The sequence below is a fragment of the Barbus barbus genome (genome assembly GCF_936440315.1).
Source record: "Barbus barbus genome assembly, chromosome: 39".
Taxonomy (NCBI): domain Eukaryota; kingdom Metazoa; phylum Chordata; class Actinopteri; order Cypriniformes; family Cyprinidae; genus Barbus; species Barbus barbus.
The window spans coordinates 15,521,431-15,776,557 of NC_136717.1; the positions used below are offsets into that span (position 1 = coordinate 15,521,431).

Below are 255,127 nucleotides of genomic sequence, written 5' to 3' on the forward strand. Positions count from 1 at the left end.
CTTACACTGTAAGTTGATGAGTTGATTTATCCATGTTTTAATATGCCTCTTGTCATAGAGTGGAAGCTGAGGCTTTTTAGGTTGTATCTGACCCAGTTCGTTTGTTGGCTTTCATGGCTGCAATCCACTGTGTTTTCCACCAACTGGCAACCCAGTGTGTCAAGATACTACTGGGTAAATTGGCAGTGGGTGGAATCACACAGACCAAAACAAAAACAGAACGCACTTTTCAACATAGAATAACCGGCTATAGCAGGGGTGTCAAACTCAATTCCTGGAGGGCCAGAGTGCTGCAGAGTTTAGATGCAACCCTAATTAAACACACCTGATCCAACTAATCTAGTCCTTCAAGCTTAATTGAAAACTGCATAGTATGTGTGTTGGAGTAGGGCTGGAACAAAACTCTCTCCAGGAATTGATTTTGACACCCCTGGGCTATAGAATTGTTTTTTGAAGAAACAAGTATGTAAACTTACCATGTTTCCTAAATGTCTGCAAACATATTATGGTAATTTTATGCTTTAGTACAGTCAAAAAATTACATACAGCACCTTTAACCTTTGTACAGATAGTAAGAATAATTGTACGTATAATTCACACAGTGACGACTGAGCACTTTATTTTACATTTAATTTTTCATTCTGTTATATAAACAGATTTTATACTTGAAAACTTATATTCATACTTGAAATTGATTTATATGTATTTGTCCCTGTAACGGGGCGAACAAGACGTGAGACGTGCGGATTCAAATGCAAGCTTTTATTTACAGGCATGGTCAATAACAGGCAGGGTCGAACAAACAGCAAACGGGTATAGAGAGGGGAAGGAAAAGGAAGTCCGTGGATTATGTAGGGTGTGTGATCAGTGCAATCAGGTGTGTGTGTTGTCAGTGCAATGGATGATGGGAATTGTAGTCTGAGGTGGCGTGCAACAGCTAGCGTGGTACAAGAGTCCATGTGGTGAGCGAGTGACCTCTGGTGGCGAGTTAACGGAAGTTCATAGACCAGATTCATGACAGTCCCATTGTTTGGAATTTGCTTCTTTGTTCTTGTTTTCCTGATTTTTTTGTCTTCAATAAACTTCTTACGTAAATTAGTTGAATTAGTTTTAGTTTTTGCTGTGATATTAAAATTGGTATAGATAGGCCTAATTGTTCAATTTCAATGGTACATTAGGGACCAGACTTCATGCTGCAAGTCAAATGTTTGGCTACGTAAACCTATAAGATCAGAGTTGATCCAAAAACTCTTGTGTTGTTGATTCTGTTTATTCATGCATCATTGTTAGCACAAATATTATCAAAACGGCACTGTAATTTCGGCAATTTTAAAAGTTTTGGATACAGCGCTTAACATTTTGTACCGCCAGTTTGACTGTGTTTGTGCTTTAACCAGAGAACAGCTTGACTAAGCGGTATGTGAGGAGACCGCATGCACCCGCTGGCCTCCATTTGTAATTTATCAAATTGATTTTTGAAGCATTTTTCTCCAGCCATTAACACCCAAATCCACACATGCTAATATTATGCTAATAGTATGTTAATTGAGAGGGGAGCTGCTAAGCAGGCCTGCTGTCAGGAGCTCTTGTGAAAACTGGGTGGGGTCACTCACAAGCTGCAAAACGAGCCGCAACACAAATAAACAAATCTCTAAAAGCTTACGGGAGCAGCGCTGCATGTTAACGCACAAAGGAGGGGGGGCAGTCGGCCACTCATCAGAATAAACAAATATGTGATTAAAAGCAAGGCTGTAGTCCTGGATATCTTTCGACCATGTCACTGGATAAGAGGTGATTCACACGGAATGTGTTTTTGCATTTAAAAACAAGAGACGCATGGCAGTGCAATGACAAAACCTAGATATAGAGATGCATTTTTAAAGTTGAACTACTTTTAACTTGAGTGCAGCACTTTTAGAATGGTGTTTCAAGTGCAAGACATGAGTGCAACAGTCTGTTGTCCATCTACCACATGCTTACTAAGAAAAACAACAGAAAAGCAGAGAAATTAAAAATGTGAGGCTACGTCTACATTAATCCGGATACATTTGAAAATGGTGTTTTTGTTTCAAAATGCTCACCGTCCACACTAGCCTTTTCAAGCGTATTCCAAATGTTTCCCATTCACACTGAAATATCAGAAAACGTTAAATTAGCCTTAGTGTGCATGTGTAAAACCTCATAAAAAGCTCATTGTGATGATACAGGTGGAACAAAATATCCCACCATTCACTGGCATCCAGGTCACACTCACTCACTATTATATAGTGTGTGAAGTGAAGTGACATTCAGCCAAGTATGGTGACCCATACTCGGAATTCGTGCTCTGCATTTAACCCATCCAACGTGCACACACACAGCAGTGAACACACACACCTGTGAACATACACCCGGAGCAGTGGGCAGCCATTTTATGCTGCAGCGCCCGGGGAGCAGTTGGGGGTTCTGTGCCTTGCTCAAGGGCACCTCAGTCGTGGTATTGAGGGTGGAGAGAGCGCTGGACATTCACTCCCCCCACCTACAATTCCTGCCGGCCGGAGACTCGAACCCGCAACCTTCGGATTACAAGTCCGACTCTCTAACCATTAGGCCACGACTTCCCCTATATATATATATATATATATGTATGTTTGATCCAAAATGAAACTGCACGCAGGACAGTAATTGTGAGTAAATTTCCTGTCATCTTTGCAATACTGTAATATGAAGAGTGTACAAAGTAACATCTATAGAAACAGTGTGAAAGTAGGCACAATACCGGTAAACATAGATAACTATTAGTACAATGGGCGTCACATGATGATTAAACAACATGCATCATCATTTTCAAAACCGTATTAAGTCCACACTACGCAAAATGCAGACATGCGAAAATGGGGTTTTCAATCCACTTTGGAGAGCGCTTTAAATAAGCTCAGTTTTCCTTGACAAAAACACACTCTTAGTGTGAACGGAAAGCCAAAACGAAGAGAAAAATATGCGTTTTCAAACAAATACATATTAGCAGTGTTGGGAGTAATGCATAACAAGTAACGTGAGTTACATAATCAAATTTTTTCAAGTAACTAGTAAAGTAACGCATTACTTTAAAATCAAAAATAAAATATCTGAGTTACTTTTTCAAATAGTTACTTAAGTAACTTAAAGTATCTTCAGTTACTTTGTTTTTCAATTTATTTATTGACACCTTTCCTGTCCCCGTGTTGAGAGAAATTGGGAGTGAGTGCCGAGGCATTTTCTTCAGCCTGAGGCTTATTAATTTCTCTCTTGATGTGAAAGAGCCTTTACAGTTGCCTAAAATTAATTATTTTTTGTTATTAAAAATAAATAAGCAAGCCCATCCAAGTTGACAAAAAGTAATGCAAAAGTAAGAATGCATTGCTTTCCATAAAAAGTAACACAATTAGTTACTTTTTATGAAGTAACACAATATTTTAAAGCATTTTTAAAAGTGACTTAAAAGTGGCCTAACACTGCATATTAGTGTGGATATTAGTGGAAAAAGGGTTTGCTTTTAAAAAGTTAAATGCAGTGTAATGCGCAAGTTAATGCACAAGACACTACAAAAAGATGTAAGCGAGTGTGTATTTACATAGAAAACATTAGAAAACAGCATAGTGGGATGCAAAAACATGTTCTGTGTAAAACTTAACCTGCATGGACCATATAGACACAAGATGTGTTGCGTCCCAATTCCTAAATAGTAAATTAGAATGTAGAATTAGAATTTGTGTGCCCCAAATTGTAGTAGTGAAATGAGTATCCCAAAGAAACCCGGATGGTCTGTTATAGTGTTATAATATTACTCGCTATCCATTACCCTTTGGAGGAGGATTCTGTTCAGCACTGCAAACAACAATAAAACAAGTTATAAAACTACAAACATGGCAGACTTGCAAGACCCACAGTTCAGTAGAGAGGTTAAGATAAAGGGGTTTGAGTGAATATTAATCAATATCTTAACCTAACTTAAATATTCATTTAATCTGCAACAGCACTGTGAACTTTTAAAGACACACTTGGACATTGCCTTTTATTTATGCATTATGCAAAAACATGAGGAGAGTCTTTCACATGAAGGACCCCCCTACAGGTATATCGTGATATATAGGCGTGATACTTTTCAATATGGAAGGAAATTTTTTTAATGTAAATTAAATTAACTTGAATGTGTAGTGTAAATAGGAGAACGCCGACTGTGACAAGATAATTGACAGGCCAGTTTATGGTCACAAAACCTGCCTATTCTTCTGCTATACACTCATACTATACACAAAATTGTGTACATTTACATTACAAAAAGAGTAGGCTACATTTAATTTAGGGCATAATACAAGGAGAACCTGCTTTTGTTTTACAGACCTAGTGAGTTCTCCGTTTTAGTTCTACATATGCTTTCCAAGGTTGTTGGGGTTTTTTTTTTGATTGAGGACTAAAACAAAAGAGCATGATAAGTAATGACTAATGTATAATGTAGTTCTGAAGCATTACGTATTCAGCTCAGCTTCATCTGTATAGTGCATCTCATAATGACCATCTCCAGCAAGAGAGCCACACCTGCAGCTTAATGAGGTCTATAACACCCCCAGGAGAAATATGAGTTAGCATTCCCATGACTTTCATTGGCAGGACTGCACTGTTTTCGAATTAACCAATTTCACACGAGCAAAGTTTTTCAGAAAATTGGCACAGCTGTGATTTGACCGATGCCTCGTGCCATTCTGCGCAATAATACAACCACGTTAGACCAACAACACTTTTTTCGTGTAAATTTACTTTTAAAATTCATTAAACAAGGAGCTAATATTGAGTAACTTACGTTTGCCATTGCGAAATTAGGTTCAAACGGCACATTCAGCCATTACGCACCTTCGAGCACCGTGCAGTAGTGGCGCTTCATTCCTGAATCAGGAATGAATGAATGGTTTGAGTGAGTAATTCAGTGACTCGCTCATACAGACAGTCACTTATCGCCACCTACTGGCAAAATAATAAAATCTACAGAAAGCTAAAGTGCTGTTAAACAATGTTGGGCAAAACAAAATCTGCTGAACTGATTTGTATAAATTCTTGTTTTATTTAGTCAGAATACACTGCTAATTTTGAAAGGCAGTGCAGCTCTGTCCTGTACCTCCATATGCCCCCTTGTCTCCAAATGCCCACTGCTGACCTCTTCAGGAAGTGGAACTGTCACGCTAGAAAAGCACCTCCTTTCCCCTCTCAGACTTGTTTTTGCCCTTTCACTGACAGTGCACTGGAGCGCATCTTTAATTTGCCCTGGTCGCCATTTGCCCTGTGCTCGAAGACTTTTGAGTTAGTTTTTTTTTCTGGCAAATATTTGTTTTTGATTTGCCAGAATGAGAGAGGCCCCACTGGCATGTTCTGGGGCAGCATTGCTCATGCCCTCAGTGCGGTGACCGCTATTGCCAGCTGTTGACTTTGTAGCTGAAATTTGTTTAATATTCACTTTTCTTCATGCGCTGTGGCCCTGTTCAGAAGCAAAGTGTTACAGCCTCAAAGCCTTATGATTGAATAAAGGGATTCTGATTCATGTGATTTATAATAATTCTTATTAATAATGGTGCATTTTCTGAACACAGACCTGATACTAAAATTAACATTTTTAGGATGGCTTTTTTTTTGAGGAACCCCTTTCCTGAAACATAAAGGAATATATATTTTCATGTGTATTTTAAGATCCATCAGTAGTGTCAAAAACAGCATGTTGTTTCTAAAGGTAAATACTTAGCTTTTATATTGTCTTTGCACTGAAGTGAAAGCTAATTATTTAAATATTATTTGGAAAATTAATTAAACAAATTTCACTCGAGTAGTTTATCTCGGTATAAACCAGCAGAGATATGTTTTAATTCTAAATTATTTGTAACGAAACTATATGCAGGTTTTTATTTCTCAGTGTATAAACACTTTATTATAATTAAAATAAAAAATCTCAGAATTTCCAACCAGTCTTTAGAAAGCAGAAAAATGAAACTGTAATACAATCAAATTCAAGTGTGCTAAAAATTTAATTAACTTTGACAGACCAAAATACCTTTTTTATTTTTTTTAAAGTCAATGTGAATTGTAGTTAAAAACCCATTTTACGCCTATGGTGTACTTAAGTGTGAAACAGAAAATTGAATGAGGAAAAAAAAGATTAAGGGTAAGATTTATTAATTATCGGTTTTGATTCAGATTTAGATGATTTTGAAAAGGGTGCTAGAATATAACCAGACCAAATGCAAAATGATGCTCAATGAATCCTATTTGGCAACTGATTAGCATTATCCGATAGCCTATGTGGAGGTCAGAAGTGTTCATAATAAATCTAGGAACATGCATAAAGAAAGTAAATAGGATCAATTTTGATTTAATGTTGGATTGAACATCTAAAACCATTGCATGTCTCTGCTGCAATTACGACTGATTCTGAGTTAGAGCATCTGGCGTGGAGAATAACTCCATCAGGGATGAAAGGGTAGGTGTTTTTACAGCCCCGCTAACATTATTTGCATGAGGGACACATTAGTGGCCTTTGCCATGAATAGTAGGATAGAGTGAGATGAGAAGGGTCAGATGAGACATCAGAGACCACGAGATCGACAGGATTTGCGCCACTGTCCGGGGATTACAGTGCATTGAGCACACACAGTATTCTGACTGACGGGGATTTAACCGTGGCCAGATAAATCCCAGGGTTGTGTAATGGTCGCGCGCTGAGCGTTGTTCGCGCAGAGCGGGCCTGTCGAACAGATGTGGGGTCATCCTGCGGTGTCTGTTAGTCCTGCGGTTAGTCCTTTAATAAGAGCAAGGGGACACTGCTCACCACAAACTACAGGCCTGTAAACTGTGCCTGACTGCCTGGGAGTTCGCCTCAGTACACACAGACATGGGGAATGTTAGTTTTGTCTCGAATATTATTTGATATCTCAAGAGAATTTGGTAAATAAAGCGTGAAAAGGAGAACAGTCTGTTTTATTTTTAAGCTGATGGACAGAGAGAGCAGATCCTCGCATGGTTGAAGTATTTCTGCATGTTTCCTCGGCTTATGGATTATGATGTTTCCAAAGAAATCTCTTTGAAGCCAAAAACACAAGTCAAACCTGCTATTTTTCTCAGTTTTGACAAGAAATGGGATTCCGATGAGAACATCCTGAGCATTCGTGTGATTTGAAAGATGTGTCCGAGGAGCCGAGCCAGACTCCAGCTCTGATAAAAGATCACAGGTCACATGAAATCAGCTTGAAGAATTTGGAAAGGAGAAATATGTTGAATGGTCTTACATGGAAGAAAGAGGATGGTGTGCAGACATCATGTCATGTTTGTCTTTGCAGAGACCAGACACTTGAAGTTTTTATTCATTTCAATCCCATAAACCCATCAAATACAATGGAAATATATAAAAGAACATTCAATTTGATATGTAGGGGTGGTCAACATGAAATATCACGTAGTGACAGTCCTGTCATGTCAAATTTTTAAAAATGGTTAAAAAAAAAAATAAAAAAAAATTCCCCCACGTTTACATTTAGATTGTGCTGTCATCTAACACTAACTTAATTTTACTCTTTAGCCAATCTTAAAATTAATCTCCATTTTGTGTACTATTTATAACTTTATAATGTTGTAATGACTAAATTAACTTGTAGGATTTATATATATATATATTTTAGTTTATTTTAACATTTATTAATTTATTTATACAAAATAGTATAGAAGTTTTATTATAAGTCATTTATTACTTATCAGCCCTAACATGAAAATAATTATTAGCTTCAGCCATATTTCTCAAGTCAATAATCCTAGTGTATACTTCATTGTAAACCTATTCTAAACATAATTTTAGTTGTACTATTAAAAAAAAATAAGCTAAAAAAGAATTCAAAATGTTTTTTAAAGTTTCCTTTATGTATATGTGTATGAATTGTAACCTAAAATGTTGATGTTGAAAATAAGTCAACTACACATGAAGAAATGAGCAGTACTTTTAATATTAAAAATACTCTTTCTGTCTCGCATACACATTGTCCACACACACAGCTCTTTTGAAAGTAGAAATACATTAAAATTCTCTAGACAAGCATAATTGGTGTGTCTGAAATATTGCAAATAACAGTAATTATCAGATATTACTTGTTCCGTGGAAACAGCCACCGTGTCATTTTCTGTTTTGATTGCCGTGGTCAGATGTCTGCAAAAAGTTTCCGCCGCTCAATTTACAATGCAACATTAGAACATCTTTGTTTTGAGGATGTATTTATGTTGGAGTTGAACTCTTTCACGTTCTAATGGGATTTTCTTTCTTTCTTTCTTTATTTCTTTCAAAGAAATGAAAGAAAACAAACAGAAGTCAGTGGTCTTTTTTTCCGGAATCTTAGTTTTGTTGATTTTCAACCCTTTAAAGTCCTCTGATATCCGGAAGTGTTTACAGTCTAATTATTGTCTGTGTTCAGCTCCCCTCTAGAGCTCCCAGCTGTGGAGCGGCTCGAGATGAAAAACATACGTGGGGATTGAGAGAATGAGAGAATTAATGGAGAGAACGGGGGGAGAGGATGGATGTGTGTTGACAGTTGGAATGTCTCTGGTTCCGCAGGTCATGCAGAGATTCTGTCCCCTGAAAGTGATCCAGATGCTCTGGGCTTTGACTTGAGACCAAGAGGCGTCTCTTTCTCTCACTCACTCACTCACTCACTCACACACACACACACACACACACACACACACACACACACACACAACCTGTGTGCCATAGGTTACGGGGCTGAATACACACGAGGGAGGGGTGGCAGAGGACCCTTGCGCACTGGGGATCCCCTTTTGCCAAAGACACAGGGGTAAGCAAAGGAATGCCCCCACCGTGTCGGGATAACATTATGTTGCTGTTTCAAATGGAAAGCAGTTCGAGACTGTTTCTGATAAGGGCAGAAATTCACCCTTGTCTTCATAATTAAAGTGTCTGAATCTTAATAATGCAGACAAAATCATATGTCCTCGAACTGAAACCAGCAAATCAAACGTTCAGCATCTGCAGGGAAAGTTAGAGAAACAGGAAATTCCAGAATTTAGTGACTCTTTTGTCTAATTTCTTTCAAATTTTCTAATATTTAAGATGCACAGTTGGGTCTAAATATGCTTCTTTTTCGCATCTCTAAGTACATTGCATGGCGATATATGTATATGCATGCATGTTGCATATGACACCGGATTGTTTTGCATTTGTGTGGATGGGCCGTCTTTGTGTTCCCTCCATCTGCATTTCTCCCACTGCAAATCTGCATCGCTGACATTTGCGAGAGATTTGAAGTGCGTCGCAAAGGTTGTCAAGGGATTAATCTCGTATCATGCTGTGGTGCAGAAAAACGGCCCCTTCCAAGAATTAAACACAATTTACCCATCAAGCCTCCTTATTCTCCACCGCAGACAAGCATAAATAATATCTCTGCGGTCCAGATTCGCTAATTTACCAGCTTAAGCATCTCCTAAATGTTATTAGGGAAGCTGCGGAGCTTCACAGACCTCCTTCCGGCAGTGATTTGTTATCCGGGTGTGCTGTGCATATGAGTGTGAGAGAGATAGAGGAGCGTACCTGACACCTTCACCAAGCAGCCTGTAACCTCAGGGCCATGTACCCTGTGCTTGGCATCCACTTTCCTCTTCATCGTCCAACACATGATTGTCTCCGTCTCTGGCTGCTGAAGTATCTGTATTCATTACATGCCTCTCGCGTTAGTGTAATTTCATGTGCAGAGCTTAGTTCATTTGTTTGAAGTTTGTCTGACGCATTAAACTTGTACATTTTGTAATGTTTGCACACAACTGTGTACACTAAGATTCATTGAGTGAGCTGCCTACAGAGGCAGCGTCGTAAGTCAATATGGACGTGTTCCTGAAGGCAGGTCCAAAAGTTAACTTACATTTATGGATTTGGAGGATGCTTTTATAAACATCTTACATTGCATTCATGGTATACATTTATATAATTCCTCTGCATTGCTAGTACCATGCTTTACTGTTTGAGGAATGTTACGCTAACTTTTAAGATGCTATATTTACACCAAATTCTAAAGCAGCAGAAGTAAACAATTCCAGAACAGTGAAGTGAGAGAAATGCTGCTTGTAAACTTAGATGTTTTGAAAAGTCTCAAAAGGATCGGTATTGTGTAACTAAAAGTAAATTATTTTACCTAATGTTTACATATTTTTATGCTACTGAGGTTTTAGAAACATGTTAAAATCAGATTCTATTGAAATCAACCAACTAATCAAAAATAAGAAATGTTTCAATAAGAAATCAAACCTATAACATTTTAACAAACTAATAGAAGCAATAACATTTTTATTTTCATTTCATTCTTTTATTCTCAGTATCAATTTGTTATCTTAGCAACATGCTAACATCAAACTTTACTGAAAACAATCGCAATCCAAAATTAATACAGATATATTACATTAAAAAAATTAAAACACATTAGTTTGCTACTTGTAAAAACTGACTGTTTTAGCTGATATTTGTTTGAACTCTTTTATTAATTTATTAATTCATTAATTTTTTTTTTTTTTTATGATTATTAGAGTACTAAACTGTTCTCTTCACAAGATACTAAAAGCAAACTCTACTGAAATCAACTGAGGGTCAAGTTAATTGTTCAATTGTTCAAAAGCATCAAAAAGGTCAGATTAAAATATTATTTTACCCAATATTTCACAATTTGTATGTAACTAATGAAAGCCATTGCAAGTCCAGCTGATTTTGAAATAGGTCACTATAAAATGAACTATTTTATTTGTACTGACATTTTTTTTGTACTGTTTAATGTTATTATTCTATTAGCTTAGCAACATGTTAACATCTAATACTAACAACTAATCGCTAATACTTGAGTCAAGATCTGTTCAATTACAAAAAGTGCCATTAAAAAATGTCCAGTGTAATTAAAAACAGATTATTGCTTATTAGAGTATCAAGCTGTTACTTAGCAACATCAAACTCTATAACAATCAGCTGAGTCGAGTCTCCAGTGCAGAGCGCTATTTATGTGCATGGAGTTTGCTATCTAGAGCATTTCTTATTATCAGTAAATATGAGCTTTCATTTAAAGGTAAAGGTTAATAGGTAAAGGGTTTTGGAGAAAAGAAAATAGGTTTTTGGAACAGAGCCCTATTCTCCCTCTTAGACACATGGCCATCTTTGCATGTGTACACAAACTGTCTAGATCTCACATGTTTATCAGGGTGCAACAGAGTGCATCCCTTGAGCAAAAAACCCGTTATTATTCTGACAGTCCTGATTGGAGGTCATGCTGGCAGGCTGGCTTCTCTAGCAGGTTAGCAGTGGAGAGCTTAGCTTCACCTGCCAGCCTGTGTTAAAGAGGTGAAGACGTTTCCACTGACTGGCTTAGTGTCATACACGCAGGGCCTGTCTGTGTGTGTGTGTGTGCGCGCTGGAGCCCTGTGGGGGTTTCCCCACACCGTCCATCCCTGTGTGAGGGAGGTGGAGCCGGGTGTCAAGCGCTGTCAGAGCACCTCACTGCACCTGGAGCGAGAGATATGTGAGATATTTTTCAATTCTTAGCCAATCACTGTGTTTAGATGTTCAAGAATGGGTGGAGCTTGTCTTGACTGACAGAAGTACACATGCTTCACCTGAGCCAATGGACTCTCAGGAATCTGTTTTGATGGTTTAATTAGTGGTGCTTGGTGAGATATCATCACCCTGCTAATAAGCCCAGACAAATCTAAGTAAGCAGTCTCATAAAATGAGCATCACATTGAAGATTCAAACACAAACATGTAATGTTTTGTCTTAAAAAGAAAAAAGGAAAGGGGATTTTTAAGGTGCACATTTACTGTTTGAGCCCACCTTTCTTCCAAATATGTCCAGAAAGAACCTTTTAGTGAACCGTTCTTAAAATAATTTTTTTTTAAAAGAATATTTTAAATCTAAAGCCTTTTTTCAGCTAAAGAAACATTTGATCAATGGAAAGGTTCCATTGATTTTAAATATTATTCATGGAACAATGTAAAGAACATTTATTTTTAAGAGTGTAGATTATTTTACTCTATTTTGTTGAATTAAAATGTGTTCTGAGCACAATGAATTTGTAAAAGCTTTTTAATATGAGGTTTACTGTGTTCTTAGCGGGCTTAACAGGAACAATAGAGGTCAATAAGACGATCGTAATAAGCTCACTCAACAAAAACGTAATATTTCTGGATTATAATTACAGACAGAGCGTTACGAAAATCTTATTTTGCCTCAAGATAGCTCTTTAATAGTGTACTTTAATGTGAATATCAACAGTTTTTTTTTTTTTTACTTTTGTTGTATTGCATCAATATTTGTTACTGTCACTCAGGCAGTGCTCTATATGCTTGCTACAGATATAAAATCATCAGTCTTTTAAAATGCATATTATTGCTTTAAAATACCAAATAAATAATAAATATATATATATATATATATATAAATACGCAGCCAATTTTGTTAAATGTGAGTTTATGGGCATTTCGATTATTGGCTTTCAAGGCTTGTTTTACGTTTCATTGAAGGACATTCATTTCCAAAGTCTGTTTTCTTCCATCATTCTTATTTTACAAACTCTTCTAGATCTGGTGTGTTTCATATGTGGTCCACGTAGCCCATAAATCTCCTCTTATGTGAGAGACTAAAAACATTATGCATAAGCTAGCGTTCAAGGTCAGGCAACATGGTGGCTAGTCAACTTCAATCCACTCTCGGTTGAGATCACACATACCTGCGATCTGTTCGGGTCTCTGTTTCAAGTCACCCACAGTGCTTACCGTCCTGCAGACTGGTGACCCTGGTGAGGTCATCGACTGACTCCAGCTGTAAGGTTAAATTACACTTGTTAACATCTTTCATCTCGACTTCTGGACAAACTTCATTTTTGACAGCCAAATGATCGGTGAATTGCTCCGTATCAAACAGACAAGGTTCCCACATGTATGAGATCATCCCGCACCGTGTCTTTTCTTGATTCTGCTCAGTGTTGATGTGCCTGACGTTAATACAGTGAATTGGTACTCGAAATAGGATTCCGGGCAAAGGCTCAATACTTAGATAAAAGGCGTTGTTTTTAGAGTTTTTTTTTTTTCCCCTTTTGGGGAAAATCACACGCAGGAGACAGGTGAAAAGTGACTTTGACGCTTGCTCACGCGTGCACGCGCACACACGCAAACAGAGTGGATCGTTGCGTCTCGCGCCCACGCAGGCCTAGTTATTCCCCTCGCCAAGTCACAGGGTGCCGGCGGGGTTCGAGGTGACAGCACGGCATCAATATCACGCGCTGCCGACGCCTCCTTGCTCTCTCTGGCAATGTGCACCTCGCCAACCTTTCTCTCTCTCTCTCTCACACACACAGACATACACACTCACTTTCATTCCTCTCACCTTCAGTGCTGAGCGCTCACCATCTGCAGCGCTGCTAACACCCAGCCACTGCCAAAGCACAGGCCCCCGCACGGCCTAGTCACACACACACACACAACATACGTGCAGTGCAAAGGCATGAACTGTCACATCCTCACACACTTAAGCACAGAACATGAGGGCTTTTTCCCTACTAGTCTGAGACCACATCAGTCAACTGACCGACTGATGGATACTGCACATCACATGGATGAAATCGCAGTTTCGTTCAAATTGGCTGGTCTTGTGTTACTTTGAGTAGAAGCACACAAGTGGTATTAGTCCACCTGATACGAAATATTATAAAGAATCAGGATAAAGAATCAGGTTGATGCAATGAATAGTTTTGAGGAAGAATTGGCAAAGTTTGCAAGGTTAGTGGCATCAAAGTTTATTCAAAACTATCAACTAGCACAACTGTATATTCCGATTTTTTTTGGAGTAGAGGATGTGAAATCGCTACTTCTTAGTCATTAACTATAAGTCTTTTTATAAGACTTTATTTTATTATGTATGTAGTTGTTATATTTGAAATAAGCCATCTTCTAATTTAAAATGGGATGTAAAAACAAAACAATCTTTGGTTGGTTGCTTTATATGTCAATCAGATTATCTTTTGCTGTCTGAGTGAGCGGTTCTTGACCTTAGACTTAATGCTGGTAGTCAAATGTCTGGCTATGCAAACTAATTCCTTACAAACTCTAATCCAGAGAGGGGGAAAAAAGCCGAGCACATACCAGAGAAGAAGATTCTTTCGGTGGAGAGAGCGAAAGCGCATGTATGACCAAAGCGGAATGTTTTAGCTCTTACAACAGAAAAAAAAGCCCCACAGGTTTATTTAATTATCTCTCAGTAATCGAGGTCCCAGGTGATCGTTCCCGAGAGGACAGCATGAGGGCTTGATGATATTACACACTGAATTACGCTCTGAGTGCGATATTACTGTGAGAAATTTCACGTCTTCCAGGCTAAACGTCTTGTTGTGGAGTGTCTTAATTCATTTACCGCTGTTTGCTGCCTCGGTGCCCCTGAGCAGAGGTGAATTAATGGTGGTCATTTCTCGCCCTTCCTCATTCCATTAAATGGACACGGGCGCTCGCAGGCACCCGTCGAAGAAGAAAAAACTCCTTCTCACACAGGCCTTGAAGAGAGGAGCCCATGAAATGTGTAGTGGAGTTTAATGACTTATAATGAGATTCATAAAACATGGCTGAAATTGCTTGAAAAAGCGGCGGGAGAAAAAACGGTAACGAAACGCGTTGACAGCAAGCAGGCTTGACATTTGGCCTTGTGTAATTAGGAATGTGCCAGCCTCCCTTCCCTCTAAATCTGGGCTCTAAATCATTATTCTCCACGGTGTTGACTTTGTCATGTTTCTGCGCTTAAGCTTTACCATTTCTGTAAATATTGCAGCCAAAATTACATTACAGTTTTTTTCTACCCCTTAATTGCTTGCCCTCCAAACACAATCTGCTTTGGCAGTACATAAGATGGTATAGGAGTTAACGGAGGCTGGAAGCTGGCATGCAAGCTGCACGCGCTCAGAAGAGGCCTGCTAAGAAGAGGAGATGAAGAGTTAAGAAGCTGGAGACAGCTGATCACACACACAAGCTGTAGAGCAGCAGGCAGATGCCATCGGAACATGGCTGTCTGTCAGCAAAACTGGCAGTACAGAGCAGCCGAGAGAGAAAAAGAGAGAGAAAAAAAGCTGAAACGTCGAGGGAAAGATGGAGTGCGGGTGATGGGAAGACTCGAGCGGAGACTGTAGGACCGAGCGGAGAGATAAAAATACCAATATATAGGAAAACAAGGGAAGATGTGTCAATGGAGGGAAGTGACAGGGCACAGAGTCACTTTGGAGTGTGTGACAAAACTGTGCATGAAGGCAAAATAGCTCAAGAATTACCGTTTTACTCCGTAATTGATCTGACAGTGTCCTCAACGTATTTAGACACTGAATATAAAACCAAGTAAATTGTAAAGAAAGTAAAACATTCGCAAAAGAAGTTTGTAAGGTTTCAGTTTATAAAACAATAGATTATTTTTAACGTTGGGGGGGCAAACTTGCAAAAATCTGCAATTAAGTGAATAGAGTAAAACTCCAGCATCATTTCTTTGCAGATTCCACTTGTTTTCTTCTTTTATTTGTAATGTTTTTAATTCAATGACATTTCATGCATGTTAAGTGTCCAAATCTCCAAACTAAGGTCAGTGCTGTCAAAACAATTAACATAGCGATTGAAACTGACTCTTAATTTGCCTAAACAGTTCAGTTTCACTGTTTAATGAAGTACATTCTTTTCACATAACACATTTCTTTTGATGTGGGTCAGATTCGGGTGTGTTTTGTTTTGAGAGCACTGCCGTTAATTTAGAAGTGCGTAAAAGCACCTGAGGAAATCTGTATGAGAGAAACAAGTGGAAGACTGCAAAAATAGCTTATGCCTCGTGTCAAATATATACAAAACAGAAAAGAGAGCAATTTTAACTGTAGGGCCCCCATAGACATTGAAAAGGACAATATTCAGATCAGTGGAAATCATTAGTTTCTCAGAGCCCAATTCTTTAAAAAATTGAATCTTTGTTTAGGCTGCATTCTTGAACAGTTGTAAACATAGAAAAAGGAAAAAATAGAGAAATTTACAGAGTATAGGCTGATAGAAAAAAATCTGAATCGATTATTAGGCTATTAGTTTGTTTGTTTTTTGACTGTTTATTTATTTATACATTCATTCTTATCAAAATCAAAAGATTTTATAGGCCTACCGTGAGGTCCAAATCTGAGAAAATCCGGATTCATTCATTCATAAATTCATTAAGGTCTCTTTATTAATTTTTTTTTTAAATATGTATTTTTACATTTTTTTTAAACCCTGTTTTCGGAAACTGCTTTCCTACAGTGATAATGTCTTTCCATTATTGTCATGAAACTGCTCTCACCGTTGCTCAACTTCAGTTCCCTCATCATATCCCTTCATTTGATGCGCGCTCTGAACCACACACTTTCCCCAACTTTCTTTGAGAGGCTGTTGAAAGGGATGTCATCGGGGTGGAGAATCTGTGATTGTTTTGCGAGGGGTGGACGTAGAGTTCTTCCTCATCAGTTTTTGGGAAGGGTTCCTCTCAGCGTCGCGCTAAGCTGCTAGCTCTCGGACTCTAATCCCTTCAGCCAGTGGGGAGCGATGACACTCCGTAAATACCAATAACAAATAATGAGGCATTGCTTTATCTGCATGATGGGAGCCGAGTTAATCTGTGGACCACTCTTGACACTCAATTAAAAGTGAAGAATGTGTCCCTCTCCGAGTTTCGGAGGAGTTCGAGGGTGGGCCGCGCTCGCAGACACGCTTGCTTAATACATGGAGATGAGAAGTTCGGTGACATGTTGGGACCTCAAGAGCCTTTGGCTGCCTTGTTTAGCTTAGTGCCGCGGACTTGATACGAACAGACAGAGAGGAGTCGAGATAAGAACCTTAAATTCAGTCTAGTTGAAGCATAACAGGACAGCTGAAAACTGTGTCAGGTGAACACTATAACGGAGTATGAAATAAAAATTCAGTCAAGTCAGAACCTAAATTACACAAGGGAATAATTCACAGTCAGTTTCTATATTATGAAATAAACGTTCAGTCAAGTCATAACATAAATTACATAAGGGAATGTTTCTCAGTCAGTTTCTGTATAGGCATTAGGCAATAGAGGGGTATGTTGTCACAATAGAGTCCGCCATGAAACAGCCTGTTATAAGCACAAATGCAAACTGTAAGAGAATTATGAAACAAAATTCATTTTTTAGCCAACAAATTTAGTAATTAATACATTTTAGAATTAATTACAATAACATTAAAAAATACATGTAAGAACTTGACAATTATGAGGAAAACTAGAAAAGTGAAATACATCATGAAGATAGATAGGCTATATATAGGCTAGTTTAAATCAGTTGTTCTCTACCAGGGGGCCCAGGGCCCACTAGTGGGCCTCAGGCAAACATCCAATAAGATGACTATAAATGGTTTGAGAAAAAAACAAACAAACAAACATTAAAATAAGCTAAGATAACTGAAAATCAAGATACTTCTTATTTAATTCAACGCCTCAACAACTGTTTTGTTTTTTTTCTTTGAACCATCTGGATATATAAAGAATTTTAAATTTTAATTTTTAAAAGACCAGTCATGTACATTATTACAATCTTGGCATTTTTAATACATTTTATTAATATACATGTTTAGTTATTCTGATCTCCAAAATATTTTGGCATGCATCCAGTAAATCATAAACAACTGGAAAAGTCATGGGGGCTTCAAACTTTGTTGTGGACAGTGAGGGGCCTTGGAGTCAAAAAAGGTTAAGAAGCACTGGCTTTTATGTGTGTTTTATGAGTCGTGTCCCATTTTGAAATTGCAGGATGAGGTCAGAGGGGACTATGTGCCATACTGCATGATCATCTGGACGGAATACTGCAAGGATGGGATTCTATCACACAACAGGCCCAGGTAAGACCCACAAATGAAACACTAACCACCCCTGTGCCTTTTACTTTATTTGTACAGTATATTCATGCTCACCATCTCCTGAACCAAACATGATAAGACAGAAAAGGTGATGTCTACCCCTATGTTTTGATGGTCAAGGATTGCAACGATACCATATACAGCAACATAAACTATTCAGGTGAAGAGCAGCACAGTATTACAGCATTTACAAAAGTCCATATTATGGCTATTCATTTTTTTATTTCTTTGATAATTCATATTTTATTCAATAGTACAGTAAAATGTTGTTTTAATTCATTTTTAATTCGTTACATTTATGTAGCGCTTTTCTGGGTACTCAAAGCGCTTTACATGGAAGGGGGAATCTCAATCTCAACTACCACTAATGTGCAGCATCCACCTGGATGACGTGACAGCAGCCATATTGCGCCAGAATGCCCACCACACACCAGCTAAATCATATTTTATTCAATAGTACAATAAAAGATTGTTTTCAAGAATACAATAATTTATTTCAGTGATATAAAAAAATATAATCTCAAGTAAGTGTATTTTTCCTTACCTCTCAGGTAGAGTAAGGTAGGCGGTAGTATGTTTCCAATACATTCTTGTTCTCTTTCAACAATGCTCTAACATCACACGCAGATGGCAACGCAGTCTTGCTAAACTGTGTCCTATCTGCACCTCTTCTGCTGCACCTCTGTCATTTTCTGTGGGTCTCTGGAATTGTCAGTCAGCTGTCAACAAACTTCATTCTGGCCATTGCTTCTCAGTCTACTCTTAGTATCTTGGGCTTGACTGAGACCTGGATTCGTCCAGAAGATTCCACAACCCCTGCTGTTCTCTCTAACAACTTCCCTTTCTCTGCTGTTATGCTATTATGGTAACAGCTCCTGTTAAACTCCATATTGTAATGATTTATCGCCTTCCTGGTCATATATAATCCTTTATAGAGCTGGGTGGTCTGCTGTCCTCATTCTCTGTGGATGGCTGTCCACTTGTCATCTTTGCTGACTTAGAAATGCATCTTGAGAAGCCTTACACTTCCACTTCCACTCCTAGCTTCATTCGATCTCAAATGGCTTACCACCACAAGCACTAACAAATCAGGCAACCAGCTTGACTTAATTTACACATGCAACTCTATCACAGACAATATTTGGTAAAACCTCTAGACATCTCTGCTCATTTCTTTATTACATTTAACCTACATATTACTACCTGTGTGCCAACAATTCCTCTACCATTTACTTTTAGGCAAAACCTACGCTCCCTTTCACCCTTCCATCTTTCCTCTGTAGTGTCATCCTCTCTTCCCTCACCCACCCATTTCTCATTTCTGGATGTAAATACAGCAACTGACACTTTATGATCCACTTTAACTTCATTGAGCAAGTGAGGCAAAGCAAACGCACACCTATAGAGGTGCAAGTTGAAGGACAAAATATGATCTAATTGAAAGAGAACAACTGCACATTCACTTAAGCATAGGCTATTTATTATGCTTAAGTGAGTGTGCAGTTGTTCTCTTTCAGTTAGTCCACTTTAACTTCATGTCAAGACAGGCCAGTGCATACTACCCCTTCTAACCTAAAATGTTGCCCCATGTATCATCATCTTTACTGTATTTTTGATGAGCAGTCTTTTGGGTGGCTCACCAATGTAATAGATTTCTCTAATATAAAAAATTAAGTAGGCTTGACCAAAATTTTTGTGGGGAGAAGAATTTATTGAAGATGGTAGTGTAGCAGTTCTTCAATGGCGATGTTAGCATGTCTTCCTTCAAACAATCTTAACCCTTGTATGAATCCAAGCTTCTCCCAAAGTTCTGACTGTGGGATATAATTGTATACCTGAAAAGGGCTAGAAACAATACTGTTAGGACCTTCCTGCTGGAGATCCTGCAATCTACAAGATGTTCCTGAGGAATGCTGTTCCTTTGTTATTCTAATGGAATGGACCATTTGATTCACATCTTTATAGATACAGTTACATTATTTCTTTCACAGAATGACCAACTGAACTTTTAACTAATCAGGTTTCAGCAGCGGCCGTTCAACTGAGACTGCTTTGCTGTCGGTCACTGTAGCCCTGCAGTTAGAGAACGCTGCTTCCAAATCATCAGTTCTTATTCTGCTGGATCTATCTGCCACTTTTGACACTGTGAATCATCAGATTCTCCTGTCTACCATCACTGGATCTGCACTCCACTGGTTTGAATCCTATCTCACAGGTAGGTCAGGGTTCCCTGGGGAGGAGAGGTATCCAAAGAACATCAGCTGGCCACAGGGTTTCCTTGGGGATCAGTTCTTCACCATATACACTACATCACTATAATGGGACCCATTATACAAGCATATGGTTTCTCCTACCAAATTCTACCATTGATGACACACAGCTCTATCATTCATTTCTTGGTTGGACTATTGCAATGCTCTTCTAGCTGGACCTCCATCATGCGCAAACAAACCTTGGCAAATGTTTCAGAATGCAGTGGCACGACTGGTCTTCCATGAGCCCAAAAGGGCCCACTTCACACCTCTCTTTATCTCCCTGCACTGGCTACCAGTTGCGGCTCGCATCAAGTTCAAGACATGATGTTTGCGTACAGAAAAGCCACAGGTTCAGCACCCTCCTACTTCCTCCTCACTCTTATGAATCCACATCCCACCAGAAGCCTGAGATCTGTAAGTACGTGATGCCTTGTGGTAACATCACAGAGAGGCATTTTCGTTCACCTTTCCTGGTTGGTGAAATGATCATCCAACACTTGCAGTAATTAACAGAACACCCGACACGTTATCTGACAGCAACACTAATTTGATCCTATATCCGACCCATTTGACATAAAAACTGGGACCCGAACCACACCTCCATTAAATCTCCTACATGAGGTAGAAAAAACTCATTTATTAAAACTTTTATTCAAATTGTGAATAGATTAAATACAGAAAGCAAGCAAAGAGCGCTCACTTTAATATAATCACTACAGCTGGCAATTAGTGGCAGCGTGATTGGCTACATTGCTCAGTGTGTACTGGACCAAGTCTTGGTTATTGGACCCGCAACCTGCGTGTGCTTGTCACCGTCTGGCCCGCACCACACCATACACATAAATATTATTCCACTCGTTACATCAAATATTAGCGATCCACCTGTGTGTACCCTCCCGCATGCAGGACTCTGGCTTCCCCCTTGAGGACAACGTAATAGACAACTCTGTCCCCAAAGAGTGATTGTAAATTAAGTTTACATGAAATATGTCTGAAATTTCATTCTGTATCTTCTGAGATTTCATTGTAATCCTTCTCATAAAGTCACTAAATTTACCATTAACTGTTTTAATGGTAAACCATTAACCTGATTGTATTTGCCGTCTGTGTGTGATGTTAGAGCATTGTTGAGAGAGAAAAAGAATGTATTGGAAACACCTGGCTCTGCCTGAGAGGTAAGGAAAAATACACTTACCTGAATTTTTTTTTTATATAGGGCTATCTCTGAAATATATGATAGTATTCTTGAAAACAATCTTTTAATGTATTATTGAATAAAATATTAGTTAATTATCAAAGAAAGAAAATTTTTTAGCCATAATATGGACTTTTGTAAATACTGTAATACTGTGATGTTCACTGCTGATTTCACCATTAACTCTTCAGCTTAGCAGTTTATGTTGCTTTATATGGTATCATTGTAATCCTTTATCATCAAAACATAGGGGTAGAGATCACATTTTCTGTCTTATCATGTTTGGTTCAGGAGATATGACACAAAATACATCATTTGGTTATGGCGGAAATTAAAATGGTCGCCATTGTAACCACAAGGTGTTTTTGCTATGGCTCCATTTCTGAAAATGTTTAGGGCCGCAAACTATACAAGTGTACCAAATTTCATGCTTTTATGAAAAAGTGAACATTATTTTCACATATCACCTGGACTATTCCCTGCTTTTAATATCTGAAGAATTAATGCAACAGGACACAGATGATCACTTAGAAAGACCTGTGAGGGAACTGTTCCAATACTTATGCTCACATCAGATAGGGGTATGAAACTCTAAAAGTGCTGAACTTCTTAGCTGCTAAAACATCTGTGTGTTGAATCACCCAATAATAAAACGTGACATTCTGTAGTTTTGTCTCATATTCATCTTTTAATCATATTTGTAAATGTCTTGACTCCACAGCCAACAGAGCAATTGTCTTTACTGTTACAATACTCATGGAGGGCACTGTATGTATACCGTTCTTTGGATCATTTCAAATCATGCTGAAGAACATCATCATCAGGTTTCACACAATTACTGCTGTCATTAAAGTAAAAGAGGGACAAACCAAATGCTGTATTATAAAATTTGTTTTCAATTAAACTTTTCTCTCTGAATGCTATAGTGATATAGAAAGTGCAATTCATAGTTATTAATTTTTGCATTATCTTAAACAAAACAAAATAGTTTTTTTCACTAATATTATATTTCTGAGCATGCGTTTTATTGGCTTGAGATAACTTCACCGGAACAGCATGCTGACGTCAATGTAGACCATACATTCATACAGTGGGTCACATGATCCTGGTAACTCTTGAGTCCATTGATCTGGAAGAGATGGGGTAGCAGTTTGTGTGTGAGAGTGTGTCGTGTGGGCAGGGGGGTAAACACTATGGTGTGGTCCATCAGCACGGGGCCACACAGAGCCAACGTTCTGCAGTCCATTTCCCTCCACTCACAGAGGAAATACACTGGGCTTTGTTTATGCTTCAGGGGCCTCCACTGTTGAAAAATGTGAGAACGGCAGAGAGGAGGAGGGAGACAGAACTTATCTTCTACTTTCCATGACGATTTAGCGGTTTTTACGAAAGAAGACACCTCAATCCCAGCAGATGGTTGTTGCGAGCCGTGTGTTCTTAACAATCTGTAATTCCCCCCGTTTAAAGATGTTCTGTGGTCACCCACTCTGCCCTCAGGACTGTATCTGCCCTCACATTATTAAAGTCTGCATAGAGAACAGTCTGGCATTGCTGGCCCGATATAAATGTTTTGACATCGGCACCGCGCCGCCCTCTCACCAGACGCAATCACGCCGGTTTACCTTCCAAAACACAACGCCATCTATTTATTTATTTTTTATTTATCCTGCAAAATGGATTTTTTTTTGTCTCTCACTCTTAAACCCTCCATTCTTCTCCCCCAAAGAGGTGCCTCTGTTCGCTGCAGATAAATAGGAATTCCAAACTCCAACGCTTCATTTGTCATGGTATGAAATCCAAGAGTGGAATCTAGAAATAGCTCCAGCAATGTTAATGTGCAGTGCCTGAGGCCTGATAACATGTAGGAGGTTTTTAGTGATATTTGCCTCTTGCATATTTTGTTCCGGGATTTTTTTTTTTTTCTTTTCTTTTTCTTTTTTTTTTTTTTTAAGAAAGAGAAGGGAAAAAAACAAGATCCGCACTTTTTTTTGCTGCAAATATTGCGAAGTGATATTCCTTTTTCCTCCACACTGGCTGAGCCCATTATTTGGCTATGACATTACAGTTTTAATTGAATTGAATGCAATTTACTCTTTAAGAAAACTTTTAATTAAACACCATATGGACAGATCGTGGGGAGAAGTGGCCTCCACAAAGTTCCCTGAGGGAAATTTCCGGTATAATTAAGAATATGAACTGTAATTACACTCTGGGATTTAATGAAACTTGCAATGCAAATAGGGCTATGTATAACCAGCATTCATCTGACATAATGACTGAAGTTTGGAGATGCATCTAGTGAAACCTCATTCCCCTGAGCCAACTTTGTGAAAAATTTGAGTGTATTGTGGGGGTGGGGACCCGAAAGACCAGCCACATGAGAGCTCACATGACCTTACCGAGACTAATGGCGAACCCTGGATCACTGAAACATTTTGTAAATGATTTGCAACATGTCCCAGACTCCGAGTTTGAAAATCGTGGGATGACGCCTCGGATTCAATTGAAATGTTGACCGCAAAACAACCTCAGTTATTTTTAAAATGAAATGTGCCAATCGCTCGTGGAAGGTTATCAAGCAGTCACCTGTTTTCTTTTGACCGCTTGCCCATCTTTTCACACCACATTACTGCGGAGAGCACTTATTTTCGGCTCTGCAGAGATGCAAACTGCATTATATTTAAAAAAGGGTTGTTGGTCTAATGGAGCTTTGTTACTCTTTATTAAATATTTTATTGTAATGGCTGCAGACCCAATTCTCCACTCTCCACACATTGAGTTTTTGACCTTTATGAATAAAGTTCAAACCAATTTTTTAAATAATTTCCCACATTTTAAAACAATAGTAAAGTCGATGAAAATAAGAAACAAAACAAATGAAAGTATGTTACATTTACATTTATTCATTTAGCTGACGCTTTTATCCAAAGCGACTTACAACTGCTATATATGTCAGAGGTCGCACGCCTCTGGAGCAACTAGGGGTTAAGTGTCTTGCTCAGGGACACATTGGTGTCTCACAGTGGATTCGAACCCGGGTCTCTCACACCAAAGGCACGTGTCTTATCCACTGCGCCATCACCACCTGTATGTTGAATTATAATGTGATAAAGATTTAAAAAATATTATTATTATTATTATGAAGAGTTTATTTGCAAAAACAGAGTTTTTTTATTTTCAAAAATCATGTTTTTTTTACGTTATCATGTTTCTATTGTGTTTTGTGTTAGTATTTTTTAGCTATTTTAATCCAAGTACTGCAGTTTGATTGAGATGAATTGAAATGCACATTGAAAAATCCTTTTTGAAAATGGTTAAAAACAGAGTTATCTGTTTTTGCAAACGAACTCTTCATGTGTGAGCCACTGAAGGACTGCACATATGCTGGACACTTGCCTTTCCTTCTGTCCTATAAATATGTTATAACGTAATTACTAAAAAAATAGTAGTTTTGCAAATAGATTCATACTTCATATTTATCTATATACTAATACTTAATTCAAACTAATTAATATTTCATATTTATTTACAAGCTAATCCCAGCTATTTAAGCATAAAGGTAATGTGAAACATAAACCCTGTCAAGTTAATCCAAATTTTTTGACTGGTAGTGTATATTTACTTATATACAGTATAAAGTACATATATAATTAATATAATAATCATATAAATAGATACATTTTATAGCTAAAAAAAAATAAATTGATCTTAATGAAAAAGCATTTGATATGGAAACATTCCCTTTGAGCAAATGTTACTGCAGATTGTTTCCAAATATTTGCACTGAGACATCGAAAGAAAGAAATCAACACTGAGCACAAACCATCTCTGTGCGTGCAGCATGAGTCCCTTCTGTGCTTGTTTACTCTGTGATCCTGATGCATCTCACAGGGGTCACGGGGGTGAGGGAGGACATCGCCTAATTACCAATAAAAGCTGAGGTAAAATGTCTTCTGTTGCACAGATTCAAAGTCTGGGGTGAAAGCAGAGAGGAGAAATAAATAGCCGGGTAAAGATGTTAAAAGCCTGGTACACAAAAGAATTTGCAGCGGGAGCTCCATGAAAGCCAGGGAGACAGTAAATATGAGAGCTGGGATGACAAGAAACAAAGGCAAGGAATAGAAAGAAAGAAAGAAAGAATAAAGCTGGGAGCTGTATAAAAGACAGGAAACAGTGTTTTCAGCACAACAAACTCATTTACAGATAGCCTAAGACTTGAAAACAATTATCAGCCATCTTTCCTATCTCTATAGCTCCGTCTCTGGCTTTGTGAGGGTCCTTTGTTTTTCTCAAGGACATATTAATTATTTTAGATCAGCCTGATTTTCATGCTCGGAATAAAGCTCCTCTTTGTGTCGTCTAAGATTGGTCAGCCTTTTATGTTTTCCTTGCGTATGTATGAAGGCTGGAGAGACACATTTCAAAGTTGTCGAAGAGTGTTTGTTCTAATGTAGGTTCATTAAAGCTTATATGTCCCTTATGTGCGTCAAATGCGCTTTTTTACGTTCAAACCAAAAAACTCTACTTCAGTAATACAGGAATAGGCTTTCCTGCATTTTTAAAGTGTGTTCTAAGCCGAAAAACAACAACAAAAAAGATTGAAAGAGTGCTAAAGTGGCTCTTGTGTATTTATGCCTAAAGCAGAAACACTTTGACATCCCAAGAGTTAAATCAGATTGCTAAAAAGACTGTTAAAAGACTTCGGATTAGGTGATATCGCTCTCGCTCACTCCACAAACCTCTCTAAAGAAACCTTTATATTTGCCTATGAATAAAAAGAAAAGGCACATACACACACAGGCACCCAAAAAAACCTCTGCATTCCACATTTAATTGAGAAGAAAATTCTACAAACAGAGTCGGTCCAAAGTAAACGATTCAAAACCCCAAATCAGCCAATAAGGTGAAAAGCTTTAGTCTCCCTGGCGATGGCGTCTCCGCCCTCTTGTGCTGGGCACAGATGACCTATTGTCCCACTGACTCCCAAAGCACACAAGCCTTACTGTAACACCTCCGAAAAGCTTCGTCGCTTTCACCTACAGAGACTAAACACACTGCTGTAATAATACAACTGTGTTTCCTCGCTTAAAGAATGACTTCATTCTTCATTTAATGTGTTAAATACATGGAGGGAGGAAAATCTAAACATGTCGCCTAATTATATATTAGTATGAACAAATATAGGAATATAGGAAAAATAGGAAAGCCTATTCTGAATTACAGAAATGTTGTATGAATGATAGAAATATTATATCACAGTTTATTTACAATTCACAACCATTTAATTAAATGCAGAAATTATTAAAAACTGTTTGATTTATTATTTCAATTATAAAATGTATTGTAAATACAGATATTCAAAATGTGTTTACCCCATAATTATAAAAGCTCGGATAGTGTTTTAATTACCTCCAAAATAATAAATAAAATAAAAAACGATTTTATATCATAATGTGTGTTATTGTAAAATATATTCATATTTAATTACATGTATAATTTATTTTTGCACAATTTTAGTTTTTTATTGTCACTTAAATGGTCCTGTGGCTTAACAAATTAACGTTTACAAATATTTAATGCATTTTCTCAATTTTATGAGGTCTTAAAAACAGCATACAGACCAGATATAATCTGTACTAAACACTGCAGAACACCTTTATGTCAACTGCTTATATTTTTTACATTAAAATACAAATATTAATGTTATTTTTGCTCTATAATAATTATATTGAAGAAACTCACCTCAGTTCTACTGCGATCCAGCTGCTCATTTAAACATCACTAATAGGACATAAGGAATTGCAGATCTTGCAGTTACTATATCTAAAAGTTATATACCACAGAGCATTTTCATTATTTCACGTCTGCTTTAAGAGGCCCTTTTTCAGTCCAAATCAATCTGGACAGCACACTGCTACCATCTGTTGGCCATTTTTTTGTGGCACAGAGAAACATGTGACATCCATTACATTAATAGATTTATAACAATATAGTCTGCTTTCAAATAAAGTCACGTTTATAGCATTCTTTATCATCCAGTTTTACCCTACCTATTTGAGTGTGAAAGGTATGCTGATTTAAGGCAGAAAGATTCATCATCAACAAATAAAAAGCTTGCCCTTTACATACAGCAATACAAACGACTTCAGGCTTCTCTAGAGTTAAAAATACACAAACAGCAAAAAACTAAATGTTTTAAAATTGATGTTTTAAAATGTTCCAAATGTTTTAAAATTGAGCCTTAGTAAGATGCTGATGGGAAGCATGCATGATCATAATTAACGACCCACTGCATGACATTATTGACACCCCCTAGACCTGTCTCTGGTGACCTCTGACCCCAAAGGTAATGTTATTAGCAACATTAGAAACTATAGGTCAAACACATGATTCCTGGTGTTCAATCATGAATGCGAAGCATTTGCATGTGGAGTGTCGGGAGAAAATGGCATTGGTCTAATATTCTAGTGTGTATGGGTCAGATTTTGGCATCTTAGTGTGAACCAAATATCCCCTCGAGTAAAACAGTTCACATACATGAAATGAAATCACATACATGAAGGAAAATGACTGAATTAGCATACAAAATGTTGTCTTAATGAAAATATAATATTGCCAAAAAGGTTCTGTGAGGATTTGGGGGATAGAAAATATCATAAGCTCAGTATAAAAAAATAGAGGTCAATAGAAGGTCTCCAACATGATAGAAAAAAAGTGTGTGTGTGTGTGTGTGCATTTTCAGATAAAAAAAAAAAACTTTTAATAGTATATTTTACAAGAAAATACTATTTCAGTCTAATTCTAAATGTCGTGTAATATTTAGTGATTTGTTTAGGCTACTTGTCATTTCGGTGTAATTATTTGTGAAATTTACTAGAAATTTCTGAGTCAAACTAAATCACTGAAAACAAATTCCTTTGAAACTACTTTCGCTCAGAAATTGGTATTAAATTTCACCAATAATTTCAAAGAAATGTCAGGTGTTGAGTTACACGTGAAATAGTTTTAAATTAGAATGTCTGAAATAGACTTTTCTTGTAAAATATACTAAATTTTTGTTTAATTTACAATTCTCGAGAATCCTTTTTATTGTGAATAAGACAATAAAGAAAAAAGCAAGTCTGGTAATGTCATGGAAATGAAAAGACTAGGCCAAGTCAGTTGATCTGCATATATTTTGTTTGTAATGCTTTGGATATACTGTACAGTATAAAGCAAGTAAAACTTGAACTATTAATAACAACAGTAATTCTATCAACAGAGACCCCACAAAGTCATTTTATGTGGCCCACACAGGCAGCTTCCCATTGGCGACAGTGCTTAACTGAACACTCATTGTCAGAGGCTGATTTGCTGCTGCTTTGGGTTGTGACAATGGCGTTCACTCCATCATTTTTGTTCGACAGACAGCAGGCCTGTAACAACACTATCACAGTCAGGATTTGCTCAGTGAAAAGCAACGGCAGCAGCGGCAAGATTAGTTTTGGAGCCCTCTCGTAAGAGTTAAGTGCCGAGCGGCGCGGTGATACAAAGCCCGTTTGATCCTCGGGGATTGTGGGATGTAAAGCGTTTGAGTCTGTCAACCCCTTTGTCATGATAGCACATGTTTTTCTCCATCTTCTTAGTCTGCTCGCCCATCTATTGTTATTATCCGCTCTAGCAGCAGTTGCTGGCATTGTCATCGCTGTTAATCTGAGGGAATATCTTTAGCTTTCCACGTTACGAACAGATGTCGGTATTGTGCGAGAGTCGTTAATCTGATTCACAATCTTTAGCTCCTCAATTTGGGGCTTTGATCCAGGCCATTACGCCGCATATTGCATCTAGTCTTTGTTGTAAATCTGAGCTGGAATTGTTCCACATCTGTAGACAAACACTCCAGCGGCCTGCTGTTGCCAGATGTTTCTCCGCTGCAATCTTTCATTGTACAATAGCTTATTTAGTTGAATCGGATTTCAACAATGACTCCTCTATAAAGGGAACACAGCCTGGATAAGTCTAACACAGAGTGCTTTGATGAAAATAATTTGTCAAAATGCACCTGGATAGGATCAGCCCACATTCATTTAAAGGGATAGTTCAGCTGAAAATGGAATTTCAATTTATCATGATGTTGCATACATGCGTGACTATTTTGAAAATGTCTGTGTTTTTTTTTCTATACAATGAAAGGAAATGGGATCCAAAAATGTTTGTTTTCATTGTGTGGTCAAAATCAAAAACATTCTTCACAATATTGCTTTTTGTGTTGCACAGAAGAAATAAAGCAGACAAGAGGGTGACAATTATTTTTTTTTTTTGTGATATACTGTCCCTTTAAAGCATTTACACCTTATTGATGTTGCAGACTTGGTGTTGTAAAAGGCAAAATACTGCAGGCAAAACCATTGTTTTTCATCCACTTTCATTCATAATTTTGTGTTTTTGTGCTATTTTGATTCAAAACTTGACTGGTCTGCAGAAAGCCAAGTCCTAATCGCAGCTGACTCCTCTGGTGTGACTTTATATGCAGACCTTGAGCCAAAAACTCATCACCAATGACTTGTACATAAGGGTACAGTCATTTTAGACGCGTCCAAAACTGTTGCAACAGAGAAAACATAAATACATGAATTATGTTTCCATTTTTGTTGCCACAGTTTTGTTAGTGCCTTTTTCTGTTCTAAAGAAGGGGGTGTCCCGACACTTTTGCCTTATAGTGTCTATACAAGTGATTGGTGATGAGTTTTTGGCTCAAGGTCTGCATATAAAGTCACACCAGAGGAGTCAGCTGGGATTAGGACTTGGCTTTCTGCAGACCAGTCAAGTTCTTCCACACTGACTGAATCAATCATGTCTTTTTGAACCGTGCCTTATACACAGAGGCACTGACATGTTAGAATAGAAAAGGGTCCTGTCCAAACTGTTGCTATAAAATTAGAAGCACACAATTCCCTAGAATATCATTATATGCTTTAACATTAAGATTTGTTCTCATGGAAATTACTAAAGTAGTCAAACATGTTCATTAGAAGGGGGTGACCCAATACTTTTGGCAATGTAGTGTCGGTGTATATATATATATATATATATATATATACACACACATACACACACACACAGTGGTGTGAAAAAGTGTTGGCCCCCTTCCTGATTTAATTTTTTTTGCATGTTTGTCACACTTTAATGTTTCAGATGATCAAACATATTATATATCCAAAGTAAACACAACATGCAGTTTTTGAAAGAAGTTTTTTATTATGAAGGGAAAACAAAATCCAAACCCACATAGCCCTGAAAAAGTGCTTGCCCCCTAAACCTAATAACTGGTTGGGCCACCCTTAGCAGCAACAACTGCAATCAAGCGTTTGCGATAACTTGCAATGAGTCTGTTACAGCGCTGTGGAGGAATTTTGGCCCACTCATCTTGGCAGAATTGTTGTAATTCAGCCACATTGGAGGGTTTTCGAGCATGAACTGCCTTTTTAAGGTCATGCCACAGCATCTCAATAGGATTCAGGTCAGGACTTTGACTAGGCCACTCCAAAGTGTTCATTTTGTTATTCTTCAGCCATTCAGAGGTGGATTTGCTGGTGTGTTTTGGATTATTGTCCTGCTGCAGAACCCAAGTTTGCTAACACTTTTTCACACAGGGCCATGTGGGTTTGGATTTTGTTCTCCCTTCATAAAAAAAAAACTTCATTTAAAAACTGCATGTTGTGTTTACCTGTGTTATCTCTGATTAATATTTAAATTTGTTTGATGATCTGAAACATTAAAGTGTGACAAACATGCAAAAATATATCTATAGTTATCTATAGTTAAAGTTTTACTCTATTTACCTGTGGTGTCTTTCCCATCTTAATGATTTCCAGTGGACATGAATGCACACAATATGATTTCGCATTGACACACAGCCCTCTTTTGATGTGTATATACAAATGGTGCTAGCCATAAACAAAGTCTTCATTAATACCCTGGAAACATCAGATCAGCCTTGCAGCCTATTACAGTCATCTCATTGTGAAGATACACACATTAGCTATGACAAGAGCTTCCATTAAACAATGAAAACTAATGAGGTTACAGTGAAATAAAACTAGATCGAGCAAGCTGAGTACAATTACCCCAAATATAAATATCCCCCCATGTTTAAAGAGCCATTAATCAGATAAAAATAGACTGAAGAAGTCTTTTGTGATTAACGAGGTGAGACTTGTGCTAATTACCGTTTCCTCCGCTTGTAATTAGGTTGGCACATCTAATCAAGATGAATGAACGCCCTGACCCGCTGCACATTGTTTGTGGCTCACAAACCCAGCGGCTTTTACATCTTTATTCCTCAAACCATATTATCATGACCTTGTCTCTATGAGACACGCTCCCATAACTGCGTATTGCTTTATTACACCCTTCTGCGGTGTGTTAAAAGAGATGCTGTGAATGCGAGCTTTGTCTGGTCCGTTCTGCCTTCAGCTGCTTTTAAGCTTTTTCAGTCATTTAGTCCATGTCTACCACCTGTTGTGGAAAAAAGCAGAGGCATGAATAGATGTGTGCAGCATGCATGAGCCTTTTGTTCAGTGCATCTTGCTTTTAATGATGAAAACGTGTAGAGAAGTTTGTAGGGAACAAACCTTTAGGCGTATTATGTTTATGCTCGTATTATTGTTTGTAAATGAGGCACAAGAATTGTCCTAATATCTCGATATGTTTGCGTCTCGGCACTTGTAATTATTTCAGACAAGTGTTTGTAATTTGACCTTTGTAAAATGGAAATAAGTTGAGGCGTGAATACAGATATTGAATTTGGTAATTAATGCAGAGCTCTTGGTGGAAGTCGCTGGAGGGACCGGAACTAATTCAATTACAGTCTGAACTGGAGCGCCGTTATAATTATTTCTCTCTGAAACATTCTGTAGCATAAAATGCAGGCATGCTTTTTTTTTTCCCCATTCACTGCCGTTAACTACTTTTGTGAACAAAAAAATGGTGGCTTAATACGTTACTCATTGTAACATTGTGCTGCACTAAAAAAAATCCCAGTCCAAAATGACCAATATATTTTATAAATTGCTTGTAAATCTCTCATTATGCTATATTATAACCAAATCTTGGACTGTATGTTTTTGTGAACTAGTTTTCTTTCAATTAGCACAGCTTTTGTGTTTCCTTTGGGAACCGATTGATTGTAGGCCTGAGCTTATGCACCTTAGTTTTTGAGAGAATAAAAGCATTATTTGTAGATAATTTCTCTCAAAAACTGAGGTGCATAGACTCAGATCAATAAGGCCTACAATCAGTCAGTTCCAACCAGTCCTAATTGAAAGAAAACAAGCTGATAAAAGATCAAATCCTATATTTGGTAATAATATATATCATAATGAGAAATTTAGAAGCAATTTTGGTAACACTTTACTTTAAGCCTTTATCTATTATGCATTATAATGGGCTATTAAATGGTATTAATGCATTATAATTATTCATAATGTGCTTTGTAATACATTATATCTTGTCGTAAATAATTATAATTGAATTTAAAATGCATAGTGTAACAATGGTTACAATTATTCATGAGATTGTACAATGCATTACAAGATGCATTACAAGGCATAATTAATACAATAAAACTACTTTTATAAAGCATTTTACATAAAGGCTTTAAGTGCTACCGCAATTTTTTGACCAAAACACCACAAGTGTAGAGAAAAAAAAGTAAAAAAAAAACTCCTAAGCGAACTGTTTTAGTCCAATGCGATAGCATTAACTAGCATTTTCAGAAAAAAAGACAATCCTCTCAAGATCAAAATGACTTGACCACAACATATTGAGCTCTGCATGCACATATCACAGATCAAATAGGTAAATTGCATACAAATATTTTTCTTGACAGTCTCTTTTTTTTAAGCAGAATGGGAAATCAAGACAAGAAAATGGGGCAAATGTAATTTGTTTAATTTTATTTTTATTCAAAGAATTTGATACAGAATCTACAATGCAACACTTCAGGATTTCATCCCTAGATTATTATTAAATCTAACAGTTCTTCTTAGAAAAAGAATATCTCTGTTTAGTTATTGACAACAGACATTGTTTAATAATAAGCAAAGATTTTCTTTTACAGATTGTTTACAGTTGTACATATACACCTACACTAAAAACCGCCAGTAGATGCTTGCATGAGGCAGTTCTGTACATCTTATGTTCCCCAGAAGCACTTCATTGGTTGAAAGTTAGAACCACCCATCACTTTCGGGTTTATATAAATGCTAAAGAGTGCAAAGAAATCAGTTAATCTTCACAGACTGTTAAAAGAGAGAAATTACTGTTGTTTGATGAACATTTCTGGTGTAAAAGAAAGGGAAAAAATAAAATGTAGCATTCTGTGTGGTCTTTGACAGTTCGAAAACGTGATCAAGGTGCAAGCTTGACAGTTACAAAAGAACTGGCACAGAAAAAGTAACATACAAAAAAAACAACCAGAAATTCACAGTTTCTAGTATTTACAGAATTGTATATGGTTGTTTGTAGTATAGGCAAACTGACACAGGAAACTGAGGTAAATGAGAGTAGCCAGGCGGTCCGAAGGCAAGTCTCAGAGCTGAGGTTTACACCAAAAAAATCAAATCAAATCTTGGTCACACTTTATAATACATTGCTCATGTGTACTGAGCAGCATCAGAAACTAAGTGGAATTGATTTCAGTGGCATATTTTATCTTGTTCTCTAAGATATCTTTTATCAAATAATTTAAATGAATCAGTTGATTTAAATGGTAACTATGTTGTCTAAACACAAAATTAGATCAGCCTTAAAAAAATAAATAAAAAAAAAAACATTAAATAGTCAAAAGTTTGGGGTCAGTAAGATTTGCTGATATTTTTAAAAGAAGTCCCTTAATCTCACCGAGGCTGCATTCATTTGTTCAAAAATATGATTACAGTTTATACAGTACAAAATAACAGTTTTCAATTTTAATATGGCAAAGTTGAATTTTCAGCAGCCATTACTCCAGTCTTCAGTGTCACATGGTCCTTCAGAAATAAGTCTAATATAATAATTTGGTGCTCAGAAAACATTTCTTATTATTATTATTAATGTTAAACCTAGTTGTGATACTATGTGATTATTTTTGTGGAAACTGTGATACTTTTTCAGGACTCTTTGATGAATGAAAATAAAAAAAATGAATAAAAGTGCTTATTTCTTTAAGAAATAAATAAATAAAATCTAATTGACTCCAAACTTCTGACCAGTGGTATAACAGATTAAAAAAATACATATAATTTACACAAGGACATTATTTGCCCTTACCTTTAACATTTCTAGGGCATTTAGTCCATTTCTAAGTTCAGATTCATTTCTGACCCTGATTCCGAGTAAGATGTCTGATTAATAAACTACTATGCCATTACTGTGTAACTTGGTTACACATAAATAGTTTTTTCTATAGCAGTTAATTTAGTAACAGAGAGCCTGCAAAATAAAGCATTACCGAAAATCTCCCACCATGTGCACTTAAAACTAGTCATAAGGAGAAAGAGCGGCCCATCGCAAGGTGAAGTGAGGACTGATTTTGTTCTTAAAGCAATCAGAGTTTGTGCAAAAAGGCCTGTAATTTAGCTATGCGGACGGGGGTTACGAATACAAAAGCTTTAGTGCGTCCAGCAGGCGATACCATCGTTAAGGCTTCCAGGAAATACATCCATTACAAAAAATTCACCGATACCTCCCAGAAAAAGCATGAGCTCTCATGAGCGAACTCTTTGACAGTGCCATTTAAATAATTACAAAAACCACCGTTCGAAATGTAAATATTACCACCTGTTATTTCTACCGTGAAAAAATACACTGTGCATAATGTACAAGCAAAAAATGTCAGCACTTTGGTGTGGGCTTCAGATTAGCTACCGGCTCGTTGTAGCCACGGCTACTGTGCGTCTACTTTTTCCAAGCACCACGCTGAGAAAACAATGAGAAACTTTATGAATGCACTATACAGTGGTTGACAGTGACAGGACGGGGGAGGAATCGTCTGCCAGAAACGAACAACGAAGCTTCTATTGGTCCCTGAATTACACATCTTAACGCAGCTGTGCCAGGAACAACCCTCGTAGGAACAGACAGGCCCAAAGTTCACCGTTTAGACAGAATCAGTGACTATCCATACAGTAAAGCCTATATTATCTTACAGTACACTGATTTTTCCCATTAAAAGTTGTGTAAACAAGTAGGAATGACCTTTAGGATGATAGTTAATCACTGGGAACAGAACCAGTGGCCCTCCTCTCTGTCTTCAGATAATAATTGTTGTCAGAGGTTCCCTGTCCTTGGAGGATCGGTATCTGGGGAGCTTTTCTTAATTTGAGATTCTCCAGGGCTCGCTCTTCGCATACACTGGCAAGTCGAGGCTCTAGAGTAAGCCATCTATAGGAGTTGTTTGCTTCCTCAATTGGCAATTTCACTTCACTGAAAATGGACTAGGGCACTGGGGTGAGCCTCTCTCTCGACCGCCACATAAAAGCGAGGAGGAGGGCTTAGGTGCTTGGTTTTCTACAACGCTAAATCAGCATTGAGTTCAGAGGTGATTTGGGGCTTATCTAAAATGATGTGTTCAGACAAGTAAGTGCAGTGTTCAGTCTACAAACTGAAGAGGTCTCCAGCTAGTTCTTGTGTCCACCAGGGGGAGCCCTTCTCTGGAGTAGCGCAAGCCAAGTCCTGAGAGATTATTCTGGAAGGTGCAGTGAAGTCACCTCTGGTTTCATCTTGAAGTACTGTCTGAAACGGAGAACTGCATATCTGCAGAAGCAAATTTGGTGGCCAAGAATGAGAATACATCGTTGAAATCTTGATTATATGGATATGGATGTTGTTGTTGAAATGTGAAAACTTACCCCAAGAAGTCAAAGTCAATAGTGGAGTACTGAGCTTGGATCAATGCCCACAGTCCCCAAAAGAAATGAGATGCCTGGGGAGAACAAAAAACAAAGACCATGAGGAAAAATGAGGATCGCTTTACATTTTGATTTACTTTTTCACAGAGGAAGATTCTCTATTGATATTGTTTAGGGTATTGATATTCATATTGTATCCCAAAATCAAAAGAAAAAATTATATGTAAATATAATTATATTCATATTAGTGTTTTCATTGTTAAATAAGACTTGTAATTCTTTTAATTAATTAAAATTAAGCTGAAATAAAATGAAATAAGATCAATTTTATAAAATAAATATAAAATACATTAAAATATAAAATATCATCATAAAAACTTTAAAAAGATCAACTTTAAAAATAAATGCTAAAATGACTAAAACTGAAATAAAATAAATTAAAGCTAAATTAAAATTTAAAACTAATAAAAATGACAATAATGCATAAGCTTTAACTAAAACTTCAACTAAAATTAAAATGAAAACTGAAATTATAAAAACTATTTCAAAGTATTAATAAATACTATAATAGTACATAAAAATAACACTGAGTCATATGAATATGACATGAATATGTCTATGAATATGAAAGATACTTTAAGAAAGAGAAGTGTTTAGTACGTGAAAGGTTTTTATAAATAAGTACATAAATGACTTTTATGAAAATGTCTTTTAAATCCAGTACAACAAATACTAACTTAATGTATTAGTATTTCAAATGAACTATAAGTATATCATTTGTTCCCAAACTTCTCATTATATTAAGGAAAATTAGATTTGCTTGATTTGTTTAACTGATATAAAATATAATGTTTCAATACACAAATCTTAATGTGTTCATTTAATAAACACAAATTTTCTTTATTTTTTATTTTGATTTCAGGGCAAACAGGACTAAGAAATATTCCTGACAGGCGTAGTGAGATTCACCCTGACACTGGAGTTAACTGCGACAGATTGTATGTTGTATTGTTGCTTGGAAACATTTGACCCACGCCTTTCTAAGCAAAGACGGCTTCCTTTTAGGACCCATTAAAAGAGGAAAAAAGATAACTGCATGAAAGTTATTTGTGTTGATTCTGGATCACTGAGAGTGAAGTAAAAGCTTATAAAATGTGGCATTTATATAAAAGCCCTCTGATGAGAGTGAATCACTCCTGCCATCATGTGAGTAAAGAGCACGGGTTTGTTGGCCTATAATAAAGTCTCTATCCTCTGTGTTTTTCGCTCAACTGCACACAATAAATGTTTGCCTCTGCCAGAGTCAAGGGTCCCGATCTCCCTCAGACACAATCTCTGAGTAGATTCAGACCATCTTTTGTAAAACTCCATGTCTCCTGGCTTAGGCATGTGATGATGGTGTGCAAACATCAGGGTGCCATAATAAAGCAGAGCTTCAGTGGCCACCACACACCCACATCTTTACATAGTTAGAAATTAATTTAAAATGCACTACTGTTCAAAAACTTGTTTATAAATATTATTATTTTAATTTAAAATTACTGTATTCTATTTCAATAAAATATATACTACAACATTAAATACTCCTGTGATAATAAAGCTGTATTTTCAGCAGTCGTTACTCCAGTCTTCAGTGTCACAAGATCCTTCAGAAATCATTCTAATATACTGTTTTGGTGCTCAAGAAACATTTCTTATTATTACAATGTTGAAAACATATTTTTGTGAAACATTTTGATAAATAGAAATTCTTTAATGTCAATTTTGATAAAATGTATGCATCCTTGCTGTATAAAAGTATAAATTTTTATTTAAAAAAAAAAAACTTTTGAAAAGTGGTGTACAAAGCCAATAAATAAACAAATTTTGCAGTTTTATATTGATTTCCTCTTTGTAACTTTTTCGCAGCTGTATCCAATATTATTCAGAATTACCTTTGTTTGATATAATATCATCTAAATTATATAATATAGATATAAATGAATATCAGACTACAAAATTCTGATTATTAAAAGTATAAGACAGCAGCCTTAGATTTCTAGGAACCATACTATCTTAATCTGTTTATGGCAGGTTAGTGCATTAATATAGACACTTACTTAATCAGGATATGCTAATGTTCTGATTACTATTGTAAAAAAAAATATTACTATTCAGTTTTCTCTGGTTTTCAATTAAGGCAGCAGAAAAAGGAATGCAAAATGAAAGCAACAAATCACATTCATTACGCCTCACACTATGACATTCCTCTGGCATTTGTTTTAGCGTCTCTCAAGGTCCCTCTCAGGGACAGGAGAGAAAACAGAGCCTCCCACAGTTTTGTTCACCATTACTGAAAGACAGAGGTTGATTTTTATTTATTTTTCTTCCCCTGACAGAATCAAAAAATGTCTGCCCTGCTTTTAACACATCTATTGATCACAAAAGACTGAACAGCGAGAGTAAACCAGATATTAAATTAGTTTTCCTCTCCGAAGTAAATATAATTGTCAAAAAAGGGCGGGTGTGCTACTTGCTCATCAAAGAATGACCTGCGAACGCACACAAATACCCAGAGGTCCTCTCATTAGACGCTTGCAAAGATGGGCAGGATGTCAAGGCTCCTTCCCTGACAACTTGCGATCACTATTCATACCTTTGTCTCCACTTCAAGCGTCGCTCTAATGCAGATGATCGATCTGCTAAATAGTTAAACTGCTCACGATGTTCCAGTTTACTCTGTATAATGCTGCATGTCATTAAAGACCGTAATTACATTGAAAAAACAAAAGTCTGATGTTTAATTTGGCAGGGTGCAGCTGGATCAAAATGCGTCACGATTCCAGACCGTGGCAGATGAATCCAGTTTCAACTCACCAAGGCGAAGCGGTTGACTTGCACATACAGCACCTCCACTTCAGTGTTGGAGACCTGTGTGCCCTGTGATTTGTACTCCTTGTAGGCCTCCAGATAGGCCCGGAGCCACTGCAACTGGAGCTCTCGCCCAGGATACAGAGTGTAGTCCACTTCATTCAGACCTGTCAATCACAAGAACGCCACACGTAACCTGGTTAAGCAGGTCCTTTTCTCCTCTACACAATAGCTTAATTTGTGTTCGTATCGCATTACCTGCAAATTCATTGAAGTGATTCCCAATGTCAAAGGCTTGATAATTGTACCCAGCATATTCGTAGTCAATGAATTTGACATTTCCTGCAGGAGGGGAACAAATAGCATTTTGTTTAGAAAAGCTCACAGGCATCATCTTCTTAATAACCCTTGTTCTTTTTTACTGTAACAATCTATTGCCTGTATTAGCAAACCAACACTACATGGGCATTTTAAATGACTTATCAAATCACATCTGGGAAAAGGAGTAAGGATTTGCATTCTGGTGCAAGACAAAAAAGAATAAACAAATGACAAAGTGAACAAGACATGGAGACAGATTTCATGCACTTATAGCATGCATGTGGAAAAAACCGCATGTTATATTTAGGTGATTCTTCAATTAGGGTCACTTTGAAAAATGAAACTTTTTGAGATGCTTTCACTTAAAATAAGTTTTCACATCCTGTAATAATGACCTAATCATCCTTGTGCAATGGTAATGATTTTATTTCATGTGTTTGACAAACAGATGCACTAATTTAACTTTTGAAATGATAATGTTTCTGAATTCAAATTCTCAGATACTGACCATTTTAGCAGTGATGTCAAAAAAGCTACTCTCAGATCAAGATGCAACAATCTTTATAATATTTTTGATGTTCATTATATCCATGCTTATACCCCATCATGTATCATTTCAATCATAGCCAAATATGAACATTTTTAATTGTATCATTTAGGCAAAAAAAAGCACAAAATAAAATTCCCTTGATTTTATCACTTTTCAATAATTTATTATAAAGGTTTACGTGTAGGGGTACACGTTGATTCTATATTCTGGAAATAAGCAATTAAAACCACAATACATGCTTAAAGTTTTTTATTATAATAATAGTAATAATAATATAAAAATTATGATTATCTGTTATTAATTTAATACATTTATCTAATTGATGAATCACCATTTACATGACTCTAAGAAGAAAACTTGCAACTTTTTGCTTTATTTTATTTTTAAAAGAAAATGTTTATTTAAATTTTAATTTATTTATTTATTTGAGAATATTTCAACCGAAACCAAACAATGATTCCTGCTTGAATACAAATGGGCAAAGTTATTGCAAGTTTTCCAGGAAATCTTGTGACTGGTGAAAGAAAGAGCGCCTCGCGTAAACAGTCTTCTGCTCTACAGGAGGAAACACAACAGTAAAAGCCAAGAGAAAGTCAAATAAAAGAGAGAACAAAAAAAAAAGGATAAACAAGTCAGGTTAGACGAGTTTACAGCTTTAGAAAATACAAATAAATAAATACAAATTAAAAAACGGAGACGGCTGTACTGTAAAACCACAGGGCTGGAAGGACAGAGGAGTTAAAGAGAGAAAACGGGCAATGTTGCCATCTAGTGGCACATAGTCTGTATAGCAGTGGTCTAGCAAGCAATGACTACATCGGTCAGGTGATGTAGACAGTGTTGACTACAGAATACAAAGCCTTACTCCTCTCAGTCTACATATGTGTAATGCATTATTCAGTAATCACTGCCTAGTCTGTTATATGTAACATTATTGCACCTAAAGTGTGTTTGACTTTACGTTGCCTTGCATTCCCAGTGCTCTAGAGCTTATGGTGTGTAGAAAAAAAAAGTTTTGATTGAAATTGGACAGAAGTGTTGGTCTACAGAAAGAGACACGTGAGTTGGTTACCGGACCCGGTGGCGTCCTAGCGGGACACACTGAACACCTCCAGTCAGTGGCTATAGCCCTGTGCAGCAGATGAAGAGATTTGGGCAAACTCACATCTGTCACAGAACACACACAGCTTCACTGCAGAGAGGCCATTGGGCACCTCCCCCATTAAGAACAAACACGGCTCAAACTCTCATAAACGCACACCCCCACCACACAGCATTCCCATTGGTCCATTAGCCAGCCAATGAGGCTCCAAGTTACTGCTATGCAAACGCCACAGCAGCTTCCTGTGCAGGTCGAGCCTGTGAGACTCTCAAACTTGCTTGACTCCCTGAGTGTCAACAAAGGCAAGAAAACAAGTACGATCTCTGAAAGCTGGCCTATTGCGTAACACTCCCATTCTTGGTTTCTATAGGTCTCGTCAGGAAGGGGAGGGGGCCGAGTGAGCAGGGATGTCAAAAACATAAACATTTTACTTTGAAAACTTCCTCCCACCCCTTGGTCTGTGTGTTAAAAGCGAGTTGGAGGAAGTGGCTTGGCTCTTTTTTTCTCCTTCCTCTCTCTAAGTTCAAATACAAACAAGTGCCCAAGGTCGCAGCTGCCTCCAAACCCTGTTCTCCAAGCAGATTTCCATGACCCAATATCTAATCGCTCGTTGTGAATTATTTACTGCTTCAAGAACAGTTTTTAGGGGCAAGTGATACCTTTAGGGCAACCGATACGTGCTGGTGCTAATCAGTTTGACTATTGCTGCCACTTCAAAAAAACATGAGAGACAGGAACTACACATTCTCACACTACTGCTGTGGCAGAGCAGCCATTTTCTCATGCTCATACTTATCCAAGTGGGTCATTTCTGTTATGCTGATGATTTTAAGTGAACAGAATTTTAATTAATAATGTAAGTGTGCATGTGTCTTTATACATTTTTAAATAACTATAGTATAATATATACCAAAAATCTATATATCTAAATAATTCATATAACAAATATATAGTTCTTTATTCATTCTATTATTTATAAATATCATTTATTATATTACACTGTATTACTAAAATTTAAAAAATATCAAATGACTTACTTTATTCAAATTAAGATTTAAATTTCCTTCCTCTTATTTTCTTGAAAGCTGAAGTGCCTTAGCCTGATCTGGGCATATTTATGAACGTCTGATACTGAGTTTTATAGAAATACTTCCTTATTTCATAAATATATTTGCAGAGAGGAAAGAACTGAAAACGTTGTGCATAACAGGAATGACTCGAGTCACACTCGCATTCACTCTCCATCCTATGGGTCAGGTAGCGGCAGACAGTCGCCGGTCTGTACATCGTGAAGATAGTAAACAGCATCACAGCATTCAACAATATTCCCCAAAGCAAACACAAACACACATTTGCTTTTGATTTCAAAAAAACATACAACATTTTATGGAAACCAGTGGATTGTTCTGATGCCTTGATGAAATTGGATGAGATTGTAATTTTACTATCCTTTAGGAAAGGGCATCCATGCTATATTTCAGAGGTGAAAACACTAAATTTAAGCCTACCTTAGGCAGGGGGGGTTGGGGAAACATACGCTGTGGCTGAAGGAAGCTGGTGGGGTTTGTTGGACTCACCTTCCTGTTGGTTGTAGATGATGTTCTTACAGAGCAGATCGTTGTGACACAGAACGACTGGGGAACCCAGTTTAGAAAGGTTCTGCTGAAGCCAGATCATCTCGTTTCTAAGACACGCGCCGCTGGACACCTCACTGTTCAGCCTGGAAACACATGACACATGCATTCAGAAAACACAAACACGCTTTTGTGTTCCAGCGTGATTCAAATAAGGCACGCTATACAAAAACCTGCCTCACTCAAGATAAACATCTTAAAAAACAGTTTCTATAAATAGTAAACTAACCGCAGAGACACTGTACGGGCATGTCATTTGTTGTCAGCACAATAACTTTTGGTGCCTCTAAGGTGTAAAAAATAATCCAATTCTAATCCAACTCCAAAATTAATAGTTCAGGCATGTTTGAATTTGGACAAACACTCATGCAACCCGCACAGCAACATGGTAAAAAAAACAAAAAACATTCCACGTCCCAGTTTTGCATGTACAAGCACTCACATTTCCTTCAGACAACGTACAAATTTAGTTGCATCTGCAAACATTTGTCAATAGATACATATCTATTTCAGGGAACATAGTTGTATTGTAACATAGTTGTAACATGTCAACTATGTTCACATAAGGGAACATAGTTGTATTTGACACTGACTTGTTAATAAATAAGTCATTGCTATATTTGAATATAGATTGTCATCTTATATAAAGCACCTTGATAATCTATTTTTAAAGGATGATATATTATAAAAAGATTATTATTAAAGAGTATTTCTGCTAAAATCATTTGTAGAAGTAAAAAAAAAACAAGATAGACGTAGCTCTTAATGCATGTTGATGTCAGCTTGCATCTGTACAAACACATTTGTCTCTGCCACGATGAGTCATGTCATCTAACATTGTAACATTGGGAGGATTTTCAAACCACAATGTAAGCAAAGCATATTGGGAGAAAAAAACAAACAAACATGAGAGCTGTCATACATCTAAAGTCCCCGAAGTACTTTCTGTACGTCATAGCAAGTGAAGCTGAGATCTGAACCTCCTTGTATTGACAGCTTCAATATCGCCCACAGACATTATACCTAAAGAGTGTGTTAGTCTACATGTTCTGCTTTGCTTAAAAAAACGTCAAAACACAATTATACCTTATAAGGCTTTAAAAACACAATGTAATCCTGCCAATAAAATCTCACCTCTGGTCCTTCTCAGGGTCGTCAAAGTGTGCAGGAACAAGAGAAAAGAACTTGCTCATCTTCAGCCAGAGGTCTGATTGGGGCACCCAGCCGTTGTGGGCATGTATGGCATGGTACTTTGCCATCTGCCTCGCAATGTGCCTGTAAACAAATAAAAATGGCTTTTTTTAAGGTTTAGATTACATTTTCAGTGTGGCCCTACAGTGTGTAATATAAACCGTTCAAAAGTTTGGGATCGGTAAGACCTTTAAAACATTTTTGAAATTAGTCTCATATGCTCACCAAGGCTGCATTTATTTGATCAAAAATATAGTAAAAACTGTAATATTGTGAAATATTACTACACTGTTTTATAGTAGGACATATTTTCAATATAATTTATTCCTGCGATGGCATAGTTGAATTTTCAGTATCATTACTCCAGTATTCAAGTGCTGCTTCATGTGCTGGTTTTGTGCTCAAAAAACCTTTCTTATAATTATCAATGTGAAAAACAGCTGGAAAGTTCCAAAGAATTCATTTTTTTTTAAATATAGATGTCTTAGCTGTTCATTTTGCCCACTTTAATGCATCCTTGCTGAATAAAAGTATTCATTTTTTACCCCAAACTTTTAAACGGTAATGCATTTAAACGCCAACACTTTAGTCATCGCCCTGCTAACACAGTAGCCTTGTTCTTTCACAGCTGTCTGAGGCCCGACAAGCATTGGCGGGAGGCCTGGGTCAGCGTGCGAGAGAGAGAGAGAGAGAGAGTGCAATGCGTCATTCATGTCTTAAGGGATTACTGGGTAAGGTTTGGGGTTATGTGACAAATGTCTGGCTAGTTGGAGGTCAGCGCCAGTATCTCCATCTCCGTCAAGCCGTCCTGAATCAATTAGCTCAGTATTACAAAGGATGATTGGATTGGAACATGCAGATTCTCACCTGAAGATGGCAGGGCTGCGGATGTGCTCGGGCTCCAGGGCCACTCCCTGCAGGAACTCATAGCACAGGCCATTGTTGAAGGTGCAGTAGAGGCGTGGAGCACATCGGTGCGCCTGCAGGACACGGAAACTCTTCACTTCGTTCTCACGATCCACAAACAGTTCTGTCTTGTACCCATAGACCCGAACCAGGACCACGTCCTGCATGGACCCACCGACATGACAGCCAATCAGCTTGTTCGTGATGCCGTCGGTGAAAGACTGCAGAAAGAGGAAGAAAAAAAACAGAGGTCATTGATTTGAGCTCGCTCAGATGGTTTGAGGTTAACCTTTAGTGATGTTCATTAAAAAACTCTTTGTGAGATCAGCATCACATGCTTCGAGTTCCTTTTCTGTCTCTCAGCTGAAGAGAAACCTCTTATTTACATGTATACAAAAAAGATTGATCACCAAACCCGGTGTAACCAAAACGGTTAAATTACTTTTAGTTTATTTAGACTCAAAAAGTTGGTGTATTCAGGGTGACAGAGCTGAACAAATTTACATTGTCTACTAATGTAAAAATGGAGCGTGTTTGGGACGCCAAGCATTCCAGGCCACAATCATCGGTACTATCTGGGATTGACTGGTAGTGGGCGGAACATCAGGAATTTGATTTCTGCCAGCGTTAGAGTGGTCTGGCATGTGCTGAGCACTCAATTTTGTTTCAAAGTTGATGAAAACAACCCAATACATATCTAGTTTACCACCCACATGCGAGCGGCATGACACACCCCTACCAACTCTGTTTATACAAGGAAACACTGTTCCGCACCTTAGGCTAAACAGTGCTAGGTTTACAAGAATATTATGGCTTCCGACATGCGGGTTTACACTGTAATGGGGAAACGAGTTCATATGTGGTTTGTTTGTAACTTAAAGGGACAGTTCATCCCCAAATGAAAATTCTGTCATTATTTACTTATCTTCATGTCACTCTTTTTTTATCTGTGCAACACAAATGAAGATATTTTGAAGAACATCTCAGTTTTTTGTCGTTATGAGGTCCAATGTTGTTGGGATATTGTTCAGATTTCTTCAGCTGTGAAAATCATTGATAAAGTACCAATTACCTCATGGAAATTTCCACTCGGCCATCTCAATCAGAGGTCATTCGATTCAATGCCACAACTAAGCACTTGAAAAACTTGATTCAAGGTGTCTCCCCTGATGCACAACTAAAGAAAAGATTCCTATATTCGCACTTCTCAACAAAACAAAGGCAACAGAAACCTGAACCGTCACATTGAACATTGTTAACGCCGTGGTCAATAGTCAATTCATGCAGGTTCCTAATTAATGGAACTTACTTTGAACATGCTACGTTTCTAAGAAACTCCATGAAATGCTGCTTGTCCAGAAAGACTGAAAACTTCTAGAGGAATGAGTAGTCATGTGAGTCATGTTCTTGGAAAAGGCAATTCTGCGAAATGTCTTGTTCAATCATTAAGGCATTTTAGGCTTTGTGTATAGATGTCCTCCACTGTACTCTTGATTCCGCCCATCTCAGGTTAATAAATCATGTATGAACGCTCTGGGGTGAACAAAGCAGCGTAATGTCACCATCGTCTTTCTGCGTCAGCTGTAAGCACACACCTATTAGTGCTATAGTAACTTCACTGGATATCAAATGACATGACACTGACTGTCCAACGCAAATACTGACTTCCAGCCATTTTAGAAATTAGGAATGCTGTATGAGGCCCTAATGCAAGTAGAACATTTCCTCATACTTCATTCATCTGTCCTGTCAATCTCTCAGAACAGTGAATGACATCCACCCAGATTCCACATTACATAATTCTTAGCAAAGCATCAGTGAATGGTCATTCAAAAGTTTAAAAAGAATATCTTGTATACCTTTTCCGGTGCATTCAGGTCTTATAAACTGGTTCTAGTATCTGATAAATTCTAATAAAACTGGAACAGACACTATTAACTAGTAACTATTACTTACACCTTAGTAACTACGTACATACACCTATGACTAGTACAATTATAATAGATACCAACAACTGCTGTGATACAAGCTGGAAGTGAACAGTTCTCCATACACTGAATAAATTGGTAACCTTTAAATTAACTGGTTTTATTTGATATCACTGCAGGGCTCGCAAAATTTCTAAATCCCTGGTAGCCCTTCGGGCAGGTACTCGTCAGATTTTGGTAGCCCAAAAATTAATTTAACTAGCCCAAATAAAATAAAGACCATAAATGTCAATCAAAAACATTTTCAATACACAAATATCAACGAATATCAAGGAAAGAGTTTTATTTTACTATTTACAAGGTATCTGCAGAATTCTTAAAAATCTATTTAAGGCAATTTGAAAAATTATTTCTTATACCATTTGTTAGAGATTACACTTGCGGTCGGAGGCATAATAAGACCACGGCGACTGGAAATTCCAGTGGAGGTGAATTTATTGTACAGATAGTGTAGATCTCACAGCAAAAAAAACAAAAACAGTATTTACAAGTCTCTTTGTTGGACCTTAGCCACAACAACAGTTGCGTAGTTTGATTAACAAACTTCCAAGCACAAGCTTCTATTGCTTACTCCCTCCACACAAACCAACCTGACCCTCGACCACGACGACTGGCGACCCACATGTACAACTCCGGCAGCCATTTTATAGTCTAGGCCACACTCCGGGATATACCAATCTACAGGTAAGTTTACTTCCTTACATATGCACTTCTGATCACATTATGCACATAAAACAGCATCTATTCAAGTATACATTTCACAAATCCTAATATAAAAATACAACCTATGGATGAACAAATGTAAACCTTGTTTTAGGTACATTGGACTCCCCCCTCCCAGTGACGTCATACCCAAAATGGTTTCTCCCATGCTTAAATGCTTTGGGTTAAAAACAATTCAGGCTTGGTCCCTGGTGTATTACAAGCAAGTAAGTTATATTTGTTATACTGTGTAACTTAACTTTAAATAATCAAACGTGTGTATTGTAGTTATTTATAATGAAAATGAATGAACAATGTAGCGGCTAATGTTACCCAAAACATTGTGCATATATCCACTACACCTAATGAACAAAATACACATCGTACCCTCACATATCTTAAACACGTAACGTAATACACAATACATTCGAACACTCACAGACATTATACAGGTCCGTGTATACATGATATGAGTGCCGGCAAACAGACTATGTTAATGCTGCATGCAGTGTATGTGTGTGTGCCAGATATGGTGTACGTGCATACAGTTCATTCATCATCATGGGGTTGCTCCGTGACACCATTTAATGTATTTAAAACTGTTTAAGGCCTTAAAAACTCTTCAGTTTAGTTGTATCAAATTTAAGTGCCCGTGGGAGCAATGTTCCCTCTATTTTTTTTTCTTGCGGAGCAAAACTTTTCTCTATTGGGCGGACATTTCGGGCACCTGATCAAAAGCATTCTTTATACCAGACCTGTACAGCACGCACACAAAAAAGTGTGTAACTTTTAACTTTAATGTGCTATTTATATTTGATTTGACCCTTGATGTAACTAAATGATGTACATTTTAGGTTACCTGAGAAAATATTTTTACTGTACAATACACTGATCAATAATAAAAAATAAAGTTTCTTATGCTCATCAAGGCTGTATCTATTTGATAAAAAAATACTGAATATTATTTCACAAAATAATATTGTGAAATATTGAAATTTCAAATAAATGTTTTCTATTTTAATATACTTTAAAATGTAATTAATTCCTGTGAAGCAAAGCAGTATTTTCAGAGTCACATGATCCTTTAGAAATCATTCTAATATGCTGATTTTTAATCAATGTTGGAAACGGTTGTACTGCTTTTTTATTTTATTTTTTATACTGTATTTTTGGGACCTGTGATATTTTTTTTAAATCAAAAGAACAGTGTTTAGTCAAAATAGATATTTTGTGTTACAATATAAACTATTTAAAAGTTTGGGGTCAGAAATTGTTTTCTTTCTTTTTAAAGGTACTTTAAAAAAAGTTAAATAAGCTTTATTCAGCAAGGATGTGTTAAATGGATCAAATAGATAGTAAAGACTTCTATTGTTAGAACATATTTCTATTTTGAATAAATGTTGTTCTTTTAAACGTTTTATTAATCAAAGAATCAAAGAAAAAAGTAACAGGTTCCAAAAAAAATATGAAGCAGCACAACAGTTTCAACGCTGATAATAAATCATCATATTAGAATGATTTCTGAAGGATCATGGGACACTGAAGACTGGAGTAATGATGCTGAAAATTCAGCTTTGATCTCAGGTATAAATGCTATTTTATAGTATACTTATTGAAATAGGAAACCAATATTAGAAATTGCAATAATATTTCACTATATCACTGTTTTTTTTCTGTATTTTTTAAATGAATACAGGCTTGATGAGCAAGAGACTCAAAGTCAAAGACTCAAAAACAAGGTCAATTATTTGTCAGGTTTATAATAGAGCCCTAACATAACATATTATCAAAACAAACTATTTAAACTGGTAGAATAGAATAGAATACAAACCGAAGCAAAACTTAAGCTTAAATATAAAAAACGTGAACATATGAATTCTTCTATAGCGGTCTAAACATCATTATGAAGTACAGTTTGTTCAATAGTCTTGTGTGTGACTGTACATGTTTCAGTTTTGTTACCCATCCTTCACTATTTCCAGCACTTAATCAAGCCACTCTTCTTTAATGCATGAGGACGTTTTATTTCACATGTCATTGCGTTTGCGTTGTCTCTCGTGTTGAGCGCACCGCAAACATTGAAGTATTGAGTTTCTACAGTTTCTATCGTTCTCTTTCTATGGAACCTGTAAACCGCATTCACTGGTTCTAACTCTGTCGTGACATCAGCTCTACAGCGGTTTGCCCGAGCATTGCTATTCTTTCCCTTTTACTGCGGCATTCAATCAAATGGCTTCCCAACTCATTTGAGTGTGCGCGAGGCACATTATTTCTTCTGCGCGTCCGCGGTGGAAGAAGAGCGCGGTCGCGCGCGCGCTCAGCTTAGAGGGAACACTGCGTGGGAGCCCTGTATTTATTAAGGTAGCCCGTCGGGCAGGGCAGTGATACATTTTGGTAGCCCGACTGGAAAACACAATAGCCCCGGGACGTCGGGCTAGAGATTTTGCGAGCCCTGCACTGAATCAATACATAATTTAAACCAACAAAACTAAGTTTTACAGATTTAATCAGGTAGTAACAGACTTTAAAGTACCAATTACAGTTTACCACTTTTTACAGTGTAGAATTTAAAGGCAAAATTTGCAATTTGTCATCATATCTAATTGTCATAGCTAATTGTCATTATTAGGATTTATGGAATTAGTATTAGTATCTAATAAACAGGTATTAACTACTAATTGAAAAAGATACAAGTCACTTTTGGAATACTTAAGTAATTAATTAAATAGTAATAACATAAAAACAGACACTAATTCGTTTAAAGGAATAAATAAGCTAGAAAAATGCAACCGCCACCCACATTCTTCCCTTTGTAGTTTTACTTTGCATTTTACTGCTGCTGTAATTTTTTCACAATGGTACATTAAATACATTGTAGCATGCATGCATGCAAGAGCAATACATTTTTATGAATGAGAGTGTTACAACATGAGTGCTTTGACAGCTCGCATTGGCTGCTGTGCTGTGTGTCTGCTAGCGCCATGGTGCCGACGGGTCCATCTGGTGACGCAGCTCAGGATTTGAAGGCGCAACACGCCTAACTTCGCTTTCTGCATTATATAATGCGTCAAAACGAGCTGCTGTCAGTAAATGCTGACTTTCTGCATCAGGTAGGGTCGGCGTGCGACCACCCGAATCGTGCGCGAAGAGAAAAGAAATTACCTTCATTTTGACCTCAGAGGGTTTCCAGTGGGGTCTCAGCGTCTTGACGAGTTTCAGCGCTCCGGCTCTGTAATCGTGCTCATCTAGAGTCACGTCTAATTTAGGAACCTCAGGAGCGCCTTCTGGAACGTGAATGTAAGTGGCCATTGCTGTAAATGCTCGCGGCTGCTGCTCTGAGACGGGGAAGATTCAATGAATGCGATTAAGTAAAGCAGGGTGCGGATTTAAGCTCAGGTTCTGCACGGTCACGCCTCCAGTGGCGCTGTTCGATTCGCGAATCAACTGAACCGACTCTCAGAGCGTTTTGAAGGGACTGTTCTGTCCAGTGAGGATATTCTCTGATTAAACCTGTGTACATTTCTTACGTGGAACACAGAATAAAACTACAATGTCAAAAAAGATACAAAGACGTATTCCATATAAAAACTTGGGGAGTCTGAAAGTCTGGTTGTTGCAATAAATTTGGTGTCATTATCTTTGTGTGTGTGTGTTCAATGAGGAAAAAGTCATAGAAACAACATGAGCCTGAGTAACTGATTGATTATCCAATTTTATAGTGGATAATCCCCTCGAATCACTGAAACAGCACACGATTGTACACTGAAAATATAAACAGAAGTATTTAACGAAATATTTAACTTGAGCGATGATTTAAAAGACATCAGTGAATTGGTTTTTGAACCGGCTCGTTCAAGTGAACTATTCGAACGAACCGATTCGCTAAAGTGATTCGGACTTCAGAGCCATCAGATGATCCCACCCCTGTGCGTTAAGAGGCTGTCGCGGTGCATGCTGGTACTATATGACTCACACGCTGCTTTACATCTAGAGCTTTCAGGCAGCGTTTCTGTGTCACTAAGATAATACTCAGATAGAGAGGCTTTCATGTTTGCTTTTCTGTTTTCCACTCATGAAAATGTGTGCTTACTGTAGATGTTCATCTTGAATCATGATTTTCAGAGAGATGATAGTGTCTGTAACAACCTGTGATGACAATCACACACGTTACAGTGATTCTGAATATTTCAGATTGACTTTAAAATAAATGCGTTTCATTTATTGTCAATATATTATAAATAAACAAACTATAGAAATATGTAGGAAACTATTTAGGAAAGAATGATGGATTAATAGATGTCGAGTTATAGATATAATTCATTCAGCATGTTCTGTGAGTCTTTCCAGAAATTTCTCCCCTGCCTTTCTACGTGTCCCATAATGACCCTGGTATTTATCATGACATTACATCACAGAATATACTTCCGTTTGTCAGCATCATCATGTCTGTATGTAAAACATCCACCGCAACCTGTCTGAGTGTTATACATATTGTGACCACTGTATTAAAAAAAAAGCACCGTTCTAATTTTATCCTGTACATGTATTTCTTGCCTACAGGGGGCTCTTCGTGGCTCAAAACGTTTAGGTAACGCTTTACAGTAAGGCTGCACTAATATGCATTAATTCATGCTTAATTAATGCACAGATAATCATGAGTTAGTGTATAACTCATGAAGAACTAAACCATTTATTAATAATTACTGCGTCAGCAACTAATGAACATTCTATATGATTCATAGATTAAGTAATCAATAAATTGTTATTAGTTAAATGTGTCAAAGTATTAATTCCCTAATAACATATTGCATTAACTAATAGTGTACATTCATATGTTAATTATCACAATGGGTTGAAGCATGCTTGTCAACTTCCAGTTATATGCTTTAATTAATAATTTAGCTAAAGATTTGCAAAGGTATCTTCATGTTATGACTAATTCAAAATCCATAACAACAATTACTTAATTAGTTAACAGTTTTGTGCCTCAACAAGTAAAGTCATAACATAATGATACTTTTGTAAATCATTAGTTATTGATTAATGAAAGCAGACAACTGGAAGTTGAAAGGAATGGCTTCGACCCAATATGTTATTAGTAAATTAATACATTATGAACTAATAACAGTTGATTGATTACTTATTCTATGAATCATATAGAATGCTCATTAGTTGCTGATGCAGTAATCATTAATAAATGGTTTAGTTCTTCAGAGTTATACATTAATTCATGATTATCTGTGCATTAGTTAAGTATTATTTAATGCATAGTTGTGCACCCGTACTTTAAAGTGTTACTAACGTTTACTTGATAGATTAAAGGAAAATTGATTCATAGTCGTTATTATTAAATAATTATTTAATAATATTGATACACTTCCTCTTTATAATGCCATACAGCCTCATAATAATAACATTCTCGTCATTTTGAGTTCGTGTCACATAATACTGAACATATGTTCTCATATACACGATTATAAGCTTTTCTTATAGGCTTTTCTTCTTTTTTATATTACACCATAAACTTAAAACATTTTACAATACGTAAAATGTGTACAATACGTGTTAGCAAGCATTTGATGTGCATTTACATTTTATATGTACTAAAATAAATTAAATTAAATTATTTTTTTAATTACATGTTCACATTATCTTTCGAAAAAGGACGCTGCTCTCCACGTGACACGATTCCGACCAATCCCGTGGCGCCGCGGGCCGGAAATGATGGCCCGGTTTTCACACTAGTGCTTCCATTATGTTCCTGTAGCGTTAGCGAGGGCTCGAGTTTAGCTTACACACACTCACACACACTTCGTGTAGCTGGTGGCACAGCACTGTAGCTGGGAGTGCAGCTCTGAGCTCCACAATCCTCCCCGACACGTAATCTGGCCACAAAGTACTGGTGTGTGTCGTTGTTTTGCTGTCTTTGCAAGGTAATGCCTGATATCCTGGCTAACCAGGCTTGTGTTAGCTAGCACATCTGTTCTATTCTGTTAAATACCTTGTTTCTAAACATCTTGATTTTTTTTGTGTGTGTGTGTGTTTGAGTTAAATTCCATATGTGTCCTGTCATCTTTTTAGGTCTCCAGTGAGTATGGCTATGAGACAGACTCCTCTCACCTGCTCTGGTCACACCAGACCTGTTGTGGATCTGGCGTTCAGTGGAATAACTCCTTATGGATATTTCCTTATTAGCGCTTGTAAAGGTAGGTGTGTTCTTGAATCTTAGAACCAACCCTTGACAGTAAACCTGGTCTTCTTGTTTGGCATTGAGCATATAGAGTAATAATTTAAGTAAGTGACTGTTTATAGATTTATTGACTGTAAAATATATCTGAAAGTTAGTTTTGGTAATCCAAAATTGCAGATGGCAAACCTATGTTGCGCCAGGGAGACACAGGGGACTGGATTGGGACGTTCTTGGGTCACAAGGGTGCTGTCTGGGGTGCCACCTTGAACAAAGAAGCTACAAAAGCAGCTACAGCCGCAGCAGATTTTACAGCGTAAGTACAGCTAGTAACAAAATTAAATGGGGATAATTATCTTGGTGAAATGTTATTTTTCATTTTCAATTTATTTATTTTATTATGACAGAAAGGTATGGGACGCTGTCACTGGAGATGAGGTCCTTACCCTGGCGCACAAGCACATCGTGAAATCTGTGAACTTCACAGAGGTAATACTTGATGCATAGAGACAGGTGTTTACAACAACATTAAATCCGCATATTAGAATGATTTCTAAAGGATTGTGTTACACCGAAGAGTATTAGCTGCTGAAAATTCAGATTTGCCACTGCCAGAGTAAATTACATCTTAAGATATATTAAAATGGAAAGGTTGTTTTTTTATTTTAATAGTAAATTTCAATAGAATTTAGTTATTTTAAATTGTAATGTTTCATGATATTGATGTTCTTACTGTATTTATAATCAAATAAATGTAGCCTGAGCATCTAAAACATTTTTTTACAATTCTGACCCCAAAGTTTAGAAACATTAGTGTACTTAAGTTTGGAAATACTTAATTCTTATATGTGAAGGGAAATACTTTACTTTTAAATATATAACTCTTTCATGTCATTTAAAATTCAAGTATGTTGCGATATAAGGCTGAACAATGTTAAGATTAATTTTTTCATCTCTATAATTCAAACTATGCATGCAACTACCATTTGTTCACAGCATGAATTGTCATTTCAGTAATGTCACTTCATTTCACGTTTTTGAACACTATTAATTGGGCTGTGGTGTTTTGTTAAACGGAAAGTTTTTACCAGCTTATGTTGAATCAACAGGACAGTAACTGTCTCCTGACTGGAGGGAATGATAAAGTACTGCGCATCTATGATCTCGGCAAACCAGAAGCAGGTATGTAAAGTGACTTTGAATTTGTTTTGATTTCCAAAATCCAATTCCTTGTCATAATTGCTTAAAGCTAAAATGGCATGTAAGGCTAAATGGCATTTGTAATACAGAACCCCAGGAGATTGCAGGCCACACCTCTGTCATAAAGAAAGCTCTGTGGTGTAACAATGACCAACAGATTCTCTCGGCTGCTGATGACAAAACTATCAGGTGAGTGTCCAGAATGGTAACGGAGAAAGTCTTTGAATTTACAATAGATAGTTTGCCTTTATGCAGACTGATATTTTATAGTAAGTCTATATAAATGTATGTGTGTGAGATTCTGAGTTTGTGTTGTCTTTCATGTGTAGACTTTGGGACAGGAACACAAAGGAGGCAGTGAAGACTCTGTCGTTTGATGCCTCTGTCAGCAGCATGGAGTACATTCCTGATGGGGAGATCCTCGTCATCACATACGGGAGAACCATTGCTTTCTACAATGCCCACAGGTAGATGGCTACAAACTGCCATATAATGCAAATATTTCCTCAAGGTCTAATTAGGACAAAAACATGTTCTTAATGTATTGAGAACTGAATGTCAAACGGTTTCTGTTTGATTTTCTCAGTTTGGATCTGATTAAGGCTGTTGATGCCCCTGCTTCCATTCACTCTGCCTCACTGCATCCTGATAAAGACTTTTTTGTGGCTGGAGGAGATGACTTCAAACTTTATAAATATGACTACACCACCAAAGAGGAAATGGGTAGGAATTTAGTTGCTTAATGTAAATAACTGCATTATGTAAAAAGCTTATTAGATTGCTTCATTAATATATACTTATTTGTTCATGCTTGACATTGTTTGTCTCTCTTTCAGAGTCATATAAGGGTCACTTCGGGCCCATACACTGTGTGCGGTTTAGTCCTGATGGAGAGCTGTATGCCAGTGGCTCAGAGGATGGCACTCTGCGTCTGTGGCAGACAGCTGTAGGGAAAACATACGGACTGTGGAAATGTGTCTTGCCTGGTGAGTTTATATAGATATTGACAAGACAGTTAGCATGTAGGGCTGTACAAGTGGTTAAATTAAAACTGAAACAGCGACTGCAACTTAATTAAATATATGCATGCCACTACATTCTTTTACACAAACAGCTCATGATCCAGTGTTTAGTTTGCAGTAAATGCTACTCTGAGTTTGGGTTGCTTAAAACATGTATTTGGAAACGCATAATGCTCCAACCTTCTTTCCAAACGTGTAATGAGAACTTGAAGCGTTTAACTGACTGTTTGCAACAAAATACAAGTTTAAGGGATCTCTACAGGGTTTTCCACTCAAGTAAAACCTTGGTGAGAAGAAATTAAGACAGCCATAAATATTAGTATTGAAAATTTACAGCTGTAATAAAACTCTTCAGTAGTTTCAGTAGCAGTATCATCAATACTCCTATTTTTATTTAACAGTTTCTTATTTTTAGTGTTTTATTTTAAAATAAGTTTTTCTTATTACTAAATAAAATTTATTTATTATTTTATAGTCGTTGATATATCTATCTCACAAACTTTAATCACAATTTTTTTTTTTTATCTGAAAAATGGGAATTTGATTGCCCAAATCATGCAGCCCTATAGGATGCATGTATGCATGATTCAAAAAGATGTTGACTTAATTTCTGAAAGCCTATACATATATTATGAGTCTAATATGCATCTATCAATTAACCAGAAGAAAAGCTTGCAATATATGAAATTATTACAATGCCATATAAGCTCTAAGTCCAACAGAATTCCAGCACTGTTGTTAGATTTTGAAAGGCTTATGACAGATGTCACTGCTTTTACTTCAGCGATTAGCTCACAAGTGGCTTGTTTTGCCTCTCATTTGCAAGAAGAAATGCTCTTTCCGCTCTGCTGTCATACCTACAATATCTGGTACGATCCTGCCTGAACGAGAATGAATCAAATGCCTGCTGCTCATCAATAATTAAATTCTAAATCAATTATTTTATCAGTGAATTTTCTATTTGAAAGTGCCAGGTCAGGAATAGGCTTCATTGTATCGGATTCTGTACCCAACTCTAAAATCTCTCTGTCCCTTTCAGAGGAGCTGTCATCAGAGAACTCTGAAGCGCTGTACTGCCCTCCAGCAGAGATCAAGGCCTGAGTTGGGATAGAAAAAGGGAGACAACGAGGCAAAGGAGGAGAGGTCAGGGGACGGGATGGGTCAAGGAAACTACACCCCAGCAGAGTGCTGTGCCACCACCCTTCTTCACATGAGACAGACCGCTCTGCCGAGCGTGACTTTTGAGCGTGGAGACAAACCAACACACTTTGTGGAAATGAGCATCAGGAAACAGCGGTAGAGCTGAGAGCGCTAGTTCAAATGCTAATCCTCCAGCTGCCTGCTCTTTCTTTGATACCCATGATACACCAGTCAGCTCTTTCATAAGCGGTCGGTTTCTGCAGCACTGTGATCACTTTGGTTAAGATTATTCATTTTTTTATTTTTTGGTTTTACAACGTGTGCTTTCAGTACATTTTGTTTGTTAATGCAAGAGCTCAATCTTCAGTTTGATATCATCTCTCAGCGGAAGTGCTCCTGAGGAACGTGTTATTCAAATGTTTATCAATAGTGTGAATTTGTGGTAAATGTTTTCCATGACAGCCTGGGAAATACGTAAACATTTAAAGCTTAAAAGTGACTTAAGTTCTTTAATAATTTTGTCTTTGGTTGCAACATGTTGTATCATTTGGCCAATAAAATGATGACTGTTTTGAATGTTTTTGTGTTTTTTATTAATCGGATAATAGAAGTCTTAATTTCAAAACATTACAAATAATACTGCCATACTCTGCACTTTAATTGCCCATTAGTCCACCAGTAGAGGCCTTTAATTTCTAGTCTAATTTTAAAATATTTTTTCGTTGTTATTTATTTTACACTCGAAGGACTTTTTTTGAATTTGGTAAAATTAAGTGAATCTTTCATAAACAAGTGCTTCAACCCATCTATTTATCGCCTGTGATTTTTAAATAGTCTAACTACCAATCAGAGCGCTTCTTTCTGCGGAGCGCGTCCAATAGGGGTCTCTCTCCTAAGATGGTCACTGATCCCATAAAAGAAATCAGTCAGCCAGCGATAGTGTCCTGCTCAAGCCAACAGACATGTCGGATTTTCTGGAGGACCCGGCTGTGCTAACTAAAGATAAGCTTAAAAGTGCACTGCTGGCCCATAATGTGGCTCTGCCGAACGGCGAACAGAAGAAGGACGTATACGTGCAGCTGTACTTGAAAAATCTGACCGCGCAAAACAAAAAGAGCAGCGGCTCTCCAGATGTCTTCTCCAGCGACGAGGAACTGCCTCCAGCCCCCGTGGTCTCCAACAGAAGCCGCTCTGGCAGGGTGGGTTGCTTGATCTTCCTCGGTTTGGAAATGCTTGCTTTGTTTTGGCTGGTTATTTGATTTGCGTGTAAAATGAATCCAGTTGAGTTGAGTTTCGAATTGTATCTGGTGTATCAAGTCTTACATGTTCTAATGGCGTGCTTGTTTGCGTAAAATGACGAGGTTAGGGTTATCAGAGTAAATAAATGTCATAAGTGTCCCGTTTGCCAATGCCTCACAAATGAAAACTAACCGGCATGGCCAAAACTTGAACGAAGTTATTTTTGAGCTTAATCAATTGAGTTATGTTAACGTTAGATTACAAAACTGTTCGTATGGTCGTATTGGTCGAACTGGTCGTATTGAAAATGTGTATGAATTTTATCACACTCACGACATATAGTCGATTTTAATGAGTAGTATTAGATTAAAACATGCAGTAATAGCTACGTTTAGCCAAGGATTGACAATGTTTTTGCTATTTAATCACTTACATTATATTTAGGTTCTTAATGACTTCTAATGAGCTGAATCATAGCTGTAAGTAACGTTACCCTAACTTGGTCTCTTGGAATTACAATGAAAGGCATAAGTTAATCAAAACACATGTATGCTTAGTCTGAACAGCAAAATGTATTTCTTGCTTTATTTGAACGCTTATTGTAATATTATGTCTTGCAGAAATTTCAGGGATCACGTTCGTACGCAGTGCCTTGAAAGATTCATTTTTAGAACATGGGCTTGAAGCGAATTGTTCGAAAGAACCGATTCGAACGCTCCTTCCTATTACCGGGCGACAATTTCCCGCGTATATGCGTCGGTATGATTCATTGATTTAAATTTCAGTCAAGTGTTTAAAATCCACTTAAAATCATAAATGCATGATTTACAGTGATTATAACGTGTCGGAAATCTTACACTGCTATATGTTATCTCGGTTCCACATCTGTTTTAGCCGTCCATTCAAGTCACAGGAAACGTAAAAGCCCCAGCTTTATTAAGAACACTAAGGGGAAGATCCATACTGTGGAAATTCTTAGCTAGGATAGCATAGTAATTCAGAAAGTGTTGTTTTGCTATGCTTCTAAGTCTGGCGATGTTGCTCGTCCTTTGCATTTCAAGAATAATGCTGAAGTGATAACACCTGTTCTTAGAGACCCCCCCCCCCCCCTAATACCCATAGCCATTACAATACATAATAAGCACAGTGTGCTTATTGGTTATATCTTTTTCAATTTTTCTATCATGTATGAGGGTGTGTCTGTTGTTGGCATTATTTATACAGATTTCAGAGTGAATACTACAAGTTTCAAGTTAGTTTTGGTTATTCAGCCCTCCCTGTTTACCTCAAACCTCCTCTCAGACACCTACACAGAGACCTTTTATGTTTTAACAGAGATGATTGATGATAAAGCACCTCTCTATACGCCAGTGAATGAGGTAGTGTGGCCTGTCATCATTGTGGAATCTTCCTGAAGGAGTTTGTCTGTCATTAACCCCCCCTCCTCATCTGGTCTGCCAAAATGTTTTTTAGTAATAAACATGTAAGTGAGTATTTATCTGGTATAAAAGACTACTCTAAGCTCAGTTGGTAAACATCATTAAAACTGGGAATTTTCAGATTTTCATTTCAAATTTTAAGTCAGCTACTCTCTCGTCTCTCTCTCTCTCTCTCTCTCTCTCTCTCTCTCTCTCTCTCTGTCTGTCTCATGCATAAAGAGGTAGTTTGTACTGTAAACATTAAAATGTGTTTTTCTACTCGCTAAGCCTATAGTATTGTACAATTGGATGTGTATGTACTTGAATATAGGATTTATTTTTTATAATTTAATTATTTATTTTAATCTATTTGTTTATAAATGGATTGCATTTATAACCAACCTTTCATTTTAGTTTAATCCCATTTTACATTATATAATTTATTTATTTATGCTTTAAGCACTTTTTTCCCCCCTAGATTTTTCCAGAGATCACCTAGCACTCTTTTGTGGCCCCCTGGGGTCCACGGACCCCATTTTGATAACCGCTGACTTAAACAAATGATCGAATAGGAAGTCACAGGTCTAGGAGTTATAGGATAAAATGAGAGCTGCACAAGACTGTTTTCATAGTAGGTTTGGTCCCTTTATTGAGGAAATACTTTCTTGTGAAGAGGAATTTCTGCTTCAGCTGCCAGATGTGTGCGTGTTGTGTGTATTGCATTCCTCTTTAAAGTTGCTATCTCTCAGATAGTAATTTCCGAAACACGTGACGCACATCTTTCGCATGTTTATATCGGCATGCATAGTATACTTCACTGTTATTTTTTTGTAAATTGCATGAATTGTGGCCCATTTAGTTGTCTGATCTTATGTTCAAACTCTTCAATGCAAAAGTGTTTCGAGCAGATTAAGCTTTTTATGTTCCAATAAAACAGGTTTAGAAGCTGTGATTCAAAAGCCACAATTGGGTAAATTGTGTGGGTAACCAACAACATCATGCCTCATTATTGTAAATTTTCAGAGAGTTGACTTATGCCGAACCACGTGTGCTGACGGCATGACGGCCATTTAGTCCACAGACCCTGTTTTTCGTATGCTGAGTCTGACATTGCCAGAAACTTTATAGGCATGAGGGTGTTGTCTGTGGACTAAGGAAAGGTTTTTTCCCTCCATCCTGCTGGAATGCTGCGATTTATGATTTTTTTTTTTTTTTTTTTGGGGGGGGGAGTAGGCAGTGTTCCAGATCAGCCCCTGTGAAGGCCCCTGACTGAAGCTCATGCGCCTTCACGATCTCCTCCTGCCTCTCATAACACATTCTCTTCTCCTCCACTTCACTGTTTTCACAATTTCTCCTTGGTCACATGGTCGTGTTTGTTGAGCAGGGCTTGACTCCAGGGAATGTGGCTGGATTTGCATTGTTCGTGCTTTGTCCCACTCCAAAAGTCTGTGTTCTCAATGCCTCCAGTCCCTATCATCACTATCTCAGTGGTACTTTGCAGAAGCATTATTGATTTTTCATTTCACTGCCTAATTTAACGTCATTGGTTTATCCAAATTGACATTTACTCCTGCAGTTACATGCTAGGTATAGGTTTTCTTCATAGGGCTTGTTTTTAAACTCCACCCAGCTGTTTCTTATATAGGTAATAGTGTGTGTATATAGGGCTGGGGGGGGGGTGTAAAGAATGTACTTTTTCCTTTGACACAAGCTTGTGTTTTGGAGCAGGCAGGGCGCTATATTATTCTTTCACGTCTTGTTCCATTGTGTAATCAGGAGCCTGTCAGGCATGTTTAGACACCTGTTGCTTTAACAAGTTCAAATACTTTACCATGATGTCATTTTGACATGCGGTGCTAAAGCTTTGCAAAGTGCATGTGAATACTCAACTGCTATATTCACTAGGTAAAGATAACGTTACCTTTCTTCACAGAAAGCCACCAGGAAAACCGACAAAGTTCGTCCAGAGGATGTTGATGTCACTGATTTGAGCAACGAGGCTTTGAAGGGCCTGTTACTAAAGTATGGCCTTAATCCTGGGCCCATTATTGGTAAGCCGTTTTTGAGATTCAAACTCGCCACGAAGTGTAAATATTTGCAGATATTGTAACGTTTCAACAGTGGGCCACCAAAAAGTACTTGGAGACTTAAGCAATACTCCATTGTTTTATATAACAAAATCAAACCAAGTGGCATTTTATTTTAAAGATATATGGCATAACAAATACAACAAAGTTGTTAAATGATAAAAACGATACATATACAGTTAATTACTGTATATGTACAGTAACATATTACAGGTTGTCAAGTGCTGGTAGAAAATGGTTAATATATGTGAACCACATCTATTGAAATACCCCTCCCAAAAGATCTTATAAAAACCTCATGAAATGTAATATACACACAAAATGTCACAGAGCAAAACAACCACCCAAAAATGTTTTTGCTTCTGGAATAATCCAGTTGTCTTGTGCTATTATGCAAGGCTATCAGTAAATCAGCAGTTTCTCCAAGCATGCGGCTTTGCGCGTTTATCCAACTCTGGCCTGAATAGTCATAATGTCCTTAAATGGATGTTGGAAAGCTCTTCAGATAATGCAGCAGACTTTCTCACTGCTTGTTATGAATGGGACAGAACCCTTTGATGCCAAAGCAATTTTGATCTGAATCCGGCTCCAAATCAAACAATGCATTTCAGAAATATTGTGTCATGATCAGAAGAAATTGACTGATTTGGCATTAACCACTGTCTTCACAACAGCGTCCACTCGGAAGGTCTACGAGAAGAGGCTTCAGAAACTGTTGGATCAAGGTCCTCCTGAGACTGTGGCCCCTCCCTCAGAGACATCACAGACAGATGGCAGCCAGAATGGGAACACAAATTCAGAACAGTACAGTGACAAGGAGGAAGGTAATGGACAAACGGATCCCTTTAAAAGCACGTACTGATAGAAATACATCAGTTATTACTGATTAAAAATGCTCTTTTGATTGTTTGTCAGAAACTGTAGTTCCAGCCCCTGTGTTTGTGCCTGTGCCTGAACCGGAAGTAGAGGCCGAGTCGATTCCAGTTGTGGAGAGACCAATCAGGAGCAGAGGGAATGTGCCAGTGACTAGCAGAACACGCAGTGGCCAGCACAACAGGGTGAGGAAGAAACTTGTGCTTGCTCGTACTTTTCCTTCTCTTCTTTTGCTGCTTTTGCACATCTGCCAAAATGCATCTCTGTTAAATCAAATTGTTTAATCTGTTTACCTGCAACTAAGGAAATGTGCTGTTGTGTCTAGTAGTGGCTGAGTTATGTCAATATATAGGGATCAAAGTGGCAGATATACACTACTGTTCATATACAAGACTGGAGTAATGGCTGCTGAAAATTTAGTTTTTCCACTTCAGAAATACATTTACTTTTAAAATGTTTTTTTTTTTAAAAAACACACAAATGTTTAAAATTGTAATAATTTTATTGTTTTTAACTGTATTTTTTATCAAATAAATTCAGCCTTGATGAGGGTAAGAGGCTTCTTTCAAAAACATTAAAAAAAAATGTTTTACCAACCCTAAACTTTTGAACGGCAGTGTTAAATATATTAACTCAATATAAAATCAAAATCACATTTACTTTTACACAGACTCTTACTGTCAACATTTCATCATTGCACAATATTCCAAAACAAAGATAACGCGTTATTTGTGATATTAAATGAAGGCATAATAGCTTGGTTTTTCCCATGAATGACTTTTCCAGCATTGATTTAACATTCATTTAGTTGGGCTTAATTCTGGTATGGAATAGCTACTTTTCACAATTTAAAAATTTCCTCGTATATAAATTAATGTTTTGCCTTTTTCATTATTTTGTTGCGGTTTCATTCAGAAATGCATCTCATTAGAGTAGTAACGTGATTTGCGAATATCAGTGCACAGAAATTGTCCAATTCCTTTCACTTTGCACAATATTTGTTCAACATTTCATGAAAATATATGAAAGCCAGTTAGTTTTTGTCTGTAAATAAGTGTGGTGGTTGGTTTTTAAAATCGACACCCAGGCAAACTATAGCTTCTATTAAGCGAGTGCAGTTAGTTTAAGGCCGATTGTGTAATATCCGTAAATTAATCTGCCTGGCCAAAGTTGTGAGTATGTGGCAAATGAAGCAAAATCAGCTGGCTGAAGATATGTTCACATGATTTCTATTACAGCTAGCACTCCCACTATCTCATATCGCTTCGCTTTTTCATTTTAGCTTCAACTTGGCCCAGACTTTAATCCTCTCTTATCTTCTTATTCACCTTCCTCCAGATGTGCTTGGCTTTCCCATTCTTGTGTGACTTTACTCAGTTTTGCATCTCTATGTAGACTTGTTCAGGTCACTTGTAAACAAATAGCCAAGAGAATTCTCTCATTAAAGACTTCTTATTTTCAGTTGATCTTGATTCACATAAAAGCTGTTCAAGATTGTACAAGTACAATTGTTGCATCCCGTTGCAAAAGAAAAAATACAAACAGTTTCTTTTTTATTTTTCACGTTACGTCCCCACCTGCATATTTTCCCAGCATTATCTGTTCAGGGTTCAGTAGCACCACCTGGTGTAGAAGAGATCTGTCCTACTGCAGGTGGTCACATGACTGCTCTATATTTGAATGTTGTCCTACCTGCTGTCAATATCAGATAAGATCCATACTTCTGTATGGAATATTCTAGACCTTTTGTTGTGTGTGTAGGAGGATGAGGAGGAGGAAGATTTGCCGGTTTTGAACATTAAGAGAAAGTTGAAGAGATCTTCTCACAGGCTGGATCAGATGGTTCCTGCAAGCGACGACACTGTAACATAATCTGTGGTTATGATATGAATGTGCATCACCTAGTTTCTGGGTGTGGTGATAAAGTTAAAAAACACATTTTGGTTTGCACATTGGTGGACAGGGTTTGGTTGAGCTCATATTTGTTTCACAAATGAGCCAAGGCCATAATATATTTTGTTACTCAATGGTAAGCCAGGTCTGTATGCATGTGTGGTGTTTTCAGGAGAACTCTGAGCTCTCATCTGCAGAACACTACTCTGTTTCTCAAGACAGGAGAAGAACAAGACCTGTGGTAGGTGGCCATGACACTACCATATTGCCAACTGCCTAAATTATTATCCAGACCTCATGAACATGCTTTTATCTTGGCATTAAAGGCAGCAAGAAAAGAGCCCAGACCTTTGCTCACAGACAGGATGTCAAAGCTCTCATCTAAGACTGAATCTCTGAGACGACGCAGTGCACCAGTCCGCTCATTTCGGCCTGATTTGGATGAGGCTCCTGTCACTAATAAGGTGTCATTCTGCTTTAAATAAACAAAACCTTGTCTGAGACTTCAGTTTGACATGAAAGGCAAAACGATTGAAGTTCTCAATGAGTTTTTATCATTTACGCACCCTCAACTTATTCCAATCCAAACCTGTGTGAGTGAGTTTGTTCTGTTGAGCACAAAAGATAATATTTTGAAGAATATTGGTAACCAAACAGTTGCTGGAAACCATTGACTTCCATTTGGAAAAAAATTCAATGGCTACCAGCATTTGGTTACTAACATTCTTCAAAATATTATGTTTTGTGTTCAACAGAAAAAATATTCATACAGGTTTGGAACATGTCTCATTTTTATTTTATTTTTTTTGGGAAATCATGTCTCATAGGATTTTTCTGAGCCCTCAATAGTGAAGGAGGTCTCTGTTTCACTGGTGAGGATGAAAGCACCACCTTTGGTAGGTCCAGAAGAAATCTCACACATGAATATGAGCTGCATAATGTTGTAGGTCCACAGTGTTTCTTATGGTGTCATATTAAAGGCAGAACCAAAGGATCCCAAACCCTCAAAGCACTCCTCTATGTCTGCGACTGACTGGTCAGAATCACTAAAACGTCACAACTCTCCTTACCAGTCAACCTTATGCAGTTTACATAGCGCCACTCCCATTGACAAGGTGTCAACCTTTTAGAAATCTTCCACGTCTTTCAACTTGAAAATGAAAATGTCACGTTTAATAGAGTTGGTAATTGTTTTTTGTGTCACTCTTCTCTGTAGTTTGAGAATGCCGCTGAAATCACTTCTCCTCCAGTTAGACCATCCAATCAAGAGCCGCTAGTTTCCCTGCTTAACACTTTGTGTTGAGGTGATGATACACACATCCATATTTAGTTAATGCTTTTAGTCCTAAATCACCATTTTGTACTTTTGTCCATCTAGTCAGCCTCAAAATGCATATTTGTGCAACTTAAAGGATCATAATTGAAATCAGGGGGCAGTCGTGGCCTAGTGGATAGAGAGTTGGACTTGTAACCCGAAGGTTGTGGGTTCGAGTCTCAGGTCCGGCAGGGATTGTAGGTGGGGGAGTGAATAACCAACTCTCTCTCCACCCTCAATACCACGACTGAGGTGAGACCCTTGAGCAAGGCACCGAACCCCCAACTGCTCCCCGGGCGCCGCAGCGTTGGCTGCCCACTGCTCCGAGTGTATGTTCACTACTGAGTGTACACTTGGATGGGTTAAATGCAGAGCACACATTTCACTGCTGGTTATACTCTGTATAATTGTGTATGTGACAAATAAAAACTAATTATTATTATTATTAATTATGTTCATGATCTCAGGTGGATGGCAAGGGTATGCAGGACATGCTGAGCTGTAGATCTTCGAGCTGTGCTCCTGTGGTATGTCTCACGGCAATCCATACCCATTTTAAACATTCGTTTTAGTAGCTCATGAGGTTCTGTTTCTTCTCTGAAAGTGTAGGAAGTCAAATCTGTCACTGTATCGAAGCTTTCAAAGCCTAATTTGAGTCAAACCAAACCTTCCAAACCCTTGATAGACATGGTGAGCTGTCTTTCACCTTCCTGTGATGGAAAAAGAGAGGTTTTCCCATCAGACTCATTTTCATTTAGGGATTCTTCATCCCGTACGGCTTTAGAGGACTCTCTTCCTGTCTCGTATGACATTTCCCAGGTTTGCAGTTGATTCATTGTTGGATATTTGTTTTTGACATGGTAATATAATGTAATTTGTAATTTACATTGTTGGTTTGTCAGGAGAGCTTTGGCTCATCAAAGACCGAGTCCAAGACTAGACAGTCCAAAATCATTCCTTTCTTTTCCCAAATCACTTCTGTCCGAGGAATTGATAGCAGCCAAACGGGGACGCCAAAGACAACAACGGTAATTTCATGAGCTGTATGGTGTTTGGCTCCAAAGGTGTATAAAGGTGATGAGGAAACGTGGGATTCACAATCTTGGGATTCAAGAGTCACTTAGGTTATGCACGGCTGTAGTGTTATATAATATCTTTCTTTCTTTTGTTTTTAAAGTGAAAACTGACAACATGGAGTTTCCATATCGCAACACTTGTGGTGGTGTTATATCCTGCCCCAGTGTTCACGTCTTTGTGGCTTGATGTCTTTGTGCGCAGGTTGAAAAGGTGTCGGCTATTGATCAGACCCCAAGGACGGTAGAGAGAGATGTGCTTAAAGAGATCTTTCCCACTGAAAACCTCAACACTCCTACTGGAATCAGGTATGTAGGAAAGAGGTTTCTAGCATTCCCACTGATCAAACACCAGAGCCTTATGCATTAGGGTCGAACACTAATGAGGGTGTCCATGCCTTTAAAAATCTGGTTTAAAATGCCCCCTAAAGCTATACAATTTTAAAGAAACAGTAAATTTAATTATAAACAAAGTGTCAAATGGTGAAATAAGTAATGAACTATTCTCCTTAGACCTTGAATATATGTGAGTGCACAATTAATAATAATCTCAATCATTGTTTTGCTAAATGTATTCAAGGTAAAAAAAAATATATATATATATATATATTTATATTATTATTATTATTATTATTATTTGTACAAATATAATTTGTAACTCATGAATATCAATACATTTTTGGAGTCACTCCGTTTTTTTAGTTTTTTTTTATTACATTTTAACTTGAACCAAACTGATATTTTGACATTTCAAAATAATTTTTGTTTTTGTCTGCCTGTTTGCCACATTACATGACTTCCATTTGCTGGATACACAGTTTTCAGATATTTGCATATATATATATATATATATATATATATATATATATATATATATATATATATATATTTTATTTTTTTTTTATAATAAAAGATTGTGGCAAACAACTTCGTTTTTGTTTTTTGTTTTCAGACAGCTGTATCACCCTGATTTTTTTATTTTTTTTTATTTGTCTCCTAATAAATATCAAAAGTATTAACATGCTTATCATAAGAGGTTTATTCAAGTGATTGTGTGATTAAAACTGAGTTTTTATCATTCTTAAAATATATACACACAAACAACAGATAAGTTCCAATAAAAGATAAGTACCAAAAGATTGCAAATAAAGCTAGAACTATAAATGTTTTTGTTTTTTCAAACGTGCGTAAAATGGACAAAGTAAAATAATTTTTGTAAAAGTATTTGTATTTTGGTCTTAAGTCAAAAAAATCTTTTACAACAAGGTCAATTTCTTGAAGCAAAATTTTCCAAAATATTGAGACTTATTTTCAGAGAATTCATCTTAAATTAAATTTATTTTTCAAATGTATTTTTAGTGCCACCTGTCGCCGTCCAATCAGAGGAGCAGCTGGCCGGCCCCTGGTCGGTGACACATGGCTGGACGAATCCCGTCTCCGTCTTAAGGAGCTCAGAGAAACCAGCTCCTCCTCCACCTACACAGAGACCCGATCTGTTCCACGTGTGGCCGCCGTCCCTCTAACCGCTTCCAAGCCCGCGGCGCCCCCTGCTGTGAAGACCAGAGCGCGGCGCAACCTGCCGGTGTGGGTGCAGCTTCTGCTGCTCAGTGCGGTCGCTGGATTCCTGTTCTTCGTCTACCAGGCCATGGAGACTAATGAGGTTGGACTCTTCAAGCAGAGCGGAGCAGATGATCGCACCAGCAAATGAATGCGGATCGCCCCACTCTTTGCCCTCTTTATCGTACTCAGCCAGTCTGTCTCTTTGTTGACTCAGCAGCCATGGACTTTTACCTGCGATCTTTATAGATTCATACAAAGACAGATACCCAGAGCTTTTGCATTATATGTCTGCTCATGCTCTCTTCCAAATGAACCGGTTTAGGGGAATAAAACCTGGTTATAATTTTAAAACGGTGGCTTTTCTTGCCTTTGTATGTTGAGTGTTTGTTTGTTTGTTTGTTTTTTTCATTTGTATTTTATTTTACTGCATAATGTTGGTGCTGTCTGTGAATGGGAGTCCGAGTTGAAGTGCTGAAGGAGTTGGCTAAATACACTTGTTTTCTTTGTAAACTACATTTAGCATCTACTTGTGACAATATTTTGGCATTTATTTTCACATGTAGCTCTTTAAAGGTGCCGTATCCATCTTAACATTGATGCCCCTTGTAGTATTTATGTATGTTGTTGAAATACAAATATTTTCAATAAACTGTTTTGCAATGTAAGGTCATTTTAATATTTTTATAATTTTATTCATTTAATTTTTTTTTTATTTCAGGATCTTGGAGTTGCAAGTAATTTTCTAAAATGTCAATAAATTTGAACCGCCTAATAACATTAATTGAGAGTTTGCAAGAAGAACTAGACTCTAGTTTGAAAAAAAAGATTTTTAAATGTGTTTTCTCAGTTTTGGAAAATGTACTCTATAAATTGTCAATACTGAATTTTAAAACAGGAATTTGGGTTAATAAACATTGCAAGATCTTTATACTTCTGTTACATTAGTAGAACTGGACAATGAGTAAAACGTCCGCCATTATGCCCTTTACTCTGCTTTTAAGACTACGATACATTTACGAATCAATATTCTGAATATGTATTTATTTTACATTACAAGGTGCTGCGGATTTGTGAGGTAAAGCTTGGAAGGTTCAGGTACTTTTTATGTATATGACAGAATATGGTTTAATAAAGCAGTTTACCTCATTATAAATTTCAGTTTGGATTATTTTTTATAAGTGTGTGTATATGTTAAACCTAAATCTTCTTAACTTATTGTCTAAATGTTGAGAGAACGGGTTTGCTGCAGTACATTGCAGTTCTTCACAGAAACACGGAAAAGTCTGACCTCACTTTGATCTGGTATAGGTAAGGAGGATATAACTGTGCACGGCCCTGTGCTCTGATCCAGGAATAGACCATCTCATTGAGTTTAATCGCCTTACACTAGCCTCCGCTGTGCGTAATATGCTCACACACGCTACCATACGCTCAGGTTTGCAGTGAGACTCAACCATCAGTTATTACAATTTAGCTGGACACATTTGCACTAATAACACTCAATACACAGAGTAGTGTACTTGATTAATTGGTGGTGGGGGTTGGGTTTTTTTTTTTTTTTTTATGAATACTAGTGTGGCCCATAATTCCTCTTTCAAATGGATTGGTGTTCACTCAGTGTGATGACATCACAGAAGGTCAGGGTGATTTAGTCTGAGGTCATCTGATGTCTCAGATTTGCCTGCCGCTGATGCACCCAGGAGGCGCCGTTTCTTTACAACTGACAAGTGAGTGCACTTCTTCTTTCAACATGGATTTCTAAAATACTTGAATGAGAGAGAAATACTGTGTTTCTCAGCAATGTATGCAAAAAAGGGCTAACTTTTGTTTGATTTTAATTGTCACCTGTCTGTTTTGGCAGTAAACCCTGGTGGAAATGTTCCCAACCACCCTAACACAGCTGGCACGGTCGAATCCTTTCCAGGCTCCTCTTTTAACCATTCAACCAGATCAGCAACAAGAGAGCCTGCAGATAAAACGCAAACTTGCTGCAGCAGCTTATGATGGTAAGAATCTCCTGAATTGGAAATTTGGTAGCGAAAAATAGTAGACTAAAGTCCAAAATAGATTATTTTAAAAGTTTTGCTCATTTATTTTTTGCTTGCTTTGTTTGTACATATTTCAATATTTATTTAAATTTTATTTTGTCCTCATATGTTTTTTTTATTTGTTATTTTGCTAGTATTTTGGGGGGGGGGTATGTGTTGTAAGATTTTTGGAAAGGTTGCTGGTGTTGTGACAATGCTCAGTGGAATTACACTACTATATTTAAAGTGCACTCAGACTGTCAGATGTCCATTTGTAAAGAATTAACCTCCTCCACAAGGATTACACGTCTGGCTAATAGACTTTACCTTGTCATTATTGGCTGTTAATTCCTAGACGCTTTTTCTCAAGAAAATATTGCACTACTTGAACATGAAAGACACCTTTTTACTGTTAAAAGAACAGCTGACCCAAATATCTTTATATACTTCTTTCGCCCCTCTTTCCATGAGACACAAAGAGAGAAATTTTGGTGCTGATTGGTGTCATCTATCCAATTAAAATGAATGAGGACAAAACATGCAAAATATCCTGATTGTACTTCTAATGGTTTCTAAAGAATATATAGTGTCTTCTGCAGTCGTGCCATAGTATTGTGTGACAAACTCAATTTATTCAGTTATTTACTGTTAACCGCTGCAAACTGTTCATTGAATTAGTAAGTTGAACTCAAGAAAGGCATAATATCCGATTCATGACTAAATCATTCAGAATTTGTGAACTTTTTCAGACTCAAATGCACAATTCATTCTCAATTCATACAACGCTACATCTGTTATGAACTCTAATGATTGTGCCATTGAGAACTCTGTCTTATCACACACAGACAGTATTGATGTTTGTGATGTTAAATGTGTGTTTTTGTCCCTCAGATGCAGATGTGAGCTGTGAATATGGGTCAAATAAATATTACGCCCTCTGCGGTTTCGGTGGGGTTTTGAGCTGTGGTCTCACACACACAGCAGTCGTGCCCCTCGACCTCATTAAATGCCGCATACAGGTGTTTGTTTTACTTCTCTAATGTAACATTAAAACCATATGTGTCAAAACTAAAGAAATTACCAACTTGTTTTGACTGAGTTTGGAAAATGCATCATTTCTGTTTTCTTCCAGGTGGACCCGGTTAAGTACAAGTCCATCTTCAATGGCTTCTCAGTTACCCTGAGAGAGGATGGCTTTAGGGGTCTGGGCAAAGGGTGGGCTCCAACATTCATTGGTTACTCCATGCAAGGCCTTTGCAAGTTTGGGTTCTATGAAGTCTTTAAGGCCCTGTACAATGATATGCTTGGAGAGGTGAGTCTCTACTTTCGGGAGACAAAGAAGGTCTGAAAGACTGTCCCAGAATACGTATTTTGGCATATTTGTTTGTGATCACTGCTGTTGTTTGTTTTGGTCTGGTGAGCAGGAGAATGCTTATTTGTGGAGGACATCAGTTTATCTGGCTGCATCCGCCAGCGCTGAATTTTTTGCCGATATTGCACTGGCTCCTATGGAAGCGTGCAAAGTGCGCATCCAGACGCAGCCCGGCTATGCTAACACCCTGAGAGAGTGCGCCCCCAAAATGCATGCTGAGGAGGGGCTAAAAGCGTGAGTAGATACCTAACCCTCTGGTATTCCTCACTTGGGGGTCACACTTAAAATCCTCAGAGGTCTAAAGAGACCAAATAATTAATAAATAAATAATAGATTTTTTGTTTATGAAATTGTTTCAGTAATATTTTTTCTTTAATAAATATTTCATGGTACTAAACCATATTTACCTCTAAATTATACACCATTTATTTCTACATGAAATAATACAAAACAAATTTCATATTTTTTCCAATTAATACATAAAGTTAAAATGAAGCATAAGTATTTTTTGAATGTATATATATGGGGCTATATAGTGTATAATAAATAAATATTGTTTTATATAATCTATACATAGCTCTGTGTATGCCCTATTTGCTTATAAGTGTATTTTCAGATATAATTGTTTGTTTATTAGGTTTTGTGTTTGAATGTATATAGACATTCTCAAAGGCTGTCGGTGTATTTGTCTGTGCAGGTTCTATAAAGGTGTTTATCCCTTGTGGCTGAGGCAGATCCCCTACACCATGATGAAGTTTGCCTGTTTTGAGCGAACCGTGGAGACCCTGTACAAGTACATAGTACCAAAACCACGCACTGAGTGCTCCAAACCTGAGCAGCTGGTGGTGACCTTTGTTGCTGGTTATATCGGTAAGTTAACCTCAAAAGTGGTTAGGCCCTTAGAGACAAGTTTAGAAACATTTAGACATACCTTTTAGCATGATATGTCTTTGTAAAGAGTGCCAGCTCAAGTTTGCATCGATAGATATAGATACTGATAAGCTGTGCTGTATGTCTGTCCTCAGCTGGAGTGTTCTGTGCTGTGGTGTCCCATCCCGCTGACTCTGTGGTGTCTGTCCTGAATAAAGAGAGTGGCAGTTCAACTGTTGAGGTGGTGAAAAGGCTGGGACCCGTAGGTGAGTCACTGCATATGCATATATATAATACTGTTGATCAAATAACAAAGAACAAAACCTGAGGGCTTTGTTTTGCCATAATGTCCAGCATACTGTACATTATCTTGCTTATCACATGATCACTTACCAAATAAATACATTCATAAATAATTAAATACTGATTTGACTTGGAATCATTTTATTACGTAAGAAGAAAAGACTGTGGAGTGGCTAGCACAGCTAGGAGAAAACTGTAATTTATACAATTTAATGGCCATTATAAAATAATATTTCACCACAGAATATCACGACTGACCAAGCAAAAGTACATTAAAAAAGCAATTATTATACTTTGTCACCTTAAATATTTGTTGGTGAAATATGTTTTCTGTTGTCGTTCCTGTCGCATTAGTAACAGTTCAATAGGAGCTCTGTTCCAAGAAAACATTGGTACATGACCAAATGTAATCTGGAGTCCATTTGTGGATGATTTCAAATGAAAAAGTTTATTTTCCTGATATTTATTTTATGACAAACAATATTAAATGAGCAACTTTTAGACTGTTTCATAGCATATACCCTGTTAAACATTATCTTGTTAAATTAAAAAAAGATACAGATGTAAACTGTAGCATTTGCAATTTATGTCAAAAGACTTCCCTGTGGTAGATTTATTTATTTATTTATGTTTAGCATGTACTGTACTTGTTTTTATAATTCAACACACACACGTATAGATGCCCTCAAACAAAAAAACAAATCTTTTCAGATTGTTTAGGCATGTATCTTCAGCATGTCTTGTGTAATATTGTTAATTCCCCCATCAAATTGATTTATTTTTTTTATTTGTTAAAACACTTTTTATACATGGTTAATGTTATTATATTGCTCATAAAAATCATTAGACCTTGAAGCACCATTTCAATTGTTTGCAGAGAGATGTAATACTCTTTATTACCAAAAGAGGAGGCTGTTGCTCCTGGACTCGTTCCGATTAGATCAGCTCAGTATCATAGGGATCTCATTAGAAATGACAAATGACCAATTCATTTTGTTCTTTTATCTCAGATGATTAATTATTGGCATGTTTAAGGGTCATGAGATCTAAGGGGTAGATTAGCACTGCTTAGTAGCAGGTCTATATGTGTGTAATGTATGTTCATATGAGCAATGTTTTTCCCACAGGTGTGTGGAAGGGTCTTTTTGCTCGAATCATTATGATTGGCACACTGACCGCTCTACAGTGGTTCATCTACGACTCAGTGAAGGTGTACTTCCGTATGCCCCGTCCACCACCTCCTGAGATGCCCGAGTCCCTTAAGAAGAAAATGGGTCTCCTGGATTACTAGACTCCTTTCTTATCAACACTATCCTGAATAACTAAAGAAAGGCAAAGATTTTTCCACATTCACCACTTGCAAGGAACTCCACAGACGCTGGAGTGTTTATCAGTGATGAAAGCACTAAGGAATGATCACTAGGTTTCCCAGTGTCACTGTATGTCTTTATGAATATTAGAGTAAAATCAATCACACACTAAACATCTGGAGATTTTTATGTGACTCCTGTGTGTTTTGTCAAACCGTTTTGCTCTCAATATGTAACTAAACTAACTAAGACCACAAAGACTATTGGATTAATCTTATGGAAATAGAATTTCGAAAATAGAAAAAGTGTATTGTCATTATGTGTAGAATTATAAAAAAATTCTATAACTAGGTAATATTGGTGTGCACATATTTTATATATAGTTTAAATATGTAGGCTTATTTTTATACAATAGAACAGGGTTTAAGTGTTATCGTTAACTAAAACTAAAAAAGATTGTCAACTGAAATAAAGCTGAATTAAACCTAAAAAATGTTGCGGTGGCACCTGAAATAAAATACAAGTTTAAGATGAAATATTAGAATTACTGAAACTAAAACTGAAATACAAATTCAATTAAAATTGAGGCTAAATAGAAATATTGAAAAATACTAATAAAAACAAAAAAAGCATATAAAAAATAAACTATAATTTAAAATGAACTGAAAATGAAAACTAGAATATAAATGATTATATATTATATTATAAAAGCTAATTCAAAACATTAATAAACACTATAATAGTATATACATAATACTAAAAAAACTGTCAGATTGTAATAGAAATGCTAATGCCAAGATCAATTAAATAAAACTGTATAATTAAAAACACAAAACAATTACATGATCTTTTAAAACTATTAAATGTTAATTAAAAAAAATTAATTACATTAGAAGCTGTTATGACATTCATATTTTCTGAAAGGTTAGCATTATGTCAAGTAAATATTTTAGGTCATTCTGGTTCTGTTGACAAAGGACAATAAAGATGGAAACTCCTGCTCTGGAATATCATCTGAATACACTTTTAATTAGTTTCATTTATGAATGTTTTATAGCATTTTCTAGTCACATTCAGAGATGTGTCTCGATGGCTTTGAGTGGCCTGTAGGAGTGATGAACAGATCCTGTCTCATTGTGATGTCACAATGCCCTTGCGTTCTCTCTCCTCTTCTATTCTCATCAGCTTGATGTAAGCAACAGGAAAATAGTGACCCGTGACCTCAATACAGCTCTCAAAGAGAGATCCTATCAGAGGAACGCCAAGCAGAGAGGGGTCATTCACTTCGCAGAGTGTGTCTACATTGTGAGGGTGTATGAGTTTTTGAGAGGGAGGGATGGGGATAGTCTGTGTTTGTGTGCTCTATTGTTGTCATTATATCCCATTTGGTTTGTCTTGTTAATGTGGTTTGCAGTGGCAGAAACATGAAGTTGAATTCTGAGAAATGAACGCTCTGTGATTTGCTTCCTAGGCTGCTGATGCTGAGGGTCAAAGGTCATGGGAATCCGAGTTGCATTTCCCTGTAACCTTTTCGCCACAAATGCAATCACTCTGTAATGGCTCCACATGCACCTTCACCTCCCTAGTGAGTAATGCAGCATCAAGCCATCAGAAGTGTGTTAAAAGCACATGATTTCACTGTGCTTTTGGTATATAAATCATACAAGCTAGAATGAATAAATGAATCAAAACCCACATGAATTCAAAATACTGTTCGTGCAGCTGGCTATCTTTAGTAAACATGCATAGAGGGTTCAAGCAGCTGTTTGTGAACCAGGCACTGTGTCCCAATGTGCATACTATCCACTCTATCTGTCCTAAATAGTATTGAAAATGACTACTATCACAGAATTTAGGATGGATAGTATGAACATTGGGACGCAGGGAGGGTTATTATAGTTAACTCTTCATATTTGACAAAAATAAAGATTTGGTACTGTTTGTATACATTTATGGTAACACTTCACAATAATGTTCTATATTATAAGGTTCTATATGTGAGCCTGGAACACAAAATCAGTCTTAAGTGTCATTTTTTTTTTAAATTGAGATTTATACATAGCTGAATAAATAAGCTTTCCATTGATGTATGGTTTATTAGAATCGGACAATGTTTGAAAATCTGGATCTGAGGGTGCAACAAAATCGGATAGCAATGCAATTACTAATCAAAAATTATGGTAGAAAATTTACAAAATATCTTCATGGAACATGATCTTTACTTAATATTCTAATGATTTTTGGCATAAAAGAAAAATTGATCATTTTGACCCATACAATGTATTTTGGGCTATGGCTACAAACATACCCGTGCGACTTAAGACTGTTGTTGTGGTCCAGGGTCACATATATAACTATATTTAATGTATTAACTAGCAGTAACTAACAATGAGCAGTACATTTGTTACCGTATTTATTAATTGTTGTTAATGTTAAAATACAACTGTTCATTGTTAGTCCATGTTAGCTGACATCCATCAACTAAAATGAATAGCTACAATGTTTAATTTTCTAATAATGTACTAGTAAATGCTCCAGGTAACAAATGGAACCTTACTGTAAAGTGTTACCACATTTATAATATTTTGTAAGGCAATAAAGGCAAAAAGAAGCAAACAATCAATCAATCAAAAGAAGCAATCAAAACCTGTACAGCTTCACCAGTAAATACCATCCTCTATGTATTTGTGCATGTGAGTGTGAGCTAATGTGTCTGTCTCTCTCTATTGTCACAACCCTTGTCTCATAAAGCCTGAATGCAGTCCTCTCGGTGGGTCACATGGGTTCATTAATAACCAAAGGATTGGCAGCCGCTGTAATATTCCATGAGAGGGATTGAAGAGCCGAGGCATTGGAAAATGAATTACACACCTTATTAGTTTAATAAAGAAGAAGAATGTACATATGCACTATTTAGCCAATATAAAACTTCCATATCAATGTTTCATTTTTGCAGACTCTAGTCAGAACGGTCAGAACTCGCTATGGAAGAAATCCTATACATTTCTCATGTTCCAGCTGCCCTAGTTACCCTCAGACCCCCCCCCCCCCCCCCCCCCCTCTCTCTCTCTCTGCAGGCCAGTGATTGGTTACTGATTAAATGGGTGGTGGGTTTGTGCTCACTGATTGGTGGGAATAAATGAGGTGAATTTTAGCAATGAGGGACAAACCCCTGATGTACACAGTTATTGCACTGTTTGGACACTAAATACATTTATCAGCCAAGGCAATAGATAAATATTTAACTTAAATTTCTCAACTAGCATCTAATAACTAATTTCAGTGAGATGACAGGTTGTATTTGTTCTTTGGTATTTACAAAGTGCCATTTTTAGACTACAAAAATCTAAATTTAGCAGGATTGACACAATTTAGATAAACATCATGTGAGTCAAGCGTTCTTTGACAGCTTGATTGCCTTAAAGGAAAACACGTGAATATTCAGTTTTTATTTACTCACCCTTATGTGATTCCAAACTGTATGACTGACTTCACTCTGTGGAACACATGATGTACTTTTTCGAGAAATCACTCATTTTGGTAAAACAAGTTTGGATCGTCATGAGGGAGAGTAAATAGTAGAATCTTAAATTTCTTTGTTATTATAGTGGCACTGTTATAGTGGCTGCCAGGATGGCAAGACCTAGGGGGCACAAACAGTTATGTAATACACACAGCCTATTACACAATCTTTCCACAAAACCCAGCACTAACTAGACAGAAAGGTGTCCCATAATCCCCCAACACACACACACACACACACACACACACACACACATACACACTCTCTCACACACACACACACACACACACACACACACACACACTCTCACACACACACACACATACACACACACACACACACAGCTCCTTGTCTTCTCTCTTGCTCTTTTCTTTATCATCTTTCTCCATTTATTATATTTCAACTCCTTTTCCCTTGTTTAATGTACATATAGCTATACACACATTCTTCCTTTTAAGCAAATAAAGACAATGCCCTTAATGCTGCTCAAATGTCCCTGACTGATGAATGCTCTTATTGGACAAGCCAGTGGGAGGAACAGGAGCCTCATTGGTCCCCATATTTAGGAGAAAGTATTGTTTGATCATGAGAAGGCAAATGGCTGTTGCTGAGTTGCCATAACACAAACATTGATTCTATTTACATCTATCTATCTGGATCCAAGATGAAATAAAGCTATTTGACACTTGTTCTATCATGCTGTTATTTAGTTTTCAAAATTAGATCATGTTTTGTTTTATTTCAACCTTTGGTTTCTCATGATTTTACATAAAGTAGGCAAGCATTTTTTAATGTTTGAGTTACCACAAGTTTTACTTCTTTTGTTGCAGGCATCTGGATGTGTTTAGTAGGCAGCTCAAAACCTTTGCAGGTCATGGTTGCATAACACACATAACCCCGCCAGGCAGTTCCAGCGACTCCATTGGGCAACCAACATTACACATAATCAAATGAGAGCTCAATGCAATGTTTTCATTGTAACATTTAACTGCATCATGCTGACTGGGATACGACTCTAATAAGTGGAATATATTGCATTAATACAGATGCCATTAAGGTGCAAGGTCAGTGAAGAGGAAGTATTTTTATGATGACAATGAAATCCTTGACATAACTCTCCAAGGGGAAAGTGGGCCGTTCTGTCGTTCTCTTATTCCTCATATCAGTAAGGGCATCGCATGCACTTGTAACAGTAGGTCATACGCTCTCTGCGTAGCGCTGCACGCTCAAATCCTGCTCCTCCGCGAGTCACGCGCTCTCTCACCGGTGCTCAGCGTCTTTCACTGCCCTTCCTGCAGCTAAGGATACTTATTTAACATTCCTGCAACAAATGTAGGTATATGGTTTGAATGGCTGTTTTATTGCGTCGCATATGCCTCATCTAAATGAATTCTCTCGATTAGCATTGTGATAAACGAGCACCGTCGTCATGGTGCGATAAGCAATGTCATTGAAGAGTGGCGGATAAATGCGCGTTTAGTGATGAATGCGCCACACCTCGAGATTTAACGAAGTTAAAAACTTTAGTAAAGTAACAATCGTATTTCAAATCTAAATTGTTGGATGAGCAGCCAAGGACGCTTGTGTGGTGCATGCATGAACATGGAGGAATCCAGTGCACGCTGAACTTGAATTTGGCCTTGTTTAGGAAGCGCTGATGGAGGGAATGGAAACTGCGAATGTATGATTAACTCGAGACGCTTAAAATAAGAGCAGATCGATTACCATCATGATTTAACAATTTATTGTTTGTTTTCGAACGCAATCGCTGCATCTGAATCGTCAAGGACGTCATAAGGACAGTTGCGTCATGATAGTTTTATGAGCGCTAAATTTTTAAATACTTTTTCTGATTATTAATCTATGCTAATTTTCTGTTGTGTACACAATGGCAACAAGCATGTATTATTTTTGTATCTAAAAGGAGTAAATATTTATTCGAATTGTTTACAATATCTTTATTTTAGCTTGAAATATGTAAACAATTTTAATTTAATATGATTATATATCTATCATTTTTTGTTAAAATGAAATTATTTCCTCTCAACAATATCAGTAGCTTAAGATAGGTTCTCCATTCACTAATGGAGTTATGTTAATTAGCAGCAGCATTCCAAGATAAGGTTTGGAGATAAAAGCATTGTAGCTGTTATGGCCAGGGAGAATTGCACTCAGAGACATTTTATGGTAGCAATATCTAAAAAAAAATTCTAGATAATAATATCTAACATCTAACATAATCCTCATGAGCCCATTGAGGATTAGTGTCACACATGAACTGTGTTTCTGTCAGGTTTTGCATGCTCCTAAGCCTCTGCATCTGGTGGTGTTTCATCTAGGTTTGTCTAGTCAACTGTAATAAACTTGATTGGATGGAATTCTAAGAGCCTAAACACAAATTATGATGTTATTTGCATAATGCATTTAGAAGTCTCTTAGATGCTGCAAATTATTAATTATAGTTAGTTTTTATCAGTAGTAATTTTTTTTTTTTTTTTTTTCTCTTGGACATTGACTAACATGAACACAAATAAACATGCATGTGTAGAAACACTCCTTCAGTTTGTCTAGATTTAGCAAAGGGGGGCAGAGTGACCTGACTCCAGTGGCTAATTATATTACTGAGTGGGCCTCAGCTTGCAACTCAGGATATGGGTAATTTGCTCACTATGGAGTAATGGTTTACGCATTGAGGGTGACCTTATTACCTTGACCCAGCTTTGGTGCCTGACCATGTCGAGTTTAACTGCAACTTTTACACAGTTAATGTTTACCCCACAGATTCCTGTCAGTTTCTTTAATCTTTCCTATTATTTATCGTACGCTCCTAATAGTTTGCATTGTGAACATGATCTGCCCTGTTCTTCCAGCGGGATCATGGCCTCAGTAATGCAGAAGCTGATCACTCCTCTGGCCAGTGGCCCCGCTGAGCCCCCCAGGAACAAAGTCACAATTGTTGGCGTGGGACAGGTGGGCATGGCATGTGCCGTCAGCATCCTGCTCAGGGTAAGAGACCCTCATCTTTATCACCAAAGTGTTATTTTTAGCTTCTATAGTATTGAAATAAAGGTGCGGTCACATTTACCATTGCTTGGCAAAGTTTTACTGGCAAAATCCAGTCATTGCAAAAGGAATCAGTGTGATTGGGAGTTTCACTTGAGGGCAAAAATGTTCCCCATGCTGATTCAAACCGGTCATGTGAATACACTACCTTCACCTGTGGCCACACCTTTATAATGAAGTTGTGTCAGGTATTTCAAGTAATAATGTTTCGTATTGTCTTGTAGGAGCTTGCAGATGAACTGGCTTTGGTTGATGTTGTGGAGGATAGACTGAAGGGGGAGATGTTGGATCTGCAACATGGCAGCCTTTTCCTCAAGACCCCTAAGATTGTGGCTGATAAGGGTGGGATGCACTTTATTTTTGGGGGGGGGCTGACTGTTAAAAATCACATTGTTTTATCAGATTAAGTATATTAATATACTAAGACTAGATTTCTCCTGTGAAAATTCACAGAACAGTGGTAAATGTGGATTGTGCCTTATTTATTCAGTACAGGTATCCAAAGTTTTGGGTGGCAGTGTGTTTATTATGATTTTTATTTGGCTGACAGACTATTCTGTGACTGCAAACTCTCGTATCGTGGTGGTGACGGCCGGAGTGCGTCAGCAGGAGGGTGAGAGCAGACTGAACCTGGTGCAGAGGAACGTCAACATTTTCAAACACATCATCCCTCAAATTGTCAAATACAGTCCTGGCTGCACCCTCATCGTGGTGTCCAATCCAGGTGAGCAAGCACACACTCTTACAACGGGCTTAGTTTAATTAATTTCTTCATTTTGATGTACCACAACCACTGTGAATAAATGAAATTATCCAAACAAATCCAGCAGATTGCCTGTTAAAATAAGATTTTTAAATTAAGTTATCTGTATTTTTCCTAGTTATTGGCAAATAATATCTCAGCCAAAGATAGATTGTGAATTCTAATGAGACTTAAACACAAAATGGAACTCTAAATCTGTGTCCATTTCAGGTTCCTGTAGTGTATAAATAGTAACTGGTTGTCTCTCTGTTCATACAGTGGATGTTTTGACCTACGTAACCTGGAAGCTGAGCGGCCTGCCAAAGCACCGTGTCATCGGCAGCGGGACCAACCTGGACTCTGCTCGCTTCCGCTACATCATGGCCGAGAAACTGGGCATTCACTCCAGCAGCTTCAACGGCTATATCCTGGGAGAGCACGGAGACTCCAGCGGTGAGAGAGGGAGCTGAATGAAGAGGAAAATATGAGCTAAAATGGGTGTGGAGAGGATGAAGTGCGTGTAGAATGAGTATTAAAATGGATGAATGTGAACTGCTGCATGATGTGACATGGTTTCAATCATTCACAGCATATTTGATTTTTTATAAAATGCTGTTTTTGTGTTTAACAGTGCCTGTGTGGAGCGGAGCAAATGTTGCTGGAGTCAGCCTGCAGAAACTCAACCCTGACATTGGCACAGATAAAGACAGCGAGAACTGGAAGGAAGCTCACAAGATGGTTGTGGACAGGTAAATCATAATCCTTTGTCATAAGCTCTGTTATCTGACTGTTTGGAAATTAGGAATATAGATTTATACATTTTAGTTAGCCACAGTGCTGTTGAGAAGGTGAATTAAAAATAATTTTCATACAGAATTTTACTGTTCAAACCCATATGCTATCTGTTTTATTATTAGAATTATTAGGTTTTGTCAAGTTTATTTAATTTTTTACACACAAAACAGTTCAAAGTGAACATCTCCAAAAAGTAGCTAAGCTACATGTACTTTCTAATAGGTACTACATTTAGTTTTAAACTTACTTTGCAGCCATTAAAATGTTTGTTCAATGTAGTTTGAATGATATTTGGACTTGCTATATTCAACCTGATGTCACGGTCACGTGACCTACCAGCGTCAGTTGTCGCTTCACGATTATTCACAAATCTTCTCCTGTGGCCATATGAGATGTTAATCAAATGCGCACTTAAGAATTTCCATCTCTTCCAGGTGCTGTTCGTCTACTTTTATTCTAAATAATAAATTCAGAAGTATTACTTGTCTCATACTGTTTTGTTTTCTGCTTATTATATAGTAGGGAATTAGTGAAATTTAGATGCGGAGCTTGTAATCCAAATCTAAAGAAATGACACTTGCAAGGATTGGAAAAGCATGACAGGTGTAAATAATGACAAAGTAAATATCTATTGTTAATTAGTTACTGCTATCTTCTCTTAGTGCTTATGAAGTGATCAAGCTGAAGGGTTACACTAATTGGGCCATCGGCCTCAGTGTGGCTGACCTGACCGAGACCCTGGTGAAGAATCTGAACAGGGTCCACCCTGTCTCCACCATGGTGAAGGTGAGAGGAGTTAACACTCAGTTTAATGTCTTGGTAGAATCATGATCCTTCTTATCACAGAACTACACGGAATCAATTAATCAAGGTCCTTCGTTGTTGTTATTAGTGATCACTTCATGCGTTTCCTGTTGCATGGTCTGTAGGGCATGTATGGTATCGGCGAGGAGGTGTACCTCAGCCTGCCCTGTGTGCTGAACAGCAGCGGAGTGGGCAGCGTCATCAACATGACCCTGACCGATGAAGAAATTGCTCAGCTGAAGAAGAGCGCCGACACTCTGTGGGGTATCCAGAAAGACCTGAAGGACCTGTAGATCAACCGCTGGACACCACGCACTCCTTTCCTAAACGCTGTTCACACTCCCTCAGTATCTTTACACACTCTCTAACTCTGTCGGTCCTTTCTTCTCACTTGCTTTTGGACACGGTTGCTTTGAAGTATTTTTTTTTATTATTTCGGTGGTTAATGTAGGCATAATAATCCAAAATGTGGAATTTTTCTTCTTAAGAGAATGATCAAAGGGAAACCTCTTTGGTTCATCACATTTACACTTGTTAACTAGTCGCTCTGTGTGGGCAATAAAGAAAGAACCAACACCTCTCTTATCTAGACATAATTTAGTGAGATCATTAGGGAACGTTCTTGGGTCTTTCTGTTTAAGTCAAGAGGAGAAGGGACTGAAGTGAAATAGATACAAATGTATTCATTCTTCTGAATCATGTTGTGAGTGTGTATAAGATTAAGTTAATAAATTAACCCATTCAAATCTGTCTGTTGGCTGTTTTTGTGGTCTCCAAGTACTAATACAAATGCCTTTTTTTTTTTTTTTTTTTTAAGAACATATATTTTTAAAATAAGCCTTGTAGCCTACTGGATTTTCAACAATAAGTGTGCAAATTATACAAGGATTTTTAAAATGCATTATTAAATAGAATATATCCTACACCGGTATGTAAAAATTATTCTTAAGACACTCAACCTTTTCGTGTCAACTTACAAATATTAATTCTACCTCTCCCCCTAATTCGCACCCTGTCAACAATCATAAATGCATATGATTTACTTAAAGCCATCAAACAATATAAAACGTTTATTGCACAAATACAAGAACTCAGTGAAACAAGTGCGCCATAAAATTCCATGATTGAGAAATAAAAAAGCATAATAACAGGCAAAGCGTGCCTCAAATAATTACCCACAGTTTTCAATCAAGCAAACCGCATCCTTCCATCGGATAGAAGAGTGATTTTCAAGAAGTTTCTAATTGTTTTCTCAGGTAAAGCATCATTGGCAGCAGGTGCTTGTGTTTGGGTCTGTCAGTGTCAGTAGCTGTCGCTTCATTTCGCTTCCCAAAGCGCAGCCCAAACGGGTTGTAGTTGAATTTACTGCGTGTTAATCGATGTTTGCAAGAAATATGACTCGATTCGTCTTTTTCTTGGAAGAAAAAGCAAAGGCTTGCGTCGTCCGAAGTGCTGGGCTCGTCAAACTGCCTCCGCTCCATGGAGAGAGAGTGCTGCTTGGAGTCTGGAAAGTAAGATATCCTTTTCAGTACACTTTCTAACAAGCTTTCATTTGATTTATTTTCCATATATTTTGATTGCAAAGCATCATCCTTACCTGGAATGGGCTCATATGTGTCCATGTCAGTGAACGGTGCTGTCAAAGCTGTGGACTGACAGATCATTGCAGACATGAAGAGAATCAGTGCCTTGATTTTCATACTGCTGAATTGTAAAGCTTATGAAGCACAGCTGAGCTTTTCTCTCTTCAGTGAACAAACCCATTCTCTGCTGTCCTCCTTCAATATAAAGCTTGGCTGGTGACATCCTCTGACCTTATTTTACATGTATGACTGTCTGAGGCAAATAGGACCTCCCTGTAGCCTCATCCAGAGCATTTTAAATGTTAAAATGTAAGCTTTTTCCCTGGAAATCCTGTGGTAATTTGTACACTGAAATTCACTGCGATTATTCAAATTGCTGTTGAAGTTCTGCTGCAAAACCCACCAAAAACACATTATGTGTGGTTTTATACACATCACACATTTTAATTTGAGTTTTCTCTCATTCGGTGTCAGGGAAAACATATGAAAGTAAAATAAGGGCTTTCAGCAGGAAAACATGAATGAAGTCTCTGTAATGATGTACAATCATGGTCATTTTCAGTGCCTTGTGGAAAAATATAGTAAACTTTCATTGTCATCTTGCCATGGTAATAAGGTCATGCCTGGATATTATAACAACAAGAAAATATTCCTGGCATAATGTGACAACACATTATCTTACATGGTGTGAGTATGAATTATGCAAAAGTGCGATGGTTTTTGGTAAGAGCTTTTTACCCTCAGCCTTCGTTTTTTTATTTATTTTTATTATTTTTTTGTGATGCTAACACCCTGAATGTAAATAGCCTACATGCAAATTATTGAATGTGAAAATGTCATTTTTGATAGTGGTAGCCTGATAAACTTCTAAGGAAAAGTACAGGTCAGCAAAAAGTTTAACAGTAGTTTTAAGTTTTTACTTTACTTAGTTGAAATAGCCTACTGCAATGATGTCTTTTGAAAGGTAATAAAAAAAATTTTTTCTATAAAACATGCTCTATCAATCTATCTATCAGCATGTTTTTTTTTTTGGTTGTCTGTGGCATTTAAAAAAAATTGTAATTTGCTATAGAGCTTTATTCTTTTTGTATGAACTTTAATGGATCCCATTTAATGCAACGTAGACTCCGGACTGTCCTGTAAAAAACGTGTTTTCTCTATAAAAACAAATAACAAATGTTAAAAGTTAAACGTCAAACACGCGTAGACATGCGTCATAACTTGTGTATTTACTTTTTCTTTATTTTTCTCTTTATTTTTTTTATTTTTTAATAGAATACTGTTGTGAAAAAGGATATATCTATGATATGCTGTTTGTTTTATAGAAGCATTAGATGGACCAAAAGAGGAATATGCACTAGGTGTGTGTGCACGTGTCGGTCCCAGTCAGAGGAGTTCACGCGCAGCGGCCAAATCTTTCTCCTTGATGTCTGTGGACTTCAGACACGCGATCACAGTGTGCACATAAAGACTTCAGTAAAGGTTAGAGGAAGAGATAGAGCAACAGGTCACAGTGTGTCCAGGACCTCCAGGCGCTCCTTTAATTTGAAAAGAAAGTCTTTGTGGCTGTTTAGATGGTTTTAGCTTCTTTACTTTTACCACAATATTAGTAATTCGGCCCATTTCGCATTTGCAACAGCAGTTGACAGATAAAAACGGTTTGTGAGATGCGACTATCCAGATCTTTGTCAATAACGTCATTAAGTGGACTTCCATTATGGGAAGAGGAAAGTCTACCTGTGCAAGACCTCTTGCTTTTTGAGGTCTCGTGGGAAGTCACCAATAAGGGTAAGAATTTAACACTGTGTTTTCAGTGTGTTACATGTTTTAATTTATGTAATTTAGTTTTTTGTGCATAATTTCCAAATTTAAGCCATTTCGTCAAATTATGCAAATTGTATGAATATAATATATGATTGTATTTATGATACATGCTAGCTATTAGATTAACCTTTGCTAGACAAATGTACGGGCCATTTTATTACATAAATATTATAGTTAATATTCGAATTTACAACAAAAAAGTAATGTTCATTTTCCTATTGGGTTGTGGGCTATATTATGTAACTATACATGTTATATGGCTATTATGAATCTAAAGTGTGTGTGTGTGTGTGTGAGAGAGAAAAAAAAAGGGAGAAAGAAAGTTTTGTCAAAAGGTATGAAAATATATGATTGTATTTGATAAGCTAGGTGTGAGATTATCTTTTGCCAGAGAAATATATGTAGGCCATTTTATTCTAAAATTACTATGTACTTTTCCATCACCTTCATTTCCACCACATAATAATCATCTTTTAGATGTGCTGGAAATTACATCTAATGTAGTTTGTTCATGATGGCTCAGAAGGGAAATAACCTGTGACGCTGTCGCATATATAGTGCACAAATTGTAAGATTTCTAAAGGTCCATTACCAAAAGTACCCATAACTGAAGAATCACTTTAAAAATGTCAAATTCAATAATTTCTTATTACCAAGCTCATATTTTTATTGCATAACCTTAGCAAGAATCTAGTTGTGATTTTGACCCCTGAAAGTGCATTTGACCTCAAGACTGTTCACCCCATTATCAAAAAGCTTGAAAATAGTTCAACAAGACAGCTGTCATTTAGAAAAAATGTGTGCATGTGTGCAGAATTCATACACTCTTGTATCAGTGGGGCTGTATAGCAGGTTAAACATTAAGCTTCAGATCAATAGTCAGATTTTTGAGACCTAAATCTATTTTGGAAACGGTTCTAGTCTTTAAGTTCTAATTTAGCTAATCTTCTCTGTTTCTCATTTGTAAATGTTTTATTCCCTTCACAACTGTGCATCTGTCTTCAGTTGGGGGTATATACACTGTTATTCAGACTAAAGCAAAGATCACTGTGGACGAATGGGGAGAGAACTACATCATGATGGGACCCTACTACGAACACAACTTCAAGACCCAGGTGGAGAAATGTGAACCTCCAAATCAAGCCATCAAGGTCGCCATGGACTCTTTGATTAACAACGGTTGCCAGGTATTGCATACATGGTTATTGGTGATGTCCTTTCACATGGTCTGCATCTTATATGTAGACCTTGGTCCAGTTCGTTGAGGGTTGTAGTCCTTTGACCAATTAAAAAGATGCTTCTGGCATTGACATGTCTGCTGTATCAGTATCAGATGGTAGTATTAAAGAAAGAAAATAAATCAGATTTTATGCAACAGTGTATTTGATTATAAAAATTGTATTTATTTGTCTTGGTCTCATTTTGACCAGCAGGTGACACTACAATATAAATTTAGAGAGAAGTTTTTTTATCTATTTATTTATTAAGTATCTTTTATTTATTAATCCTTGGGACATGGTATATAACAACAGGACCTTTATTAGTATAGTTAAAAAAAAACACTAAAACAAATCAATTCATTTTGAATATATTTTTACACACACACACACACACACACACACACACACACACACACACACACATATATACATATACAGTAAATGTGTGTGTGTGTGTAAAAATATATTCAAAATGAATTGATTTGTTTGATATATGAATTGATATATGTATGTATAGAAATGATACTGAATAAAATAATAAAATATACTGCAAAATAAAATAAAAGATAATTAAAAATATTAGTCATTGAAATAAAAGGGACATCTTCACACCACCTACAGTTTTTATTAGTATTGTTTTTGGCCCTCACTTCCTCTGTACATGCAGGTGCACTTTGGCCGCTGGTTGATTGAGGGTAGTCCATACGTCATCCTCTTTGATATTGGGGCCGCTGCCTGGAACCTGGACCGCTGGAAGGGGGATCTGTGGAACGCGTGCAGCATCGGGCTGCCCTATCACGACAGGGAGGCCAACGACTCACTCATCTTTGGTTCTCTTGTGGCCTGGTTCTTCAAGGAGGTGAAGAGAGACCCTTTGTAAACGCCACACTAAAACCATCTGATTTTGCTTGCCTGGATTACACTGGATTATTTTTCTAGTTTCACCTTTACTTTTCTAGTCTATCCTAGATAAAATATGAATTGATGTAGTGTATGTTAACTTTGTGGGATAAAACATTGGGGTTTTATGGAGTAATGTGCTGATGATGTTTAACATGTCTGTCTCCCTCCGCAGTTAACAGACCAACTACAGGACAAGCCCAACGTAATTGCTCATTTCCACGAGTGGCAGGCTGGGACAGGACTTGTACTGAGCCGCTCCCGAAAGATTCCCTTGGCAACTGTTTTTACCACACATGCCACCCTACTGGGCCGGTACTTGTGTGCTGGTAATGCAGACTTCTATAACAACCTGGACAAGGTGAGGATTGTTTTGACACTGTAAACCAGCTGTTCTCAACCTGTTTGACTTGTTTGACTGTCCAACACAATCTTCAAAGGCCTGTACATATTATAACTAGTTCTTTTATATGTCTGGGATATACATGGGTGGCTTGTCCTGCAGGTGATACAGACTTAAATTATGTATACAGTGCCTATAAAAAGTCTTCATACCCCTTCATTTTTTTTCACGTTTTATGTTGCAGCCTTATGTTAAACTGTTTTGAATTACTTTTTTTCCACATTAATCTACACTCCATACACCATAATGACAAAGCAAAAACAGAATTTTCACAACTTCGTAAATTAATAAAAAATAAAAAAACGGAAACAAGTACATTGCATAAGTTTTCATACCCTTAACTCAGTACTTAGCTGAAGCACCTTTACAGCCTCAAGTCTTTTTGGGTATTATACGACAAGCTTTGCACATCAGCTTTGCATATCTACCATTCTTCTCCTCATGTCTTCACATCTCAAGCTCTGTCAGGTTGGATGGGGACATATGCACATTTTCAGGTTCCTCCAGAAATATTTGATTGCATTGAAGACCAGGCTGTGGCTGGGCCACTCAAGAACATTCACAGAGTTGTCTATAACCCCCTCTTGCTGTGTGATTAGGGTCATTGTACTGTTGGAAGGTGAACCTTCTGCCCAGTCTGAGGTTCTGAATGCGCTGGACTGGGTTTTCATTAATGCTATATCAATATTTTGGTGCATTGAGTTTTTCTTCTACTCTGATGAGTCCCTCAGTCCCTGCCACTGAAAAACAGCCCCACAGCATGAGGCTGCTACCAGTACACTTTACTTTTGGGATGGTACTCTGCAGGTGATGAGCAGAGCTGGTTTCCTTCAAACATGATGTTTGGAATTGAGATTCATCAAATCAGGGAATCTCGTTTCTCACAGTCTGAGGGTCCTTTAGGTGCTTTTTTGCAAATTCCAAGTGTGTTTTCATGTGTCTTCACTGAGAAGAGGATTGCATCTGGCCACACCAGCATAAAGCACAGATTGTTGGAGTGTTGCAGTGATGTTTGTCCTTCTGTAGGTTTCTCCTATCTCTACATATGATCATGGAGTTTAACTAGAGTGACCATCAGGTTCTTGGTCACCACTCTAACCAAAGCCCTTCTCCATCATTTGTTCAGTTTGGCCAGGAGGCCAACTCTAGGAAGAGTCCTGGTTGTTCCAAACTTCTTCCATTAAGGGTAACAGAGACTACATGCTTCTGTGAAACTTCAATGCAGCATAATTTTTTCCGAACTCTTCCCCAGATGTGTGGTTTGATGCAATCCTGTCTCTGAGCTGTACAGGCAGTTTGTTTGACCTCAGGGCTTGGTTTTTGCTCTGATATGTTAGACCTTTTATTAAGACGTGTGTGCCTTTCTAAATCATACCCATTCAATGGAAACAAGCCACAACACAATGGAAACAAATCGCTCCACAACGGAAACAAGCCACAACACAAGAAATTAGCACAACACAATGGAAACAAGCCACAACACAACGAAATTAGCACAACACAACGGAAACAAGCCACAACACAACGAAATTAGCGCAACACAACGGAAACAAGCCACAACACAAGAAATTAGCACAACGCAATGGAAACGAGCCACAACACAACGAAAGTAGCACAACAATGGAAACAAGCCACAACACACTGAAATTAGCACAACACAATGGAAACGAGTCCCAACACAACGAAATTAGCACAACGCAATGGAAACAAGCCACAACACACTGAAATTAGCACAACACAATGGAAACGAGCCCCAACACAACGAAATTAGCACAACGCAATGGAAACGAGCCCCAACACAATGAAATTAGCACAACACAATGGAAACAAGCCACAACACAACGAAATTAGCACAACACAATGGAAACAAATCGCACCACAACGGAAACAAGCCACAACATAAGAAATTAGCACAACACAACGAAATTAGCACAACACAACGAAAACAAGTTGCAACACAATGAAATTAGCGCAACACAATGGAAACAAGCCACAACACAATGAAATTAGCACAACACAACGGAAACAAGTTGCAACATAATGAAATTACCACAACGCAACGGAAACGAGCCACAACACAAGAAATTAGCACAACACAATGGAAACAAGTTGCAACTTAACGAAATTACCACAATGCAACGGAAACGAGCCACAACACAAGAAATTAACACAACACAACGAAATTAGCGCAACACAATGGAAACGAGCCCCAACACAACGAAATTAGCACAACACAATGGAAACGAGCCCCAACACAACGAAATTAGCACAACACAATGGAAACGAGCCCCAACACACTGAAATTAGCACAACACAATGGAAACGAGCCCCAACACAACAAAATTAGCACAACACAATGGAAACGAGCCCCAACACAACAAAATTAGCGCAACGCAATGGAAACGAGCCCCAACACAACGAAATTAGCACAACGGAATGGAAACGAGCCACAACACAAGGAAATTAGCACAACGCAATGGAAACGAGCCCCAACACAACGAAATTAGCACAACACAACGGAAACGAGCCACAACACAAGAAATTAGCACAACACAACGGAAACGAGCCACAACACAACGAAATTAGCACAACACAACGGAAACGAGCCACAACACAACGAAATTAGCACAACGCAATGGAAACGAGCCACAACACAACGGAAACGAGCCACAACACAATGGAAACGAGCCCCAACACAACGAAATTAGCACAACACAATGGAAACGAGCCACAACACAACAAAATTAGCACAACGCAATGGAAACGAGCCACAACACAACGGAAACGAGCCACAACACAACGGAAACGAGCCACAACACAAGAAATTAGCACAACACAACGGAAAAGAGCCACAACACAACGAAATTAGCACAACGCAATGGAAACGAGCCACAACACAACGAAATTAGCACAACGCAATGGAAACGAGCCACAACACAACGGAAACGAGCCACAACACAACGGAAACGAGCCACAACACAAGAAATTAGCACAACACAATGGAAACGAGCCACAACACACTGAAATTAGCACAACACAATGGAAACGAGCCCCAACACAACGAAATTAGCACAACGCAATGGAAACGAGCCACAACACACTGAAATTAGCACAACACAATGGAAACGAGCCCCAACACAACGAAATTAGCACAACGCAATGGAAACGAGCCCCAACACAATGAAATTAGCACAACACAATGGAAACAAGCCACAACACAACGAAATTAGCACAACACAATGGAAACAAATCGCACCACAACGGAAACAAGCCACAACATAAGAAATTAGCACAACACAACGAAATTAGCACAACACAACGAAAACAAGTTGCAACACAATGAAATTAGCGCAACACAATGGAAACAAGCCACAACACAATGAAATTAGCACAACACAACGGAAACAAGTTGCAACATAATGAAATTACCACAACGCAACGGAAACGAGCCACAACACAAGAAATTAGCACAACACAATGGAAACAAGTTGCAACTTAACAAAATTACCACAATGCAACGGAAACGAGCCACAACACAAGAAATTAACACAACACAACGAAATTAGCGCAACACAATGGAAACGAGCCCCAACACAACGAAATTAGCACAACACAATGGAAACGAGCCCCAACACAACGAAATTAGCACAACACAATGGAAACGAGCCCCAACACACTGAAATTAGCACAACACAATGGAAACGAGCCCCAACACAACAAAATTAGCACAACACAATGGAAACGAGCCACAACACAACAAAATTAGCACAACGCAATGGAAACGAGCCACAACACAACGGAAACGAGCCACAACACAACGGAAACGAGCCACAACACAAGAAATTAGCACAACACAACGGAAACGAGCCACAACACAACGAAATTAGCACAACGCAATGGAAACGAGCCACAACACAACAAAATTAGCACAACGCAATGGAAACGAGCCACAACACAACGGAAACGAGCCACAACACAACGGAAACGAGCCACAACACAAGAAATTAGCACAACACAATGGAAACGAGCCACAACACAAGAAATTAGCACAACACAACGGAAACGAGCCACAACACAACGAAATTAGCACAACACAACGGAAACGAGCCACAACACAACGAAATTAGCACAACGCAATGGAAACGAGCCACAACACAACGAAATTAGCACAACACAACGGAAACGAGCCACAACACAACAAAATTAGCACAACACAATGGAAACGAGCCACAACACAACGGAAACAAGCCACAACACAAGAAATTAGCACAACACAACGGAAGCGAGACAAATTTTGGTATGAATCCGATACCGAGTAAATGCAGGGCCAGTATCGCCGATACTTGTCATTTAAAAAACATAAATTTAAATGACCAACTACACTTAAAAAAATTTACAAAAACTAATGTTGATATGTCTAATATTACGTTCACCTTAAAGCTATGTGGCTATTCTTTGCCTTTCGAAAAGGACTTTGCAGGCAGAGAAGAAAATGAAAGCAATGCGCAGTTTCATGTTAAGTATTTTCCTCCCTTAGAAAAGAGTTATAAAGAAAAAAAATTAATAAATTGATAAATTGAGAACGTAATATTAAAAGACAAAACTCAGTAGCCTATACATCTTATTAATGTTGCAAACTAGATATACAAGTAAGCAGATGTGCCCAGAATATGAAAGCAATGCTCAAAGTTTTCACATTATGCATTTTCCTTCCATAGAAAACTATTATAATGAAAAGTTTAACATAAGTGGCTTATTGAATGAAGACCTATTAAACCACAACTTGTTTATTATTGAAAGTTTGTTTTGTACATACTGTAATATTTGTTTGTTATTATTGCAATAAAAAAGTGATATGAAAAGGCCAAATTCGGTATAGTTTATAAAAATATATACTATGTATGTACAGGTAAGCAGATGAACCCAGAACATGAATGCAACATGCTGAATTTAATTTCCTCTCATTGATAACCAATATAAAAACATTTAATATGGTGTAATGCAGGAAGACAGTAATAAAGACCAAATAAATAAAGAATATAAAGACTAAATTCAGTATACAGTTTGTTAATACAATATATGTGGCAAGCAGCTGAGCCCAGAATATATGCAAACATGCTAAATTACATGTTAAGCATTTTGTTCCCATAGAAAACCGTTATAATGAAAACATTTAAAGTGAAAGATTTCCTTCCTCGCCTTTTCATTTCTTTTGTAGCTCAGAGTTCTACCGTTCCACCTGTAGCCAAAAGTATCGGTTTGCGCTTGGAGCCTCTGAGTCACATGATGGCATGACAACAAAACACAGCATAGCAGGGGTGGAGCAGCAATGTTTGCCTACGAGATGTGAAAAAAGCATATACACCCACAGACATGTCTACACTTTGTTAAATGTATTAAGCAATGTATTAAGTGTATAGGAGAGAAACTTAACGTAAAGTATAGATCTTATCAGGCTAGTTTCAATCCGATACCAGTACAAATGTTGGTATAGATACTATCGATATTAGGATTGATCCGCCCACCCCTAATTAGCACAACACAACGGAAACGAGCCACAACAAAATTAGTCCTGTGTGTTGTGCACTACTGGGCCACCGTAGTCACAACACTATTTGAAGTGAAGTGACATTCAGCCAAGTATGGTGACCCATACTCGGAATTCGTGCTCTGCATTTAACCCATCCAACGTGCACACACACAGCAGTGAACACACACACACCGTGAACACACACCCGGAGCAGTGGGCAGCCATTTATGCTGCGGCACCAGGGGAGCAGTTGGGGGTTCGGTGCCTTGCTCGAGGGCACCTCAGTCGTGGTATTGAGGGTGGAGAGAGCGCTGGACATTCACTCCCCCCACCTACAATCCCTGCCGGCCCGAGACTCGAACCCGCAACCTTTGGATTACGAGTCCAACTCTCTAACCATTAGGCCACGACTTCCCTATTTATTTGGGTAAATAGGTTATTTATTCACATAGATTTTAACTTAATTTTGTAAAAAAAAAAGCACAATATTTGTCATTAACCTACAGTTTGCTTATTTATAGTAATCATGTTTGTATCGATTATCTAGTTTTATTAATATGTCAGTACTAGTAAGATCATGAAAATAGGCCCCCAATTTAAAGCTCTTGCCTGGGGCCCCACAAACCCACTGGCCAGCCCTGGGGATATATAGGTGTCCATATAGGTGTTGTCAGACCTCTGTTGTGTGTGTCTTGTGTTTCCACGTGCTCCCTGTGTTTCCATGCTCATATTTGGTTTGTTTCCTGTCCTCGGTTTATGTGATTAGTAGTTTATTCTGTTCCAGGTGTGTTGAGTTAATTATCCCTGGTATTTAAGTCCTGTCTGTGCTGTGAGATGCTGTCTGGTCTACTCGTTACCCCCGTTAAAAATATTTCTGAAATTTCTGAAATGTTATTGGGGTGGGGGAAAATAGGATTTAATTTATTTCTTGTTTAATTTCATGAATGGAAAAAAACATTATTAATAACTATAGTAATAGATTTATAATATTTACATTAATTATGTATTTGCTTATAATATTAATTAATTATTATATTAATCAACTAAGTATAACTTAAAGTCATCCTGCACCCCCTGGCTAAATTTTTTTTAAATACACAATTTTTTAAATTAAAAAATATATGTATTGATTTATTTGGCTTAAAATTTATTTAAAAGGGAAAAAAACATGTTGCAAAATATAACAATTCAAAAGACATAAGACATACAATACAACATCCCTCACATTTTCTGCTATTTAAAGTGTGTCCCACAGAAATCAGTCAAGTCGGTTAGTGTAGAGAACACTTATTAAAGGTGGAACTGAGCAGGTGTGAGTGCATGCAGTGATAATTGGGCCTGGTGTAGGGAGCATAAAGGTCATCGTGCCTGAAGGTTGCAGGGGTTGATTGAAGAATAATTGACAGCATCTTATGATTTACTGGCTGATGCGATTGCCTTTTGGCCCCACAGAGACTTCCTTCACCTGCTGATGAGGGGAAAGCTCTGAGACTTTTGATTTGTAAATTCTTATTTCCGTAAAGGTTGCAAAAATGAATTTTGGACTCTGCATAACATTAGTCCATAGTCTTCCCTTTTTAAACTGGTCATTTCCATCTCATTTAATTATCCATTTCATGCAGTTTAACGTAGACCAAGAGGCAGGGGAGAGACAGATCTACCATCGGTATTGTTTGGAGAGAGCAGCGGTACACTGCGCACATGTCTTCACCACCGTGTCCCAGATCACAGCTGTGGAGGCCAATCATATGCTCCATAGACAAGCTGGTATCCCCTACATTGCAAAGCACATCATCTGCTCTTATTGGCTTCTAAATATATTATGTTGAAAAGATCATGTTTGCATCTATGGTCCTTGCAGATGTCGTCACCCCAAATGGTCTGAATGTTAGGAAGTTCTCCGCCATGCATGAGTTCCAGAACCTGCACTCCATGAACAAAGCTAAGATCCAGGAGTTTATTAGAGGTCACTTCTACGGGTTAGAGCTCTTTTCTGTCTGCACAATAACACACTTGTGCAATTAAATTTTTTTTTTTTACTTGTTATAATTTTAAAAAGTCTCTTTTCATTGGCAGACATCTGGACTTCAATCTGGAAAAGACCTTATTCTTTTTCATCGCAGGACGATATGAGTTTTCTAATAAAGGAGCAGACCTGTTTCTTGAATCTCTGTCCAGATTAAACTACTTGCTAAGGGTACAGTATGAACAGTCACTGCTGAACTTTAGAAAACACTTATAGTTTCTTCACAAAATGTAATAATCTAGTAGCAGTCAAAGCAAAAAAAAATCATTTCTGATTGTTTGTTTGTGATCATGCCGACTGACAGGTTCATAAGAATGATGTTACAGTGGTTGTGTTTTTCATCATGCCTGCCAAAACCAACAACTTCAACGTGGAGTCTCTTAAAGGACAGGCTGTACGCAAGCAGCTGTGGTGCGTAACTTGAGTGTATAACCTTTGACCAGTTTCAGGGTATTAATGAAATAATATTATATATTATAGTTCTATATAAATGATGTATAAACATTATACATTTATATACAATTTTACCAATTACTTGCACTTTTTACTTATTTTTACTTGTGAGTGTTCACTTTGGATCTTGCTAGTCTATATCTTGGTAGCTAATAACACTTATACTGAATCAGCTTTCCCAAGCTATATTATTATTATTTCTTAGGCAATGAAAAGAAGCCTTGTTCCAGAAATGCCTCTTATTTTTAGATGGCTTTAGTGTGTAAGACTTCTCAAATATATCTTTCGTCTATCTCTCAGGGACACCGCTCAGTCAGTGAAGGAAAAGTTTGGGAAAAGGCTTTACGAGAGCTTGTTAAGGTTGGTGATTTCCTCATACAGAGCTGTCATAACAGGGCTCAAGTAGATGTGACAGTAAATGTTGTCAGTATATGCTAATTATCAGGAAGTGTGAACATCTGACATCATAAACTGGAGTGGGTGTGTAACCTTCAAGTGTTGTTATATTTCACAGCGTTATGCAGGTGTTGATGAGAGTAACAACAAGTTTTGTGATGTCAATGGGTCATTTCAGATAGGATCTCCTCTAATGAAGCTCTCCCGTGTTCACAGGGGTGAGATCCCAGACATGAGCAATATCCTGGACAGAGATGACTTCACAATCATGAAGAGGGCCATTTATGCAACACAGGTCAGACAAAGTGTTACACAATTCTTACAACATGAGAGGCCACATTTAAGTCAAGTCACCTTTATTTATGTAGCGCTTTTAACTGTATCGTTAACTGTATTGATTGTGTCAAAGCAGCTTAACAGTATCAAATAGGAAAATAATTAAAAAATTAACCAAACTGATGTTTAGAGTACACTTCTGCAAATAATTATCCAGTTTTGTATTAAAAAGGTGTGTTGTTTAGTTTAATTCTGGTATAATGCTCATGTTCACTACATAATAGCAAGTGTATTGCAAGTATGTGTGTGTCTGTGTGTGCCCACGTTTGATTTTTTTTAAAAGACATTTATTTTAATTTTGAAAATCTTGCACTGATGTTAACAGAGTTGATAACTGAAAAGGCCAAAAAATTTTTGTTTTGTTTTTTTTTTTAAGTAAAAATATTATTTGTTTTCCTATATTTAGTCATTGGTTATGGATGACTAAGAGTGCCACAAATAAAAAAGATACAATTTTCAATTTATTACTTTAAAATAGAAAAATAGAAAGAAAAAAAGTCCTTGCCACTTTTGAAATTGATAGACATATTTAAAACTGGTTAAATATGTGTTGTGTGAACTATGGTTATGTGTGAACTGTTCAAAGCAATTAAAAAAATAGATGCAGTCTTAAATGTTGTTTAGAATTGATTTAATTTAGTTAATAGTGGTTACATTAAACTACATTTTTAAGCCAATTAAGATTTCTTTAAGTCTTTATCTTTGTCATATTTGTATTTTTGAATTCATACATTAATTTTATTTATTTTTTTGTAATGAACACTAAATTGGATATTGACAATTGTGCATGGCAGCCAATCTTCTATTTTCATACATTTTGCATTAACACCATGCTCTCTTCTCACATGCTAATTAAAATTCTAACCAATTATTTATTTGATAAGTAGCTATGAAACAAGAAAGATAACGTAGTCAGCAGGTCATTATCACAAAATAAATCCCTATAGGATAAAACTGTACATTATTTCTTATGCACTAATCTTAACATACTCACTAGTTTTTATTTAATGTGTGAATTAAAATCTAGATATTATTTCCTCCCCTTTTTGACCTCCACTTAATTGTTGTGGTTATTGCAAACAAGGATATGATGGACATCTCAGAACTAATGAATAAGCGTTCTTGGGGGGGTTTCTTTCATTCATCCATGTTTTTTTATGAATGGTCTCTAATCAAAGGTCAGGCTTAGGTTATAGTGAATATCGACATACTACGCCTCTGTAAATCTGTGGTGGAATCCCCTGCATCACTCTGCTGGATTACTTGTTACAGAGCTTAGTGACGTATTTAACCACGTTTCCTGACTGTCTGCAGTCAATCGATTTGAATGTGTTACTGAGATTTATTCTACAGCGTTTTAATGGCAGTGTTATGAGCAACCAGTCAATATACAGCCACTCTGGTTAGATTTATCTGGGTATCAATATTTCGGGGAGAGATATTGATCTGTTAGCGCTGGTGTTTGTTTATAAGTAAGAAATTAGTCTAATATTTCTGGAGGGTTTAAATCCATTTACTTTTTTCCTGGGAATGACCCAGTCTCTGGAATTTAATAGCAAAAATAATGTATAGAAAGCATTAAAATGGTAGTAGAAACACAGAAGCAGAGCAGGCAGCCAATTTTGATATTAAAATTACGATTTTTTAAATGATTATTATTTAAAATAAATGGAATGGAACAACATTTTTATTTAATGACTGCTTATGGATTGCTGTTTTTATTTTCAGTACACTTCCTGTCAAATACTCTCACATGCAGTTGCATCCATGCATTTGTTCTCCATAGAGACACTCTCTTCCTCCAGTAACAACTCACAACATGCTGGACGACTCCACAGACCCGATCCTGAGCAACATCCGCCGTATCGGCCTCTTCAATGGACGCAATGACAGAGTGAAGGTGTGCAGTCATCTATATCTTATGCCAGTAGACTTTAATTAAAAGCAGCTAAAATGTAGGGCTCAATATTAAAGGGATAGTTCATCCAAAAATTGTGCCATTAATTACTCACCGTCATGTCATTCCAAACCTGTAAGACCCTCGTTCATCTTCAGAACACAAATTAAGATATTTTTGATGAAATCCGAGCGATTTCTGACCCTGTATAGACAACACAACTGACACGTTGAAGGCCCAGAAAGATAGTAAGGACATTCATCCATAATTTTATGAAGCTACGAGAATACTTTTTGTTTGCAACTTTATTCATCAATTTCTTATCGTCTGTGTCAGTCTTTGCCGTGTGTTCAGGAGAGTACCACACAGCAAGCATGTGGTACTGTTAACCCAGGGGTGGGCGTCCTTTTTCTGTGACACTATTATGCAAAAATTATTTATTTTAATTTTTACATTTTTTTTTTTTATCATTTAAATTTTTTATTTTTATTTCTCATGATTAATTATGTCTCAATTATTTTTATTCCAGATTGTGTTCCATCCCGAGTTCCTGTCGTCTACCAGCCCCTTGCTGCCCATGGACTATGAGGAGTTCGTGCGTGGCTGCCATCTGGGAGTGTTTCCATCCTACTATGAACCATGGGGCTACACTCCAGGTTTCACACAGAACACACAAACATGCACACACTTTCACATCCATTTTATGAGCTTTCACATTCTTACATCCAACATCTTACATTTCAATCAAAATTTGAGCCTGATTTGATTGATTATTTATTAATATGGGTCCATTTTCAAAGGTTTTTGGGAGGGAAAAAATAAAGAATAAAAAATTACCACACATTACCACGCTTAATATTTTGTCCTTTTGTGTATATATTGTATTTGTATTTCATACATGTTATTTAAAGTGTAGATTTTTTTTTATACATGGGATCGGTGTTGGGGAAAGTTACTTTTATATTGTAAAAGTACTCCATAAAAAGTAACTAATTACGTTACTTAGTTACTTGTTATGGTAAGTAATGTGCTATGTTACTTTTGTGTTACTTTTTAAATCTGGGCTGGGCTTGCTTGTTTGGTTTAATATAAAAAGTTATGTTTTTGGCAAATGTAAAAGCCCTTTCACACTAAATGCAAAATGAATAAGCCTCAGGCTGAAGGAAAAGTATATTCACATCTATACAGTAGAATGCAAGAGAAGAAAGTTTAACACTCTACGGAAATAAAAAAAAGAAGCATAAATGTTAGTTTATCTTCAGTACTTTTTGCTCATAGTTGAATTGGATCATCGATGGTCAGCAGCAAAGACATTGGTTAATAAAATGGGATTAAATACATAAAGCATATTTGTGTTATTTAAAATTGAATTATTCTGAGTTTCACATTTCATAGTTTTTATATTGAGGAATACTGAATCTGTTTTTTGCAAGTGAGATGAATTAATGCATGTTCACATTTAGTCTAGAACTACAATAACATCATGTTGCACAGCACACACAATGCCTCTGCGCTTACTCTCGTTTTTTCTCAACATGGGAACAGGAGACTTGCCAGTCAATAAGTAACTAGCATTACTTATGACTTTTTAATGTACAAGAACATTTAAATGAGTTACTTTACCCCGAACACTGCATGGGATCTCTGATCTCATATAATGATATCATTTTTTTGCACCAAATATTGCATTATATTACTCTCATCTTCTGTAATGTAATGTATTCAGGAGAGTGTACTGTCATGGGCATCCCCAGCGTGACCACCAATCTGTCTGGGTTTGGCTGTTTCATGGAGGAACATGTATCTGACCCCTCTGAATATGGTGAGTGAATAAGTCACTGCTTTCCAAAACTATCTGTACAGCTCAGTTTTTTATTTACAGTTATCAATACACTTCGTATTTGATATAACACACTGAATCTGGTACAGCTAGTTATGCTGTTGTATCTGCACATGTGTTGTAGGAATCTACATTGTGGACCGGCGGTTCCGTTCTGCGGACGAGTCGTGTAACCAGCTGACTCAGTTCATGTTTTCATTCTGCCAGCAGTCGCGTAGACAGCGAATAATCCAGCGCAACCGCACAGAGAGACTCTCTGACCTGCTGGACTGGAGATATCTCGGACGGGTGAGTATCATCTCAGCTGTTCATTCCGGTCTGATTCACTTTGTTCCATTGGTTAATATGGTGTCTCTCCGCTTAGTTCTACATGCACGCCCGACATCTGGCCCTCAGCAGATCCTTCCCTGGTAAATTCAAAATGGACCACCTTAACATCGCACCGGTGAGCCCTGCTAACACACTCACTCTCTCAGACACACATTAATGCCCTATCATGTCCTTCTATCACTGTCAAAGAGAGCATTATGGACTCCTGCACTCCAGCTAAGTGCTTAGTTTCATGACCCTAGAGGGCAAGGACATTATATAAAATACACTACTTTCCATTCATCATGAAGAAAGAATCATGTAAAAAAAACAAAAACAATTATGCATCACAACTGTTGATAATAATAATATATAATAAGCACATAAGCATATTAGAATGATTTCTGAAGGATCATGTGACACTGAAGACTGGAGTTATGATGCTGATAATTTAGCTTTACCATCATAGGAATAAATTACATTTTAAGTACATTAAAGCAAAACGGTTATTTTAAATTGTAGTACATACATTAAAATTGTAATAAATTAATAATTAAATGTATGAATTGCTTTAACTGTATTTTTGATCAAATCAGGTCCATCCAGAGCCCCTAATATGACATTTGCAGGTTTCTTTTATTCATGTTTGTTGCATGCATGGCAAGGACTTATATGATGTGTACTTGGGGCATCGTGGATTTGATTTTATTATTTCTTGAGGCTATAAGCAGCCCTGAAGGGCAAAGTAAAAAAAAAATCACCCTGAGACTTTTTGTGTTGCATTGTTGTTGTTGTCATACATAGCAGGAAAAAAAATACATAAGAACTTAACTAACTTATATAAAAATTCTCATATATACCTTGCCCTGAAAAATAAGTTTATATGACATTATTCATAGACATTACAGATCTTGAAATCATTGTCAGCATCACAAGTTAATGACGATGTGGCGCAAATACTTCATAGCCACTGTGTTCCACCTCATTTCATGCTATTCCGAGTGTTATTGAATGTATGTGTGACATTTAATACTCCAGTGATGAGGATGAACTGCTGTTGAGCTTCATTCTTGAGTTTAATTGACAGGATAACATTTACCTGCACAGGAAGATGACTTGATCTCCATTCGAACTCTGGTGATCCCCATAGACTCACCCACAGATGATCTACACATATGCTTTACTAAGATTACACACACACACACACACAGAAAATTAAAATGACAAATAAATCTGGCGTGTATATCAATTAAATGAAACAAGTCTGTAATGTAATTATGACTCATTTTCAATCACTTTTGATCACCATTAATTCAGAATCTGTAACCAAAACGTTTTGATTCCACAGACACAAGGCTTCCATTACCCCAGACCCACTTCCGTCCCTCCATCCCCATCGGCTTCCCTCCACTCCACCCCTCACCACAGCGATGAGGAAGATGACGACACCTATGACGAAGAGGAGGAAGCTGAGAGGGACAGGCAGAACATCAAGGCACCGTTCACTCTGGGTGCAGAGCCTGAGGGTAAGAGCAAACAACCGCTGGAAAATGGGAATTAAGATCTGCACCCTCCTGCTCCAGTAGTTCAGACTCTAGGACATATTTACACCCCCTGGCCTTTGAGAATGTGCTACATTTGTCTGACTACAGCTTTTGAATGGATTATCACCCAAGTGTGAATGGGAAGATATTTTTAACATAATGGTGTTTAATCACATTGAGAATCTGGGATTAAATAACCCATTTAAACTTGTAACTAATGAAAACTGAACCATGTGAACTCATTTGTACATATGATTCTTGCTTCCATTGAAACTCAGGATGCTCTTGAGCATCTCAAATCATGCTGGAGAATGAACATGCAGAGTTCATGCTGCTGTCATTAAAGCAAAAGTGGGACAAATCAAATACCAAGATAGAAAAATTTGTTAATTCTTCAGTTCAACTTTTAAATCATACTACAATACTGTCAACTTATCATGAAAGAGGTTGTATTCATTAAAAAATGCAAGTCTCTTTTGGATAGAAATTTGGTACCAAACACGCATCTTTTTAGTGTTTTAAACCAAATTTGGCATATTGGTGCCATATGAGGCTATAATAATTTGTGCTAATGTCGAAAAAGGCACCTTTACGTACATGCACTGCCTTGCGAAAGTATTCAGACCCTTTCCATTTTTTTCATGGTTTATGTTAAACTGCTTTAAATTACTTTTTTCCACATCATTCTACACTTGGAATTTACAACAAAGCACCTAAAGGAACCTCAGACTCTGAGAAACAAAATTCTCTGCTCTGATGAACCTCAATTCCAAGCATCATGTTTGAAGGAAGCCTGCAGAGTACCATCCTGAAAGTAAAGTGTGGTGATGTGCAAACTCAAAGCTTGTCGTATAATACCCCAAAATACTAGAGGCTGTAAAGGTGCTTCAGCTAAGTATTGAGTTAAGGGTATGAATACTTATGCAATGTACTTATTTCAGTTTTTTTATTTGTAATAAATTGACAAAGTTGTGACAATTCTGTTTTTGCTTTGTCATTATGATGTATGGAGTGTAGATTGATGTGGGGAAAAAAGTCATTTTAAACAGTTTAACATAAGCCTGCAACATAACGTGAAAAAAAATTAAGGGGTATGAATACTTTAGCAAGGCACTATATATATATATCTATCTATATCAAAGATAAGCAAAGTTCAGCCACAAAAAAAAATCCCATCTGTGTTTTATTAAAAACTCACACTCACAGTAGTGGTTATCAGTGCAAATTCAGTTTAATTCATTGAGAAAATGTTCACACATGTATTTTACAGACCAGTCAATTCACATGTTGATTTAACATGAGAAAATGAAAAGGGCAAAAAAATCTGTACAGTTAATTTTATATTACACAATTTCAATCATCATAAATAGTCTCTTTTCCAAGATGATATGTCTTGAAAAAACAACCCATTATTTCACCTAAAAGAAATAAAGAAATAAAAAGAAAAACAACCTTCCTATCAGTCTTTATTTCAATGATCAGTCCAAGTGGAATCATACAAACAATCTGGAGACACACAGAACTCTACATTACTCAAATCTAGCTGTTATAGTGTTGAACAGTGAGTAATGAACCTTCAGAGATGTCAAACACGGGCATCATTGTAGTAGAGGATGAACTTGAAAACATTAAATTCCACATGGCTCACAAAACTGGAAGTATTCAGATGAAAGAGTGAGTTGTCAGTGCTCTTTTAGCTGGTTTTAGTAAGGCTCACCCTCGTCTCTGGCTTGCTGGAGAACATTTAAGAGAAATGCAGCCGCTTTAGAGATGCTCAGGTCTTCTGTGTTTTGGCTGCGTGACTCTGTGGAGAAGAACAGTTTACATATTAATACTAATATTTATTTATAAGCTTACAATTATTATTACACTTTCTTCGTATTAAAGAAGTTGTATTATTACCACTTTAAAGTCTCAGCAAGCATAAATAACAGTTTAGAAAACAGAATTACTGTGAGATTTTTAAATAATTAATCATACCTAAGCGAATTGTGTCGTACAAGTCACCTTCATTTCTGTCTTCTGACACAAAGCGACGTCCCTCTATTATAAACAATAAAAGTTCATTCAAAATCGTACAGAAAAGTGATTGTACATGCAGTTTTAAACACAAATATGATTGAAAAACAGCAGTAACATACGTGTGCCCTTCAGATATAACATGGCTTGGGGCGTCCAATTCCGACGCTGAAAACTGCCCTTTAATTAAAAAAAAAGGATTATTTGCACTGTTTTATGTAGAACATCATTAAAAATAACAAAATAAATAGCTAATTACAATTTTAAAATTAAAATAGTGAAAATGTTAATAAAAATGACACATTATTTGCACTTTTATGTAGAACTTTGTTTTTTAATTATAAAAATGTAATGTTTTATATGTATAAAAATAAAAAACGTTTATAAAATAACATTTTCAGTGAAAACATTGTATTATAATAATTGTTTAAATTAAAATAGTAAATGTTTAAATAAATAATATTATATCATACCTTGGGCGCACTCCAGGAATGGGACACAAATGTTGCCAGAAGTAAAAGCGCAAGTGCGTAAGCCGCAAGAGTCCTTAAATCCTGAAAGTCATGTTCAAATATATCATATAATTTATCAAGAGCATTGTAATCAGCCTTGTATATCACTGTATATTAGCCTCTTTTCTCTTCATTGTTAGTTATGCACGAAAGTATCAATACAAGATTAAAATGACTAAATTTAAGCATGAATGTGGACTTACTTTCATAGTGTCAGATGTTCTCTTCAGCTGCTGAGTCTCAGAGGCAAGATCAAAAGTGAAGACTGTGAAGTCTGTCCTTGATATTTATAATCACCAGGGTGGGGGAATGTCGAATGAATTAGTCTTCAGCTATAGGTCAAGTCCCATTGATTCACAACAGGGCCGGACCACGAACCTTTCAGAGCGATTAGTTAACCCTTCCTTTAAAAATAATAAGGCTACTTTACTGCTATGACGTTTGAAGACACGATAGCAGGGCTGGGTACACTTACATCTGTAAGCTAGGATGCTTTTTAGATCTGCTGAAGGGAAATTTCCATTTGTGTGCACTTTTAATAGCTAACTAATGAAAAGAAGAGGACGGAAAGTATTGATATGTTTACACCTTCAGCAATGAAGCGTCTCAAATACACCAGCTAATCGTTTTTTATGAATGAACAGTGAGCGGCTGATGGGGTTTCCCTGCTGACACTACATATATAAATATCTGCTGGGCTCTGCCTACAAATTACTTGCAATTTATGTCTCTTCTAGAAGGGAATAATAATGGATAAGAAGCATACACCCTAAACGTGTATGGTCTCTGAAATAGATTACAAAACAACAAATCTTACCAGATTAAAACTACAGGTCCTTCTCAAAAAATTAGCATATTGTGATAAAGTTCATTATTTTCTGTAATGTACTGATAAACATTAGACTTTCATATATTTTAGATTCATTACAACACAACTGAAGTAGTTCAAGCCTTTTATTGTTTTAATATTGATGATTTTGGCTTACAGCTCATGAAAACCCAAAATTACTATCTCAAAAAATTAGCATATTTCATCCGACCAATAAAAGAAAAGCGTTTTTAATACAAAAAAAGTCAACCTTCGAATAATTATGTTCAGTTATTCAGTTATGCACTCAATACTTGGTCGGGAATCCTTTTGCAGAAATGACTGCTTCAATGCGGCGTGGCATGGAGGCAATCAGCCTGTGGCACTGCTGAGGTGTTATGGAGGCCCAGGATGCTTCGATAGCGGCCTTAAGCTCATCCAGAGTGTTGGGTCTTGCGTCTCTCAACTTTCTCTTCACAATATCCCACAGATTCTCTATGGGGTTCAGGTCAGGAGAGTTGGCAGGCCAATTGAGCACAGTAATACCATGGTCAGTAAACCATTTACCAGTGGTTTTGGCACTGTGAGCAGGTGCCAGGTCGTGCTGAAAAATGAAATCTTCATCTCCATAAAGCTTTTCAGCAGATGGAAGCATGAAGTGCTCCAAAATCTCCTGATAGCTAGCTGCATTGACCATGCCCTTGATAAAACACAGTGGACCAACACCAGCAGCTGACATGGCACCCCAGACCATCACTGACTGTGGGTACTTGACACTGGACTTCAGGCATTTTGGCATTTCCCTCTCCCCAGTCTTCCTCCAGACTCTGGCACCTTGATTTCTGAATGACATGCAAAATTTGCTTTCATCCGAAAAAAGTACTTTGGACCACTGAGCAACAGTCCAGTGCTGCTTCTCTGTTCAAAAGTGGCTTGACCTGGGGAATGCGGCACCTGTAGCCCATTTCCTGCACACGCCTGTACACGGTGGCTCTGGATATTTCTACTCCAGACTCAGTCCACTGCTTCCGCAGGTCCCCCAAGGTCTGGAATCGGTCCTTCTCCACAATCTTCCTCAGGGTCCGGTCACCTCTTCTCGTTGTGCTGCGTTTTCTGCCACACTTTTTCCTTCCCACAGACTTCCCACTGAGGTGCCTTGATACAGCACTCTGGGAACAGCCTATTCGCTCAGAAATTTCTCTCTGTGTCTTACCCTCTTGCTTGAGGGTGTCAATGATGGCCTTCTGGACAGCAGTCAGGTCGGCAGTCTTACCCATGATTGCGGTTTTGAGTAATGAACCAGGCTGGGAGTTTTTAAAAGCCTCAGGAATCTTTTGCAGGTGTTTAGAGTTAATTAGTTGATTCAGATGATTAGGTTAATAGCTCGTTTAGAGAACCTTTTCATGATATGCTAATTTTTTGAGATGAGCTGTATGCCAAAATCATCAATATTAAAACAATAAAAGGCTTGAACTACTTCAGTTGTGTTGTAATGAATCTAAAATATATGAAAGTCTAATGTTTATCAGTACGTTACAGAAAATAATGAACTTTACCACAATATGCTAATTTTTTGAGAAGGACCTGTAGACCGAATGAAACAAGTCTGTCTCATTCCTCAATATACATGAGGAACCATTTGTCATTCTTTAGGTCACAAGAGAAAAAATAAATTGTCATATTCATTTTTATTAATATCAACAAGAACCATAAAATTAATAACATTTATTTTTAGTGCTGTCAAACGATTAATCGCAATTAATTGCATCCAAAATTGTTTTTGTTTACATTATGTATGTGTACTGTTAATTTATTATGTATATATACATTGAACAAAATTATAAACGCAACACTTTTGTTTTTGCCCCCATTTTTCATGAGCTGAACTCAAAGACTTTTTCTATGTACACAAAAGGCCTATTTCTCTTAAATATTGTTCACAAATCTGTCTAAATCTGTGTTAGTGAGCACTTCTCCTTTGCCGAGATACTCCATGCACCTCATAGGTGTGGCATATAAAGATGCTGATTAGATAGGATGATTATTGCACAGGTGTGCCTTAGGCTGACCACAATAAAAGGCCACTCTAAATGTGCAGTTTTACTGTATTGGGGGGGGGGTCCGAAAACCAGTCAGTATCTGGTGTGACCACAATTTTCCACAACGCAGTGCAACACATCTCCTTTGCGTAGAGTTGATCAGGTTGTCCACTCCTCTTCAATGGCTGAGCAAAGTTGATGGATATTGGCAGGAACTGGAACACGCTGTCGTATACGCTGATCCAGAGAATCCCAAACATCCTCAATGGGTGACATGTCCGGTGAGTATGCTGGCCATGCAAGAATTGGGATGTTTTCAGCTTTCAGGAATTGTGTACAGATTCTTGCAGCATGGGGCCGTGCATTATCATGCTGCAACATGAGGTGATGGTCGTGGATGAATGGCACAACAGTGGGCCTCAGGATCTCATCACGTTATCTCTGTGCATTCAAAATGCCATCAATAAAATACACCGGTGTTCGTTGTCCATAACATATGCCTGCCCATACCATAACCCCACTGCCACAATGGGCCACTTGATCCACAACGTTGACATCAGCAAACCGCTCACCCAAAAGACGCCATACATGCTGGATGTGGAGGTCCTGGGCTGGTGTGATTACAAGTGGTCTGCGGTTGTGAGGCCGGTTCGATGTACTGCCAAATTCTCTGAAACACCTTTGGAGACGGCTTATGGTAGAGAAATGAACATTCAATTCATGGGCAACAGCTCTGGTGGACATTCCTGCAGTCAGCATGCCAATTGCACGCTCCCTCAAAACTTGCGACATCTGTGGCATTGTGCTGTGTGATAAAACTGCACATTTTAGAGTGGCCTTTTATTGTGGTCAGCCTAAGGCACACCTGTGCAATAATCATGCTGTCTAATCAGCATCTTGATATGCCACACCTGTGAGGTGGATGGATTTTCTCGGCAAAGGAGAAGTGCTCACTAACACAGATTTAGACAGATTTGTGAACAATATTTGAGAGAAATAGGCCTTTTGTGTACATAGAAAAAGTCTTAGATCTTTGAGTTCAGCTCATGAAAAATGGGGGCAAAAACAAGTGTTTATAATTTTGTTCAGTGTAAATACAGTATATTTTGAAAAATGTACATGTATATACATTTATATTATATTATACTAATCATTTATTATATACATATTATATACATAATTATATTTAATATAAACAACATATGTTTCTTAAATATATACATGCATGTGTTTGTATTTTTATATAATAAAAATACACAGTACACATTCATATTATGTAAACAACATTTTATTTTGGATGCGCAATCAATCTTTTGACAGCAATAATTATATATATATATATATATATATATATATATATATATAAAACTTATTTGTATTATTAATTACAGTTATTCTTAATGATGATAACGTAATTAGATTTTGATATGAATAAATTATTATTAATGTCATTTTATATTAATATTACAACCATATTATTATTATTATTATTAATAACAACAAAACCTTTTTAAAGCCGCTTTTGAGGAACCCCAAATGGTGTGTCAATAACTAATAAAGCAATAAGAATAAAAATAAAAACACTGACCTTTTCAAGTTTTTAAATTTATATTTACAAAAGTTTGTGGCAGCTGAACAATTCTGAAATCCCACCATTTTTGAAGACAGAGAAAAAAATTAAATAGTTAATAATAATAATAACAACAACATCTCTATATGCCAGTCTGATTAGTAGCAGTTTATTTTCACAAAAAAGTGTAAATTTCACACAGTTTCAGCAGGTGTGATTGGGAAAAAAAACAAACCCAAGAAATTAGACCAACTCTCCTCCCTCTTTAAAATACAATTATAGACACAACCGTGTAACAAGGCCATTATTGTAACAGAATACAGACTTCCAGAAGTCGCTTCTACACATTCAAACAAAGATTCCTCATGGGAGGGTCTCCAGTAACTTCTACATGAAGTTTGCATTTATAAAGTAGGGCACAGCTGTTCAAGGATGCAGTGATGCAGCTGTGCTTTGGCCGGCAGACGAAGGAGTGGCTTGTTCTCCACACTGCACAGTTTGCTTTTCACTGACGTAAATATCACTCAGACGTCCTTACAATGGAAACACGTCTGAATGTAAAGCTTCTGTAATACGACCTCTATACTTCTCATGGCTGTTTTAAGGTAAAGCTTTAGAAAATCCATCATAAATAAGTGGTAAAAAAAAAAAAAGAGAGAGTCTTTTAAACCATGTTGTTGCTTTCACTCATTTTGTCCACATACTGGAGAAACAAAAAGAGGTATGGAAGGATTAAGACACTTAAAAAAATTTAAATTATAGATATAAAATTACAATTTTGATTCATGACAGGTTTATCACTTCAAATACTCAGTGCACACAGGACAGCATGATTCATGCTCGCATGCAAGACACAATTAGCAGTGACTGACCAAGATGGCTGACTGTCCGCTCAGCCTTAGGAAGGCATTAAAAGAACAACAAACAGATGTTGAAAGACACTCATGGGGTGAAAACTAATGTGTGTTAGCTACTAGTTGAGTGGTATCATCAGTTTGGGTTATGCAGTTGATTGATATACTACCATTCAAAAGTTTGAGGTCGGTAAAATAAAAATAAAGTTTTTGAAAGTAGTCTCTTATGCTCACCAAGGCAGCATTTATTTGATCAAAAAATAAAGGAAACCCGTAATACTGTGAAAGATTATTACAATTTAAAATACCCATTTTCTTTTTTTAAATACATTATGAAATATAATTTATTTCTGTGATGGCGAAGCTAATTTTCAGCATCATTACTCCAGTCTTTAGTGTCATGTGATCCTTCAGAAATCATTCTAATATGCTGGTTTGCTGCTCAAGAAACTTTACTACTAATTATTATTATTACCAATGCTTAAAACAGTGCTGCTAAATATTTTTATGAGAATATGTTTCACAAAAATATTACATTTGACAATTTCAGGATATTGTAATATTATTAACGTCACTGCATCCTTACTGGAAAAAAAACAATATTTCTTAAACAACAACAACTTTCAAACAATAATATATGGAATTTCAGATAGAATAGAATTCTCTTGTATTAAGGTGGTATTTTTAAAAACTAAGGAAAAATATTACTTCATCACAAAGCCCTTAATATTGAAATATTTGAATATATGTGAACAAAAATCTGTATTACTTTGTGGAAAAGCATGTTAGTCTCATAGCTGCTAAAGCAAGCAAAAGCTTTTGAAGTGAATTTATTTGAAGACTTTGTCCTAAACAGACATGATGTAATAGGTTTGTATTGATTATTAATTTATCTGTTCACACTGATGGTGTAAATGTTAACACAATCACATTCAATCAGAACATATTTGTTTAATGGTTTGGCAGCTCATTTACACTTTTCATGTTTGTTATTTGTCCTTTATTGCATAATGCCTGGTTAGGACGTGTTAAATTCACTGCAATCTTAGATTACCCTTACATGGAAATAAAAGCAAGAGAGGAAGGAAAAATATCTCTTCTTCATCACCCCGCTGGCCAAAACTTACCCCACTAATGAAGGGAAGATTCAGCAAGTATCCCAGCACAGGAATTCTCCTGATGAAGCCTACGACCACTGGAAAGAAGCCCCTGCACATGAAGAGAAGGCATTAGCATGTGGACTGATATATCATTAGGAATTATTTATCGAAATGTTAGTTAATTTTTCTTTCCGTTCTTTTCAGACTTCATAAATAGTTGTACATTATTTTTTTTAATAATATAATCATTTTACTTAATATTGTGTAAAATAAGTGTTCATTTAATTCTCACTTTCTCATTTACTATTAAATTATGTAATTTAATATCTCAATTTGCATACATAATATCTATATCTGCCTTCAGTCAATCTGTATTGGCATCAGTCTGTTAAAAACCATTCAACCTCTAACATATCAGCTTAGAGCTACTAGTTTTGTAGATGCATAATTTGCCTTGATAAGAACTCTCTAATCCTGTAAAAATACCTGAATAAAAGAAAGAAGCCATAAAACTCTAGAATCACTCCGAGTATGGGCCATCCAATCAGCACTACAAAGACGCCTCCTAGGAAGAAGCCGGTGGCTTTCATTTTGTGTTTCTGAAAGAAGAACCTGAACGTCCTCTCCAGCCCGATTACAAATGCCAGCCCGACAACAAAAAAGATCTGAGACAAATAAAGACCAAGAGAGAGGTAAGAGATTGCCTTTGGGTTGAGGGATATGTGCTTATGTGTGTCTATGTGCACTCATAATATAAGTTTACAACAAATTACGGTATAAAAGTTTAGTATTTTAGCTATTATGAGAGAACACTTAATACCAGAAAAATCTAGAGCAGCATAATGAAGAATATGATGGAAAAAGTAGAAATGTGTAGCAAAACAATACTATTCGCAACAAAGTTATAGGAAAGAAATTGTTTAGAAACTAGCACACACATGCATGAATTTTTTTTTAAAAGCTTGTTAGAATTATATTACATGTTTGTTTTATATATATATGTGTGTATATGTGGGTGTGTGTGTATATATGCATATACAGTGCCCTCCATAAGTATTGTAACAGTAAAGCCAAAATTGCTCTGTTGACTGTGGAGTCAAGACATTTGCAAATATGATTAAAAGATGAATATGAGACAAAACTACAGAATGTCACATTTTATTATTAGCCGTTTCAACACATACATGTTTTACCAAATAAAAAGAACAGCACTTTTAGAGTTCATCCCACTCATTGATGTGAGCATAAGTATTGGGACAGTTGAACATAAGGCAGATATAAAAGATTAAAAGCTATTATTTAGTTGCAGATCCCTTGCGCACAATCACAGCAGTGAGTCTGTGACCCATAGACATCACCAGACTCTTGGTCTCATCCTTTGAAATACTTTTTCCAGCCTTTAATGCAGCCAATTCCAATTGTTGCTTGTTTTGGGGAGTTTCTGCCTTTACTCTCCTCATCAGCTGGTGAAATTCATGTTCAATCAGATTTAAATCTGGAGATTGACTTGGGCAATCTAAGACTTTCATAACTTTTTTGATTTGTCTGTCATCAACTACTGTTGTTTTCTCAGCCGATCAGGTCATTGTTGGTTGCTGGTGGTTTCCAAACTCTTGATTTCTCCATGCTCTTTATTTTTGCTATAGCTATAATTGACTTCCTCTTTTCTTTTAGCATCTAAATTGCTTGCTTTTCTCTCAAAGTCAGCTACTCATCTTCATCCTGGTTTTTGTGTGTTAACATCGAGTAGAAGTAATGGATATAACTGATACAACACATTCCCTGCTTTTAATATCTGAAGAATTAATGCAACAGGACACAGCAGATCACTTAGAAAGACCTGTGAGGGAACTGTTCCAATACTTATGCTCACATCAGATAGAGGGATGAAACTCTAAAAGTGCTGAACTTCTTAGCTGCTAAAACATGTATGTGATGAATCACCCAATAATAAAACGCGACATTCTGTAGTTTTGTCTCATATTCATCTTTTAATCATATTTGTAAATGTCTTGACTCCACAGCCAACAGAGCAAGTTTGTCTTTACTGTTCCAATACTTTTGGAGGGCACTGTATATATAATATACAGTGCACAGCATAAATGAGTACATCCCCTCTGAATAAATATAAAATATGTATTTTTTGTAATGATCACTAATATAATTCATGGAAAGATGGCAACATTTAAATGTATTAAACAAATACTTAATAAAAACGTAAATTAGACAGTTTTATTTAAATGAAGGATTGCAGAAATTAGTACACCCTAGATTTAATTCAGCAAATGTATAATATTCTAGTACTTCAGAACTTTAAGTATACTGTTCTGACCCTTCTTGGCACTGAGTGTACAAGTTCATGACAAATTTTCGCATCTGTCCTGTTTAACTCCAGGAGGACGACCTCCTTGAATACTCTGGTCTTTAATGGGGAGTTTTGCTCAGCTCGTCTCCACAGCTGCTCAAGAGTGCTAAGATTGAGTGAAATGCATGTCCACTGAAGGATTTTCACCTTGGGAGAATGAATATCTTCATTGTCATGTTGAAAAAATGCCCAATAATGCAGGGAATGAGGGGAGGGTAGCATCTTCTGTTTCAAGTTTTTGTATTCCATTAAACAATAGTGTGTGAATTCATGACAGCATTGATAAAGTACAACTCCCTCACACCTTCAGCACACACATTCATCCCTATATAAAAGCTTTACTACCACGGAGCGTAACTGTGGGTACCAAGCACTTCTCACTGTACTCCTCCTCTAGCAACTCCAGATCATTTTGGATGCTTTTGGATCCAAAACGATTGACTTGGTCTCTTGATACCAAAGTATGGATTCCCAGAAGTCTCTATTTTGTAAATATGGGCCTTGGAAGAGGTTAAATGAGTTTATTTTGCTTTGGCTACAGTAGGTAATTCTAATGGTGATAACCATGCATGTCACTTCTGCAGGCTGCGTCATACTCTGTGAGATAAAGTGTCACTTTTTTCATAGCTTTTGCCGGCTCTGAGACACTTGCTCTTTTTCTAGCAAAAATTCACTGATCATGAAAACATAAAGCAAAGACCTGATTATTTCAGGAGCCTTGTCACAAGTCCATTGTTATTGAATGTCGGTGCTGCTTCTGCTATATTTTAACTCTTAAAACAATAATTTGGTATTCCTCTTGTACCATTGTCCTCTTTTATGCTAGGGAATAAGTCACCTGGCAGTTCTCTCCCAAGTGGTTCCACTGCTGCCAGCATTAAGTCTGAGTATGATTCAGTGCGCTATATAACACTTTTAATTGTCAGGTAATTACAGGTCTTTAAAAGTTTTGGTTCAGTACACTTACCTGTTGATCAAAAATAGCCTTAAACCTGTACACTTTTTTTTTTTTTTTTTTTTTTAGTAAATTTCAGGAGGGTGTACTCATTTTTTCAACTCAGCATTTTATCACTTTAAGAAAATCTTTTGCTAAATAATTTTGACATTCTTCTTCGGTAATTGATCAAGCAGGTTTGTTGGAACATTATATCTCCAAAGAACCCTAATATGTCATCTAAGTAAAGAGTAATTGCTGAAACATTGCTAGGGGGTGTACTCATTTATACTGTGCACGGTATATATAACAAACATGTTATATATACATATATAAAACATATAATACACATTTTTTAAATATACTGTAATTGCTCTGATAAGAAATGAATAAAATATACACTGTTCATATTCGTTTCTGATTAGTATAATTAAAAATGATCATATAGTTATAATATACATATGCAAGGCATAACCAAAAAATGTTGTTAAAATATATAAATGACAACATGAGAACACTCACATTTCCTATGGCAAGGAGAGCTTTATCGAAAAACAGGATCATCCCAAAAAACAGAAAAAATACACCAAATCCTGTTAGCCCCATTCCAATTTCTGTCGAGAGAGGGAAAGCCATACAATTAAACCAATACATATAATTTGCATTTAATACCACACAAATGTTAGATATTAATTTGCTAATATGATCGTTTCTTATTGATGATTATGATGATCATATGCATAAAACTATGTTTACAGGACTGTTCTGGCTTCATGCAATCAGTCTGGAGCGGTTCACCATCAACATTAAAGCGGTTTTAAGCCAGAATATTTATTTAGTCTGTTTCCTGACATGTAATTCACCGCCAATGACTTATTGTTAAACTTATAACTGGTTATTAGACTTATTACTGGTGGAGTGACATCTGTATGCAGCTGCACACACACATAAATACTAAAGACAGGCGAAATAATAAAGACAATAGGCTTTGCAGATGAAAGCACTGGCGCTAGACATTGTGTGAGGAAGAGCTGTCAGTGAGAAAGGTTATGTTAATCTTACTCTGGGAGTCGGTGAGTGAAATCATCTTGGCTTGTCTCGCTCGGCAGCTGTCACAGGAGCGGCCACGCGTACCGGAAACACTCACTTTCGACTTCCGGAAAAAAAAAACTTTACAAACCTAGTGCATCTCGTATTAATTTAATATTTTGAATAATTTCTATTTTGAATGACTACAACTCTTAAAAAAAAAAAAAAAAAAAAAAACTGAAGCATATTTTAAGATATTTAATGCGTTTTTGCGTGCCAAGTGATGACGTGATAAGTCACTGTAGTAAATATTAGACTATATTTAAAAATATATATATTTACTATAATATTGTCGTAGTTTACATACATAATAACCTTGATAAATGTACACGGAAACGCAAACGTTGTATTTGGAATACTGAGAAAGTTGTTTACTTCCGTGTCCACCGCGCCATCTGCCGGTCAATATTTGCAACAACACACTTTTAACCATAGATAGATAGACAGACAGACAGACACAGATAGACAGACAGACAGACAGACACTTAGATAGATAGACAGACAGACAGATATATAGATAGACAGATAAATAGATAGACAGACAGACAGACAGACGGACATATAGATAGATAGACAGACAGACAGACAGACAGACAGACATATAGATAGACAGACATATAGATAGACAGACAGACAGACAGACAGACAGACAGACAGACAGACAGACAGATAGACAGACAGACACATAGACAGACAGACAGATAGATAGATAGACAGACAGACAGACATATAGATAGATAGATAGATAGATAGATAGACAGACAGACAGACAGACAGACAGACAGACAGACAGACACATAGACAGACAGACAGATAGATAGATAGACAGACAGACAGACATATAGATAGATAGATAGATAGATAGACAGACAGACAGACAGACAGACAGACAGACAGACAGACATAGATAGATAGACAGACAGACAGACAGACATATAGATAGATAGATAGATAGACAGACAGATAGACAGACAGATAGATAGATAGACAGACAGACAGATAGACAGACAGACACATAGACAGACAGACAGACAGACAGATAGATAGATAGATAGATAGATAGATAGATAGATAGACAGACAGACAGACAGACATATAGATAGATAGACAGACAGACAGACAGATAGATAGATAGACAGACAGACAGACATATAGATAGATAGACAGACAGACAGACAGACAGATAGATAGACAGACACATAGACAGACAGACAGATAGACAGATAGACAGACAGACAGATAGATAGATAGATAGATAGACAGATAGATAGATAGACAGACAGATAGACAGTTAGATAGATAGATAGAGACAGACAGATACAGTTAGATAGATAGACAGACAGACACATAAACAGACAGACAGATAGATAGACAGATAGATAGACAGACAGATAGACAGTTAGATAGATAGAGACAGACAGATAGAGACAGTTAGATAGATAGACAGATAGACAGACAGACAGATATATAGATAGATAGACAGACAGATGGATAGATAGATATGCTTTTAACATCGTACATGTTGTCTTCCTATGGAAATTTCTACATTGTTTTAAATTTTTAATGGCTCTTTATGTAATTTGTGACATTTTGACCACTCTTACTTTAATCTTTCTATCTGATGTATACTTTCATATAAGAATAAGTGCATGTTTTTGGCATTTTTCATGAATCATTTGGTGTCACATTATTTTTTCAAGCACCATGCTAACCCCTTGAACCTCTGGTATATTTTAGACAAATTATCCAGCAAAGCTTTTTATTGCATGAAAAGAGTAAAGTTTTCATTTGAATGTTGCACTTCTTAAGTTCTACCTTTATTTAATTAACAAAAATGTAATGTGTAGAACATTAAATTTGGATAATTTTAAGGGTGACATAAGTATTACTAGAAAATAACATACAATAACAATATTGGCAACCAACAACTTAAAACAAGCATTTTATTAGTATAATCTCAGAACTTTATTACATAATATTAAGAAGCCTTTATAAAACATTGCAGTAATTTGTTTCGAATAACTGATTATTATGTGCAGTTTCTATTTGCACTGCAAACATGTTTCTCAAATACAGGAAACCCAAGAACTGCATACACTGCAAGCTGTTTCTGCATAATTATCCACAATGTAACAGCAAAAAAAATCAGGTGTAAACAAATTTACCTTGATTTAGGAAAAGAGAGAGAGAGAGAGAGAGAGAGAGAGAGAGAGAGAGAGAGAGAGAGAGAGAGAATACAATGCAAAATGCAGAACACGTAAACTTTCAAAACAATTTTGAGGCACTATTTGACACGAGGAATATACTGTGCACCTTGAGGGCTCTTTTGTTTATACTTTAACACATACTAGCCTATATTATATTCTTGTTCTTAAATATCCCTCCATCTTCAGTTAATTGCAATTTGCCATATTTCCACACGTGACTTGTGTCCCTTATTCTGGGGGTTTCTTCTTGGCCTCCACATCCTTCTTAAAGGCCTCGATTTTCTTTGAAAGATTGGGTACCTTGAAAAAGTTATAAACAAATAAATTACATCAGATATTGATCACTAAACAGTGGAGCTGTTCTCTATTTAAAGACTAGTACTATTTAGTCCAGTCTTATTAGAACTCGTTTATTACAAGAGTTTAGACAGACACAAGAGTTAATATGTGAATAAATATTGTTTTTTATAACCTCGTAATTCTGTGCCAGATACATGCCAACCACGTTCCCCAGAGTGAAGCCAAGCTGGAAAAACAAACAATGCTCAAATATCAGCAATATTATATCACAGATAGATACATTCTTCTATATTATAAATGATCCGACTGTAAATGTTTATATTTAACTCAAATTAAACCTTTGATTAGCTAGTTACTTAGTTGTTAGCTACTACAATATGAATTAGCAAGCGAATAAACACACGTTTACAATCTCACAAACAGATATAAGTACTTACTATGAATTGCATCATGATTAAAGCTTTGAAATGGTGAAAAGAAACTAAATAACAGTGACAGTGGACCCGAAATCTAGTATGGTTCTGCGTTTGACACGGTTAGCCTTCAACTAGCTTCGTATGTCATCAGCAGCATCAACACACCGGAAGTAGTGTTCTTGCAAAATAAGAGTCTTAAATATGAAGTAAAGAGCACACGAAATGTTTAAATATAGACCAGATTGTGATTTAACTACTAATATATTTTTTCCCAACATACAGTAAAATATGAACTGATTTTTAATTAATTAAAAGTTTAATTATTATTTTTTTTTTTAAAGTAACGAACGAATATTGAAATGCTGTCAGATGAATGTAGAAACAGGGTTAAAATAAATATTAACTAGTTTTCACACTTTCTTTTATTATTATTTTTTTAGTGCTTGTTACACTACATATACTTTGTTCTTACATCTTGAAAACAAACAATACATATATTGCAAAATTGTTATATTGAAGGTATGTCATGTTGAAACAATGGCTTTCCACACAAAGATGTGATTCATTCACTTGTCACAACGGCAAAAATAGTCACCAGCTTGATCTATGCAGTTAGGTAATAGTTAAACTAAAACAATTAACATAACTGAACATAAGAGCACACACATTATATAAGGGAATATCCTTAATTTTCAAATACAACAGTAATAAAACAAACATGCCTGTAACCAAAGCACAATGATATACAAACAGCATACACAACTAACCCAAATGTTGATGTCTAAAGGATAAAAAAAATAATCATGCAGTCGTAACTGTATAAAATGACGCTACCAGGACCAAAAAAACCCAAATACAATTCCAATTATTTTAACAATTTTGTTCAATTTTATTTATATAATTAAATAATTTTCCCTCTTTATATAATTTCAAGTTTCTTCCATTTCAAATTATGCAGAATAAGAAATTCAGACCTTGTTTTTTTCCAAGTATAAACACAGTTAATATTTGTAATACAATACTTACAAAATAACGTGTAGCAAACACAAACTATAATTTCACTTTCTCCATGATGGATTTCAATATGCTCCAATAAACATTTTTTATGATCTAGAAAATGGGCATGGGAAACAACACGGGTATCTCTAAAGGCATATAACATGTTCTCAAGTGTCTGTAAATGATCTGTGTAAATACATTAGCCTATTTTGGCTAGGTCATTAACCACTGTGAATATAGAAAAGCTTCTGCCTTGCACCTAAACACAGTCAATATACTGTACGCAATGAATCCCTTTCTATTGCAGTAACACTGTCAAGTGAAAACCACATTTAGAGAGATGCTAAAAATATTACTTGGCAAGGAACATAGTTTCTTTGTAACATAAACAGCACCCCCCCCGCCCCCTCCCAAAATCCATCATTTCCCATTTTAAACACCATAGCACATTGTTGTTCTTCAGTCTTCTTCGTACTGCCGTGATTCCCTGAAATCAAGCATCAAATAATTCACTTGGAAACACATGAGTGAAATGTCTGGTGATGATAACGAATCAAGTAAGCGCTGCATCCTGGTTTATTTGGACTCCAGTGGGCTGCTGGGTGGCCCCTGTATGATCCTATTCTGCGGAGCTGGCGCTTGCATGTTAATGAAAAGTAGATTCTTCAGGATGCTCACGTAGAAAGGACCGTAAACCTTTTTGTTGAAGTTGACGAGGTTGGCAAAACTGACCCCAAGCCCCATGAGCTCTGGCTGAATCAGACCCAAGCCTGGCGGCACGAGAGGGGGCGTCCTGTGAGAGTTGGTAGAGGCGAGGACCACCCTAAAGTACTGCTGTAGCCTTCCCTCTGTGGGACAGAAAAGGCACATGAAAACATGATGCAGGCTTTAAGGCAATATTACGAGTTCAGCTCTGACGGCATTTGTTGCCATAACGTTGATTATCACAAAAATTAATTTCCACTTTCATTTAAACAAACAAAAAAAAAAGCATAAATGTGTTACAGCAAGGCAATGGGAACCGAAGTGAATGGGTCAATATATAAATGTAAAAATATCACTGTTTTAATAAAATGTGAACAATATGCTTGTTAATATATATAAAAAAGCTTGATTAACGTTATATGCAAATTTACAACTTAGTTACCATGAAAACAACATAAAATGTAAAAAATTCCAATTTACAATACTTAAATAATACACTGGTATAAGCTTCACATTTCTGCTTTTAAATCCTCCAAAATGTGGCTCCATTTATTTCCATTTTAAGATTAAAATAATTATTTAGGTAATATTACATTGCAAAAAGGGGGATTTTCTTACTTACAAGAAAAAAAAAATCAATGGGCTAAGGAAAATAAAAGTTTATTTGTTTTGAAAAATTAGTTTATTTTTCTTGCTACACTGGCAGATATTGGTCTTATTTTATCCATAAAAAACACTTAATTCTGATGCAGGTTTATTTTTCTTACTCCACTGGCAGATTTTTTTGTTTTAAGCAAAGTGATTATTATAATATATAATTTTCTATATTATAAACTATTATCCATTTTGCTTCTCACGTAAATGTTTCTTGTTTATTTTAAATATAAAATATCTAAAATATTTTAGGTGTTTGTTTAGATATTTGGACTGGTAAACGGGACAAAAAGAATAAGAAAATTATTTCTTGCAATGTCACAAGTGCTGTTGATTGGAACTCCTTTACATTTTTCCATACCAACAAGAGTGCGTATTGGGTTGTTTTCCTGGGTGATGTCACAAATCTGGCCCTTTAAAGTTTCCTGCAGTTCAGCTGGCAGAGCTGGGAAGTTTCTTTCAGCCAGAGACTTGTTGACCTCACAGCAGATCTGAGCACTGATGTTTCCAAGAGCTTCAGTGAGATTAAAGTTTCTGTAAGCCAAAAAAAGGAAAAAAAAAAGGCAAGATCTTTTAGATTGAGACATTCATTATTGCATGTATATAGAAGTATGTGTGTGATGTGTAGGGGAAGGGTAGGGGAAGGACGGGGATCGGACATACGCGCTATGCATGCCCTCCAGCAGCACTGCTGTCATCTTCTTAAGTCTCTCGACAAGAGCGGGCAGGCCTGACACGGCCCCTCCTATTGAGCTGTAGACTATCAGCAGTACAGACGCGACCGTTTGATAGAGCTGAAGAGACCGCTGCATCTCCTGCAACCTCACTTCATCCGTCATCACAGTCTGCAAGTGTTAGATCATAAATCACTCTCAAAGATGCATTTTGAATTTGATATCAATGCTCAGTATGATTGATAATAACTGTGTTAGTTCTCCAACCTCAGGTAATGGGCCCTTGCTCTCGTCCCAGGTGAGCAGTTTGATGTAGGCTGTATTTAGCACCAGCGTGGGGCCTGGTAAGGGTTTGCTGCTCTGCCCAGAATCTCTGTTCTTGTCTGCTGGTGCCATGACTTGAGTGGCCTCTTCTATTGAAGATCTGATCCACTCAGCTGTATGGTCCAAAGCACCTGGGTGAATTCAAATGAAGTTAAAGCTTGCCCAAGTGTGCAAAGGAGTCCAGATACTTTTGGGTGAACTATCCCTTTAAATTAAAATTCTGTCAGTATTTACTCATGTCGATCTAAACCTGTATGACTTAATTTATTCTGTGGAGATATTTTGAAAAATTTCTTAGTGTTTTTTTGTTTTTTTTGACCATTCAATGAAAGTTGATGGTGTCCAATTTTGTGGTGGACCCCATTGACTTTCACTGTACAGACATAAACAGTCAAAACATCTTCAAAGCATCTTTTGTGTCTCACAGAAAAAAGAAAGCCAAATGATTCTGGAATGACAAAAGGTTGATCAATAATGACAAAATGTTCTTTGTTGTGGTGAAAATGGCTGATCCTTTTTAAATGCAATCAGTTTATTTAAAATAATGTTCAATGATTTTATTTGTAGACTTACTGGGAGTTCTTTCCAGAATGCTCTGGAATTTGGCTCTCTCATACTCTACCGACTGCCTCTGAAGCTCTGGCCTGAGGCTCTGGATGGTAAAATTCACCATGTCCATTTTCATCAGGTCCAACACCCGGAAGATTTCCCTGTTATGACACAAGTCAGTTACTTTGCATCAGGTGAATCTTCACATAAAATATGGCTGTTAGTGAAGACAACACAATTACTGATTTGTGCCCCATATGCCCCTTAGTGACTATTAAAGCATTTTTATTATTAATTCACAACCCGTGCTTATGCACAAACATGTGTTCTTAACCTTTTTCTAATATATGCAGTTATATGCAGTTTAATTATAGTTAACTAAGACTAAAGCTAAAATTAAAACCATATAAATATGAAATTAAAAAAAGAAAACCATATTCATTAGTTGAAATACACTTCGACAGAGATATACTTTTAAAAAACTATATTTCAGCTTATGCAACATTTCTAATTTTAAGGTAGTTTAACTTGATGTTCTAAAATAACAGAAATAATTCAAATAAAACCTATATATACACCTGTATATAAACCCAAAACTACTAAAAATGACTAAAAACAAAATTGCTTTAAGTCTTAAGTCTTAAAACACAATTAAAATTAAAACAAATAAATCTCATTCAAAATATTAGCACAAACTATAATAGTATCTCAGATACTAAAATGACACGGCTTATGTGTGGTTTCAGTTGTTCCTACATTTTTTAGTACAAAAGTAATTAGTGATTCATGATTTGTTCTGGAAAACATACATACCTGTGCACACATTATGCACATATTATTTGAGAATGAGATGCACTATTTGTATGTTATTACACCAGCCAGTGAGCTCTGAAGTGAAATTGACCTAGTTCTACAAAGCTATACAAGAAGACACCTTAATATCATACTTGAACAGAGTCACTAAGTCTCCTGAGTTCTCCTTAAGCTTCTTGATTTCATCGTCTCGGACCGGTGCACAGAATTTGCCCATAGTATTGATGATGTACGACACAAGGCCCTGGATATCAATCGCATTGTTATCAGCCTGCTGGCGGATCAGGTCCATGTCCAGAACCTCCATGATCTGAGTACGCAAGCGATTGGCCCCAGGGTTCAGGAAGGACAGCAGGGTCTTTGATGATAAGACAAAAATGATTAAGAAGTCATTTGCCATCAGACTGCTTTTCATCACTGTATCAAAGTAAATGTGTAACTTACATCTCTGATCTCTTCCAGAAGTTTGATGGCGTAATCATAAACAGGAGGGTCATCATTCAGCTCGGTTTCAAGACAGTCCCAGAAGGCCTTGTGCACCATATCTTTAACTCTCTTCTCCAGGCTTTAAGGCAAAAAGGTTTAGATTTAATTGTTCTATATTGAATATTAAATTATATATATGTGACTCTGGACCACAAAACCAGTCATAAGGGTCAATTTTTCGAAATGGAGATTTGTGCATCTGAAAGCTGAATAAATAAGCTTTCGATTGATGTATGGTTTGTTAGGATAGGCCAATATTTGGCTAAAATTCAACTATTTGAAAATCTGGAATTTGAGGGTGCAATAAAAATCTAAATATTGAGAAAATCGCCTTTAATGTTTAGATTTAGATTTTGTCATTTGGCTGACGCTTTTATCCAAAGCGACTTACAATTGGGGAATACAAGAAGCGATTCATCTTGAAGAGGCAATCAGACAGAGGAAGTGCTCGTAACACCAAGTCTCAGTCATTGTTCAAATAAGTACAAGCTAGTAAGGGAGGGAGAGAAAGATAGAAGGAAAGATTAAGAACTTAAAAGTTGTCCAAATTAACTTCTTAGCAATGCATATTCATATTAAATTTCGATATATTTACAATAGGAAATTTACAAAAATCTTCATGGAACATGATCTTTACTTAATTTCTTAATGATTTTTGGCATAAAAGAAAAATGCATAATTTTGACCCATTCAATGTATTTTTGGCTATTCCTACAAATATACCCCAGCGACTAAAGACTGGTTTTGTGGTCCAGGGTCATACATACATAAATACATGTATGTATATATATTTCTAAATGCCTAATTGAATCCAAAATGCATCAACATATTGACTTTTGTATAATTGTGTGTATGTTCTCTTAACTATCACCCTTAACATTTCTATTATTATGAACAGTTACCACGCAAACAAAACATCAAGTGGGGCCTAGATCTGGAGATGGTAATTATATAACAACAGTTTAGTACCTATTTTGGGGTAGATCCGGAGGCTCGAGGTGGAAGTTCCGGTTGACAACGATCTCATGAGCCAGGCTCAGATTAGAGAGGTCCCGAGCCGAGGCCATGACCTCATCAAGTGTTAGGGTTTTTGGTGGGCTGCCTGAGGACACAGTGGCAATTCAGGTTAAAAGACCAGTAGACATTTATACAATAAAAACAACAACAACTTTTGGTTAATTGAAAAAACTAAACTAAAATATAAATGGTAAAACAAAAAAAATAAACATACTGCATTAAAATAAGTTGAAGTACAAAATCGCTAAAACTGAAATAAAAATAAAAGCTAAATAATCAATAAAAATATTCATTAAAACTAATGAAAAAGACAAAAGCACAAAATTACTAAAACTACAATTAAAATAAACTAAAAATATAAAAATAAAAGCTAATTCGAACTATTAATAAATATTACAATTGTATATAAATAATAGTATTAAATAGCATTAGTTTAGATAGTCTAACAGAATAAATGCTAAACTATTTCTGTGATGAATCTAATAAAAATAAATCTACACACATATTGTTTTGCCATTTGAATGTTAGTAGGACACCTACAAGAAGGAGAGTTGTGTTTGCTGGACGAATCGCTGGTGAAGCTCTGGCGAGAACAGTCCACATCGCTAGACGAGGTCAAACTGTCGCACCTTTCCGATGACTCTGTGTCACTGTTCTGGTCCTCGCTGGCCACCGTAGAGGTGGAGGTGGGACGTTCATCGTTCAGTGGCATCGTGAGGAGCTGCTGCAAATTAAGAAAAAGGGTACTGAGAAAGGTTTCGTGGCTAAAATGAAGGCTTTTTTGTGACAAACTTGAAGCTGATGCTTTTAGTGGAAGTGGGGCAATGACTTCTATGACGATAGGATAAAGTTAGAGCTGGCACAATTTCAGTGCTGGGAAATTCCACAAGGATATAAAGCTTCGTTGACATAACAAAGAAAAGTGACTTGCAAAGGCAAGGGAAAATAAATGGGCAACAAAAAGGCTCAGTGATATTCATGTGGCCCACAAAGAGACATTGTATTTTAAATGTGATTCAGACGTTGACCAGTGCTGTCTCTTGGGTAACAGATAAAGCCGGATAGCAGCGTGATCTTTAAAAGCAAACCTATCTCGTTACACTCCTTTGCCTTTATAGGCTTCACTGCACACATGTTTCCTAATGTAACAGAGTAACTGCTTGTCTTTTCAGGAAGTTGAGTCTGCATCAGTAACAAAGTCAACAATGACCTTCATTAATTAATAAAAATACATTCAGATACTAAGAAAGACATTAATGCTACCTATTATTCTTAATGCTCTGACAAAACTGCTTGTTTATTTAACTATCTTGTAATTACAGGTTTATCTATTGCTCATGTGCATTAATGTGGATTAACCTGTTACAATAGAAATACCAAATTTTTCTCCCAGTGCTACTGTAAAACAACAAGAATTTGAAATTGCATTGATTCTCTGTAAATTCTGTCATCATTTCCTCATGTCGTTCCAACGTTTCCTTACTTCTGTGGAACACAATCTCAGTCACCTTTTACTTTGATTGTATGGAAAAAATGATTTAAAGTCTCCTTTTGTGTTCCACTGAAGAAAAATTAAGTCGTTCTGGTTTGGAACAACATGAGGGTCAGAATTTTGTTGTTGATAACTAAAACTAATTCTAAAATGTTTTCTTTAAATAAAGCTGAAATTAAATAAGATATAAATATCAGATGAGAAACTCTTGAAAGGAGTCTTGAAAAAAAATAAAAAAACATGTTGACATCTTACAACTAAAACTAATGTAAATATACAGTAAAGTTAAATAAAAAATATAAAAAATAATAGAAAAGGCTAAAGCACAGGAAAACTACTAAAACTTAAACTAAAATGGAAACGGACAATTTGTATACATACTAAAACGTTTTAATAATAATATAATAACACGTTTCAGTATAAATAAATCATAAAAAAAAGAATATTTTTGGGTGAATCTTTTTTTTCTGCCCCTTTAAGATCATGTTGCTCCTTAATAATAAAGTCACTATAATTTGGTCAAACACACATTTGGTTTGATTTATTCTACATTATATTTAGTGTTAATATAATTTCTAAAACGATCATGTCGACTTCACTATGCATAATAGGACACTTATATGAACTGTATGCCTCAACTTGTTAAAAGTGCTGTAGTTTATAGCAATTAACACATACCAGTACTTCCCTGTATTTGGAGCCTGGTTACACAAGAAAGACCAATGATGTATCAACATGTTCAAGCTCTTCCGTTCTTGTTACTCTCAAAAGAGAGTATCTATTTTGAGCATGGGGGAAAACACTGCGATCTCCTCTCCTATTAGACCGGTTCTCGGTTATACATTAGTTCTCATGGTAAAACAGAAACCCATGCATATATGCACATCCTCAGTCAGCTTTAAATTAGCAGAGAGCGATGACAGCACCACTGGCACCGGTTGCAGCTCATGCTGCTCTGGGGCCTGGGCCTTAAAAGGAGGTGCTGTAACACACACACTGCGGTCAGCTGCTCTGCACACGTGACCTTATCTTCAGCACACAAACAAGGACAAAACACAAGCAAACTGTCAAAGCCGAAGAGCAGCCGAACTGGACTTTCCAGATCATGCAAACCCCAACCCATTTAAAGATTAGCAACGTGGAATCAGTAAACAGTCACTTTATGGTTTGTATGTGAAATAAATATTAATAAACAAGGCAGCGAGCGCGCGCCTGCGCATTTAATAAAGCGAACAACGCAAATACGAACGTGTTCGATTTAATTTTCCACTGTTTTATTATAAATGCTGTAGTAATGCATTTCATTCATTGAGTCAGTGATGTAAACATAACCATTGTCCAGCTCATAAAACTTGCAAAAAAATCATGTATATATATATATATATATATATATATATATATATATATATATATATATATATATATATATAAACTTTAAACGAATAAAACGATGTAACAGTTACCTGAGTCAAGTCCCCGAAAGTGAGGACTTGGCAAACAACAACCGAGTTTTTCCTCGATTTGCCGATGAAACGTATTAATACTCCTTCCTTAGTACACTAGGACTTTAAAGGGCTCTTTAAAATATCACTTGGCTTGCAGTGTTTTGTGAAACTGGGAGAATCTATTATTCTGCACCTATAGGGGTTTCTAGATTTTGTCTTTGGTATAAGAATTAAAGCTATTAAGAGAAATTAATATATACCTGTGGGAAAGAGACATTATAAACTTAAAATAAGCACGAGACGTTTGTTTAATAATAAAACAACAAAAGATGTCGACAATATCGCATGTACGGGACTGGGAGCACCCCCTAGTAACATAATGACACAATCCACCTCGCATGAGCTTCTTTGTTTACGGATGTGACGTAAAAGTACATTAAAATGCTTTGTGGACAAAGCGAACCACTGTACAAAGTAACAACGCATAAAACATTAGTAATTTACTGTCGACGAATGCATGTGTCAGTTTTATTCGAGTTCTGATTCGGTCGATAACGTAAAGCGAATTCGATCTATCGCTTAATCCCTCCCACAGAGGATTATGCTGATTTGTTATTATTCAAAAGACTTCAAATCACTTCCTGAACCTTTAGCGAGATTCTCAAATCATCACAATTATCAAAACATAACGCCAAATTCCTTTGAGGTTTTTTTTTTATTGGTGCTTTAACAAACCGTGTTTTTAACCGCTGAGAGCAGGCCGTTTTCAAACAGAACCGTGGTAACTAAACAAACAGACATTAACCCCTCAGTGACTGGAGAAATATGGTAGTTTATTTGAAAATAATAAAAAATAACTTATAGACATTGTTTTACTACACAAGGCTTGGAAGTGGCTTTACCCACTGCAAAATAAAAACAAATACACAATAAATAGCTTTGTTGATGAAAATGATTTTACTACATAAACAGACTAAAGGCAGTAAATAAAAATTGACATACATTACTATTATCATTTAATTAAAACACACAGAAAACTATGAAGTATTAAATTAAGACAAAGCACATATACAAACATGCACCATAGCCATGTTATTAGCACCATTTTTTAATATTTCCTAAAAAAGCAGGTTAAAAAGCCTAGTTCATTGCAGTAGATTTCTGGATCCCATTAATCACGAACTGAATTCACAGCTTTCACTGTCCTGTTGTTTATGAAGTCAGTTTTCCTGTAACCAGCCTGCCGTAGATTAAAGAAACAGATGACAAAAGTAAATATACATGCAGTGAAAGCAAAATTGGAAACATGTGAATTAATTATTGAACACTCTAGATCAGTCGTTCTCAACTAGGAGGCCACAAACTTCCAAGGAAGCCAAAGGATGACTTGAAATGATTTAAAATAAGACAAAACATGCTTTAAAATAATCTGAAACAACAAAAAATCTAGATATGTCTTAATTTAATACACTCCCTCATCCCTATGAAGAACGAGGGTTCCAATGGTCTTGAGAACTGAGATATATGAGTTACCCTAATTGTAAAAGTGTTATTTCCAGACCTGGGAAAGTCATGCAAATTAATACAATCATAAAACACCATATAAGTGTTCATTATATGTTTTCTTTTAAATTATATATAAGGTATACACACACACACACACACACACACACACAGTCACAAATCCGGTTTATGAACATCTGTTCATTCACCACAAGAGGTCGCTCTTCCATCATATTGACTCTCACACTGCAGACTGTTACACTTACACTGGACTTCAGTTCCCATAATCCATTGCACTCATTATACGCACTCAGCTGCAGCCAATCACACACCTTAAATAGCCATGGACTTCCTCATTCAGATCACTGAGTATTGTTTGCGCATATCGCTAAGTTAGTGATAGCAACTCTACGAAGCCTATTCCAGAGTCTAGTCTAGCCTTGTTCTTAGTCTGTTTACCTGTGTCTCGATTCTAGCCTGTTATCTCGCCTCATCTGTTCGCTGCCTGTCCTGAAGTTTGTAGCTGTTTTTGGAATTAACCGTTGTCTTGCAGTTTCGGACTCTGTTCGCACCTTGCCTGGACTATTGCTCCCGTTTTTGGACCTTCCCTCTCGTCAAGCCCTTTGGATACTGTTCGTTGATCAAAGACCCACACCTGTTTAGTGGACTGCTCTTGCGACTTGCCCTCTATATACTTGTTTGCCAGTTTTCGACCCAGCCTGTGTTTGACCACGTCTCTGTTTAATAAAAGCTCAGCATATGGATCCACACACCTCTTATCTCGTTGGCTTCGTTACAGAATACTCGGCCACGCAAGTATCCAGTGGCTTTTCAAGTGGACAATTGAAGGTATGAATATTGCAAGACTGTTGGTTCAGCGTTCACTGTGGGTGTCGCAGAGGAATGCAACACCGCACTCACACGTGTAACGGTGGCCACACTAGAGCACGCTCACAAAATGGCGGCGACAGCGGAGCTTGATCGCAAAATGGCGGACACAACAGCGCTACGTTATGTCACAGCTGCCAATCCTGAGTCAAGCCAATACACTGCTGATCTTCATGAATCAAGTTAAGTTACAGTTGATCGTCATGAGTCAAGTCAAGTTAGTTGATCTTCACGAGTCAAGTCATGTCTCAGCTGATTGTCACGAGTCTCGCCACGTCTCAACGGATCTTCCAGAGTCTCGTCACGTCTCCACTGATTTTCTAGTCTCTTCGCATCTCTGCTGATCTTCTAGAGTTTCTTCGCGTCTCCTCTGATCTTCTAGAGTCTTGACACGTCACCGCCGATTATCCAGAGTCACGTCACGTCACCGCTGATCATCCAGAGTCACGTCACGTCATAGCTGACCATCCAGAGTCACGTTACGTCCTGTCTGTCACACCCAGATCTAACAAGATCAGTCCTTCGGTATCCCAGTCTGGTAGCCAATGTGAGGGATGCACCGCTGGTGTCTGTGCAGCTGGTATCCCCAAACCCACTTACTCTAGCCCTCCTGTCTCTGAACTAATTCCCCTGTCTGTAGCGCTTCCCACAATGAGGATTGCTTTATGGTGTATTTGGGCTGCATACACCACCACTCAAACTCTAAAAACAGCAGCGCCCACTATGATGTTTCCAGAGGGGGTGGCTGATGCTGCAGAACCTCCTGAGGTAGTGGCACTCGCTGCTGTGTTCCCCGAGGTGACGCCTGCTGCAGTTTCTCCAGAGGTGGCGGCTGATGCTGCAGAACCTCCTGAAACGGCAGTACTCTTTACAGTTCCTTGCATGGTGGTGGCGCCCAGTAATGCCTGTCATGTCATGGTCGAAGGTACCATTGCTGAACTCTCTGCATTTGTTGAAACTCCTGATGGTACTGCTGTAGAATCTATAGGGGTGCCGATATCCGCTGCAGGACCTCCAGAGGTGTCAGTGGTATCCACTTATCAGCTCTCTGCCAATCCTGTCACGGCCATGGAGGCCGTCCGTGAGCTCGCTGCCTGTCCCGTCACGGCCACGGAGGCCAATAATGAACCTTCCTTTGCTCATGTCACGGCCTATGAACTGTTGTCCTGTCCTAAATCAGCCGAGGTCTGTCGGTTTGGTTATGAACTCTCGTCCTGTCCTGAGCTGGCCATGGAGGCCAATTATGAACCATTGTCCTGTCCTGATCCAGGCGAAGAGGCTGCCTTTGAAGTATTAGTCCCATCAGTTACAACCAAGGAGGTTATTGGTGAACTTCCTGACCGTTGTGTTGCGCCTATAGGGGCAATTCGTGAATCTTCATACCTGTCTGTCACAGCCATGGAAGCTGTAAATGAACTTTCGGTAAACCTTGTTAACCCTGTCATGACCCCAGAGACCACAAACAAATTTCTTGTATGCCCTGGTCACCATATTATGGCCAAAGAGGTCACCCATGAGTTCCAGTTAATGAGTTAAATTTTGAATTGTCTGCCTGTCCAGTTTTGATCAGGGAGTTTGCTTAAGGACTGTCTGCCCGCTCAGTTGCCACCAGGGAAAATATTGATGGACTTCCTATGTTCACTGCCTCGGTCCTTGAGTCTGTACATGTTCTCTCTGCTTCTTGTGTCTCAATTTTCCCTAAGTCCCAGTCTCTACCAGGGGCTTCTGCTCCATCTGCTTTGCCGTGGTGGTCTCTTGTTCTGTCTGCTCCGCCGTGGTGGTCGATTGCTCAGATGTGGTGGTCTTCTGCTCTGGTCTGGTGGTCTTCTGCTCTGCTGTGGAGATCTTCTGCTCTGCCCAGGTGGGCTCCAGTCCCGTACATTCTGCCCTGGTGGGCTCCTGTTCCATCTGCTCCGCCCTGGTGGGCCCCTGCTCTGTCGGCCCTGTCCTGGCCTCTGGCATCGCACTGGCTCCCTGTTCTGTCAGTTTCATTCTGGTTTTCTGCTCCGCCTTGGTCCTCTGTCCTGCCGGCTCTGCCTCAGTCCCCAGTCTCTCCACTTCTACATGGACCTGGCCCTCCGTCACTCCCCCTGTTCCACCTCCGCTCCACCACCCTCCTGGATTTTATTAAGATAGATATCAGATCACTGAGTATTGTTTGCGCATATCGTTAAGCTAGTGATAGCAACGCTACGGAGCCTATTCCAGAGTCTAGTCTAGCCTTCTTCTTAGTCTGTTTACCCGTGTCTCGATTGTAGCCTGTTATCTCATCTCATCTGTTCGCTGCCTGTTCTGAAATTTGTAGCTGTTTTTGGAATTACCCGTTGTCTTGCTGTTTTGGATCTTCCCTCTCGTCAAGCCCTCTGGATACTGTTCGTCGATCAAAGACCCACACCTGTTTACTGGACTCTTGTGACTTGCCCTCTATATACCTGTTTGCCAGTTTTCGACCCTGCCTGTGTTTTACCACGTCTCTGTTTAATAAAAGCTCAGCATATGGATCCACACACCTCTTATCTCGTCGGCTTTGTTACACACACACACACACACACACACACACACATATACAGTGGTGTGAAAAAGTGTTGGCCCCCTTTCTGATTTTTTTTTTTTTTCATGTTTGTCACACTTTAATGTTTCAGATCATCAAACAAATTTAAATATTAATCAAAGATAACACAAGTAAACACAACATGCAGTTTTTGAATATAGTTTTTTATTATGAAGGGAAAACAAAATCCAAACCGACATGACCCTGTGGGAAAAAGTGCTTGCCCCCTAAACCTAATAACTGGTTGGGCCACCCTTAGCAGTAACAACTGCAATCAAGCGTTTGTGATAACTTGCAATGAGTCTGTTACAGCTCTGTGGAGGAATTTTGGCCCACTCATCTTGGCAGAATTGTTGTAATTCAAACACTTTTTCACACAGGGCCATGTGGGTTTGGATTTTGTTTTCCCTTCATAAAAAAAACCCTTCATTAAAAAACTGCATGTTATGTTTACTTGTGTTATCTTTGATTAATATTTAATTTGTTTGATGATCTGAAACTCTCCTGAAGCTCTCCTGTAGCTCAAATAGTAGAGCATGGCACTAGCAACGCCAAGGTCATGGGTTCGATTCCCAGGGAAAGCAAGAGCTGATAAAAATGTAGAAACTGTAACTTGAATGCAATGTAAGTCGCTTTGGATAAAAGCGTCTGCTAAATGCATAAATGTAAATGAAACATTAAAGCGTGACAAACATGCAATAAAATAAAAAATCAGGAAGGGGGCCAACACTTTTTCACACCACTGTACATATACATATACGTTTTTAAAAATATATCAATTAAAAATATTGTGTTTACATGTTTTCTAACATTAGTAACTCTTTGCATCTTTCTGTCCATTTCTCACATAACTGTTGGCCTTTTTTTTATAGATGTGAGAGAGAGGGAGTGAGGCATAAATGATGAGGACAAGGTGAAGCAGAATAATGAGATGAGAAAATGATGTGAAATGACACAAATTTGCTTCACTGCATTAGTGCCACAAATCGATGTACATGTACACTAACTACTACATTTTGTTCATTAATTTTGTCATGCCTTCCAGTAGTTAACTGTATTAATTTCTTCATTCTAAACATTGTTAATATATTGAGTAGCTGCCCTTAACTGAGCTTCTTCTTTGACTATTGATTAAAATGTACTGCTTGTTTATTTATTTGTTATTAATAGTAAGTAATAACCCTTTATTACTTCATTACTGTAGGATGCAAACATTTCACCTTTTTGAAACTGCTATGCAGCTCTGAATGCCTCCATAGGGTATGAAGGAAAATACAAGCCGCCTGGCCCGCACGTGTGGGACCAAACCTAGATTTAGTTGAGAATTAAAACTATGAATTAAATAAGTCACATACAGTAAATGACTTTTATTGTGAGTTTTATTATACATCTCATTTCTGAAAGTCTGGTTTTCTTGAAAATGAAACCGTACCCGTTGTCTTTAGTGCTGATGCTGATGATCTTGGGTAACACTCCTTGGTTTATGATGGCACAGGTGTTTGATACAGATGCGTGGCTCAGATTGATGAGAATGTGACAGATCGTCACAGTGACCTCTATAGGCTGCTCAACGCTTTGGTCAGAGTTTGGCAGGATGGCAACCAGCTCCGGTAACACCTGTTTAACTGTAGAGATGTTCATAAACTATTTGTTTATTCACCCTTATGCCTGACACAGCCATGTGCTGTTACTGTGCATATTGTTATATAACGGCAGCTCACCAATATCTGCATGCAGTTCTCGGTAACGAGAGATGTTTTTAAGCAGTGACACAGATATTCTGAGCTCTTCCTTCTTTCCTTCTTGCAGCATCTTCTTCACCTGAGATAGGCCTCCCTCTTTTTGCACAATGAAGTGTGCGATGGCTTGGGATGTCTAATGGAGATAAAAGACATTAATATAAGCCTGAATGTGATTTGAAGTCAGTGCTGCTTATAGTTATTTCATTGAGATTCATTTCTAGATCATACCTCTCCAGAGCAAGCTGTGAGGTTCTGCAGCGCTCCAATGGATGCCTCCTTTGTGTGCTGGTTTGTGCTGACAGCAATGAGAGAGAGATACATGCGGATGGTGATGGCACTCCAGAGCCACTCAACACCCTGAGGGCTGCCGTTCTCCTCGAGTAAGGGATAGTCTTCATCCGCTTCCTGAGCCTGAGGTGATTCACAACATATGATGCCACATACGAGATCAATTTGTGTTTGACGCCACTACATTTGCATTAGAAATTTTGGTCAGTCACACATTTTCATTACATCAATCATTTTAGTTTGAATTTGAAAGACAATATATTTCAAAAGACTTCAAAGGAATAGTTCACCCAAAAATGAAAAATTGCTTAAAATTCATTCACTGTCATCCAAGATGAGTTTGTTTCGTCATTGGTACAGATTTGTAGAAATTTAGCATTACATAACTTACTCATCAATGGATCCATTCCAGTGAATGGGTGCCGTCAAAATGTGAGTAAAAACAACTGATAAAGACATCACAAATCCACAAGTAATTCACCCGACTTCAGTCCATTGATAAATTACTTGTGAAGCGTAAAGCTGCTTGATTGTGACAAACAAATCCATCATTAAGATGTTTTTACCGTTCCTTCCAGCTAAAAGTCCTCTATCCATAATGTTTTATAGTCATCTCGTCTTAATCAGGAGAGAAATATGCACAGATCAAGCACATTTATAAGCTAAAACAGTCTTAGACATATGTATGTATTTTGCACAACAGATAAGATGGACGCTTTCACTGGAGGAAGTGTTATTATGGATTATGGACTCAAAAAATGATGGATTTGATTCTTTCAAACAAGCAGATTTCACTTCATGAGACCCTTATTGATGGACTGGAGTAGTGTGAATTATTATTGTAATGTTTTTCTTATGAACTGTTTGGACTCTCATTCTTACGGCATCTATTCATTACAGAGGATCCATTGGTGAACAATTAATGTTGAATTTCTCCAAATCCATTGGTGATGCATTGCTAAACTTCTCCAAATCTGTTCTGATGAAGAAACAAACTCATCTACCTCTGAGTTGGCCTGAGGGTAAATACAATTCAACAAACTCTTCATCTAGTCTACAGTGTGACACTAACCTCCTCAGAGTTTTTGGTACTGTTGAGGAGGAAACAGCCAGGGTTGCTAGTTTCTGTAAAGTGATTTTGTTTGGGCTGTTGTACCACTGGGGAATCCACACGAGGCAACTCACAATCAAATCGATAAGAAAGATTGTGCAGGACGCACACACAGTTTTCTGTGGCCTGGAAAGTAAGAATTAATAATTAAATGATTATAAATTGTTCACCAGTTGGAATAACCACTCCGGATTATATTTGACAATATAATATTACGCAAAACATAATATCTGGCTTTCTCCTTACTACCACAAGGAGGCTGAGAGGCATAGTTTCTTATCACCCAATAGGTAACGTTGACGTAAATTTGGACGGTCACGTTTGTGCATTCATCTGTGTCACAAAGTTGCGAGCATTCAGAATGATTTATTTTAGAATGATTTTAGTTTGAATATTTTTATTATTTCCCCAATGGGGAGGACATTTTGTGTTATGAAATCTAAACATTTGCATAGAACAGGAACATCAAGGTCTTTTATCTTTTATCTAAGATCAAGGAAAATTTGATACCTTGTGATATGACTCCTTTAATTATTATATAGACACAAATGAAAGACTTACTGTTGCTGTTGATAAAGATGGGGATTTAATGTGAGTAGCTCTTTACCTTATCATCAGGTTTGTAGTCTGCAATGCTGCCACGGATATAATAGATGATGCACTCAACGAGACCCTCACAGTCTCGCATGGCTTTACGTCCATCTGGACCAGCTGAACTCAAATTTCTAAAAAACAAACAAACAAACAAAAAAGTATTATTTAATAACACCTTTTATGTAGAAATGCAATGGAAAGTGCAACATTCTAAATAAATAAGTCAATATAAAGATGTCTGCTCCGTTATGCCAACAAAGTATCACCAAATGTTTTAAAATAAAAAATACAGAAAAACAGTAAATATGATTATAATTGAAAATAACTTATGTTCTGTTTTAATTGTCCTATGATGACATTACACCAGTCTTCAGTGTCATGTGATCCTTCAGAAAAGTGCCCCCTGTACCACAAAACCAGTGATAAGTAGCACGGATATATTTGTAGCAATAGCCAACAATACATTGTATGGGTCAAAATTATCAATTTTTCTTTTATGCCAAACATTCTTAGAATATTAGGTAAAGATCATGTTCCTTGAAGATATTTTGCAAATTTCCTACCGTAAATATATCAAAACTTAATTTTTGATTAGTAATATGCATTGCTAAGGACTTAATTTGGACAACTTCAAAGACGATTTTCTCAATATTTAGATTTTTTTGCATCCACAGATTCCAGATTTTCAAATAGTTGTATCTCAGCCAAATACTGTCCTATCTTAACAAAAGCTTATTTATTCAGCTTTCAGATGATGTATAAATTTCAATTTCACAAAATTGGCCCTTATGACTGGTTTTGTGGTCCAGGGTCACAAATCATTCTGATATGCTGATTTGGTGATCTTTTAGAAATCTTTTGTAATATTATAACTGTGTTTAATGTTGCCTTACTGAATACAAGTATTAATTTCTTTCAAAAAACAAAATCTTGCTGTCCCCAAATGTTTGAACAGTAGTGTATATTAGAATAATGTATATGTATAACTTTGGAAGTTGTAGCACTAAGAATGGCCTGGCTTGTCAAATCTGCTTCATTTAAAACCTGTTGTATTTTCTCTTTAAGTTGGTAAGACCTCAAGCAGCCAGTAGCGTTGTAGAAAATGTCAGGGTCAGCAAGGAGCTCCAACTTGGGGTCTTCCCCTTCAGAAATGCCTGAGCAGGGCACCAGCACACTATCTGTGAGAGGTTGGGCCGCATCTCTAGCGAGTTGCTCTTTCAAGAGGTCATGAGAAGACAGATTCCACAGCAGCCCTGGAGAGAGAATAACATGTGCAAGATTAGTGGGAGGATAGAGGTCAGACGTTCAAGAGCTGGATGTTTTCTTATGGCGTGAGTTTTAGCTGGATCATCTAAAGTGGAGCCAAGTTTGATTGCGTAATGAAATATATATGGCGCAAAGCTTAAATACTCTAATGGATCCTTTACCAGTGAGCTGCCTTCGGGTCTCGATGTCCCGGTTCTTTTTGAGCAGTCTCAGGATCACTGGAAGCCCCTCACAGTCTTTGACTTCCATTTTGTTCTCATTGTTTTCGAAAACAATATTTCGGAGTGCGCTGACAGCAGCCTGTTGGAGCTCCTCGCTCTCACACTGCATGATCCCCAGCAGCTTTGGGATGCCTTGAAGATAAAGTACCTGAACAGATGGAACACGCAAAAAAAGAAACCTCAATTTAAATAGTTTTAAACAAATTCTACAATTTTGTATTCCACAATGGTCTTGGACCAATTTTTTTTCTCTCTGACCTTTAGAATTAAACAGCCTGTTTTTGCTACTTTACCTTTACCTTAATATAATAGTGTTTAAATGTTTGTGGTCACTAGGATTTTTTTATGTTTTTGAATGAAATCTTTTATGCTCACGAAAGCTGCATGTGTTTGATCAAAAATACAGTAAAAACTGTAATATTATGAATCATTATTACAATAACTCTGTTTTAATACATTTTAATTAGTGCTGTCAAACTATTAATCGCAATTAATAACATCCAAAAGTTTTTGTTTACATGATATATGTCTGTGTACTGTCTATTATGTATATATAAATACACGCACATGCATGTATTTAAGAAAAATATGTTATGTTTATATATTAAATATATTTATAATATAAATATGAATATAAATATACACATGTAAATACATGTATATATTTTCAAAATATATGTGTCACACATTGGATGGAGAGGCACATGAGGGTGAGCATATTAAGAGCTTCTTTATTAAACAAACTGAAGGCAACGTCAAAAGGTAAGTGTAATAACTCAGAGTTCAATGAAGCTCAATAAACTGAGGAAGTAACAGTCCTTGTTTTTCCCTTTTAGGAGAATCAACTGGAGGAAGACATCCACGGAGCCACAGGGATCCAACAGGCAAGTGACGAGACAGACGAAGAGCTTGCAACCTCGAGACTAGACAATGAGCGTATGAATGGAGTGTTGTCTTATAGGGAGCATGATTGGCAGCAACAGGTGAGGAGGATTCCCTGACAGAGGTCAGGTGTGAGTGATTTAAGACGGAGCGCAGGTGAGTGGCAAGAGGGATGCTGGGAAATGAAGTGCAGCTTGACTGGCGTCCGTGACAATATGCTGTATGTGTGTGTGTATTTATTTATACATAATAAATATACACAGTACACACACATATATCATGTAAACAAAAACTTTAATTTTGGATGCGATTAATCGTGATTAATGTTTGACAGCACTAATTAATATGTAATTTATTTCTTCAATTTAGCAGCCATTGATCCTTTAAAAATAATAAGAAGAAGTGTTTCTTGACCAAATTAGCATATTAGAACTGATTTCTGAAGAATTATGTGACAATGAACAATGTTGAAAACACTTGTTTTTATGGAAACATATTTGTGACCATGGACCACAAAACCAGTATGAAGTCTGAAAGCTGAATAAATAAGTTTTCCATTGTTGTATGGTTTGTTAGGATTGGACAATATTTGGCTGAGATACAACTATTTGAAAATCTGGAACCTGTGGATGCAAAAAAATCTAAATATTGAGAAAATTGCCTTTAAAGTTGTCCAAATGAAGTTCTTTGCAGTGCATATTACTCTTTAATGAATATAAAGTTTAAATAGAGATCTAAATCTAAATAAAATATAACTATTTTGTGGCATTTAAATGTATATACTGTCACATTTGAATAATCTATCCTAGCTGATGAAAAAAATACTTTGAAAAATCTTACTGACCCAAACCTTTTGAACGATAGTGTATGTAATTGGCCTTTTATGTTTGGTTAACCTCTGCATACCAGTTCACAGCGTCTTTCATAAGGACTGGCAAGGTGGCCGAGCACTGAATCACTGTTGTTATGTAAGCATGGGAGGCCGTGTGTGCATGTGCTAACAATTGTAATGTCACAACCACGATCATTCAGAATAAATTGCAGGTTAGTTTTAACAAATGATATGGGTGGACTAGAGAGGTAGCTTTGTGATTATTAACATTACAGTTCATCTACATACAGTAGTACATATAACTAGTTTCATAAAAGAAAAGGAAATCAAATTATATATGTCAGGTTTCATAAATTGTAACACTGTGCCTCCCTAAAAACCTTTTTTTTTTTTTTGGCTAATGTACGTATAGCTCTGTTTATTGACAAATGAGATTTCATTAATTTGTAATTGCATGATATTGGATATTATATCGTGCATGCTGATTTCCCCTCTTTTTATTATATATTTAGATACCTTTGCTGTCATATAACTTTAACACACTAATAATTAAAAATATATTTATTCAGATATATTATTATATTATTTAATCAGACACAGTTTTAATGTTGGCTACTCTTGGGTTCAAAGTAAACGCAGGAAATTTCCTTGGAGCTTTCTATGTTCAAATGCCTTTGCTCAAGGATTCAGTGTTGATAGTTCAAGAATTGCCAAGCTCGTATCTTAAACCACTAGACCACCCCACCTCTTTTTAATATGAATTGTGCTTTGAATGATTTTTGTTTTTTGCGAAGTTTAAGAACTAAAATGAACAGCAGAAACGTAACCCGAAAGTCAATGAAACACTGTTGCCAAATGTTGTCGTCCTAATCACTTACTGTCTGACTGCACTGTAAACATGTAAACCACACTAAATACTTTCCTCTTACTTTCTTCCACACCCATTTTTCACTTAAATTAAGTGAGTGCCACCTTTCCATGTCGTACTATGACTCATCGTTTCGTTTTGCCTGAGGTGTTTATCAGCGCAACCATTGAGGCTAGACTGTGAAGACTGTGTGAGACATATGATAATTTTTGGGTGGATCATACAAGCATATGTCATTTTAGAGTAAAGTATCACTTACCTTTTTCTTGGCATCTGGACTGTTAAAGCACTGGTTCTGTATAAAGTTAGCTGCGGTGATTTGTACTTCCATGTTATCTTGTGCAAGCAGATTTACAGCCTCTTTTAGTGTCATCTCTAGTTCAGCTTGTCTGCCCTTCCTTTAACACACAGACATACAATAGAAATACAGCATAGTTCATTCCATCTAAAAATGACAAGTTATATGTATTTATCTATGATTTATTTATTAATTATAATAAGTAATTTAATTATATATACCTACATTATTAATCTGCACATTTTTAATGTATAATATAATCAATGCATTCACCATGACCAGACCTATATATTGTTGGTTTTTTTCTTAAATTGTGGGTACAATGTTTATAAACTGCATTTTTTCTCTATCTGATGTGAGCATAAGTATTGGAACAGTTCCCTCACAGGTCTTTCTAAGTGATCAGCTGTGTCCTGTTGCACATGCAGGGAATGTGTCGTATCAGTTATATCCATTACTTCTGTATTCTGAATCCTGCATTCGATGATGACACACACAAACCAGGATGAAGATGAGGGAGCTGACTTTGAGAGAAAAGCAAGCAATTTGGATGCTAAAAGGGCATGGAGAAATCAAGAGTTTGGAAACCACCAGCGACACCAGCAACCAACAACGACCTGATCGGCTGAGAAAACAACAGTAGTTGATGACAGTCAAATCATAAAAGCTGTGAAAATGAACCCTAAAAGACGTGTCTGTAAAATCACCAACAACGTCCAGAAAGCTGGGGTGATGCTCTGACAATCTACTGTCCTCAGGAGACTTTGACACAGAATTACAGATGCTACACAGCAAGATGCAAACCTCTGACCAGCACCAAAAGTAGAAAGGCAAGATTAGAGTTTGCAAAAAAGCACAAAGGTGAGCCAGAAGAGTTTTGGAACTGTGTTTTTGGACCGATGAGACAAAGATGAACCTTTCTCTAAGTGATGGGAAAGCAATGTGGAGAAAAAACGGGAACTGCAAATGATCCCAAGCATACATCCTCATCTGTAAAGCATGGTGGAGGTGGTGTCATGGCATGGGCATGCATGGCTGCCTCTGGAACAGGCCCTCTCAACTTTACTGATGACTTAATGTATGATGACAGCAGCAGAATGAATTTGGAAGGGTACAAAACCATCTTGCCTACCAATATTCAAGAAAATGCCACCAGATTCATTGGGAAGTGCTTCATATTGCGTCAGGAGTACAATGACCCAAAACACCCTGCCAGTTCAGTCAATGAATTTATAAGGGCAAAGAAATGGAAAGTCTTAGATTGCCCAAGTCAATCTCCAGATTTAAATCCGATTGAACATGAATTTCACCAGCTGAAGAGGAGAGTAAAGACAGAAACTCCCCAAAACAAGCAACAATTGGGATTGGCTGCATTAAAGGCTGGGAAAAGTATTTCAAAGGATGAGACCAAGAGTCTGGTGATGTCTATGGGTCACAGACTCACTGCTGTGATTGTGCGCAAGGGATCTGCAACTAAATAATAGCTTTTAATCTTTTATATCTGCCTTATGTTCAACTGTCCCAATACTTATGCTCACATCAATGAGTGGGATGAACTCTAAAAGTGCTGTTCTTTTTATTTGGTAAAACATGTATGTGTTGAAATGGCTAATAATAAAATGTGACATTCTGTAGTTTTGTCTCATATTCATCTTTTAATCATATTTGCAAATGTCTTGACTCCACAGCCAACAGAGCAATTTTGGCTTTACTGTTCCAATATTTATGGAGGGGACTGTATGTGTATATAAACTACGTGCATGCAATGTCGTGGTCAGTTAAGTCATGATGTTACCAAAAAGGCCATTATAGCTTCCTTAAAACTGTGCGTGCATGTAATATATTTTATATAGTGCTGTCAAATGATTAATCGCATCCAAAATAAAAGTTTTTGTTTACATAATATATGAGTGTGTACTGTGTATATTTATTAACACATGCATGTATATATTTAAGAAAAATATGTTATGTTTATATATAAAATATGTTTATATATAATATAAAATATAATATATATAAATGTATATACATGTAAATATTTTTTAAATATATACTGTATGTGTGTGTATTTATATATACATAATAAATAAACACTGAACACACACATATATTATGTACACAAAAACTTATTTTGGATGCGATTAATCATTTGACAGCACTAATTTTATATGAGTAACATTTAAGAACATATCTCTGAAATGGTTTTCAAAACTGTCCTGGAGCACTGTCTCACTCATCTAACACACCCGATTCAACGTGCCAGCTCATTAATAGAGACTGTATGACCTGAAGTGTGTCAGAAAGGGTAAAAAGAGTTGAGTATGATGCGTGTCAGATCCGCGTCACATTCAGCAGCGGCAGCTCTTGAAGAAATAACAGGCAAAAACAACCTAATAACCCAGCTGCTGTGATGTCTATTAATCAAATAACAAAGAAAAAAATAACTTTTATAGCTTTAAGGATCTGTATATTTCTGCTAAAGGGCACAGGTAAATATGGCATTTATTATAATGGGTTTATGTGAAGATTGTTTTAAGTTCACTTAAATTAGAAGTTATTTTTTAAAAGTCTAATAAATGTTCAAATTGATATCGCACAATTATACTGTAATGTTGAATGGCTATAGTCAATAGGTAAATATTGGGGGGGGCAATTTTATTGAGAAATCAGTATTGGTATCAGTGATACTGGCCTTCAGTCATAAAAAAAAAAAGATTCCATTAAACAAATATTAAAAAATATATTGTCTTTATGTTGTTTGCACATTAATTTGAATGTGAAATGATTGCAATATAAATGTATATTTAAAAACTTTAATGTTAGGTGGGTTTAATCGCGATTAATTTCAGAAAAATGTGTGATTAATTAGTTAATTTTTTTAATCAATTGACAGCACTATTATATCTATATCTATATCTATATAAAACCATCACGCCAGTTTTATGTATATTACAATGCTAATTTAATGTATTATTAAATTTAACAAAGTTTTATTTAAATTTTATATTATATTACATTTATATAATTATAAAATGTAATACAATAAGTTTATTTACACTGATATATATATATATATATATATATATATATATATATATATATATTTATATATATATATATATATATATATAAAATGTGTATTAATAATTAATACTTTAAGACTACAAAGTGCCAGGTAAAATATGACTAAAATAGACTCATTACTAATCAAAAATTAAGTTTTGATATATTTATGGTAAGAAATTGACAAAATATCTTCATGGAACATGATCTTTACTTAATATCCTAATGATTTTTGGCATAAAAGAAAAATCTATCATTTTGACCCATACAATGTATTTTTTGGCTATTGCTACAAATATACCCCAGTGACTTAAGACTGGTTTTGTGCTCCAGGGTCACATATTAAAATAACAAAAAATGCTCAAAATAACACTCTCAAACAATATTGGTATTTAACTGTGATTAAACAGGTAAAATTGATAAACTACTGACTTACTTTGCCGACGCTGTCATTGCATGTTGTTTGACCTCCAGCTTTTCTATCCTCCTCAAACTCCCTGAGTGCTCCTCCATGCTGATCAGTGAGCCAGGCTGGGAGGGTCGTCTTCCTGCAACAAACTCCAGGCTCGGCTTCCGTATGCGGCTCTGCCAGGACACGTTCTCTGATTGTTCTTGAGCACCAAAACCCCCCTCTCTCAGCTTGCAGAGTGTCCTCTGAAGGGTGTGCTTCTCTAACTCCATCCTGTTTCTCTCTGCAGAAGCATTGTGTGGGGTGTTTGGTAAAAACACGTTATCTGTATCATCTATGTCATTGTTCTCATATACAGGTTTACTGGGGAGCTGTGTGACAGCCGACAGGCCTGCGAACTTCGGGTTTCGCAGAACCTCAGAGTGGGCATAACGTAAAGTTTGTTTGTTCATATGGAAACGGTTGACCGTAGGGGCCAAGGGGAGAGTGAGAGAACTGGACCCCCAGCATAAAGGCGGCCTTCCATAGCCTCTGTGAATTCGAAGTGGCTCTGTACTTGACCGCTGAGATCGGTCAGCCATCCGTGAAAACCTTGTGGCTTCATGATTGATGGTGAATGTCCGCTGCAAAGTATAGTGCATGTCATTATCTCAAGTGAATCAAGTTAGTGATATTAACGGATTAGTTCACCCAAAAAGGTATGGAAATAAACGTATACTTTGGTCCATTTCTGACACGAACTCATCAAACAGTTTCAGAAGATGTAGATTCATACGATAAATCATAAATCATGCAATATTTTTTTTGTTGCTACTTTTAAGGTGGTTTTTGTCATTTTTTGGAACTGGAAAGCTCTGTTACCATTCACTTTCATTGTATGGTAACAGCATTTTTATTTTTGGGTGAACAATCCCTATAAAAACACATTTATCCCGCTGGAATTGTCCTTACCTTCAGATGCAGACTTCCAAACAATGAACTACTTGAAATATGACAGCTGGACAGACTGTTTGAGAGAGATGACTCTGCAACGCCCAAAACACACACAATTGGACTGCATACAATACAACACAATTTAAAACATATTCCTCATGATCACTTACCAGTCCTACTAAACACGTCTGAATGAGTGAGTTATGACAAACTAAGGTAGTGTTCACCTTTCTCAATTAACAAAACGGAACCAAATGTGTTTATTTGCAATATTATTACAGTTATTATATTATTACATAGTTATTACATTATATTAATATATATTTTTTATTTATACCTATAAATATACATATATATTGTTATAGCTGTATTTGAACTTAAGCTATTATTTGAAGTTCCTTGAAGTACTATGTAGCCTAAATATTACAAGAATACAAGTCATATAATCAGTCAGTACCATGGTGGTATACATCAAAATCCCTTTGATATCACACTGATACCATGGTAGAACCAAAGTAATTTTTGTAAAGAATATAAAAGAAAATAAAGGAATGAATAAATATAATTTTACACAGAAATAAAATATAAAATAAAATAACCAAAGGATAGAGTTAAGAACAAAGGACCATTGAAAGCTGACCATTAATATTTGACTGACATCTCGTATTTTTTTCCAAAAATGTAAAAATGTATACACCTGTATTCTTTTCCAAACCAAAACACTGCTTCTTTTGACATATTTGCTTTTATTTCATGCAGTTTCATTCCACGTACCTGGCGGTTTTGGTTTGTTTCTTTTTCGTGAGAGAGTGAGCTGCACTTGTTGCTGTAGTCGGTTCAGCCGGTGTGTGTCCGCGAGAGCGAGTTTGTCCTCCTGCGGTAAAGCTAAAGAAGAGTCCTCCGACGAGAGAAAAGCGCCGTGAACCGGCAACACGGAGCGCATGAAGTCTGCCTCCTCCGCCATCGGGACTGGTGCAGATGAAGCGTCAGGTGTTTGAGTCTCTGTTGGGCGTGTAGCAGCGCTTGGCTTGTCCTTTGTGTTCAGGGTGTGGTTTACACATGCGTCACTTCACACAGATCTTGTTTCTGCGCTCGTGAAGGTGCATGGACAAACGCTTTCACTGTGGACTGGACTCAGCTAAAGCTGGGGGATGGCTGGCACTTTGCATTGAAGTGTGAACTCAGCATTATTCATTTTAGCGCAGTAACAATAAACTTTCGGACCCCACCATGACCATGAAGCCCCTCCCACAACAGCGACGTCATAATCCAAAGTTTGTACAGGTGAAATACCACCAAGGTAAAAAAGAAGAAGAAAAAAAAAAAAATAAATACCACCATGGTAACTATTTCTGCCAACATTTATTGTTACCACAGTTTTTCTTTGTTACCACCATTTTCTGTTACCACATAATATAATTATTAGTACAACCTAATAATTTTTTTAAATTTTTTAATAATTTAATAAAAAATTGCATTAATAAAATAAGAAAAAACATCTTTAAATCCTTACATGAATGACTAGAAAAGTCATGTACATTCATTGATTAAAAAGAGAGGGCTCCATGAAGAACATTCATTACTTAAAACTTTTGTTGAATTCTGAAATAATTCAATTTAATTATTATTTTAGTTAATTATAGGCTATTTTAATCTATAACACTCCAAATTTGTTCGGACAATGAGGGAAACCTACAAAAGGGTGATTATTGAGTCCATTCCTGAATTTATTGTCTGTATGTGTATGTATATATATATATATATATATATATATATATATATATATATATATATATATATATATATATATTGTGTTAGTGATGGAGTTTATATGGTGTTTTTATTTTATTCCATTTATTATCATTTTGATTAGTTGGGTGATGCCCAATAGATTATTACTATAATAGATCATTTAGCACACAAATACAAAGGCACTAGAAATACATGTAACCAACAGAGGGCGATACAAACTACCTTTGTAAACCATGGCTTATACGTGGATAACATTATATTGCAAATATTTTTTATAATACATAGCAGATTTATGTCAACTTAGTAAGGATATTAAAAGCGTGATATATCACTGTAAAAATCATAATCAAATAATCAATAACAGATACTAGTAGAAAATGAATGTCTAGTATGTGTAAATGGTAATATTGTGTAACAGCTATGTTCTGCCTGACAAATTTAAAACACGTTTTAAATATAGGCTGAAAACATTTGACTTATTTACAAAACATATTTATTGTAATTATTGTGAAACAAAACAGAAATTGACTGGAAACAAGGCAGCTAATAGTCTATTGTATATTTTTGCACTTTTTAATATTTGTACTTATTTGTTATTCGTATGAAAAATCTTTGCTTATTTATTTATTTTTTGCAGGTGAATCATAAGATTTAAAAGACACGGCTTTCATCACTGCATGCTTCATCTCAAACAAATACTTGAGGCGAAACCTTGGAGTCTGGATTGGCTGAACGTGATCAGCTGAAGCCCTGCGTCAGTGCAGCTACAACTCACAGCCACAGCAACAAACGCTCTTCAAAACAAATTACACCTACATAGACTGCTTTCCGAAGCTCACCGCCCAAAATTTAAGCCATTAGCTTTCATTAAAACGGCGCTTTGGTTGATTTCATTTGCCTGAGGACGCTGGATATGGAGCTGGTCGGGTCTGTATAACAGACGCGGACAAAGCGGATCAGCTCGAGCCGAGATGAGCGCGACTATGAGCGGCTCTGGGTCAGCGCCCTGCCGCTTCGCACATTACTTCGTTATATGCGGTATAGACAACGAAACGGGTCTGGAGCCCGATGCTTTGGCAGGTAAGATTGAGTTATGTTGTATTATACATTGTAGCGTGACTATAAACGCACCACAGCAGGTATAATAAACACGAGCTAACGTGCACTGATTTCTTATGAGCCATGCTGCTTGAATCACATTAAACTCCTGATATTAGGACGTTCAAATACATTTAATGTATTCATATGCATGGTTAGGAATAGCAGACTCGAATTTGACAAGAGACCCTAAGAAATTAGAGAATTGCACTGATTTTTGAGACATGGGACATAATTTGCTACAAAATAGAGATATCAGTGAATTGGATCAATGTTAAAACGTGTTCAATCTTCAGTTTTCTTACAAAATGTGTGTTTTTCCTTGCATACCGCTCAATTCATCCTCATAAAACTGACTAATATAACACTAAATCCAAAGTATTGAGAACACAAGACAGTTTCATATTAATTTTCACCATTTTATGTCAGACGTGTCATATTGCAGTGTTGAGAAAATAAACATATTTTTGCATATCACACATTTATTAAATGCAGTAGCCATTTTGTTCTTCTGATATTGCTGTCTACTGTATACTAGAAAATAGTTTCTTTGTGATGTGGAAAAGTGTCTCAAATATTACCTCTACAATTTGTGTGACGGATGATGGTTCTGACAGAAAATATGAGCACAATTACTTACAATTATGAAAAAAATATAAACGGAGCCAGTGTAACCTTAACTAAACCTATAGCACATGTAGTATCATAATATTTAATTAGATATTGATGTATGTAGAGAGAGAGAGAGATGGATAGATATTGATTGATTATAGATAAATCAATTTAATACCTTATTTCCTAAATGAAGAAAAGAATCAATTATGTTCCCATTCACCCAATGTTCTCTGTTAGACGAGGGATTTACACACACACACACTGTTTAAACTTTTGTTTTTGAGAGATGATGGTTGGTTGGTTTGATTGACGTGATCATATTTGTCTTATCAGAAACATGCATCTTAAAGGTTATTGAACTTGAAAGGTTTTAAAAGATATCACAAAGTACTGTGGTTCAAAGTGACTTGCATTGAGCAGTCAATCAGTGCTGGGCAGCGCACGTGTCTGTCACTACTGATCATTTTGATTTCAATCACTCATACTGTGATTGGTGTCAACAGATGACTCTCAAATAACTTGATCTGCTTGACTTGTATCTGATATCATGTACCTTGTGTGGTGAGTTTTTGGCACAGGGAGCCTTGTGTTTGTACTAGTTGTCTCATATGCGATATGCACATTTCTTGTAACCTGATTTGAAAGCACGTAACAGTTTTTTGCCAAGAGTGCAAGTGTAATTGTCAGAGAAAACACGGCTTCCAAAAGCAACTGCTACTTGTAATCCCAGTAGCCAGTCTGTGTGCTCTTACCCTGTTATTCTCTAATCTTTGTCTGGCCTTGTTTTAACAGATGTGCTGATTGCTCTACCTTTTTAAGGCTTGGCACAGTTTAACAGACTACTGGGGAACTGTGTGAAGAGCTAAACTGCATGTGCGTGATGCTCCCGTGGATTAGATGTGTTGCTTTAAACCGAGAGAGTGCAGAGCGGGCCGTGTTGGATCACATCATAATGATGAACCTGCTTAGAGCTTCTATTTTTGCTTTCAACACAGAGAGAAGTTTAGTACTTGTAAAAATCAATAAAATAAGCCTGTGCAATTAAAGGCATGTCCATCCTGGGAAGTGCAAGTTAAACTCTATCCACAGCTGGTTATAATTATTTTGAAATTGTGGCTGATATAATAATATTTGATACAATCAGTTTATGAATGATTAATGGCCAACGTTCAAATTCTGTACTATTTTCTGTAAGTAAATAAATACACTTAAACCTAAAATCAATTAAGGCATCAAAGCAATATTAAAATGTACATTATGAAAAACCTGTACTTTTTTTAGATTTTCTTTGTGCTGTTAGTGTTTTTAAAGATTTAATGCGTTGAATATTAGATGATGGCATCATTATTATAAATGTAAAAACAGAAGGAAAGGTATGCACATTTAAATATCCATTGTTGATAAATCCCAAAAAATTTGGGAAATTGAGACATTTGTGATATTTAAATACTAGTGTAAAAAAAATGTTTTATATTCCATTGGGGGGGGGGGGGGGGGGGGGGTTGTAATTTTTATTAGTTGTCTATATTTCTACATAGCTTTATTTTTAATTCAGTTTTAGTTTGACTAATTTTACATAAACTTTGTAAACAAAACAATTTTCACTTAAGTGTTACATCTAATATTTATATTGTATTTTATTTCATCTTATTTCCCCTAAAGATAATTATTTCTGATAGTTTTAGCACTGAATTGAGGCACATCTAGAGACTTTGCAGCATTAAGCAACCGCATAGCCTTGTCAACAGCATCTTAACATCATAGCAGCACCACTCAAGAATATCTAAAAATCTGGTTTGTAACGTTTGTACAGAGGAAAAAAGCCTTTTCTCTTTCAGCGGATCCGATTTTTCGCCGTGAGATTGGTTTGGTTCCCCAGATAAAGTTCATCACGATTAAACAGTTTGAGCTTGATTAATTTACCACTGTGTGTGTCCAGTGTCATCAGGGCTTGGATTTTATCAGCTCCCCGTTGCTCAGATAAGCCATGTGAAGTCGCACTGTGTGTTGCATTGTGAGATGCTTCATGTGAGATCCATGTACAACATAACCTTTGTTGAAGATTATCCTACTGTTCTTGTTTGATCAATATCAAGTGTTTTGAAAAGCCCCCTCGCCTCACCCCATAGCACCTGTATTCTCTGGTGGCCTAGTTTCTAAAGGTTAGCTTTGGTTGCACCTCCTGTGAGAAAATGAGAACGCTCATTTGTAAGTCAAACCACTTGAAGATGGAATGAGCGAGAGATTGTTTTCCTGATATATTTTTGGCCCTGTTTCCTCACTTCCATTGTTCAAAACACACATTTCCTGCTGGATACCTCAGCGTGTTTCTGCATGACTGAATGTGCTGCCGTCCAATCCCAGAGGAGCCCTGCACTCATACGGCTGATCTCCCCCTTCCCTGGGCTTTTCTGCATAATCATCACTGCTGGTTGCCCTTTCACTGGACTGTGTGCAATCTGTTTCTTGTTTTTATTTAAGAGGCTGTTTTGACTGTGTCATGGTTAATTGAAGTGAACTTTCATTACACAAATGCACTGTGGCCCCTCGATTGGTGTCATTTTGAGTTGCCATGCCTTCTTTCCTTGATGGCAGAGGCTTGTTAATGATGTGCTTGTGGTCTGCTCTGATTACAACAGTTGCCATTTTTCGAGTCAGCTTGTCATCCTCTGTGAAGCCAAATTGTAGTAGACTGTTTCCACATCACAATTTTAAAAGAAAGTTATTGCATCTTTATATCTTGCAGTGCAAGTAGTTTGGTTTCTACGGTGGCCGAGAAGTGCAAAACAAATCACGATTCTGAAAACAAAATAACAAATGCAAATGCAAATCTAAAAAACAAAATAAGTCAGAAAACACAACAACAATTCAGAAAACATTATAACAAGTCAGAAAACACAACGACAAATCAGACAAACCGGAAGAGGTAGGTATAGTTTGAGACAGCGCCATTGGTTTAGGAATAGATTACTCATCACTGATTGGGTGGATCCAGTGAGCGATCCAGTGGCGCAGATGGTAGAGCGCGTGTCATTGTGTTTTTGGACGCGATCGACCCGGGTTCGAGTCCGCCTTTTGCTGAACTTTTTTTTTCTTCTTCCTTTTCAAATCTCGTATTGCATCGGAAAGGTATTTATTTTCAATAAAAATTAAGGAAATAATCCAAAAGTTGAAAATAAAGTATCGGGTAAGGTTAGTGTAGGTGTAGGGAGAGCTTTATTGTACCAATAAGGTGGCATCCATTTGAATTAAAATGATAATTTGCACTCAATACGTTATTATTGCACACTGGTTTTTTTACCATGTAAAATATCTCACAATGTGACTATTTCTTGTTATTGTGACCTTATGTTGCAATGCAACATTTGTTTCTCCTAATTGTGCTGGGTGACTATTTCTTGTAATTGCACATTTATAATTTGTAATTGCAATTTTATATCTCACAATACAACTTTGTCTCTTGTAACTGCAATTTTTAAGGTGACATTTTCTTGTAGTTGTGACTGTATCTCACAATATGGCTTTATATCACACATAGCGGCTTTATTTCTAGTAATTGCGACATTATATCTCGCAGTGCAGTGCTTTGTTTCTCCTAATTGTGCATGGTGACTTTATTTCTTGTAATTGCAACTTTATATCTCAAAGTGACTTTGTATCTTTGCATATTACAATGTAACTTTATTTCTTATTGTTTGTCTTTTTCACAATTTAACTTCATATCTCACAGTGCAACTGTCTTATTGTAAACTTCCTCAAAATGATTTCCATAAGTGATTTGGGGAAAACAAGCTGCACTACTGGCTGTCTTTCATGTCTTTTTCTCTGTTTAACTTTCGTTTCTGTTTATTTTTCAGACTCATTCTCATTAGTCAGTTCTTGTTCAACTCTGGATGTTTTTAGTTCCTTGGAGGGCTTGTCAAACACTTTCTAGGCACATATTCTAGGCCTAAGGGTGGTGTCATGTCCTCTGAGTGGAATAAAAATATAGACTATAAATAGGCCTCTTGTGTTTGACTCTCTGAAAAGAGGATTGCTACATGTCAAAGAAATTGCTTTGCTGGCAGTCCCTCTGTATTTGTCATATTGTGATTGTGAACAATAATAACAAAAGGAAATGAAAACATGAAACACAAAATTTGAATCAAAGTTGTGCACATGCACACATCTTTATACTCTGATCTGCACTTTTATCATGATTTCAGTTCCCTACAAAATGTGCCGCACCTACAGGCCTTTATATCATCTTGTGTCTCACTTGATCTGCCATGCATCAATAAAATGGGTTTTCCTGCTTTGGCAGAAGAAGATATTTCAATCTTTGATGTACTAGCCTGTCTCCATTGTTCACACCTCTACCTAAAGAGGGGATTGTCTCTTGAATTACCTTCATTTACTGAGGATTTGACACCATGAGCGGTCATTAACAGTGAATCGCCGATGTCTGGTCCCTTTGATTTGGAAACCGTATCGTCTCCATTTAATTTTTATAGTGGTCCCTAAACAAGTCTCTTGTAACAAGTACAGCAAACTACATGCTGAGAGGTACATTCTACCCAGCCAGCAGTGTGTCTGCAGTTAGTGGTTTGTTGTCTAGGCAGTGACGTGAGTCATACAAAAACTAAATACATGGATTCAGAGCGGAACACAATACCAAACTACTTGTATTTCTGAAATCCCTAGTTGCGCTTAACGTTCTGCAGTTTTGCATGCAATGGTTTTATAAGATTTTTGTTTAAATTTGAAATAAAACAGTAAATCATGCACTGATATAGGCCTAAAAAGTCTGATAGTTTGTGTAACTAAATTAACTAAAATCAGTATCAAAACATTGTAATTTCTGTTTGAAAATTTGATTCATTGTGATTTGTGACATTTCCTAAAGATTTCCTGTTTTATTTTTAATTCAATTTAATTTATAACCAATATCCATTAATACTGAAATATAAAATCTCTAATATTGGTCAATAACCTCTATATATATGTTTCTGATATATTGATATTTGTTTGTTCTCCATCACATTAACATCAGCTCTGGTGACACACGGGGTCATTTTCATTTTGTAATGATACAAGACTTCAAACATACCTGCTGAAGCTGGTGAGGATCGAGGTCTCTTTAAAAAAAACCTTCTAATACTTCAGCCTAGATGAGACTTACAAAACCTGGGCGTCAAGTGGTACATTGTTACATTGTGGCTGCATGACGTGTCTCCGTTCATTGTTTCTTAAATACGCTGGCCAGCTCGTATTGTGACTGCAGGCAGAGACACAAGGCAGTAGTGGACAGCTATAAAGAGCATTGGTTCCTAGACCATCTGTCTGTGAGCACCAGCGTGGACATGGGGACAATGGCTATGCTAATGTCGCAACACCTCCCTAGCTTCCCATTGACTTTTTCCTTGAATAAGCCTGAATTGGGGAAAAACGGGTCGAATGCGAGTGTTGTGTTGCTGAACCTTTCCTCTTCCGTTCCTATTTTCTTTCTTTGTCCACCTGAGGCTATTTAAACTCTCACTATTAACTAGTTGCTTATTAGCATGCCTGTTATTATCATATTGGCTGTACTTCTAAATAATTAGTACTTATAAAGCACATATTCTGAATCTGCATGACCAAATTCTACATCCCTAATCCTACCCAATACCTAAATTTAACATCTAACTTACTAACTATTAATAAGCAGCAAATTAGGAGTTTGTTAATGGTTTAATATTGAGAATTGGACCTTAAAATAAGGTGTGACCCAATGTTTCATAATCTTTATATTCCTACTTTTACCGTTTCTAATGTTAATCTACAACCCTTAACCCTGCATTATTTTGAAACACAGGTAAAGTAGTTCAAAGTCATGCTTTTACTCTCCCCAGTACTTTTAAGACTGTTTATGAAGATCAGAGATGGTGGGAGGGGGTCTGTAAACCTGTTAGCCTAATCTGCTCAGAGACCCAGTACAACTGTAATCTGCCTTCCTCTTAATTTCAAGTAAAGTTCAGTGTGGTGTGGTGTAGTACTGTATCGCAAACATGAGATTCACATTTTCACAACTTGTACCTGTAGTTTAATTGCATTCCGCCAGACTGCTCAACAGCTTTTTCCCCCAGGCTGTGAGAGCCCTCAAATCACCCCGCCCCCCTCTGAAACCCCATGCAAACCCCTACCTCCTGAAACATGGACCCCCCCCCAACCTTACCATACCAAAGAAAAAAACTGTATGGAACTTTTTTTGTGCAATTTGAAGTGTGCTACACACAGGTGATTGGGCCTGTACAAACCACCTGTAGTAACACACTCTCCTCTATGTGCACTAGACACTTTACACACACTGCTGCGTGTACACAATCCCACAAAAGACTCAGCAATATATGTATGTTTACATGCTCATGCACTACAAATCATCCTGCACTGTTCCCCAACCAGCTGCTTGACTCAAAATATCTCTCTTTGTACATGTTCAGTATTTGTGAAGCATTCGTATAGTTTGTATTTTCTATCTTTTATTTTTAGTTTGTATAGGGTAAATATTTATATATATATAGTATACTTATAGTTAAATCTGTCAGTAGGTTAGTAGTGTATAGGTTTATAGTTTTTTACTTCATTGTTGTATGTCTGTATTTATGTAGCACCGTGGTCCTGCGAGGCACAACATTTCGTTCCACTGTATGTCCCCACATGTAGCGGAATGACAATAAAGCTCGACTTGACTTGAATATGTAAAAACTGAAATATATAAAACATGTTTCAAGTGTTTTTAGTGGTGAAATTTACAATATTTTTGATGCAATGACATTCTTTACTTTGTTTTTATTTAGCCTATTTTATTTTTGTATAAATGAATTTGTTATTTGGCTTTGCTTTTGATTTAGTTTTTCATTTATTTTTCAACTTTTTTGCAACATTTTAAAGGTATTTTCTTTTGCAACAATGCCCCTGTACACAAAGCAAGGCCCATAAAAAAATATTTACTAAGTGTAGCGTAGAATAGAACCAAAATAAACCTGAACCAGTCACACAACATCACTGCCTTACATTACTGATGATGTTGTGTCTGAATGGTAGCAAATCCCTGCATCCACGTTCCAGCATCTAGTAGAAAGCCTTCCTAGAAGATTGGAAACTGTTATGGCAGCAAAAGAGGGATTAATGCTATGACTTTTCTGCTATGCCATTAAATCAAATGTTCAGCAACACACAAAAGCATCAGTGATGCACTAATGTTGGGTAATGGCCTGCTGTCAGTTCACCCCAGATGTGTTCAATAGGGTTTCAAGTCCATGCAGGTTTGTGCAGGCCACTTTTCCACACCAGATTTTAGTGTTGGAAAATCTGTAAGCACAAATCGGTATGAAGAGTTTGAGTCCCACTTTTTAGTTGCCTCTGAAAACTTGTATGCACACAGTAAGTGCAGATTATCAAATGATTTATTAAATGTTAGCATATGTTAAAAAAGTGGGTCCAAAGATTGCATGGTGCATCATTAAGATGATTGTTCTCATAGAAGTGACTGGAGTCGAAATGTGTTAATTTCAACATGGTGTTCATATACGTTCAGCCATCTAGTGCATATATGGGATGGTTATGTCAGTCAAGCACTTTTAAAGGCATCTAGGGGGCAGTTTGTCTGCTTTGGGCAGATATCTGTCAAGTATCATTGCTCTAGATGAGAGCTGTTTAAAGCTCTGCACAGAAGCTGGTGGCATAGTGCCGAATGGGCAATATTTGTCATAACTTGCTGAGTTATGTCACTGGTGCAAAATCGACTTGCATAACATCTTTACCACTCTGCGTGGCCCTCATCCTAATAGATTACAACTGAGGTAAGGCCATTCAGAAACCTTCATCATATGAATGTATGTTTTTGTGTCTGTGGTCTGGATGGCATATAGCTTTCAATGTAAAAGCTTTTTTTAATATATAAATATTTTACTTTAATAACAGTCAGAAAGTAGATGGATGCAGGTCTGGATATGTAATGTCTCTGGTTGCTTTGAGTTTCTCAACCACAAAGGTATCATTGCAAACATTAGATGGGCCGATATGCATAGCTAAAAGGTTACACAATTGGATCTGCTTGGTCTTCACTATGTTTGTGTGTGTGTGTGTGCAGAGACCGAATGAGACCATGAACTGGTCATGTTGACTTTGTTCATTGACTAAGTTCCAGCTCATCGGTGACCTGTGTCCTCAGATAAGACCAAGTGACCAAGACCATGTTTTTTTTTTCCAGTGTGATTCATATGCTGCTTTAGCTCAGATTTGTATTTATACTCTTAAATATGAAGGTTCATTTGGTAGTTTATTTGTTTAACTTTTAAACAATAGTATTTTTAAGTTTCATCATCTCATACACGCTGCAAAAGTTTAGTATACAAGTAAGTACACCGTAGCATTGTTGTTTCTAAATCATCTGCATGCGCAGCTGAGATCACATTATCTAGGCCTGTTAGTCAGATTTCACAAAAAACGCTGATAGGATTTTAGTCAGACTTTGAAATTGAACTATTAAAGTGGACGTAAACACAGATTCTCTCTGAACTTTGACCTGAATGTCTGCAACCGGCTGATATGAGTCCACACATTATCTTTGACAGCCTTGTGTCATGCCTGGAAAAGTCTGCTTTTTTGTGTTGTTTGTGTTCATATTTGAGCGATTGAGTTTAGCATGTTCCTTACATTACAAGGCTCTTTTCTTAATAAAGCACTGGAACCGTCTCATTAAATATTTTAAAGATGAAAGACTTTGCTGCTTATTCCATCCCTTCACTTGCTTTCAAAGTAACTCTTATCAAGCAAATTCAAGCTATTTGTCCCATGAAATTTCAGTGCCAAACCATACAAGTGAATCGTTTTCTTGCTTATGGTGCAGTGAGATAAAACAGTGAGGTTTTGATGGGCTGGGATTGTTGTGGATTACAGCTTTAGTAGATGTGTTATGAGTCTGACACTGGAGCTGTGCTCACTGCCAACCCTTGCAAGAAGGAAAAGGACCCCAATGTTTTGCGCTCGCAATATGCCCGCTCAGCACTTGAAACACACACACACACACACACACACACACACACACACATAGCAAGAGCTCAGTTACGTAACGCTGTTGAGGATGGACAAAGGCTATGCAGGAGACATTGTGTGCTGTCCCTTGCTCTTTCTCTGTCTTCCATCAGCACTTTTAAAATGAATGGTGCTTAGAGCGAGGTCAGTGATTTTGGTCTTTGAAGCTCAATATTATAAATCCAATCCTTCCACTGCTGCCAGGTGTTAATGCAGAAAAAGTTCTGCTTTTATGGACACTTGGATAAAAATGCTGCAGTGCTACCTGATGATTTTGATTGTATGTATATACGTACGCTAGTATGAAACTTAATGATTAGTGTATTGGTTCTCAAAGGTACTGTAAAGAATGCAGTTGTACAAAAACATGTAGTAGTTCTTTTTCTGGGACTTAGAGGTAGCAGACTTTCATTTAATATTCAGCATGAAAATGTGTGATATGGGTTAATTAAATCAAATCAAATCAAATCACTTTTATTGTCACATCACCACAGCACGTGTGCCTTCGTGAGTGAAATTCTTGAGAGCGTGCTCCAGACACTGCAGAAACAATTTACATATAGACAATTTACATATAAACAATTTACATATAGACATTACCATACATACGTACAGACTTATACAGATGACAATGTGTAATATACACATACATATACTCAGTACACACAGTGTACTATTAGACAGACATACAGTTACCGATACACATTATACACAGTATGTAGTACACATTCTACGTTATATACACACAGTAATATGCGAAGATGCAGCAGATTATATATAAACCGGATGTGCAAATGTCATGGATGTGCATTGGATGGTATCCAGTGCTGGCAAAAAGATTGTTGTATTTGTGCAGTAGTGTACTGGTAGTCCAGTTTGAACTGTATTGGAATTAAAGTGCAGTGCGTGGTATATTGTAAAGTGGGAGTGTGCTGTAGGGTGTATTAGTTTTTACTGTTCATTAGCCTGATAGCCTGAGGAAAAAAGCTATCCCTCAGTCGGCTAGTGATTAAGCGAGGAAGAGTATGGCAGGTGCTGGATTTAACAGATTGCAGAGGTAGTTAGGATCTTAGGTGAGTTCAAAGAGTGCTTGATTCACATTCAGTCAGCAGTGACATTTGTTCATAACACACCGGCTGAGTCATCCTGTAAATACCGTTCATAACACTGCAGACACAGCAGTCGCTTCCTGTGTGGGTGAATCTCAAGAATAACACGTCTGGCTCTGTAATTGATATATATAAATACATTTAGTAATATTAGCATTTTAATATTGCGTACAACATTTGAGATATAATTGGTTAGTTTGCTTTGTTTTATTTTTTGTTCATTACATTCTCAGTGAAGATTCTCATTACTGTATTATACAATAATATATTTTATACCATATAAATTACAGTAGTACGTCATCCTAAATGTATTCTCAGTTCTTCCCATTTAAATTTACTTTATTTTATTATATTTTATTTTACTACAAGTGAAACTAAAATCGTTTTCTGACCGTTGTTGTTTTATTTTAGCTAATTTTGTATTTTTGTGTATACTTTTTCCCAGTTTATTTTTATTTCTATTAAGTGCATTTTTTTTCACATTTTGTTTTTATTTTTGTTCGTTTTTAACACTGTGTATTGGAAAAGTGTGACTCAGTCTGAACCATGAGTTTTGTTTAGTTGTGTTGTGTTTTGTAAAAATGGGTAGAACACATCCAATTTTGATGATCCAAACTATTTGAGGCCAAACTGAAGAGGTCTTTCCAGCCAGGCAGCCAGAAGTCTGTATTTGAATGTTGCACATGTAGATATTTCTTAACCACCTCGTTGTGTTCCTTTAACACCTACAAGATAATCTGCGAGCGCTTGCTGGTCATGCACAACGTGATGTCTCCATCCCAACAGAGATTACGGCCTACAGTCAAGCTGCTCACCAAAGCAGAGGCTGTGAAACATGTCTCACTTCACCTCCATCACAGCTCCGCCTGCAAAATAACACACAGGCTGTCTGTGTCTGCAAAGCCATTGCACTTTGAAATCAGTCACGCATCCATTTTGTTTGCTTCTCCATTTCTGTGTTTGGTTTGACATTTTTGCTTTTTGTTTGTCTGTTTGTGTGTTTGCCGTCTCAGCTTTGTACCAATGGCTAGAAGCCGATCGTCAGGGCAGGGACCCAGAGGCCGTGGCTGCAGGTAAACGTCATCATTAACCTCCTCACCACTAAGCTTCCTTAAATTTCTCTGTTTTTATTTCGTTTACTTCGTTCTTTTGCCCTTGATTACACCTGGTATTAAGATCCATCTCAAATGATCCAATCTCAAGCAGTCAGGCATGACAGATTGCTGTTTAAACCTGGTATTAACATGCTTTCCAAATTTATCCCGTGTCTACTTGTATAAAGACTTTGAGCAAAGGCTTTCTGATTTTGACTAAATAGGTTGCTTACTGCATCAGTGCATTGCTCCTTAATGCATAAAGCACAAAAAAATTAAAACAATCACCAACAACCAAGCACTTCTCCCAGATATTTAACTAATCTCAAAATTAATATCCACATTTCATGCTGTACCTTTTAATATTGTGATTTAGATTCACTTGTAGTTTTAAAAGTGAGTGTTTTATTTAATTATTTAAATATTGGAATTTCAATTTTATAGATTATTTAATATTATTGTAATACTACTTGATTAAATCTATAAATGCATGATTTAGAGATGTAATTTTTAAAAGTATTTTATTTTAATATATTAGACTGCTGCTATTATTATTATTATTATTATTATTATTATTATTATTTATAATATTTATTTTATTATTTTTTGTTACATTTATACAACATTAAATTGACTAAATTATTTAGTTTTAATTTTTAATCATTTAGACAAATATAAAGTAATATTTGAATTTTAATGGTTAAAGCTTATAGAATTTTAATATCATAGTATCAATGTTTAATATAATTTTTCACATTTATCAGTCAAATGTGTAAATAAAATAAATTTTATATCCACAATTTTAAAGTTGCTGCAGATCTGTGCAAATAAATATATGCACTTTTTCGGTTTGAGTAGCTATTTTGTTTTGAAGCTGCTTCTAACCATTTTAAAGCCCTCATTTTAATTTATCATTTAGCTATCCGGGCTGCATCAGAACAGATTAATATTTACCTTTATATACAAATGTAATGTGGATGTGTTTTTGACTGCCACTTGACTTGATTGGACATATTAAAAACACATTAATGTTAATTGCAACCCATTTTGCTTCTGTAATGCGATGTATTTCCGAAAGAAATGGACCGTTCAGTTTGGAAAAATGTACAGGACTTCATTATATCCATCAAGGATTGATTAAACATTGCTACATATCAGAATGAGCCAAGACTGAATACCAAGTGTAAACGGGTCATTGTTGTCATTTAGCTTTCGGTCCTCCCATTTTCCTCTCGTTCTCTCTCGGTTTGCGATATGCATCATAGTTAAATGTGGGTCATTTGCCTCAGCTTGTTATTTTAAATCAGTTCCTCTTCTCTTGCAACACTGCCTGTCTTTCTCCCTCCCTGTCTTGTTTTTCTGCTGTTCTCCTGCTGTTCCTGCTATCGCTTCATGGGGTGTTTGCATCAGTCTCTCTCTTTCTCACGTGTATGCCTGCGGCCTCAGACTCTCTCTGTTATAAAGGGCTTTAGTAGATTTCTCTTCCTCCCTGTCCCTTCCTGTTAGTTAATGCCCAGGGCTGTCACACAGTCTCTCCTGCCAAATCACCGCTAGGTCACCCCACAGCACAGACTCGCTCTGTAAATAATCTTCATAAATGACAAAACATGAGCTAGGTTGTTAATTAGACTCAATCCTGATTACCTTGCCTCATTCTGAGTGCCTGAGTGCTGTTTTCATCAAGATTGTACTTGTAACATCGGTATCATTAGTTAGTTGTCTTGTTTATCTTTTTATGCTAACCGCACGCTCTTGTTTGCTTCATTTGATTTAAATCTGTGCATTTTAAGATCAGATCCAAATCCTGCATGACACACTGTCTGCTCCTGTAATCTGCACCGTTCATGGCGCTTTTCCAATCTGTGTTCCCGCTTGTGTTTTGCTGTCAAAGCTATGCTGTTTTCATCTAACACCATGGGCTGCCTGTGTTGGCCTGTTTGAGACACAGTAATATGCACTGAGCCAGAAAAGCAACTGTTTCTCATGAAACTGTTGCGTTCATTATGGTAGAAGCGGCACAGTGCCTCCCTGTTGTTTTTAGACCTTCATTGTGTGCCGACTCTACACACGTCAAGTCTTGGTGCTCACATGAAAGAGAGAGGTTCAAGTATGTCAATAAAATCTGAAAATCCCATTTATACTGTTTTGATCAATCAATCAATCAATCATTTTATAATTTAATTGGATATTCCACATTTTTCCCCAAAGTTATCATTCAAAAAATGTGCAAATTAAAGTGTGCATATCATAACAATAACTCTTGAAATCAATCACCAAAGTATAAAACTGAAATATAAATAATATTCAATATTAAAGCAAAACAGCAAACTATAAATCTAATTTTCTGCTTATGATTCACTAAAATAAATCTTAAAATAAATTTGATATCCTAAACATATTGTGCATATTAAAAATATTTATTAGTAACATTTATTATATTATAATAGACTTTTCTTAATATTAATTATTATTGATTTTACTGAAATGTTTTTGTTCATTTATTTATGCCAAGTTCTGTCATGAAACTCTAGATGGCGCCGGCTGATGGGTCATTAATGCAAACTGATGATATTCACAGCGTTAAACTACTTGGCTCAAGCTGATTGGTTCATGTTGCATATGCAGCCAATGAGCTTGCTGCTTTACATTTTAAATGGCTGGTTAGCATTCACTCGAGCAGTTCGCAGCGCACTTTCAGAGTTCCTCTGAAACCCTCCACCTTCCCCAGCTCCACCTGTATAGATGTGCTACGGGTTATTTTATATGCTATTTGTGCAGTAGCATATTGGCAGTAGCAAGTTTCTGTACTTGCTTTGCAGCAGCAGCAATAATCTACAACAACAGCAGCAGCAAATCAGCAGCGTAGCAGATCTATTCCACCAAGACCAAATACGTTAACATGGTCACATCCATTACCATGCTAAAATCTTCAGCGTTGATAGAAATGGTAGTGCTTTATTTTAAAGTCCTGTTCCTCATGTACATACTATGTATCTTTTATAGTAATTACAATAACTAGGTAAAAACTAGGTACTAACCCTGAACATACCCCTAAATCTAACCATACCCCATGTAGTTATCTTATATTACCAGTACTTTCTTAGGTAAGTACACTGTATGTACACTGTAAGTACTGTAAAATAAAGTTCAACTGAAATGTATCAAAATATCATTAATCAATTGTCACATTCTTATTTTGGGGTATATGAGTGGGAAAATGAATGCTGAACAAACCCAGATGTGGGTGTATGTATGCTAGTGTTGAGATTAGACGGTGAGGAATCCTGCTCAGACCAACACTATGCCCTCAGAGACAGGTGTCATATCTGGGTCACATGGTAAATACAAGTGGATTACTCTGTCCAACGTACCTGAGAGAGTTGTCGTAAACATGTCATAGCAATGTTTGTTTCAACAAGTTATTAAACTATCAAAAGAAGGTGTGAAATGTGTGTTAGAGTATTGTGCCAGATTTATTTAACTGTATGTTGAAATACACATTCAAGTAAACCCCTTACGGTTCAGCACAATTAAGCAGATGTAACTTGTTTGCATGGATATCTCTATACAGTACCATCCTCTCAAAAGGCCTTGCAGTTTAGTGGCGAAACCATGAAACTTTTATCAGTTAAATGCAGTGTAGCGAAGGCACATGATAAACCTCCTCTTATTTATGACCATGTATAAAAATTCAGATACACTCGTACCATAGCTTTTGCATTCTAAAGCTTATGCATATTTTAAAAGATGTTTCCAATCCTCTACTCTCCTTAATACTTATTCCATTCCTCTCTGCAGGGGAAAACTTTGATCAGAGCCCCCTCAAAAGGACCTTCAAATCCAAAGTGCTTGCCCACTACCCAGAGAACATAGAGTGCAACCCATTTGACCAGGATGCTGTCAACATGGTAAGTGACTTCAGTACTTGATACTTTTACCTCTTTGGTTCATGCCTTTTGATTTATTACCTCCAGCAGTGATTTGAATGTGTTTAATGGTTTATATCATTATTTTATTTTGTATCATTCAATTTTGTGCTTGTTTTATATAATAATTTTTTGTTTGTTTGTTTTAGAGTTTTGTTTTTGGTTGGGTTTTGTTTCATTCTTTTTTTGTTTTACGTTTTGTTTATTTATATTTTATTATTCTTGTTTTGTGTGTTTGTTTTGATTTGTTGTGATGTTGCGCTTTTGTTTTTTTTTTTTATGTTTTGTATGAAATACGTCTGGGACACGGGCCTTTCAGAGCATGCTGAGGCTTTATGACTTGGGTGAATTTTTATGGCAAATTTATCATGTCCAAATCATCTAAACTTGTTTGTTTTCAGTTTCAAAAAAATGTTCCCATACACAATCTCACTATTTCTCACATTAGTCATAAGAAAGATCTGCATTGATTTGGAGTATCATAAGGTGTACACACAGACTCTCACTCACTCTGTGGTTGCATGCAATGATCAGCCGAAGGGCTTGTGTTACCATCACAGAGCATGCAGAGGTAACGAAAACCTCTGACCTATCGTTCCTGTGCTGCAAGGTCATTTTTTCCATTGGCAAACGTAAACGGAAGCTTGGCAGTAGTGACACCAGCATCAATTATTCAACCCAGGCTCTCTGCTTTCGTCGGCATGGAAACGGCTCATTGTGCATGTTCTCGCTCTGTGAAAGGAACACCTGAAGTGCTCAGTGCTGCCAGTCATGGTGCCATCACATCATTTGAGGGGAAAAAAAACCGTAATGATGTTCCTGTTTAGTCATTTTTCAAGGCCAGTCACTTATCAGTCACTTATCATGCAGAGGTTCGCATGTAAAACTATATACACACACACACACACACGTTTACTTGGCTATCTAAATGGGGACATTCCATAGGCGTAATGGTTTTTATACTGTACAGACTGTATGTGCTATTGCCCTACACCAACCCTACACCTAAACTTAGCCCTCACAGGAGACCTTCTGCATTTTTACAATTTCAAAAAAATTTTTTGTTTATTTTTAAACCCGTTTTACAAATGAGGACGTCCCCAACGGGAGGTTTTGGAGATTTTGTCAGGTTTACCTCACTTTTGGGTACAACTTTGTCGCCAAAATATGGTTAAGTAGGTACACACACACACACACACACATATACATACATACATACATACATTAAAGTGCTTGAAAGAGAGCTTACAATCATAGAACTCCTTTTCAGTTCTCAGTCCTCCAAGGTCTGGATAAAATTCCACTAGTGAATACTTTCATTTTTCAATTCCACTCTTGGCTAATCTTCTTTTCACTCCTGCACTCTTTTGTTCTCTGTCCTTTCTCTCTCTCCCTCCTTTTCTCCATCGTTTCAGTTCTTGCCTATTTCAGATGGCATTTGAATGACACTTTATTTTGATAACTTTAACAAGTTACACTATTCACACTGCATGTGCGTGCAGCATGGTGCTGCGTAAATAAGAGCAAAGCAGAGTAGGTGCAAAAGCGTCCAATTTTTGCCTAGTGCAGTGCAGAAAACATGCTGAAAATGTACTGTAAACATATTTATCAACACAATATTGTGGTTATAGGCTTTTATGTAGTAACAAATGAATTAAGTGAATTGGTCCCCTGTAATTGAAAAAAATGCAAGTTTCAGGCATTCAGACACTTTGCTCAGTAAATCCGATTAAAATAGGCTGTGCATATTTTGCATATATCTGTTGTGCGTGCATCTTTGAATCTTTGCATGTGTCTATTTATAAAGCAGATGCCAAAATAAAAGTTAAAGATCAACGATGCATTCCATTACCTGCATAATTTACCATTAAGTCGTCCAGTTTAGTCACGTCAAATGCACTTTGGAGTTAAAATCATATTGCCACATATGAGATAGAGGGTGACTGAAACATTTCCCCCATCTACATGTGTATAAAATCTTGAGGAATAAACTGCATGTCTTTAACATATTGACCAGCCAACTTTTAACAGATGCCATCTCTCGCTGTACATCCATTAAAGCAATGCAGAGTAAGAGGAAAATCCATCAGCAATAATGTGCTTGGCTGTCTTCTGACAACAGCATCTTCATCTTCATCACATTTTTTTTTTCTCAGTGGAGTGCTAAGGTTTACATCGTTTTTTTTATGTTGCTGGAAGTGTAAACAGTAGAAGCCCTGCATATATAAAAATGCACAATAAAGGCAACATTACGAAATGTGTAGTTACTGAAGCAATAAGTAATTTTCTCTCTCTTTCTCTTCAGCTCTGCATGCCCAAAGGTCTGTCATTCCGAACACAGCGTGACAGTCGTACCCCACAGTTCCACTCTTTCCTCATCACAAGAGAAGATGGATCTCGCACTTATGGTTTCGTTCACACCTTCTACGAGGAGGTGACCAGCCCTCAGATCTGCTCTGCCATGCAGACGCTACACCAGATGCACCAAGCAGAGCATAATGCATCTGCCCATAACTGCCCTTCGTCATCTTCCTCATCCTCCTCATCCTCCTCTAGTATGGACTCTTTAGCCAGCAGCCTGGATGAAGTTGAGTCTCCATCCTCAACTTCCTCCTCACAAGGGGGCCATAGGAGTTGTGGCTGCTCCGGCGAAGGCTATGATTCTGTTCGCGACACACTGTACGTGTCCAAAGCTATGTGTTTAATCACACCCATGCCCTTCATGCACCCCTGTAAACGCTTCCTGTCCCAGGTGCACCGTGCTGTCATCTCCCATCAGCCACCCCCACTTGCTTTGGAAAGCTACATCTACAACATCCTCTATGAAGTACCTTTGCCGCCTCCTGGACGCTCTTTAAAGTTCCACGGAGTGTATGAACCTATTCTTTGCCAGAGGCCTGGTGTCGGGGAGCTGCCGTTGGCTGATTTCCCACTGAGTGAGGCTTTCCAGTTGTTGGGAGTGGAAAATCTGGTGCAGATTTTTACTTGTGTTCTACTTGAGATGCAGATCCTCCTCTACTCGCAAGGTAAGAAACATACGATTTTAGCTTAGGAAATGTTTTTTGTTTTGTTTGGTCATCTTTGTTTGCACCTGCCTAGTCCAGATTTATCCACTTGTGCTTGCTTTCGTTTGTTTTGTTAATACTTTTTTGGTCTTTCTTTTTGTTTGCTTTTGACTGTTCCATGTTGTTTTGTGTGTTCTGTTTGTTTCATTTGGTTTAGTTTGATTTCAATTGGCCAAGTTGGCTTTGTTTTCTTTCTTTTGGCTTTGCTTTCATATGTTTTTGGTCTTGCTTTGTTTGCTTTTGTATGTCTTTTTTTGCTTTCAATTTCTTTCATTTGTTTTCGTTTGGCTTGGTTTTGTTTGGTTGTGCCTGGTTTCATTTGCTTCCATTTTGTTTTGTTCATATTCATTTGCTTTCATTTGGTTTTGTTGGCTTTTGTTTGGTGCATATTGGTTTTGCTTTATTTGGTTTATCTTTATCTTTGTCATTGCATTCTTTTTTACTATTACATAAGATAAATACAAAATATGTTTAGAAATAAATATAGATTTATTTGTTTATTACAGTAATGCAGTTTCCAAACAATAGATTGACTTTCTGTGTTTGTTTCTACTGCTAGGATAATTGTGTGATTTAATTAGCCTAATTCAGTTTTAAATGTATTGACCAACTGGCAAGCTCTACCTTTTATATCAAGCTTACAGGCTGTTTGTGTTTGACTTAAGTCTTCACTCTATGCAGAACAGTTAATCTCTTATTTAAGCATTTAAATTTGAGTTCTGATGCTGGCAAGTGCATCTTTGCAGGGCCTTTGATGTGGAGACTGAGTGAATGTGGAGGAGCCGAATGAATATTACATTACCCTGCTGCAGCACATATGCTTTTCAGTAAACACAAGCTGATACACATGCTAATGAATTCCTCTGACTGTTCTCCATATGGACAAATGATGGGATTTTTATAATAACATTGCCCTCTTTTAGTAAGTCCACCATAGAGTATTATGTGATAAGTTGCCTTTCATCTAACTTAACTTAGGTCCAAATTGAACCATCATCAAGTGCCAAAGGCAAGTAGCAAAAATGACTTTGATGGTTCAATAAAACCGATTTGCTAGCCAGTTTTAGGAATTTCAACATAATTCATGGTTACGATCTTCACTGATATTATGCATATATAGTATAGTAGGGAAAAACAAATAGATTAACTTTTATATCGACAAAAAAACTATACTAGGGTTGTAAAGCGATTAAATTAATTTATTAATTACACAGTGTTTTGACTAATCTACTTGATCACAAATTAATCACACATCAAATTTGTCTGAGAAATTTTTGAGAAAGCTTCAAAAAGATATTACAAAAAGAAAAGACATTATGATAACATTTTTCTTTTGTCTGTGTACATCTAGATTACCAGAGGCTCATGGTGGTTGCAGAGGGAATCACAACATTGCTGTTCCCGTTCCAGTGGCAGCATGTGTATGTGCCCATCCTTCCTGCTTCACTTCTGCACTTCTTGGACGCCCCTGTGCCGTATCTCATGGGCCTGCAGTCCAAAGAGGGCACGGACCGCTCCAAACTAGAGCTGCCTCAAGAGGTAACCTGCACAAACCTGCACATTCGCACACTTTTTCTCACCAAAGCCACTTAGAAATTCCTGGGATGTGGATGCATCCATCAAGTGGGCTGTTTTTTTTAAGAGGCTTTATAACTTTGGAGCCGGATTGGTTGGTGACAATGGATGATCTGCATATTAGAACGCCCTCAATGCCTTTAAAAAGCACCAGAGGCCTTTGCTGAAAATAGCCTGACTAGTATGAGGCTCTTCTTTTACAGTCCTTGTTTCCCTCTTATTTCTTAGTGAATACATTGTTTCCATGTTTGATGTGTTACATTAGCTGCAGAGCCTTCGTTTCTTTGTGTCATGCTGTATCAGAATTCTTAGCAGAGGTTAATTATGCATGGTTTGTCCTTCTGGATGCTGCTAGGCTTCCCCACATCCTCATCCCTAAATCCCATTTTCCGTAACTCGGCATCCAGATTCCCTGCTATGCATTCTCTTTGAAGTCACTCTGACCCAGAAAAAAAAGACAAATGGCATCAAGAGCGAGACCAAAGGGGGAACAAGAGAGGAGATGGCTTATTTTGCGAAAGCAACACGGGTTTCCATTTTACTGAATCACTTTTATATAAACTAATGTTTAAAAGTTTTGGATTCTGAAATATAAAAAAAAAAATCTCTTATGTTCACCAAGGCTGCATTTATTTGATCAAGTTGATTTGTTACAGTTAAAAACACAAATATTGTTAATCACTGTATTAAGAAAATTTTAAGTAATTGTTTTCTATTTTAATATATTTTAAAATGTGGTCTATTCCTGTGATGGTAAAGCTGAATTTTCAGCAGCCATTACTCCAGTTTTCAGTGTCACATGATCTTTCAGAAATCATTCTAATAGGCTGATTTGCTGCTCAAGAAACATTTGTTTTTTATCAATATTCAAAACAGTTCTACTGCTTAATATACTGTGATTTTTCAGGATTCACTGATTAAAATGTTCAAATGAACATAATTTTTTTGAAATATAATTTTTTTTAACATTATGAATGTCTTTATCATCACTTTTGATCAATTTAATGCATCCATGCTCAATAAAAGTTTTAATTTCTTTCTTTAAAAAAAACCCCTAACTTTTGAACAGTAGTGTACAACGTCTAGAAATAATACTCTAATAAAACACATTAAAATACACAGAACACAAACATTGAGAAATTTAATAAATGCAATACAATTATTATTAATTATTTAGATTTTACCTCATCAACCATCTTTTTTTCACTGACCTTGTTACAGGGCATTTTGGGATTGCCATTTCCGTAGTCATCTCTTGAGGCCGGATTATGCTAAAATGCTGCTCTCCTCACAACCGTTTCCTTGTCCTTGCTTTAAAACCACTTGAGGTTTTCTAATATGTCCTTGTGTAACAGCACTCCAAGTATGGCTAACAGTGCTATAGCTAATTATGCTTCAGCTCCGGTCCATTGTTTTTACCCATTTTAGAGCAGAATTCTTCTGATCGGGAACATTATTAGTATGCAATGAGTCTTAGATGCATATTTAGAGTACAACACAAACCTACATGTGCGCAAACGTGTGCACACACTCATGTTTATGTAGCAGTGTAAAAGGAGACATTAAAAAAGTACATTTAAAGAAAGCTGACACACATTTCAAATTATGTGCACTCGTATGAAATGAAGACAGTCATAAAGACGAACCTAAAGTAACGCATTTTTTAATAGGAAAAAATATGTAATTTTTTTTATTTAGCTAGGTCAAATACATGCATCCTGGCCTGAATGCTGGTTTCTGACAGGCTGTTAGCATTGTGGCCTGACAGAACAGATAGTTCTGCTTGACTGATTTATTTTTACAGCAACAAGGTCACTCTCACACACACACTCACTTGAGGGCATTTTGACTGCATGAGCTGCATTGCATGTGACTGAACAGCAATGTGTCACATAGTGAGATTTCTAATGATCCACTGGATTGATTTAACCTAATTCCAGATGTTGGCTTTGGTTATTCGGTCAGTACAGCTGATGATTTCTATTGCAACTTGGGTCAGTGTGTGTGTGTGTGTGTGTCTGAATACTGTAATTTCCCAGCATGCATTTGTGTTTTAGACATTTCTTTGTTTGGCACATCACAATGAAGTTGGCTTATAATGTAATCTTCATGTTAATGTAGTGATTATTGTGCCAGGCTATTATTGTGGATTCTTTTTCTTCTTAAATTACTTGTATATATTATATTATACTCACTCACTCACTCACTCACTCACTATATATATAAATATAATATAATAATATAAAAAATATTAATTAAATATTAAATAGTTAAACTGTGTCAGAACAAATTCTTCTTGATAATGTCAGATAACTTTGATAGAAAGGTATGTAATGAATTAGGATGAATAGCTATCAGCTGTTAAATTTAAGTACACAATTAGATAATACCAATTCAGGTCAACCAATTATCAAGCAATGCTTAATTCTGTTCAGTCTGTGGTGGGAAAAGGTTGCATTAGCAATTAAAGAAAAAAACACTTAAGCAAAACATGGTCAGGTCAAAGTGTCTGAATAATTTCACACAAACAAATTTCCTTTGTCACAGCATTATTGTTTATTGTTGTATGTATTATAGTACAGGTTGAAGTGTAATTACAGAAAAATCAGCCTGGTGGCATTTAATAACAAATAATAGAAGTGTTGTTACAGCAAAACTTGAACTCTTACAACTGCAGACTTAGATGTGTGGCTTGAGGCATAAATGTTCATTTGCACGGCTCCTTTCTCTCCTCAGGCGAACCTGTGTTTTGTTGACATCGACAACCACTGCATCGAGCTGCCTGAAGACTTCCCTCAATTCCCCAACAAGACCGAATTCATCCAGGAACTCAGTGAGGTATTGCTAAGCTTTGGTCTGTCTCCTGAGGGGGGCAACTCCTCCCCTGATCCAGCTGTCAGCACGCAGACCTCCTTGCTGGAGAAGAAGCTGAAGACCACGTCCCTGAGTAAGTTGGTGGATGACAGAAAGAACGGCAACCTCGGTGGAGAGGCGCTGGATGTGCTGGAACTTCTTCAGGGCAACCCGACTCTGGAGCGTCTGCAGGCTCTGGCCAAAAGGACTGGGGTGAAAGTGGCCGGTCTGGAGGCATTGGCAACGGGGCAGAAGGCCGTAGGAGAGGAGGGCATCGGAGGAAGGTCTCCTGCCAAGGAAGAGGAGCTGAGGAACGCTAAACTGAACGTGCAGCTGAGGGAGGTGTTCGCTGCACGCTTTGCGACAATGTTTGCGGACTACGAGTCGTTTGTGATTCAGAACTCACCAGATTTGGAGTCCTGGCTGACCAATAGAGAGCAAATGCACAACTTTGACAAGGTGATGACTTACATTCTACACACTTATTCGCAAAACTAATTAGACACACTCTTAATATTTTTTTTGTTGTAGCCTAGTTAGGCACTTTTGTATTGGTCAGATGGTACATCCATTTAAGTTCTTTCATTTGATTTCTCTTCAGGCTTCATTCCTTTCCGACCAGCCAGAACCGTACTTGCCCTTCCTGTCCCATTTCATCGAAACACAAATGTTTGCCACCTTCATCGACAACAAGATCATGTCTCAGTGGGAGGAGAAAGAACCCCTCCTTCGAGTGTTTGACGGACGCATTGAGAAGGCCCGTCTCTACAATGTTCGCGCACCCAACTTGCGCTCATCAGTTTACCAGAAATGCACTTTCCTCAAAGAGTCAGGTAAGAAACATTAAGCTATTTCATCTTGATTCAATTTTGAGGTCTTTGAAATAATTTTACTGTTGGGTGGTTTATACTGTGTTCAGTGTTCTTTGTCTCTATAAACAGATTTGGAAATCATTGTGTTTTGCTGCATTGAAAATGACTTCTCATTTTATGCCTTACTGATTTATGTGCAATCACATCCTCAGCAGAGCACCTTTCATCATTCTTTTTCTGAACCGATGGTTATTCCCCTGTCATTGCTCTGTCACTACAAATTGTGTATTTCAATTTTAATGAAGCCCGTAGAAAAAAAATAGCTGCTGCGTATGTGCCCAAATGATTATAGAGAGTGACAGTTCAAGAGGGCGGCTGAGGGGCCGAGGGGGGTTTGGGGAAAGAGAAGAGAGACTGCAGAAGTGGTTGAAAAATGAGGAGAGGAGCACAGAATGAAAGAACTGAAGAGTATGTCCTCAAATGAGTCATATGAATGGAGCGCTTTTGAAAGGCTGCCAAATGCTGAAAAGAAAAGAGCGGGCGCCTGACGCTGTATTGTGCCATCTTGGGAAGCCTGTGTGTGTATGTGCACTGAATATTGTTGAGTGGGTGTCTGCACGCTAAGCCCCTAGTACCATTGTTAGGTCAATAACCTCTTGTCACACTGAAGGTCACTGTTGGAAGATGGATGCTGCTGTTCTGGCTTAAAAAATGTGCTTCTGAAATGGCAAGCTGCCCACAGATGCCCTATAAAAGATGCCCAACGTTTTCAAAAACAAAATGCTCTATGAAAGTCATAACGTTGATTGGTATATTAGTTGCACGATTAAAATGCTAGGAAGTAAATGACTATGTTAGTATGAAAACAAGATTTGAACCCATGCAAAGTGTATCTAATTAAGAGCAGATTTGCTCATACATTAGTTTATTTTCAAATACTTTTATTTTACTGTTGTGGAAGTCTAGCCTCAAGTTTACAGTTATTATTAATGAATATTCTTAAGTGATTTCTTTTGAAGACTCAAGTCTCAAGCGGTCACAACATAATGCCTAACCCCTCTCACTCGAGCTGTGTTTCTCCTCTCCAGCTCAGGCCATAGAGCAAAGGCTGAGAAAGATCGACCACACAGCCATCCATCCTCACCTGCTGAATATGAAGATTGGCCAAGGAAAATACCAGCAGGGCTTCTTCCCCAAACTACAGGCTGATGTGCTCGCCTCAGGGCCCACCAACAACAAGTGAGTCCTCTTTATGGCACATGACACCGTAATGAGAGATTGACCATTCAGTGTGGGCCATGTGTCAATATTAGTTTTAAAGCTCTGTTTTAAATTAAAACAGATGCTGCAATCCATCTGTTTTTAGTCACACTTCAATAACCAATTTTATGAAAGTTATTTATTTAGCTGTCTTTTCATTTACTTTGTGGCAAACTCTATAAAGCTTGTATCAATGTGTGTGTGTGTGGGATAATCTAATAACTCTCTTTGATCAGGTGGTCTAACCGCACATGTTCAACTCAGCGCAGAGTGGACCGTCACAGACAGCAGAACGACCATCTTGTGCTGGACAACGACCTCAAAGAGGTAAGACTGCAGCTTTCTTCCTTTTCAGCATCTCTCCTCCTTTCTTTTTCTTTTCATCTTGTTCTGTGTGCAGCCTTTGATTAGCACAGACTTTTTATGTAATTCCTTTCATCTTGAGGCTTTTTACTTACTCCATCTCTTTTATACTGGTGCCTTCCTAGGGTCTTATTTGTCAGATGGTTGATAAAGCTGATTGTTGGCAGAATCCCAAAGTAAATAATGAGTGGTTTATCCAAAAATGATCATTCTGTCTTTTACGCACCTTCATGTTGTTCCAAACCTGTAAGACTTACTTTCTTTCATGGACCACAAAAGAAGTTATTCTAAAAACTATAACTGTCGCTCTTTTCCATTGTTATTGCTAACTAAAATCATAAAATATAGATATTGGATGAGAAAATTAAGCTTAAAGTAAACTCATTAAATTTTTTAGTTAGTTGCCAAAGCAACTAAAATGACTAAAAACCTGAAATAAAAATAAAGATAAATAAAAATATTGTTTTTATTTATAAATTAATAACATTGACAAAAACACATAACAGAATTTCTATAAAATTTTAAATAAAATTAAAATGACATCTGAAAATGAAATGATACACAAAAAAATTATGGTACATAAATAATTCTAAAATAACAAAACTAAAATAACCCATATACTGTGTAAGATGTCATTTACTGATAAATAACCGACATCTATGAATTAATAATCCAGACCAGTTTTGTAAAACAAATTGATTTTCAAAAGAATGATTTGTACAGGAACTAAATGTTGCTATGTCATGTCAAGAAACGGTATGACTCATGTCAAGAAATTTACATCGTTTTTTAAGTGAGCTATTACTTATAATTATGATAATGAACAGTGATTCTCCATAAATCACAGATTCTTGATGTCTGAATCACTTGAATGGTCTTCAGGGCTGTAAGTGATTTACATTGTAATTTGACTTGTAAATGGTTCCTGATGAATCATGCTTAATGCGAAGGCCTCTTGGGCTTTTAGTGAATTTGCCTGTTCTCATTTCTTCATTTGTCTCCATTTTCTTTTACTTCCAGTTTGTCTTCTACCTTATCTTTTCTTGCATTCATGTGCATGCTGCTTTTTTCTTTCCTTTTCTATTGTTTCTTCATTGTTGCTGTGTGCTTTTGTATGCTGTGTGGGCCGTACCACCTCACGGCAGGTGGAGGGGTGTTTGCTCCTGCAGAACTCTATGGCTTTCTGGGAGTGGGATAAGGCGCCACCCCCACCTATTAAACCGCCTAAAAAGTCCTTCTCGGCCTGCTGTCTGGTATGTGGAGGCCTGCCATTATATGACCGACTTAAAACATTCCTAACATGCCCTTAACAAACTCCTCCCAGATGACAGAAGTCCACAAAGCCCTTCCCCTCAGACACACAGTGACCTTTGAACTCTGCTGCACACAATCCTGCCCTTGGATATTCCCACACACCGGAGTTTGAGTAGTGAGCGCTTACCGACCCAGTCACTCAGCAATCATAAACCCCCTGTTGTAGCCCAATTGATCTTGTTTTTCTGTATAGAAAGCAAGGTATATTAAACCTTTTTAAATGACTTTACTCTTTTAAATGTCTGTGTCCTGATCTCTTTGTGTAGAAGTACATGCAGGAGGCCCGTAACCTGGGGAAGAACCTGAGACAGCCCAAACTATCAGACCTGTCCCCTGCGGTCATCGCTCAGACCAACTGGAAGTTTGTGGAGGGTTTACTGAAAGAATGCAAAATGAAGGTCAGGATGAGTTTAACATGCACAGATGGGTGTATTTGTGTGTGCGTGCGTGTGTTTTAACAAGGTTCCCACTGCCATGGAATACCTGGAAATTAAGAATGTTGGTTATAAGCCGATAGTGGAGATTTATTTATTTACTTATTACTTGCTCATTGACTCTCAGCAGAATATTTTAGGGCACAGACATTATTAATATGAAATTATATTTAATATTAAATTATTTCTGTGCTTTAAAATAGTTCATCGGATAGACATGATTTTTTTGTAGAGTAGAATTTAATTCAAGTCACTGTTCATAACATCAGTCAGTCTGTTGAGAGTCTCACTGGAGACAGTTGTAAACTAAGTAGTATATTCACATGCATTTATTAATTTAAAAGCTTGATGCTTAACATGCAATACAAATGGAAATCTGCTCCAGCAATCTCTGTGGAATGATTTTAATATCCTTATCTAGTAATCATGAACCGCTGGATGTAAAAGTCATATAAATGCATTGGTCAAGAAGTGTGGGAACCGGGTTCTGAGTACAAGCATGATTACTAGTCTGACCCATTTGTCTGCTGCATTACAGACCTTAGACTCAATCAAGATTGAAATGTCTGGTATGTTGTTTTTAATGTTGTTTATCAATGGATGCTCAGACTAAGCGTATGTTGGTGGAGAAAATGGGCAGAGAGGCTGTTGAACTGGGACATGGAGAGGCGAACATCACCGGCCTGGAGGAGAACACACTCATAGCCAGTCTGTGTGACCTACTGGAGAGAATATGGAGCCACGGCCTACAGGTCAAACAGGTGAGACATAAACAACTGGAAATGCGTTTCACAATTTAACCCATACAATCTAACGCTGGGAATCACTGTGTGCTGTTATCCTGCTTTATAGGGAAAGTCTGCGCTGTGGTCTCATTTATTGCACTACCAGACGAGAGAAGAGAAAAACGAACAGCTGTCTCCAGGTAAAATACATATGAGTTAATAAGACGAGAAACAACTCTACTCAAGTAACTGTGCAGATATACATAGAGAATGATTTTCAGGGGTGTTTGTTTCTGTAGGGCTGCATTTAGTTGAGGTTCATCTCGCATTACATAAATCAGGGCTTCCCAAAGTGGGGAGGGAATTGCAGGGGGTTCGTGAGTTAGTACACGGTATGCCTAAGAGTGTATACCATTGACAAATTAATACAAAGAGAATTTTTAATTAAATGGAAGGTTTTTGCAAATAAATGTTACAGGTTTATACAAATGTGATGTAGGCTAAATGTGAAATCTTAAATATACAAAAATAATTATATTTATGGGAAACCCTGTATCTAATAATTACATTGTAAATTACAGTAATATGAATTTGAATCATTTGTTGAGTGTAATAACAATAGCTATGAAAATACTACTGAAATTTTAAAACTGATAAAAATAAAAATGTTTTTAAAGTTAAACATGCTCCATTAAATTATTGAAATATTTACTTATTATCTACTTGAAGTACCCCCTGAGATTTTAAGTAAATAATTTAGGTTAAAGGGGTTCGGCTGACAAAAAGGTTTGAAAATCCCTGTCATAAATGATTTCAATCATTTGGTGCCTCTAGCACAGCTGAACTCAATTATGTGAAAACAAAATGCAAAAACTTGTTTGTAATATTTGTCATATGCAAATATATCAAAAAGTTATTAAAGTAGGATTTGATAAAGTACTTGTCATGCTTGGTATACTTGATACTGATTGCAAGTGTTATTGCTAACATTTAGCATCACTGCATCATATTGAAATGTAAATATACTTTTACGCAAAAACAAGTTTTTTTTTCATTGTTTTGGGGAAGTTCAAGACCTAAATTAAGTTGTAAACATGTTTAGCTAACTTTTAAATTGCTTAGTTCTTCTCGTAGAAATACTGAAAGGGACATATAAGTTAATTTTTCATGTTCATAACTGCTTTAGTAATTTCAAAACCCACTTGAATTGAGTTTTAAATTGCATTTTGGCATTCAGTTTGCATAGTTAAAAGGGTTTGTGTTCCTATATACAGTATGTCTAGACTATAGGCCTAACACTTCTACATGCTAAGCATTGCTAACAGGCTAACAGTGCCTCTAGAAGGGATTTAAATGTGCAATTTTCTTTCTTCTAAAACTGCTCTAAGTGCTAAAACTGTTTGTTTCTTGCTCCACAGTGTCTAATGGCCAGGAAAAACGGAAGCCGGAGTCCAGTGTGGGTCTTCCTACATTACGTGTATCAGTCATACAGGATATGAGGTGTGTTTATTCCCGAGGACAGTTAAATGTTGTATACCGTAGTGCGTATTTTATTTTTTGTTTTGGATGTATAATTCAGCTGATGATGATGGTTTTAAAAAAGTGATTGATTTGCATTGCTTGCAGCCTCTTCAACCCACATACAGTGAATTACATTATTACTTTTGATGCTTTGTCTTTCTTCATCATTCTTTCTCTTTCGACTTCTCAGACACATCCAGAGCATGGGAGAGATTAAAACCGATGTAGGTCGAGCACGTGCCTGGATCCGTCTGTCTCTGGAGAAAAAACTACTTTCCCAGCATCTCAAACAGCTGCTGTCTGACCAGGCCTTAACCAAGTATGTATAATACTTAACACGCATCCACACTCACACACACACACCTGCCTTTCAGACTCCCACATACATACACACCAAAAAATATGCTCATCGTAAGAATTTGTGAGTGACGCAAACAAGCACATGCATGCTGACCCGTTTCAAGTGCGTGCACCTGTTATTAAATATGCGATGTTCCCACAGGAAGCTGTACAAGCGTTACGCCTTCTTGCGCTGCGAAGAGGAAAAAGAGCAGTTTCTCTTTCATCTCCTGAGCCTGAATGCTGTGGACTACTTCTGCTTTACCAGCGTCTTCACCACCATAAGTACGTCCCACAGAAAGAGAGACACACACAGATGTACAGATATGCAAATCAGGACTGTATCTACTTTAGTTTATGCATATTACATTTTTTACATTTGTTCCTCCAAATCTTGATTATTTGGTTACATATTTGATGCAAACACTCATACAAAACAGCAGGGAACAGCTTCTGTATTCATCCAGCATATCTGGCACTTGATATTGATTTGATGCTGCGTGACCAAGGCATGAAAAATTCATATTTATACTGCACAACAGAATGTCGCAATGCAACTTAGAATATCTTTTTAACTCATTATGAATGATTTTTTCTGTCTTTTTGTGTAATGCTGTGTTTAGTTGCAATTTTTTATTTTTTTTTGCATCCTAAGTGATTCCATACAGGGCCGTTATCATTCCCATCAAGAAGCTTAGTAACACAATGACGACGTCCAACCCCTGGCTGTGTGTGTCCGGTGAGCTGGGAGACTCCGGCATCCTGCAGATCACGAAGAACGTTCTGGAAATGACGTTTGATGTGAGTGCTGTGACATCAGGCTCCAGCTGTTCTGCCCTGAAATTGATACAGCAGTTTATTTTGAGAGTCACAGTTTGTTTTCCTGTGAGACCGAAACAATCATCCATCCTGCTATCCGCAGAACTGAGTGTGCTTGCAGGTCTTTTGAACATCTGTTAGATCGAAACTATTTATGGAAATGACAGAAATGTAGCTGAACAAAATATCAAAAAACAACAACAAAAGAGAGAAATCTCATGATAAAAATGTCACATTTCACCTTAAAGATTAATGGAATAAATACAACGTACTGTAATACTGTGACTTATTTCAGTTGGCAATACAACAAATACTACCATAAAGTATAAATTGTTGACAATCTAAATAATTTTTATTTCAATTTTGCAGTAAGATAATAAGAATTGAGGAATATAAACATAACTGTACATATTTTATTTAATTAACATTATTATTAAAATGATTATATTTTTTGCAGAATATTCTAAAGTCATAAAATGTGAATTTTCTGTAAGCAAAATATAATTTCTTTCTCTTTTTTGTTGTTGAGTGGATTAAATTATTCACACGACTGTTGTGAAATTTACTTTGCTTTGCCCTTTCACAATATTTTGCATTCCCTCACTATTGAAATGATTCTCTTGATGTCCAGATTCTTTCTTTTTCCCCCAAACTGAAATAGTGATTCATGCATTAGTGATCAAAACCTCTCCATGAATCTATAACTTTGAGGAAGGAGATATTATTGTTACATCCCACCTCATACAACCAATCACTGCCATTTGTCTTGCTGTCAATCACCCATCATGTTCTAACTCATTCTGTGTCCTCTCGCAGTCTGCCTTTAGGCCTCACACGCACATCTCCATCGCCTTCAAGGTTAGGTGCACATCCCTGCATTTTATTCCTCCCTCTCTCTCCATTCATCCATCTCTCCATTTTTCTACTTCTCTACATAGAGAGATCTCCTCTTCTTCTCCTTTGGGTTGTTAGTTTAGCTTTAAATCTTGTGATTTTTGCATTCCAAATTTTGTACATTTGCTTTGTATTTACTCGCTAAAGCTAGTTTTTAACTCATTTGGAACTTACAGAGTGTTAATTTTGGACCCTGTTTGTACACTTGCATTTAGTCAAATTCTGAATGTTTTAGAGCCGTGGGTTTACTATGGTCTAAACCAGCCATAGTGCATTGCATACGTTCTCTATCTTGGTGTCCTTCCTCTGCTCAACCTTCACATGGGTTGTTCAGTTATTCTCAGACAGCCTCTCAGTGCCTCTGACATGGTTGCCTTTATCTGTTCTGTATGTGTGTCTTACAGTGTCAGAACCTCGGGAAGTTGACAACAGTGCAGCTGGGTCATGATAATTCTGGCTTGCTTGCCAAGTGGCTGGTGGATTGTGTCATGGTCCGCAATGAGATCACTGGCCACACGTACAAGTACGGCCTACTTTAGCCTCTTGCCATTCATCCTGCTCCTTTTATGGTTTTCTTGTTATTTACTCATCATCCTTTCCAGGTTCCCGTGTGGCAGGTGGCTGGGGAAGGGTGTGGATGATGGCAGTCTCGAGCGAGTTCTGATTGGTGAATTTGTAGTTCCGTGCAACGATGATGATGGAGGAAGAGGGTCTAAGACTCCGCCCCTTCAGCGATCACCTTCCCAGATCCGACGAATCAGCATCACATCACTTACAGGACGTGGAAACAGTAAGTTCAGCTTAAATTTCAAAGGTGCTCAGTCATTTGATTTGTTGTGCTGGTGGTCATCTTGGGCTTACACTGACACCTAGTGGTTAAAATGTGGCATTGCATAAATAACATTGTTTATCGGTGACATTGTAGAAATGCTCTATTAGTAATCAACCACAATTATTTTTTTTAAACAAAAGTGTCTGATGATGGGATTTACAGAAATGAAGTACATAGTACTCTCCTTGTATATAAATCAGCTTTTATTAGGCTACTGGATATGATTGTCTTTATTGTTAATGTACATTCAAAACTATTTTTAAATTATAATTGATGTTAATTAATATTAATTTCTTTAGGTCTTTTTGATATTTGTGTTAAATGCAATTCTTCTCTCTACAGAACCAACAACTGTACAGATACAGGAATCCATCGGTGAAGCAGTCAACAATATTATAAAGCATTTCCACAAACCTGAAAAAGAGGTATGATATGCCCACGCATGATTATTATCATTTTTGTTGTCCTTGTAACCTTTTTTTAATTTAAAGGTTTGTCTGTGCTTTCAGAGGGGCAGTCTTACGGTTCTGCTGTGTGGAGAAGGTGGTCTTGCGTGGGCACTGGAGCAGTTCTTCCAGCATGGCTTCCGCTCAGCTCGAATCTTTCAGAAAAATGTTTTTGTGTGGGACTTCTATGGTAAGCTTAGATTATTAAATGTTTCCCTGTGACAGTAGTAGAGAAAAGGAAAAAGTCATAATAGATCTAGTTTATTTATCATGTTTGTGTTTTAACCATATCTGTGATTTAAAGCTTAACTTACACTGATTTTTTTTTTTTTTGAGATTTTTTTGATGAGTTTCTTATGCTCGTTAAGGCTGCCTTTATTTGAGCAGAAATGCTGAAAAAAACGGTAATATTGTGAAATATTGAAAACTAAAATAAGTTTTATATTTTAATATACTTTAAAATCTTTTTTTTGTGATGCAAAGCAGAATTTTCATCAGTCTTTACTACAGTCCTCAGTGTCGCATGATCCTTTAGAAATCATTCTAATACTTAGATTTATTGTCAGTGTTCCAACCTATCATACTTAATTTTTTTAGGATTCTTTGAATAAAAAGAGCAGCATTTATTTAAATAAATCTTTCTTAACAATACAAGTCTTTACTATCACTTTTAGCAATTTATGTTTATATATATTTATCTATCGGAGGGTGTAAAATAACTTTAAATAACTTCATAATTTTAAAGCCTCATTATATAGGGCTTTATAGCCACACGTTTGTCCTCCAACAGTACTTTAAAATGGAGACAATTAAGCATTTAGTATCGTTTTGTATGTTATACAAAACAATTATTTCTATTATATTGTTGTGCTGCTTAAAATATATAAAATATGCTGCTTAAATATAATATAATGGAGTTCCTATGTCTGTGTGTTGTACAGAGAGAACAGTAGGATTTATGGAGAATGCAGATCAGATTGGAGACCTGCAAGAAACACCAGAACCTCTAGGTCTGAATTATGAATCTTTCTGTCGATACGTCAACGCCATTAACAATATGCCACGCAACATTGGCAAAGATGGCAAGTTCCAGCTGCTAGTTTGTCTCGGGGCGAGGTAAGGACACCCATATGCTCCTTAAAGCTAAATAATTTAGTTTTTTAATAAACAAAATGTATTTAAAGTTGTCTGCATGTGTATCCCACTCTCACAGAGACCGACTGTTGCCGCAGTGGCTCCCTCTACTGGCCGAATGCCCCGTCATCACACGCATGTATGAGGAGAACGCGTTACTGCGAGACAAACTCACTGTCAGCTCTCTCGTCGCAGTTCTGGAAACGCTCCATGACTTCCCCATCACACTGGAGAGCTCTCTAACTAAAAGCGTTGAGCTGTAACTCCACATGCTGAGGTCAAATTCAGACTGCGCCCCCTCTCTGCTGCCACCCTCAGGGCCAAAGCGGCTCTACAAGTACTCTGCCTTGTGCTGACCAGGGAAGGACTGATGTCTTATCGAAGCATCTTTCAACACGACTGATCCCCCAAAGAAATGAACTCAGAAGTGTGTTTTGTAGCAGTATTTGGAGTTGTGCTCTTTCTAATTGAAAGCGTTGATGGATTTTTTTGAGAAGACAAACTTTTTTCCTGTGGATTTTGCTTTCAAACCTGTGGTCATTTCTGCGCACATCTGTCTGCGAGTCGAATCCGCTAGCGTTTCTGCTTCAGATCATGTGCTGTCTTTAGAAAGCACTGTTTTTTGCAAAGTATGTCAAGATACAGAGAAGCCTTAGTACTGACAGATTACATGCCCAACACATTCAATAACCATTATTTGACTGGCAGAATTATTATACTTGAGGAATTCCGACATGAAGTGTTTGTAATGACTTGAATTTTATGTCTGGGTGTTTAAACCGATGCTATCGGTGTTCTGATTGGCTGTTAGTTTGGAAGAACGATTCTTCATATTGGATAAAGTCTAAAATTGAAGATGTCAATTCGAACCATTCTCCTGGTTAAAAGCCTGTCAAATGAATTTTCAGAGTAAAAGGACATTCCAACAAGATGTGAATCATTGTATGTTACACGATATGTTTATATGTGTGATAGTAATGTGCGTGTGTGGCTTAACATTTGGGAAGATGTGTTTATTTTGCCAATGAGTATTAACTTCATTCTTAGATTCTTCAGTGTCATGTTTGAATTTTTTATTTTTAAGAAAGAAACACTGGAAATCCTCGTAAAGCAATAACAAGCCTGTTTCAGAGAGTTTTTTTGCTATTATATTTAGTCACAGTTAAAATCTCTCAAAGATGAATTATCACAGTTGTGGGGCGCTTTAGTGTAAACCCTAGTATTTACTACTAATTGAAGGTCTAAATGCAGCAATTACTTTGTAAATCCATGTTTGATTACTGCACATTGCTTAGAAATGAATACGTATTGTCCTTAAATCACCCTTTATGTTTGTTCAGTTTTACTCCACAATCCCTGCTGAGAGAAATCAAGTAGTAATTACATATAAATGACAAATGTTATAGGATGAATATCTCATGATGTTACTTAAGTTTTGGTTTTTAAGACTCTCGGCATTTAATCTAAGTGCTGTGTAGCACGTCAACCTGTGTATTTTATTTCTTTTTTATAATGACTCGGATCATTTGTATTTATTTTCGAATTATTCTTTTGTGTCTCTGGTTGATTTTGGTCTGACGCAATCTTTGGGTGATTTATGCAGTAAGCTAACACTGTATCATTTATTTATTTTAGTAAATCTGCTTTCAGGCTTTATATAAGTCAACTTTATTTTAGGCCCCAAACATTGATGAAATCCCAGAGAATCCTCTCGCTGGAGGGATGAGGAAGCCACAGGAACCCTTTCGTTTGCGGTGCTGATGCATGCCACATGTTTTAGATCTCGGAGAAGTACTGTTGCTGTAAATGAATTTGTTCCTCTTCTAGATCTTGCCTCATTCCGTCTGTTTTTTCCCCTGTATGAAAACTTCTAAACATCAATCATATTATAAAAAGCTCCCTGCCGAAAAATTTGTGGGTTCCTCTATAATGTTTATATTTGTGAAGTAACTCATTAAAATTGCTCTGTTCATCCATATCTGTGTCCTCTCTGAACTTCTTGTGAACGGTGTGTGCAGACGGGACATTATTTCAACACACAGTAGGCATGCATGGTATCCCAGGACAGTGCTCAGGTCCTACAGAACATTCCTCTATGAAGGGTCATTCTGCATTGAACATTATTTTTAGTTTAGAGACATGCTGATGGCATCTGTGAAACAAATGTTCTGCGCTGTCTCATAAGTGTTTTTATAGAAACCTGAGATTTCATGTTAGGGGAGACTGGGGAGTGTTGCGATATGAAAGTTTAACCAGTTACAAATTCGCTTATTCATTCATAAAAAAGGTACAAAATCTGTCACTGGGGCACTACCTTTTTTAAAAAGTAAAATTGTGTACCTTGTTTACCTATAAATATGCATACTAGTGCAGATTAGTACCTTAACATCCTTAAAACTAGGCTACATATTACCTAAAGTCTTAGTACCTAAATGGTACTGTATACCTTGAGGAGTATATAAGCACCAAGCTCCTAAGATGACAGTAGAAGCTGTAATCCTGTGTAAAAATATAAAGCATTTACAGGAAAAAAAGGTAAAGTAAAATGACATGCCATAATTTGATTTGTGATGTCAAATGACAGTTTACTGCGCATTTAATTCACTGTAGTGTTACTATCTTTACCATTTTAAAAATATGTAATATCTAATAATATCTAATATCATCTTTACTTGACCCTCTAACTCTAGCACTATCTATTCTAATTGTATTTTATCTGTCTTTTTATAAAAAAATAACAATAATAATAATAATTATCTGTACTGCGTTAGGCTAACCAAGACTTGTAATAGCACTTGCACGTTGTTGCTCTTTTGTTGGTTTTGATTGCTTCTTATGTCCTCATTTGTAAATCGCTTTGGATAAAAGCGTCTGCTAAATGACTAAATAAATAATAATAGTATCTACAAAATGAAATTAGGGGTAGTGATTTCAGACAAAAGGATTTGATTAAATGTGAAGTTGAACTTGATTACCACAATAAATTCATGCACAATTTTTTAAATATATCCCATATCCCTATATAATAGCTAATTTGACAATATGTAGACTAATTTTCTAAACTAATCTGTAGCAAACAAATATCTGAATATTACAGCAAAGTCTGAGGAAAAAACACGGAGCTATAAACTAAACTAAATTAAATTTACATTTCCCAGTTTTCCGTCTGAAGTAAACGTTTTTGTCTCGAAAACCTATATCAATTTTGATTTAAAATGTTACATTTATATGGTGTAATGTCGTTTAGCTCTTTCAGCCTATTTAATTTCCTCTGCAGGCTCTCTCGAACTACTTTCGTGATGAAGGCCGAGCTGGCGACATGTGCTCATGGCTGATGGCCGCGGAACGAGAAGGATGTGCTGCGTTTGTTCAGACATCTGCTGTCCTCGTAGTAGTAGAGCGTAACTCCGCCCACCGGGATCGCAGCGCACTGGCTGCTGCCCTAGCAACCAGACCCGCCCACGTTTCCCGCGTAATTTTCTCTTCCTTATATGGGCAATAGAATGCAAACGCAGTCAAACGTCAGCCGCGTATGCAAATGAGGTTGATTGAAGAAATTCAGAAAATGGTGGATGGAGCTCGGCGCATGCGTAAACATTTTACTATACTCAGACAGAAAGTGAGACAGTAACGAGTGGCGCATTGTTAAATGAGTAACGCCTGTAACTCGTGGATTTCGCTGTGTGGTTTGACTTCAACTGCTTCAAGTCGAGGTAAGAAAAAAGGGCTTTTTCTTAAAAGTAACTTAAGAGTTTAAGTGCGCGCTGAAGAGGCTGTATTTGCCTTTCGAAAGGCCCCCTTAAGAAGTTGTGTGACAGTGCGAAGCCCGGCTGAAAGCTGTCGCGTTTATTAGAAATGTAGCAGTAAGATCACTTTTAAGGCTTGCTGAAATTGTTTCACATTTTTCTCGAGTATAAAAGCGTGCGATAAGTTCAGTGTTTACACTTGAGCATCACATTTAGGGCGAGCGCATCCTTTGCTGATGATCGCTGTTAAGTGTTTGATAACAGAATCGATTCATTTGAAGCCGAAATCTATTTCTATTATACTTGTAAGAACAGACGTAAACAAAAATAAGTGTTTTGACAGAAATGGACAATATTGCATTTTAAATTAAAACATTTGCATTCGCGTACTGGTTAAAAACCGGAACTAGGTGCAAAAACTATAAGAGTGGACATGCATTCTCATCTATTTGTGTAGTTGGTGTTGTACGCATGCACTGAAAACCAGTTTTGCTGTTTCTAGTCGTTTTGAACTTGCGATACTGAACTGCGTGTGGTCTCTACTCTGCTGTTGGTGGGTGTGCTTCAAAACAAACCCGCATTTTCACGAGCTCATCAACGTTTCCAAACTTCTGCTTCACTAACTCAAGAAGTTAAACGTCTATGTAACGATTAAAGCTGTGCTAACGTTACTGTTAAAGATTCATTGCATGTGCGACGGAGGCGGTGTCACTGACGCATTTAAACGTGGAGCTAATAAAAATCGATATTTTATTTTAATATCCTGTTGGACTGTTTAAAAGTGTCTTATATTTAACCCGTTAAGAAAATAAACATGCAAATACGTGTTTTGTTCGGCTCGGTGCTCTTGAGCGAAGTTGTTGCATGGACCGCATGTGTTTACAGTCTCGAGCGCAAAGCATGGAGTCGCACGAGCCACTGACGCAGAGTCGCGCGGAAAACAAAGAGCAGCAGAAGAACGGTTCGATTAAATTCACCCGTCTTTCTTCGCTGAGCACCACTGGCGTCAATGAAAACGCGTTAATTAGTTGCTCGCACCGAGCAGGAGTCGTTTTCAGTGAAACTGCGGGGGAAACATGCTGAATGTGTCTGTTTAAAGATGCCGTGTGGCGCGCCATGCTTCCGCGCGAGCTAGTAGTGGGCGGTGAATACGGCGGGACACGCGCACCATTTCTCTGCAGTGCGCGGACGAGTGTACATTTAAACACCGCGAAACATTGATAGTGTCCGTATTATGTTATCTGGATAACTTTAGATGACACATTTGGACGTGTTAATGGCACTGTTGGTCGCGGTTTCCGTAACGGCGTCGTATTACTTTCTTGCCCCCATTTTCTGCCCCTCCTCTCCTCTCCTCTCCTCTCCTCTCCTCTCAAACGCGTTGACATGTTTGAATTACGTCAAGTGCCAGTTCAACTCGCGCACTTGCACTGTACAGTGGACAGTTTTAGAATATGATTAAATATTAATATGCATAGATTTAATTAAAAATGGAAATGCAAAGGCTTCAGATAGACATCGGACAGATGACCCAGTTATATTGTATGCATTTGATGCCTCGCCAGGGCACCGCTGCTGTCACCGATCAGTGTCCATGCGCGAGGCTACCGGTGTCCGGCTCTATCAGCACCGAGGTTATATAAGACCGAGCACTCGGTGCATTAAGCTCTCCCACTGACGCGATGATGACCGATAACCCATATTTCATCTCTCTCTCTCTCTCTCTCTCTCTCTCTTTCTAATATAATCTAGTAGTTATATATGCCCCTGTGCCATAAAACCAATCATAAGGATCAATCTTTTGAAATTTAATCACCTGAAAGCTGAATAAATATGCTTTCCATTGATGTATAGTTTGTTAGGATATGACAATATTTGGCCGAGATGCAACAATTAGAAAATCTGGAAAATGAGGGTGCAAAAAAAAAAAAAATTATATTGAGAAAATAAAGTTGTCCAAAGTTCTTAGCAATGATACATTTTTTGATACATTTATGGTAGTAAATTTACAAAATGTCTTCATTGAACAATCTTTACTTAATACCCTAATGATTTCTGGCATAAAAAAAAATCTATAATTTTGACTCATACAATGTATTGTTGGCTATTGCTACAAATATACCCGTGCTAATTATGACTGGTTTTCCGGTCCAGGGTCGCATATATGCAATATTTATTAAGTAATACATTTATTAACACCATACATGTACTATTTATGTGTACATAAATGTGACCATGGACCACAAAACCATAAGTAGCACGGGTATATTTTATATGATGTATAAATGTCAATTTAAAAAAATTGACCCTTGTGGTCCAGGGTCACAAATATATAAAATGTATGTAGAGCAATTATGAAAATACTATGATAAAATTAAAACAACAGAAAAGGTCATAATATTTTCATATTAATTTGTGTAAATTTCACCATTATTTCCTTATGACCAATTATATGTCTTGACCAATTATTAGTAAATGTTTTATTACAATATATATTGGCAATATACACATGCATACACTACTGGTCAAAAGTTTGGAATAATTAAGATTTAAAAAAAAATGTTTTTGAAAGAAGTTTCTTATGCTTACAAAGACTGCATTTATTTGATAAAAATACAGAAAAAAACATTAATACTCTTAAATTATTATTAGAATTTAAAATAACTGTTTTTAATTTTAATATATTTTAAAATGTAATTTATTCCTGTAATGGCAAAGCTGAATTTCCAGTAGCCATTGTTTCAGTGTCACCCTTCAGAAATCAGTCTGATATGCTGATTTGCTGCTTAAGAATTATCATATTATCATTATTGAAAACAACTTAATATTTTGGTGGAAACCGTGATACACTATCATTCAAAATTCTAAAAAAATAATACATTTATTCAGCAAGGACACATTAAATTGATCAAAAGTAACATTGGCAAATTTACAAAAGAATTCTGAAAGAAAAAAAATGTTTTCACAATATGAAACTTTGATAATAAAAAGAACGATTATTTATGTATAACAGTAACTTTGTTTGTAACTGTGCTGTGGTACTTTTTGCAAATCAAATTCCAGCTGTGTTTAAAAGCTTGTGTAAAATCATTGCATCAGCAGTACGAAATAGAAAGTTGTTTTACTTCTGTCTTATCCATGTGTTACAGATGTTTGGCTTTCATAAGCCAAAGATGTACCGCAGCCTTGATGGATGCTGCATCTGCAGGGCGAAATCCTCCAGCTCTCGTTTCACTGACAGCAAACGCTATGAGAGAGACTTTCAGAGCTGCTTTGGGTGAGTTGGGTATCTATTATGTGCTTGTGGTTCCTCTGTAATAACATGATATTAACATCTGCCTGGTTTAATAACAGTGAGTACAGAATTTATATAATGCATCTCTAGTCAAGCGTTCAGACCTTTTCTTTTAGAGTAATGTGGAGGAGATAATGTTGTTTGTTTGTAATGTTAGAACATCAATGATTTCCATATGCATTATCTTATTACAATGGGATACTTCTACAGTTTAGGTGAGACTCGCTCTGGTGAAATCTGCAATGCTTGTGTTCTGCTGGTGAAACGCTGGAAGAAGCTTCCTATCGGTTCCAAGAAGAACTGGAATCATGTAAGCTCTGTCAAATTCTCCAAGCTCCAACCAGGCTGCACACATGCATACTCGCACAGCCTCTTATTTATCACATCAAAGTCTTTTCATTTCAAATTTGAACACACATTGTTCCAATGCGGCCCTACACAGAAACACCCTTAGTGAACAAATGAACTGCAGCTGCTGTGGCTCCCTAAAATGTTAAAGTAGATGAGGAGGAACTGAGAATCAGCTGAGGAAGCCCACATCCTCAGAATAACACATATTTCAACAATTTCATACATGCACAAATGTTTATTTTAACAGATGCAATAGTATTAATAATAATGAGCTACATAGCAGTAGTCACTCCTTTTCAATTTAGTAAGATTCTAATGATGACAAATGAAAGCTAATGCTGTTCATATGATATGAAAAAGAATGTTATCATGTTTGGGCCCACTCTATTACTACCTATTGTAGTTGATCTAAATAATAATAAATAGATAGATATATTGATAGATTTCTTTATTGGTTTGTTTATAACTAATATCATTTTAATATGACTATATATATATATATATCTATCTCTGACCTATAATATAATAGTAAATTAGTCAATAAGTATAAGTACAAAATAAGTATTTATTGCTTTGTTTAGAGCTAATTTAATATAACTTACATACATATATAAGGGTTTATTTGCAAAAACAAATAACTCCGTTTTGTTTTTTCAAAAATCATGTTTTATATTTTCATGTTTTTATTGTGCTTTGTGTTAGTTAGCTGTATTTTTATTTTTAAACTAATCAAAATAATCTAACTGCAGTTTAATTGAGATTAATTGGAACGCACAATGAAAAAACATGATTTTTGAAAATTGTAAAAAATCTGTTTTTGCAAATGAACTTTTCATATACAATATATAATATAATATATTTATATAGAATAATATAATATATCAAACAGATACATTTCCATCACAGTCTGAGGATTGTTATTATGAATTGTTATCAGGTGGTTGATGCCCGAGGGGGACCCAGTCTGAAAACTACAGTGAAGTCAAAGAAAGTCAAATCTCTGTCCAGACGGGTCAGACCGAACCAGCTCAGCAGAGTTCAGAAAGAACTGAAGAGACACTGTGAGCACACAATCACATATTTCAATTGCAAAACATGAAATGCTTTTTAACACATTCTTTATTAAATAATCTTGCCAAAATGTCTTCATTAACAGATTCAGATGCTCACAGCACCACCTCCAGCGTCAGCCCCGCTCAGTCGCCCAGCTACAGTAACCAATCAGATGAAGGCTCTGACTCTGAGTTGACTCCTGGCTCCGCCCGCTCTCCAGTCTTTTCCTTCTTGGACCTGACATACTGGAAAAGGTATTTTTTTTTTGCAGAATCAGCCTGATTTATAAGTTTGACCTTATATTTTACATGATAATGAACCCTTTAAATGAAACTAGTTCATGTACAAATCTTCTCTAGGCAGCGGGTATGTTGCGGCATCATCTACAAAGGTCGCTTTGGGGAGGTTTTGATCGACCCTCATCTCTACAAGCCCTGCTGTCAGAAAAAACAGGAGCAAGAGCAGGAAGAGGAGGAGGAGGAAGAAGAAGAAGAAGAAGAGGAGGAGGAGGAGGAGGAAGAAGAGGAAGATGGCGACCTTGAGAAAGAGGAGGTTCAGAGCAGTCAAGAAATTCTTCAACCGCACTCCTCTCCCCAAATAAAAATGGAGCAGGAAGTGGAAGAGGAGTGGTGATGCCACATTCCCAGGGTACTGACTTGGCATTCTTAAGAAGCCTTCGAGAGTCGAAGCCCCCCAGACACTCTCAAAGACGTTCTCTCAGATTGCCTTCGATTCAAGAGCAGCTGGATCCTTTTCCTGTTTCTTTCTTCCTTGTTAAGAATATGTCTCTTTCATTTCTTTCGCAGTCAAATCAACTTTTATTTATCAAACTGAACTGGGGTCCTTGTTTTCCAGAGCCTGGTACCACGCTATTCCATTTCCTATGAGGATTTTTTTTTGTAGACCAGAGAAAATGAGATTCCTTTTTTGCTATCCCGGTCAAACACAGTATGCTGGATCTACATACATCATGCATAGAAATGTAGGGAATAGACTTGGACAGTGACCACAATCCTACGCTGTCGCTTTTGAGCCCTTTGAGCACCATTGTGCACTTCTTCTGGGGTGACGGTCTTTCTGCACTTAGTATACAGCAAGCAGCATCTGCTAAATTCTAGCTCAGAGAAGATAAAGTTTGCTGGGATATAACAATTATTTAGGGAATATCTTTGCCTTTTATGTATTTATTTTTTTCTGTCTTTTGTCTTTATTCTTAAGGGCTGCTCTGATTTTTTGATTTTTTTTTCCTCTCGGTTTGTATTTAAAAGGACAGGTCACCTAAAATGTATTTTATCTTTTGAAAAATGTGTCATATTGTTCCGAACTCCTTTCAATTTCTTTCTTTTTTTTCGTGGAACACAAAAAGTGAGTTTTTGAAGAACATCTAGCAGCTTTATTCAGTAATAATGGAAGTGAATGGGGAGTAGGGCTGTTAAGCTCCAAAATGACAAAAGCACCCTGAAAATAGCTAAAAATTGAGCTGTGTGCTATGTTCCAAGTCTTTTATAGCCATATGATAGTGATAAACCAAAGTTTATGTCATATGGACTACTTTTAAGAAATTTTATGGAGCTTTTTGGAACTTGACTTCATCAGTTCCCTTTCATTTTACTATACAGAAAAGATGCAGGATGTTCTTGAAAAATTCGCTTTTTTGTGTTTAATATAAGAAAAGTAGAGGATGATGATGTGAAGGTGAGTAAATGACATTTTTCATTTTAGGGTGGACTGTCACTTTTAAACCCAGATTTCAGTGCAGGTTGTCTATATTCAGCCTCTAATAGGCAACAAACTCAACTCGACTCCTAGTGTTTTACCGCAAACATTTCCCAGTCAGCATTTCTCTGGTGCTGAGGCAGACTGGGCATGGCCAACCAAAAAGAATGCCTGGCTATCTACACTCTTGTATTCAGTGTACTAATGTAAATATCCAAAATTGTAGATTTGACTTAAGGTTTTTGGAAATGAGCATGAACGCTAAGGAAACTATTGTCTAGATGAAATCTGCATGAATTTTGCATGGCCTTTTAAGAAGATTTGTATTTTTTATTTTGTTTTGCAACCATGTTGCAGCATAATTTAAGAATAATTTGGGCACATTTTGAGACAGTCATAATATATTTTTATAATTACAATTAGATAAATACAAGAAAAGAACAAAAATGAAATCAGACTTTGACAACATGACAACTTAAGATGTCATTAATTATTACAGGGATTTAATTGCCTTCTGCTATTTTTCAGAATTGGATATTTTCAATATTGTCTCATTCAAAGCCAAAAAGCCCAAGATTTTTGCTATTTATTCAGCAATCTTATATTCATGTGTTCATATACCCCCTTTCTTGCTTTCTGCCTTTTGTAAATAGTGTTTTCGCAATGACAGATACTTCTTGTTTAACTGTCATGAAAGAATTGAGCACATTGTCTGATCGGTTTGCTAGTTTTTGGTTTGATATGTTTTTTTTTTTTTTTTGGCTTTTTCTTTTGGCTTTTTCTCCATGGAAAATACTGAAAGGCTAAACCAATGTTAGCTTGTACATTTTCATTATAAATTACTGTAATAAGCTTTCATATATAAGGAGTATTCATACTATATATCCCGATGTTTCCCTTTTGTTCCAATAGGTCTGTCCTGCCTGTTTCTTTATAATTTTGTTTATGATAGCCTTGGCTGTCTTGGATTGTACAAGTGACATTGACTCACACAAACGTCTGTTTAATTCCAGCGCTAGAGAGATCATTTGTTTCACACAAAACACTCCATTGCACATGAATTTTAATTCTCTTTCTGGGCAATTTATTTAATATATGTGCTCTGTTTGGAAATGGGTATTTTGATGGTGGCAGCTTGTGGCTTTAGTGTGAATATGCCATATCACACAATGACTGTATTCATGGTAACATCCGTTCAGGGGAAGCATACTATCGTGTCATTTCTATGACGGCGTTATTTGTAAATATAAGATGTGTAAGATTGAACAATGGTTATTATGAATACTCTTTTGTCTTATTTATTTCATATTTATTTGTCTTGTGGTCTTTTCTTTTTAATTCTCATTCAATTTTGTCATAGGACTGACCTGTCCTAACAACACTGCAATATGGACTGAAAATGCTTTTACACATCCCAGATTATCGGGCGAGACTCACTAAACGTTATGGAGAACTTCAGGACTAGACCGCTGTAAAAACAGACTTTTTCGGTGTATGCTAAGTACAACTATTTGATTATTTTTATACTTTTGTTTGAGGGCTTCTAATGCCCACATACGTTTTCTTAGACTAGTCCTTTAGTTGTAGTGCTGCAGGCATGTATGGTAGCTATGCACTTTGTATTCACAATACTAGAGATATATGAAGCAGGTTTTGTATTTTTTTACATATTGTACTTTTTACTTGTTCCTCAATAAATGTAACTTGTGATGGTTACACTTGTTATGTGGATTGGTGTAAACATGCATTTAGCAGCCACTTGCATTGCATTTAGATTAATATTTTACTTGCATGCCCTGGGAATTGAACCTAATCATTGCTATAGAGACATGATACTGTTTGAGCTACAGGAACATATAGGTCATGCCAGCAAATAAAATAAAATGAGCAAGATAATAGAGTAATAGATAGACAGTGGTTGGTATTGCTACATCAAAGTTGTGGGTTCAGTGAATGAACTGTTGAAACAGGCTACAGTGAAAATAAATTAATACTTTCATTTAGCAAGGACATTAAATTCAACAGTAGATACTCTTATAATGTTACAAAATATTTTAATGTTCTATTGAACTTTTCAATTCTGAAAATAATATTAAACATTTAGCATTTGATTATAAGAGGGTTTCTGACGGTAATAAAATAGGATAAATTTAAGATATTTTAAGACCAAGTAAATGCATGGAATGGGACATAAAAAAATTCATTAAAATTAAGTACGTTCATGAATAAAGCAAGAACAAATATCTATCAGTGGGCTCAAAGAAATAGAATTAATTCAAAGGGAAAATAGGTACATTTTTCTGACTATATTGGCAGATTTTCTTTAGCATAAAAACATTTCTCAAAAAACTAGACACACACTGATTTAAGTTTTGCAGTGCATGCAGCATTTAATGGCATGACTTTAAAGATAAAATGAAAACGTTCTGCCCTGTTTTAATATATAAAAATCACACACACACACACATATATATATATATATATATATATATATATATAAATAATAATTATTATTACTATTATTTTGCTGTAAGGCTTATTAGATATGTTTGATGATGTACTATTTACAAAAATTACAAATGACAATGACAAATTGTCCAGTGCTCTCTCCACCCTCAATACCACGACTGAGGTGCCCTTGAGCAAGGCACCGAACCCCCAACTGCTCCCCGGGTGCCGCAGCATAAATGACTGCCCACTGCTCCGGGTGTGTGTTCACTGCTGTGTGTGTGCAATTTGGATGGGTTAAATGCAGAGCACGAATTCCAGTATGTCACTTCACTTTAAAATGTATTTATAAAGCACAATTAAAAAGAAAAAAATACTTTTTCTAAACACCTTAGATGATGATACAAATTATTTTACCAAAAAAAAAATAAATGTTTAAAATTGTGACACCCAGAAGATACCATGATTTGGACCCCTTAAAGAGCATGAAGGGAAGACAAGTAATTATTCAGTTTTTACACAAATTGTTTTCTAAACTGCAGGCATCAAGTTCAGTCATTCAACCCCATATTTATCAATAACTACAAACCAGTATTTAGTTCCAAATTTGTCAGCCCCTTCTGAATGACAAACTAAAAGTACAACCCTGTTACCCATTCTTGAATAATTATTTGTAGCCTATATATTATTTGTAAAGTAAATATAAGATAGATAGATACCCCGGTAGGAGGGGACGTTCTCGCGACCTTGCATAACGTTCCCTTAAAGTCCTGTAAAGGTGACGAAAGTCCCAAACCTTTACAGAACATTAGGGACGTTCCTAAAACGTCCTCTTTTGGTTTTGAAAGTGCTGCTGTTCAACGTTCCCAATATGACGTAAGGGGAACGTCCCCTATTGGTTATTCTATGGTCACATTAACAACGTTACAAAGAGAACATTTGGGACTTTAACAGAACGTTCCCACATGGTCCTCTGTTGGTCATATAATAACGTTCCTGATGTGACTTACGGGGGACGTTCTGTATTGGTTATTCTATGGTCACATAACAACGTTACAAAGAGAACATTTGGGACTTTAACAGAACGTTCCCACATGGTCCTCTGTTGGTCATATAATAACGTTCATGATATGACTTAAGGGGAACGTCCCGTATTGGTTATTCTATGGTCACATAACAACGTTACAAAGAGAACATTAACATTAACAGAATGTTCCCATACAGTTCCCTTTTACTTAGATAGGGACATTTCATTCGGAACTGCGCTGGATGCAACATACACCTTGCATAATCTGCAGAATGTTATTTATTTTACCAAAATCAGACGAATCATACAAAATTCATGTTATGTTTTATTTAGTACTGACCTTAATAAGATATTTCACATAAAAGACATTATAGTCCACAACATAAAATAATAGTTGAATTTATAAAAATGACCCAGTTCAAAAGTTTACATATTTGATTCTTAATACTTTGTTACCAGAGGGATCCACAGCTGTGCTTTTTTCGTTTTGTTTTTGTTTGTTTAGTGATATTTACTCATGAGTCCCTAGTTGGTCCTGAACAGTTAAACAGCCTGCTGTTCCTCAGAAAAATCCTTCAGGTCCCACAAATTCTTTGGTTTTTCAAAATTTTGTCTTCTGGAAAACATGTAAGTATCTTCTGTAGCTTCTAAAGGGCAGTATGCCTAAATAAAAAAAAAGATATTTAGGCAAAATAAAAATAAAAAAACGGACACATCTTCATTTTTTTGCACACCTGGCTCTTAATGTTTTTCCTTCTGGAGCATCAATGAGAGTTTGAATCTTCTGTAATAGTTTTATATGAGTCCCTCAGTTGTCCTCAGTGTAGAAAGATGGATCTCAAAATCAAAGTCATTGTTGGAAAGGGTTCAAATACACAAAATGCTGGGAAACCAAAGAATTTGTGGGACCAGATATAATTTTTCTGAAGAAAAGCAGGCAGTTTAATTGTTCAGGACAAATTTGGGATCCATGAACAACTATCACTAAACAAAAAAACAAACAGCTATGGATCATAGCAACACAGTAGGGTATGTAAATGTTTGAACAGGGTCATTTTTATAAATTCAACTATTTTCTCTTTTGAACTATATAAACGTCTTTTATGTGAAATATCTTATTCAGGTCAGTACAAAATAAATGCTTTTTGTATGATCCCTCTTATTTTGGAAAAAATAATCAACATATTGCAGATTCTGAAAGGTGTAGGCTATAAAGTTTTGACCTCAACTGCATCTTCCTAACCCATTTATAAACATGCATTTATTTCAGCCAAGTTCTCATGAAAATAATAATCAAAAAAATAATTCAATCAAATAGTATATCTGTTATTTGCCTATATTTGTGGAACGTATAACAAAGGTCATGTAAAAAAAAAAAAACTATAACAAAGGTCACGTGCGGCGTACGCCCCAATAGCGGCAGCGGAGGGGCGGGGCATCTATCCCAGCATCCGTTGATCCAGACTGAGGACATTTGGCGGTTTTTTTCCCGGCTAGCAGCGGTTTCTATGGTGAGTAAGTATGTCTCTAATTTGATTATCTATCAAGTAAAGTTATTTTAATAAGAACTTCTTGTGAAACGCTATTTTTCCGATAATGAAGCAAATGTTGTGACCACACTTTGCGAAACCAAAGTCAGCATTAAGTTATCAACATTATCTCGTGAGAATTCGCTTCTATTTTTCGTAAAATGTGGTTCTACAAGATGTAGCTTATATTTACTTGCGTTTGTATAGACACTGAAACGTTTTAACAGCAAGTTAAAACTAATTACAACTAATTCTGTCGTCCGGACAAAACGTAAATTATTTATGTATGAACAACTTAACTTAACCGTCTTACAACTAAATCCATATGAATATGCAATCGTGTCATTAACATTATTATATTGTATTTTTCATACCAAGGCATGTTTCTAACTGTGTTTAATAAGTGAAGATTGCTCATTTAACTTTCTGCTGCTAACTGGTTTCGAATCCAGTTCAACAAGACTAACGTTAGATATAACGTTAGTCTGTTTATAAACACTTAACGTTACAATTAATGTCATTTTCGGCATTAGTTTAATCATTGCATGTATTTAGTTTGCCGTACGTGGGACACCAAAGGCCTTTTCTCCGATATGATGTGACTGACAATTGAACACACACCAAAACGCAAAATAATTTCAAAAGTAATTAATTTGAATGCAAATCTTATGAAACTGCGTGTATTTGAAGCATCTTCCTCGCAGGCCGTTAGCATATAAACCCGTGCTGATGATGATGAGCTGCACATTCAGAAATAACTTCAAGAATCTTAACATGCAAAGCACTCAAATCAATTCTCCCAAAAAAAAAGAAAGAAAATGTCTTGCTACGGTTCATTTTAGTAATAGTTAGTGTGATTGCATTTGTCTTTCTGTCCTGTTTTTATTTATAGCCTACTGTACATATTTTAAGAAAATATGGCTTTAAAAGGTAGGAGTGGGATTTGCGGCTCAAAATAAATTTTGGTCTATTCTAATGCATTTCTTATTTTTTATATTCACTGTAAAATGGGTAAGTTTAGGTTTGGGGATAGGTTAAGGGGTCTAAAAATCTAAATGTTATGTTTTAAATGTTTTAACACATTAACCAAATTTTGAAAATGTATGTGTTGTCCTTGGAAGCGTTACTAGCTAATACCTTTGTATGAACAATGAGACTGAGCTTAAACAAAAGATGTTGTATCAGAATTTTGTTTCTTTTTTAGTCATTTTTCCTATAATGTAAGCCTTTTACAGTTGTCTTTTTTTGTGCCCATTTTGTCCCCTTTGATTAGCAATGGACACTTATTTTGTACTACACTGAATGCAATGCTCTAACAAAGTCTATACTATTCCCTTTGCTGTGCTTCCCAGACCCTGCCTTGTACACTGCTCTCATGCAAGCTGTGATGGCATCTCAGAAGGTAGGCTTGACTTGCAGAAAAATGGTGGTTATAACAAGAGATTTTTACATTATTAGGAGGATATATTGGTTTATAACTGTTGTGTTAAATCCAAGCATGAACTATTTGAAATAATCAAATTGTGTAGCCTATATTGCCTATTTAAGGATTTGTTCACCTCAGAATGAAAATTTCCTGATAATTTACTCACCCCCATGTCATCCAAGATGTTCATACATTCTTTCTTCAGTCGAAAAGAAAATTAAGGTTTTTATTATTTCAGTGTAGGCCAATGAGTTGAAGGTCCAAATTGCAGTATCAATGCAGCATTAAAGGGCCCAAGATCCCAGCCCAGGAATAATAAAATGATTTGGTCATTTTCTAAATAAAAAAAAAAAGCAAAACTGTATATACTTTTTAACCACAAATGCTTGTCTTGCACTAGCTCTGCAATGCACGTCCACCATTTCAGCCAATATGTTATCATGTTGGAAAGGTCACACATGAAAAATCCTGGATTTGTTTCCTCAAAAACCCATTTCTTTTCAACTGAAGAAAGAAAGACACGAACATCTTTGAGGGCATGAGCATGAGTAAATTATCAGGAAATTTTAATTCTGGGGTGAACTAATTTTTTAAAGAAAAGAGCAACATTCCCCATTTCAACATGAGTTTCCGGTTACACCCAAGTTATCAGTTATAAAGTGCAAAATTTTCACATCTAATTAGATAAATAGTATATTGTTATTAACAAGATATGTTTCTTGTTATAATGTGATACGATTGTATGCCGTAATAACTAGAATTATGATTGTTATAACTAGGGCTGGGGCTTCATCTGTATTTTATAATTGGTTATATATATAATATATTATATATGTATTAACATCCTGCTCAATTTTGTCCAATAAAACTATGTTTATTTTAAAGGCAATGAAAACAAATAGGGAAAGTAGGCTATGCTCTCGTAACATTACAGTCTAAAAACAAAAATACTTTTTAAAGCAGAAGTTCAATTCTCTAAACAGGAACACAGATTAATTGCGTTATATTTAGATTACCCCATTACTGTTAACTGTAGGGATGGGTATCGTTAAGGTTTTAACGGTATTACTACTCTTACCGATACTGCTTATCGATCCGGTACTTTAACGGTATTCTTATCGGTACTTTTTGTTTTACTTTGTTTCTTTGTTCATGTTGTTACTGTATCTTATCATATGTATATAAAACACTAAAAATACCTGCACTTCATCAATTTGTAAATGCACCAGTGTGCAGGTATTTTTAGTGTTAAGATACAGTAACAACATGAACAAAGTAAAACAAACTGACAAATACAATAAAACAAACTCACAAACGAAATGAAATAAACAGTGCTTTCATTTTTACAGAATAACGTCAGAGCTTATCGATACTCCGGTCTTTCATAATTTAGCCCCGAGACCGATTTAATACCGAGTTTCGGTACCCATCCCTAGTTATCTGCTATCATACAATACACTTAGGGATAAATTATACATATGAGTCCCTAGGGGTGGGCGATATGACCAAAATGTTATATCACGATATGACTAATTTTATATCACGATAACGATATTGTCAGGGAACTGTCGTGTGTGTGTCATGTGTTCCTGCCTCTTGTGCCCATATTTGGTTTGTTTCCTGTCATATCATTAGTTTAATTCTTGTCCAGCCATGTTCGTCTCATTATCTATGATTTGCGTGTGTATTTATAGTTCTGTCTGTTCAGTTTTGTGTGGTCTGGTCTACTCGTTAACCCCGGTGTGTGATGTCCTTGTCTGCCTTGCCTTGTCCTGCCATGTCCTGTCCTGATGTCAGTAAAGAGTGTTATTTGAGTCTATATCCTCGTCTGCGTGTTCCTGGTTCCTCCCTCGTGTGTGCACCGTGACAGATATATATCACGGTATAGTATTTTTTTAGTATACATTGTGTAAATTAATTAGCCTTCACTATGCTAATTGTATCTATCTATCTATGATATATATAATTAACACGTGTATTATGTATATATTCTATACCTATATAAAAATATATCATTATAATTTTTTTTTATTCTTATTAAAGTTACAAAAGTGATTTAGTCAAGAGCAGTGAGAGTTTTTCTAGCAATGTGCTATGATTAATATGAATGGCAGACAGAACAAATATTGGACAGCTTCCCCTTTAAGACCGAAGTCCGGATCCAATATACTGTTACATATGCATTTTTTTTTTTGCGACACCACGAAATAAACAAAAGAACATAATATGAAACGATAGACTTTTTATTTTGTCCATCCGATATATATCGTCATATCGCACAGCCCTACATATGACACAATTATTGTGCTTTTGCGCTATGCTTGTTTGGCATGCAGCAATGCTCATTCTCTGAACTTTGTGAAGTTTAGTGGAGAATCACATTCATAAGCCTCATCCACTTGACAGAAAAATTTAAATATTTCCATGGCTTGCTAACATTTACAGATGGAAAATATACCTGTGAAATGTAAGTTAAGCACTGAGGAAAAAAGCACATCTTAAACCCATTAAACAGTGCATGTAGTGTCTCTGTTAGCAGCATCTGACGGGGCAAGCCAATGCTATCGTGTTTACTATTTTATTTTATTGTACTATTTTATTATACATGTCCTCTGTTTAGGAGAAATTGTGTTATACACTTTTCTTGCAGCAGCTCACTCTGTGTCCTCTGCTATTATTCAGATGTGCTCATATCAAATCTCTGCATATCGATATGAATGGTATTGACTCATACCATATCGCTTATTAAAAAAATATGTTGATATTGTATAAACTCGATATACCGCCCAGCCCTAGTTACAACAATAACATTTTAACTTTATAACATGATAATGATCCTTTTTTTCTGGTGTGTAAGCAAAATGCTTGCTTACAAAATTAATGATCTTTAGGTTTTCTACATAAATTACACGTCAATGTACCCATTTGCAGAGAAGAAAACACAGAGCTGTTTCACACAGCTGGATGTCTGCAGAAGCCAGGAAAAGAGAATACCAACGACTATGGCAAAGGGTGCAAAGAAAAAAGAGAAAAGTGCACAGAAATGCAGCTGGTCCTAGTACTATGCTTGACAGTGAAGCACACAATCCCAGACACACTATACCACTCCAGGACTCCGGCCTAAAAAATGCAGGGACTGGAGAATTTGATAGTGACAATGATGAAATGACGTTTATCAATATTGGCATCAATGCAGTCAATGGCGACACACTGCTACATCATACAATGGCTGTAGACACAGGGAATATGGATACAGAATCTTCCAGTAGTGACATAGATGAAGTGTTTTTTGAGAATTCTGCCAACATTGATATGCCCACTGACAATTTAGCTGAGGAGTTAAAGAAGTGGATTTGTGGCTATAACATCAAGCACAATGCTGCAGACGCACTGCTTAAAATTCTCAGGAATCAAGGGCATCAACACCTGCCATCCACTGCTAAAACATTGTTAAAAACTGATCCTGTTGAAAGTCAAATGGTGTCCGGAGTGGAATGTGTTAAATTTGGAGTGACTGAACAATTAATCATGTGCTTGAATCGGTATCCTTACAATTATGCAAAAGACATCACTGAGATCGAGATTTCCCTCAATGTAGATGGACTGCCACTCTTTAAGAGCACTGGTAAATCTTTCTGGCCTGTACTCTGCACTGTACATCTAAAACCAGCAAGCACATTTCCTTTGGCCATTGCTCTTACTGAGGCCAAGCCCAAATCACTGGACTTCATTAAAGTCATATCAGATGAACTTAACATGATTTTAATGAATGGCTTCTCATGGGGAGAAACAACAGTCAATGTGAGATTGAGATGTATTACATGTGATGCACCAGCAAAAGCCATGCTGAAGTGCATCAAACAATTCTCGGGTTACTATGGCTGTGACAAGTGCACCCAAAAAGGCAACTGGAAGGGGCGCATGACGTATCAACAAGTGCATGGCCTCATGTTGAGGGATGATGTCTCATTCAGAGAGCAACACCAGCCAGAACACCATCAACAAAATACTGTGTCCCCTTTCAGCAATCTCCAAATTGACATGGTCAAGTCTTTTCCTGCTGATTACATGCACCAGTGCTGCCTGGGAGTGATGAGAAAATTGCTCCTACTGTGGTCACGGGGCAAGTCGGGGCATCGGCTATCACCAGCTCAGCTGAGGGAGGTCAATCAGAGGCTAAGGAATTTGAGATGTGACATACCCCATATTTTTGCCAGGAAGCCACGCAGTTTGGAGGAATTGGAGAGATGGAAGGCCACTGAATTCAGACAGTTTATGCTCTACACAGGCAAAGTTGTTCTGCAGGGAATCCTACCAGAAACACTGTACAGTCATTTCATGGCCTTTAGTGTGGCTATGTGTATCCTAGTGTCTCCACATTTAACACAAACCTACAATATGTATGCCCATGAACTCCTCACATATTTTGTTGAACAAGGCCGGCACATATATGGCGAAGAATTTCTAGTGTACAATGTGCACTCACTGCTTCACCTCACTGCTGATGCCACCACATATGGATCATTAGACAAATGTAGCGCCTTTTCGTTTGAAAGCTATCTGCACCAGCTGAAAAAGACGGTTAGATCAGGAAACCATGTTCTAATCCAAGCAGCAAAACGGCTCCAAGAACAGTCACAGATTCCAATAGAAACAAGTAAAGAGAGACCAATTCATATGAAACATCCTAATAATGTTTACATTGTAAGCCCAACATCCTGCTGTGAAGTTCTAGAAAGTACCAACTCTGGAAAACTCTTATGTAGAGTCTTCTCGCACCTGACACCGTACCTTTGCAAGCCATGTGATTCAAGGATCTATGGAGCTTTTGTAAGTGGTCCATCAAAGATGGAGATTCTGGACAAGACAAACTTAAAAGGAAGGGCAATGATCCTTGAGGACGGACATGGTCACCGAGTTGTCCTTTCTCTCCTCCATGACCTCAATTAACAAAGAAAAGAAAATATGTACATAGTTAGTATTTTTTTTCCTGATTGCTTTAATGTCCTAACCTATATTCCTTTACCCTCATTTCTAATTAGTGCTCTGTGGTTTGTAATAGGTTGGATTCTATGTAGTGGTTTTTATTGAGGAAGACTCAATTGCTGTGGCGCCTGCATCATGGGTAGAGGAGGTGAATGGGGTAAGAGTACACACACACAAATAACAAGTCCATAGTTACAAAAAATTAAGATGTTATTCACTTTTTCCTGAAATATTTTAGGTTATATTTTGCTACTGGCCACCTAGAAACGCAGATGCCATGGCAAAGGCCTCCCACAGGCCAGATAAGGAGCTCTGGAATCGATATAAAATAAGAATACTCTCCGAGACTGGTAAGAAAGTGAATGAAGTAGTCATATAGATGTACACTGCTTTACATACTTAAAAATAATTAACAAAATTATAAAGACTTCATTTACTGGCCATAGACAACTACAAGACAGCTAGGGTGCGAGCCAAAAAAGCAGTGGAAACTTCAAATGTGGACAGTGAGGAGGAGGTGGAAAAAATGCGGAAGAAAAAAGTCCCAGCAAGATACTGGACAGATAGTGAAGGTGTGAAACACATGTGACTGCTTTTTCATGCATTAGGCTACTCCACTGTTAATGAATAGAACGTCATGTAAAATATATGTATATATATAATATAATATACATACACACACACATTGTATATTGGGGATGTAACGGTATTATCAATGCAATAGCAAAACTCGATACATAAGTCTCGTTATTGTCGTGGTCACGTAACTAGTGCTGGACGGTATGATATGAATATTTAAAATACCGCAATATTGTCTTTTAAACCACGTTCGGAACGCAACACTGTTTGTGAGGGGTCTCTTTTCACTGTTGCACTGTGGCGAGGACACAGCTGTATGTATTATTAAACGAGAAAGTTCTTAAACTGAAGCTGTAGAACTAGTAGAATGTGATGACACCGAAGAACTCATCCACAATATCCACATTGACCGCCGCTAATACCCCATCCCCTGCCATCAGCTCCCACATCTCACACACACCAGCGCGATTTCAGCACTAGATTAAGCAACTTTCAGACCCTTTTAGCGGCTTTTTTCCATATAATATACATACTGACAAACCTAGCGACTTTTCTGAATAAACCTTATCTATCGTTCAGTTGGAAGATGTCTCCAGTACTGCCCCGCTAGTGTGAGGTCTGACTCTCCCGGCGCAGTGTTGCCTCTCTCGGCATCTGTTCTGTGCAGTGAGTGGCAGAGAAACAGCACATTAAGCTGCACAGATTCGTCAACAAATAATTTACAAAATAGTGTTTCCAAAAACCTGTTGCTTATTGACTGTTTGGAATTATATATATATGAGCATAGTTCGTCTATTAATATTATGTACTTTTTAGTTTGTTACTCAGACGCAGGCAGTGCGCTGTATGAGACAAAAAGTAATATAGCCAAACCACCACACAGCCGCTCTTTAGTGTAGATGCATGTTGATTTTATCAGACGATGTTGCGATTATAAATAAGAGGGACTCCTCGTTAACATTTAGGCTATTAATGGGTCGTGTTTAGTCACTATTTAATGTGGAATTTTTCTACAATATTCACTCATCATGACAGTACAACACAGTGTCACAGTGAACGAAGGCAGTCAACTCGTTTATGGCATGTACTGTGATTTTAGCGCACATTTGGTAATGCAACGGCCACCAGTTGGGCTTTATTTTTGCGGCAGATGATTACAGCATTTCACTATATTTGTAGTGAGACATGTTTTGTTAGCCTGTTTTCACTGAAGCCGGAGTTTTCCTTTAAAATAAAAGCTCTTCTGCTGTTTATGTTAAAATAAAAGCTAAATTTAGATGTTCAGTTACTATTTGGAGCATTGGTATCGATAGATGAGGGCTGTATGAACAAATTTTTGTGGAAACCTGAAATTCGGCTAAAATCTAAATTTTGTTCACTTTTCTTTTTTGCCTGTAGCTCAAAATTATATTCACACTCACAAACACGCTGTCTTATCCTTAATTAATAGGAGAATATGAGATGCCAGAGAAACAAAAGAAAAAAATGTCCACATCCTCTCAAAACCCTCTACCAAGTCTCCCTAAGCCTCCGAGTTGTAAGTAACAGATTTCTTGTGTTGTGTTGATTCGATGATGGTTTGTGCGATGTCAATTAGTGAACAGGCCAAAAGAAAATAAAAGTGTAGTGCCAGCTGGTGTGAACATAGCTTTCCAGGCTTTGTGTATAATACAAACAGGGGCCCGTTGTATAAACTGCTTAGACTAGTCTTAAAAACTAGTCATCTAATTTGATTTCTTCAAGACTGGTCATAACTTGTTAAAGTCTGTTATAAAAAGATAGATTTGCCCAGTCTGAGTCAAAAAGACACAATCTTAACATAGTGGCTATGTTTATGCAACTGGCCCCAGATTTCTGATGAGAATCCCATTTTAAAATTTTTTTGACCAGTTAAGTTGTAGGTTGGTATTTTTTGTCATGGCTTTTTGTGTAAGTTGCAGTGCATTGCAGTACTCAACACTCTCGAACTGTAAGTTTATCCCATGTTTTCAATGTTTGTTCATAGACAAGCCACCTACTGACATCACAGTCACTGCCCATGCACCTGAGGAAGATGTGTCATCCCTGCCTAACCTTTCAGCTGATAATCCTTTCCATGGTATGTGCATTTACTATACGCAGATCTATGAATATGCAGATTAGCCCCGCCTCCACTCAGTCGCAGCAGCCAGCATCTCCTGATCCTCTGAACTGTAGTAAACGAAAACAATGGCATACACGGATATTGACTGATAAAACTATGTTTTTACTAGCAGACAACTACAGTGAATACTGTAACACTCGTTAAAGTTACTTACTTGACGATGTTGTGTCTTAAAATGCCATTAAGACTGAATGCAGCTGTTTGTGCTTGTAGACTCTTACATTGTTTTTGCTCCATCCATGAAATAAAAATACCCCTACTACCAGGGTTTCTTTGATAAAAAATGTCTTACATTTTTTATCAAATTTGAGGCCTCAAAAAAATCTTAAATGGTGCAAGTCCTAATTATGATTGCAAGAGGTCTTACATTTGGGGACAGAAAAACAAAAATGTGCTGTATGGATTAATGTGACCATTACACTTCAAAAGGCTATAGTTTTATTCAATAAACATGAGTTAGGTGTTGCACTGCTTTGTGTACTTCCGTTACCGGTGAAACCGCTAAATTCATGTGATTCCAAAATTGTAAGTCTGTAAATCATGAGCCGTGTCTCATTTAGAAGACTGCGTCCTCCGAAGGTCGATTCCTCTGGATGCGTAGGATGCGTAATGTATATGAAGTGCCCTCAGCCTATAATTAAACGATAGTGTTGCGTAGTTTTAGACCTCTGTATGACCTACGCTTAAGTCTAAGTGAAAATATGGTGTAATGCCTAATGTTTGGGAAACAGAAAATAATCATAGCACTGAAATTTGTGTCAATAACAGAAAATACCCATAACACACAAGAAACCAGCCATGCAAAGGGTGCAGTAAGTGCAGGTAATTGTATGGTTGCACTTTTTTCATTACAGTATACTATCAACATTAGGTCATAGCAATGCATCTGGCAACACCTTAATTTTTTGTTTGTTTTTTGAATACTACACATGTCTAAATACCACTTAAGCAAATAATTGAGTGTCAAAATACACATTTTTTAATCTTAATTTGTCAGATCGGCAGCAACTCATCGAGCAATCTGAGCAGCGGGTGCTGCTCGCAATAGAGAGAATGCAGACAGACATTGCAAATTCTATTGAGCGCCTAGTCCAGGCTATTCAACAGAATCGTCCTGGTCCGGCATCCATCACATTACCACCACAGGAGACCATCGAGCAGCCCTGCAAAACAGTCCAGGAGCTGCAAGCATTAACATTAAAACTGGAGGACACAGAGGGAAAAAAAGGATGGTATGTTGATATGACATGCACTTTAAAGACCCATTGTGCTTTTTAAGATAATTTGTTGAATTTCAACACTAACACTTGCTTTGTAATCAGGGCTTGAAAATGAAAAAAAAAAATCAATCGGTTTAAGAAATTCTATATTTTAACGTTTCTGTTCCTGCTTTCCTCTGCATTATTATCATTCCGAACCTGGTTTGAGTAGAAAAAATACCAGTTAATAATGTTTTTTTTTTTTGCCTATAATCATAATAATATAATAATAAGAGTACAGCATTGTCTTTACTCAAAAAAACAAACAAACAAAAAACAGTTCTTAACCCGCTGGACTTAGGCTCAGTCAAGCCAAATGTAGGCTACTAAACAAAAGAAAAAAAATCTGTCATTGCTTTAAAGACAAAGCATTTTTTAGACATTTAAAACTGTTGGTTAAAAAAAAACCCTACTCGTATATAATTGCGTTTTGAGAGAAAATAAATAAAATATTATAAATTGCATGTGTTTAGGCTATAAAAACGTCAATCCAAAAACAAATTAGGTGAAACTGGTGCCTACCTCTCGCATTCGGCATGAATCCAAATTGTTTCCATTTTTGCGACGTATCTGGATGCTAAAATATTATGTAATAGGCTTTGTACTTAACTCGCATCGACATAAAACATCATCCTTTGTCATGCAGATCAACAGATTGTACAACAGTGCAGTTTAACATTTAATATCTTTTTTTTTCTTTAACTATATTTTATTTTGATAATGAACAGGCTGCAATGGTGTGCTGGTGCGTGTGATCTGTTGAATCTATTTTTCACTATCCTCGGATAAAGTCGCCGGTGCATTGCCATTGCGACTTACCGATGACGAGTTCACAGCTGAGCACAGGCATTTCATTCGTTGGATGCGTCAGAGTTACATTTGCATAGGCTGCACTACTAGAATTCATGATTGGTTGACAGTAAATTTTAATTATTAAATGGAACAATAAAATAACATTAATGGACATTTCAAATTTTCGATTCTGTTCGGAACTATAAAATTTGTTTTATTTTGTTTTCTGGTTCTGTTCTTGTCAAAAATTCTGTTTGTTTTCGTTGAACTGGTTCAGAGCCCTGTTCTTAATATTTATTTTTATATGTTGCATAGATCCAGTTTTTGAGCTTGTTGGGAGGCAGCAGCATTGGGGATGCAGTGAGAAGAATCCTCCGGAAACTAGCTACCAATGAAGCCTGAAAGGCCGAAAAGGAAAGCTGCCCTTCATGGGGACATCCCTCCACCATATTGTTTTAAGTAAGCTTTTCAAAGCCTCTGTCTCTTACTTATTCATGCAACTTGTAAAGAGCAAATTATAAACCATGTCTGTACAAATACACTGCTGCAATGTTTAACTTTTTAAAAACATAATTTAATCACCATTTCACATGGATGAATTAGCATTTTAATCAATGAGAATAATTACATTTAATAGAATGTTGTCCTGTACATTGCATAGACCTATTTGAGAATTTCACATTTATTATAGTACCTTTTTTTCTAGGTGCTTGTGCCAGCCAATTTCCAAAAATCACCGAAAAGGAAATTGATGCATGTATTGGGGAAACCCTTAAACATGCACCTCACCGTGCCAAGGTGGTCATAACACCTGTAAGTTGTTTTATTCACTGAGCTATTATTAACCCTACATGCATACACACACACAGCAGGTTAAAATTATTATTGAACACGTCATAGTTTTTCTCAGTAAATATATTTCTAAAGGTGCTGTTGACTTGAATTTTCACCAGATGTCGGTAACAACCTGAGTAATCCATAATCCATACATACACATATAGTATAATAAAACAAAACAAATAAATTCAGAAATTAAGTTGTGTAATAAAATGTAATGGCAAAGAGAACAAGTATTGAACATGTAGAAAGGGAGTTGCAAAAAGGCATGGAAAGCCAAGACACCAGCTGAAATCTATCAGTAATTAGAAAGCAATCCTGCCCCTCGTCCGTGGAAATGAATATTAGCTGCTTCAGTCCCAACACCTACAGTACCAGGATGATGAAGATGAAACAAGGGTGACAATGATCCCAAACACAGCCAAGGAAACTCTCGACTGGTTTCAGAGAAAGAAAATAAAGCTACTCGAACGGCCAGCCAATCACCTGACTTGAATCCAATATAAAATAATAACTAAAGATCAGAGTTCATAGAAGATGCCACAAAACCTTGAATATTTGAAGACTGTTTGTGTGGAATGGGCCAAAATCACACCTGAGCAATGAATGCCACTAGTTTCTCTTACAGGAGGCGTTTTGAAGCGGTCATTTCCAACAAACGGTATTGACATCTGGTAAATATTTCATGCCAACAGCACCTTTAGATACACACTGAGGATCGAAGGACTTTGAGCCGCAACATTTGTCCCATTGGTGATAAAGGTAGAATAAAAAAATAGAAAAGACTGTTTCATGTGAGTGCGGATCATGGTTTTGTATTATCAGTGATTTAATGGATTAACGCACCTCAACGAAAGATCAAGCGACAGAAGAGCACGGTGCAAACAACTTTTGTGGAACAGCACCTTTAGAAAAATATTTACTGAGAAAAATGATGATGTGTATTCAATACTTATTTTACCCACTGTGTGTGTGTGTGTGTGTGTGTGTGTGTGTATATATATATATATGAATATTTAATATTATCTCTAGAATAACATAACTCTTTGATTTATCCCTCCACTTATTTGCTTAGTACATACAGTGGTGCTGGAAAGTTTGTGAACCCTTCAACTTTTCTAAATTTCTGCATAAACCTACCTAAAATATTATTTATGTTTTTATTTTAGATTAATTCAACTTTATTGCCATTGTGCAGAGTACAAGTACATGGCCAATGGAATGCAATTAGCATTCATCCTGACGTGCAAATAACAAATTATATAATAAATATGAAAAATAAATTGTGTATATTAAGCATTATGACATATAGTACAAGTTATGAGGTAGAAGGGTAGAGACCAGCTCAATGCAAATGACTGTAAATACAACATAAGGTGCAAAGGAAGTATAAACAGAATATGCATTACACTGAGTATAAATAGAAGGCGCATTATACAGTGAGGAATGAAAATAGCATGTTTAACCTTAAGTTATCCTCTGGGGTCAATATGACCCCAAGCGACTTTTCTTTAGTTAAAAATAATGGTTCCCTTTATCTCAGTGGAATAAAATCTTGTGACTTTTTCTAAATTATCTATCCATACACACACAAAAAAACTGGGCTTGATTTGGTTGTTCTAAAGGTATGTAAAAAAAAAAGTCACACTCATGACCTTTGGGGTCAATATGACCCCACATTGAAATGAATGGGAAAATCAAAAAAAAAAATGTTTTTTATTTTTCATTTGTCAAAAAAAATCTATAAATCCAGAATAAACCTGAAAATTTCCATACCACAATGAAGTCCTGGTACTAGAGCACAAATGTAATGTGGAACGAACATGATCACTTGCACACACACATGCTCACGCACACAAACACACACACAGGTGTGACTCCAATTGAAAGCATTTTTTTTAGAAATTGACAAATAAAATCAATAATTCCAGCATAAATCTGAAAATTTCCACACAGAAATGAAGGCCTGGTACTAGAGCAAAAATGCAATGTAGAAAAGACATGCTCACTCAACACACACACACACACACACACACACACACAGACAGGTATGACTGCCACAGCCAAATAAAATCAGCCACAAATGCAGAACAAAGATAAAAGGGGTGAGACCTAATGCACACACACATGCGCACGCGCAAACACAAACACACACACACACACACAGACACAGACACAGACACAGACACAGACACACACACACCACACACACACACACACACACACACACAGACAGACAGACAGACAGAGCAAGGGAGAGATGAAAGGCAACTGACCTGTTCAACTTTGAGAAAGTTTACTCTGAGATCTAAGAGCTGCAACTTTATTTTGAAAACAAAGAAATAGTTCCCACACCAAAGGTATAAAAGAGGGTCTTTGGTGTCACACAGTTCATTCTGTGTCAGTATGGCAAAGCGTTACACTCTCCTGGAGACTTTAGATTGCCTGCTTGATTCAAGTGAAACTGAATCATGCCTGGAAGACACTGAGGGCGATGACTCTGAGCCATTTGAGACATTTGGTTCATTAAAATAAATAATATTCAACTACAATCTGATTCTAAGTCTTGTCCTTTAGGTGTTTCTTATGTGGCAATTTCTGTGGTATTTTGTAAAAACAGACATTTCAAATCGCTTCAAAAACGACCAAAATTCTACTATTTGAAAGAATATTTATTTTTAATGTCTTTAATAATGTTTATACATGTATAAATTCACAAAATCTATCACAAAAGTTATAATATGAGCAGTTGGCTACATCCAGTAAAATGAATGGATCTCTATTGCCCTCTTCTGGGTATCTATGGACAATACAATTTCTTTCTTAAATTTTAATTCCTAAAGGTTTGTCTTTGACCAACAGATGGCAGAATTGTACAGCTAACACGTAGATCAATATCCAGAAACAACTTATATTTAATTTAGATCATTGTTTAAGTATTTTTTTCATAAAAAAATAATATTTTACATGCAAGCTAATGGTATAGTTGAGGAATTGTGTGGTAAATAGGTACAAAAGTACTTTGTATATCCAAAAACACAGCATTACTGTACAGATGAGAAGTAAACAAAAAAAATAATATATTATATGTATTATTAAAAATGTACATTTTTTTTACAATCATTCTTTAAATTTTGGGGTCATATATACCCCAAATGCAGTGAGTGTGAACAGGAAACTAAGGTTATAAGAAGGATTATATGGCCAGTGACCATAACAGTGCAATTTGTTTGTCTTCTTGTTTGTTTTAAAGTACACAAAGAAAATCCAACCAAACAAAGGAGACAGAAATATATACTTTCTCATTATGGTGTACTCATAAACTGTAACATTAGCCAGTGTGAGAGAGGCCTTTAGTTGTTTGTAAATTACCATGGGGTCCTTTGCAACCTCACAGACTATTATACCTCTTGCTTTCGGACTGATCTTTGTTGGTTGACCACTCCTGGGGAGGGTAACAGTGGTCTTGAATATACTCCATTTGTACACAATCTGTCTGACTGTGGATTTGGGAAGTCCAAACTGATTAGAGATGGTTTTATAACCTTTTCCAGCCTAATGAGCAACATCAACTCTTTTTCTGAGGTCCTCAAGGATCTCCTTTGTTCATGCCATGATTCACTTCTACAAACTTGATCAGACTTTGATGGATCCCTGTTCTTTAAGTAAAACAGAGCAGACACTGACGCCTTTTAGTCATCACATTGTTTGAAAACACCTCTGAACAGATGGACTAATTTCACCTTCAAATTAACTACTAATTGTAGACATTCACATACTTTTGCCAGTCACAGATATGTAAAATTAGATACATTCTTTGAATAAATAAACGAGAAAGCATATATTTTCATTGCATTTCTCTGGACTTTTTTGGTTTTACTTGAAAATTGTTAAGCCCAAGATCCCTGACCTCTGCCTTTATGAAAGAAAAGATCTACCTATTGAAGAATTGATAAAAAGACATCCCAGATTGCACTTCCAATTTGAAGCCTTTTATTTAGTATGTTACTTAGTGATGCTCTGATCATAGCTTATTCAAAATCAGATTTTATTTTATTTAATTTTTTTACCTAACAAATTGGCTGATTCTGACACAGATTTTTTTTTAAGAAAATGTATTGGCTATTTAATTATAACAAACAAACTGGCCTTAAACAAATAATGCCTGTAGCCATTTGAAATTAGAGGCAACCACTGCATTTTAATCATGATCCAAACAAAGATGATACGCACATGTTGCACAAGCAGTTGTTTTTGAATGTGATTGTATAATTTCAGGATTTAAAACAAAAACAGAATGGTCTGACTTTAGATTTTATGTATTTTATTTATTAAATTTTTTGCTACATAAAACATATCTGCATGAAACAAAAACAGCAGGCCTGAATGAGGCTCAAATTCACTCTCTAACAGCAAATAGCACTTATGAACCAGCCATGATATAGCATTTCCTTGGTTACTGCTGTAAACAAAGCAGAGAAATGTAAAGCCTTCTTGTACTTATTTTACTATTATTTTTGGGATCTACTGGAACAGTGATAAAGATCTACCATCTCGATCGACAGGTTGGTGACCACTGTTCTAAATGGTTTGCAGACTTTCAAGCACCACTGTATATACCTAAGTGTAATTAAAAAGTAATTGAAGTGATTGGTAAATATTGTTATGTATGCTTCTTTTTTTTTCAGGCAGCAGAAGAACAACTTGGGGCACCTCCTGAAGATGGAGACAGTGACTGATACACGTGCATGCATACACACACACACACACACACTGTATACAATTAATGAATTAATAATTAATAAAGTTGTTATACTGTTATTGTTTACCGTTGTTTTGACATGTTGATGCTATGGAAATTTCCATGGCAATAAAGCCAGTTTGAATTCAATTGAATTGATTGAGCTTTCTCTGCCCCCTCTCTCTCTCACCCACCCTTCCTATGCATGACCACATGTAATATTATGTTACATTTACATTTAGTCATTTGGCAGACACTTATCCAAAGCGACTTACAACTGGGGAATACAAAAAGCGATTAATCTTGAAGAGGCAATCAGACAGAGGAAGTGCTTGTAACACCAAGTCTCAGTCATTGTTCAAATAAGTACAAGCTAGTAAGCGGAGAGAAAGATAGAGGGAAAGAGTTTTTTTTTTTTTTGAGTTTAGGATGATGTCAAGTACTGCCGAAAGAGATAAGTTTTCAGTTGTTGCTTGAAGATTGCCAGGGATCCGGCGTTCCGGATAGGGGTGGGAAGATTATTCCACCAGCCAGGAATGGTGAACGAGAATGTTCTGGAGAGTGAATGTTCTGTCAGGTTATGTTATAATCTGTTTTTGTTCACAGTGCAAATGAATGACCAATTCCTGCTTTGTATGTTTATCTTTGAATATGTTAAGCGTGAAGACACAGTGCTTATGCCTGATTAGGTTTTTAAGACCAAGAACCAGTGTGAAAGATGTGTTGCAGTAACATTATAGTTTGATCCCCTAAAGTTTCCTGTAATGTTACTAAAGGTTCTGAAAATATTCAGTAAATGTGATGGAAATGCCTAAAAAGGACCAAAAAATAACATTCTAGGTTGGTCCCCCAAAGGTCTTGAAAACAATGAAAAATGGTCCCCTAAACGTTCCGAGAACGTCCTGAAAGTTCTGTGAAGGTCCTCCAAATAACGTCCCCCAACCCTTTAAAGAACTCAACATTGTGACCATCTCAGAACGTTCTGGGGACGTTACTAGACAACGTCCTTGACACCAGCGGGGACGTTCTGAGGACGTTCTGGGAACATCAGATTTCCAAATAAAATATGGTCCCCTAAACGTTCTGAGAACGTCCTGAAAGTTCTGTGAAGGTCCTCCAAATAACGTCCCCCAACCCTTTAAAGAACTCAACATTGTGACCATCTCAGAACGTTCTGGGGACGTTACTAGACAACGTCCTTGACACCAGCGGGGATGTTCTGAGGACGTTCTGGGAACATCAGATTTCCAAATAAAATATGGTCCCCTAAACGTTCTGAGAACGTCCTGAAAGTTCTGTGAAGGTCCTCCAAATAACGTCCCCCAACCCTTTAAAGAACTCAACATCGTGACCATTTCAGAACGTTCTGGGGACGTAACTAGACAACGTCCTTGACACCAGCGGGGACGTTCTGAGGACGTTCTGGGAACGTAAAATTTCTAGCGGGGTAGATGCTGTGGGTGGATGGGCGAGAGCGCGCGGGGACTGTCCTGTGTTTGGCAGTGATGTCATGATTGCTCCTCCAGCTGATGGGTTTCCTCTGCTCTGAGGGCATAAAAAGGTGAGAGGCAGCTGTGGTCTGTTCTCTCTGTTTCCCCACCGCTTTATATCGTCTTTCCACCAGCTCACCGAAAGGCTACCTCATTTGCGTTGACTCTAAGTGAGCAGCCTTCCCACCAAGTCATCCTAACGAGCTGAGAACGAAGCAAACAAACACACTCACCGGCAGAGACGCATGAGGTCGGTGAGATATCTGCGGATGCTTTGCTCGTTACACCTGTGCGTTATGTTGTCACATGCTTTATTCGTCCAACAGTAATTTATTTGCGTTCTCTGCGCGTGTATTTGGGTGGTGGCACCACGTCGATGCTGTGTGGACAGGATTATTCTGGAAAGCGTCAAACTCGTGTCGGATAATGGCTTTAAAAGTTGTATTTTGCACTGCTGTACCTACTCTTTTTCAAATGCAAGTTATTATAGCTTTTTTTGGTGGTCCCTTTGATGCATAATCAGTGTTTATGAACGCCAAAACTGCATTAGACGATATTTGTAGGCTGACCGTAGCCTAAATGACTACGGTTTTTATGTTAGATAGTGATTTCCGGGATTAATTCGCTTTTTTCTTCTTTTTTTTTTTTAAACGTTGCATTTGTTATTCCAGCATGTAAATGCCATGTCATGGTGAGCACTGGCGAATGTCCAGACATAGCCTACGGAGAGAGTTAAGCTCATATAATTATATGCTGCTTATCATGCAGGCTGTGGGTTTTGTGAATAACTTTACAATATATGTGTGATATAGGAGGTTTCTATTTCAATATTTATTGTCATTGAATGACTGAACTCCTAGCATGATGAACTAGGATAGTCTAATGCCTTAAATGTATTTAACTTAAAGGTAAAAGCAAGTATATTTATCTATCGCAGACACAAATTATACTTCAAAGTGTACTTTTTTAAAAGTACAAAGTGAAGAAAGCACTAATTGAAAACCTAACCCTATATAGTTAACTAAAGCCATAAAAACATAAATTCAAATGATATTTTAGCTGATAGATGGATGGATAGATGGATGGATAGTTTTTTTTCAGCTCTTGAAACATTAAACATTTGTCATTTTTACTTGGTAGAACTTGATGTACTGATATAAAGTCAATAAAATCTGACGTTATCAAATCTGACTAACTTAATAAAAATGACAAGCACAAAACAAAATTTGCTAAAAATGTAACTGTTAATAAAAAAACGAATAGTATCCAGTTTTAAGATTGTGTGATGCTGCATCCACACCAATAGGTGTCAGTGTAAAGTTCATGACCACTGTGGTATTGACTCTTTTTTTTGTTTTTATAAATTGGGCAATATGAAGTATATACTGTTACTCCACAATACATAATAGTATTCCATTCTGAGTATGGCTATAAATGTCTGTCTTTTTATTTCCATAATAAATAGTGTGACCTTTCTGTTAATTTCCCCTTTGCTTCAGAGAAACTAAGATCATGGTTCAGCTGTCACCATCTCGGACTATAGAGACGTTGACTCTGTCAGAGCTGACCGAGGAGAAGGAAGATGGGCAGGGCAGCCCTAAATCAGAGTCCCCTCGTGTGCTTACCGCCCTCCAGTTCACCCTTAGCCCCACCTCGACCACCTACTACGGCTACGAGAAATACATTGAGGACGGCCTCATCTGCCTCAAGCACAAGATCCGTAACATTGAGAAAAAGAAGGTGCCTTTTATTCTGTTGTTTAGACAAAAACAGCATGACCAGTATTCAGATGGAGTGGGTCGTTTTGCTTTATTCATAGAGCACCTAATGTGCTTCAGTCCTGTCCATGTACGTTTTCTTGCAGCTGAAACTGGAAAGCTACAGTGAGAGGCTGAAGAAGGGGGACAAACTTAATCAAGACCAACTGGTAATCGCTCTTCATTTTATGTGTTGCATCTTGGGAAATGGGGCTTGTTTTAATGACTACTGTGTGGTAATGTAGGAAGCTGTGGAGAAGTACGAGGAGGTGGTCCACAATCTTAAGTTTGCCAAAGAGCTCCAGAAGACCATTGGAGCCCTCACACAAGATGTAAGGTTCATGCATTCATAAAGTATAGAGTGAAATCAAACAGTTCTGTATGTTTCACTGGATCTTCTGATTTCTGCATAGTTGTTGAAGGCTCAGCGCAAAGTTGCTCGACAAGAGAGTGTGATGAGGACTGAAGAAGAGAGGAAACGTCTGAGCTTGATGCTCCAGGTGCAATACGTCCTCCACAGTCTGCAGAGAGAGGACGTCCGGAGGAACTTCTGCAACATGAGACAACATTCCTGTTACCTGTCCACACAGGACATGGAGCGCTTGCTGGATCTGGCGTCATTATTGGGATGCAAAAGAGACTATAGCATGAGGTTTGTGCTGCACATGATGCTGTCTTCTGCTTTGTAGTCAGAGTTTGTGTTTAAGTGTTTTTTTGACTGCTAATTTTAAAATTAGGTACTAATTTCCTACATTGTTTTTTGTGTTCTAGTCACTAATGGGAAATATTACACATCTAGCTTTCTATTTATTTTTAATGTCATTACATTACTGTATTTGAGGTCTTTTTAGCCTGTTGATGTGGTATAATCTTCCTTTTGTGTTCCATGCACTAGTTTAGAGGATCAGATGGAACAGGCTGCTATTGTTTACTGGGAGCTTCTGGAAGGGAAAGAAGGACCAGTTGCTGGCTCAACATGTGAGTTTCTAGCTCTTTCTGTGATTTTTGTCAAATTAATTTGGTAGTTTTCCATGTCATCTGAGCTAGAATGGTTTTTTTTTTGTTGATAAAAATCCTATAGGATGAGTTAACAGTTACAGATAAATTTGCTGCAAATTTTGTAATAAAAATATTTGTGTAATGTAAATATTTGTGTAATGTAAATATTTATTGAAAACAAATACATGTTAATGTATAAATACTTGAGACAAAATAAATACAATGTCCTTGCATTTCATTTATTATTTTTATTGATAATTAATGTGAATATAAATACATTACAAAAGAAATGCAATATGTCCTTTTAATTTGTTCGTTTTAATAATCAAATGTAAATATAATTATATATTAATTTTAATTTATTAAATTAAGAAAAGTACATGTAAATGTATAAATGCCTTACACAAATACAATATGCACTAGTACATTGCACAAAACAAATGCAATATCTGTCATTTGATATATTAATGATGATAATACATGTAAATATGATTTAAGAATGATAATACAAGTGTATAAATGCTTACATGCACAAAATATGCCCTTGTTATTATTGTTGTTTTTGTTATTCAAGCACAAGCATTACAGAATAAATGTATGTTTTGTGTCTATGCCCTAGTCTGATGAGGAGCCTGCGTGCTCAAACATCACCTGTGTGATAGTCTTTTATTAAATTTGAGTATTTTTGGAGTCTAGGTGTGCCAACTTTCTGTTTTCATTATATTTATAATGCCCTTGAAACATTTAGTTCCTTTTTGGAAAGCAAAAGAAACCCACTTCTATATCGGTGTTGATGGGATCGTTGAGGGTACAAAGACAAAAAATGACTTTTATATGACTGTCATTCTTCAACAGATAAGCACATGAAGGAGAAGCTACTTCGGCTAGTGGACTGTGGCTTTTTTGATCACATACCACTTCCTAAAGTTGACAGTCAAGAGAAGACTGAGACCCTAAAGGCAGATCCTCCAAGGCCTTGTGGCCTCTCCAGTGAGATTTAATTCAATTTTAATAACTTCAGATGTGTCTAAACAGCCATTAAGTTACTTGAATGCATGTAATTTATATTTCTGCATTTTAGCACTGATGAAGCTGAGCTCAAAAGAAGTGCCTTCCAAAGAGGTAAAAAGTGACGTATCAAACACCATGATCTTTAAGTCATCAAGTCTTCAACTATATAAACTGTTTTTGAGAAGCACGCACAAGTCAGTAACTTCTGAATGATGCTAGTTTCTTAACAGACGATACCTACCTGTAACAGACGTCACTGAGCGCAGACAGGATGAGAACACGTCGCCCCGTAGTTGGAAGGAGGCCTTGAAGGAAAGGGATCCACCAGACTCATGGGAAATGGAGTTTTCTGATCCTGATGCATCCTCTCAGTCCATACAGAAGCCATGGAAAGGGGCAGCGGGATTGATTCCTAAGACTGCAGACATCGTAAAGAGACCCACTGTTGACCCAAAGGAGGTGATGCAACTGACCTCTCTATTGAAATGGCACTTGACCTGAATTGGAAATATTCTTGGAATTATTCATATTCTTTATTCCAAGGGCCCACAAATTTGATGATGCCCTTTGTTAAAATATAGTTATGTTTTCATTATAGTTATGTTTCCTGGGTGAATAAAAAAGGAAAGTAATTACAATACTGCAAAATAAGTTTATCCAACCAACTTTTTTCCCCTACCGAATATCAATATAAAAATTGCATTTAATTTCTTGCACTTTTGTATGTGTATATATCTCACTTTTGCTTTTGCCTCCATTTTTCATGAGCTGAACTCAAAGATCTAAGACTTTTTTTCTATGTACACAAGGCCTATTTCTCTCAAATATTGTTCACAAATCGGTCTAAATCTCTGTTAGTGAGCACTTCTCCTTTGCCGAGATAATCCATCCACCTCACAGGTGTGCCTTAGGCTGGCCACAATAAAAGGCCACTCTAAAATGTGCAGTTTTATCACACCGCACAATGCCACAGATGTCGCAAGTTTTGAGGGAGCGTGCAATTGACATGCTAAATGCAGGAATGTTCGCCAGAGCTGTTGCCCATGACTTGAATGTTTATTTCTCTACCATAAGCCATATCCAAGGGCGTTTCAGAGAATTTGGCAGTACATCCAACCGGCCTCACAACCGCAGACCACTTGTAATCACACCAGCCCAGGACCTCCACATCCAGCATCTTCACCTCCAAGATTGTCTAAGACCAGCCGCCCGGACAGCTGCTGCAACAATTGGTTTGCATAACCAAAGAATTTCTGCACAAACTGTCAGAAACCATCTCAGGGAAGCTCATCTGCATGCGCGTCGTCCTCATCGGGGTCTCTACCTGACTGCAGGTCGTTATCGTAACCGACTTGAGTGGGCAAATGCTCACATTCGATGGTGTCTGGCACTTTGGAGAGGTATTCTCTTCATGGATGAATCCCGGTTTTCACTGTAAAGGGCGATGGCAGACAGCGTGTATGGTGTCGTTTGGGTGAGCGGTTTGCTGATGTCAACGTTGTGGATCGAGTGGCCCATGGTGGCGGTGGGGTTATGGTGTGCAGGCGTATGTCATGGACCTCGAACATGGGTGCATTTTATTGATGGCATTTTGAATGCACCGATACCGTGACGAGAGCCTGAGGCCCATTGTTGTGCCATTCATCCACGACCATCACCTCATTTGCCCTCTTGTGGCCCACAGGACACTGGTTTTAAAACCCCTTAAACATGTTGCTGCTTAAATAACTTGCATGTTGGCAACCATTTGATATGTAAAAAGGTCCGTTTCTATCTACTTCACATGCATGTGTCTTTTCTAGAAATGTCAAAGGAAGAGCAAGGGTGAGAAGGACTCTAAACTGGTGAGTTATTTACATTCATAGTAAACTCTTAGTATCTTTGAAGTATTTCAAAGCAGTTAGTGTTTATTTTTATGCTTTTATACTTTCAGATGCCTGTTGCAGTGGAAGTCTTCAGCTCTCCATCTCCGTTACCAAAAGACCCTGCTCAGCGCAAACAGCAGCTGGAGTCTCTGATGGACCAGATCTCAGGATCCTTCAGCTTCATGCAGGCATGCATTTAAAAATAAATGCACAAAAAATTGCAACAATACAACTAAATTTCTCAATTTTCCTATTTTTGTTGAATCAAAGAAATTTCAATAAGTGTTCACGGACCTTTCCTAGTTTTCCCTGTTTGCAGGAGTCTCTTCTGGATGGAGAAACTTCTCCTGTAAACAGTCAAACAAAGAGATGCCGTCCATCTCCAGGCTCCTCTACTCCTCTTGGTACATGATTGCTCCATGTTAAATCAGTCACACAAAGTGTAGGATGGCATTAAAGAAATGGTTTATCAAAAAACTGAAAATTTGCTGAAATGACTCGCCCTTAGGCCATCCAAGATGTAGATGAGTTTTTATTCATTAGAATAAGTTTTCCATAACATCAATTGCTCACTAATGGATTCTCTACAGTGAATGGGTGCCATCAGAATAAATTCAAATAAACACCTGGTTTAAAAAAAAAAAAAAACATAATGCACAAGTTATCCAGATTATCAATTAAGGTCTTGTGAAGCGACTCTTTCTGGTGGCACCCATTCACTGCCGAGGATCCATTGGAGAGCAAGTGGTGTTATGATTTTTTTTTTTCCCCAAAATCTGTTCCCATGAGAAATCTACTCCTTGGATGGCCATTCCTTTAATCTGATACTGAAAGTCTGTTTCTTGTAACATGTAGCACAGAGGGAATTAACAAAAAGCCCATCAGATATTCTGCCTCAATCCCAGCGGGTGAGTATATTTGACTTTATGAGAACATGTGGTCACTCCTCCCTGTAGTTGCCTAATGTGATTTATTTTCTAATGGTAGAGCTCTCCACTACGGATCCTGCTGTCCGGAGAGGCTAAAGGTTGTCTGTCAAATGGAGACCGTTCTATAAACTGCTCTGACCTTGATCTTCATCATGAAGAGAAGCCACATGTATTTTTTTTTATTTTTATTATTATTATTTTTTGTGATTGTATAGTTGTTAAATGTGTGCTACCAAATAGCAGCTTAATACATAAGCTTGTAATTTTAAATATGCTGTAATGGTAACTGTTGTGTTTGTAGAACCAAGGTGAGGGCTTCACCTCTCCTCCACTGTACTGCAGGGGATCCTCCATCTTAGTCCCATTAGAAAACCAGAGCACTGTACAGGTATATAGATGGACAAATAATAAACTAGGAATGTCTGATGCACTTAGTTTTTTTTTTTTTTTTTTTTTTTTTTTTTTTTTTTACATGGAGGTTTGAATTTATTTATTTATTTTCTTTACGTTTTATTTATGCATGCATGTATTAATTTAGTAGTTTAACATTTTGACTTTAATTTTTTTTTTTGGTGTATTCAAGAATTAATATGCTCATTTCTAAGCCTAAAATATAAAAAAAATCTATATTGGGCAGAATTTGTTTAAAAGTTTATCTTGCTCTAGGACGTTTTGGTGATGGGCTTTTACAAGTGGAAATTTAAATGACTGGAGATGGAATGTGGTGCCACAAATCCCATGCATTTAGGATTGACTTTGACTTTTGTGTATGTCAGGCAGGAAAGCAGACGTTATGCAATGGCGTATCAACCACTGTGTCTGCCCCGACATTTTCCACTCCACCCAGCCACAGATCTGTCAGTGCAGAAAACACCTTCCACAACATTCACTCAGTGAGCTTAATGTGTTTGTCCTCATGCATCCAAAGTTACTAACATCAATTCCACTTATTTGAATGAAGCAAAACATATTATCCGAAGCTGAACTGGTTCACTTTAAGCTCCAGCTTCCCTCTTTTCATCAGGTGTTTAATGTGGCATCTTTGCCCATCAGTGAGAGCTCAGGGATGAAGTCAGATGAGAGTGGCTTCTCAGAGTCCATGCATCTGAGTTACACATCGGCCAAAACCCTGAGTTACTCCACCGCCAGCACTCAGACACCACCTGAACTCAGCCTACCTGAAGATGACCTACAGATTGGTAAAACGTGCACACACAACATATCTTTACTTTAAGTTTTTGTCGTTTTTTTTTATTCTGTACATTATAATATGATGCCTAAATTAATGTTTTAGCATTTATATTAGTGTTTGTAGTTTTAATTTATTTGTCATTTATTGGTAAAATATTGGCCAGAACTTTAAAATAGGTGCATCCCCAATCTATTGTCAGCAGTTTTGTTGTATTTAAGAAATCCCCCCTCCCCCAAGCAATTTTTAATGTTTCTCACTGGAGACATTTAACCCCCAAAATGTAGTCAATGGTTGACCCCCCCCCCCCCACACACACACACACACTCGTGACCAGTTTCTCCCCTTTTAATTTATTTATTTTTTTAATTGGCATTCTAGTTAAGTATGTGTATTCTAATTCTTGTGTGATCTTCCAGAAGGCCAGTACCAGCTGGAGTGTCCTGTCAGTGCAGGTGGTCATGTGTTTTCTGGCTCTCAGCCACAGTCTTGTCTGGGTCAGTCCTGCTACCCCCGCGGTACAGCGAGAGGTATGATGCGTGCAGGCAGGGGTTTGGGTCACTCATACAGATCACCTGGTGGCTACAGAGGTACCTTCCTCTTCCTCAGTCTCCTTCACTTTGTTAGTCTTGCACCTTTCCATTTCAGTGTGTAGATCACATTATAGAGGTGTATTTGTCTGTCATTTTTGCACAAACTATATTAATCTGATGTTTGAGCTTCACATTTTGCAGTGTAGAGAAGACATGGATAAGCAGTGTAAAACTTCTTTTTTTTCTGATTAACAGGCGGTTATGATGCCTACAGAGTGAATGTGCGTTCTCCAGGAGGGGGCTTCATATCCCAGACCCATACCACACACAGAGACCCTGCATCTGCCCTTTATGTGTCCAGAGTAAGTTTGTTTACCTAATTTATTTGCTTGCTTTACTGATTAATGTCATAGTTTTATAATCATTTCAATGTTTTAAACACTGTTGCTTTATGTATTTTGTGTTTTAGTCATTGCATTATTAGATCAGGTTTACTATTTTGCTGTATATTAGTTCTATAAACCTCAGACATCAATTTTGCTGTAGGCATTATCGTTTTTATATTACATTATAGGTCAAGTGTAAAGCGTTTTTGTACTTTTTATTTTTATTTTTTTTAAACTATATTATAGGTCTCACTAATTTATATTATAATGTTTTTATTGATCTACTCTTTAAATAAAGCTGATCAATTCTGTGATTTATGCAGATCTGGTTTATCATGTTACTTCTGGTCAGGTTTTTTATTTACTTATTTTGCTAACAGGAGAACGGGTATCAGCAGAGCTTCAAACGAGGTGGAGGCACAGCGACTCAAAGGAGCAGTGGTATGTGCCTTTGATCAAACACATACATTGATATTTTATAGAAATATATTAAATACTAATACTTTTAAATAAATGAGTTCAGATGCAAAAGCCTCAAGTGCCATTTAAAGTTTTCTTCTAAAATTAGTATTTGTCTCAGGCTCTTATGTTTATGTTCAGTTATTTCACTTTAATGGCAATGAAAAGAACCTATTCATTGCCATTTAAAGTGAAATTATTGAATCTACACACAAAGATGTTTATCTGAACTCTTCAAATGTTCCTGGTTCAAAACAAGTTAAGATGTGAGGAATGGCTCATAATACATCAAAGTGACATCCTTAACTCTGTGGTGTGGTCTGTCTTTGTATATCCTCCCCTCTTTAGCTGGTTGGAGTGACTCCTCTCAGGTGAGCAGCCCAGACCGGGAGGGTGCGTATCCCCTCGACTCAGGAATCAGTGACACACTCTCCATCCCACCAATGGAAGTGCCCATCACGCCCCAGGGCCCGCACACTCTGATGCCTGTACACGTGTACCCACTCACCCAACTCCGCGTGGCGTTCTCTGCCGCCCGCACGGCAAACTTCGCCCCTGGCACTCTGGATCAACCAATCGCTTTTGACATGCTGCACACCAACCTCGGTGACATGTTCGACACGACCACCGGCCGCTTCACCTGTCCTGCTGCTGGTGCTTACGTCTTCATCTTCCACATCCTGAAGCTGGCCATCAGCGTACCCCTATACATCAACCTCATGCGCAACGAAGAGGTGATGGTGTCCGCGTATGCCAACGACGGCGCTCCAGACCACGAGACGGCCAGCAATCACGCTGTCCTCCAGCTGTTCCAGGGCGACCAAGTGTGGCTGCGACTGCACCGTGGCGCTATCTATGGCAGCAGCTGGAAGTACAGCACCTTCTCTGGTTTCCTGCTGTACCAGGACTGAATATCTATCTCTAAATAGGCACAAAAATGGAGAGGGGCATTTTGGATGTTATTTGAAAGTTACACTGCACTTTATTGCGCTTTCGGTTACGCATGGTGCAAATGCATGTTTGAAAGATCATGTTCAATAGAACAAAGTCAGTGTTAAATCTAATGTAAGATGTTTGCTGGTGAAAGCTTACAAAGGTTTTCCTGGGTTCTTTTTATTTATTATTATTATTATTATTATTATTATTATTATTATTATTATTACTACTATCATTATCAGTATATTTAAAATTCTTTTCTTTTTTTTTTTTTTCCAGATTTGAGAGTATTTACTGTGTACTTGGATGCACATACTCGTAACCCGAAGTAGCTGCATTTAGTTTGCACTAAATAGAAATCCTAACATTCAGAAGTATCTTCTGGTGTTTGTTTAATGGCCTTGTATGCTCATCTGCTCATTTTAGATGAGATGGAGAGATTTGCCCGCCATATAAAAGTTTTCAAAATGATGCCTTTCTGTTTTTTGGGGGGGGGGGGGGGTAGCTGAACACATGCATCGCTTTGCAAGAATGGAGGATTTGTTTTTCTGGAAATACTTGACATGTTGAGCACTTTAAAAAGGGAATTAGTGGCCTTGTTGGGGTGTATGTGTGTTAATCTGTGCGTTTGTCTGAAAAATACTGAGTGATCACTTGAACACTGACTCTGCCAAGAAGGCGTTTAGGCCAAAATTGCTCCCTCTTGTGCCTGAAATAAAAATGTGCAGTTCACATCTGTTGTCATTTGTGCATCAAGTAAAGTGAAAAGGCTGTTTGCTCAAATTAGCAGCTGGTCAACAGTTCAGGTTAATATTAAAGTAAAAAGTGTAGTGTTTTTCACCAATTTAAACCACAACTAGTTTGTCACAAATTTAGTCTTCAGTTGATTAGGACCAATTTTCTTCACCTGTAGTTGATTTTCGGTGATTAAGCTGAAAGGGTTTTCTCAAGTTGACTTTGAGGAACAAACGTTTTCAGTTAAAATATGCAAGAAAATGAGAGGAAAGAATTTTGCAATATGGTGGTGTAATCATTGACATCCGACATGCATCAGATGGAGAGAAACTGAGGTTTGTTTGCATGTTTCGACCCCTACTTGTAGGCTACACAGATTGGGCTCAGTCTTATGATTTTTGTAATGTTCATGATTGTCCATAAATCGGCCTCTTATATATGCAGACCTTTAGCTTCCTTTTATTGGCAACTTTGTTCGCTTACATTTTCACATGCAGGTTTAGAATTCAATTTTTATATAATGTAATTTATCTTAGTTAATATGATATACGGCTAAATATACAATTCTCATCACATCTGAGTTGATTTATTGTAACTAATTGCATTCTGTGCCTAAAAAAAATTGAATAAATTTAGCATTTTATGTATTCCAAATACAAATGTATATTAAATGTTTTTGCATGTTCTGCATAAAACAACCTTATTTAAAAATAAAGTAAAAAAAAACAAAACACTGATTTGAACTGGAAGAAACGCTTATGTTTTCAGAGAAGGTCTCTTGCAAATGAAAGAGTAATGATATTTCTGTCACCTTGACGTGTAAAAAGCTTTTAAATCCCCTTGTTTTCCTTCCATTTAATCGAGAGGACATTGCATCGTTTCGTTAAACGTGTTGATGAACACAAGAGGCCGCTGTTGCCCTACTCCTTGTTCGCTTCAGTACTGAGCGTAATGGAAAAACAGCTCAATTCGCTCAGTAGGACTTCACGCGTTTCCCCTGAGGGCTTCTACTCGAATCACTTGAGCTGACATAAGTCCTGCCATGGGCTATAAATGTCAAATGTTTACTTTCCACTGCTCAGCTCTCTTTTGCTTTCAGTGAATGCCTTTCTAATCGAAGTGAATGTTATTTCTGTGTGTTCAAAGTTGTCTAGGGTCTACTAGTAGGCTTACTAATAGCTTTTAAAGGAAAAATTGACCCCAAAATGAAAATTCTGTAATTTAGTCATCCAAACCTGTGTAAGTTTATTTCATCTGTTGAACACAAAAGATGACATTTTGAAAAATGTTGTTTCCATGGGAGTCAACTGTTTGGTTACTAACATTCTTCAAACTATTTGTTTATTATTACTATTCATCATGATGATATTACTTGCACCATGCTGACTGTCTCTTTATGTCTTTATGTCTAATATGGTGATCTTTGTGGTCATAACAGCTGTATATTGGTCCTTTGCAAACATATGTTTCTCTGTGGAGTGTGTTTTGTCAGCTCAATTGAGTTGATCTAGAAAGATTCAATCTGACTAGTTTTACATGTTGGAATCAAATCAAAATTCTGGGAGAGTGAAATTTAACCTCCAGCTGGTCTGTAGGACACGTCTGTCTGCGGTTGACCTGCCCAGACTTGTTCATATAATGTCTCCCCTTCTTAAACCTAGTTTTACACCCCTTTATTAGGTCACGTCCCATGTAAACCCACCACCGCTTCTTCTTACAAATACACAAATAATCCTCCTGCATTCTGCGAGGGCCCAGGATGGCTGGGATGGTCAGCTGTCTTCTTGCATGCAGTGGTCTGGAGATTTCTTTGCTGGATTTTGGAAAAACGGACTGACTGTGTTCATTGTGTCCTTTGAACAAACTTGGAGTGTATATGCCAAGTATAAAATTCCCACTTCTCTTTTTCAAGATTAAGCCTGAGGCTTTTCTGATTTTTGGTTCATAACACTGTTGAGGTCATTCTGAGAAAGTGTCGGTCTGGGAAGACACCGTATTCTGGGGTTATATCCCTGAGATTACTGGCATAACTACAGACAACAATGAAACTACTAACAGTGGTTTGGTGGCACAAAGAGAGAGAAAAACAAGTTAACTAGTCGATATATTGAAATGATGCTTTCAATTTGTTTTGTTTTTGCAAAATCACCTCAAAATAATACCTTGAAGCCATTTATCTGTGGAAGACAGCGGCTAAATGGTGCATTCACACAAGCTGTTAAACGTTTTAGACTAAATAGTTGTTTCTTCCCGTCTCCTGCCTTTAAAGTTCAAGCTGGTGGTTTGTCATCTGCCACAATGTCCTTCCTGAGAGAAACTAGGTGTAGTTTGAGAACAAAAGGGCTGGTGACCTTGTCATTAGCAGAGATTTTTTACATGTATTTAGTCATCTTGTACAACAGCTGTATTTAAATGGGTCATTGTTATAATACCTGTCCTAGAAAGACACTCCTGGCACTGTTTCAGGCATTTATATTGACAATCATGTGCAATTCTATAGACTTAATTTTTAATGACTCTTGAAATTATCTTACCTTGTTTTTTTTTTTTAATTACCCCTATTAGTGCTTAAAAAAATGTTTCAAGTACATTCACAAGCGATCACGTCTTTCCAGTCAGATCAGTAGCCTGATAAAGCACATGAGGCAGATCTCCTCATGGCGGTGGGCATTTTGAGATCACATGACCAGCTGAACACTACTTAATTTATCCTATTAACTACCATTATTGGACATTTTCACTCATCAGATAAATACTGATAAATACATAAAAAATGCTTCTTTTGCAGTATGCTAGCCATACACAACTGCTAAATCGACTAGCGCAACATAAATTAGGCTACTCATTGTACTACCTTTAAGTAAAGTGTGAATTACCATGGTGTTTTTTTGCTTGTTTTTGACATACAATTTTTTGTTAGCATTGGTTTTTGCTATTAGGCTAATGCATGCACAGCATTTGAACTGCAACAATTGAAAACTGACTGTTTGTGTTTACATAAACAGGAAAATGGACATTTGCGTATTTTTACCCTGATCCCCTGAGTTTGGTGTCACAGTTTTGCATTTAAGTCCTGAACACTGTGCACACAGTCTTGCCAAAACTGTGGTGGTGTTTTACATATGTTTCCTATCATAATGTCTTTTTGTGGCTTGCTTCTGTGCAATAAGGAGTGAGGAAAGGGATATTTTCGAATTGTATTCCATGAAAAGTACTTATGAAAACTGATATGTTTGTGTTGTGGGTTGGACTGGTATTGTTCTAATATTTAGAGATGTTATATTGCTGTATAAATGCTCATTGTGGATGATTCAATAAGATTACTGGATCTCCTATTGTCAGCATTTAGAGTTAGTTCATGTTGGCTTCTATCATTGTGTTGTTGTGTATTTACTTCTCTATTGCTTTCAGCACTGACATTCTAAAAAAAAATTCCTTAGCAGGGAAAGGCTGGACATTTGCGTATTTAGAGATGTTATATTGCTGTATAAATGCTCATTGTGGATGATTCAATAAGATTACTGGATCTCCTATTGTCAGCATTTAGAGTTAGTTCATGTTGGCTTCTATCATTGTGTTGTTGTGTATTTACTTCTCTATTGCTTTCAGCACTGACATTCTAAAAAAAAATTCCTTAGCAGGGAAAGGCTGTGTGCAAAATAGTTCAGCACAATTTCCCATCATAACATTGCAGGAAATCCCCTTTCAGAGGTCCAGTCTAACACATTTGCAGCTTTTCTTGCATTGTTGCAATCTGCAGTGCATGATGGGACTGGCCAGGAAATAAACTTGCGATAAGATTTGCGTCGGATTCTGCCAGTCCTGCGTGGTTGTTTTAATCTCTCTTCTCATAACAACTAGTAAATTGAAAACAACTGGATTGCTAGTTTACAGAGATCTGCAGAAATATTTTACAGAGGCTCATGCAGAATGTAACAGAGGCCCAAACACCCAAAGGAGTGAATGTTTTCTCACACCCGTGTCAGAATTCAGAGGTTTCGCACAAAAGAACGGCTGTGCGACTTGAGTTTACACCTCTATGAGGAGGTCCAGGTGTGTGATTTTAACTTGAAGTTCCCCCCTTAATTTCTTCCCGTCCATGCGATCTCACTCCTTCATGTTGAACGTATATTTTTCCTAAACTTACTCCTGTCATTTAACTCCCCCGCTCAATGTCAACATGCCAGTGGCCTTGCAGTTTGTTTAGTCTTGTGCTATGTTTGGAAAAGCATATTCTTACTTTTGTGGCAATATATAGCATTTATAATGCGCAAAGTATGCAAGTTTTCTGTATGCAATATGACAAAGTATGCAAATTTTATGCGTACCCAGATGACCACATTTGCTTAAATATGTAGTGTGCAGCAGAACAGACTGTACTGAATAGGTAGGGTAAGGAGGAATGACGACAATATTAGACGGTATCCATTTTATAGTGAATAGTATGCAGTGACCCATACTCAGAATTTGTGCTCTGCATTTAACCCATCCAAGTGTACACACAGTAGTGAACATACACCCGGAGCAGTGGGCAGCCAATGCTGCGGTGCCCGGGGAGCAGTTGGGGGTTTGGTGCCTTGCTCAAGGGTCTCACCTCAGTCGTGGTATTGAGGGTGGAGAGAGTGTTGGTTATTCACTCCCCCACCTACAATCCCTGCCGGACCTGAGACTCGAACCCACGACCTTTGGGTTACAAGTCCAACTCTCTATCCATTAGGCCACGACTGCCCCTAAAGGCAGTCTCCACCCTCAATTCCATGATTGAGGTGAGACCCTTGAGCAAGGCACCAAACCCCCAACTGCTCCCCGGGTGCCGCAGCATTGGTTGCCCACTGCTCCGGGTGTATGTTCACTACTGTGTGTACACTTGGATGGGTTAAATGCAGAGCACAAATTCCGAGTATGGATCACCATACTTGGCCACACACCACAAGCCTAATTTATGTTGCGCTAGTGTGATTGTGTTGTAATTGGGAAATGCTGAGTTATGTTTTAAATCTGATTTATGTTCATCTTAATGGCTGGCATCTTTCTTGTGTTTGTAGGTTGGAAGCGTATGAATTTGAAGCTCTATATAGGGGGGCCACAGGCTGCTGTTTGCAGATCCAGACTGGAAAGTGCTGAGGTGCGGTTTGACTTGGTTGCTGGCGAGACCATTTAATTGTTTCCACATGGAGTGGTATTAGAGTCGTTTTCAGAACGTGAGTTCTGTGAACCTTAAAGCCCTTAAATTACTGTTAGCCACTGTTAGCAATGTTGCCGTGAACTAATCTTGCCATATTTTGTTATACACATTTTGGAAATTGAATCCACTTCTATCCAGCATTTCTATGCGAACAAACCAAGAAAGCTAACCAGTCTCCTGATGTTAAAAAGGAGCTAATCAGCTACATGTTTACATACACAAACGAATCCCGTTCTGGCTAACAACATTAACGCTGTGGTAGTTTTTCCAGGTTGCTTTGTTTTCCATTGTAGGCCTCCATTTCTTATTCTTTGTTGAAGTGTCGTTCCGTCTTCCTCTCCTTCTTGTTCTCTTTCATCATTATTTGCTGCAGTAGAAGGATAATTATAGCTTTCGGGAAATGATGCCTCCGTAAAGGCCCCGTTGGGAAAGAATCAGGCAGTAAAGCGCTTTTTTGCCCGCTGTGTATAACAGCGCTATGCTGTGTGGAGAAAGTGTGAGGTAAACAAGTTCTTTCAGCATTCTCTGCCTATCACAATCTGAATGGTGAGATGTTTCCATGTTCTCCATTCTTCTCTCCAGCACATTCAGTGTGGAATAGACTCACTGAAAAGCTCATCTCAGCCTAACAGCCATATGTGAAATTGTCCCTGAGTTTTATGTAATGCAAGTGACGAGGCATTGCTTGAGACCATTTGGGATTTATGTAGCCATGGGGGTGTGTATGGAGATGTATGCGTGAGAGATTCAGAACCACAGCTCTGGGCCGGACTGGCTCACATTAGAGTTGTTTATCACGTGTAAATTATCCAGAACTGATGTTAATCAACAAACGCACATGCACACAAAGCCTCTGAGCTCATCTCTTACTCAGGGGTCGGACACAATCTGCAATGCATCATGCAGAAATTTACAGGAATGTTTTGGCGCTGTCGAAACCACCTGAAAAACAACTGCACATTCCGTTTCATTGTGTTTGTGCCTGTACTGACATGGCTGCTGCGCTGCATGTTGTTTTAGTGATTTAAGTCTCTCCTTTTGCTTCAATATGGATCACATTTTACCTCAGGATTAATGTATACTCTGACAATTACAGTCTGTAAATTTGCTGTTTGAGTAACAGATACCTTCATGCTTCTGTAACATGTAGCCACTCAACACATGTAATGTAACACAAAGCTTTGTTTTTAGAGTCAGCGGAAATGGGCCAATTGTTGATATAAACACTTAAAATTCTGGTGAAAGTAGCAGCAAGCAGAATGCAAGGAATGTATAAATTCACTGACTTCAAACAGACTTGCCTTTTTGACTAAAATATTAACAGCATATATGTGTAATGATGATATTCCACTCAGAGTTTGAACCGTCATGAAAGTTAATCATTGTATTTAGTCATGGTAATCTATAAAGTGAGTTATGCTTGCTCTAAATTATTATTATTATACTTATAAATTGCCTTTTGTGAGGCAATCTCTTTAAAACATTTAAGCACATTAATCACAAATAATTACGACAAAAGTACTGATGTTCAACATATTGAGTGCTTTATATACGACAGTAAACGAAGTAAATATTTGGTAAATTTGCCTTAATTTAGACACAATATTTAGGCAATGTCACAAGTATTGTTGCTCTAAATTTTTAAATATTGGATGCATTTATACAACAGTCCAATAAACATTGTAAATATTTTGTAACTGTTATTTATTTTAGATACAATATTGTAGTCCCCCCCCCATGATTGAATCAGTGTTTTTTGAATGAATGAATCAGTGACTCACTCATAAAGATCATTCCTGAATGAATCAATGCGTTTGGATGATTCGGTAGAATGACTCGTTTAGCCTGCATGTTTCCTTCTTGATGAATCAGTGGTTCTACATGAATCAGTTAAGTGATTCAGGTACTCACTTTGAATGAATCAATAGAATTGGTTGAGAAAATGACTCACTCAAAAAGACATCGCCACCTACTTGCGTCACAGATGAGAGTCGAAAACCTCCACCATGTGAAAGACTGAAAGTGTTTTGGGAACGTGCAAACACGGACAAGCTGAGCAAGTAACTCAGTCACAGCCGCTCAGTCAAACATATTCAAGGGCCTAAACTAACTGTTGCTGTTTGTATAAATTGTACATTTGTATTTGTTTTACAGACGAGAGCGTTAGCATAACTATTTGTTGTTGACATAAAAGAGAGCTTTTTATGCTACAAATGTCCCAGTTTAGTTCATCACCTTGTGTTTTTTGTAGCAGCACACAGTCTGCAGGTGTTAATGGACTTCTTCACTCGTCCATCTCTGAGGGATAGAGGAAAACCCATATCCGTTGATTTTTTTGGGGGTATTATGCCCTCGATGTATGTGGTCATTATTATGTCCCTGCTGAAAATAAATGAACAGCTGTTATGTATCAATCAAAGCAATTTGATTTGAGTTTTATTATTTGTTATTTATTTGCATCAAATGCACAGAATTATCAATTACCATATGCTACAAATTTTTCATTAAGCAGTGATTAAATTATATTTTCCTCACTGATACTGATTATTTGAAATACTTAATCATATTAATGCTGACATTTGCTTGTAATATGTTGTGAAATTTGCTTATGCAAACACATATAGTGCTTATGCAAACACATATAGTGCTTATGCAAACAAATATACAAATAAGTGTTTCTGTATGTGCTATTTTGTGATACAAATATGTGAGTGACTCACTGTTTTGTTTAATTTGAAGAATTTAGATGTTGTTTATTAATTTCATTAAATTGATTTGTTTATTAAAAGGTCTACATCCGCCACATGACTCTTTTAGTTGGAAAGGAACTGGAAGAATTCTTGATTTAGCCGCTTCTTGAACTAAATTCTTTTCTGTATTGATTATAACTGAAGACAGGCACATGATTTGAGGGATGAATAGGAATAGTGTGGACATTTTTGATGATTTGATGATCATAACAAAATTCCGCAAGTTTCAGCTGTTGGTTCCAATTTGGGTTTGTTCATCTTTTTATGACTCATGTCTTGCCATATGAGGACCGTCCCTCCATCCGGAGATTTTCTCTTTCCTGTTAGTCATTTTGGGCAGAGAGCGTGACCCGTTGGAACTGGCAGTGAATTTGTCTGTTTCATCCAGTTGGCCATGCGGAGAGAAATACAAGCTCCTGCTAAGAACGTGAGCAACCTTTTTAATTTGCGTTGACCTCAACAAGACAACTGAGAATGGCTGTTTTTATTTAGATTTTATTATCGAATCAGTTGCTGGAGGCTTTTGTAGGACCAGTGAACAATAACCAACATTTGATGTTAATTGTGACTTTCGTGTCCCATGTCATAGCAGCATTATATTCGGCACACCAGGTGCAGGAAGACAGACAAAGAAAGGAAGAATAAAAAAGGAACGTCATTTCTATGAGTATGAGATGTTTGTATAAGCCTTTGTAAGTGATGTAAACCATTCTCCGGTTCTTAACTGTACCACCCATCTCCACCCTTGCTGTAGCCATTCATTTCTTCTGCGGTTCACACAAGGATTGTACATCACTATGGGCACTGAAGCTTTAAATCTGTTGTGTAAGAGCTGGTTGCTGAACTGCAGTTGACGTTACAGATTGGTTTTGTTGTATGTATGGTGTATGTGGCGGCGGCGGGGGGTGGGGAGTGGATGGGGGCAGAAAATGTGCTAAATTCCATGCAAAGGTGGAAATAACTGATTAGCAGGCACACAGTGACATCGCCGCCGCCTCATGCATATGTGATTGTGTTTTTGTACATAATATAGCCTCAGTGACAAATGGTGATCCTGCCCTGTCTCTAAGCTGCTTCTTTATGATGTATCCATTTATGGCTGGTGGTTATTGGCTCCTGCACTAATCTCTTATCTCTGACCTTATCGTATTGAGCCCTGCAGTAAAACGGCAACACAGGCAGATTGTTAGTGTGCGTGTCTGTATGTTATGCAAGAAGCTTGTATGAAGTATATGTGTTACTCTTATACAAGTAAATTGAACATTTTTAAAGTTTACATTTTATTAAACTGTATATATTATGCTTTTTTATTTTATTAGTAGTGCACCCATACAAAAGTTCTGAACGTTTAAAAAAAAAAAAAAACTTTTTTTTTTATTTATTCAATTTTTTGCAATAATTAAATAATATACAGACAAAGAGTTGCATAAAAGAAATATAGGCCAAGCTTGTAGACCAGTATGTGCATGCCTGTCTGTATTTGTGATAATTGTTTTGGGGCCTGTTCAGGGAGAGGCTTTAGACCATCTAAGTATTGTAGCAACAAATCCTGGAAGTGATGTTTTCCTGGAAGCGTCTGGGGCTAAATGGGCATGTCGGTGTTCCATGTGAGGATGTGTTTATGCTTTTTTTGCCTCAGTGCTGATTCACTTAAATTCATTTTCCCTGCGATTTGGAGCAGTCCTGACAGGTGTGTTCATGGCATGTCTGAGTGCTGACGCACAGCAGAAGGTGTCGAGTTTGAGTCGGATCCAGCGCTTTGTATCCAGCAGTTCTGTCTAGCAGCAATAACCACTGGCTTAGAAAGCTATAAGCTTGAGAGAAGGCCAGTTCTTGTTATCATATCATACCAGTCTAAACATACTCTCACAAACTACTCACATCCATATGCACAGCAATTATTTATTACAAATGTGCATGGTTGCCTCATTGCACATTGTGAACTGTGAAGAAAAAAAATCTCCAAACTTGAATCTTTGTGCTGCCGAGTTGAACAATTACAAACGCGCCTGCCAGAAGTATTTATAAGGATATTTTTACTGGTTTCGTGCTGAATGTGTTTTTCATATAAATTACACTTTTTAATTGCCCCCTGCTTGGACAAAGCATTTCTCTTAAGTGCTGTGAAATGGCAATAAACTAGCTAGTCAATCCATTGTGGGATTGAGTCTCTGCATTATTAGCATTGCAGAAGGTCAAATGTCATCTTACAGGGCGCTGTGAGCCTTACAGGCCTCAATGAGAGCCTCTGTTCAGTTGAGACTTTGGCAGTCTTGGACCACTGACCTCAAGCTTATTTAAAGTCAGGGAGATGCATTCAAAACAGCTGTGGGGCAAGAACCAAGAGATTGCAGAAGGAAAGGAGAAAGATTTGAAACCACATGCATAATTTTGCCAAAAATTTAGCCAAAAGAAGGTGTCTCAGGGGCCATTTACACAGACGTTGCAATGAAAAATGTGAGATGCTAACATTTTGAATTGTTAATTTGAAACTTAAACGCTGGGTAGTGCAAGATGCTGTAAAAAAGGCATGTGTCTAGCAGTGCAGTGGTATACGAAAACACGAAAGGCGTCTTAGAAGTTTAAGGCTGTATTTCATGTATACAGAGAAAGATAATCCCAGAATGCATTGCAACCAGCTCTGTGAAAAAAATGCCCTAATAAACATATACATACACACACACACATATATGTATATATTCATTAAACATATATTCCCTATAAACATTTGAACCATTTTAAACATTTAAGTTAAACTATTTTTCTAAATATTTCTGTGTGAAATGTATTTTAAATGATTGCTAGAGTACCACACTGATAGTTTAGCAGCATGCTAACATGCTAACTCTACTAAATAGAGTTTTCTGTGTGCTGTTTGCACTATTTGCTGCCTATGTAATAAGTTGACTTTACTTAGAAAAAGTGAGGAAACCGATTGCCTTAAAATGTTCAATTCAAGTTTATTTGTATAGTGCTTTTTACGATACAAATCGTTGCAAAGCAGCTCTACAGGAAATTAAGTTTCCACAATATATTTATATATTGCAGAACCTTAATATTTAACTTATGGCAAAATTTGGTAATTCTGTATGTAATACCAAGTAAAGTAGAGTATTAATGTTTAGTTGACATAACACAATTTGTAGAGACAATACTTGTTAATCAAGTATACTTAAGTACTGTTGACTTAAAATCATTATTTGAGTTAACTTTCTATTAGTGTTCACATTACTAGGAAAATATTAGGAAACCGATTGCCTTAAAAATTCCAAGTAAACTAAACTAAAAACGATAAGTTAAGACAAAAAGCAACAACTGAACTATAACTGAGTTTAACATTGTTTATTATATTAAATCTCTTCACGTACTACAGCGTACCAAAGCCAGATGACCCAACTCTAGAAACATTTTTTTTTTAAATGTAGCATTAACAATTTTTGACAAACAAAAAACACATCGTTACTCATGCTAATCTCCTAAAGCAACTTAAAAGTGCAGAGCAAGTGCAGCTGAAAAAAAGGATCCTGACTGCTTGACAATCTTTGACTTGAAACTGAACAGGTGACCTTTTAAAATAATCAACACTATCTTAAATCTTAACAGTGCTTACTATTAAAAAAAAATACATTTAGCAATAACACTGCTCTAAAACTTTTATGAACATTTTTTAAACATTCTTTAACGTTTAAAAACATTTTCAACACAGTGTGACAGGTAACAGTTGAAAAGTTTAATTAAACTTCTGTGCAACCAGAAGATTAAAGGGATTCAACTACTAATATTACAATTCTTGTTACATTATAAATGGGAAATCTCACAAAAGTATATGTCACCTAAAGAATCAGGACCATCTCTTGGACCATGTTCTACGTACAACTAATCAAAACTGTTGTTAAAGGGGTCATATGATGCAATTTCAAGTTTTCCTTTCTCTTTGGAGTGTAGATAAGATCCCTGAAGTTGCAAAGACAAAAGTCTCAAAACCAAAGAGATATTCTTTATAAAAGTTAAGACTCTGCCACGGCCTCCTAAAACGGCTCATTCAAACACGCCCCCACATGTCTATGTCACGAAGTGGAAATATTTGCGTAACGCCGCCCAAATGTTCACACAAAGAATGAAGGCGTGGTTTCAGTAACCGCAGTAGTGTTGATGCAGCCGTGTCGGGGAGACGCTGTGTGTTTCTATGTGAAAGCAAAAGCACTTTATTTGGCCTTACGAAAGTAGATGCAGGAATCATTAAGCTTACTTACAACAGAACAGCAACGCATTTTATGGACCGTTTCATGAACCTAGGAGAGGAGGCAATTCTGAATTTACTATGACAATCTGGCGCTTCCGAATCAGCGACTGTATGTTTTGTTATTAGTTTAAGTATTTGCTATTGAATGTTCAAATGCGGACTTGCGTGTCGTGTGTGTGTGTGCACACGTGAGAGAGAAAGAGGGTCACATCACAGTGGAGTCAGCTGTCTTAATCGCGGCTTGTGTGCAAACACATATGAGCATCATCACTGTGTCTGTCACGCACTCTGTTCCCCTCTCGGGCTTGAACTGATGGTAAAACTCAGGACATTATTAACTGTCTTTACTTTTATTTTGAAAGCTGAAGCTCATGATTATGGAAAGGGGCCTTACATTTCCGACGAGTGCTTGTGGTGTTCGGCCAATCACAATGCACTGGGTCAGTTGGCCAATCAGAGCAGACTGCGCTTGTTGGAAGGAGGGACTTCGAAGCGTTTGAAAGATAATTTGAAAAATAATGTGTTTTTTGAGCATTAAAGCATGTCAACATATTCTGTCACACCAAATACACAAAATAATGATCTTTAAAAAAGCATCATATGACCCCTTTGAAGTACTTTGTAGAAATTTGATAAATTAAAGTGAAACAAAAGCAGAATTTATTTATCTGGTCCAAATTAAGGAGTTGAATCATAATAAATCATAATTGAATGCCTATATGTGATGTCTGTGTCGGGGTTATAGTAAAGGTACTTACCAGTGCTGTTGTCAAAAAGTCAGAGGCTTCCTTTCCAAGAATGAGTGGAAGGCCACGAAGAACTGCTGTGCGCTTTGCAGTGATGTCAGTGCTCTGGAAAAAAAAAAGATACAATTACATTTTACAGTGTATGTATAACATAAAATTAAATATGAAATTAGTTAATAAGACAGCAACATAATTTAGTTTAAGAAAGTAGCATTGATAAACTTACCACAGGTTTGATTTGCTGAAGAAATTCAGAGTCTTTTTCTAACAGCCCCTTTCTTGCTCTCAAAAATGTCCAGAAATCAGAAATGAAGCATGTTGATCGAGTGCAGAGAAAAATTCTTGCTTGAGGTTTTTGCTTGTAATTCGATTAAACTCTGAGTTGATCTGTAAAAGGAAACAGAAAAGTGTATTAGACTTTTTGTTACTCTTTTAAAGGAATATTTGCAAATTGTTTAATTTACTCACACTCATGACTACCTTCAGATGAATCCAAATGAGTAAATTTATAATATAAAAATAACCCATCCCTGAGTTTATATAGAGTTGTATGGATTAATGTAACAATATCTGTTTGTGCTTTTGAGCCTTCACACTGTAGCACCTCTTCACTTGCAATAAACGGACTGAGATGGACTAGTTTTCTACAAACTTTTTTTTTTTTTTAAATGTTGGTGGGAAAAAAGCAATACACATCTGGCATGACATGAGGGTAAGTAAATGAAGTGTTCTTTATATTTTATGTTATCATGGTGTAATTTAATTATATCTTACCTGTCTGTCTGTGAAAAGTGATGGCCATCTTTGGGTAGTCTCTTTTACTGGAGGCTCCTTCTCTACAATCTCTTTTCAATGTGCTTGGAAGCAGGTGTAAAACCTACTAACATTTAGAACACTTTCATGAACCAAAAAATTTACATCAGAACGGAATGAACAATTTACACATTCATTCAGGTGAATTTTCAAGAATGAGGCCATTCAAAACTAAAACTTAATTTAAAAAATGCAGCCAAAGATGCAGTGATTAGCAAATGTTAGACTGCTCATTTCGATGAACACAATCCAGCACAATCCAAAAAAAAAAAAAAACATCCGATGTTGCTATGTAACTCTACCTTACTTAATCTGATTATTACTTGGTCAACAAAGTCAACAAACGTATTCAACATAAGTTATAATCACTTACTTTTATTAGTAAAATCAGCAGTTACATTTTACAGTGAGAGTGTTCCATATCAGTTAGCACCCATCAATAGCAAACCTCTTTATAAGCAGAGATTTGTAACTTGGGTGCTTTTTCAAGAGTTGGAAATATTGTAATTACAAATTCGAGTGCATAAGTGACCAAGCGCAGTCATATTTGTGGGTCAGAAACTAGGAGTTCTAGATTATACGTTGACGAGTTGTGACGTTGGAAGGAGCATGTTGATTTGAAGCATTGCAAAATTCCTGATCTGAAGCATTGCAAAAATCATATCATGTCTGTTCTCTAAATGTAGAGATCAGTGAGCAAAAAGCCATTTTGTAGTGAATTATAATGAATGATATTTAAATTTTACATGCTGTATTTCAAACAGTTAAAGATGTGGAGTAAGGAACAGCTAATTGTTGTGTAAGTGTAAAGTTAATGGTTAAAGTTCATTGTTTAGGCTACTTTATGTAACACAATGAATATTTTTCATCATTTTGAATACAGTGGTTTGGAATACAGTGTTCACAATATAATTTTTTTTTTGTTCTTGGGCTACGTTCATGCTATGTTTCTGACTTCAATGCAAGACATGTTGTAATAATAAATTCAGGACTTACGAGTTTCTGAGGCAGTGCTTGCAACAAATTAAAACTGAAGCCCAATGGAACGGAGCTATGTGTGTGTGTGCAGTATGTTAGCAGAGCTCTCGGAAGAACAGCTGTTTATTCCAGCTGTCTGTCACACATGTGAAATGACTCACACACTCAGGGGCGGATATTTTCATCTTCAAAATACCTTAACAGTCTTCCCACATACACATCACCACCACTTTAAACGGCAACCAGCCCACAATGGAGGAAGGCCGGTGTTTAGCAGTCCTCTGAAACTGCCGTCAGGCCTGTTATGGTAACAAATAAAAGTCCCTGATTCAACAGGTATAACACCCTCAAAATACCCGTGGAAAAAAATGCATATCTTCCTGTATTTTTTTTCTTTCCTCAGTGTTTATATTCCTCAGAACTCTGTTTAGGCTACGCAAGCGCATTATCGTCTCTGTTCTTCCCTCGGGTTTTGATATACAAGCACGGACAGGGCCGCCACACCCCACAATATTCAGGTAGCACAAGAAACGCAGGCCACTCAGCTAGCAATTATGTGATAACGTTTTTAGGCAGCTTTTTGTATGTCAAAATAAACATTGCAAAATGCGTCACAACAGATGTGTCCTCACATAGTGGTGGTTGCCCTTGGGGGCTTGTTTTTGAGAAAGATCTGTTGTCCTGATGGCGCTGCTTATCGAATGGCACGCATGTGCCTGTACATGAGAAATGAAGAAAAACTAAAACCCAGAAAAACAATCTTGTTGAAATAAACATCCTAAACCAGCTAAGGTTCTAGCTGGTTTGCCAACTTGTTTTAGAGAGATTTTGGGCAATTTTAAAGGGATAGTTAATCCAAAAATGAAAATCCTGTCATTAGTTACTTAAGACCTTCTTTCATCTTCAGAACACAAGACAGGGAAGTATCTTTGCACACAGAAAGTGTTCTCATAGCTTCATAACATTAAGCTTGAACCACTGATGTCACATGGACCATTTTAACATTTCTTACTACCTATCAGGGCCTTGAACGTGGTAGTACCCTTGCTGTCTATCTATGCAGGGACAGAAAGCTCTCAGATTTAATCAGAATATCATAATTTGTGTTCTGAAGATGAACAAAGGTCTTATGGGTTTGGAACGACATGAGGATGAGTAATTACTGGCAGAATTTTCATTTTTGGGTGAACTATCCCTTCAAGATATTTAGACCAGCTTAGACCATCTTGAACCAGATAAAACCAGCAAACTTGATGGTTTAGGCTGGTTTAAACATGTTTACTTCAGCAGGAATGAGCCTTTGAAGTTCTCAATATGGGCCATATGTGACTAAAGCACCAATGCACCAACTGCATTTTCTGCTTTATGATGAGGCCTGTGTGGGCTCGGTAATTGAACGTTTTTCACCACTTTCTGCCTCTAATGGAGATGTTTTTGGTATGTTGTTTATTCTGTAGAGTCGTACAGAGCTGTACGAGTGGGTGTGTTTGGAACAGGGTTGTGGTTGAAGGCCTCAGGCTGTTTTTCATCACCGCCTTACAGTTCTTGGCCTACAGTAAATGCAAACAGAGATGATAATATCAGCCATAAAAACAAACTTTGCATTAACGCTAGTTAGCTTACACATGGGTTTGGGATGACAAGGAAAGATAACAAATGTTGGTTCATGTGCATGTTCACTCCCCTAGATCTCAGGTTTCTCAATTTGTTGTTATGCTAAGGCTAAGGTTCGTGTTTCACGTGAATGTGAGTTGTAAAGACAAACAAGGAAATGAAAGTATCTGCGCTACAACGTAGTTCCTGTTACAAACTTACTTGAAGTTTTCCATACTCTTTTGTCACGTTCTTGTAAATTTCTGAAGATTTTGACAGTTAAAGAAGAAGCTCTTAGCTTTCTTCCTCTTTTTTTTTTTTTTTTTGAATAATTAATTCCTGTTTCCACATGCTAACATTATGATAGTAGGTTGTTTTGGTCTCAGTTTTTTGCATGTGTCATGAGTCACAACATGATTTTGATGGGAAGCGTCTCATGTGCCTACATATTTTTCTGAGTGCCAACTGTGCCTGGTTATCAGACTGCTGTTTGTGTGTGTGAATGTACTGTTTGGAGGTGGGTATTTGGCTATTGAGAGATGTACTCAAACTGAAGGCCCTGTGGGGGCCATAAGAAAAGGCAGGCATTGTGACTACAGATGTGTGTGTGCGGCTGCGTGTGTGTGCTGGGGCCCGTGGACTATGCAAATGTGGCAGCCGACAGCCGTAAAAGGAAGGGGGAGGGTGTTTTTGAGTCACAGACAGTCATTGTTGTTGTCTGCTGTGCTGGTCAATGAAGACCTCTAGCAGGCCCTGGCACTCTGGACTGTAACCCTGTTCTTTTGAGAGGGTCTTTTCATGTCTCTTGGCTCAAGGCTTGTGAGAGTTGAGAGCTGGCTTTTGGGCAGGGAAGAATGATGTGACACAGCCATGGTTTCTCCTGCCACTGGCTGAAGAAAGGGTGCTTTCAAATGGCAGGGCACGAGATCTCTTTTGAGGACGATGACAAAGCCCATCAGCCGCCCCTCTTGAAAATGTTTATAGCACAGACAGAATCCACCCTGCTGAGAAAAAACCATTATAAACAAGTCTAAACTGGTTTGTTAGTTGATGTACTAGTTTGTCGATGTGCCGCCATGATGTGCTTTCATAAATTTAGTGAAAAAGCATAAAAACAAGAGATTAATGCTGTAATTTTTGTAGAAAAGATGCATTACATCTTGCTCTGACCACAGTGATTTCAACACTTAATTTTTCTGTAACTAGTGCATCTTATGCTATTGCTGTGGAAAACAGTGACTGCCGTCTTGCTACCCGACAGCGTGAAGGTCATTTCCAATTACCCCCACCCCTCCACCTACAGTTTTCCTCTAATGTAACTGGCATGTGAAAGCGTATTATATGAAGGGCGCATCAACTGGAACGGAGCAGTCAGGAAAGCAGAGGCTGTGAAAGAGAAACAGCAATGATCTTTTAATGCCAAAAGCAAGAATACATGCTGCATTTTCTATTCATTTAACGCCTACTCTGTATATAAACAGTTGCTTTGTTTCAAAAGCTTGTGAGCTGCCTACATAGACAGCGCATCGAAAACACACTATTTGGAAATAGCATTACAGATTAAGAGTAAAGGTAAACTTTTAAGGCAACATCTAGTCTGATATTGTAAGAAAATATATCTATTGAAGGCTACAAGGTGGATTTGTATGGAAACGTATGATTTCCCTAAACCTGAAACTGCATTGTAAATAGCTCAGTGAAAAAAAAAATCATCCAAGTTAGTATAGGTGACCAAAATGCAGATTCAGTGTTTGAATACTAAAAAACCATTAATTAGAGTAGTTTAAATCTAATTTAAAGGTGGAGATTTGCTCATTATTTGAGTGTGCGGTTTGTTTCATATGCTTATTATTGCATATGTTATCTTAGCAGCATGCTAACATCCTTATTGGAAATCTTTTGAGTCGTGTCCCATGTAAGTAGCACTATTTGTAAGTAGTTTATGCCTATTATTTTATGAGTTACGTTGCCTAAAGGCAGTAGATATTGAGAGTTTGGAAAAGAGCTAATATATTCAGTGTTTTTGCTTTGTGTTGAAACAAAGCCAAGAAAAAAATGGACAGATCAGCAAACAGAAAGTCTAATTTTCATTTTGTTCTTTGCTTTTTTTGTCCTTTTTACTTGGGCACAAACTCTCTTTCACAGATGTACGCTGGTTGTTGGCTAGCGTGACAAATATGTTAATAAATATTTGAAGTAGGTGACGTTATGATGAGCAAGAAAGGATGAGTGAGAGCTAAAGAGAGCGTTTGACATAAACAGTGTCTTTTGTGATGATGGCAGAACAAAGTGCTTTGGATTAAATGCAATTTTTAATACACACACACACACACCCAGTGGCCATTCTCTGTGCTGTCTTTTACTGAACATATTAGAGGTGAGATCATCAAGCAATCAGGCCAATGCAATCAGATACATGACCCCGACCAGCTTCGAACACATGACAACATTTGGCTAAGTGTGTGTGCCCACACATGAGACAGTCTGTAATGTGTGTGTGTGTGCGTGTGTTAATAAAGGGAACACTGCAGCTGCAGTCAAATACGCCCTTCAGTGCTGCGTGTACCATTCCAGCTGAATTACATTAAGACCTCCATCATATCGATCCACAGCATGACATCACTGTCTCCTTAATGCATTTCCCGTGCAGGACGTTTTGGGAATGGGACAATGTGAGTGTGAGTGTGTTTTATAGGATGCCTGATTATTTTTCCAGTATCTCTTTCTGATTGACAGTTAGTTTGTCCATAAATGAAAATTGTCTTCATTTAATCAACCTCATGTCATTCCAAACTTGTATGACTCACTCTCTTCTGTGGAACAAAAAAGAATATATTTTGAAAAATGTTCACAATGCTCTCTTCCGTAATTATAAAAGCATTTTAAACAGCTCATGTCTAGTTATTTTTGACCTGAATGTTGTTGTTATGACATTATGAGAATAGTATTCAAAAAAGAAAAATAGTTTTTTAGCAACTTTAATCTCGAAAATTGAGTTCCAAAGGAACATTTGGCTTGATTCGGGTTAAAATATGGTACACAAGTATATTCAAGACTTGTTTTTAAACATGTCAATCACTGCTTTGTTTGCCTGTGTCAGTGGATGCATGTTCTGGAGGAATCTGTGTATCTTCATGATACCCAATATACATAAGCGATAAATATACTGTGTTGTTGTTTATTCTGGACATGCACTTTCTTATGCATGTGTTTGCATTATGCAAGTGAAAGAGAGGCTCAATACTAATAACATATGCTTCTTTGTTTCTGTTGTATAACTCAAGCAGAATGGATCATAGTTCCTCCATGAGATCATTGTTTTTGTCAGTGCATTTATTTCTATGCTTTGTCTCATATTAAACGAACAATGCTTAGCAGTTCATTAGCTGATAATGTCTGATAAGTTGACAGTTTTCCTACAGAACAGAAAAAGAGGAACGCTCCAGTATAAAAAGTAGAAAGGGAAAGGAGTTATGTTGGTGCTAGAGAACAAATCACAGATTTTTTCTTTTTTTTATGTCTATCTGTCTTAATACTATATATTTGGCCTGTGGCTCATTTGCTCGCCGAATTAGACTTTACATCTGAAGTAGGTCATGTTGTCTGTGTTCATAGAGCTGCTCTCTATAATCCATGCTTTCTACGGCTGTTATCACTGCAGCTCTCTTAAAGCTAGAAACCTTTGTGATCTGAAGAGTTGTGATCTGCCTCTCTATATATCGCTAAACATGTGTGACAATACCATGTTGAAAAGGCCAGGTTCAAATCAGCTGGCCTCTATGCCAGTAGATGGTGTTTTAAAGTAGACATCATAAAAAAATCCATTATCATACTCTTGGGAATGTCTGTTGACAGTGGCATCACTGGCGATTTGCAGTAGTTATTCCCATAGCGAGACCACAGAAACTGTTTCATTGGCTGTTAGTGTTCACTTCTGTTTAATCGAATGCATTCAAAACGAGGGGCCATCTTTCATTGCTCTGATAATGACTGAGTTAGTATATTTGCTAGTGGCTGTAATCACATTACTGTTAAATACCTTTTTTCATAGATATAAGTAGATAGATAGATAGAAATAAAAGTACAAAAACAGCTTCAGACACACACATAGTGAGTCAAAAAATATGCCCACAGCTGCTTATGCTCTTTGTACCTTTATCTGCATGGAAAATTTCAAAACACACCACACAAGGGCTTGATTTATTTTTTTTTTCTTTCTTTTATTGATTTGAAGAAAACTGGAAATGAGTTTAATTGCACTTTAGAGGGAAAGTGGATAATCCAACCTTCCATTTAATTACCATGAATAAAAGAAAAACAGTTTGAACTGTCGCTATGGAAATGGTGATGTAACAATGGCGTATTTAGTATTCGTGTCTCCGGGTTGTATTGATAGGATTGTGCATCTGCGAGAGAAAATACAGATTTCCAATTGAATTGTTATTGTGCCCCTTTTATTAATTTGTGAGATATTGACGTATGATAAACCAGAATAGATTACGGCTTTTGAGACTGAATCTGCCAGCCTTTCATTCATTCAGAAGACAGAATTCAACACCATTCAAAAACAGATTGGGTTCAAAAGGAAATCCTTTGGCCTTTTTGAAACTGACAAAAGCTCTTTAGCTGATACAATCCATATTGGAGCTGAATACTAAATTTTAATGAGTTATAATTATGACTGGTCTTGAATATCTGAAGGTTTGAGTTTTAATACTCAGATTGGTGCCACAGAGAGAGACTCGAGGCATTTGGAAATCATGGCTTTCCCCCGTAATCTCATCAAGTGCTGCTTTACATTTCATCCTCCTACAAGAATCCTAAAGAATTCCATCCTTTGAATCTGATTTCACAGAACTGCATTGCTTTTCCACCTTTATCTTGCACCCTTTCACTGTAGTTTTCCAGGAATGCCTATACTTATTTGAATCTTATTTTTGGCTTTTTGATAAGCCATACACCCACATATGTTTTAAAGAAGCCATGGTTACCTCCTGTTTTAGCAGACCATGAGAGCTTTATCAAACCAAAGCATAGTCTAACCATAAACCGCTTTTAATCTTCAAAGCGCTCTACAGTTAGCATGTTAAAAAAAGTTGTTTTCACAGACCATCTAGCAGGGGATTCTGTTTAGCCTGCATTAGTCACATGGGACACTGAAGCGAAGCCATGAATTAAACTGCAAACTTGTTTTTCAAGAAAAGTTTGAATGTATTGATGTTAAAAATGAGATGCATAACAAGATTAAAATTGATATCAATACCAGGTCAAAATTAAAATAAGTAATAATTTTGCTAACATCTTGAATAGATGTGAGTGTAAATATCTCATTATTAAATATATATTTTCAAAGTATAAAGTGTTGTTTTAACAAGTATAATGAATTCTTAACTCATAAATATCATGGTATCATAAGCATATCATAAGGATACTAGGTTTTTGTGCAGTCACACATTATATACTGTACAGTATGATCTAACCTTTCAGGAATTTTATATTGTATTGAAGCATTATGAAATCAGGACATTTTTACTTTGTAGTCCAAAATTCCTATTTTTTATTATATTATTTATTTATATTATATGTGTTATTATTTTATTATTATATTATCTATATATTTGCATATTTATATACTTATATATAATAATAAAAAATAGATCCAGAAAAAATGAGCATCAACTAAAAAAAGCTGACAATACCCTCTTAGATGAATCCATGCTAAACTGTTCCCAGAAGGCATATACATTTCATTAAATGGACAACTATGGCTTTCTTCCCATGTGCATATATCTGATAGTGATGACACTTTACTGGCCAAAACTCATTTGACCTCCTTTCTCTCCTCCCTTCTTTGTAATCAGACTGAGCCACAGGCTCGGTCAGGCTTGACCTCTCATTAGCACTGACCTGAGGTCAGTGTAACAGCATACACACTGATTTGATGTGTTCGCCCTGGTTTCCAGGACTCTTTTTCTCACGAACCACTGGAACAAAAGTTCTATAATTCATGACCTTTAACCTCTCTGGTGTATTTAAGGCTTCGGGTGGGTACCTGTGGGCCAGGGCTGGAGAGAAGAACAACGTGTGAATGATAGAATTAGATGGAGAGAGAAAGAAAAAGAGAAAAAGGCAGCAGTTACATGAAATGAAAGATCAAAAGTGCCACAGGCAGTGGGGTCCTAAATCCTTCTCTAGTTTTTTTTCCCTGCCAGGCCATCTAATTTGTTTTCTTGGTCTCAAATATCCTTCAGTTAAATTAGGTTTTCGTTGACATGAGAGATCTCTGCCTGAAGGGTGAATACAAAACTATAGAAGCCCGTTTCTGCCTCGGAGTAAAAGATAATTGAGAGCGAAAGCTTAAAAATAAAAAAGATGTTATGAAATATAAAGTGGTAATAATGAGAAATAAAGTCAGATTGTGAGATACACAATGTCCGGTACAATGTTATTTACAGCCCTCTTTTTTTAAAATATTGGATGACATCATAACATCTTATCATAGGAATTAAATTTCTGGATATTTTGAGAAAAAATAAGTTGATTTATTATGAAACATACTGTAATTATAAGAACACCTGTCCAGCTCAAAAATAACATTTTTGGAAACTTGTAAAGTTGTATAGCTAGTTGTATAATTTCTCATCCAGACAACTTTAACAATTGATCATAACAATTTTTATGTCAAAACTGCATATTGAGTGTTTAAGAGTTTGGGCCACGCCATCGTGGTAAAGTTTGAAGGAAGAAGCAGGATAAATACTGATGTTCCTAAACAACAGAACAACTAAAAATAACATTAAAATGTTTGAAAGTCTGTCAAACCTTATGTTGTTAATGGCTGTGTAGCACCTACACCTCTGCACTTCATTCTGAAGGACCCCAGTTTTAGAACCAGGATCATTTTTTTTTAAATAATGTGTTTATTTTAAAAAAGGATTTTAGCGTTCTGAATGACACATTTTAACTTTAAATTGTTTCGTAAACCTGTTTATGTAGCTCTATAGTTTTAACAACAACAACAACAAAAAATATTTAATTTAATTTGTTTAGTTTAATTCATGAAAACCAAATAAAGTTTATATAACAACAACAACAAAAAATGTGAACCTGCTGGTGAAGAATGTAATATAAAATGTATGATATGACCCCTTTAAAGCACACAGACAAATTAAACTCTTATTATGAAGCATTCAAACAAACCAGCCAGTTAAGTTTGTTGGGCAGCTGTTAGACTGAGAACAGTGCCTGAAGAAAGAACAATTTCCCAACTGAAATCTGATTTGAGCCAAGAACACCTCTACCCTTCAGCTGGGTGAAGATCCAATCTGAAATATGATGAACAGCACAATGTTCAAGGTTAAATTACATTAGTTCTTCCTTCTCTATTCTGTCCCTTTCCTTCCTCTTATCTTTCCCCCATTAGTTTTCGCTCTGTCCTTCTGATGGTCTTTCACTCGAGGGTGTTTTGAGTGCTCATTTGTTTGGGATTGTGTATGAAGGTAGATAGGAGTCTTTCAGATGTCTGATTATGTATGTAGCAGGCTCTGTGTGTTCCTGCTGGTATTGTTATCTCAGACATCAGCTGGAATTCCCACACTCAGTTTTCCGAATCTCCCTCTGGGACCCCTCGGCATAATGCCGTCTCATTTTTTAATGATGTTTAGAAACGCAATATGCATTGATGGGCTGTCATGTAAGACTGCTGGGTTTAAGGGCTCAGCTCTGTCATCTATTCTACACACACACACACACACACACAAGTGTCTGTGCGTATAGTAATTTCTTGAGTGCTGCTGTTGAAGACTGAGCTGAGGAAATTTCTGTGACATTGTGGATGCAGCATGTTTTTGACCAACTATTAGTATATCATCCATCCATCCATCCATCCCTCCATACATACATACGTCCATACATACAGTGCCCTCCATAAGTATTGGAACAGTAAAGCCAAAATTGCTCTGTTGGCTGTGGAGTCAAGACATTTACAAATATGATTAAAAGATGAATATGAGACAAAATTACAGAATGTCACATTTTATTATTAGCCATTTCAACACATACATGTTTTACCAAATAAAAAGAACAGCACTTTTAGAGTTCATCCCACTCATCGATGTGAGCATAAGTATTGGGACAGTTGAACATAAGGCAGATATAAAAGATTAAAAGCTATTATTTATAGCTGTGACTGAGTCTGTGGCCCATAGACATCACCAGACTCTTGGTCTCATCCTTTGAAATACTTTTTCCAGCCTTTAATGCAGCCAATTCCAATTGTTGCTTGTTTTGGGGAGTTTCTGCCTTTACTCTCCTCTTCAGCTGGTGAAATTCATGTTCAATCAGATTTAAATCTGGAGATTGACTTGGGTAATCTAAGACTTTTCATTTCTTTGCCCTTATAAATTCATTGACTGAACTGGCAGGGTGTTTTGGGTCATTGTCCTGATGCAATATGAAGCACTTCCCAATGAATCTGGTGGCATTTTCTTGAATATTGGTAGGCAAGATGGTTTTGTACCCTTCCAAATTCATTCTGCTACTGTCATCATACATTAAGTCATCAGTAAAGTTGAGAGGGCCTGTTCCAGAGGCATCCATGCATGCCCGTGCCACGACACCACCTCCACCATGCTTTACAGATGAGGCTATATGCTTGGGATCATTTGCAGTTCCCTTTTTTTCTCCACATTTTTGCTTTCCCATCACTTATATAAAGGTTCATCTTTGTCTCATCGGTCCATAAACACAGTTCCAAAACTCTTCTGGCTCATCTTTGTGCTTTTTTGCAAACTCTAATCTTGCCTTTTTATTTTTGGTGCTGGTCAGAGGTTTGCATCTTGCTGTGTAGCATCTGTAATTCTGTGTCAAAGTCTCCTGAGGACAGTAGATTGTCAGAGCATCACCCCAGCTTTCTGGAAGTTGTTGGTGATTTTACAGACACGTCTTTTAGGGTTCATTTTCACAGCTTTTATGATTTTTCTGTCATCAACTACTGTTGTTTTCTCAGCCGATCAGGTAGCTGTTGGTTGCTGGTGTCGCTGGTGGTTTCCAAACTCTTGATTTCTCCATGCTCTTTATTTTTGCTATAGCTATAATTGACTTCCTTTTAGCATCCAAATTGCTTGCTTTTCTCTCAAAGTCAGCTCCCTCATCTTCATCCTGGTTTGTTTGTCATCATCGAATGCAAGATTCAGAATACAGAAGTAATGGATATAACTGATACGACACATTCCCTGCTTTTAATATCTGAAGAATTAATGCAACCGGACACAGCTGATCACTTAGAAAGACCTGTGAGGGAACTGTTCCAATACTTATGCTCACATCAGATAGAGGGATGAAACTCTAAAAGTGCTGAACTTCTTAGCTGCTAAAACATGTATGAGTTGAATCACCCAATAATAAAACGTGACATTCTGTAGTTTTGTCTCATATTCATCTTTTAATCATATTTGTAAATGTCTTGACTCCACAGCCAACAGAGCAATTTTGTCTTTACTGTTCCAATATTTTTGGAGGGCACTGTACATCCATACATACATACATAAATTGGTCAATTTGTCCGTCCATACCTACTAGTATTGTCAAAAGTACTGACCATGATACCATTTGATACCGGAAATTTTTAAAATGTCCATTTCCTGCTAAGATTTGAGCAGATACATCTGTGATGGGCTTCAATGATCATTGCTTCACGCTCGCTTCATTGATCATTGAAGCCAATCACAGATGTATCTGTTGAGCACGTGAACACAATGACCAATCATCGCTGTTTAAGAATCTGCTCAACAGCGCTCAAATCTTAGCGGGAAATGGACATTTTTTTAAATTTCAGTACCAAATGGTATCGTGGTCGGTACTTTTGACAACACTAGTACCAACATACGTACATACATTCATCCGTACATCCGTACATCCATCCATCCATCCATCATCCATCCATCCGTCCATACATCCATACATACATCCATCTAGACATCCAGACATGCATTTCAAAATTATAACACCAATAATAGCACCAAAACACAAGACCAGGAAATAGCCTACTGAGGGATGATCTTTTTCAATGTAAAATACCTGAGACACTCCTAGATGAATGATCAGATGAATAATGGTTGTATTGTCATTCAGATTAATCAGCTTCAGAAAATGACTGTTGTCTTGTCAAGTATTAAGCAAGCAAATATGTTCTCAAGAACTGCTGATGTGCTAGGATTTAGTCAGTTGAGGATGTTCCTTCACAAACAATTTTTAAGAAACCATGGCAACCACTGCTTTGGTATTGTTGAACTTTTAATGATTCGGTAACGACTTATATCCTTTGCAGCTTTGCTTTCATTTGTGTCAAATATGACCTCTATTCTAAGTTTTAGGCACCAAGGTCCAAAATATTTTCCCCTCCATTTTTTTAATTATCTAATACAAAAAATATGACGACTTATATTATTGTTTGTATAAATAGGTATGTGTTGTATAATTAAGAAAAGATAGTCACTGCCAGCAAACCTGTGAGAAAGCAGCTGAGATGCTCTGACACAGCTGGACTGTTAAAGTCACAGGACCAGTAATTAATTTGAGATACTGACAAAGACCGTTAGAAAAGGTCGGATTGATCCACTAGAACTGATTAATGGTTTCCCTATTATTTAACATGGGATCCAGGATTAATTCCCAGAAAGCATTAAAGTGCTGTAAATTTAAATGGAGGAGTATCCATATATCCACTGTTGGCAGACTCATCACTGAAGTGGATCACATATTCAAGGTGACTCTACCTATATGTTTAAACATGATTTATGGCTGTTACACGGTTTCACTCTTTAATTAAATTTTGTGAGATTATTTGTGCAATAGTGTGTACTGTAATGGACAGATCAGAGGTAAGTCAGCAGGAAACGGAGTTTGAGGGTGGGTCTGTCTGAACACACACCTTGTTCTGTGGCCGTGAGTTTGCCTAAGCTGTGCACACCTGTCTTTTTCTGTCACTGCATGTCTCATCACTGAATCAGTCAGCAGAGACTGAAGCCTATAAACAAGACAAGAGGAAATGGTAATGAAAAAATAGTGCAAAAATGGCAAGCTCCCCTGGTCTTTAAGGTAGATTTCTTACTGGAAAACAAACAACTAAAAACTCATAAAAAATATATTTTTTTATTTT

General features: G+C 37.0%; 15 protein-coding genes across 32 annotated transcripts; 8 read left to right on the forward strand and 7 right to left on the reverse strand.

Moving 5' to 3' along the window:
* Window positions 1–33,320: 33,320 nt before the first annotated feature.
* etnk1 (ethanolamine kinase 1) lies at window positions 33,321–50,918 on the reverse strand. 3 transcript variants are annotated; one of them, XR_013783229.1, is made up of 9 exons: window positions 50,676–50,918; window positions 44,785–45,044; window positions 43,861–44,001; window positions 42,670–42,812; window positions 41,063–41,157; window positions 39,378–39,461; window positions 39,126–39,286; window positions 36,270–36,343; window positions 33,321–36,174 (listed from the first exon to the last, which is right to left on the reverse strand). XR_013783229.1 is itself a non-coding variant. In XM_079399474.1 (8 exons), the coding sequence occupies exons 1-8, from the start codon at window positions 50,820–50,822 to the stop codon at window positions 36,102–36,104; spliced, it is 1,083 nt and encodes a 360-aa protein (XP_079255600.1). In that variant the 5' UTR covers window positions 50,823–50,875; the 3' UTR covers window positions 33,321–36,101. The 3 variants fall into 3 exon arrangements, 2 of the variants coding, with proteins under 2 accessions (XP_079255600.1, XP_079255601.1); XM_079399474.1 differs by lacking the exon at window positions 41,063–41,157 and having other exon boundaries at window positions 50,676–50,875; XM_079399475.1 differs by lacking the exons at window positions 33,321–36,174; window positions 36,270–36,343; window positions 39,126–39,286; window positions 39,378–39,461 and having other exon boundaries at window positions 40,790–41,157; window positions 50,676–50,875.
* A 2,307-nt stretch (window positions 50,919–53,225) lies between these two features.
* On the forward strand, window positions 53,226–57,642 carry strap (serine/threonine kinase receptor associated protein). Of its 2 annotated transcripts, none has more exons than XM_079399477.1 (10): window positions 53,226–53,446; window positions 53,595–53,719; window positions 53,881–54,016; window positions 54,108–54,189; window positions 54,810–54,882; window positions 54,990–55,089; window positions 55,230–55,367; window positions 55,487–55,623; window positions 55,737–55,886; window positions 56,962–57,642. In XM_079399477.1, exons 2-10 carry the CDS (start codon window positions 53,608–53,610, stop codon window positions 57,021–57,023), a joined length of 990 nt encoding a protein of 329 aa, XP_079255603.1. In that variant the 5' UTR covers window positions 53,226–53,446; window positions 53,595–53,607; the 3' UTR covers window positions 57,024–57,642. The 2 variants fall into 2 exon arrangements, with proteins under 2 accessions (XP_079255603.1, XP_079255604.1); XM_079399478.1 differs by having other exon boundaries at window positions 53,252–53,415; window positions 56,962–57,636.
* A 319-nt stretch (window positions 57,643–57,961) lies between these two features.
* Window positions 57,962–69,670, forward strand: tmpoa (thymopoietin a). Of its 7 annotated transcripts, none has more exons than XR_013783197.1 (12): window positions 57,992–58,261; window positions 61,653–61,770; window positions 62,481–62,630; window positions 62,722–62,864; window positions 64,745–64,813; window positions 64,899–65,036; window positions 65,400–65,468; window positions 65,553–65,687; window positions 65,789–65,876; window positions 66,355–66,414; window positions 67,166–67,269; window positions 68,320–69,183. XR_013783197.1 is itself a non-coding variant. In XM_079398637.1 (9 exons), the coding sequence occupies exons 1-9, from the start codon at window positions 58,025–58,027 to the stop codon at window positions 68,666–68,668; spliced, it is 1,410 nt and encodes a 469-aa protein (XP_079254763.1). In that variant the 5' UTR covers window positions 57,992–58,024; the 3' UTR covers window positions 68,669–69,670. The 7 variants fall into 7 exon arrangements, 4 of the variants coding, with proteins under 4 accessions (XP_079254765.1, XP_079254766.1, XP_079254763.1 ...); XR_013783199.1 differs by lacking the exon at window positions 65,553–65,687 and adding an exon at window positions 64,441–64,542 and having other exon boundaries at window positions 68,320–69,182; XR_013783198.1 differs by lacking the exon at window positions 65,553–65,687.
* A 248-nt stretch (window positions 69,671–69,918) lies between these two features.
* slc25a3a (solute carrier family 25 member 3a) lies at window positions 69,919–75,006 on the forward strand. 2 transcript variants are annotated; one of them, XM_079398911.1, is made up of 8 exons: window positions 69,919–70,247; window positions 70,382–70,526; window positions 71,439–71,566; window positions 71,680–71,859; window positions 71,972–72,153; window positions 72,617–72,789; window positions 72,945–73,055; window positions 74,220–75,006. In XM_079398911.1, exons 2-8 carry the CDS (start codon window positions 70,397–70,399, stop codon window positions 74,381–74,383), a joined length of 1,068 nt encoding a protein of 355 aa, XP_079255037.1. In that variant the 5' UTR covers window positions 69,919–70,247; window positions 70,382–70,396; the 3' UTR covers window positions 74,384–75,006. The 2 variants fall into 2 exon arrangements, with proteins under 2 accessions (XP_079255037.1, XP_079255038.1); XM_079398912.1 differs by having other exon boundaries at window positions 70,186–70,247; window positions 71,445–71,566.
* Window positions 75,007–78,827: 3,821 nt separating this feature from the next.
* Window positions 78,828–85,898, forward strand: ldhba (lactate dehydrogenase Ba). Of its 2 annotated transcripts, XM_079399878.1 has the most exons (9): window positions 78,850–79,061; window positions 79,122–79,257; window positions 80,796–80,931; window positions 81,213–81,330; window positions 81,539–81,712; window positions 82,010–82,183; window positions 82,362–82,479; window positions 83,188–83,311; window positions 83,455–85,898. In XM_079399878.1, the coding sequence occupies exons 3-9, from the start codon at window positions 80,803–80,805 to the stop codon at window positions 83,620–83,622; spliced, it is 1,005 nt and encodes a 334-aa protein (XP_079256004.1). In that variant the 5' UTR covers window positions 78,850–79,061; window positions 79,122–79,257; window positions 80,796–80,802; the 3' UTR covers window positions 83,623–85,898. The 2 variants fall into 2 exon arrangements, with proteins under 2 accessions (XP_079256005.1, XP_079256004.1); XM_079399879.1 differs by lacking the exon at window positions 79,122–79,257 and having other exon boundaries at window positions 78,828–78,989.
* kiss2 (kisspeptin 2) lies at window positions 84,559–85,892 on the reverse strand (the record flags this gene model as incomplete). The annotated part of the gene is made up of 2 exons (XM_079399880.1): window positions 84,927–85,892; window positions 84,559–84,833 (listed from the first exon to the last, which is right to left on the reverse strand). The coding sequence occupies exons 1-2, from the start codon at window positions 85,027–85,029 to the stop codon at window positions 84,559–84,561; spliced, it is 378 nt and encodes a 125-aa protein (XP_079256006.1). The 5' UTR covers window positions 85,030–85,892.
* A 484-nt stretch (window positions 85,899–86,382) lies between the features above and the next one.
* gys2 (glycogen synthase 2) lies at window positions 86,383–105,016 on the forward strand. The gene is made up of 16 exons (XM_079399157.1): window positions 86,383–86,700; window positions 87,742–87,923; window positions 88,624–88,815; window positions 89,032–89,217; window positions 96,412–96,556; window positions 96,651–96,768; window positions 96,866–96,986; window positions 97,120–97,226; window positions 97,569–97,628; window positions 97,881–97,959; window positions 99,787–99,900; window positions 100,427–100,553; window positions 101,624–101,719; window positions 101,862–102,025; window positions 102,102–102,182; window positions 103,395–105,016. The coding sequence occupies exons 1-16, from the start codon at window positions 86,580–86,582 to the stop codon at window positions 103,605–103,607; spliced, it is 2,106 nt and encodes a 701-aa protein (XP_079255283.1). The 5' UTR covers window positions 86,383–86,579; the 3' UTR covers window positions 103,608–105,016.
* A 277-nt stretch (window positions 105,017–105,293) lies between these two features.
* On the reverse strand, window positions 105,294–106,330 carry spx (spexin hormone; the record flags this gene model as incomplete). Its single annotated transcript, XM_079399818.1, has 5 exons — window positions 105,294–105,394; window positions 105,571–105,633; window positions 105,732–105,789; window positions 106,083–106,217; window positions 106,325–106,330. The coding sequence occupies 5 exons, from the start codon at window positions 106,328–106,330 to the stop codon at window positions 105,294–105,296; spliced, it is 363 nt and encodes a 120-aa protein (XP_079255944.1).
* Window positions 106,331–110,561: 4,231 nt separating this feature from the next.
* Window positions 110,562–116,936, reverse strand: LOC306858571 (vesicle transport protein GOT1B-like). Its single transcript, XM_079399158.1, has 5 exons — window positions 116,854–116,936; window positions 116,314–116,405; window positions 112,979–113,157; window positions 112,520–112,601; window positions 110,562–111,241 (listed from the first exon to the last, which is right to left on the reverse strand). Exons 1-5 carry the CDS (start codon window positions 116,876–116,878, stop codon window positions 111,203–111,205), a joined length of 417 nt encoding a protein of 138 aa, XP_079255284.1. The 5' UTR covers window positions 116,879–116,936; the 3' UTR covers window positions 110,562–111,202.
* A 1,870-nt stretch (window positions 116,937–118,806) lies between these two features.
* On the reverse strand, window positions 118,807–119,975 carry stmp1 (short transmembrane mitochondrial protein 1). The gene is made up of 3 exons (XM_079398622.1): window positions 119,825–119,975; window positions 119,560–119,613; window positions 118,807–119,387 (listed from the first exon to the last, which is right to left on the reverse strand). Exons 1-3 carry the CDS (start codon window positions 119,837–119,839, stop codon window positions 119,316–119,318), a joined length of 141 nt encoding a protein of 46 aa, XP_079254748.1. The 5' UTR covers window positions 119,840–119,975; the 3' UTR covers window positions 118,807–119,315.
* Window positions 119,976–120,174: 199 nt separating this feature from the next.
* On the reverse strand, window positions 120,175–129,097 carry tcp11l2 (t-complex 11, testis-specific-like 2). Of its 2 annotated transcripts, none has more exons than XM_079399595.1 (10): window positions 128,980–129,097; window positions 126,565–126,748; window positions 125,977–126,109; window positions 124,966–125,086; window positions 124,656–124,879; window positions 123,733–123,869; window positions 123,103–123,290; window positions 122,825–123,006; window positions 122,523–122,695; window positions 120,175–121,650 (listed from the first exon to the last, which is right to left on the reverse strand). In XM_079399595.1, exons 2-10 carry the CDS (start codon window positions 126,734–126,736, stop codon window positions 121,379–121,381), a joined length of 1,602 nt encoding a protein of 533 aa, XP_079255721.1. In that variant the 5' UTR covers window positions 126,737–126,748; window positions 128,980–129,097; the 3' UTR covers window positions 120,175–121,378. The 2 variants fall into 2 exon arrangements, with proteins under 2 accessions (XP_079255721.1, XP_079255722.1); XM_079399596.1 differs by having other exon boundaries at window positions 126,565–126,745; window positions 128,980–129,087.
* Window positions 129,098–129,774: 677 nt separating this feature from the next.
* On the reverse strand, window positions 129,775–147,471 carry pkp2 (plakophilin 2; the record flags this gene model as incomplete). Its single annotated transcript, XM_079399507.1, is given in 14 exon segments — window positions 129,775–130,201; window positions 135,124–135,211; window positions 135,336–135,528; window positions 135,625–135,778; window positions 135,874–136,056; window positions 137,006–137,170; window positions 137,652–137,769; window positions 138,714–138,891; window positions 139,066–139,273; window positions 141,967–142,105; window positions 145,505–146,100; window positions 146,429–146,502; window positions 147,185–147,404; window positions 147,406–147,471. Coding segments are annotated over 14 exon segments (2,451 nt in total). The 3' UTR covers window positions 129,775–130,132.
* A 1,441-nt stretch (window positions 147,472–148,912) lies between these two features.
* On the forward strand, window positions 148,913–185,420 carry dennd5b (DENN/MADD domain containing 5B). 5 transcript variants are annotated; one of them, XM_079398608.1, is made up of 24 exons: window positions 149,084–149,242; window positions 161,052–161,111; window positions 164,931–165,040; window positions 167,364–168,084; window positions 169,475–169,662; window positions 172,435–173,010; window positions 173,153–173,384; window positions 174,452–174,602; window positions 174,860–174,950; window positions 176,132–176,239; window positions 176,567–176,698; window positions 177,343–177,495; window positions 177,587–177,659; window positions 178,878–178,959; window positions 179,171–179,299; window positions 179,483–179,604; window positions 179,975–180,120; window positions 180,955–180,996; window positions 181,437–181,555; window positions 181,635–181,822; window positions 182,207–182,289; window positions 182,374–182,500; window positions 183,252–183,426; window positions 183,524–185,420. In XM_079398608.1, exons 1-24 carry the CDS (start codon window positions 149,134–149,136, stop codon window positions 183,705–183,707), a joined length of 4,101 nt encoding a protein of 1,366 aa, XP_079254734.1. In that variant the 5' UTR covers window positions 149,084–149,133; the 3' UTR covers window positions 183,708–185,420. The 5 variants fall into 5 exon arrangements, with proteins under 5 accessions (XP_079254732.1, XP_079254730.1, XP_079254731.1 ...); XM_079398604.1 differs by lacking the exon at window positions 176,132–176,239 and having other exon boundaries at window positions 148,915–149,242; XM_079398606.1 differs by lacking the exons at window positions 161,052–161,111; window positions 176,132–176,239 and having other exon boundaries at window positions 148,913–149,242.
* Window positions 185,421–186,853: 1,433 nt separating this feature from the next.
* On the forward strand, window positions 186,854–195,322 carry sinhcaf (SIN3-HDAC complex associated factor). 2 transcript variants are annotated; one of them, XM_079398610.1, is made up of 6 exons: window positions 186,854–187,157; window positions 190,340–190,467; window positions 190,696–190,795; window positions 191,774–191,897; window positions 191,993–192,143; window positions 192,249–195,322. In XM_079398610.1, exons 2-6 carry the CDS (start codon window positions 190,340–190,342, stop codon window positions 192,520–192,522), a joined length of 777 nt encoding a protein of 258 aa, XP_079254736.1. In that variant the 5' UTR covers window positions 186,854–187,157; the 3' UTR covers window positions 192,523–195,322. The 2 variants fall into 2 exon arrangements, with proteins under 2 accessions (XP_079254736.1, XP_079254737.1); XM_079398611.1 differs by lacking the exon at window positions 186,854–187,157 and adding an exon at window positions 188,072–188,151.
* Window positions 195,323–218,374: 23,052 nt separating this feature from the next.
* caprin2 (caprin family member 2) lies at window positions 218,375–226,901 on the forward strand (the record flags this gene model as incomplete). The annotated part of the gene is made up of 20 exons (XM_079398773.1): window positions 218,375–218,602; window positions 218,727–218,789; window positions 218,865–218,951; window positions 219,033–219,271; window positions 219,515–219,597; window positions 220,474–220,608; window positions 220,700–220,740; window positions 220,849–221,088; window positions 222,432–222,473; window positions 222,563–222,682; window positions 222,814–222,898; window positions 223,350–223,402; window positions 223,482–223,592; window positions 223,725–223,811; window positions 224,200–224,316; window positions 224,448–224,622; window positions 225,032–225,142; window positions 225,401–225,507; window positions 225,912–225,972; window positions 226,339–226,901. The coding sequence occupies 20 exons, from the start codon at window positions 218,375–218,377 to the stop codon at window positions 226,899–226,901; spliced, it is 2,748 nt and encodes a 915-aa protein (XP_079254899.1).
* Between the last annotated feature and the right edge of the window lie 28,226 nt (window positions 226,902–255,127).

Bases quoted from the DNA above. Each gene is read 5' to 3' on its own strand.
- dennd5b (XM_079398608.1), top strand. From the start codon at position 149,134: ATGAGCGCGACTATGAGCGGCTCTGGGTCAGCGCCCTGCCGCTTCGCA. The intron at 180,121-180,954 runs GTGAGTGCTGTG...GTCCTCTCGCAG, and splicing joins TTCTGGAAATGACGTTTGAT to TCTGCCTTTAGGCCTCACAC. The intron at 180,997-181,436 runs GTTAGGTGCACA...TGTGTCTTACAG, and splicing joins ACATCTCCATCGCCTTCAAG to TGTCAGAACCTCGGGAAGTT.
- strap (XM_079399477.1), top strand. From the start codon at position 53,608: ATGGCTATGAGACAGACTCCTCTCACCTGCTCTGGTCACACCAGACCT. The intron at 53,720-53,880 runs GTAGGTGTGTTC...CCAAAATTGCAG, and splicing joins CCTTATTAGCGCTTGTAAAG to ATGGCAAACCTATGTTGCGC. The intron at 54,017-54,107 runs GTAAGTACAGCT...TTATTATGACAG, and splicing joins GCCGCAGCAGATTTTACAGC to AAAGGTATGGGACGCTGTCA.
- slc25a3a (XM_079398911.1), top strand. From the start codon at position 70,397: ATGTTCCCAACCACCCTAACACAGCTGGCACGGTCGAATCCTTTCCAG. The intron at 70,527-71,438 runs GTAAGAATCTCC...TTTGTCCCTCAG, and splicing joins TGCTGCAGCAGCTTATGATG to ATGCAGATGTGAGCTGTGAA. The intron at 71,567-71,679 runs GTGTTTGTTTTA...GTTTTCTTCCAG, and splicing joins TCATTAAATGCCGCATACAG to GTGGACCCGGTTAAGTACAA.
- tmpoa (XM_079398637.1), top strand. From the start codon at position 58,025: ATGTCGGATTTTCTGGAGGACCCGGCTGTGCTAACTAAAGATAAGCTT. The intron at 62,865-64,440 runs GTGAGGAAGAAA...TTGTGTGTGTAG, and splicing joins GCAGTGGCCAGCACAACAGG to GAGGATGAGGAGGAGGAAGA. The intron at 65,037-67,165 runs GTGTCATTCTGC...CTTTGTGCGCAG, and splicing joins AGGCTCCTGTCACTAATAAG to GTTGAAAAGGTGTCGGCTAT.
- LOC306858571 (XM_079399158.1), bottom strand. From the start codon at position 116,878: ATGATTTCACTCACCGACTCCCAGA. The intron at 112,602-112,978 runs GTATTTTTACAG...CTTCATGTGCAG, and splicing joins GGCTTCTTTCTTTTATTCAG to GGGCTTCTTTCCAGTGGTCG. The intron at 111,242-112,519 runs GTAAGTTTTGGC...TTGTTTCTCCAG, and splicing joins ATCTTCCCTTCATTAGTGGG to TATGTGGACAAAATGAGTGA.
- tcp11l2 (XM_079399595.1), bottom strand. From the start codon at position 126,736: ATGCCACTGAACGATGAACGTCCCACCTCCACCTCTACGGTGGCCAGC. The intron at 124,880-124,965 runs GTAAGTTACACA...TTATCATCAAAG, and splicing joins TTCTGGAAGAGATCAGAGAT to ACCCTGCTGTCCTTCCTGAA. The intron at 122,696-122,824 runs GTATGTCCGATC...TTTGGCTTACAG, and splicing joins CTGGAGGGCATGCATAGCGC to AAACTTTAATCTCACTGAAG.
- gys2 (XM_079399157.1), top strand. From the start codon at position 86,580: ATGCGACTATCCAGATCTTTGTCAATAACGTCATTAAGTGGACTTCCA. The intron at 97,960-99,786 runs GTCAGACAAAGT...TGTTCTCCATAG, and splicing joins GGGCCATTTATGCAACACAG to AGACACTCTCTTCCTCCAGT. The intron at 102,026-102,101 runs GTGAGTATCATC...CTCTCCGCTTAG, and splicing joins ACTGGAGATATCTCGGACGG to TTCTACATGCACGCCCGACA.
- ldhba (XM_079399879.1), top strand. From the start codon at position 80,803: ATGGCCTCAGTAATGCAGAAGCTGATCACTCCTCTGGCCAGTGGCCCC. The intron at 80,932-81,212 runs GTAAGAGACCCT...ATTGTCTTGTAG, and splicing joins CCGTCAGCATCCTGCTCAGG to GAGCTTGCAGATGAACTGGC. The intron at 83,312-83,454 runs GTGAGAGGAGTT...CATGGTCTGTAG, and splicing joins CTGTCTCCACCATGGTGAAG to GGCATGTATGGTATCGGCGA.
- sinhcaf (XM_079398610.1), top strand. From the start codon at position 190,340: ATGTTTGGCTTTCATAAGCCAAAGATGTACCGCAGCCTTGATGGATGC. The intron at 190,468-190,695 runs GTGAGTTGGGTA...ATACTTCTACAG, and splicing joins GACTTTCAGAGCTGCTTTGG to TTTAGGTGAGACTCGCTCTG. The intron at 190,796-191,773 runs GTAAGCTCTGTC...AATTGTTATCAG, and splicing joins CCAAGAAGAACTGGAATCAT to GTGGTTGATGCCCGAGGGGG.
- stmp1 (XM_079398622.1), bottom strand. The intron at 119,388-119,559 runs GTTATAAAAAAC...AACTTTTTCAAG, and splicing joins ATCTGGCACAGAATTACGAG to GTACCCAATCTTTCAAAGAA.
- etnk1 (XM_079399474.1), bottom strand. From the start codon at position 50,822: ATGGCCACTTACATTCACGTTCCAGAAGGCGCTCCTGAGGTTCCTAAA. The intron at 44,002-44,784 runs GTGAGAATCTGC...ATTTGTTTACAG, and splicing joins CGCAGCCCTGCCATCTTCAG to GCACATTGCGAGGCAGATGG. The intron at 39,287-39,377 runs GTAATGCGATAC...TGTGATTGACAG, and splicing joins TCACTTCAATGAATTTGCAG to GTCTGAATGAAGTGGACTAC.